General features: G+C 44.3%; 7 protein-coding genes across 19 annotated transcripts; 5 read left to right on the forward strand and 2 right to left on the reverse strand.

Moving 5' to 3' along the window:
* The first annotated feature begins 24675 nt into the window (after positions 1-24675).
* TMED10 (transmembrane p24 trafficking protein 10) lies at positions 24676-65854 on the forward strand. The gene is made up of 5 exons (XM_032344891.1): positions 24676-24966; positions 47212-47323; positions 52299-52372; positions 62250-62376; positions 62795-65854. Exons 1-5 carry the CDS (start codon positions 24742-24744, stop codon positions 62914-62916), a joined length of 660 nt encoding a protein of 219 aa, XP_032200782.1. The 5' UTR covers positions 24676-24741; the 3' UTR covers positions 62917-65854.
* Positions 65855-70464: 4610 nt separating this feature from the next.
* NEK9 (NIMA related kinase 9) lies at positions 70465-107769 on the forward strand. Of its 3 annotated transcripts, none has more exons than XM_032344892.1 (22): positions 70465-70840; positions 73092-73269; positions 74993-75048; positions 75610-75680; positions 77264-77369; positions 78534-78665; positions 80482-80592; positions 81420-81484; positions 84036-84086; positions 84547-84739; positions 86591-86735; positions 87446-87646; positions 87833-87879; positions 89056-89211; positions 91063-91171; positions 92025-92186; positions 95487-95657; positions 96426-96485; positions 99046-99248; positions 100372-100533; positions 101789-101998; positions 104080-107769. In XM_032344892.1, exons 1-22 carry the CDS (start codon positions 70622-70624, stop codon positions 104200-104202), a joined length of 2931 nt encoding a protein of 976 aa, XP_032200783.1. In that variant the 5' UTR covers positions 70465-70621; the 3' UTR covers positions 104203-107769. The 3 variants fall into 3 exon arrangements, with proteins under 3 accessions (XP_032200783.1, XP_032200784.1, XP_032200785.1); XM_032344893.1 differs by having other exon boundaries at positions 99049-99248; XM_032344894.1 differs by lacking the exon at positions 70465-70840 and adding an exon at positions 70863-72844.
* Positions 107770-108834: 1065 nt separating this feature from the next.
* ZC2HC1C (zinc finger C2HC-type containing 1C) lies at positions 108835-118374 on the reverse strand. 3 transcript variants are annotated; one of them, XM_032344895.1, is made up of 4 exons: positions 118225-118370; positions 117446-117551; positions 116007-117351; positions 108836-110198 (listed from the first exon to the last, which is right to left on the reverse strand). In XM_032344895.1, the coding sequence occupies exons 3-4, from the start codon at positions 117330-117332 to the stop codon at positions 109935-109937; spliced, it is 1590 nt and encodes a 529-aa protein (XP_032200786.1). In that variant the 5' UTR covers positions 117333-117351; positions 117446-117551; positions 118225-118370; the 3' UTR covers positions 108836-109934. The 3 variants fall into 3 exon arrangements, with proteins under 3 accessions (XP_032200787.1, XP_032200786.1, XP_032200788.1); XM_032344897.1 differs by having other exon boundaries at positions 110011-110198; positions 115999-117351; positions 118225-118374; XM_032344896.1 differs by lacking the exon at positions 117446-117551 and having other exon boundaries at positions 108835-110198; positions 118225-118371.
* A 110-nt stretch (positions 118375-118484) lies between these two features.
* On the forward strand, positions 118485-134829 carry ACYP1 (acylphosphatase 1). Of its 2 annotated transcripts, none has more exons than XM_032344898.1 (3): positions 118485-118761; positions 124834-124931; positions 134416-134829. In XM_032344898.1, exons 1-3 carry the CDS (start codon positions 118599-118601, stop codon positions 134629-134631), a joined length of 477 nt encoding a protein of 158 aa, XP_032200789.1. In that variant the 5' UTR covers positions 118485-118598; the 3' UTR covers positions 134632-134829. The 2 variants fall into 2 exon arrangements, with proteins under 2 accessions (XP_032200789.1, XP_032200790.1); XM_032344899.1 differs by lacking the exon at positions 118485-118761 and adding an exon at positions 124281-124407.
* A 1435-nt stretch (positions 134830-136264) lies between these two features.
* Positions 136265-164611, forward strand: MLH3 (mutL homolog 3). Of its 6 annotated transcripts, none has more exons than XM_032344900.1 (13): positions 136278-137174; positions 137902-141256; positions 144166-144264; positions 144966-145054; positions 145803-145907; positions 147499-147571; positions 152841-152912; positions 154153-154264; positions 155277-155436; positions 161790-161813; positions 161919-161997; positions 163079-163230; positions 164236-164611. In XM_032344900.1, the coding sequence occupies exons 2-13, from the start codon at positions 137965-137967 to the stop codon at positions 164359-164361; spliced, it is 4383 nt and encodes a 1460-aa protein (XP_032200791.1). In that variant the 5' UTR covers positions 136278-137174; positions 137902-137964; the 3' UTR covers positions 164362-164611. The 6 variants fall into 6 exon arrangements, 5 of the variants coding, with proteins under 5 accessions (XP_032200795.1, XP_032200791.1, XP_032200793.1 ...); XM_032344902.1 differs by having other exon boundaries at positions 136278-137032; XM_032344901.1 differs by having other exon boundaries at positions 136278-136554.
* On the reverse strand, positions 157950-178259 carry EIF2B2 (eukaryotic translation initiation factor 2B subunit beta). 2 transcript variants are annotated; one of them, XM_032344906.1, is made up of 8 exons: positions 177984-178259; positions 177744-177864; positions 177466-177614; positions 176460-176623; positions 175720-175815; positions 174370-174507; positions 173294-173360; positions 157950-158440 (listed from the first exon to the last, which is right to left on the reverse strand). In XM_032344906.1, the coding sequence occupies exons 1-8, from the start codon at positions 178144-178146 to the stop codon at positions 158430-158432; spliced, it is 909 nt and encodes a 302-aa protein (XP_032200797.1). In that variant the 5' UTR covers positions 178147-178259; the 3' UTR covers positions 157950-158429. The 2 variants fall into 2 exon arrangements, with proteins under 2 accessions (XP_032200797.1, XP_032200796.1); XM_032344905.1 differs by lacking the exon at positions 157950-158440 and adding an exon at positions 171345-172030 and having other exon boundaries at positions 177984-178258.
* A 36826-nt stretch (positions 178260-215085) lies between these two features.
* Positions 215086-227317, forward strand: PGF (placental growth factor). Of its 2 annotated transcripts, XM_032344907.1 has the most exons (7): positions 215086-215520; positions 216756-216798; positions 220884-221080; positions 221693-221769; positions 223914-223943; positions 224052-224114; positions 227104-227317. In XM_032344907.1, the coding sequence occupies exons 1-7, from the start codon at positions 215446-215448 to the stop codon at positions 227129-227131; spliced, it is 513 nt and encodes a 170-aa protein (XP_032200798.1). In that variant the 5' UTR covers positions 215086-215445; the 3' UTR covers positions 227132-227317. The 2 variants fall into 2 exon arrangements, with proteins under 2 accessions (XP_032200798.1, XP_032200799.1); XM_032344908.1 differs by lacking the exon at positions 224052-224114.
* The last annotated feature ends 15120 nt before the right edge of the window (positions 227318-242437 follow it).

A 242437-nucleotide genomic window follows, 5' to 3' on the forward strand; every position in this document is an offset into this window, starting at 1 on the left:
ACCCTCTAAGAGACCATCTGATTATTTAAAAAATAATCAGATTCTGCATTTGCCACATCCTCTGAACATGACCCTGGCTCGGATGCAGGCCAAGGTTAATAAACTGAACTAGTTGGATCCAGTCTTTGAAAACCTTTGAACACTTTTTGAGTTTTTTTGGCCTGGAAGCATTTCCTATCATAAAATTCAGTTAGCCAAACTCTTACTTGGCCCCTGTTCTCTTTCTCTAAATTGACTTCACTCAAGTGATTGCTTTTACTGGAAACTCAGCTGTCAAAATAAAGTTGATGGCCTTTCAGAAAAGAAAGTTACCCTGAAAACTGATGTACCTGAGAGAGAGAGAGAGAGATTAAAGAAAATGAGCTCACTCCATCAGAGCTATGGATTCAATTTTGAGGAAACTGCAACAGATTTGGGGAACTATAAGATACATCTCTGGCAACTTCCAGAAGCTCACTGCTTTTCTGAAGACCAGATGTGCGGTGTTTTGTGGGTGATTGTCTCAAAGCTCTTCTGTTAGTTTCCTGTGGTGCTTGGAAATACGGGGAAACTCTGAATGATTTTCATGTTTTTTGTTTTTGTTTTTCTATGTGCTTCTGGTACTGCCCATTTCCTTTAAGCCGCAGGCCAAAAGCTGGCAGCCTGTGGGCCAATTCAGCCTGTGAATGTGTTTTGTTTGGCCCGCAGGGTGTTTTTTTTTTAATTTTCAATTAGTTGCCAGCATTTAAAAAAAAATCAAGAGATTTCACAAAAAAAAAATCCAAGCGATTTCACCGGAAAAAAAATCAGGATTTCCTGCTTTTCTTGAAAAAATAAGACCTGAAGACATTGGGATTGCGTGTCCACATGGCAATAATCCACAGGAGCTGAAAGGCGGCTGCCCCGTGGGGCGGGGCATGGGCCCTGCCTTGGCCCCATCCCCACCTGGCCTGCTACCTTCCTTTACTTTACCTACCAGGCTCATCCCCAGACTCCACAGACAATGAGGCTTCCAAATACCTTGGTCATTAGTTCTAAACCACTTGCCTTGACCTGTTTCCTGTTCTACATCCCAACATATTCCCAAGCCTTGGATGTTCTACTGTCATCGACTGATTTCCTGTTTGTGGATTTGACTCATCTACCCCCCCCTCCGCCCGGCCTAATACCCGGCACCATTTCCCCATGTTACCTGTGCTTCCTGCCCACCCTGACCCTGCGCCTCTCAACCGGGAAGACCCACCCATGTTCCCTGCTGCTGGCAGCCATACAGCCAAGCCACTGGCAACCCCCACTTGGTTGGCTGTCACTCTGGATCTGTCTCTGCTCTTATTCCTCACTTACCACCTCTCTCAAGCCCTCCCTATTTGCTTCAACATTGTCTCCTATTTCCACCCTTGAAATCATTCCTTGGGCTTGACTACAGAGTCCAGCTCTTCTTGTTTTATTTCTTGCCCCCACCGCCGCCTTGAGCATTGCTCATGACTCTCCCTACTGACAAAATCTCCAACTCAGTCTGCCTCCAGCTCTTGAAAGTGTAGTAGCATGATGCTAGCTGCTGTAACAAGCGAGTCCCAACATTTTAGGGGTGGAAAAATAATAAAAGTTTATTTCTCACTTCTATAGCAGTCAAATGGGAGTTTTTCTGACCCAGAGGACCCAGGCTCCTTCCAACTATGGCTCTGCCATCCTTGAGGGCCTCGCAATCCTCCTTATCCAGCTAGTAGGTGGCAAAAAGAGAGAGAGCAAGGAGGAATCACTCCCTCTTAACTGTCTTCCCTCATGAAGCAACACATGCCACATCCACTCACATCCCATTGCTGAGAGCTAATCATGTGTTACCAGCTAAATGGCAGAAAGGACAGGATATGTAATCTGTGGGTGCAGTGCCACCCCTCAGGGACAGAATCATGCTGTGAAAGGGAGAGCCTGAGCTGAGGGAGGGCAGCGGGTAGTCTCTGCCCAGCACACAGTCCAAGCAGGGGCCCAGATGGGTGCTTCCCTGGCTGAACTGGTACTGGTCCCATTAGGTGTGGGAAAAGAGGTGCACATTTCTCTCCAGGGTTATGGAACTTTCCATAGAGACTGACAGAAACCCAAATCAGCTAAGAAAAGAGAGCACTGGGGGCTCTTATAATGGTGAAGTCAGGGATTGAAGTGGCCTAAAGAACAATTGGGTCCAGACACAGATATGGATGTTAGGTCCCTCTTTCCCACTTCCATTTCTTGACTGAGCCCCTGTCCTGCAGAATTTTTCCTCAAGGCAGGGAAGGCGGCCAGCAGCTACCCTTGCATCAGATCCTCCCAGTTCCATGTTCTCCAAGGCAGCCTCCTCCAACTCCTCTAGCTCCATGCTTTAAAAACCACAGAGAAGGCTGATTGGCCTGGTAGGGATCACAGGATTACCAGGGAGGTGATGAACTACGAGTTTCTTTCCCACCACAGAGGCGTGAAAGAGAAGCAGCTTCCTTCCTTAGGAAAGCAGGTACTGCTGAAAAGAGAAAGCAGTAAATACACAAACCTTTGACTGCATAGCCTCTGATTATACCTCTGTGGTCAGCCCAGAGTCTCGGCCTCAGTGGAGGTCCTGGGAAGCAGCCTCCTGAGACCAGAGCACTCACTATGCACTATTTTAGTCAAAGACATGATTTTGGTAAGACTTGATTGGATCTTCATCTTCATGAGTCCCCATGAACTGCTGATACTTTTTTTTTTTTTTTTTTTTACAAAACCTAGTAAGTTCCTAGTAAGTAACCTAGCCTAGCCTAGTAAGTTCCATCAAGTTCCACCAAAGGGATATATATGTACAAAATGAAGTATCATTGGAAAATCCATGGTTTTCAGGCAGAAATTTCCTTCAAATGCTGAAGGACCTCCTTTATTCATCCCTCCAACAAATAATTACTAAGCAACTGCAATGTGTCCAGCTTGGAGTGAGGTGCGGCTCCTGCCGTGAAGGCTAAGTTCAAGGTCCAAGGCCTCAGCAGACGTAGAGTCTCTATCTAAGACTTCAGGAATCACAGTTGAGACAAAATGTGATACGATGACCAAGTCTGCAAGATAACTTTGTTACACAAACAAACAAATAAAGAAAAGACTCCTTGAGTCCTAAGTATGGAATAAAGACCTGCTCAAGAATGGAAGAAATTCCTGAGATGCTAAAGAAAGAAAGGTAGGCATTAGGAGGAAATAGCAATCAGAATATCTTGAATTCATGGTGGATGGCAAAACACTTCTGGAACGCAGGTATCACTGGTATGCTACTTGGCCAGGTTTGCTATTTGGACAAACCGCCCTCTGGCTCCTTCCCCAAGTGCTACTTAGTTTTGATTGGAGAGTTTTTTTCCCCAAGAACACACATTTCCAATTTTTTTTATTATTCAATCAAAGGCAATTGTCCTACAGTCTCAGAAACTTACTATTATTACACAAAGTAAAAAAACCCTATGTAGTCTAGCTCTTGATTCTTTTTTTTTTTTTTAATTTATTTTTACTGGACAGACAGAGATCACAAGTAGGCAGAGAGGCAGGCAGAGAGTGAAGGAGGAGAAGCAGGCTCCCTGCTGAGCAGAGAGCCCGATGTGGGGCTCTATCCGAGGACCCTGAGATCACGACCCGAGCCGAAGGCAGAGGCTTTAACCCACTGAGCCACCCAGGTGCCCCTATCTTGATTCTTTTAATAAACTTTTTATTATGGAATTATTTTAGAATACTAGAAAAGTTGCAAAAATAACACAGAGAGTTTTCATATACCCTTCCCCAGTTTCTCCCAACAGCATATTTGTCAAAACTAAGAAACCACATTGGTACACTACTAACTAAACTCTGTATTGTGATTTTGCCAGTTTTCCTACCAATACCCTTTTTCTGGTTGGGGATCCAGTCCAGGATACACATTGGATTTTGTAGCTCTTTTTTTTGTTTGTTTGTTTCGATGTTTATAATCACTTAATGAACGTTCCAAACATACCTTCACTGTGTTACAGGTGAGTTTCATGATGATGGAAGCTGATGAACTACGCACCCAAGTGAGCACATGATTCACTCATGGTTTCCCAACACCTGGATATCAACCAGAAAGATTCAGCAGGGAATAGCATGATCACTCAACCAGAGGCTCCTTGGGATTCTTACTTTCCTTCTTCCTTCTCTTCTTCCTCCACCCCTTAAGGACCTTCTGCAAGGGTATGGATGCTCAGGATGGGAGAAGGGGCTTGGAAGGGTGCCATCATACCAGTGCAAATGCATTTTGTAGCTCTTGATTTTTAAGGACGATTATTCTTCAGGCATGGGTCAATGCTGCCTCTTTTCCTGCTTGCTGCCAATGCTTTCGATATTTCATGGTTCATTAGCACCTGCTCTGGAGTGTGAGCAGGGGAAGGAAACAATTTTGAAATGCAAATTAGCCAAATGTTGTTATTTATTGGTTGGTGGCCATTAGCTCAGTTGCTAATAAGGCCAAGGTTATTGTAAATGAGTCAGATGGCTTTGCAATGACAGGGGAAATTTTGACCTGTGGCCATTATTTGCTCCCTCAACCCTATCCAGCTTCTCTTAAATGCAAACTTTCTGCCAGAAGGGGTAATGATAGGACCCCCTTTTACTATTACCTTGCTACTTAAAGTGTGGTTCATGGACCAGCAGCAGAAGCATCACCTGAAGCTTGTTAGAAATGCAGATTCTCAGGCCCTGATTGGGTCTAAGAATCAGAATATTCCTTTTAACAGGATCCCCAGGTGATGAAGAAGCATGGTCAATCAATAAATGTTGATTGAGAACCTACCCTGTGTATGGTGCTTGAGTCTCAGAAGAGAAAAGGAAGCACATCTTGCTATCATAGAGCATACAGCAGAGTAGGGATTCCAGACAAGCAAAATGATAATTACAATTAAAAAGGCATTTGCAGGGCTCCTGGGTGGCTCAGTCAGTTGGGTGTTCAACTCTTGATCTCAGTTCAGGTCTTGACCTCAGGGTCATGGGTTTGAGCCCCATATTGTACTCCTCACTCCTTAGGCTCCATGCTGGTCGTGGAGCCTACCTAAAAAAAAACAAAAGAAACCCTCCCCCCACCCCCCATCCCCACAAAAAAAGCTTGTTAGGTTAGATCAAAGTCTGCAATGATAGGGTATAGCTAGAGAACAAGAGAGGGCCTAATCTTGAACTGGGGGACCAGAGGATTTTCAGAGAATATCATATTTGAGCTGAGACCTGAAGAATAAAAGGTTCAGCCACTTGAAAGAGGGAGGAAGTACAGAGAGTGGAGGAAAAGCAGGTTGGAGTGGAGGACTCTGGGGCAAAGGAGAGACCATGGAGTCTCCTGAGAGTTACACATAATGTAACGACTACAACATCCAGTGTCGGCACTGGGAATATTTGAAGAGGATGATCCAGAGGTTTCCTTCTCTCTGTATTCAACAGCATCATCAACACATATTATTTTAAGATTTTATTTATTTATTTGACAGACAGAGATCAGAAGTAGGCAGAGAGGCAGGCAGAGAGAGAGGAGGAAGCAGTTTCCCCGCTGAGCAGAGAGCCTGATGCAGGCCTTGATCCCAGGACCCTGGGATCATGACCTGAGCGGAAGGCAGAGGCTTTAACCCACTGAGCCACCCAGGAGCCCCAATAAATAAAAATTTTTTAAAAAAGAAAAAGGGTATGTGAGTCCCATGGAGCTGGGGGTGATGCCAAGGTCAACAACAATGGGCCGGAAATGGGAAGCACAGATATTCATTTTCTATTGCCGTGTAACAAATCACCACAAACTTCATGGCTTAAAATGACACCCACATATTAGCTGGCAGTTCAGCAGGTGAGAAATCCAGCAGGAGTGGTTGGGCTCACTGCTTAGATTCCCATAAGTCAAGGTATCAAACAGCTGAGCTTTTATATGGAGGCCCCAGGGAAGAACCAACTTCTAAACTCCTCCAGGGGTTGCTGGCAAAACCCAGTTCCCCATGACTGTAGACGTGAGCTCCCTGTGTCCTCTCTGGCTACCAGCCAGGGTCCACCTTCTGTTCCTAGACAGTGCCCACGTTCTTTCCCAAGTGGCCCCTCGAAGCCAGCAACACTGCATCTCATCTCCCTGGTGCTCTGAGTCTCCCACCTCCTTGGCTGGGGCTGGAGACAGAGAGCTCTCCTCTCCCCACATGCCGTGAGATTAGCTCAGGCCCACCTGGCTCATCTCCCTGGAATCGGGTCCCCTGTGCCATGGAATATATCACAACCACAGGTGATCTCTCAACCTGTTCAGGGGTTCCAGGATTAGGACACCTGTGGGGGTGGGGCGGGGGGCCATTTCAGAAATTCTGTCTGTGGCAGGAGCTGGAAATGTAAGTGGAGGTTTGGAATCCTACCTGGTAGGCCTTGGTCAGCAACCAAGTTTTCGATAGAGACTTGTGGCAAGAGCACAGATGGAGTCCGCCCTCTGATGAGCCCCTGGGAGGTATGCCTATGCACCGTGGTGACTGCACATGGTCGGAGAAAGTCTTCTATCCACCCGTGTTTTTGCTGATCTCCTGTGGGATTCTGGGGATCATGGCTACCTCTGGGGCCAAACTCTTCTTTCCCCTGAATTAGATCAAGATTTGACTCTTCTCACCATCCTGATAAAGGGGTCCTGTTTTGTCCCACAACATCCAGATCTGGAGATCAGTCCCATTCCGCTCTTGGCACAAAAAGTCACTCACTGTGTCATGGTGGGCAGACCTTACTGAGGTCTGAGATACACACCCTAGAGTCCCCCTGATAGCACTTAGACATATCTCTCCTTTGAGGTCCTTCATGATGCTTGGCTCTCTCCCCCTCTCTTCTCCCAGCTTCCCTTCCTGTACCGCTTGACTTCTTCCTTGCTCTCAGGAGCCAACCCGTCTCTCCCTTTATCACACACACAGCAGTTCTGTTCCCCCCAGCTCCAGACCTTCTTTTCACAGCTGATGGTTTGGCTAAAGCTTTGGTGTCACTGCATGGAAGGATCTAGCAGATTCGCTCAAGTCAAGACCACCCTCCTCCCAAGTTTTTGTCTTCCCGTGGGAGCGAGGTTGAAGGTGGTTCCCTCCTTGCAGTTTCAGGTGCTATGGACTCAAGTGCCAAGTGTAACGGGGGCACAGGGTTGGAGCACCTCCAAAGCAGATCAGAGAGGTCTAGATAGGAACAAGAGGCAGTCCTCCTCTCTGCCGTTCTATCAACAGGACCCCGTCTAATGAAGACCTTCGTCTTCATTACTTGACACTTAATCTTCTTTCAAGATTAATCTTAATCTTCTTAATCTCCTTCCTCATTCTCTTCCTTTTAAAGATTTTATTTATTTATTTGAGGGCAGAAGGGCAGAGGGAGAGGGAGAGAACCTCAAGAAGACTGCACACTAAGAGTGGAACCCAACTTCTGCCTTAACTTCTGCTGCGAGAGGTTATAAAAGCAGCACTTTTCACTAAATAGACTTTCAAAAAATACTCTCATGGTTAGCATCCACGTTGCAATGGATTGAGGGGTCTGAAGCCACATGCCCCTTAGCACATGGGCTTTTCTAGGTTAATGTTCCCAAAGTGTGCTACAAATATCCCTAATGATACATAAACCCTCCTCTGTGGGAGGATTTTGGATAGTACACAGGTGAACAGTAACAGAATTTTAATAGACATGTATTAATTTTAATGCGTACTAGAAGAAAATTGATAGATAGCATACCAGACCTGATTTCATGAATCAGGGACTTGATGAATTACATAACATTAATTGTTCATAAACAATTATTCACAAACACTATTGTTTATGGCAAGACTAGAGTTAGGGTGGATAGCCAAGTACTCTAGCAGAACATATTGATTTTATGGAAAATACTTAGTAAGTAACAGGTGATATACAACTTTGGCAAAAACCATGAGAATGGTGTTCAAATGACTGTTTGGGAAATTCTTTCCCAGTGACTCATTTTTGGGAGTCCCCTCCCTATAAAAAGAAGGAAAGGGAACAACTTGAGATAAAAAATCCTATTCTCAGGGCACCTGGGTGGCTCAGTCCATTAAGTGTCTGCCTTAGGCTTGGGTCATGATCCCACCATCCCGCAATCGAGTCCTGCATCAGACTCTGTGCTCTGCGGGGAGTCTGCTTCTCCCTCTACCCCTCCCCCTCTGGTGCTCTGTCTCTCTTGAGCATGTCCTCTCTTAAATAAATAAAATATTAAAAAAAAAAATCCTCTTCTCCAATCTGTACCAGACCCCACTCCCAAAGACCACCATTCCTTTTAACTCCAGATATACTGAAAGGTCTGAACTTCTCTGCAGTGTCATAGAGACAGAACACCCGGAGCCTCAAGTAGGTTATCACCCGTCAAGGTTGGATCAGCCCATCAGTGGCACCAGAGGGTGGGGTGGGGAGGAGAAACTGCAAAATAAGCCTGGCTCCAGGAACAGCCTGTATTCAGCACGGAGCCGTCAGCTCAGAAATACCGGACTTGGGTGTGTTTGTTATGGAGACTTACTACGGCAAAAGGGAGGGTGAGAACCTGGGATTTACTCTCCCCAAAGGGAAAGCTGGCAAGGTCATCTCCCAAGGGTCCCTGTCAAAAGCACAAGCCCCAGACGCACTGACAAAATAAGGGGACAGCAAGGAGCCACCCTACCTCCTTGTCCTTATTTTCATCCCTCTGACCGCAGGAGAGATACTGCAGATATATGACTCCAAATGTAATGAGTACAAATTGCAACTACTCCAAAGCTGTACCCTGATAATGCTTAACTGCAGCAGCAGGGAGATAAGACAAGAGACTGGACTGGAGGACATTTAGAAAAAAAGGGTCTAATAGGTCAGTGATTTCCAAACGCCCATCTACAGACCGGTGTCCGGCTGGCTAAGAATAATCACCTATATTGTGGATGGGCGTGTTTTTTAAATTTTTTTCCCAGCTTTATGAGATATAATTGACATAAACATTGTGTACAATTGTTGATTTGATATACTTACATATTGCAAAATGATTACCACCATAAGATGGGTGTGTGTTTTACTCCTTGTCACCACCCAGGACAAGTTCTGGTTCAGGTTAGAAATGGATTCATGGAGGGGCTCCTCGGTGGCTCAGTTGGTTAAGTGTCTGCCTTCGGCTCGGGTCATGATCCCAGGGTCCTGGGATCAAGCCCCCTGCATCGGGCTCTCTGCTCAGCAGGGAGTCTGCTTCTCCCTCTCCCTCGGTCTGCTGCTCTGCCTATTTCTGCTCTCTCTCTCTGTCCATCAGATAAATAATTAAGATCTTAAAAAAATAATAATAAATGGACTTTTGGAATTGATATTTTTAAAAGGTGTCTGATGGTCCTGCTGTTCAGCCTAGTTTGCAGACTACATTTTGAGCATTTGAGACTCACATCTGGTTGCTTCTGCTTCCTTCCTCTTCCCACTGGCCCAGCCTGGCTCATTCCTTCCATGTTGGGTGACTCTGACAGTTTACTAACCCATCTCCTACCTCTCTCTTTCTTTAAACACTTTAGAGCCAAACCAATGACTGTAAAGGACAGAAAAATCCTATAAGAAAGAGAAACAGGATTTAGTATTCAAAAAGAGCATTACCTCTTGGGAAAATTCATGGAACCTCTCAAATCTGCAATTTTCCTCATTTTAAAGTAATAAATGTGCCCATGTTATTGGATTTTTATAAGGATCAAACAAACCTATTGATTCAAGGACCCAGTGACATGTGGTCTATGTTAATCGCATCATTTCTATGCTTAGAAGCATCCAGTGGCTCTTACATAAAGCATCCCATGGTTGTCTGGCTGGTTGTTCTTCCTTTAAGAACTCTTTTCCTTTCCCTATTCTGCAAAATTCTGGAGGACAATGCATCCCAGATCCTCTAAGGTGGGCACAATCTAAGCCAATCAGACTCTTCTGGAAATCTGGATTTTGAGTGGGGATTCAAGGATGGGAGGTTTGAAGTTGAGTCATGAGTTCATCCCCTGGAGATCCCCTCTTGCCTGGTCAGTTCTTCCTTCAGTTCTGTAAACTCCCCGATGTCCTTCCAACAGATTGCCCATTTTTCCCTTTCAGTAAACCCAGAATTGGTTCCTGCCTTCTGAAACCGAAGAGCCCTAATTAACAGAGCTCATCGCCTACAGAGTGAAGCATGCAACCTTCTCACCCTATGTTACAAATTCTCCACATTGTGTTTGTATCTCACTTGATGATCCTTCCCTCTCTAAACTTCAGCCTCTATGTGACAATCCCTGCTGGCTAGTTATTATACTACTTGCATTTTATGGGCAAGGAGGGTTTCTAACTCATCTCTGTCCCATGCTAGATGGCTTGATGTATTTTGATCAGATTTAATTGCGGACCAACTCTGACGTTTAAAAATAGCAAAAGGCATTCTGTGGCTCCAAGCAGAAATGGTTGCCAGAGATTAAGATTTGAGAAAATCTGGATATAAACCAAATTCTGGGGATTTTTTTTTTTTTTTTTTTAGATTTTGTTTATTTGAGAGAGAGAGAGAATGCATGCACATGTACAGGAGGAGGGGCAGAGGAAAGAGGGAGAAGCAGACTCCCTGCTGAGGTGGGAGCCTGATGCAGGGCTGAACCTAGGACCCTGAGAACATGACCTGAACCAAAATCAAGAGTTAGAAAGTCCAACCTACTGAGCCAACCAGGTGTCCCTCTAAGAATATTTTTATTTTATCTTTTTTTTTAAAGATTGATTTTATTTATTTGTTTGTTTATTTATTTATCAGAGAGAGAGAGAGAACAAGCACAGAGAGTGACAGAGGGATTAGCAGGCTCCCCACTGAGTAGAGAGCCCGATATGGGACTTGATCCCAGGAGTCTGGGATCATGACCTGAGCCAAAAGCAGATGCTTCACCAACTGAGCCACCCAGGTGCCCCTCTGGGGATATTTTTAAAGCATATTCTAAAGGTATATTCTAGTCCTTTAGTTAGAAATTAGATTTGGAAGTTTAAGGTAGAGGATCCAAATGAACTAGCCCACTGATGGTCAACGAGGCCAAACGTCTTTGGGTTTACATATAACCCTCTGGGTTATGCATTTGGATGTTCAGAAAGGTTATTTGTACCCTCAGGACATTCTGATGACCCAGGAAATCTTACTCATAAGTAGTTAGTTTTGAACACTTAAATCAAACTATAACTTTTTTTAATTAAAAGAGTGCAAATTCTTAACTGATCATCAATAAAATTAAGAAACAAGATTTTAAGTTGATTTTAAGTTGATCTAGTGGCAAAACTATTAATAAATTCTCTTTCCTTTCCTTACCTGTTTTGCTCCCTCTGCTAAATTAGCTCCAGTCACCATTTAGTCATTGTTTTCTGGGTCCATGTTCACTAGAGGCTTTTTTATTCCCTGAGAGTAGAGAGAGAAAATGATTAAGGTAATTTCTCATTCCAGAATGATGCAATGACCAAGACAGCCTTGGAATCCAATGAAATTATAACCTGCTCTGGCACTTGCTAGTACTTTAACTTGGAGTGAGTAATTTTCCTTTTCCAGGTCTCAGTTTCTTTATCTGTACAATGGGGACAATAACATTGCCCCCCCACCCCCACCCCCAGATCCAAGATTTTGATCCTGTTGGTGGCTGTGGGTCCTTGGAATTTTGTTAACAGTGGGTAGATATGAGGATCAGATGTATGAAAAGAACTAGAACTGTGCCTGGAATCAAGTCAGTGTTCAATAAATGTTTCTTTCCCTTCTCCTTCAATGCTCTCTTCCCTAATATCTTCCATTCTTTTCCATTCCAGACCTCTGATTGCATTATATACAGGAATTATGCACATAAAACACATGATTTTGATGTGTAAACATATTCTTTGTACATATTCACTCATTTGTTCAACAAACAGTTATTGGGAATCCATTTGTACTGGGCACTGTGATAACCAGCTGGATAAGTTCCTTGTTCTCATAGATCTTATCCTCTAGCTGGGGAGTGTCCCCTCTGATGAGGAGCTGCGGGTGTGGGGAAGGAAAGCCACATGGACCAATCAGGGAAGGCTTCTCTGGAAAGGAAGCCTTTGAGGCCCAGAGGAAAGCCAGCCTGGGGTAAAGCACCTTAGGCAGAGGGCACAGCAAGTGCAAAGCCTCTGGGAAGGGGCAGCTTGGTGCTTTTGAGAAACAGGAAGTGTCCAGTGCCAGGAGGGATGAGAGTGAGAAGGGGGGATGGCAGGGCCCTGTTGGTCATGGTAAGGTGCTAGGATTGAAATGGGACACGCTGGAAATGCTGAAGCAGGGAAGGAATGGGATCCGATTTAGGTTTAAAAAGCACCACTGTGGCTGCTGTGTTTCAGGGTGGATGACAAAGGGCCAGGACGGAAGCCAGTGCACATGACTACATACACATGATACCAGGCAGGCATGTGGACTCCCAGAGTCAGAAAGGAGTGCAAAGCGGCTCTGGTTCAGAGGTGTGGATATTCCTGGGGCAGTCACCAGCCTGGGGACCACTGGTCCTCACCCCACCTACCCAGGATATTTTATATGCGTCCAGAGCTGGGAATCACTGTGTCCAGGTGAACTCTCTGGGGCCAGAGATCACTTTCCAGTTCCGACATCCCATTACTTCTACAATGCTCTTTATCGGTGGAGCTTCCCCACATGCCCACTTATGGGACCAGTCAGGAACTCTCTTTCTCCTACTAAAGTTACCACCCCCACTGCCACACTCACCACCATCCAAGGCAAATCTCAGGAAAGGAAACTGGCTGCGGATGCTGGAATCCTGGATAGGAATGGGGTGATCAGGGGGCTTCTGGGTGGCTCACTGGGTTAAGCGTCTGACTCTTGATTTTGAACCAGGGCATGATCTCAGGGTCCTGACATCAAGCCCCTGTGAGGGGCTCTGTGCTCAGCGGGGGAGTCTACTTGGGATTCTCTCTCCCTCTGCCCATGCCCCCGCTCTCATGTGTGTGCTCTCTCTCTCTCTCTCTCAAATTAATTAATTAAAAAAAAAGAAAAGGAAAGAGTTTGTTAGTCTTCTGGGTATGCCCTGCAGTCCCCCGCAGTTTTCCGTTCTGACAGATCCTTATACCCAGGGTTGCTGTGTGTACTACTCAGAGCCCAGTCCCTGACCAAGTCCCCTGGAAGGAAGGTGAACCAATGAGTGTCCTCCCTGACCCAGTCCGCATGTATTACTGGAGAATTTGAGGACTAGAAGGGACTTTCACATAAGTAAATTCTAACTTAACCCTGGGTTGTTAGGGAGTGGAGGAGGGGACCAGACACTAAATATGGCCAGTCTTGTATTTCTGGAGCATTCTTAGAAGCTTGAGGTGGGAAGGGAACTTGATCACCTGCATTCTGGCAGGCTCTGTACTCTATAATTTACAGTCCCACAATAGCTCCATGAAACAGTTGTTATTATTCTTTTAGAGATTAGGTAGCTGAGATTCAAAGAGCGAAAGTAACTTGGCCAAGGTCACACAGATGGTCAGTGCTGAGGGCCGGAGGAAAATCGAGTCAGCCCTGCACCCCTGCTGAGGCTCTGCCCACCACTGCCCTGTGCTCCCATTTGGTATCCTTCCCTAGAATCTTCCTTCAATGGAGGGATAATCAGCATCATCCCTTTTCCCATGTCACCCCATTTGAGTCTAGGAGCCAGCTTTCCAATTCCTGCTACTCCTCACCTGGCACTGTGTGCCCCCTACCAGGACCCTGCCCCTCTGTCCCCTCTGTCCTCTTCCTCCCTGCGTGTTTCCTACAAACCTGGACCAGAGCATCAAACAACCCTACAGTATTAAGAAGGAACAAAGCATGGAAGTTAAAAGGTTGTCCATTTTGCTGACACGTTTTGATGGAGGAACAGAGAGAGGGAACTGTTTTTACTCTTGTGTCTTGACATATCACTGGTTGCTTTGCCTGGGTTGCTGTGATTTTGTATGCATACTCAACCCTGAGAAATTTCCCAGCTACTCAAGGCCTACAGTCACCTCTCACTTTAGGCTATGCCCCCCAGAGTTAGCACTTACATAGGAAATCAACTTACTCTATAAGGTTCTCTTGTTGTTGCATAGGACACGTTATAACTAGCTCCCCCACGCCCCCACACAGCCCTCATTAAACCAAGAGGTTAATTCATTTTGTTTTTTAAGATTTTATTTATTTGAGGGGCGCCTGGGTGGCTCAGTGGGTTAAGCCGCTGCCTTCAGCTCAGGTCATGATCTCAGGGTCCTGGGATCGAGTCCCACATCGGGCTCTCTGCTCAGCAGGGAGCCTGCTTCCTCCTCTCTCTCTGCCTGCCTCTCTGCCTACTTGTGATCTCTATCAAATAAATAAATAAAATCTTAAAAAAAAAAAGATTTTATTTATTTGAGAGAGAGAGAGAGAGCACACACATGCGTGAGCATGAGCAGAGCCGTGAGAGGCAGAAAGAGAAGCAGACTCCCTGCTGAGCAGGGAGCCAGACTCCTAGCTGCATCCCAGGACCCTGCGACCATGACCTGAGCCCACGGCTGATGCTTAACCTGACAGACTGAGCCACCCGAGCGCCCTTTAAGGGGTTAGTTTTATATATCATTTGTGTTTCTCAACACCCTCAGTTGCTGATGGTTCTTGTCTGCCAAGTGATTGGCTGACCCTGTCCTAGGATGGGACCATTCGATTTACACCTGAAAGGTAGCGCCACACCCTACTCCTAGACCTCACTGGACAGGGACTAGAGAAAAAGGCGGTTCTTCACTGCGTTTGCTTCAAGTCACAGTTCAGTCCCTGGAGGAAGCCACTCCTGTAAGCAGCTTCCTCTCCCACCTGAAGGAAGCCTGGGGCTCCTGGCAGACCCCTCCCCCTTCTCCTCCCCCAGGAACTCTGGAGCTAAAGTCTTTATCTCAGGCACTCTCACGGCTTCTTTATGGGTCTTATCTTACTTCATTCTCCCAGCATACCTAGGTGGTGTTATTCCTGTTTCAGAGCTAAGGGCACTCAGGACCGGAAAGGGTAAGTAACTTGTTCCAAGGTATAGACCGGGAAGGGCAGAAATGAGTTTAGAACCCAGGTGTGCTGGGTCGCGAAGCGTCTGAGCATCTGAGACTCATTTCTGTGCTTCAGCTCAACCAGGATTCAAGGTTCCTCAAGGTGGAGACCAGGTTTGGGTTCCCCACAGGCCTTAGCATAGGGCAGAGGCAGAGTGAGTGTTTGCTCAGTAAATTGTCAGAGGAAGTTCACCCTGATTACCTAGCGTGTGAGAAGCAGTACTGGGGAAAGAGGAAGTGTTTGTGTAGTGATAAGGCCTGTGTGCTTGATAGTGGCTGCAGGCCGTGGGCCCGGGGCAAGAAGTGGGGGGATGGGCCTCCGAGTGGGTCCCCTAACAGGGGCTGATGGGAGAGTTAGGGGCAGCCAAGAGACCTAGAATTTGGGGAAGGTTGGGAGGGACACTGTGAGGGTTGACTGGTTGTTGGTTTCCCTGACATCCAGGCCTACTGGATTCCCCAACTTGAAGGAGTGACAGAAGCAAGAAAGGAAGAGGGAGGCAGGCTCTCTGTGGATACAAGGGCCACCTGGAGGTTGTGGGAAAAACCAGTCAGAGCGGCTGTGTGAGAGGCAGCTGTTGGCATTTAGGTTTGGGAGACCCCAGGAGTCGATGTGGGATTTGAAGGGACTTGGTTCAGTACCTCAGAAAAGAGGACATTTTCTTAAAGGACCCCCATACAAAAAAGGCAAAGCACGTTAGCAATGGCTCGGAGGGATCAGAGAAGGTGGGATTTGGTGTGAGGAAGCTGGTTCAGAGAGATCTCAGGGCTTTACAAGGGTAATGCCTTGCTGGAGGGCAGGGTGGGGTGGGAGGTGCGCAGGGAAGCAGTGGGAGAGGGGACCCAAGCTGATACTTCACATCTGCACCTCACCATTCACTGACTGTGGGACTTTGGGGAGATTTCTTAACCCTTCTGACCTTCAGTTTCCTTAGCCATAAAATGAGAGATAGTAGTAATACCAGCTACCGTCGGTATGCCACGGCTACGCAGGTAAAATGAGATAAAGCACGAACTGAGTTCAGCACAATGCCTGGAAAAGAGAAAGGCTCCGTAAATATTAGCAGTAACTGATGATGGTGCGACGATCAGAGTTTGTTCCTGGGAAGGCGGGATCTAGGAATATAGTGGAAAAAAGAAGCCACTGGCAACCTCTTTTGTTTCATGACAACTTAGGTTCACTGAGGGCATCGTATGTGCCAGACCCCGTTCTGTGTTGCAGACGTTTTGTTTCAGTTAATCCTCCCCATAACCTTCTGAGTAGGCACCATACTGAACCTCATTTGCACGAGGAAGCAAAAGCACAGAGGGTTTAGGTAAACAGTCTGAAGTCACACAGGTAGTAGGCAGCACAACTCAGGTATTCTGATGCCAGGCCCGCACACCAACGTCCTGCCTCTCATCAGCTTAAATAAATGTAAGACATCAGCCAGCCAGCCAAGAATGAGCCATAGAGTTCACAGCGTAGCATGGGGCTTTTCAGACCTCTGGGATGTCAGAATCTTCCAGGAGATGATCTAAAATGCACATTCCAGGGCCCCCTGACCAGAAAGCCTGCTTCTGGCTTCAGGGACAATAATAGGGGCTGGAGCAGGAAGGTCAGAAATTTGTATTTTTTTAACCAGTCCCAGAGGGGCTGGTGGTCTGGAGGTAGGAGGAGAGCACATGGACGGTACAGAAATAACTAGATGGTCCAATGGAAATAATATCTGAGTGGCATGAAGTGACAAGTTCTCCCAGATAAGGTGGGATTTGACCAAGGCTTTTTAAAAAATTGAGATATAATTGACATATAGCATTATATTAATTTCAGATGTACAACATAATGATTCAATATTTGTATACATTGCAAAATGATGACCTGGGATTTAAGGATGGATAGTCTCCATTTGGAGGATGTATTGGCTTAAACTGTGTCCCCCAAAAGATATGTTGAACTCCTGATCCCAGGAATCTGTGAACGTGACCTTATCTGAAAAAAGGGTCTTTGCAGATGTAATTAGGTTAAGGATCTTGACAGGAGACTGTACTGGATGATCTGGGTGGATCCTAAATCCAAAGGCAAGTGTCCTTGTAAGAGACAGACACAGGAGAGATGCAGAGAGAAGTCTATGTGAAGACAGAGGCAGAGATGGGAGTTACGCGGCCACAAGCAAAGGAATGCTTGGAGCCACCAGAAACCAGAAAAGGAGAGGAAGAATTCTCTAGAGTCTTCAGATGGAGTACCTCCCTGCTGACACCTTGATCTCGGACCTCTAGCCTCCAGACTGTAACACAATACATTTGTGTTGTTTTCACGGTCCAGTTTATGGTGATTTGTTATGGCAGCTCTTGGAAACTAATACACACTTGTATCCTACCCACAGCATTCACCCCAGGGAGGTCTTTGTGATTAGACACTGAGCTATGGAGGCCACAGCCTGTGGACTTCCCAGCTGTGTTTGCTGGAACCCCAGCCAGGGCACAAGGCCCTAAAGGAAATTGATGGAGCACACCCATTGGGGACTTGGTGGCATCACCTTTGCCAGCTTGTGACTTCTCCATTTCTCCTTGGATGAAGGCTCGTGAAAGTTAAAGAAAGTCTTAGTCTTCTGGCTTCTCATTTTACAAAGGGGGAAGTCACACTTAGAAAGCATAGTTTCCAGCCCAAGGTCCCCCAGTAAGTGGTGGCAGGGCAGGGCCAGGACCCCTGTCTAGAACATACATCTCCTATGGGATGTTCAGTCCATGGCTGTCCATGTGGGCTTGCCACAAAGCCCTGGTTATTATAATGCTGTAATGTTGTTACTTGAATTTCACTCCAAAAGACTCGATTATCTGCAACGAATTTGGTAGGTGGTCAGTCTTCTTGCCCTTGACCAACATGTGGGTGGTGGTGCCTGACCTCTGGCTTAGATATTCTGATGGTTCCCTTCCCTGTAGCTGGGTCTTCTGCTTTAGGGATGCAAGTTGAGCTATCTTTGGAAGCTGCTATCTGAAATGCAGAAGTTGGCCATCTGTAGGACTGAGAGCACTGGCTGTGGTCTGTGAAACACCAAATCTTGGAGAAGTATCTCTTTAGAAAAGTTATTAATACTTCCTTGTCCACGTGCCACAATGACTTTCTGCAAGGGAGAAGAAAAAGATTCCCTCGTGTGCCTGCGGAGAGCTTCCTCCTCATCTGAAGCCCTTGCTTCTCATTCCTCTCTCTCTGTAGCAGTTGAGCTGGTAGAACGTGGCCACCCAAGGAATAAACCTTGTCCCCAAGCTGGTGTTCCAGGTACTCTACTTACCAGAGGGCTGATTTTGTGCTGTGTTCTAGGAGAAAGGACAGCAGGGCCTCAGCAGGAGAAATCAAGCCAAGAAATATTTATTGAGAGCACACTACTTAAAAGGCATTGAAAGGTTAGGTGTTAAAAATAGGAATGGGGTTAATAAGGGTTAAGGTGGAGCATTAGGGTTGAAAACTAATGCTCCACCTTAACCCAAGGAAGTTTTTAAAAAACCTGATGCCCAGGGGACACCCCATACTATTGACATCTGAGGGTGGGAGTCTGGCATCAACACTTTTCGAATACCCCAGATGATTCCAGTGGGCAGGACCATCAGGGAACCACTGAAATATGCTATTCCTAGGAATTATACCCAGATAACTCTTGTTTTCCGTGATGTGGATGGGTTCTAGGTGGGTCCTAGGCATTGGCAGTTCTTAAAGAGCTGCTCAGGTGACTTCGGGGTACAAAGGTGATTCAAGTGAAGTAGTAATGAGAAGTCATATAGGCATTATCAAGGTTCCTGCAGCCGGTGCTCTTGTCCCATCCATATGGCCTGTGTCTCTCACAATATGGAGGTTTGGTTGAAGAAGAATGAGTTTTGGTAGATTTCAGAGACAACTAGTGGTGGTGGACATCAGATGTTGCCTGCTTAGTAGCCTATCAAAGAAAATACATTAACCCGAAATGTTCTCAGAATCAAGAGAGAAGACTGGAAACAGTGTAGTCCTATGCTCCAGGTTACCCAGCTTTAAGGTCTTAGAATACTTTTGAAGTAATCCCAAGGCCTCTGAGGATCTGCATATGGACAAGCTTCAGGCATGGCTGTGTCTAGACACAGAGTGTAGCTAATGTTTTGGGGTAGATGCATTTGGTTCTCTGTTAATCCTCCTTTGGAGAGTCTCAACTCTGGGGCTACTTGACAAAGCACTGAGTAATTTTCCCATTTCTTCTTTCTTTCCCAATACTTTTTTTCTTCTTTGTAGCATGAGTGGCCATAGACATAAGGTAAGTAAGGGCCCCTGCAGTTCCCATCTTACCTCCCTGACCCTACTTCCTTCTCTGCTAGAGTCCCACCTTCACAGCTCTTCTTTTTTGTCCCTTGGTTCTTCCACTACAACTAATTCAGTGGATTTCTCTTCATCTCATATCTTCCTTGAGATTTCCAGGACGTCACCTCTCTGCACGGGGCTCTAGGGCTGGTGTTCTCCATAAACAAACAGTGCTTATGGGGCAGAGGAGATGCCTCCCATCTTCAACTCCCGAAGTTGGTCTTTTCAACTTCTGTTTCCTGTCAATGCATATGGGTAGTGTTGATGGTTCATGTGATGGCTCTTAAGCTTTCTGAAACTTGTTCTTTTGGGATACATTTTATATCCTTTACTTGCATCATCCCTAAAATTCTTCCTAATAATTTTTTTTGTTGTTAAATCCAGACTTTTGGGTGCTCTCAGCTCATATATATTACTATATATTACTAGAATGTTGATCCTGGTAATCAGGATTTACAGGCTGTAACATATAGAGCAGGGTCCCGATAGTTTATCTTAACATGTTGTATGGACAACAGTGAGGAAAGACATTAATTTTCATGGAGAACTGGTGAGCAGTTCTGGTTTCCAAACCTAGGAAGATAAAACTTTAGCACCATGGGAATCTGGAGAGGAAGATAAGTCTTTTTTTTTTTTTTTTCTTCCCAAGTAAGTGAATCGAGGGGAGATGCTAATGGATGCTACCGGTTTCACACCAACTATTGACAACATCACAGATATTCTGGAAGACTTAAATTCACTTAAGCATAAAAGTTATATTATGAATATAAATGAGGATAGAAAAAAGGAATCTACTCAGTAGTGTGGGAACACAATAAAAAGTGCCGTGTTTTATCAAAAGTAATCACAACGATGTCTGAAAATTGGGGTGCAGTTAGGAACTTTCATTTCTATTCTCAACTCGAACACTGACTCACTGTATGGCTTGAAGCCAGTCACTTAACAGTTTTAAACCTCAGCTTCTCCATATGAAAAATGGCAATTAAAATACTAGATAGAGGAACTAGTATTTATTGAGCAACTGCTCTATGTTGATGTGCTAAATGCTTTATTTTATGTTGTATTCTGATTCATTCCCCAAATATTTATGGAGCACTCAGTAGTTACAGGCTATTGTACCTGGCCTAGGAATATATCAGGCACAAAACAAAGACTTGGCTTTCTCAGCGCTAAAATGCTAGTAGGGCTGGGTGAGAATAAATAAGAAAAGTAATATCAAGGGTGCCTGGGTAGCTCAGTCATTGAGCGGCTGCCTTCAGCTCAGGTCATGGTCTCAGGGTCCTGGGATCGAGTCCCACATTAGGTTCCCTGCTCAGTGGGGGGCCTGTTTCTCCCTCTCACTCTGCTCTGTGTGTCAAATAAATAAATGAAATATTTTTTTAAAAAAGAAAAAATATCAAGGTACTTTTAAATATCAATGAGTGCTATATAGATAATAAAACTAGATCGTAGGACAGAAAATAACGCAGGGAAAGTGTTACTCATGCAGGGTGGGCTCTTTAGGAAGAGACATTGGAGTTGGAACCTGAATGATGAAGAGCAGCCTGCAGAGTCTGGAGTCCATGGGACAATATCTGGGAGAGAGCGTTCCAATTAGACAGTAAGTGCAAAGGCCCTGGTGCCCTGTGACTATAGATAGGAGAGTGAATGGTTGGGTGGTGAGAGGGAGTGATCACTGGTTAAAACAAGATTAGAAAGGTAGGAAGGAGCCAGACCACAGTGGCCTTTTGGGCTGTGATAAGGTATATAGGCTGTATTCTGATTGATCTGATGTACATTTAAAAAAAATCATTAAAAGTGTATTAAGGAGCATAGTGCAAGCAAGAATGGAGGCAGAGACAACAGCAGGGAGGCTGTTTTCTCACTTAGGTGAGAGAAGCAAACTTTCATAAAGGATCACATAGTAAACCTTCTAGATTTTGTGAGCCACATAGTTTCTTGGACGATACAAGAACAGGAGTTTGCATGCTGGATTTGGCCTGTCCAGCTGGGCAGCAGCTTGCCAAATCTTGGCTTAGAGAGAAGTAGAAACTGATTGGCATATATTTAGGACACAGGACGGGTAGGACATGCTGATGAATTGCCTCTATGTACGGAGAAGGTAAGAGAAAGAGGAAACACGGACGGCCTCAGGGAAGAAGTAGAAGGTGGTGCCATTTACTGAGATGGGGAAGAAACAGATTTGGCGGGGGAGGGGGAAATTAAGAGTTAAGTATGAGTTGCCTATTAGTCATCCAGTTTGGAGATGTCAAGTAGGGAGCCTGATACAGACTCTGGAGTTTAGAGGAGAGGTCAGGGCTGGAGATCCACATTTGGGAGTTATCGGCTTATGGATGCTTTTAAACTCATGAGGCTGGATGAGCTCACTCCCAAGTGCAGCACAAAGGTTCCAGGAACAGGTCCAGGGGGACTGCAGAAATTAGAGGACCCATAGTACTCCTTGAAATCACTCTCTGGGTCAAAGAGTGTGACACATGACAAATATTGCCAAATTTCTCTCCAAAAGGGTCTTTTGTATCTGCACAGAACCCATCTTGTTTTAGCTGTTTAAATACACACTGTGAGGAGGGCTGTACACACGAGTGGGCAGGGACACAGAGTTAGGAATTCTTGACTGCTTCTGCATTGGAGTCGGGTGTGGGGGGGTGCTCAAGCCACACTAGAGGATGAGGCCAGTTAAAGGAGGCGGTTAAAGGAAAAGGCAGAAGGCAGAAGTGCTTCCAAGGGCTTCTGACCACAGAATGGCCCAGCAAGTTTATTACAAAGGCAGATTTTTAAAAAAGGAGCTGCTCCCTCTCATATCTGTGAAAGGTTGAGAAACCTGTAGAGAAGGGATAGTCTAGGTAAAGAGTGTGTCCTGGTGACATCTGTTCACCTCCAGGATCTTGGGAATCTTGAGAACCTGGGTCTGGCTAGGTACATTTCAGGCTGATGGGATGGCAGAGACTGCGAGGCTAAGAAGCAGCATTTTTTCTGGTTGTGAGACACTTTCCATTTGCTCTCTTTCCCCCCACAAAAGGTATAAAATAGCGCCTCCTTCAATGCAGAAGATACAAAGTTTAAAGTTTGGGCTCCCCAGAAGTATCTACTCAGCCTTCTAGGTGCACAGAATAAAGGGGAGAATGGTTTTGGGTTTTTTTCCTGTGTTCTTATACGAAAACAATAACACATTTTTCAATTAAAAAAAATACCCATTTTGTTGGCAAAACTGAAATCATACCTACACTTTAGATCCGTTATGGATTAAATAAATTTTAATGAAAACAGCTAAGGAATAATGGAAGGAGTTTGCTGTTAGGCCTTTTGCTAGGAGCTAAGGAATTAATCTTGCATTTACTGAGCCAATATTTATTGTAGACTAGGCCCTATTTTAGATTCAGAAGATAAAGCAGTGGACAAAATAGACAAAAAGTTCTGCCTTTCACAAAACAGATAACCTAGCTAAGGGCACAGATTAATAAACACGACAAATAAATAAAATGTATACTGTATAAAACAGTGATGAGTGTTATGGACAAAAATACAAAGGAGGGAAGGGGAACAGGAAGTAGGTGGAGGCAGGATACGTGAGAATAAGGACAAGAAAGTACATGTGGGCTGCTACTTAGAATCAATTTCTCTAAGTCTCAGTTTCTTCATATGTATAATAATAATAATAGGGCCTACCGAAAAGAAGGTTCGGGCCCTCAGACTGACTTTGCCACTTTTAAACAATGGGATTTTGGTCTCTGAGGACCTCAGTTCAGTTTCCCTTCTGTAAAATGAATAGACTTGTCTAGCCTATGGTGTTTGAAAATGTCAAGTGAGATAATTAGGTGAAGATATTTAAAAACATATAAGCTATTATATAAATGTAAGGTAGAAATTAAAACACACACACACACACACACAAACACGCACACGCACCCTCAGGATTTTATGGGATGCAAATCTTTGGCTGATGGTCCGCAGAGCCTAAGGACTGAGAGTAAACAATGGAGTAGATAACTCCTTGGTACTGATCCCCTGGCCAGGCAGGGGAAAGGCCAATGCAAATTATCAGAATGTACTGCGTAGACTAGCAATCTTATCTTAGATGAGGGATAAAATAATCAAACTAAATGTTCTTAACTGGACACCTCATAAAATAATTATTATATGGTATTTGTCAAATTTTAAAATGCTTTATAGCTCCTTTATGTTTGTTCTTGTTTTGCTTGTGGGACTTCAGTTCCAGAAGAACCGGAAGGACTGAAGGAGTTATTAAATACTGAAAGCAGACAGTCCATCTTTTGGGTATTTCTGTAGATGCTCAATGAACACTAATCAAAGCAGATGATTCTAAACATAGGCTGTTGTACACAGCCTATGTTGTAGTCCATTTTCATCTTCCTATTTTCTTCAGCCCCGAATATTTGATAGCAATAGTGATTTGTTAAATCAATACATGTTAGTATTTATGCATAATATAGTGTCCAGCACATAGTAGGTACTCAATATTATTAAAGAAACACGTGAGTGACTATCATGTAAATTTACTTACTACAGACTGGCCTATTTGATCCCTTAGGTGTTTATGCATTTAAAACACACAAACACTAGACAGGGCTTCTCTGGTAAACCGCACCAGCTCCATCTCTTAGGCTGAACTGAAATACTGTTTTATTCAATTTAAATACAAAATACTGGGGCGCCTGGCTAGCTCAGTGGGTGGAGCATGCAACCTTTGATCTGAGAGTTGTGGATTCGAGCCCCACCTTGGACCTAGAGATTATTTAAAAGTAAAATCTTAAAAAAAAAAAAAAATCCAACTTTAGTTTTAATGTTACCTAACATAGTAGGCACCTAAGGTTTACTAAATCAGATGCACGTTCAGAAAGCCGTTACTCCAATCCAAATACTCTGTTCAAGTGCATTCAGGATGCCACCCAGCTCACATCCAACACGTAACCCGTACACCTAATCTGAGATACTGGCCGCTGGCCTAATAGCCAAATTGGAGTCTTTCCGCTCAGCCTCTTAAACTTTTTTCTTCTTAAGTGCTCCACGTCCCAGCCGTCACGGAGGCTGCAAGGTGCTTGGACTGCACATCCGCCTCCGCCGGGAGCGTCTAGGCGGCCGGTGGGTGGGCCCTACGAAGGCCTTGTGGCTGCTTCCTATTGGGGCATGGTTGCTATGGTAGCGCCGACTTTAAAACTCGCGGCTACTACTTCCGGAAGCTAAAGGAGAATTACTTCCAGGGCTGCCCATACTTGTTACGGCAGACTGAGCAGTCGCTAAGCTCAACAAAAATGAAACTTGTGCAGTCGACAGTTGGAAAATCTTACTTAACCACATTGACTTGTGGATACTACATAGTGTCGTATCCTTTCTTCCCTTTCAAAAGGCTTATCCTGCGGTCCTCGTCTATTTGCCAGTCTCCAAAATGGCGCCCACGGCATTAGGTCAGAGGTGAATCACGTGGGCCCTCCCGGTTCCGGCGCGGTAGAGGCCCGAGGGGGTGAGCAGTCTCCGGCACCATGTCGGGTTTGTCCGGCCCACCAGCTCAGCGTGGCCCTTGCCCGTTAGCACTGCTGCTTTTACTCCTGCTTGGCCCCAGCTCGGTGTTCGCCATTTCCTTCCATCTGCCCGTTAACTCCCGCAAGTGCCTCCGCGAGGAGATCCACAAGGACCTGCTGGTGACGGGCGCGTACGAGATCACCGACCAGTCTGGGGGCGCTGGCGGCCTGCGTACCCACCTCAAGGTGCGGCAGTGGGCGGCGCGGGGAGGGAAGACCGTAGGCGTCGACGAGGGGAGGCTGGGGATGGGGACGGGAGCCGGCGGGCGGAGGCCTCGAGCGCGGCCTGGCTTCCCCGAAGCACGAAGGGTGCACTGTCGACACCGCCCCCTCACCCCGCTGGTTGGCGTTCGCGGGGCGGGGCCGGGCGCCAGTGCCAGGGAACCCTTGGAAGGACCGCGAGGCCTTGGCGGATGTGGTGACAGCTGCTCTGCGGCGGCCTCAGCTTTGGGTCGTGGTCCGGGTCCTGTACGAGTTTCGGTCTTAAGTATCTTGAACTGTGACTTGTTTCTCCAAAGAAGTCTCTGGGCGTTGAGTATTTGTGGGTATCTTCAGACAGACCAATACCTGCAGGAAAATCGTGGAGACACTGAAGCTTACTGTGAATTAAAAACCCTGATTTTATTGAGTGGTGGCTGTGTGTCAGGTCCTGTGCCCCTTTATACGCGATACCATTTAGTTCGTACTCTGCCCTATGAAGTGGGTACCCTTGGCCTCATATTACACGTGAGCAAACAGGCTCAGAGAGATGATGTCAGAGCTGGAATTCTTAGTTTGGGAGTTAAGTAAGGGGAAAGAAAAGTACTGCAATCTTACACTCTCCTTTTTATTTGTGATTCCTGTGTTTGTTTAGAGTCGATCGCAAAATGGTCCCAGTCTAATACTTATTTCTTGGTACCCCAGAGTCTGGATTTGGCCAATTTTTATGTAAATTTCAGCAATACTCTTGGATGGTGATATCTACTATTATAATGCCAGTTTGGTCCTGTTTTGCTATTAGGATCACCAGCCCGATCTTTGAAACATTAATATGATTTTAGTCAAGATTTAATTGTGCTTTATTTACTCGCAATAAGCGTTTTGTTTTGTTTAACAAAAGGGGTCTTTAAATAGGAAGACACATTTTCGTTTTTAGTAGAGCTTTGGATGTAATAAGACTGTTATTTTTGGATGTAATAAGACCGTTATTTTAAGTGGTAATAAATGCAATTTATTTATACTTTATTTGGGAGATATAAACTGTTTTTAGGGGCGTTACTCAGTGACCCTTTGTTTTATTCTCTTCAGGTACCAAACTTCTGTCTGGCCAAGAAAGCTGTGATTGTATAATTTTAGAGGCTTAAATACAACGTTTTGCTGCCAGCTCCTGGAAGGATACAGTGCATAGAATAAGAGAATTTGAGCAATGAGGCAGACATTACTCTCATCTCCAGTGTTGCCCCTCTGATTTGTATTTCTTTTTTTTTTTTTTCAAGATTGATTGATTGATTGATTTGACAGAGAACACAAGTAGGCAGAGAGGCAGGCAGAGAGAAAGGGGGAAGCAGGCACCCTGCTGACCAGAGAGACTGATGCGGGGCTAGATCCCAGGACCCTGGGATCATGACCTGAGTCGAAGGCAGAGGCTTTAACCCACTGAGCCACCCAGGTGCCCCTGGTTTGTATTTCTAATTTGAAACCCTTCAGTGGCTCACTGTTGCTCATCTGATAAAGTTTAAATTTCCCAGCATGCTCTGTAGTACTCCCTGTGATCTGTATCTGAAGCTTTACTTTGTCGCTCTCCATCTTCTGTTGTAGCTATTTTGCTTTATCTATCTTATTTAACTGTTAGTATCTTGGAGGAAGGAATTATTTTCATGTTCATATTTTCCAGAATATCAGGCATATGGCCTTGCTACTAGTGAGCACTTATATAGGATAATGTTGCTTTGTGGCCTCATGGGAATTACATCTGTCTCCAAGGTTGTTGGGGAGACCTCAGTAGCAGGATTCTGTACATCTACACACTAGCATTTTGCTATCACTCATTTGCCATCCCCATGTCTGCTCTGTTCTCTTGCTTCTAGCCAGCTTAATTGAACTACTCCTGGGGTCCTAAACCCAAATGCCCAGTAGTCCATCTAAATTAATGAATTTGGCCAGGCATTTTTAAAACCAGCAATGATAAATGGGGGATAACTGGGAGCAGTAGTAATAGTTAATTTGGAGTAACCAGTACTAATCTCTTGATGTAGGCCTTACTGGCATGTTTAATTTTTCGTACGAAGTCAGAAATCCAGATTTTGATGTGAAAGCTCCTGATTTTTTTTTTAAAGATTTTTTTTATTTATTTGACAGACAGAGATCACAAGCAGGCAGAGAGGCAGGCAGAGAGAGAGGGGGAAGCAGGCTCCCTGCTGAGCAGAGAGCCCGATGTGGGGCTCCATGCCAGGACCCTGAGATCATGACCTGAGCCGTAGGCCTGCTTAACCCACTGAGCCACCCAGGTGCCCTGAAAGCTCCTGATTTTTAAATATCACTAATTCAGATTAGCTTTGGCATTGGTTTGTTTGCAATTTTTTTTTTCTTTCTTTTTTTTTTAAGTAGGGTGCATTGCCAGTGTGGGGCTTCAACTCAAAACCTTGAGATCAAGGGTCGCATGCTCTACTGACTGAGCCAGCCCGGCGACCCTGGTTTGTTGCAGCTTTGTAGAAAAGAGTATGGTCAGCCCACTATTGTAAGTGCAGTACCCAGATTTAGTAATTATCAGGATGTTGCCACACTTTTTTCATCGAAACTGCCTCTCCCTTCACATTTTATGCTGAATTGTTCTAAACTAAGTCCCAGATAGCATGGTATTTCAATCTTGCATACTTCAGCATGAATCTCTTTAAAAATATGAACATAATCACAGTGTTAATGTGGCTATAACCACACCTTGCAAAACTAACAGTAATGCTGATAGTACACTCAATTCATATTCAGGTTTCTCCACTTGTCTCAGAAATACATTTTTAAATTAATTTGTTGTATCTCTCAGGTCTCTCCCAATTTAGAGCAATTCACTCGCCCTCCTTCCTTTTTTTTATTCTTGCAGTTGTATTGTTAGAGTCAGTTGTCTTTAAAGAATGTCCTGTGTTGTGGATATGTCTATTTACTTCCTTGAGGTATCATTTCAACACTTCCCCATATTTCCTGTAAACGGAATCAGCCATAAAGATGTAATTAGATTCAGGTTTATCTTTTGGGTGAGAGTATGTGGTATCGTGGCAGAGGACGATACTTTTCATGCCTCTTAGTGCTAAGATTGATCAGTGGGTTCACGTGTGTAGTAGTAGCCTACTGCTGCTGTAACAAATTATGACAAACTCAGTAACATAAAACAAGAAGTATATATATTATAGTTCTGGAAGTCAGAAGTCCAAAATCAAGGTGTCAACAAGGCAGTGTTGTTTCTGAAGACTCTAGGGGAGAATCTGTTTCCTTGCCTTTTCCAGTGTCTAGAGACCACGTGCATTCTTTAGTTGGTGACCCCTTCCTGCATCCTGAAAGCCTGTAATTAGTATCTCTAAATCTTTTTCTCTTTCTCTCCCCTCCCTCTCTCTTCTGCCTCTCTCCTTCCGGTATAAGCACCCTGTGATAATCTCCTTAACTCAGCCTCTAATCACTCTTACAAAACCTCTTTTGCCATGTAATACAACATTCACGGGTTCTAAGGATTAGGATGTGGACATCTTTGGGGAGGTGGATATTATTCTACTACCTACCAAGGTGGTAACAGCTCAGAGCCTCCCTTGTAAAGCTTCTCAATCTTTTACTTATCGGTCCATTGATAACTGCTGTGAGAATTTATTGTTTCATTAAGGTTGTGTAATGATGATTTTTCTAATTTTGTTATTCCTTCCATATTTATTAGTTGGAATTATTTTTTTTCCTTTCTAAGGATTTTATTTATTTATTTGAGAGAGAGCGCACACTTGATGGGTGAAGACAGGAAGAAGCAGACTCCCCACTGAGCAGGGATTGAGGCTCAATCCCAGGACCTGGAGATCATGACCTGAGCTGAACGAAGGCAAATACTTAACCAACTGAGCCACCCAGACACCTGTTAGCTGGAATTATTCTTAAAGAATTCATCAGTTTTTTAAAAGGATTTATTTATTGAGAGTGAGAGTGAGCACGTGTATAGGACAAGCAGAGAGAGGGAGAGAGAACCCCAAGCAGACACCTGGCTAAGCATGGAGCCTGACACAGGTCTTGATCCCAGGACCCAAGATCATGACCTGAGCCAAAATGAAGAGTCAGATGCTCAATCTACTGAGCTACCCAGACTCCCCAAGAATTCATCAATCCTTTTTTTTTTTTTTTTTTCTTAAAGATTTTATTTATTTATTTGACAGAGAGAAATCACAAGTAGTCGGAGAGGCAGGCAGAGAGAGAGAGAGGGAAGCAGGCTCCCTGCTGAGCAGAGAGCCCGATGCGGGACTCGATCCCAGGACCCTGAGATCATGACCTGAGCCGAAGGCAGCGGCTTAACCCACTGAGCCACCCAGGCGCCCTCATCAATCCTTTTTTTAAGATTTTATTTATTTATTTGAGGGAGAGAGAGACACACACAGTGAGAGAAGGAACACAAGCAGGGGGAGTGGGAGAGGGAGAAGCAGGCCTCCTGCTGAGCAGGGAGCCCGATGCAGGTTTTGATCCCAGGAACTCAGGACCATGACCCAAACCAAAAGCAGATGCCTAGGGACTCAGCCACTCAGGCACCACAGGAATTCATCAGTTTTTAAGACCATTTGGTTACCCTAAATTTATAGGATAAACACAGAATTCATTCCTTATTGACAGTTTTTGTTGCCCTTGTCATTTCCAGTGTAGTTGGAAGAAGATGTTTTTTGTTTGTTTGTTTTAAGATTTACTTAATTTATGTTGGAGAGTGAACAGGGACAAGGGCAGAGGGAGAGCAGCAGACTCTCCAGTGAGCACAAAGCGCAACACATGGCATGATATCCAGATCCTGAGATCATGACATCAAGAGTTGGACAGTCAACTCTCTGAGCCCCAGGTCTTTATTTTGTTTTGTTTTATTTTATTTTAAGTATTACACTGAAACCGTTTTTTGTTATCATTTCTGTTTTTAGAGTTATGTTTTTATCATTTGCATTGTTTCTTTATATTCAGGTGTCCCTTTGACTCTCGTATCCTTTTGACAACAGCCCCATTAGATTTTGATAGCTTCCCTGTTTTGTGGAACAGGGTATCATAGGCCCATCTTTTGTTTTTCCAGCCTCTGACCTGGATGCAGTTACTGCTTCAAGGAGTTCAGGTCCATTTTGTGGGGAATAGTATTTTAAAGAACATAAGCCGGGTGTCATTTAACAAAATTTAATATTGTGTGCAGGCCACAGAACACTTTTGTGGGCTTGATCCAGTTCCTCATCATAGTTTGCAACCTTTTTTCATAGCATCGCTTCACCTTCTCTTAACTTTTGACCACTCATGTTCCAAACTCTGCTCAAGGATTCTCTTTGTGCATCATTTCTGCTTCTGAAGTACACCTCTTGAGTGAGAGAATCTGATTGGTTTAACTCTTTTTATATGTGAGGCCACATTCTAGGTTTCTTACAGCCTATTGATGTCTTCTCTTGGGTCGTTGTGACTGTTGGTTCAGGCAGCATTTGAGTTAAGGTTAAGGGTGGGCCGGGGGGGAGGTGCGCCTGGGTGGCTCAGTGTGTTGGGCCTCTGCCTTCAGCTCAGGTCGTGATCTCAGGGTCCTGGGATCGAGCCCCGCATCAGGCTCTGCACAGCAGGGAGCCTACTTCCTCCTCTCTCTCTCTGCCTGCCTCTCTGCCTACTTGTGATCTCTCTCTCTCTGTGTTGAATGAATAAATAAAAATCTTTAAAAAAAAAAAAAAAAGAGGGGGGCGAGGCTTTCTGAAGTGCAAAACCTGGGCAGCTGGGCTTGTTGTTTCGTTGTTGCTCTGAATGAGGCAGGCTCTCTCATAAGGATTTTTGTGAATGTAGTTGATCAGAGACTATGTCTCATCACTGAATGCCTATTACAGTGCCTGGCACATAGTACATAGTAGGACTTCACATAAAGGGTTAATGAACAAATGAATTGGCAGTGTCCTGCCCTTATCTCTTAATTTTTTTTTCCTCTTTCTTCCTCTTCACTTCTTTTCTCCCACTCCTAACTCTCACCATACTGAACACTGTGCAGTTCCTTGAATCCAGTGTTCTCTTAATATGTACTGGCATTTGCCTGTTCACCCTCCAATGTATTTCCATTATAATCTGTTTGACATGGCACTTTGGATGTAGTATGGCACTTACTTTGTGAAGTCTTTAATATCTCATTCATCTTTGTGTCTTAAATTTAATGTACTATGTATTCATTGTTGTACAACTGATTTAAATATATTAGTCATATTAAATAGAAGTAGAGTGGAAAGAACCTGGATCTGGAGTCAGACAGATTTGAGTTCAAATCTCAGCAGCTTCACCACTTAAAGAGTGTACGGTCTTGGGGCGCCTGGGTGGCTCAGTGGGTTAAAGCTTCTGCCTTCAGCTCAGGTCATGATCTCAGGGTCCTGGGATCGAGCCATGCATTGGATTCTCTGCTTGGCGGGGAGCCTGCTTCCCCTCCTCTGCCTGCCTCTCTGCCTACTTGTGATATGTCTCTCTGTCAAATAAATAAATAAATAAAATCTTAAAAAAGAAAAAAAAAAAGAAAAGGGTGTATGGTCTTGAGGGAATTAACTCTTCTCCTTGGGTCTCTGATCTGTAAGATGAGGATGATAGATCTCATAGAATTGTTGGAAGGATGATTGAGGTGGTTCTTTATTATTCAGGCGATGGGTCATATATACTGGTACTCTTGTTTCTTCTCTACTGAATGAAAATTGAATTGCTAATCTGACTCCCCTGTTTTATGTCATTGCAGTAACTTGGTAAAGTATATTATAATGAGAAGACTTCTGTGGATTTTGTTTGTGATTCTCCTATTCATACAATAAATATTTTAATGTTTAGTATATGTCAGACCTAAGTGGGGAAATGGGGATGAACAGCAGACAAGGTCCTTGAGTTCTGCTGACGAACGACAGCAAGTTCAAAAAATACACACAACTGCAGGTAGCAGTAAGGAGAGTAAAGAAGAATCAAATAGTAGCAGGTAGGGAGTGACTGAAGGGTAAAGAGTATTTGAGTGGTCAGGGAAGGCCTTTCTGAACAGGGCTATCTGAACAGAAATGGATTGAAATGATGGGTGGGACTCTACTGCTAAGATTTCTGGCCTATAAAATGTGTTTTGTGTTGACATTTGCACTGAATTTATCCCATATCACCCTTTCCTGTTCTTTTCACAAAGTGAGGCTAACTCAGGCTAAGTAGTATCAGATTTAAAGACTGCCTCACGAAATTGAAGCAGGAAGTACTGACTCATCATTGACTCATCATTTATGGTGAATGTATAAATTTTCTTCATTGTTTCAGGTCCATAAAAAGTCTGTTGTAGGGACTCAGAATCTCAACTCTGTTGATTTTTTAATTGAAAACCATATTTTTATTAAGACTAGATGATACTGTAATAGTTTAATAAGCTCCAGTACCATTTATTAGTTAGATGCTTGTTAATAGAGGAAATTGGAGGGTGAATGAGTTTTAGGGGATGAATTGGGTTGTTGCCTAAGGGCGATTTATACTTTAGAAATAGATTACAGAGAGAGAAAAGCAGTTGTCTGCAGTTGTCCTAATCATCATCCAAAAGGAAAGAAAAGCTTAATGGTAATAACTGAAATGATTTATGCTTTTTCGGCTTCTTCCAAATAGTCTGATCAGTCTGACTTTTTTTCACTGTTGTTTTCCAAGAGTGCTACTGCTAATAAACAATTCATTTTGGTAAATGCAGTCATTTTTCACTAGATGTGTGCCACTCTCTCTCAACTAGCTGCTAGAAAGCCAAACACATCACTTGAAGAGCTCAGCCTTGAGTCATAGGCATGTCTCAGTTTAAGCCTAAAAATTATCAAGGTGCATCTTGGCAGCTGGGAAACCATTGGCTTTTAACTTTTTTTTTGCCCGCTGAAAGCTGTGGAAGCATTGTGTGTGTGCACATGTGTGTATACACATACGCATATATATGCTGTAGTTTTGAGATTCTTTTATTTACAATAGTTACTTCATTTTATTACTGACATCTGTAGTAAGGGCTAATCTTTTTCTGTTGGGAAGAATCTTTCAAATTGACGTTTGATGTGACTATTGTCCTAGGTTAGAAACGGTTCAATAAATAGGTGGTTTAATACAGAAGGGTATTTGATACATTAGCATTTAATAGTATTAAAAGCTAGTTTATTTTTGTATCATATACAAGATTTCTGACTTTGTGTTTCCTTCTCTGTAAAAGTTAAACAGTATGCTACTTCATTTAAATCTCTCTTATTAGGTGAATGGTTGTCTGCAGCCTTCTGTTTTGAACTGATGCAGAGAAAAGGGCTGCTTAGAAGTTGAAATTGCTATGCCATGTCTTTATGATGGCTTCTGAAGACTGAGCCTAGTTTCTAGGAAAATGGAACAGATTTATGAAGGTAATCTAGCAGAGTACAATTACTTCTCTACTGTCCTCGCGTGAATTGCTGACTGGCGGTTGATCTGAGCCATTGCCCCCATATGCATGCTCAGCCCGGCAGTCTGGACAGTAGAGCCCTCTGTGAAGTCAGCTAGCTGGCCACAGACCAGAATCTGGACTCCCAAACAAGCCTCTTACTTGAGGGAGGTTGATGTCATCTGCTTTATCCTGTGCCCCCAACCTCATTGTTCAACGTAACGTGTGGGAAATCAAGGGACTAGTTGTTAAGAAAGAACAAGGCTTTGTTTGTGCCTAAAAGGGTCACGCTGGAGGTTTTTACCGTAAATAACTTTGGAACAGTATGAAAAAAAACATTTGATCTGGCTTCACCCCCGCAGTAGTATTGTTAGGGCAGCAACTGGTCTTTCGTTCTCATTCCCCTCCCTTCCTCCCTCTCTTTCTTCCTTTCTTCCTCTCAACTCCCCCTCCTCCCCTCACCCAGTCAAGCATGACGTTTTGCCTGTGTTGAGTTAATGTAGCAAATGTTGATGGAAGCAGGAGGAGAGCTTCTATCCATTATCATACCCAGTGCTGGAAATTTTCCATTTCTAATTTTTAACACTACTTCTTCTTCCTTTTTTAAAGGATCCTTTTTGGGATGTCTTGGTGGCTCAGTTGGTTAAGTATCTGCTTTCCGCTCAGGTCATGGTCCCAGGGTTTTGGGGTCAAGTCCAGCATTGGGCTCCTTGCTCAGCTGGAAGCCTGCTTCTCCCTCTGCCTGCCGCTCCCCCTGCTTGGGCTATCTCTCTCTCTGACAAATAAATACATTTAAAAATCTTCAAAAAAAAAAAAAAAGACAGAGATTTTATTTATTCATTTATTTTAGGGGGGGGCAGATGGAGAGGGAGAATCTCAGGCAGACTCCCCACTGAGTGTGGATCCTGACGTAGCTCAGTCTCAGGACCCTGAGATCAAAACCAGAGCCCAAACCAAGAGTCAGATGCTGAATCTACTGAGCCACCCAGGTGCCCCAAGTTTCATCACTTTGACAAGCCTCCTCCAGCAGTACTTCTGTGCTGTGCTATGTTGTGTTAGAAATTGGGAAGAATTTAGTGTTGCTAAATGCTGCTTGTAGCCTGAGTTTGACTTTGTTCTGCGAAGAATATACATGTGATCCTTTGCTTTAAGGAATGCAACTGGTAGACTTGGTTGGTACTTGCTGTTGTTTGAAAGATTAGGGTAAATTAATTTTATGCCCATTATATATAGCTTCTAGGTCATCAGTTACTTGTGTTCTTCAAGTTAGAAAACAGTGGTGACATGTGGTAGCTTACCTTTCTTGTGATGATGTGAGATGATGAAATGTCTGTGTGATGAGAAGGAGTGAGGTGAATGATGTAGACATTGTGAAGTAGCATTAGGCCACTGCTGATCTTCTGAACGCACATCTGCTTCCATACCACAGTGGACTGCAGGTGACTGGAACCACAGAAAGCGAAACCAAGGATATGGGGAGACTGCTGTACCATTTTTCTAGTCTAAAACTACAGCATCTTCAGTGATTTGGTCTTCTTTCTCATTTTTTATGTCTTAGGGTAATAGACCCCATGGCTCAAGATTCACCCATGAACTTTTTTACCAGTAGAAGGATATAGGCCTACCACCCCTAATCATGCACATGTAACACTCTCCCCTCCCCCCCTCCCCTCCAGTGTTGGGTCCTTCATGTAGTTTATTATTTATCAAGTTAAAAAGCATATGCAGGAAATGCTGGGGTCCTCCTGTGTTTCTTACTACCCCTTGTTAGCAGCTAGAAGTTGTCATGGAACACCTGCTTGGTTGGACATTTTGTATCCCTTCAGTTTCTAAATCTTGCTCCTGCTTCCTTGAGAATTTACCTTTCTGTCTTCTTCTGTTTCTGTGCGGTAACCATTTGGCTCTAACCATCCCTGGTTTTAGTCATTATAGTGTATTTAATGTAGTTTGGTTGGAAGTATGGTTAGTGACCTAAATGTTTATGGAGTTCTGAGTTGTTACTAACAAGCAGTTATCAAAATAGTGCCAATGGCCGTGATGATAATAGTAACACTTACTGAGTGCTTGCCATGTGCCAGACACCATTCCAGGTGCTTTTACCTGTATTAAATTCAGTCCTCACAGTAACCTCAAAAAGGGTATGCGATTGTCCTGATAAGGAATATGCCCAAAACTTTACAACTAGTAAGTGACACAGTTGTGATTTGAACACAAACCTGAGATCTGACTCTAGAACATTCAATCTCTTATGCTGTGCTGTCTCTCAAAGGGAGAAGAGGATAGGTGTTTCTGTTTCATTTTTATCAGGGTACAGGCTGCTACAAGGGACCTGAGTTAGTCATTCCAGACCTTCAGAGGTCGATAGTTACCCTGAAAATAATATGTACACTTTGTATACTCAGATGTTCTTTTTTTTTTTTTTTAAAGATTTTATTTATTTATTTGATAGAGATGACAAGTAGGCAGAGAGGCAGGCAGAGAGACAGGCAGAGAGACAGGAGGAAGCAGGCTCTCCAAGGAGCAGAAAGCCCGATGCGGGGCTCGATCCCAGGACCCCGGGATCATGACCTGAGCCGAAGGCAGAGGCTTTAACCCACTGAGCCACCCAGGCGCCCCTATACTCAGATGTTCTACCACAGACTGATTGTAAACCTGAGGAAGACAGAGTGCACGGAGGAGCCTTTTTGAAGGAAATTACATCTTCAGATTTTCACCAGTTACACCAAAACTATGAGCTGATTGACCTCTGCTGCTGTGGTAGCCCCCTTGGAAATGAAGTGGTTTTGTTTGTTGTTTATTTTCTAGCATTTTCTTGGACTGGTGGGGTATGGAGCTGATTGAGTGAGTGAAAGCAATGTGTGACCTGTGCCAGTACAAAGACAGACTTGCCACTTTCCCCATGCATTATATGTTATTTTACAGGAATAAGTATAGATTTTGTCTGAAGTAACTTTGTATATATCTCAAAAAAGTTTGTGAAAATATTTGATGCGGGGTGCCTGGGTGGCTCAGTCTTTTAAGCATCCAACTCAATTTTTGTTCAGGTCATGGTCTCAGGGTCATAGGATTATCGGGCTCTGCTCACTGTGGAGTCTGCTTGAGATTCTCTCTCTCCCTCTCCCTTTGTCCCTCCTGCTGCTTGCATGTGCTATAAATAAATAATCTTTTTTTTAAAAAACCACTGTAATTTTAAAAAAAAGATGCTTGATGCTTTCTTGGCTCTGAGTAGGTTGCAAATTTCTTCTTTCTTTTTTTTTTTTGTAATTTTATTTTATTTTATTTTTCTAGTGTTCCAGGAATCGTTGTTTATGCACTACACCCAGTGCTCCATGCAATACATGCCCTCCTTAATACCCACCACTGGCTCACCCAACCCCTGACCTCCCCCAAAACCCCCAGTTTGTTTCTCAACAGTCCACAGTCTCTCATGGTTCGTCTCCCCCTCCATTTTCCCCCACTCACTTCTCTCCAACTCCTGATGTCCTCCGTGTTATTCCTTGTGCTCCACAAGTAAGTGAAACCATATGATAATTGACTCTCTCTGCTTGACTTATTTCACTCAGCATAATCTCCTCCTGTCCCATCCATGTTGATAGAAAGTTGGGTATTCATCCTTTCTGATGGCTGTATAATATTCCATTGTATATATATACCATATCTTCTTTATCCATTCGTCTGTTGAAAGGCATCTTGGCTCTTTCCACAGTTTGGCGACTGTGGCCGTTATAGCTGTGAACATTGGGGTACAGATGGCCCTTCTTTTCACTACATCTGTATCTTTGGGGTAAATACCCAGTGGTGCAATTGTAGGGTCATGCAATTGCAGGCTCCTAGGGTAGCTCTATTTTTAATTTCTTAAGAAATCTCCACACCATTTTCTAAAGTGGCTGCACTTTTGCAGTAGATTTCTTGAGACTCTGGAGAGATGTGTGTATATATGCATTTGATTTCATCTTTCTGAATAGCATTTTTTTTTAAAGATTTTGTTTATTCATTTGACAGAGAGAGATCACAAGTAAGCAGAGAGGCAGGAAGAGAGAGAGGAAGGGAAGCAGGCTCCCTGCTGAGCAGAGAGCCGGATGTGGGACTCGATCCCAGGACCCTGAGATCATGACCTGAGCCGAAGGCAGCGGCTTAACCCACTGAGCCACCCAGGCGCCCCTGAATAGTATTTTTTAAACAAATTTTTAATTTCAGGAGTTTTAGATTTGCAGAAAAACTGAAGATGGTCTAGCTGCCATATTCCCCACAGCCAGTTTTCCCTGCTGTTAACATCTTTACTTTAGTTGGGTATATTTGTCACAGTGAATGAGCTAGTATTGGTACATTACTATTGACTAAAGTCCATATTTATTTAGATTTCCTTAGTTTTACTTAATGTCCTTTTTTCTGTTCCGGGATCCCATCCAGGATATAATATATTTAGTCATGTCTCTTTGGACTCCTCTAGATTATGGCAGTTTCTCAGATTTTCTTGCTTTTGACAACCCTTTGCGTTTATATTGGTCAAGTAATTTTGTAGGATGTCTGTCTGTTGGGATTTGTCTGATGTTTTCTTTTTTTTCTTTTTTAAAAGATTTTATTTATTTATTTATTTGACAGAAAGAGAGAGAGAGATCACAAGGAGGCAGAGAGGCGGGCAGAGAGAGGGGGAAGCTGCTGAGCAGAGAGCCCAGTGTGGGGCTTGATCCCAGGACCCTGAGATCATGACCTGAGCCGAAGGCAGAGGCTTAACCCACGAGCCACCCAGGCACCCCTGTCTGATGTTTTCTTCATGATAAAATTGGGATTATGGGTTTTGGGGAAGAAGCCCGCAGAAGTAAAGTGCCATTTTCATTACATCGTATTAAGGGAGCATACTGTCAACATGATTTATCATTTTTACTGTTGACCTTGATCATCTGGCTGAGGTAGTGTTGGTTAGGTTTTTCCACTGCAAAGTTACTTTTGTCCCCTCTGGAAGGAAATCACCGTGTGTAGCCTACAGTTCGAGAGTGAGGAGGTTTGCTCAATCCCAGTCTTCTTGAGAGTGCTGTTTTCTACATAAATTATTTGAATTTTCTGCATGGAGATTTGTTCTCCTGCCTTAATCCTTTATATCGGTATGGACTTGTGGATGTTTATTTTCTACTTACACTTTGGATTACAGACAAATACTACATTTTGTTGCTCAGATTCTTTCAGCTTTGGCTATTGGGAGCTCCTTCGTTTGGCCTCTGTGTCCCTTTGACATACCCTCATTCTGTTTTTTTGTTTTGGTTTAAACTTTTTATTCATTTATTTGCCACAGAGAGAGAGATCACAAGTAGGCAGGGAGGTAGGCAGAGAGAAGGGGAGAAGCAGGCTCCCCGCTGAGGAGAGCCCGATGAGGGGCTCGATCCCAGGACCATGAGATCATGACCTAAGCTGAAGGCAGAGGCCTAACCCACTGAGCCACCCAGGCACCCCTTTGTTTTGTTTTTGAATGCATCCTTAATCTCTGGCACTACAAAATGCAGCAGGTTCATCTTGTGTAACTTTCTGCCCCAGTTCTAGGATCAGCCATTTCTCCAAGAATCCCTGGTTCCTTTTATTGGGGAATGGTATTAGAAATTGAGATCTGGGTAGATAATAGTATTTTTAAGACCTTTCTTCCTAATCCTCCCCCCCTTTTTTTTTTTTAAAGATTTTGTTTATTTATTTGACAGACAGAGATTCCATGTAGGCAGAGAGGCAGGCAGAGAGAGAGGAGGAAGTAGGCTCCCTACTGAGCAGAGAGCCCAATGCAGGGCTCGATCTCAGGACCCTGAGATCATGACCTGAGCTGAAGGCAGAGGCTTAACCCATGAGCCACCCAGGCGCCCCCCCCCCTTTGTTTTAACACACTTGCAAATTCAGCAAGTGGCCAAAAGTAGTCCCAGCCTTCTTGGAACTTTAGGAAGTCTGGATTCTGTGAGCAGTAAGGAGGGAGGTGGGATGGGGAGAGAGATGGTGCTGAAGGGCAGAGAATCGGGGCACTGGAGCTCTTGTCTAGATCCTTCAGGTCCCACCTCTGCATTAGGTCACTCACGCACATCATTGTAGAGGAGCACAGAAAACACTCATTCTACTGTCCTTGTATTGTTAGCAAGGCCACGGTTATTTGGAGAGTCTGATATTGGGTACAGTCCTTTTACAAGGACCTTCTCGATACATTGTTCTTCGTGTCTAGCCTAGTTCCAGGAAAATTATCTCTGAAGATAAATTTGTGAGCTTTCATCAGAAAACAAATGATGTGTAACCAGCTTGGTTCTCATTGTAGTCTTTTAATGTTGGCTTCCAGAAAACTTAGAGCCAAATATATTGTGTACATATCATTTGCTTATTTCAGGTTCTTGATAGTGTACTTACTTGTTTCTTCCTCCAGGTGAACTCTGTATTCTTTTAATCCTAATTTCTTTATTTACCTAGTGTTTGGGCCTAAGCTGCTGCTGCTGCTTTTTCTTGTGGGGGTTTTTTTTTTTTTTTAAGATTTTATTTATTTGAGGGGTGCATGGGTGACTCAGGCACAGGTCATGATCAAGGGTCCTGTGGTCAGACCCCGTATCGGAGCTCCCTGATCAGCAGGGAGCCTGCTTCTTCTTCTCCCACTCCCCCATTTGTGTTTCCTCTCTCCCTGTCTCTGTCAAATAAATAAAAAGAAAATAAAAGATTTTATTTATTTATTTGAGAGAGAGCATGAACAGGGGAGAGGGAGATGGTAACTCCCCACTGAGCAGGGAGACGGATGTGGGACTTAGGATCATCACCTGAACCAAAGGCAGATGCTTAACTGACTGAGCCACCCAGGAGCCCTTGGCCTAAGCTTCTTAAAGATCCTTTTCAAGTAGGCAGCGTATTATCTTGACTGTTTCATAGAAGAAATGGGAGCAGGCTTTAGGAGCAGGACCTGCTCAAGAACCTGTTTTCTGGCTGGGGCCTAGAATGGTCTAAGAGAATCCAGTTCGAAATGAGTTTATTTTCCCAGTGACCTGTATTTTCACTTACTTGACAGTTTCAGTGTGAGTATTCACATATTCTTGACATCAGCTACTCTGCTTATACAATTAACACCTTTTCCCTACTTACTAAGTTGTGAACTTTGGTTTGCTTTTCAGAAGGTGTTATCTAGAACAAATCTGTATTGCTTCCCATTCCTTGATGTCATGTGAGCAAATTTTAATCTTTTCATATTACCTTTTTTTAAATTAAGAACTTTATAATAATTATTAGAAGTGTTTATGTTTAAAGAAAAGTAAGTACTTTTTTAAGTGCTGTTACAGGATGTAAAAGTGGCAGTTATTTATCATAATACCAAAGTACGTTAGTAAAATTTAAGAAAAAAAAATAGAATCTCTTAATTCTTGAGAAATCAGATGATCTTTTAAGGTGATCTATAATTAGAACACTTTAATTAGAGGAAATTTAAAACCATCATTTCAACCTTTTAGACTTTGCCAGCTAGTCATGGGCTTGGCTCAGTTTTCTATTTCTTAATTTTAGCTACCTGCTGATTTATGTAATTACGTTGAGGTTAGTGTATATGGTTTTTTTTTTTTTAGATCAATGGCATGGGTCACACAGACATACACACACAGATGAGTGATTTGTCTCCTAAAAAGCTGCAAAGTTATGAACTACATGGGAAACCTACTGATTTTCAGAAAAATTCTAGGATCTCAGAATGCCCAACAGTTCTTAAAAGCCTAAACTGAAAGTTAATCTGTCATGTTGCCTGCCTGGATTTCCAGATTATCTGGATAAACAACCGTCATATAGTTGTGTCTACTGAAGGTCATAGGGAGTATGGAAATGTGAAGGCCCTTAGGGAATTGTGATCATTATCACACACTTTCAGGGAGTTAATTTCATGGTATTAAAAGGTGTAGGCAGTGATGGGTCCTTTGCCTTCAACCTCTCCTAAAGCATTTGAGGCTTTGCCCTAGGATGAATCTTTAATACATTTTCTTTCAGATGTCATAGAAAGATGTCCTCTTTCAGATGTCAGATCACCAAAGCAGGTGATTCTACCAGAATTGTAGTTACTCAGTATGATGTAGCAAGGGACAGTTTAAGCAGTTTTTACCCCTTCTGAGTACCAGAGTCTTTCAGAAAAATAAGGCTCACTTCTTAGTTTATTTTGCAGAGTGCTCAGTGGAGGATTTTGCTAATGCCTTAATAAGAGTTTTCTGTTTTTAAAGATTTTTTATTTTTGAGTGATCTCTACAGCCAGTGTGGGGTTCAAACCCACAACCCTTAGATCAAGAGTCACACACTCTGCTGAGTCAGCCAGATGCACCTTAATAAGACTTTCCTGGCTTAAATCTAGGCTTTTGTGTCATCTAGAGAGGCTCCTGTCCTTAAATTAGTAATTTAAACATTTTTTTAATCTATATATCTGTCTTATCTATTTGAGAGAGTACAGACACGTGCAGGAGCAGAGGGGCACAGGGAGACAGGGAGAGGGAGAGAATCCCAAGTAGGCACCCCACTAAGTGTGGAGTCCATCACGGGGCTTGATCCCACAGCCCTGAGATCATGACCTGAGCTGAAACCAAGAATTGTATGCTCAACCGATTGAGGCACCTAGGTACCCCAGGTGGATTTTTCCTAGGCTTGGTCCTTGCCTGACTTGTAGAGATGATGACATCTTTAATGACCCTTCAGTGCTGTATTCTTGATGCCGTGCCCTGCTGTCCTCCACTGGTTTCATCTACATTCAACATTTCTAATAACCTGTAAGCCTTTTCTTCTGCCTTATGGATTAAATTGGGGCGCCTAGCTGGCTCCAGTGATAGAGCATATGAGATTCTTGATCTTGGGGTTGTAAGTGCAAGTCCCACATTTGGTGTAGAGATTACTTAATCTTGTTAGGGGCAGGGAAAAAAAATAAAATCTTTTTTTTTTTTTAAGAAATAAACTAGTGTGGTCAGCAAATCTGGAAGCCTTTTTTTTTTTTTTTTAAAGATTGTATTTATTCATTTGACACAGAGAGATCACAAGTAGGCAGAGAGTCAGGCAGAGAGAGAGAGAGGAGGAAGCAGGCTCCCCGCGGAGCAGAGAACCCGATGCGGGACTCGATCCCAGGACCCTGAGATCATGACCTGAGCCGAAGGCAGCGGCTTAACCCACTGAGCCACCTTTTTTTTAATTTAAATCCGAATATGCCTTGGAGAAGTTCTACATTTTCTACAACTTTATTCATAGGAGCTAAACCTAAGTTAGAGGTTTTAGATCAGCTTGAACTGTGAAAATCTGTTATTCCTGCAGTCTGTCTTTCTGAACATCCTCTTTACTCTTAAGAATTGTCGTTACGCTTTTGGGAGCTGGGGGATGGGGATGTGTGAGTATCTGGTGGGTGAACAGATCCTGAAGAAAGGAAGAGTGACACCACACTGGTAACTACATATTACTTTGAAATTTGATCAGTTCCCAGACCTTTTGCCCTATGTGTGTGTGTGTTCAAGGTTCTAAAGAAGTCCTTCCTTAAGCCTTTTCTTTTAATTGATTCAGGAAAAGTATTACATGAACAAGAGGCCTTTAGGAATCTTCAGGGCTAAATATTGCCTCCCCCTTGCAGATGACGTAGTTATTGCCAGCCTCAGGGCCTCGCCCTCATGAGTGCCCGCTGACCCCTCCATGGTGGACACTGGCAGGCTGAACAGTGCAGCTTCCCACCTGAGAGGACTCTTCAGCACTCTGACTTGCACCAACCCCAAGAGTCCATCCCATTCTGTTAGTCTTTCTTGGCTTCTGTGCAGTCCATTCTTTCAGATGTTCCTTTTGTGGGAAGGCAACATGAAGTGTGGGAAGAACATGGATTTTTTTTTTTTTTTAAGATTTTGTTTATTTATTTGACAGCGATCACAAGTAGGCAGAGAGGGGCGCCTGGGTGGCTCAGTGGGTTAAAGCCTCTGCCTTCAGCTCAGGTCATGATCCCGGGGTCCTGGGATCGAGCCCCGCATCGGGCTCTCTGCTCCGTGGGGAGACTGCTTCCCTTCCTCTCTCTCTCTGCCTGCTTCTCTGCCTACTTGTGATCCCTGTCTGTCAAATAAATAAATAAAATCTTTAAAAAAAAAAAAAAAACAAGTAGGCAGAGAGTCTGGCAGAGGGGGGCGGGGAAACCAGGCTCGCTGCTGAGCAGAGAGCCCGATGCAGGTCTTGATCCCAGGATCCTGGGATCATGACCTGAGCCAAAGGCAGAGGCTTTAACCCACTGAGCCACCCAGGTGCCCCAAGAACATGGATTTTAGACTGCTTCAAATCCACATAGACAATTTATTAACTCTGCTGATGGGCAAGTTACTAAGTTTTCTCATCAATAAAATGGGATTAATAAGACAGGCCTCTCTGGGATTGTTGTGCAGATTAAATAAATATTATGTAATAAGTTAATAGCATAATTCCTTAAGCCCCTTATCCTTCCAAACCACTCAGTTGCAGAACCTCAAGCCTAAATCACTTAATACTTTTTTCTTTGTTCCTGCATCCTGGCTGTTAAGTGTTGCCACTAGAAATCAGTGGTCCATAATCTCAGCTGAGACCTCAGGGCTGCCTAGCAATGCTTCTATGTAATTTTTTTTTTTAAAGATTTTATTTATTTATTTGAGAGAGAGAGAGAGAACAAGCAGAGGAGGAGTAGAGGGAGAGGGAGAAGCAGGCTCCCCACTGAGCAGGGATCCTGACTCAGGACTCTACCTCAGGACCCTGGGATCATGACCTCACCCAAAGGCAGGTGTGTAACTGACTGAGCCACCCAGGAGCCCCCGTTTACATGATTTTAGTCAGCTTTCTTCTTGTCTTACGCTGAGGTCAGAAGTTGGTGGCCCAGAAGGACTTGGTTCTATAGACCTCTTTTGTTTGGCCTTGACATAGTTTTTCATATGTTAGGATTGGCTGTGAGGATTTAAAACTTGAGAGATTTCAAATAAAAGTGAAAATGTCTACCTTCTTTTGAAAAATTGGATGCTCTGAAAACCCAGCGTGACATGGCAGTCATTGGTTTTTCTCTTGACAGGCACATCATCTCACTTTGCCAAGTTGTCTGTGACCTTGTGGACCTACATGGGCCCATTAGATTCAGTTACATTGCTCACTTGATCCTTGTGGACATTGACTTTTTGGTTTTATCCTGTGGGCTCTCCCTCCTTAAAATCCCGTCAGATTTGTCCCCTTCTCCTCATACCCAAAGCTTTCACTATTTCTAACCTGGAGTCCTAGAATAGAGTCATAATCCATCTTTTCATTGCTAGTATTATCCCTCTCGAGGGTCTTGTCTTCACAGTATTATCAGATTCATCTTTCTAAATTGCAGACTGAATCACATCACTCTCTTGTTTCAGATTCTTCATTCACTGTCTTTCCATTTTGTACCAAATGGAGTTTAAACACCCTAGCATGGTTTTGCATTTCTACATGAGCGGCCAGTACCGCTCTAGCCTCTTAACCTCTCTTTGTTTCAGTTTCCTGCTATGGAACTTAAGAGAAATAATAGTTCTTACCTATAGCATTATAATAAAGATGAAATTTAAAATGCATATAAAGCACTTGGCATAGTACTCAAGCTTTAGTAGGTACTCAGTAAATATTTGTTATTAGTATTATGATATTCCTGTATTTTTGTTTTGTGTTTTTCTGGACCCCAGGTCCTCCTATTTGTCTTTTCTTCTACCCTGAATGTTTTTATGTCCCTGTTTTTTCCCTTAATTGCAGCTCATCCTTCAGGACTTAGCTCACGGGTCACCTTCGCAGTATACTCTGTGAACCTCCGTATCCCACGGCACCTGTGCTTACCTCTAGTAGTGCACTTTTGACGTTACAGTGAAGTCTCATTTAGACCTTTAAGTTCTTTGAAGACAGAAGCTATCTTACTATCCCTGTATTCCAGCCATTGACAAATTAATGATCCACGTCATTCATGGCAGAAGATACTTGAGTAATATTACTACTGTTACTTTTAGGGAATTTGGAAAATGTTTCATAAAACCTTTTTTAATTAACCCCTCATTTCAAATTAGTCTAGCAGTGAAAACTATTCTTTTTTTTTTTTTTAAAGATTTTATTTATTCATTTAAGGGAGAGAGAACACGACCAGAAAGGAGGGGCAGAGGGAGAGGGAGAAGTGGGCTCCCTGCAGAGCAGGGAACCCAATGTGGTGAACCTAGGCACCTGAAAACTATTCTTTAGTTACTGTGTTTTTCCCCAAAATGAAATACCTTTATTTCTGACCATAAATGATACACACCTTTGTAGAAAATCGAAAGAAAAAAGTATAAAGAAGTTGTACTACTCAGGAAAAAACTAGTGTCATTAAAGTGCTTTAAATGCATAAGCTTTTGTGTTCTGCTCAGTTTTGACATTTAAAATCTCACCTATAGAGAAACCTGGATGGCTCAGTTGGTTAAGCCACTGCCTTTGGCTCAGGTCATGATCCCAGGGTCCCTGGATCGAGTCCTGCATCGGGCTCCTTGCTCAGCCAAGAGCCTGCTTCTCTCTCTGCCTCTGCCTGCCACTCTGCCTGCTTGTGTGCTCTCACTCTCTCTCTAAAAAATAAATAAGTAAATAAATAAAATCGTTCAAAAAAATGAAAGTAAATAAATAAATAAATAAAATCTCACCTATAAGTGAATCTTACTTTACAGGCAGCATTAGAACATCTAGTTTAAGGAAGCTACTGCTTTTGTGCTCCGTATTGCAAGTAGCTTCCTGTCTTAAATAATGAAGTGTGCCTTCTGCCAGGACAGCCATGAGCCCTAGTAAAGAAGTTGCAATCCAGTGTATCATACTACTGTGTCATTCCCTTGTTTTATATATGACCGTTACTTACCAGTGTATGCCACATCATCTGCACTTACAGGCCATTCTCTGCCAATGGAGCAGTTTCCGTTTGGAGAACTAAAGCTAACAACCTAGAAGAAAGAAATTATCACTGGTAGAAGCCAAGGATGTCTTTTTAAGGACAGATTTCTTGTTTATTCCCCATGTCTTTCTGCCACCCCATTTGACCACTGACATAATTGATGTGAAATTTAGAGTCGATCTTCCAGACTTTTTTTTCCACACATGGCTTCTTTCCTTCTCTTTTTGCATCAGATATCTCATTTCCATTCTCTGCCTCTACCTCTACCGCATGAAAATTTGTTTTATAGAAGAGATGTGTTTGTTTTAAACATATAATGTATTACTTGTTTTAGGGGTACTGGGGTACAGGTCTGTGATTCGTTGGTCTTACACAATTCACAGCACTCACCACAGCACATACCTTCCCCAGTGTCGATCACACTGCTGCCTCATCCCTCCGAGCCCCCTCCTCCTCTCCAGCAACCTTCAGTTTGTTTCCTGAGACCAAGAGTCTCTTAAGTTTTATCTCCTTGTCTGGTTTTGTCTTGTTTCATTTTTCCCTCCCTTCCCCTGTGATCCTAGAAGACATGTGTTCTTCTGTGTCTTTCTCCTTTTTGTAGTACATTCTTCTGGTAATTGTCCTCTTCATTTTTGTGATCTGTCTCTCTCTAGATATTGATACTGGTATACTTTTTCTATAGCAAACTTTTGCTAATAAGCCCAATTTATATCCGTTTTATTGCCTTTTTAGTATGGTAAGACACTCAGTAGCAGTGACGTTTTAGCCTTAAGTGTGGCTATATGTATGTTTGAAGGAAAGAAATTTGCTGTATTTGGGTTTTATCTTCTAATCCAGTTCCTGTCTTTAAGAATTGACTGAACATAGTCATCATAATGAGAAATAACAACTGTCTTCCTAAACTTTGTTTCTTCCCATTCTCCAGTTTCTATTAAGTTCTCTTTCCCAGTGTTATTTGCTTCCTATTCTTACTTACCTTTTATTTTAGATCACAGATTCTGCTGGTCATATTCTATACTCCAAGGAAGATGCAACCAAGGGGAAATTTGCCTTTACCACTGAAGATTATGACATGTTTGAAGTGTGTTTTGAGAGCAAGGGTAAGTAATCAGTGTTTTCCCTGAATTAAGTGTCTCCTCTCAAGTTAGAGCATGAACTTTCTCTCTTGGGCTATTAGGAAAAGGAAACTACATTTGTTTATGTCTTTCACACATAAGAGTGAAAGTTGGCTAATCACCTGACTTCTTCGTGTACAGGAGTAGGCATTTCTTCAATGCTGTGACATATCTGGCTTGAATGATAGAGGCGAATTTCATATAGATGCTGGAATATAATGCATTTATATATATGCTAGTGACACATTTTCTCAAGGATTAGAAATAAGGCCTGTCTGACAAACAGTATATGGCAAAGTTAGAAATACTTTCGGTCTCCAGAGCATTTTCCTAGTTCTGTCTTGGTGTGGATTCTTCTGTGCATCTCAAGGTCAAGACCCCATAGTACTGTTCAGTCTGAATACTTGATGGCTTCTGTGCTTAGTAATCGGCCTTTTGGCTAAGATCAAGTGTAGTAATGGGTGAAAAGGCAGAGTCCTTTTTACTCCGTATTCATTAGCTTAAAGGACACTAGACTCTAAAAGCTTAATTAGTTTATACTTGCTACATTAGTTGGGACCCTTTGGGGCTGCAGGACGTGAAAACTCAAAGTGTCTTAAAGAAAAAGGAGAGATAGGGCGCCTGGGTGGCTCAGTGGGTTAAGCCGCTGCCTTCGGCTCAGGTCATGATCTCAGGGTCCTGGGATCGAGTCCCGCATCGGGCTCTCTGCTCGGCAGGGAGCCTGCTTCCTCCTCTCTCTCTCTGCCTGCCTCTCTGCCTACTTGTAATCTCTCTCTGTCAAATAAATAAATAAATCTTTAAAAAAAAAAAAAAAGAAAAAGGAGAGATAGATCGTTAGACTCTCTGAACTGGGGAGTTTGCAGTGTGGTGCTGACCTCAGGCACATCTGCCTCTTGGTGTTTTAACAGTGTCATTGGAACTCTACCTCTCAGTGTTTCCTTTCCTTGCCTCCATTTAATTTTAGTCTCGGGCTTCTTCTGTGTAGTAGCAAAAGGACTTCTGCCAGTTTTACATTTGTAGAATATTCAGAACATAGGATCCTGGAAGAAGAGCGAGCACTTTTGCTAACAGTGTCAGTAGATTCCCTTCCCAGGACAGCAGACAAACCAGCTGCTTTTGACAGTTCATCAAGATTTGACTCCCTTTAAAAAAAAAAAAAAAAAAGAATTGACTCCCTTGATCTAAAGTTGGTCAATTTAACCTAAAAGCTAACAGAGTTTGCCAGAAGTAAATGGGCGAATAGATGAAAAATTTTTAAAGATTAAAGGATTTTAATGGTGATCTCATCACTGATATCCTTCTGTCTGCTCCCACTGGTGCCAGTTCCAGGATGTCTCAACTATATTCTAGACATTTCCATATGGTTGTGCCACTCTTGCTTCAAAAACCAAAGTGTCTCAGACTGTGTTCACAAGCCTCCCTTTCAAACGAATTCCCCCTCTTACTAGTGTTAACTACCTCCCAGTTACTTGGGCTCACATTTTGAAGTTGTTCTTGCCTTTTTCAGCCTATCATTGAGTTATACTGATACTTCTTTCAGAATATCTTCTGTGTCTGTATCTGTCACCACACAAATGTGAATTCTTTTAAATCATGGATTGTGTCAGGGCGCCTGGGTGGCTCAGTGGGTTAAGTGGCTGCTCTTGATTTTGGCTCAGGTCATGAGTGATCTCAGGCCTGGGATCAAGCCCTGCGTTGGGCTCCATGCTGGCCGTAGAGCCTGTGTAAGATTTTCTGTCTCCCTCTCCCCCTGTTGTACCCCCCAAATACATATGTGTGTGTATATATATGTGTAAATGTATACACATAACAGTATAGTCAGCACTCAATTTCTTCATTTATATTGATATGGAAACAAGATTCCTTGTAGTCTTTGGGGTAGCTTTTAAGAAATTGTCCATTTGGGGTGCCTGGGTGGCTCAGTGGGTTAAAGCCTCTGTCTTTGGCTCAGGTCATGATCCCAGGGTCCTGGGATGGAGCCCAGCATAGGGCTCTCTGCTCAGCGGGGAGCCTGCTTCCTCCTCTCTCTCTCTCTGCCTACTTGTGATGTCTGTCAAATAAATAAATAAAATCTTAAAAAAAAAAGAAAGAAAGAAATTGTCCATTTGACAGAGAAATGCAGAGAAGTTTAGTGTTTGTTTTGTTTTGTTTTTAACAAAAGGGACCCTTTAGGGCCATGATGTCAGCTAAGGGGCTAGGCTAGCTGGTCTGTGCAAGAGACCCTGTGGTCTAGACTGAGAATAGCCAGAGGTCTGTGGTTTCATGGTTTCACTTGTGTTTGAATAATGCTAATGCTGTGCTGTGGCAACAGAGAGATGCTGGGAAGAGTCTGTTAAGAAGAAAATATTTTCATCTTTTGGGCGGGGTGGGGTTGTAAGCTGATTCGGTTTCATAATTTTTTAAATGAGGAAGGAGAAGCAAAAATCTGCACTGCATCTGTTATGGGCCAGTGCTGTGATCACGATTACGCATTGGATTTGAGAGAATAGATCTCTCTCTCTGGGTGCCACTTTTTGTTTTGTTTTGCAGACTGACTGGTTTAATGCTCAGAAGGCATCTGTGACTTAGTTTTTTAGTCCTACCTAAGTAGTGTTATTTCTTTTTCTTTCTCGCTCTTTTTTTTTAATTTACACTTTTGAAAAGATTTATTTTTATTTATTTTTGAATATTTTGTTTATTTATTTGACAGAGAGACAGCAAGAGAGGGAATATTAGCAGATGGAGCGGAAGAGGGAGAAGCAGGCACCCTGCTGAGCAGGGAGCCTGATGCAGGGCTTAATTCCCAAATCTTGGGATCATGACTGAGCTGAAGGCAGACACCCAAACTGAGCCACCCAGGCACCCCAAGATTTTTATTTGCTTATTTGTTAGAGAGAGAGACAGAGCATGAGCAGGGGGAATGGCAGACAGATGGAGAAGCAGGCTACCTGCTGACCAAAGAGCCTGACGGGAGTCAGTCCCAGGATCCTGGGATCATGACCTAAGCTGAAGGCAGATGCTTAACCATCTGAGCCACACAGGCGCCCCTGATGTGCATTTTTTTTTAAGATTTTTGTTTTATTTTTGACTAATCTCTTAACACCCAGTGTGGGGCTCAAACTCAACCCAAGAGCAAGAGCCACATGTGCTACCAACTGAGTCAACCGGGCACCCCTCTGTTGCTTTTCAGGTTGATCCTTCTAATCTGTCTAAAAGAACTTCTTAACTGTCTTTTAAACATCCATACTCATTTCAGTGTTTGAGCCCTTGCCTGTGCTTTTTTTGCCCTTTGCGTAGAGTACATTGTCCTTGACTTCAGGTGCTCTCTCTATTTAGTAAAGTCTGTCCACAGCTACTCCATAGCTGGGATTATCTGAACTGGTTTTTTTCCTCTTCAGATTTTTACTGCTTTGCATTTGGATCGTAGCTCTTACGCATGCTTGTCTTAGATCCCCATCGAATTATTTGAAGGCAGAGATTGTAATTCAGTCACCTGGTGTGTTCTCACTGAGTAGTTATTGAATTGACTTCAGTCAATTTCAGAAGCTTCAAGACGCAGAGTGTAGTACTATTCTCTCTGGCTTGTAGCTTGGAAGAACTCCCTTGCTTAAGTGGCACTGTTGCCCTAAACTCCTAATTCCATGTAGGCAGGGTTTTTAAAAAGAATTTATTTATTTATTTTTTTGTCAGAGAGAGAGAGAGAGAGAGAGAGAGAGCACGAGCGCACAAGCAGGGGGAGTGGCAGGCAGAGGGAGAAGCAGGCTCTGAGCCCGACGGGATGTCCCGGGACTCTGGGATCATGATCTGAGCCAAAGGCAGACACTTCATCAAATGAGCCACTCAGGTGCCCCCCATAGAGGCAGTTTTCTTTTCTTTTCTTTTCTTTTTTTAATATTTTATTTATTTATTTGACAGAGAGATCACAAGGAGGCAGAGAGGCAGGCAGAGAGAGAGAGAGGAGGAAGCAGGCTCCTGGCTGAGCAGAGAGCCCGACGTGGGGCTCGATCCCAGGACCCTGAGACCATGACCCGAGCCGAAGGCAGAGGCTTTAACCCACTGAGCCACCCAGGCGCCCCGTAGAGGCAGTTTTCTATTTCACAGATAATTACGTGAATTCGTGGGGACTAAGGCTGAGCAGTTTTCTGGGACGCTTGACTCTTTTTATCTCTCCTACCTGTTGATTTAAGATTAAATTCTTTTTTGATCAAGCTGAATCAGTTTACCTTTTCTAATATGAGCCTAGCTCTGTTGGCATTCCTGTCCCAAATAGACATTTCTCTTTCTAAGTAGCGTCCCTGAAAATTGTACTCTTCTTTACAAGTGTTCTTCTTGGGCTGTTTCTCTTTTAAGTGTTTTGTGGGTCCTATAACATTTTACCGACCTACTGAAATGTCCTTACATTGAACCAAAGGCTTGAATTAAAGTGGAATATTAGCTAAATTCTGTGATGTTTTCAGTACTCATGTTTATGTTAAGTAAATCCAAGCTTAGCATATACTCAATAATCCTTTTTTTTTTTTTTTTTTTTTTTTTTCCAAAATTTGACAGGGCACTCTTTTCAGATGTGGGAATATACCTTGCAGTCTTAGTTGGTGCCCACTACCTATTGGTCCATATACCACTCAGTTTTACACTGTTTTGACTTGACTTTTATTTCCTAATCCAGTAAGCCTCTACGTTGTCTCTTCTGCTCTCCTGTCCCTGTGCAGTACCAGCTGCAGTGTCTTGTGTCCTGCCGGCTCAGAGATGTTTGCCAGCAGCATGTTCTCGTTGCTTTCCGGCACCCCACACAGATAGAGGCTTTGTCTGGAATGCTTGTGATTTTAGCCAGAGCCAGGAATTTTCTGCAGCTGAGTAGGGGGAGGAGTTGTGGCTGTTTCCCTCTATTGAGAGGGTAGGGGTTAGAGAGAGGGAGGGTGGGTGGGTGATTTCCCGGAATTTTAAATATTCTACACAATGAATCTTTTGATTTCTTTCTCAGGAACAGGGCGGATACCTGATCAACTCGTGATTCTAGACATGAAGCACGGAGTGGAGGCGAAAAATTACGAAGAGGTATGTCCTGCTCTAACAGCCAGTAGTAGTGTGCTGTGCTATGAGGCTTCTGTGACCCAATCAGGCCAATTGGCTGTGCTTTGCCCAGAAGGCTTTTGTTTTCTCAGCAGTCATGTGACAACCAGCTACAATCTTATGGATACAAAAAGTTGTGTTAACAGCCTTGAACAATAATTCTGGCTGTGGCTTCAGCCAAATGACTGAACCAACTACCCCGTAGACAGTGTTGGTGTGTAGGGACCCCTGGGTGGCTCAGTTCGTTAAGCATCTGCCTTCAACTCATGATCTCAGGGCCCTGTGATTGAGCCCCATGTTGGGCTCCCTGTTCAGTGGAGAGTCGCCTTCTCCCTCTCCTTCTCCTCCTCCCCCTGCTTGTAGGTGTACTTTCTCTCTCTTTCTTTCTCTCAAATAAATAAAACCTTTTAAAAATCCCCAAAGCCACAAGAACTATTTAAGACTGGAGGATTGGTCTTTACAGAAAGTTGAGTGTTTTTACCCAGATCAGAAATCTTACTACAGGACCTGAAGGTATGAAGAAGAGGTGGGGGACAGGAAATGTAAATGTTTTTTTAAAGAATGTAAACTAAATAGAAGAAAGTTGATTTAAGTGATTTGAGAGAATTTTCTGGGACTGGTGGACCCACAGAACGTTGCTCCATCTTTGGTCAGGACCTGGGAGGGAAATGTCCTAAAATGGAAGAAGATTGGAAGTGACCAGCTAATTCTCCAACAGGAAGTAGCAGTACAACAATTGCAGCTCAAGTCTTTCCTCTTTTTCATAGTTCAGATGTCCAGTAGAAGAACACAAGGCTGAGTTATTTGTAGGTGATCAACAGGAGGGAGGGAGGCGCTAGAGGTAGTGAATGGAAGATAGTTCCTGGTAGAGACTTTGAATTGCTTTGTTTCTGTGTCTAAGCTGGTTTAGTTAAAAAACAGAAAGAAAGCAAGAGAGCCTCTTTATTTGATGAAATGAAGAGTAAATTGAAATAATCCTTTTTAAACTTTGACGGTTGAGGGCAATCTTAATTATATTTAAATAAGATGTTGTAAAAATGCTATTATAAGGTAAAGAGAAAACCTTGTTGCAGTTATTCTGAGGTAGAAGATGATTTTCAGTTTTCGATGACTGCTGCTGTCTGACACCGCTCTCTAAGCCAGCGTGCATTGTTACACCAGAAATTTTACCTGTTGTAACTTTTTCCTCCTGATACGATGGCTGCCATTATATTAAGTAATAGGGCACTTGATTAGACATTAAATACCATTTTCCCCTCTAAAACAGAGGGCATTTTTGTGAGTTTACATGGAAAATGATGTGGACATCTCTGTCACAAAGCATGTTAAAACTGTTCCTCCTGGAATGTCTACCATCCTTGGACTTTGTTGACATTGGGGAAGGGCTTTTATCTTTCCTGACCTTCTGCTTAACCCAAGAGGGGAATCCCTAGCAGAAAGGAAACCACAGCACTTCCTTTGCCTGCTTCCTGCTTTGGAAGTCTGGCACGTCTTAAGCGTCCTTACGCACATAGTTACAACACAGCTCTAAATTCTGTTTCTTAACCAAGAAACTAACTCCTGCTACTACTCTTTTTGGCGATCTTACCACCAGCCAGCCCCCCACCCCCGGCCCGCCAAAAGCAAACTGAGGCAGAGAAGTGGTTTCAACACAGGCCAAAAGCAGCCCTTTCCTCAGTCAGTGGCTAGGCTCCCTTGAATCTTGCTTAGAAATAGCTGTTACTTGTCTCTCAGCAAATGCCTGTGACAAGAACATGAATAATAGAAACACTTGTTCTTTGGTTAATTACCAGAGAGCACTGAGTGTATGTAGAGGTTCTGAGGCATTTAATTTCAGGCCCTTGAAGTAATAGCTTCTATCTCCAGAGGATTTGGGCCTATTGGTATAACCATTTGGCTTTGGGGAGGTGGCACATTTCTTTAAGTTTCTCCCTCGCAGTTGTGGGCTTCATGATTCTAAAGTCCCTTGCAATTTTGTAAAATTGAATAGTAGTGTTTCAGTAGCTGGGCCAGAGGGTTCCAGTGCCTGCTAAATTGTTAGAGAGGATTTACTTAATCAGTGCATGTGAAGTTAGTATGTAAACGGTACAAATGTAAGATGATATTTAGAAGCTGGAATGGTTGTCCTGTTATAAAGAAGCATAGAGTCTCGTAGTTTGAATTCTTTAAAGAGTTCAGAATGCTTATGTCCTCAGAAATAAAGCACTTGATTTCCTGTGTTGAATTTTAAGGACCTTTCACCACTGTCTTTGCCCATGGTTGGGGGTGAGGGGGGCACATCTCTTTAGAGTCAGTATGTGAATTGAGCCAGTTGGGGTTTTTTTGGTTTTTTTGTTGTTGTTGTTGTTTTTTGAGTTTGTGGTCTGTGGAACTAGAGCAGCTGCTTAGGAGAACTAATTGTCTGATCCTGCAGTTGCAGAAATGAAGGCAGTAACTATCCCACGAAGAAGGAGCTATCTGACCCATCCTCTAACTCTGAGGCAGTTTATGTCCCTTCTTGATGTGGCATTTTCAGCACAACTCAAATCCTGTTGTGCCTGTGAGTTCTGTTAGTGTATCATTTGCTGTCAATGTGTATACCAAAAACCGTTGCCCTTGTTGGAGCAACAGCTGAAGACTTTCCAAAAGTTCTACTTTTTGTGAGTGCCCTTAGGGAGGAAGAACTCTGGTTCTGTGTACTAGCTCCAAAATACTTCTTTCAACATGAGCTAAATGGAATAACGTATGGGCAAGGAACCGGACCCTTAGCTTGGTTAGTTCAGTAGATTTTGCTCCCTTTGCCTACCCTTTCTGAAAACTCTGATAAAGTAAATAGGATCATGCTAAATTCCATATAACCCTAAGATTGGCTATATAGTCTGGCCGTATGCTGGCACATTCTTGACCTTTTGAGCCTCTGTGAAAAGGCTTGTGATTCACATATCTCCCCACACAAGTAGACTTGTCTTTGGCTGAGGTCTGCCTTCTTTATCTTCATTATGGAGACTAGATGATCTCCACTATTACTCTTCTAAAATTTGGGGGGCTCTGGTGGGGAGTGTGGAGGTAACAGCAATTTGACTGAAATTGGCTTATCCCAAGAAGCTTCTCTTGAGTTTCAGTGCTCTACCAAGGAAAACAATCCAATAATTCTCTATATAGAGTACGGTTTCATGTGTGTTTTAAGAAGTTTTTCAGAGAACGTTTCCTTGGTGTAATTACATATAACTCTGAATTCTAGGTTCAAGTCATCACTAGGACAGTAGAAGATTTGGATATGGCTTAAGAAGGGTAATTTGGGGGACGCCTGAGTGGCTCAGTTGGTTGGACGACTGCTTTCGGCTCAGGTCATGATCCCGGGACCAGGATCGAGCCCCGCATCAGGCTCCCAGCTCCACGGGGAGTCTGCTTCTCTCTCTGACCTTCTCCTCGCTCATGCTCTCTCTCACCATCTCTCTCTCAAGTAAATAAATAAATAATCTTAAAAAAAAAATAAGGGTAATTTGGGGGCGCCTGGGTCTCAGTGGGTTGGGGCCTCTGCCTTCGGCTTGGGTCATGGTCCCAGGGTCCTGGGATCGAGCCCGTGTCAGGCTGTCTGCTCGGCGGGGAGCCTGCTTCCCTCTCTCTCTGCCTGCCTCTGCCTACTTCTGATCTCTGTCAAATAAATAAATGAAGTCTTAAAAAAAAAAAAAAGAAGGGTAATTTCACGTATTTTTGGAAATATGCAGGGAAAAGCTTTCTGAATTGCAGCTTTTCCAAGCTGTCCTGACCACCACAGATGAGAGAGAGCATGATAGGGAAGACTTTCTCCTGAGCACTAGGTCAGAGTAGATGCAGAGTTCTCTGAAGAAGCCTTGCTTCGGGACACCAACAACACTTATTAATCTCCTATGAGAAACTTGGCGCCTCTGAAGAAGGCATCAAATGGGGATGCTGCACAAAGTATACATTGTGTGAGTTCAGGGGCCAGACTAGCTGGGGAAAAAACAATGTGACTATGATAGTGTATGATTATTAATTATGTGGCACGGTCTGAGTGTTGTAGGACTTTAGGAAAGAGGGAGTTGGTGTTGACGGAAGTGGTTAAAGGAAGCTTCATGGTTAAGGCTTGAAAGATAGGAAGGATTTGGGTACACTGAGCAGATAGGCTTTTGGAAATCAAAGGTATGATTTTGCTTGCATTTTACAGCAGCAGAACTTTGCAGTTCTGATGCTGAATAAATGCTCTGGTGACCTTGTCTAGGCGTTCAAGAGACCGTGGATCTGCTAGGCCTGGTGTTCACCCAGTGGACTTGATAACTGCAGAAACTTCAGTTTCATTTGTCAAATGAACTCCTTTGTAGCTCTAGTACTCTTCATTGAATGGCCATTGTACAGTTTACAGGGGGAATGCTACCCTCTAGTGGACAACCTCTGGTACATAACGTCAAGTAGGCTTTGCTTTCATCAAGCTGTTGGCAAAATACAGATCACCCTTCCAGCCTAAGGAGAGAGAAGGAAGTAGACTGGGATAATGGTGTGCTGGCGTGAAACAGGTGTAATTTCACATTCTTACAGACACTTTGAACATTAAATCACACATTTTAGGAAGAGCAGAACAATAGTCCGTGAGGATTTTTGATACAGATGTTCTTGTTATCTTTTTGTACTGACTATGATAAAAGTCTTGATGATACTCATTGAATACTTAGTCCTGGGCAAGCGAAGAGGGTCTTCCTGAGAGTAGTGATGACAAGGGGCGCCTGGGTGGCTCAGTGGGTGAAAGCCTCTGCCTTTGGCTCAGGTCATGATCCCAGGGTCCTGGGATCGAGCCCGCATTGGGCTCTCTGCTCAGCAGGGAGCCTGCTTCTCCCTCTTTCTCTGCCTACTTGTGATCTCTGTCTGTCAAATTAATAAATAAAATCTTTAAAAAAAAAAAAAAAGAATAGTGATGACAATTTGCATAACATTTTTACTCTCTTAGTCTGTAAAAATTAAAATAATAGCAGCATGAAACCAGGGAAGTTTGACTAAAACTGGACAACTTACCCAGATCCTTGTGGCCTAATACAGCTTGATCACTTAACCTTTGATCCAGAAAAAACTTACTGGAGTCTGCTAGTCTCCTTCATCAACTTTTATTACCTTTAGAATAAAATATAAATTCAGACTTGGATTCCAGTCTCCATTCCCATCAAGCTCTGAGAACTTGGGCAAGTTATTTAACACTTTGAATCTTAATTTACTCATCTGAAAATTTTAGGGATAATAATATTCACCTTATATAGGGTTATGAGGATTAAGCAAGATTATAAGGGATAAAATATATACACATTGTGGATATATACTGATAGATCTAATTCTTTATACTACTTTCTTCATCCTCTGCTCAGTTGAGCTCCACCTGAATTTTTGAGCATTATATTTGCGATTACCAATCACCCTCCCCCAAGAATGGGTGTGTGTTGAGTACACGCACATGCACACACACATCAGACAATGTACAATCTAAACAAGGTCTGCCTGCAGTGTCCTGCCTCCGTGTTTTGGTTTGCAAGTTCCCCTCAGCCTTGAATGTCTTTCTCTCTCATCTCTTTGAAAATCCTGCGGCATTTGTGAGACCCACCTCCCCCACTTCCTGTTAAGCTTTCCTTTATCCTTGCAGCTATGATTAATCTTGGGCTATTTTCTTTCCTTTTCACTTTTAATGTGTGCCTGTGTTGTAGAAGTTAATATATAATGCCTTATATTATGGTTATAGCTTTTTATATGAGCCTCCCCACCAGACTATGAGTTTCTTAGGAGCAGAGATCATCATTTATCTTTATTCCTTGCACATAGTAAGCACTCAAGAAAGCACTGTGGTTAGGGTCTTAAAATGTTTTTGTTTTTTTTTAAAGACCACTTTGTACATTTTTTTTTTTAATCTCTAGGGGTAGATTAAATGTAAATATAAATCCATTATTACTGTTACTTTCCATTGAGTATCCACGATGTGTTAGATGGTTGGAATAGAAAGTTGGTTTTCAACATTGTTTTAGTCTCTTGACACTTCTTTAACTTTCCTAGATTTAAAATAAATATCAAGTAAAAAAAGCTGTTTGTTAGGCAGAGATGTGTTTTAGGGAAAGAGACCTTCATCCCACTCATAGAAGACTGAAAATAATTTACCAAATTAAGGAAAGGGTTGAGTAAGGGTTATTTCATTGAGGAAATAACATCAACAACATTTCCAGCATCAGGAAAATGGGAATTGGGCTGTGTGGTTATGAATAGAACTAGAGTTTGGAGTAGGGCCTCTACTGGAAAAAAGTTGGGGAATTGAATGATTAAGTAAACAATGACCTGTAGGCAGTATGGAATCCTGGGTAGCAGTTAAGAAGAAAAGGTGAATCTATAAGCACATAAGTTTTTGGAAAGATCTTATTAAATGAAAAAAAGCAAGCTGTGGACAATGTGTGCAGTTAGACCCCCATTAATAAATATGTTTTTAATTGTGTGTTTCTGTGTACATTTATATGCACACCAAAGCATAAATAGCGTGTATCTTTCTAGCAAGGTCTAGAAGGATACACACCAAATGCATGACCATGGTTACCTTTGAGAAGGAATGTGTGAGTAATGGAAATTGAGGAGCCATGTGAAGAAGGTAGGCTTTTTATTTTTGTTCCCTTTGCTTCTGAATAGTTGACATGTGTAGCAAGAGAGCATGTTTATGTGTTGCTTGTACAACAAAAAAATAAATGAAACATCAGAAAAGGAAAGGATTGGGAGCAGGATTTTTGGTCTGTAATCTACAAAGGCCATTCTGAATACCAGGTTTACTCGGTTTTTTAGGTTTTAGGGCATTTCAGGTTTTAGGCATTTGGCCTATTGTCATTTAACAAAAAAGGTGAGGAGGATTAGAAGTAGTCTTCAATATAATATATATATATATATATATATATATATATTTTTTTTTTTTTTAAGAATATTTTCAGGGGCGCTTGGGTGGTTTAGTTGGTTAAGCTTCTGCTATCAGCTCAGGTCAGGATTGCAGGGTCCTGTTGGGCTCCTTGCTTAGCGGGGAGCCTGTTTAATCCCTCTCCCTCTGTGGCTCCCCCTGCTTGTGCTTGCTTCCCCTCCCCTTCAAATAAATAAAATCTTAAAAATAAAGAATATTTTCAGCTGATAGAGGCAGGGCCATAGTTTCATTTCCAGTTCTTTTTGCAAGTTTCTATTTAGAGAACCCTAAATCATTTGTTGCTAAAGAAATTTCATGCCATTGCTTTTATACTATCTCATTCAGGAAGCTTTGGAGATAAAAGTATAAACCAGGAGGGAAAGTGTTAAACAGGCGAAAGCTGAGCTTTTTATATATATCTTGTATTGATATCTTTTCCCTGGGGAATTTTTTTGCTCTGTGGCTCTATACGAGATGAACAGGTACGTATTCTAAATTAATGACAAAATTTGGCATTTGGGCATTAAGCTAGGAGAGTTAGCTAAATGCATTAAAACCATTAGTTAAATGTTACAGTCCGTTAGCTTCATTCTGTTTCTAGCTGTCAGTCATGTCATTTATTCTAAGCCAACACTTTACGAATGTAAGAAAATGTACATCTAGTCTAAGAAAACTTAAGTGGATCATTGCAGAGTCATCACACTTTATGTACCTTATTTAAATATAAGCTTAAGGGATGCCTGTGTGGCTCAGTTGGTTAAATGGCTGCCTTTGGCTCAGGTCATGATCCCAGGGTCCTGGGATCGAGTCCCACATCAGAATCATCTTCTCTCTCTCCCTCTGCCTGCCACTCTGCCTGCTTGTGCTCTCTCTTTCTCAAATAAGTAAAGTCTTTAAAAATATATAAATAAATAAATACTTAATTTTTATATCCACATTCTAACAGCAATTTCTAGTTTTATTTTAAGTGACTTTTTAAATGTTTTTTCTAAGATTTTACTTAACTCATTTGAGAGAGAAAGAGAGGCAAAGAGAGCACAAGCAGGGGGAGAGGCAGAGGGAGAAGGAGAAGCAGACTCCCCACTGAACTGGGAGCCAGATGTGGGGCTTGATCCCAGGACCTGGAGATCTCAGACTGAGCCGAAAACAGATGCTTAATCATCTGAGCCACCCAGGTTTCCCCAAATAACTTTAATTTTCAGTAACTTCACATGTTCAGTGCAGAATGTAGATGAGCAAAGAGAGCATAAGACACCCTTAAACTCTTCTATTCATCCCATGTTAACTGCTGTTAACATTAACTGAAAAAGAACAAAGAAGGTGAATTGGACAAAAGAGAAGAAAAGGTAGGGAGTTCTATAGAGAACATAAAATAAATAGAGAGTAAAGCAGATACAGAAAAAAAATTTTAAAGATTTTATTTATTTATTTGAGATAGAGTGAGAGAGAGCATGAGCAGGGGAGCAGAGGGAAAGGGAGAAGCAGAATCCCCACTGAGCAGAGAGCACGACGAGGGGCTCGATCCTAGGACCTCGGGATCATGATCTGAGCTGAAGGCAGATGCTTAACTGAGCCATCAGGCACCCACAGAAAAAGAATTTTTGATGAATTCTCTATGTAGAAAAGATCTAAGAGCAACTGGTATATGAGTTAAGATCTAGAAAACTCTGGTGGTATATCCTCATTTTAAAAGTAAATCAGAGTCTTAGATTGATAGGAAAAAAACCAAAAATTGAATAATGAAATCTTTGCTTTTGTCATATCTGCCTTTAGTTACTAGGTACTCTTGGAGGTTTCACAGTGGTCTAGGCTGAGAAAGGAAAACAGTTCATTCCTTTCTCACATCCTTCCTTCTTTAGCATACAGGGAAGTCCTCGGAGATTTCTTTTGATAACTGGCTATGTAATTCTTTAAAAAAAAAATGTAGTGTTCTTTGTTTTTGCCTTTTTTGGTTTTTGGTTTTTTAGCAAAGCTAGGATTCATCTGGGCTCTGGAGCTCCAATATAAACCCTAAAGCTATTGTGGGATTTAAAGGAGCAAACCAGAATTCTCTAATTTTATAGTTTGAGTTGTTATCGTTTGAGTTGTTATCTTGATGTTATAGTTAGATATACTCTCATTCCTGTGCATTGTGTATTGGGAATTTGGAGGGTTTCTTTTAAAATCACGTCTGACTAATAATGACTCCAACTGCTGATAAATGTTTCTTTCTTGGACATGAGTAGAAGGTCAGTGTAAAACCTGCTTCTCCTCTCCCCCTCCCCCAGCTTGTGTTCCCTCTCTTGCTGTGTCTCTCTTAAATAAATAATAAAATCTTTTAAACAATAAAATAAGAAATCTTGGGAAAATATTTCACTTTATAACCTACCATACTATAGTACTTCCAAGGAGGTTTTAATCAAAGTTAAAGTATCAAAAAAGTCTGAGATGGAAACATAGGAACATCTGTGCGGAAAGACAGAAGCCCAGATTTTAAAATATGTTAGAGTGGTAACAGAAAAGATTTTAAGTTTGGTAAAACTTTTTTTTTAAGATTTTATTTTTAGGGGACGCCTGGGTGGCTCAGTTGGTTAAGCAGCTGCCTTCGGCTCAGGTCATGATCCTAGGGTCCTGGGATCGAGTCCCACATCGGGCTCCTTGCTCGGCAGGGAGCCTGCTTCTCCCTCTGCCTCTGCCTGCCTCTCTGTCTGCCTGTGCTCGCTCGCGCTCTCTCCCTCTGTCTCTGAAAAATAAATAAAACCTTTAAAAAAAAAAAATTTAAAAGATTTTATTTTTAAGTAATCTCTACGTCTAACATGGGGCCCAAACCCACAACCCTGAGATAAAGTCACATGCTCTACCAACCGAGCCAGCCAAGTGCCCCGGGTTTGGTGAAACTTTTCAAAGACTCATCTGTCGCCTTGTGTTCTAGACTAAAGCAGTTTTGTCAAGGAGTGGGTTCATAATTCCTTTCTTTTCCAGATTGCCAAGGTTGAGAAGCTCAAGCCTTTAGAGGTGGAGCTCCGACGCTTAGAAGACCTTTCAGAATCCATCGTTAACGATTTTGCCTACATGAAGAAGCGAGAGGAGGAGATGCGAGATACCAATGGTGAGGGGAGAGCAGCTCTGGTTTCTTCATAAAGGGGATCGAGCTCTTTTCTCAGTTTTGCCAGATAGGGATGGGGGAATGGGATGATCCCTTACTTCACTGTTGCTGCTTCTCCAGGTACATGAGCTTTGTTAGATTTTCCAGGGAATAGAAATTTCTGTGGTATGCAGTTGACCATATTCTCAGCTTATTGAGTATCAAACTGACAGTAGTAATCTTTGTAATTTCTAACATTTATATGTAGAACAGTGAATTTTTTTTTTTTCTTCCAGAACAGTGAACTTTTAAGAAAAAAACAATCCAAAATCTACTGTCAGGTCTAGGGCCTGAGTGAAGTTAATTATTTACTTTCCCCCCTCGCCGCTGTGTAGCCTGCTGAGCCTCACTTTATTGCCTTATAACACTTTTGTTTTTTTAGAGTCAACAAACACTCGGGTCCTGTACTTCAGCATCTTTTCAATGTTCTGCCTCATTGGACTAGCCACCTGGCAGGTCTTCTACCTGCGTCGCTTCTTCAAGGCCAAGAAGTTGATTGAGTAATAAGGCCCAGTCTCCTCCCACCGTGTATCTCGGCCGGCTGAACATCACTGGGACATGCCTGACCTAGGGCATCCTACTAACAGCACTGTCAAGGCACATTGGAGCTTTCTTGCCAGAACTGATCTCTTTTGGTGTGGGAGGACAGGGGTTACTGCCTACACCCAACAAGTCAGTGAGAGACTTCTTTTTAACTTGGTAGCATTGGGACTAGTTTTGCAACGATAGGACTATTATTAGAGTCCTCTATAACAAAAAATAGGGGTTACCTAGGTAATGCCAAAGTCAGCATTTGTACTGGGTTTCCTCCTGTGATCTGTTTGAACCATGTTTTCTTTCCTTTTCCTACTTGCTCACCAGCTTGGGCTTCCACTTTAGTTCCTTACCAAGGTTTGTATGACCATGTTGAACTTGTTTCATTCTGATTGTCCTCTTTGGATTTCTTTGTGAAAACACACTTCGCTTTCTCTTGACCCTTAGCTGAAATGTTTAGGTAGCTTCTGGTGATTTCCTTTCATAAATTCATGTCTCTTGAAAGGGTGACAGATGGACATCTCATAGAAATGAGCTTTGTACTGTACATAACTCTTAAAGAGGACTTCATTTTAGAGAATTAAAATATTTGTGCTCAACTGCTCGAACCTCTTTTGTGTATTTATGTGTATTTAGCTCTGTGCAGCTTTATCAGGTGTGGATTTGTGTGATCACCACTGCAAGATAGAGAACAGTCCCAACTCTCGTATCCCTGTACTACTACTTTTTATAACCATAGCCAGCTCCCTTCTTTCCCCCAACGCCCCAACTTCTGGCAACCACTAATCTGTTCTCCATCTCTAATTTTGTCATTTCAAGAATGTTTTATAAATGGAATCATACAGTATGTAACCTTTTGAGATTGGCTTTTAAAATTCAGCATAATTCCCTTGAAATCCATCCACATTGCTGCATGTTATCAATGACTTGCTTCTTTTTATTGCTAAGGACTGTTTCATGGTACGCAGGTACCACAGTTTGTTTAACCATTCCCCCATTGAAGGACATTGGGTCATTGTCAGTTTTTGGCCATTTCTACTAAAGCTGCTGTGAACATTCATGTACAGGTTTTCATGTGAACATAAGTCCTCATTTCTCTGGGATAAATAAATGCCCAAGAGGGCAGTTGCTGGGTTGTATGATAAGCACGTGTTTATTTTTGTAAGAAACCATCCTACTCTCTTCTTGGAGTGACTGCCATTTTGCCTTCCCACCAGCAACATGTGACCAGTCCAATTTCTCCAAATCCTCTCCAGTATTTGCTATTGTTATTTTTTATTGTAGTCATTCTCATAGGTGTGTCTAGTAACGCCTCATTATGGTTTTAATTTGCATTTTCCTAATGGCAGATGATGTTGAGCATCTTTTCATGTGCTTATTTATCGTCCATATATCTTCCTCAATGAAAGATCCTTTCCTATCCTTTTTATTGTTTTTTCTACTAAGTTACAGAGTTCCTTATATATCCTGGATACAAGTTCTTTGTCAGATATGTGGTTGCTTGAATTTTTAACATAATTTCTAGCAAGGAAAATACAAGTAAAATTTACCAACTACTCTTATGTGGCCGGTCACTGACTTAATTCCTGTCCTTATGTGTTCCATCTAGCAAATTAAGACATTTGGGGTCTAAGAAAAACACATCTGGGAGGATTATGAATAGAACAGATACTTGAAACTGAATGTTGCAAACACAAAGCCAAGAATTACTATGGGAATGTAAGGTGCCTAAAGGCCATTAAGTAAGCAAAGGTATGGTTACAAATGAGCATGTTTGTGGACAGTTAAGAAAAATAATGTCACTTGAAAATTCTCCATTTCACCCAGGAAAATGGATAGGAGACTGTCCTTTCTGTACTCCCTTAACCCCTGCTGGCTGTTACAGGGCTTTGTCTAACTGCAGAGACAAGAATTACAGGACTTAGGGCATATAGCTTGCAGTTAAGCAGTGCATTAGAATTAACAACACTGTTGTGATGACCAGGGTAAAATACAAAAGTAAAAGAGGGAGTGAGTTATGTTGTTAAAATCTCGGGCTGTTAATGTTCCAGCTGCTGTGAACCCGAAAGCCCTTTATCCCCGACTCTTGACTTCTATGAATGCCTCTGGTGTGGCATTAACTTGTGCAACATTGCCTTCTGCTGGTGGGAATTGAGTATGGCTCCTGAGAACCTGGAGGCCAAATCCTGAACATAAGGACAAGGGATGTTGAGAAAGTCCATCTGTGGTATTACATACACTAGATGACAGAGGATACATTCAAGTAGGGAAGAGAATAACCGTATTTGTGGGTCAGATCCATTCTTAGAGGTCTAAAGGTTAAATTTTGTTCAGTACCTTTAGCCTAATAAGAAACTCTCATATTTCTGAATGGTGCCTTTCCCCTTTTTCAGAAGCAATGAAAGTTTTTCTGTTTTGACAAAATGGCAAAGAAAAAGGTAGGAGAGGAGAATATTTTATTTCAATGATGTTTCTGTTTCTGAGTGTGACTTTGTGAAACTGGGATTTTTTTTTTCCATTCTTTCCTTTTTACTCACATGTCAAAAATACCAGCTCAGACACTTGTGCTTTCAGTTTAAAGTTCATTGATAATTACACCTTCATTTTATCAAAAAAGTAAAAATTATTTGCCTTTGATAGAAATCTAGTGCAAGAGTAAATCAGCTTAAAAAATGAAGAGTTTTTCTGCTTTCCGCCATTTCGAGCCTTTTCAACACAGTCTGTATAATACAGATAGGGGAATGATACAGTTTAAGTGCTGTTATACCATTGTCATAAATTCCTGTCATTAGCCATTTGTCTGTTTGCTTAATGGAAAGAGGCATGTGGGATTTCTACAGATTCACTTGTAAATGTTGGATCGGGGATTTTTGTGTAAATTTTCTCAAATAAATGGTAGCAGAAACCATTTTAGGTGTATTGAGTATCTTTGTCTGAATTGGCAATAATTCTTCCATTTTCTTCAGTTTTAAAGTATGGCAAGTTACCCGTGATAAATTAGAGAAAAGGTTCTATGTGATTTACTGCAGATCGATAAAGTTTATTTGAGCTAAGACAATTTTATTATCTCCTATATAAATATGTAAGCTATATATAATGTGTATATAAACTTAATAATTAACATCTTCAGAAAGGCTAAAGTAGGGTTCTGTAAGCCAAGCATTTTCTGTAGCTTCTCTTTGGGAAACTGCTATGGGAATTATTTCCCGAGTGTCCTCTCCCTTACATTCATTCTTAAAATTCCCCTCCCAGTTTAGAACCTCTCAGGACTTGCTTTTTTGCCCATTACATATATAAAACCCAGTCCAGTGGGTTAAGGCGATTTTCTCCTTCCTTTTACTTACAGTTGAACATTTTTCATAAAGCTCCTTTCCAAGAGTCAACCTGAAGGCTGGCATCTTATTTACCCTCAACCTCCAGTCCTCCAAAAAACAGATAATTTGTCAGTGAATCTATGGTCTATAAAGTAGGGATTCCCAAATTTGAATATAATTTTTAATATTAAAAATGTCTTATTTCTCACTGATGATTTACTTTCACAGAACATAAACGGTGAACGAATTCAGCCAAACTTTTAAATGAACTTAATCATCTCAGCAGTATCATATGCTTGTTAAATGGTAGTATGTGTTTGGCGTATTAATTATTCAGTCTGCTCTAGTGGTATCCCACATAACATACACCCCATGTATAGTTTTAAATTTTCTAGTATCACAGTAAAGTGAAAAGAAACAGGCAAAATTAGCTTTAATAATACAGTCTCACATATCCAAAAGAGCATTTCAACATGCAATCAATATAAGAATGATTAATGAATATTTTACTTTTTTTTTTTAAGATTTTATTTATTTGACATAGAGCACAAGCAGTGGGAATGGCAGAGGGAGAGGGAGAAGCAAACTCACCACTGAGCAGAGAGCCCAATATGGGGCTGGATCTCAGGACTCTAAGACCATAACCCAAGCTGAAGTAAGGCACCCAACCGACTGAGCCACCCAGACACCCCACGAGTATTTTTCTTTCTTTCTCTCATACAAAGTCTTTGAAGTCCATTGTGCATTTTACAGCTACAGCACATCTCCATTCAGACTAGCCGCGATTCAGATGTTTAATAGCTGCATGTAGCTAGAGGCTAATATTGGAAAGTGAAGGTACAGACTTCGCTTGGTACTTTGGTAGATTTTTTAATCTTTACAGTGACTCTGTGGCCCCAGGGATCTGCCATTCACAACTGGGAACTTCTGCTATATAGCATCCTGTTTACTTGTTAAAATACAACATATATCCATTTATGACCAAAGGCAGTCTGAAATCAGTTATATCTTCAGAATGTTCAGTACTTCTGGATTTATGAATATTCAAAGACCAGATGTTTAGTTTCATTTGTATCCAGTATAATGAAGAACTGAGCACGAGTGTTTCTGTTCCATACTCTCTAAGAGAACAGGACATTTGTCTCTTAAGCTTGTATCTATGCATTATAACTCAAACAATTTGTAATACCAGGCTAACCAAGCTACAGAAAATTATCATTCTTCATGGCAAAGATGCCAGAATAAAATGAGAAAGCTGTGGCTGAAACCTCTTTACTCTCGATTTTAAGTAATTACCTTTTCCATTCTTTTAACTGAAAGAAAAAACCACATTTATTGAACATATATTCTGTTTAATGTGCTGAGTTAAACTCTGGAGAAGACTCAGATAATTAAGAAGCAATACCTATCCTCAAAGTGCCTTGTAATGAATAGGAGGAGGTAGCTGAAATGGCCTCTATCCAGAATGATCTCCCTACTTTGTTTAGCCATCACTGACTTAACATTTTGCATATTTCTCCAGAAAACCTTCATCAACCCAGCAAGTTTGGCTTGGAAAGATGCCTCTCCTAAATTCCTTTCTAGGAGCTTGTACTTAACTATAGCACCGAAAAGTTGTAATTGCCTAGTTATTTGTTATATGGACTGTAAGCTCCATGAGAGTAGGAACCACGTTATTTTTGTTTTCTGTTGTAACTCAGCACCTGGCACAAGTTGGTATTCAGTGTTTGTTGAATGAATGAATTGAGAAATTTAAAAATAACTATATAATCTGGCATACTGGAATGAAACCAACATAATGAAATATGACAGGGATTATCAGTTGGGCTTGCATTTAGGTTTAAAAAATGTTTTACATATAGGTGATAATGACCCAATATTTATCCATCAAATAATTTTTATTTTTTTTTTTTTAGATTTTATTTATTTATTTGACAGAGATCGCAAGTAGGCAGAGAGGCAGGCAGAGAGAGAAGAGGAAGCAGACTGCCCACCAAGCAGAGAGCCTGATGTAGGGCTCGATCCCAAGACCCTGAGATCATGACCTGAGCTGAAGGCAGAGGCTTAACCCACTGAGCCACCCAGGTGCCCCACCATCAAATAATTTTTAAGCTTTTAATAGCAAGCACTTTTCTAGGCACTGGTACATAGTTGTAAATGAGTACAAAATCCAGGCTCTTGTGAAGTTCACATTCTAATGAATGGAGATAGTCAATAAAGAACATAACAAGACAGCAGTATTTTCAAGCTTTGCAGATAAGGATGTGATCTAGTGGAAGAGCTGTGTTACCTTGGATTGCTTTGGATGTGGAAAAGCAGCTTTGTGAAGTACAAGTACGGTATAAGCAGACTATTGTTACAAAGGCTAGTATACTAATAGAAATATTCCACCCAGATCAAGGGAGACAGAAGTCCCTTGTGCTCTCCTATTCAGAGCTAGTGTGGAATGTTTATGCAGAGTGTAGGGTATCATACCTTACAAGGGTCACTGATGAGCTGTAGAGAGGTCATAGGTAGGAGTGTGAACTCATCCTTCACAACTCCCCTATCCCGTTCTACCAGGTATCTTCTTCCTCTGCTTGCTATCACTGTCCACCTCATGAAAAATCACAAAGTGAATCTCCTGGACTCACAATTACTTCATCAACCACATCTCAACTGATCACAAAGTTCTAAATGTTCCTCAGATAGGGTGCCTGGGTGGCTCAGTCTGTTAAGTGTCTGCCTTGGGCTCAGGTCATGATCCTGGGGTCCTGGAATCAAGGCCTGCATCAGGCTCCCTGCTTGGTGGGGAGCTAGCTTGTCCCCTTTCCCCTCCCCTACTCATGCTTTCTGTCCCTATCTCTCTCAGGTAAAATAATAAAATGTTTTTAAGAAGTTTAAAAAAAATGTTCTTCAGATGGATTTGTTAAATCTGGACTTCCTTTCTACTCTCACTGATAAATACTTCAGTGCCTCTTATTTTCTTAGACTATAAATTTCCTCTTAACTGGTCTCCTTGTCTCTAGTCTTTGTCCTCCACATTGTTCTTTGTAAAATATAACTTTGGTCTTATATAAAGTGACTGTATTGTTTATTGTCTGAGCTGGGCACTTGAGCAAAATAAAGGTCTGTTATTCCTGGGGGAAAGGTGTGAACTGGGACTTCCCCAGCAAATTGGGACACACAGTTACTAATCATATACTCCCCTGCTTAAAAATCTTGAATAATTTTTTATTGCCAGGAAAGCCAAACTCAACAGTTGAGGCCCTGTCTTCTTTTGCTTTTATACCACATATACCCTGGCCTCCAGCCACAGAACTTTCTCTTGGTCCCAAAACATCATGCTCTCTGAATGGTGTGGATCCAGATTACTGGGTTTGACTCCCAGCTCTCCTTACTAGCTGTGTAACCTTCTATAGAATGAAAATAATATGAGGATTAAGTGGGATGGCTCCAGGAAAGAAAACCTTTAGCATAGTGTCAGGAACATAACACTTAATAAAAGTTAGCTGTTACCTCTGTGATGTTAGTCCTGTTACTTCAGCTTTACAGATTAAAAAAAAAAGCTTAGAGATGTAAAGTTGACCAAGGTCAGTCACTGATGGAACATGTTTTTTCACTGTATTACAATTCTCTTAGTGACTTGCGGGTAAGGAACACCTTCCTGTAGCTTTCCCACCCACAGAAACACTGTCTGACACCTAGTGCTTTAAAGAACAGTTGCATGAAATGAGATGGTCAAAGATGTGGAAATACACACGGAAGGAGAATGTTAAATCTGGAAAAAGAGTGTAAGGAGAGTTGACTTGAATTACTTTTGGAGTTGCATAGAAGAGGGACCTAGGGTGGCTCCGGGAGCAATAACTGGGCCCACGGACTGAGATGACAGGAGGCAAGCATTTCCGATTACTGGAGTATCTTCAGTATCTCACTAAACAAAGAGCACTGTTCCACGTGGAATCACTGCCCTTGAGATAGGCCTGGCGCCACAAAGCCACTGGGCGACCTCCGGACCTCGAAGCTGTTTGGAACGTGGCCAGGGATCGGGGGCGGGGTCCACACACCCGAAGGCGACTCCCCTACCGCAGCCTGAGGCCTCCGGTTCCCTGTCACGCACAGCGGCAGGTGGGAGGGAGGGAAGCCGGGACCGCGAGACTAAGCAAGTGGGCGAGCGAAGGCAGTGAGGGCGTTGGGGGCGGGAGGGAGAGCCCGCCGGGCCGGAAGCACCCGGAACTGTTTCCGGGTCAGGGGGAAGGAGCCACCATGGAGCCTCGCGGGTTTGCTGGGCTGACGGAGCCGCGGGCCGGCGTCTGAAGCGAGAGAGGCGTAGTGCGGCCAGCGCCGCTGGGGACACGCAGGCCGGTCCCGCAGCCGCCACCATGTCGGTGCTGGGCGAGTACGAGCGACACTGCGATTCCATCAACTCGGACTTTGGGAGCGAGTCCGGGGGTGGCGGGGACTCGGGCCCGGGGCCCAGCTCCGGCCCGGGGCCACGAGCCGGCGGCGGCGCGGCGGAGCAGGAGGAGCTGCACTACATCCCCATCCGCATCCTGGGCCGCGGCGCCTTCGGGGAGGCCACGCTGTACCGCCGCACCGAGGTAGCGGCCCCTGGCTCCGGCCGCCCCAGCCCTTCCTTCGCCGCCCCGCTTCCCAGCCCCGACCGGGTCCCGGCTTTGCCTGCGGCTCGCTCCTCGGCCTCACTTAGATTTGCCTGGCCGCAGGGTGTATGTCTCAGGGTCATTTCCATTCTTCCAGCTCACTTGCACTGGGAATTGTAGGTGACTGGTTTTACTGACTGGTCGTTTCTGTCGAACCCGGGGAACTGAGCAAGACATTCTCTGATCTTTAGTTTCCCCATCTGTACATTGGGGTTAATGATAACTATCCTAAAAAATAATTTTTTTAAGTTTAATTTTGAGGATCGAACGAAGGTACTTTGCAAACTGTAAATTAAAGTGGCATACGAATGTGAAGTGTTGTCAAAACTTCCTCTCACGTGTATAGCTCTCCAAGGTCGGGGTGGAGAGGAGGGGCGTATCTTCAAAATTCCCACGTCAGTGGCAACTCCGTGTCTTTGCCGTTATCTTTTAAGTTCAGGTATGAACACTTAATTGGAGATTTTTCTGGAAGATCAGTGGGTTCGTCGTTGCTTTCTTCATCAGTGTTTATGCACGGGAGATACCTTTTCGATACATTCTGAGCCACTGTTTCTTAACTTGGGTTGGCGGGAGGCAAGGACTCCTTTGAAAATCTGATGGAAACATGATCCCACCCTTCCCCTACCCCCTATTGCATATATACAGATCCTTTGGAGAGATTCGTGGATTACTGACTCCCAAGTGTAGAGCATAACACTGACCTGAAATCCTGTAGTAGTGACTACTTCCAAAAACTAACCATCATTTGGATGTGATTCCTAAAGTCTTAAACTTGACTTTGGATGATGATGATTCATCCATAAGTGATCCATCTGCAGTTCTGGGGTGTGTTCCAAGCTAGCATACTTTTAAGGCTGAAAGATGGAGGAGAGGGGTGGTTGCAAGAAAAAATCTTGAAGTGTTTTTTATCTTAACGCAACATTAATGTATGATTTTAGGGTTACCGTTAGTATCTTTTTTCTTATTTGTACTCATGAAAAAGAGATGAGCATTGCTATTTCTGTTTTATAATTAAAGAAACTAAGACAGTACATTTAAATCACTTGACACTTCAATTAGAAGTAAATCTTGGGCTAGAACAGAGTTTCACATTTCCTCGCCCATGCCTTTCTAGCATGTTGATCTTGATTATTGAGGTTGGTTTTATGTTAAATTTGATTACACTTCCCAAAATTGGCATAGCATTATTTATATCACCAAATGTTTATTAGGTTTGTGAATTTACAAAGGGTTGATTAGAAGCAGCCCTTTCCCTCCAGAAGGTTATATATCAGTGGGAAGACAAGTTAGCCCTGTAAGTAAGAAAAGAGCATTTAAGTTGTATGTGTATATAAATGAGAAAGGATGCACAAATATCATATCAGTGTATGAGTTCTGAAAATGAAGGAATGGATTGCACTGGATAAATGCACAGTAGAAGGTTTAATCAGGATATCCCCCTAAAAGGCCTGGCAGAATCATTTTAAAGGAGAGGGAGAGTGATTTAGGTGGGGATGCTCCTGGGCTGGAGAGCAGTATCAGTAAAGAATTTGAGTGTTATAAAAGGGAGTGAATATTGGGAGCTGCAGATAAATTGTCATGGATAAAGGAAAATACATGACGTGTAAAAGTTGTAGGAGACACAGTTCCAAAATAGGGCAGGTAAGGGAAGTGAATTCTAAGCCCTCAGGCATGACTTATTCTATCTAGAAAGCATAAATAGAAATCACTCTAGAGAAATCTAAATTTATACAAGTAGAGGTAAGTTTAATATTTCCATTTTACAAGAAACTATGGTCAACTCTAAGTAACTACTCTCTCCAGTTCTCCATTTCTCCAGTATTCTCACCCTACTACAGTGTTTATCATGACTAGTAGCAGTTTGTCATGATGTCCTTCAACAGAAATCTTTGAGATGTACCCCTAGCTCATATTTTTACCTGGAATTGACATCATGCAAATTAAGTAAGTGTAGCAACAATGTCACAGTATCTTAGTGCTTTACTTTCCCCAGTCCTGTAGTAAATGACAGTGCTCAATTGTATTAAGAACCATTAAATTCTGTTCCTGTTTTCTTTAAAGGAAAAAATGAAAGGAGTCAGTCTCTGCCCATCTGGGAAGTTTTTTTTTTTTCTAGGCTTACGGATCAAGGTGTGGATTCATTCTCTGCCAGGCTAGAGGAAAGCACGATACCTCTATTACTGTGTTGTAGGATGACTCATTGGTTGTGTGGAAGGAAGTTGATTTGACCCGACTGTCAGAGAAGGAACGTCGTGATGCCTTGAATGAGATTGTTATTCTGGCGTTGCTGCAGCATGACAATATTATTGCCTACTACAATCACTTCATGGACAATACCACTCTGCTGATTGAGCTGGAATATTGTAATGGTAAGGTAAAATTCAGTGGGACCTCCTCTGGCAGGACATTGTTGTGCTTGTACTTACCTTGAAAGGGAGAAGAAAATAAGAGGCATATACGTTGATTAAAAACTTTAAACAGATTTCTAGTTTAAGAGAAATAGTTCAGATAATTTAAGATAAGAGTTTTTGGAGAATTTTTAAGTGATTTACGAAATAAGGGGAGGGATTTTCCCCTGCATACTCAAATTCTCTCTTATGCTTCTAGTTCCATCTTCAAATTATTTGTCGAGTTGAATTTTACATTCACTTTTCAAGGTTTTTTTTCCACATGAATTGACTTTAGTTAGGCATTAATGTTAGACATCTAATTAGGCACTAGAGACATAGTGCCTGGCTTGACACTGCTTGATGTAATATTTAATGAAATCTTGTAAGTGATATTTATATCGACTCAGCCAAAGCTGTCCAGTGGAAAAGTGGTTCAAAGATCAAAGCTGAATGAAAATGACACATAGCAATTCATGGCCTTAATTTATTTGGTCTCTGATTTCTTTGGACCATTTTGCTTGTAAGATAGCAGTATTAGCTCAGTCATAGGAATATAGACTCTAAATCCATATCACAAGTTCTACTACTTCTTAACTCTGTAACTTTGCACAAGAAACTTCTCTGTCCCTCAGCTTTCTCATCTTAATACGAGTTTATTAATAACAGTACCTGTTTCCTAGGGTGATTGTATTAAATGAATATGTAAACCCCACAGCTTAGTACTTGGCGTGTAGCAAATCTTTAATACACACTGTACTAGCTGTTATCCTTGTTACATAAGAGAACCCTCAAAGCCCTTTCTTAAGCTACATGCTAAGGAATTCCCAGCATATCCTTCACTTAAATCTCTAAGAGAAAGCTCTTAGACTTCTAACTTTTTGTCTTGTCTCTTGTGTACTATGGTTGTTGCCGGTTCTGATCAACCCTAAATGTACAAGATTATATTAGAGATTTCTGAAGTAGCAGAAGCCTCAAGCAGTTAACTTCCTTTGTGGTTAGGAGAGACTAGAACAAATGGTAGATTTGTTGAAACACTGAGTTACTAAATTGCAGGGGAAATGAAGCTGTGAAACTGAGCCAGGACTAAGGTGTGAGTTATAGTTTTAGGAAGTAAAATGAATGGTGATCATTTGTAGTCTGTTACTTGATTAAGGCAAGGGAGAAGCACATTCAGACTTACTCTGCAGAAAGGAGTAAAGGGAGTAATGAATGGAAACAGTCTAGGGTGTCCCCTAAATTATGGGAAACCTTTTCAGTGTGAAGTAGTAAAAAAGGAAGTTGTTGATGAGATGCCCCTGCACATACAAAACATTGCATCACAGGTATAGCCCAAATGTTCTAATAGTCACATCAGAGAGTTGTTACAGAAACATTGCAGATTTCTTTAAAAAGAGTTCTAGAGAAGAAAATCTTCTGATTTTGAAGAAATTCAAGGTATTTTGTTACTTGGGATAATATAAGATTGGCCTTTATTCTTCTCTTTTCTAAAAATGTACTTCCTATTTTTGCATCAAACCTCATTTGTTAGGGAGGGGAATCTTTGAAGAAGACTTTGGATATAGTCCTTGAAGGATAGGGAGGGTTTTATAAAAAGTCAAGAGAGATTCATTTTTTTGTGTCAGCTGTTAAAACCCTAGTAGCTACAGGAGCCAAGCTTTGATCTTTATGAAGCATTTCACACCTTTCTCTTGTTTAATTGTAGGAGGGAACCTGTATGACAAAATCCTTCGTCAAAAGGACAAGTTGTTTGAGGAAGAGGTAATTCATGCTTCTGTGGAAGGAAGCTAGAATTGTATTGTTGTGATTCTTGCATTCTAGGCCTGTATTTACTCTTCCAACAATGAAGAGTGTTTTTTTCCTTTTGTTCAGACTCCTTCCAGGCTCTGGTTGCTATTCATGAGAAAGGAAATCTCTAACAAGGAAGCTGTCTATAGCTGCTTCCTAAACGCTTTACCTCCACATCATGATTCTCTATGGGCTTTCTTTCCCGGTTCTATTACTGCAGACTGGTATGCCCAGTTTTCTATACCTTTGCATTCTTCTTGGATTTCTTTCCAGAACTCTGCTTCACCATACTATATTTTATAATGGCATTGGAACTGTTTTATGATGACTTGCTTTTTATTTTTACCCCTTCCACTTTTCTTTGCCTACTCAACCTCCAAGCAAGAGATGTCAGGTCATGTTGAATCATAACATAATATGTTGAATCATAACATGATTGTAGCTTCCTTTGTTTGTTTTAGTGTGTGTGTCTTTATTTAAGTGGAATTTTTTTGTTTCCCATCCAAATATAATTTATTATTTTTTTTTCTATAGATGGTGTTGTGGTACCTATTTCAGATTGTTTCAGCAGTGAGCTGTATCCATAAAGCTGGAATCCTTCATAGGTAATGAGTGAAAGAATATGGGACGGAGGGGCACCTGGGTGACTCAGTTGGTTAACCGTCCAACTCTTGTGTCAGCTCAGGTCTTGATCTCATGGTCATGAGTTCAAGCCCCACGTTGGGCTCCATGCTGGGTGTATGTGGGGCCTGTGTAAACCAAAAATACAGGATGGATTCCTCCCCACCAATCTAACCCCCACCTTGGGTACCTCCCATCAGCACTATTATATTTTTGGTTAAGCAGGCAAGGCTTTTCCGTTAATATAATTTAGGAAGGAAAGAGTGAGTAATTATGGGTGTTACCTTTACTTCCTGAAGTTAAATTATGTTTGTGATCTAGGAAGAGTCTCAGTAGCTAAGTACTGCTCAGTCACTTCTTTAAGAGATGTTTTAGAGTTCAATTCATTAATTCATCAATAAAGTCTAAAAGCCACTAAGAGAAGTGGTATTAGATTGGTTGGAATTCACAGTTAATATTTTCTATGACCAATAATAACTGGCAAGTATTTTTAATTTTATAAATGAGTCTTAATTTAGATAAAAAGCTAGTTTGTACAATTAATTTTACAATTTTACCAGCTCTTTGCAGGGCAGGGGGGGAACCTGCTTTCTATTCATTTCTAGCTATAGGAAAGAACTATTAGAACATTTCCACATTATACCCCTCTTGCATGAGTCATTGATTATTGCTAGAGATTAATGTTTTTTTTTTTTTTTAAAGATTTTATTTATTTATTTGACAGAGAGAGATCACAAGTAGGCAGAGAGGCAGGCAGAGAGAGAGAGAGGAGGAAGCAGGCTCCCTGCTGAGCAGAGAGCCCGATGCGGGACTCGATCCCAGGACCCTGGGATCATGACCTGAGCTGAAGGCAGCGGCTTAACCCACTGAGCCACCCAGGCGCCCGAGATTAATGTTGATTGACCAGTATTTTTTTGTTGGTGGCTTATTCTTTCAGTTAACATGTGCTTCTCAATGGCTATTGAATGGCTACTAGTTGCATATTATTTTCTTTTCAAAAGTTTCAAAGCGTATTCTGTTTTTTTTTCACATCTTAAGGAACCCAGAGTGTAAACCAGGCACAGTTTATTTGTGTTACATATGACCAACTCATCTTTAGAAAAATAACCAGTGATTTTATTTAGGTGAGCTAAACAGCCTAGTCATGTTGCTGCTGGGTTGTGAGCCTCCTCCCTCTTCTTAACAGATTTGAAACTTTAATACCAACCAATTCAAGACATAAATGGTAATTGAGGAAGAAGTGCACCTTATAGGAATTATGGGATTACCTGGTGGCACTGTGTTTTCCATCTGGCCCTCTCAGTTTTTCCCAACATCTTCAGTGGTGTGGGAGACATGCTTGTGCTATGAAGCCCTGGAGAACGAAGTTAATTCTCTGACTCCATTCCTCCAAATCCTCTTTTCAGTGTTAAAGTACATGGGAAAGTGGTGACCACTGTTTGGGATCCCATAAGTGTGAACAGGGTAACCCCTCAGTTTATTCTGTACTAATTCTGGGTGGAGTCAGGGATGAAACAAAATAATTGTCTGTAGGAGTTTAATATACAATATCTTTTTTTTTTTCCAGAGATATAAAGACATTAAACATTTTTCTGACTAAGGCAAACCTAATAAAACTTGGAGATTATGGCCTAGCCAAGAAACTTAATTCTGAGTATTCCATGGCTGAGACGGTAAGTATATGTTGCCCTTGTCTTAATTTTTTTTTCTTTTCCTTTCTAGTACTCTGAGATATAAATGTACACCACTCCAGATCTCACACACTTTTCTCAGTATTCTTGGTTATAAAGCAAGTCTTCGGGAGTCTTTTTTCCTGTGCTTACCAACAGGCATTCGAATGCTCAGGTATTCTTTCAAGAGTCAGGTGCCTGGGTGGCTCAGTTGGAGCGACTGCCTTCAGCTCAGGTCATGATCCCAGAGTCCCAAGTCCCACATCAGGCTCCCTGACCATGGGAAGTCTGCTCCCTCTGACCTTCTCCCCTCTCATGCTCTCTCTCAAATAAATAAATAAAATCTTTAAAAAAAAAAAAGTCATTGCCCACATCACAGCTCTGACCTCATAGCCCTTCCATTGCTTTCTAAAAACAGGAAAACGGGGCACCTGGGTGGCTCAGTTGGTCTGCCTTTGGATCGGGTCCTGGTCTGGGATCGAGTCCCCCACTGGGCTCCCCGCTTGGTGGGGAGTCTGCTTCCCCTTCTCCCTCTGCCCCTCCTCCCTGCTCGTTCTCTCTCTCTCTCTCTCTCTCTCACTCTTGGTCTCTCTCAAAAAAATAAAAATCTTTAATTAGAAAAAAATAAAAACAGGGAAATGCTCTACCATTTTTTTGTGGTTTAGGATCTTTCATAGATTTCAGTTTAGCTCTTATTTAGCATTTATTTGAGCTTATGATGTTGGACATATCTTTTTGTGTTTCCTCTGAATTTTTCTGGTTCAGGAGCCCCGTGTTACAAATAAAGGCTGATGCGCAGAGAACAATCTGATGTTAATACCATACACCATCTTAACTGCAGGGCTCCCTTCTCACTTGATCCTAAGAAAGACCATTGGTAAAGAGTAGACATAAGTTCCTCTTTAAGGACAGTGATTTCATCCTTCTAGGAATTATAAAACCCAATTATTACTCTTCTGGTTTCATAGTACTCTGTCCTTGAAAGAATTTGATAAGAAAAAAGATTTCTCCCATAGTGGCATCATCTCATAAAAAACTTTAGAATATGCTGATGAATATTTTATAGTTGTTACCACTATTTGTGGGAAATTTACTTTAGTTGTTAAAATATTAATAGAGTTACCTCAGAAATGAAGTTATTCTTTGATTGTTTTCTTTGTCATTCAGCTTGTGGGAACTCCGTATTACATGTCTCCAGAGCTCTGCCAAGGAGTAAAATACAATTTCAAGTCTGATATCTGGGCAGTAGGCTGTGTCATTTTTGAACTGCTTACATTAAAGAGAACATTTGATGCTACAGTAAGTTGTTATCCCCATCTGGTCCTTGCAAATGGTATAACTTGGTTGAGAAAATCAAATTCCTTTATCCCTGAGTTTCTGATTTCTTCATCAGAAATCATCTGTAGGCAAACAAACAGACAAAAGTATTCAGGCAGTGGCTTGGTGTAGTGTGTTATTAAAATGCTGTATACCAGATTTATCTTTAACTTCAGTTCCCCACTGAAATAATGTTACTCAGGTGCTGTGAGCATTGTACTTGAATTTGTTGACTATAATTTTGGGAAATTGCCTCTAGGATCCACTGCGTGATGCTATAGTTTGGATAAGCCATTTCATTTCTTTTGCTTCAGCTACATCATTTTTTTTTTTTAAGCTAAGGCAAATTATGTAATGTTCATTAAGTGTTTTGACCTTTTTTATAAAAAAATTACACACACTGACTCTTACATTAGAGGTTGTTACTGTTCAATGGACAACAAATTCCTTTTAGTCTTTTTTCTCTTCTTTCTAAGTAAAGCCCAGTGTAAAGCAGTGCTTCTCCAACTTTCATACACATAGGAAATCACCTGGGCACCTTGTTAAAATGCAGACTCTTTTTTTCAGTAGGTCTGGAGAGCCTCCCAATATTCTGCATTTCTAACAGGCTCCCACATGATACTGATGCTGCTAGTCCATGGACCAATTTGAGTAGCAAAAGTGGATTCACATCCAATGTTCTCTACAATCCATGTGTGAGAACTTTAGAATAGTTTTCAGAATTTCTTTGATCCTCTATTTCATTATCTATAACAAGGAAAAAATATGTATCTTTCTCAGAGAGATGCTGTGATAATGTATATGAAAAATGTAAATGTAAGAGAATGCAAATTCATTGGCCTTTCATGAGACTTGTTTATTTTCCTAAATCCTTAAGTTTATTCTGGAGGATCATCTGATTCTTCTAAATACTTTAGTGGAAGGAAAATGAGTTTTAGAGTCAACACAGGGGGCGCCTGGGTGGCTCAGTGGGTTAAGCCGCTGCCTTCGGCTCAGGTCATGATCTCAGAGTCCTGGGATCGAGTCCCGCATCGGGCTCTCTGCTCAGCAGAGAGCCTGCTTCCCTCTCTCTCTCTCTGCCTGCCTCTCCATCTACTTGTGATTTCTCTCTGTCAAATAAATAAATAAAATCTTTAAAAAAAAAAAAAAAATCTTTTAGAGTCAACACAGACCTTGGGTGGAGTTATGACTCCCATTTTTTACTGTCTGCTTAGTCTTGGGCAAGTTACTTTACATCTCTGAATTGGTAATCATAATAGCCTCCTTACAGGGGGTTTGTAAGAGTGCCTACCTAGCACACTATGGTCTCTCAATACAGTTGTTAATGGTGTTATTATTATAATATTATTATCATTGTCATCTTATTATTCACTGCCTTATCTGTTGCAGCAGAGTATCCCCTGCATAACCATTATGAGAATATATAAATTAGGAGGCAGATTACTTGGCAAAGAATGTACTTAAAGCCAGGAAGCATAGCTAATCTTGTTTTCCTTTTTCTTGGGATTCATTTGAAGGGTTGGATTCTAATATACTCCAGGTATTATACTGTTGGCCACATAATCATATTTCTGTGTTGGCCATTTGGCTTTATTCCTTCTGATTGCAACAGTGTATCCCTAGCCATTTCTTGGTGATGCATACTAATAGTTATGAAAGAAATCAAACCCAATGCAGAACCATTGCCATTTCTTTAAAAAAAAATAAAAAAAGGAAAAAGAAAAAGTCACAGACATTTCCAGGGCCCTACTAGTAGATTATAATCTTTATATAACCAAGAAGAATCATTTTATCATAGAATCCACTCAACTTGTGTGTGAAGATTGTACAAGGAATCCGGGCCATGGAAGTTGATTCTAGCCAGTACTCTTTGGAACTGATTCAGATGGTGCATGCGTGCCTTGACCAGGTAAGTGTTACTTACATGTTGATTTCTGTTTAGGGTTTTCCCTTCACACCATAGTGTTTGGAGTATGATATGCATAGGTGAACCGGCACAAAGACACATTCACTTCTCCAGGGTAAGATATATTTGTGGCTATACCCAGAGGAATAGGCATTGGTAATTCATGATAGTTATTTGTTTCAGGCAACAAATCCTGAAGCTTTATTCTGCTTTATTCTTACCTTATTGATTTGTGAGATGATTTTGCCATCTAAGTAGTGCTCTGTTTTTTTAATGATCAGGATTAACTTTCATAGATTAATTTTACAAAATTGTAGTCAGAGATAATTTAGAGTTCCTACGGTGCAGAATATGTGTAGTTGTATAGATAGTAGTGTAGCTCCAGGTTGGCATTATTCAAAATATGGTTCATGAACATAGAGTGTTAGAACTGCTAGGGAATGGAGGAGTTTCACAAATAAAAAATGAAGATTCCAGAGTCCCACCCCAGACCAACTGGATCAGAATTTCTGTTGGTAAAGCCCAGAAATCTTTATAACAAGCACTCTGGGAGATTCTTATGTGCTATATATATTGCAGTTTGAGAGGCAGTGCCGTAACTAAACAAGTAAGGAAGGTGCATTCTCATTCTTGTGCAGGTGTTGATGATAATAAGATGATCTGCATAAAACATGGAATGTGACATGAGAAATGGTTTTTGAAACGAGGATAATATACAGTGATCTTTGAGTAATTAGCATGCAGCCTTCTAAGAGGAAGTAAAATGCCTCTTTCGACCCCATTTTGCCGTTTTCCTTTAAATTAAAACTGACCCAGTTTGTACTTTTTAGGATCCTGAGCAGAGACCCACAGCAGATGAACTTCTGGATCGCCCTCTTCTCAGGAAACGCAGGAGGTAAAGTACAGAGACGTCCACTCTGTTGTCTTTCTGTGGATGGTTGACTGTTAAAGGCCTGATCAGAGGACCACAAGAGAGGGCAGCATTTCCTGACTTGGCCGCTCTGGTGCCTTTTTCTACCAACATCTTTGCTTTTGCTGCTTGAGAGGAGCTCCTGACTTTCACCTCCTTAGCCTGTGCTGTTTTGTTCTGAATTTACACTGATGAGACCCTAGCGCCCTGTGCTGTCCTCATCTGTGAGTTTTAATCTAGAGTTAGGGCATTGGAGTATAGTACTTAAGAGGGGAGGGCTCTGCACTCCGACATCGTTAGGTTTGTATCTGAGTTGTGTTATTTTCTTTGACAACTTATTTAACATCTTTGTTCTTTAGTTTTCTCCTCTATAAAGTCAGATAGGGTAAGGATTAAAGGAGAGAATGCATATAAAGTGCTCAGCCCAGGGCCTAGAACAAGATGCTCAGCAATTGTCAGATAGTAGTATGGATTTAAAGTGGGCCTTTGTTTTTCAGTGCATTCATTTAGATGGTATATTGCAGTGGAGGAATCTTCTTCAGAATAAGCTTGCGTGATTGTTGACATGTTACTTCCTGAGATTTTTTTTCTGCATTAGAGGTCTCTAGAGATAGGAAGGAGGTCCTCTATCCCTCACGTCCTGTAGGAGGCTTCAAATCCAAACTTAAAGGAAGTTGTATTCTTTGTTACTCCCCTTTTTTTTTTTTTTTTAAAGTAATCTCTACACTCACTGTGGGGCTCGAACTCATGACCCTGAGATCAAGAGTCATACTCTCCTCTGACTGAGCCAGCCAGGCACCCCTTTATTATTCTCATCCTACTATTTTTGTCTTACTGTCCTTTTTCCTCCCCTGCCAGTCCCTTGTTTCTGTATCTTCCCAATATTCAAACCTTTGCTTTGTTCTTTTTTCAAGTCTTGCCCTTAGATACATTAAGTATATACTTAATTCCATAATCTTTGTCATTTGGTCAATACCTTTATTTTGTTGTGTTATTTAATTAATCTTTTCTGGTTCTTCTCCAGTTAAGGTGTTGTGAGTGTTTTAGTGCCTGAAACTAATACTCCAGAAATAGCACTGTTACCTTCCACTTGTGTCCAATGCATGTTCAGTAGTACCACCCTTCGGTGCTGGTTAAGCATATGTAGCTTTGTTATCTGACTTTTTTCCCAACAGTATAATCACTGTTTTAATTTCTTTTCAAATATTTCCATTGATAATTTTTTTTTAAAGATTTTACTTATTGACAGAGAGCACAAGCAGGCAGAGCAGTAGGCAGAGGGAGAGGGAGAAGCAGACTCCCTGCTGAGCGGGGAGCCTGATGTGGGGCTCAATCTCAGGAGTCTGAGATCATGACCTGAGCCAAAGGCAGCCACTTAACCAACTGAGCCATGCAGGCGCCCTGCATCGATAATTTTTAATTGCAGTTTTTATTGAGATAATTATAGATTTATACACAGTACTTCATTAGAACTTTGTACTTTGATGGAAAAACGTAAGACAGAAAGGTTTCCGGATAAAGCATAGCAAACGGTGGAAAATATTCAGGAAATACTGACTACTTGACTAGATTAGTGGTTCTAGACCTGGGGTTCTCAATAGCAACACCTCAAGAGCTTTCAGAAACTACTGGTACCTAAGCATTAGCCCCAGGAATTCAGCTGTAAGTGTTTTAGACAGAACAAGAATCCTGGGCTAGAATATAGGGAGTAAATAGAAGGGAAGAAGGCTGGAAAGGTAGTAAGGTTCTTGAATGCTAGGCTAAGGGATCTGTGCTTAATTCAAGCTATCATACAGTAGCGAATGTTTATGAGAGGGTAGTTCGTGTGATAAGGGGCATGCCTAAGGAAGACTCATTTAGCAAACTAATCTCAGTGTTAACTCAGTATGGGACTAATAGAGTGGATTGGCAGTGTGGGGAGTCAGACCTATTGGGAGGTCCTACTGCAGTCTAGGTGGGAAGCAAAGTTGCCCAGAGCTAATGTGGCAAGCCTGGAGAGGAGAGGGGAATATAAAGGGTGCTGTATTGGTAGAATCTGTAGGAGTCAAATATTGAAGAAAGGGAGACAGGTGAGTCAAAAGTTTTAAGCCTAGTCCACTGGGAGAATGGAGAGTGCCAGTTGCAGAAGTAGGAGAGTCAGAAAGAAAGGCTGTATGGGAGAAAGAGAATGAGCTGAGGTTTAGAGAAGCTGGGTATGGAAGGTCAATAGGCAGCCTGGATGGAGAGGTCAACAGGTCAACAGGTATTTAAAATGTGCAGTAGAAGTACTCTAGTTTCTCTGTTCCAGCTTGAATGCTTCTGGGAGAAAGAAAACAAATGGCCCCAAACTGCTTGCCCTGTCATAGCTAATGATTTGTCCAAAGCCAGGCCCGTGTAACTGTTTGAATCGTATCGAGGTACTTTTCCAAAAGTATTGTCGTGTTACAGGAGGCATATGGCTTATAGATGATTAAATCTGTGAAATGTATTAAAGAGACACTGGAACAATGTAGGAACCTATTCTTTCACTCATGTATCTTTGCTTTTCTTTTGGTAGAGAGATGGAGGAAAAAGTCACACTGCTTAATGCACCTACAAAAAGACCAAGGTAATGCCTAGGACACTCATAAAAAGTGGTATCTCTTAAAATACCATCAGGGGGTCTTTCTTTCTTTGCTCCATGCATTGTTTGATCCCAGTAAGTAGCCGCTGGCATCCTTTGAGAAGCCAACGTCTGCGTAAGTGTCAGATAGTCATTTCTGAGAAAACAGAAGGCTATAATTTCATCCTCATACTGAAGTGGACATCATTACCATGATGAATGTTGAAAAACTGAAAAGTGTAGGTGTTACGGACCAGACTGGAATCCGATCTGGCTGTGCTGTGATGAAGCCCTAAGGCAGGAATTGCAAGGCCTGCGATGATAGAGGGTTGAAATAAGTTGTCGAGAAGGAACATACTGTCTCACGCCATAATTGGCAGTTCTTCTCTGGGAACAGACTGGAAGCATTTTTCTTTGATATAGTTTTTTATGTTAAATGTGCCTTTGTTCTGGGGGTTGTTGACAGGTCAAGCACTGTGACTGAAGCACCCATTGCTGTGGTAACGTCACGAACCAGTGAAGTCTATGTTTGGGGTGGTGGAAAATCCACTCCCCAGAAACTGGATGTCATCAAGAGTGGCTGTAGTGCCCGGCAGGTGTGTGCAGGGAATACCCACTTTGCTGTGGTCACAGTGGAGAAGGAACTATACACCTGGGTGGTAAGTGAATGCTAAGTACGTCAGAAGACTGATGTAAGCCTGATTGTTCACTGGGCTGAGGCTGTCTAGGTATTTTGTTCGTTGAACGTGTGCTGCAGGAATGGCAGCGTTGGGGTGCTGGATTGTAAGCTCTTATGAGAGCAGGGATCTTTGTCTGTTTAGTTCATGGAGGTATCTTTCCCCAGTGCCTGGTACATATTAGATCATTTGTAAATATTTCTTGATGAATGAATGAATGGGAGAAAGGAAAAAAAGAATGAAAAGAGCCCTAGGTTTGGACTCGGGAGACTGGACTCTCATTTACAGCTGGGTGATTTCAGAAAGTCACTTAATCATTCTGTTTTGTTACCGTGAGTTTCGGAGCAACCAGTATCTATGAAATAGTTATAAACAAATGAAGCAGTGGACCATATGAGGAAAATTCCAAGACCTGTATCAGTGATTGAAGATATCTTCAGTAGAATTTTCCTTTGTTCCCCTCTAGATTTCATCCTCTCTCTCACCTTCTGGAACAAATTACCTGTATTTGTTACCTGTTTTCTTATTTCCCACTCACCCCTCATTCACCTACAATGCAGCTTCCATCCCTGCCACTTGATTAAAACTGCTTTTAATAAAATGACCTATAAATTGTGAACATAAAACAGATACTTTGAGGACGCCTGGGTGGCTCAGTCGGTTACGTGTCAGCCTTCAGCACGAGTCATGATCGCTGGGTCATGGGATCAAACCCCATGTTGAGCTCCCTCCCTGTGGAGAATCTGCTTCTCTCTCTTCCCCTGCCTGCCACCCCTCTCTTGTGCCCTCTCTCTTTCTCTTTCTCTCTCTCTCAAATAAATAAATAAAATCCTTTAAGAAACACAGATACTTTGTTGTCCTTACTTTCTTGACTTCCTGGCAGCATTTGACATAGTTGATCTCTTCCTCCTTTGACCTTTGTCTTCCCTTGACTTTCATGACAGCATCCTCTCTTGGCTTTTCTCTTGTCTTTTTGTGCCTTCTCACTTGTTTCAGGGTGCTTTTCCTTTACCCAGCCTTGTCTTAGGCCCTCAGTTCTTCTCACTGTTCCTCTTCTTCCTGAGGGAGCTCATTTTTTTCCAGCAGTCACAGATAACTTCTCCACAAGGACAGGCTTTGTCTCGAGTGTGTACAGTAGATGTTCAATTAGCGATAGGTTGAAAGAATGAATATTTGACCTCTGTTATAGAATATTAACTGTTATTTCCTTAAAACCCTGTCCCTTAAAGAACTAGCCCCTGAGGGGCTGCCACAGATGAATTGAAGTTATTGTCCCTTAAAAAACATTTACATAAGCACTTACAGTTGTGTTCTTGAATGAAAAGAATTACTTTTCTCTATAAAACTGTTGAAACATCATTTTGAACTATTCTCAGTACTATGTAGCAACCTCTTTGATGCAGCCAGATTTTTATAATTGTTCCATGTTTCAGGGAAACTATGACCAAAGTTTGTAAAACTTCTAGTAAGGATTTCCAAGAGGCTATATTCCAGTAGAAAACAATCAAATTAAACTATATAAAGAATTTTTTTCACTAACACTCATAATTAAATATAAAAGTTCACCTTAGACTTGAAGGAGAAGGACAGAATTGGGAATGTAGTCTTTTAAGTCTTGATGGATATCAATCTGGATACTTTTTAAATCTTTACCTGTTGGCCGGGGTTTTCTACTAACCATCATTTAAAGGTTGACTTTTCTTTGATTATTTTTTTTTTAATTTCTAAATTTCCAGCTGATTTTTTTCCTTTGGTTTTGTGATAAGAAGTTATATTGAAGATTAGCTTTTGGCATGAAAAGTTAAAACTTCACAAGACCTCTTTATTTCACAGAATATGCAAGGGGGTACTAAACTCCATGGTCAGCTGGGCCATGGAGACAAAGCCTCCTACCGACAGCCAAAGCATGTGGAAAAGTTGCAAGGCAAAGCTATCCGTCAGGTGTCTTGTGGTGATGATTTCACTGTCTGTGTGACAGGTAAGCCATCAACAGTAAGCATCCCGGCGCATTTAATGTGGGGTATTGTACTTAATGTTGTGCAGGTTTAACTGGGATTTTATAGCAAAAGACACTGTTCAGAGAACCAAAGACAGTGAACAGATACACACATTAATAACATCATCCCCAGTTTGCTATAGTATTAGGGTGGTTGATAAGCAAGGAAAGGCACGTGGAAAACAGAAGAGGTGGGTTCAGGAAAAATACGTTGTATGTTCCAGTTGGGGAGAAAACTAATGTTACCACCTAGTTAGGTATGGATAATATCAAATCAGGAATCAAGAGTTTAAGTTTAGTTAGCTTTTTTTTTTAATCCATTTACATTTTTTTCCCTCAAATTTTTATTTAAATTTGAGTTAGTTACTGTACAGTACAGTGTTGGTCTTAGGAGTAGAGTCCAGTGCTAAAGTTTAGTTTTCATCTTGCCATTAATCACTTTTACTTTTCTCTAGATGACCCCAATAGAATTTCAGCATGGTACTACCACTTTTTAAAAAATTGTTGTAATAGTACCCATGACCCCCTAAATAAAAGCAACTCTAGACTTACACAGTCTGTCCTTCGGATTTCTCTGATGTAGTCATTTTGTATGAGATCCCTCGCTGGGACCGTCACATTCTAGCCCTGCCCAGCTTTCTGATTGGACAGAGTCATTCTTTTGATGGTTATGGCCTTCCTTCCTTTTGCAGATGAAGGTCAGCTCTACGCCTTTGGATCTGATTATTATGGTTGCATGGGGGTAGACAAGGTTGCTGGGCCCGAAGTGCTAGAACCCATGCAGCTGAACTTCTTCCTGAACAATCCAGTGGAGCAGGTCTCCTGTGGAGATAATCATGTGGTGGTTTTGACACGAAACAAAGAAGTCTATTCTTGGGGCTGTGGCGAATATGGTAGGTGTAGCCTTGTCTCTATCCACTTATTCCCAGGGGCCAACTTGATTTCAGGCTTGTATGTATCTAAACACATCATGTAGCCTGTACTTGAGAAGTGTTGCTTCAGTAAAAGAATGTTATACAATATTTTCATTGGGACGAAGGACTTCATTTTAATGGTTTTCTTTCTTATGTGTGTCTCAGGACGACTGGGTTTGGATTCAGAAGAGGATTATTATACACCACAAAAGGTAAACTCAGAAGCAGCTTCTTCCTAAAGCTTATCTAGGTCACACAGATTCCACTGATAACGTAGACTGCTCTTTCCCTGACTCCTTATGTCAAGGTATTTATTTCTGGAATATTTTCTATCTGGGAGACTGACAATCTAGCACTATGTGGCCTTGTCATCTGACTAAATCATAAACAGTTGAGAAAGAGTATACAGTCATTGTGGACACTCTGGAGTCACATTTTATTCAGGAATGAGAGCTGAAATCAGCATGTACCATGAAAAAGTCACATCAAGCTAAATACACCCCAGAAAATTCCTTGGGAAGTTACTGGAAAGCAGTATATTATCTCTTTACCCAATACAGCCATTTTCGCCTCCAGTTTCCACAGTTGAACACCAGATGAAATACATGTTTGTAGTTAGGGGTCATGTTGTATGAAACATAATACCAAATTACTCTCGGCACTGCAGGAGCTGGCCCTGCCAGAGTTGGCACAGGCGCTGAAAGCTGCAGGAGGAGCATGGTCAGCTGGCTGGCCTGCCCACTGGAAGGTTGCCTGTAATTGACTGTACTATTCACTGTTAACTATGTTTATTTACATTTAAAATATCAACTTGTAGTATTTGTGGGACGATGCTCCTCTTCTGAAAAGGCTGTAATAGAAACACTGAGGTTTGAGTTTCACAGACAAACCTCCTGTCCCTTTACCATTCCCAGCCCTGTTTAGTTAGCTTAGAGGGATGTGAGCAGTTGGAAGGAAGTCCTGGCTGCTATCTCAGTGTCACCACACTTAAAATGTGACCAGACTAAGACCCTTGAGGGCTACTGAGTTTCTTTTGTAGCTGTCGTGGGGCCTACCTTCTCAGAGGACAGAATCAGCAATGGGTTGAAGCTTCTCCTTTCCCAGTGTTTTTTGAGATGTCTTTCTAAGTAAGACCTACTACTAAAACAAACATTGACAGGGCTGTCTGTTTAGCCAACCTGGAATTGCCTTTTATTATCAAACCTGAGCTCCTTGTTGAAAACTATAGTCTTTAAGCCGCTGGGAAAAATCTGAAGAGGATATAGCAGTCTTTCCTGTGGGCAGTTCTGCTACATGCAAGACATTACTTTTGAAAGAATTTTTTTTCCCTAATGCAAGTTACGTCTGGGGATTTTTTTTTTTATATTTCTGATTTTTTTTTCATGCAGGTGGATGTTCCCAAGGCCTTGATTATTGTTGCAGTTCAGTGTGGCTGTGATGGGACATTTCTGCTGACCCAGTCAGGCAAAGTGCTGGCCTGTGGACTCAATGAGTTCAACAAGCTGGGTCTGAATCAGTGCATGTCTGGAATCATCAACCATGAAGTGAGTACCCTCTTTGGTGCCCTAACCATGCTGTCAGAACTTCTCTTAGGTTGGAATTTCTTTGGGAATGCTGTTGGTTAGTGACCGTGGAATTTTACCTAGAATAAACTATTTCACAGACATTATTACGTTCAGCAGAAGAAGCCAGCCACACAAGAGTACACACTATGTGATTCCAGTTACATGGAGTTTATGATGGCAGAAGTCTAAGTAGTGGTTACTTCTGGGAAAAGGGGTATGGTTATTAACATGAAAGTGGAAGCAGGTCTGGAAGAAGGTTTCTAATTTGATCTGGGTGGTTTTACATTTATAGGCATACAGAAAAATTTTTCAAGCTGTACAAGATTTTATAGTGTATTATGCCTCGATAAATAAATTAGTTACAAAGAATCAAGTGATGGGTCAGGTTCTACCCTATTACTGAATTAGGTACAAGAAAATTAACATGAAACATTTTCATGTACCACCTCCCTGGAGAGTTTTTTAAGTTTTATTGCTCCCAAATCACTGATCCTGTGCGGGCTTAGTACATGTAATTACCATTCCCTTCCTTGAAGGATGTCATGAAATTCACTGCTGATACTAAGTCTTCATTTTCTCTTTGTGTTAATATGATGTGTTTTTGTCATGTTCTAAAGAACCAAATTAAGAGACCAAGGTTTCCAAGGGCACCTGGCTGGCTCAGTTGGTGCAGCATGTAACTCTCAATCTCAGGGTCATGAGTTCAAGCCCCACATTCGGCATTTTTCCTACTTAAAATAAAAAAAGAGAGACAAAAATTTCCTGACTCGGTGAATAAGAATTTTGAAGTGGGGTGCCTGGGTGGCTCAGTTGTTAAGTGTCTGACTGTTGGTTTTGGCTTAGGTCATGATCTCAGGGTCCTGAGATTGAGCCCCGAGTTGGGCTTTGTGCTCTGCATGGAGTCTGCTTATCCCTCTCCCCCTGCTCCTTCTCCCACTCTGTCTATCTTTTGTTTCTCTCTTTCTCTCATAAATAAAATCTTTTAAAAAAAAGAATTTTTAAGCAATCTCTGAAGTAATGATTCTCAACTGGGACAGTACAAATTTGGGGCAAGTCTGGGAAGTGTGTCTACATAGTTTGAAAAGGCATATTTAGAAATATCATTGCTTGATTTGGGTTTTTATTGTAACATTGGATTTGTTGTGGAGATTTTAAACTTACATGAGAGGAATATTTTAATGCTAATCTAAAGGGAACATGGGGGCACCTGGGTGGCTCAGTTGGTTAAGCGACTGTCTTCGGCTTGGGTCGTAATCCCAGAGTCCTGGGATCGAGTCCCACATCGGGCTCTCTGCTCACTGGGGAGCCTGCTTCTCCCTCTCCCTCTGCCTGCCACTCTGCCTACTTGTGCTCTCTCTCCCTGTCAAATAAATAAATTAAGTAAGTAAAGGGAACATGGGTTTTAACATATCGAGAACACTGCCTTGTAGATGAAATTAAATCACAGTAAACTTGTTGCATTATGGGCTGGACAGAGTCCTCAAGATTTTAATTCTTTGCCCTGCCTTTAGATACGCAGAGTCTCTAACCAAGAAAAATGTCAATGGCTCTATCCTTGTGTAGATACTTTCTGTGATACAGAGTTCATGTTTTTTATACTCTTAGATTAGGTATCTAAAACTTCTGTTGTCAGAAAATCCTGCCTCATACACTAATTAAATTCTCTGATTACATATTGAGCTTATTTTGTCTTGTGTTCTATTGGATGGCACTTTCTTCTTAATACCAACTTTGCTTAAAAGCCCTTTTGGTCACCCTGACAACATTCTCAGTCTACTACCCCTTCATTTTTACCTTTGAGTCTTTGCTTTGTGTTTTACCTTGTTTCAGGCGTACCATGAAGTTCCCTACACAACCTCCTTTACCTTGGCCAAACAGCTGTCCTTTTATAAGATCCGTACAATTGCCCCTGGCAAGACTCACACAGCTGCTATTGATGGTGAGTTGATTTGTAACTTTATACACAGGCTTCGGTAGCTCATGCTCTTTATTTTCTCAAGTGTTAGCTCTTCATTTTTTTTTTTTAAAGATTTCATTTTTAAAAAAGTAATCTCCATATCCGATGTGGGGCTCGAACCCACATCTCTGAGATCAAGAGTTGCATGTTCCACTGACTGAACTAGCCAGGTGTCCCGAGTATTAGCTTTTCTTACTTAATATTAACATTCTCCTGCTTCCCCATTCCCCCATATCCAGTATTATTCATTAACAAATTAGGCATGCAAGTAAATGGGGTTTTTTTGGTAATCATTATAAATGCAGCCACTACATCCCTTAATGAGAATGCCACGCCTATAATTCCAGACCACTACTGCCTTTAATTAGTACCACTTAGGAGTTTGCTAAGTTAGGTAGTACCCATTTTCCACATTTAAAATATAGTATTAGAGGGTTGCCTGGGTGGCTTAGTCAGTAAGCGTCTGCCTTCAGCTCAGGTCATGATCCCAGGGTCTTGGGATCAAGTCCCGCATCAGGCTCCTTGCTCAGCGGGGAGCCTGCTTCTCCCTCTGCCTGCTGCTCCACCTGCTTGTTCTCTTTCTCTCTGACAAACAAATAAAATCTCTTAAAAAATAAAATAAAATATTAGTAAATATGATACTGAGTCACTTCCTGGGTCAAACTGGTCATAGATTTTGATACCCTAGCTGCCATAGATGCAAGATTGTGAAGCTTGCTTTCTGTTTGTATACGCTTAAAACCAGAAGCTAATCCACGGAACTGTATACTGGCTACATTTTCCCTCTGTTGGGTGCCTCATTTGTGCCTGGTTATTTGTTTTTTTTCTCTTCCAGAGCGAGGCCGGCTGCTGACCTTTGGCTGCAACAAGTGTGGACAGCTGGGTGTTGGGAATTACAAGAAGCGTCTGGGAATCAACCTGTTGGGAGGACCCCTGGGTGGGAAGCAAGTGATCAGGGTCTCCTGCGGTGACGAGTTTACTATTGCTGCCACTGATGGTGAGTCTGTACATACCATCTCAAGCTTTCTGGATGATGGCTGTATTTTAATGTCTGATTGGGAAAGAGGTGGACTGGTTATTTATATAGCTGGATCATACATTTAATTTACATTAAATCGGTATCCAATTGTCATGCATATGGAGCTGCATTAACTTGTCATGTGTTCAACATAGTGATTACTTTAACAAAAAAAATTTCTAAATAATGGCAAAGTTAATATTCTAAGTCCCTACTTTTTTTTACTTTAACTTCTTTGGTTAAACATTTTAAGAATTATTAAATATTTCTATATATGCCTGGCCTTGCACCATGTCGGTTTCAAAAAGTGTTGGCTGGGTGGTTGGAGAGAAGGACATAATCTATCCTTGCTCCTTGTCTGGGAGCAGCTGTACTGCAGTGGTGTCCTCAGGGACTGCTGAGGCTTGAACGGCTGAATACTGTGTCTTTTGGCTTCCAGAATTGGAACTGGTGTAACTGAATTTTCTTCTCTTTCCTCTCATTGCTCGCTCTTCTCCAGAGCATCTTCTTGCTCCTTTCACTGCTCTTCTTCTTTACCACCATTTGAGCCCGTCTTCATTCCTTTTCCTCTCTCTTCTGCTTTCTTTTTTTTCTTTTTCTCTTTCCGATATCACCTTCTGAACTTTTTTTTTTTAAGATCTTATTTATTTTTTGAAGAGAGAGAGCAGGAGAGCACAAGCAGGGGGAGTGGCAGAGGGAGAAGGAGAAGCAGACTGAGCAGGGCTTCTGATGCAGGGCTGGATCCCAGGACCCTAGGATCATGACCTGAGCTAAAGGCAGAGGCTTAACTAACTGAGCCACTTGCCCCACCCCACCCAGCTTCTGAACATTTTTCATTATTGTAGCCATTTCTTTCTTGTGACTGGTGAACAACAAATCACATTTCATCTTCTTGTCTTTTGACTCATTTCAGCTCTTTTAAGGTATCTTTGTTTCCTTTTGGTCTGTGCCTGTTATATACACATGAGGGATCCAGGGACAGTGTCAGACAAGTTACCTATTACCAAATTTAATTAAGTCAGCCAGCTTTTGGGGTGGCATGTAAACCTTTCCCACTTGTCGCAAAATAAGGTCTGACTAAAATGGAAATAAATTTAATGGAGATAAATGGAAATGTTACCTAGAAAGACAGAGTAAGAGTGTCACTGAGGATTAAGTAAGTGCTGCAAGTCCAGTAGCACTTCCTGACACGGCCTCAAGGAGATAATGTTTCTTCAGTACATTTGTGTCCTTCAGAAGGTCAACTTCAGAATGAGAATTGTAGAATTGGATTCCATGGTTGGGCATATTACCTCCTAATAAATGTTTCTCTGCTTCTCTGAATTTACTCTATCATATTATTCACACAGTCAACATAACCCGAGTGCTTACTATGCTTCAGGTCCTCTTTTAGGCTCTGGGAATATAAAAGGGGGTCTCAGAAAGCACCTAATCTTTAAGGAGCTCATAGTCTAGTAGAGTAAGGGAGACGTTCATATAAACAGACTAGTATAGGCAGATAGATCAGGCACCATTGATATCAGTATCCAACCCCTCTAAACCCTGGAATACCAAGGACTCAATCCTTCTTTCTCTCCACTGTTTCCCTTAAGTGAGTATTACCTTAAGTTCCCCCTGTTCACTGATAGCTTCATATCACCACCCTGAACACCAGGTTTAGTTACTCATTAGCCCCTGGACTTAGATGTAGGGTGGCTTTAGAGCTCAGCTTTCCTAGGTCAGTCCTCATTCATGCCTATTGTCTAGGCTTAATCAGTAATAGTACTGCTTTTCATTAAAAAGTGTTCTGATTTGGGGGTACATGGGTGGCTCAGTGGGCAAAAGCCTCTGCCTTTGGCTCAGGTCATGATCAAGCCCCATGTTGGGCTCTCTGCTCAGTGGGGAGCCTGCTTCCCTTCCTCTCTCTCTGCCTGCCGTCTGCCTACTTGTGATCTCTCTCTGTCAAATAAATAAATAAAATCTTAAAAAAAAAAAGTGTTCTGATTTGGTAAGAAGTTACAGGCATCTCAGACAAACTTATTATAGTCAAAATCAGACTTTTGATTTTTTCTGCCCAAATCTGTTCCTCCTACAGCTTTCCTATGTCACTAAATGGCAGCTTCATTCTATACCCTACATCTACATTAGCAAACCCTCCTGATTATCTTCATAATATATCTGACCCACTTCCCACCATCTTCACTACTAGAACTGGTCTCCTGCTACCACCCTTGGTTCCCCTACAATTGATTCTCCTCATGGTAGCCTGATGGGTCATTTTAAGTACCTAAATATTACTGCTCAGAATTTTTTTCTCAGATTGTGTTTATTGGAGAAAGAGAGCATGTGCGTGCAAGAGAGGAGTGTATAAGCAGGGGAGGGGCAGAGGGAGAGGGAGAGAATCTCAGGCAGACTCCACCCTGAGAGCACACAACCTGACGCAGGGCTTGATCTCATGATCCAAAACCAAGAGTCAGATGCTTAACTGATTGAGCCACCCAGGCGCCCCCTACTCCTCAGAACTTGTAATGGATTCCTATCTCAGTCAGTAAAAACCGAAGTCATTAGAGTGGGCTGCATGGCCCGTCTACCTCCTGACCCCTTCTCTGTCCACTGTCTTCTCCTTTATTTTGCTCCTGCTGCAGGGGTCTTCATAGTCCTTATTTTCATGATACTCATGTTACCCACGTAGGACCTTTGCACTTGCTGTTCTCTCTGCCTGGAAAACTCTTTCCCGAGCTATCCACGTGCTCTTTCTCTCTCACTTCAATCAGGTCCCTGTTCAAGTGTCAACAAGTACTTCTCTGACTACCCTATCTAAAATAATGAAACCCCACTATTATTCTTTATTTCCACTTTTCTTTACCATTTAATTTCCTTCATAACTTTTATGACTACCAGAAGTATTATATAGTTGATCGATCAGTTTCCTCTGACTAAAATGTCAGTTCCACAGGGTAGTGACTTCGTTTTGTTACTGCTCTATTCCTGTACTTCCAGCAGTGCATGTCATGAAGTAGATGCCCAGATATTACTATTTGAATGATTGACCAAAGAAGTTGTTGAATGAGTGGATGGGTGGACGGATGGATGGATGGATGGCAGTACATGGGAGAAGTGGTCATTTTTACCAGGTTGGCATCAGAAATTGTTCAGGTTTATTTAGGGAAATAAACAGCTTTCCCTTGTTTGTTCATAGTGGAAAATCTAACTCTGGGACATAGAGATGGGGAATCCAAAGAGTAGGGAAATTAGTTTTCTATTAAACTGTCTGCTGTTTGATTTTTTTTTCCCCCCTAGATAATCACATTTTTGCCTGGGGCAATGGTGGTAATGGTCGCCTGGCAATGACCCCCACGGAAAGACCACATGGCTCTGATATCTGCACCTCATGGCCTCGGCCTATTTTTGGATCTCTGCATCACGTCCCAGACCTTTCTTGCCGTGGCTGGCACACCATTCTCATCGTTGGTAAGGGTTTCATATGTGAGGGTTGGGGTGGATTTGGCAGAGGGTAGACTCACACCTAAGATTCTGGTGGTCACATCCTTAGAAACAGAAGTGTCCTGAAGAAAAGAGGCTGTTCCTTTAAGTCTTACAACAGTGGCAGCATACCTGGTGGTGGGACAGAACACTGTCATTTCCTGAGCTTTGTTGTTTGCCACCTTCTGACCATTTTTAACACGATAACTTTGGGCTTCTATAGCCTCCTTTGCTATAGAATTGTTATCTCTAGTTGTCCACCAATTAATTGGTTGTCTGTGTTCATAGTGTTGGGAGAAACATGCAGGATACCTTTAAAAAGAAATGAAATCATAACTCTTTCCTGCGTAAAGATGACTCTGTTACGGACTAAATGATTAAAGCCTGCGTGAGGGTCTCCAGGTCCATTCTTTCAGATCAGTGGTTCACAGCCTTGGCTGCACATTAGAATGACCCAAGACATCCATTGCCCTGACCAATTAAATCAGAATCTCGGGGGTGGGACCTAGGTGTTGTTCCTATTTAAAGCTTCTCAAGTAATTCCAGAGAACAGTTAAAGTGGAGAATTGCTGTTCTACATAGTGAATACAGTTAGAGTAGCTAGTGGCACTTTCACATCTAGAAAAATAAGTAATTATAAAGTTACCTGGTGTGAGGGATAGATCTTTTCTTGCAGATGAACTCCCTATTCTGGTCTTCTCACTGTTCATGCCTCTAGCTCTTTACAGTGCTTACCTACTGAATATTTTTCCTCAGAGAAAGTATTGAATTCTAAGACCATCCGGTCCAACAGCAGCGGCTTATCGATCAGAACTGGTAAGTAGCAATGTCTTGGCACCAGCGCTTTTTCTGCACTGTGGATCTTTAGGTTGGATTCCATGTAGTCTCCAAAAAAGGGAAATAGGAAATATCTTTGGGAAATGAGAAATATGGTGATCAGGAGAGAGGATCATATTTTGGTGGATTTCACAATAAGTTACGACTTTTATTACATTGTGGTCAGAGGGAGCGTACATCTTTGCCAACCAGGCATATGGAAGTAATGAAGTGGCTTGCCCAGTGCTGTAATGTGGCTTATGTATTGTTCCTTTCCTTACCATGCTAGGGGCTGTGGGTTCCATCTGCTCCTTACTTCTACCATATTCATGGGGTTATTCCAGTCTATAGAAATAGTCCTTCAAAACAGGCTCTCAGAATTAAAAGTTGTCTAAACTTCCAGTGTGGCAGCCCAAAACTCTGTGATAGTTTTCCTTTGGCTGCTTTCTGCATGGTTCTCTGTTATTTGGGACTATGCCAGAAAACTAAATTTATGTTCCTTTTTGGTTTTCTATTTGCTCTAAGATACCTTTTACTCTTTGGTATCTCAGAACCTGGGATTCTGATAGTTTGTAGAATCAAAGCAGATAAAGACCCAGAATAAAAGCAGATTAATTCCTGAAAAAGAAGGTTGCGTGTCTGATTTGGACTTGTACTGTACTAACACACATACATCATACCTTTTATTAGTTTCCTTTAGTAATCTCTTGCTCAGCATTTATCTGTGCATGTTAGTATCTGTCACAAATGTTACATCTTTTTGCTAAATGCAGCTATTCTTTTACAGCTTTGTTTTGGTGGAACAGTTTTTAATGGAAAAAAAAAAGATTAAAAGCACATATCCATTGGCTAGAAAATGTAAACTCCATAAGGGCAGGGATTTTTGTCTTTTTTATTCATCAGTTTTATCCACATTGCCTCAAAGAGTGCCCAGCAAATGGTGAAGGTTCAGTATATATCTGTTGGTTGAGTATGTTCCAGTCGTCCAGTGGAGTCTTATAGAAGAGTAGAAGTGAACATCTATGAATAGTTCCAGAATGTGAAATGTCAAAAGCAACTTGCAGCAGACTGTATGCCTTTTTATATAAAGTTTAAAAACAACCCAAATTAATTGCTTAAGGATACATAAATATGTGATGGCCTTTTTTTTTTTTTTTTTTTTTAAAGAAGAAATTATAAGTACAGAATTAAATCAGTAGTTAGGTCTAGGTAGGAGGCCAGAGAAGGAAGGCGTTCACAAGGCAGATGCGATACAGTAATATTTTAGTTCTGCACTGTCCGATAAGTCTTCCTGCAGCAGTGGAAATATTCTGTGTGCTCTTCAACACTTGAAAAGTAGCTACTGAAGGAACTGAACTTTTTATTTATTTATTTTTTAATTTAATTTAATTTTTTTATTTGACAGAAAGATCACAAGTAGGCAGAGAGGCAGGCGGTGGGGGGGAAGCAGGCTCCCCGCTGAGCAGAGAGCCCAATGTGGGGCTCAATCCCAGGACCCTGATATCATGACCTGAGCCGAAGGCAGTGGCTTAACCCACTGAACCACCCAGGTGCCCCTGAACTTTTTATTTTATTTAAATTTAAATTGCCGTATATGGCTTGTGACTACCATATTGGAAAGTACAATTCTAGTTCTTCTAGTGCTAGATTCATGTTTTTATTTTGTTAGGTAGCAAAACTTACACATATGTTAAAAGTAGTCTTATGTATTTTTCAAATGTAACCAGATTTTTAAAAGCCACTTAAAACAAAGCAAGCCTCAGCTTTTGCTGGCATCTGTGGTTCTGCTGCTTCAACAGGATCAGTGTGGCAGTTAGTCTGTGAGCCACTAGAGCTGGAGATCAGGAGTAGTCCTTTACGTTTAACTTGAGCATATACCAGGCAATTATTTTTTTAGCTTTGGTAACTTTACTTTTTAAATATATATATCTTTTGCCCATATATATATATATATATATATATATATATATATATAATCTGGCCCATGTTTTGTTTCATTTTCTGACAACACATCAGCTAGTCTTCATTTCATGACGGTAACTTGGAATATGTGGCATGATAGGAAAGAACCAGCCATATTTTAAAAAATTCTTACAAGTAGTTATCAAAGAACTTAATGAATTGAATGGTTAAAGACTTCTCCAGAAAGTTTATCTGGCAGCTATAAGAGGTGTTTGGCTGAAATGTGAAAGAGCTTTGTATTTCTGTGAAACCTCGATGAGCCGCGGTGGAAATGCTGGAGTCTGGATTATCTATTAAAGCCTGGGTGGTAGACTGAGTGAGCTATGGTTGGGGCAACTGTTCAGTAATGCTTTCAGATTTGATAATCTGCTGTGAACATAGACATAAGTAACTTTGGGATGTAGAAGTGAATTATCATTTTGAAGATACTGATAATACCTTGTGTAAAAGCTAAAAATTTAGTCCCAGATATCTTTAAACTGCTGCTGTTACATCATGTGACTCTAGGAAGCTCCCCGGGGGTCACCAGGGCTGTAAGATTATAAATCTTTCTTGCTGCATAGCAAGGTTCTCTCTCTCTGTGCTGTGTATCTGTTAGTAGTTCAGAGCTCTAGCCCAGGAGGCGGCGGCGGTGGGGGAGAAGAGGAGGACAGTCAGCAGGAATCTGAAACTCCTGATCCGAGTGGAGGCTTCCGAGGAACAATGGAAGCAGACCGAGGAATGGAAGGTTTAGTCAGTCCCACGGAGGCCATGGGGATCAGTAGTGGGGCCAGCAGCTCCTGCCCTGGCTGGCTTCGAAAGGTAATTCCTTTGGCAGAGGTTATCTTCAATAAAACATCAGGCCCTTTGCAACAACTTGAAAGGAGCTGTCAGCATCTCTCGGTGTCCCATGCCCTATTCAGGTGTTCTACAGCAGGCATCGCGTGGAGTCGTCTGATTTCCACCTAGAACAAAGTTACCAAATCTCTAATCCTTTTTTTCTTCCTGACAAGGAGACACACAAAATGTTCTCATATCTGTAGTACTTGACATGAATGTAAGTAAATTAAGAAAACCTTCCTTGAAGGCAGTTTTTGTAATGCATGTATGCAAAGATTAAGCTTAGAGATTTTGTACTGTGATTTGTAGAAGTAAGATTTGGGGTAGTCAGGATGTTTTTGAGAGATGGGTTATGAGAGTTAAAGTGCAGACAATAAAAATGTTGGAGTATATTTATTTGGATGGAAAGTTGGTTACAATATATGGCTGGGCAGAAAAAGATGGAATACCTTTGCAGTGGGACCCCATTCTCTTGGAAAATATGTAATGCATAGAAGGATGTCTGCTATGAAGACTGAAAACAGTATTGCTCATTTTAATAGTGTTTATCTATGAGTGATGGAATTGTTGGTCGTTTTTCCTGTCTGTACTTTTCTCATTTTCTACAGTGAGCATTTGTACTTTATGAAATTTTAAATTTTTACCAAAAAAAAAAAAAAAAAAAAAAGATTCTAGAGATTTAAAGCTGCCCTTACGGGACAACTAAAATCGATAGACAGTTAGGGGTAGGAATGGAGGAAGCAGCACAACTCTTCTGTCTAAGGTTTCAGCTCAGCCTTGAACAGCCTGGCCAGTGGCCTGTCATCACCTTTCAGCTCCCCAACTCACTGAATAGGCCGTGTAGAGTAAGTGTGTCGGGGAGATGTGCCACAAACTCCAAACTGCGTTCTTCAATTTGAGTTTGAATTCAAAGCACTGTTACTCATCTGAGGAAGGCATGGCCTGCTCTTGACAGGTGCAGTGAGCTGTGTTCGAACCCACAACTGTCATGCTCCCACTAGAGGGTGCTGATGCCACAACAGAGGGAAAGCTGTGGCAAAATGGGAAGGGGGGCGGAAATAAACGGCTCCAACAGAACTGATGAGATTCTCTCTCTTACACATAGGAGCTGGAAAATGCAGAATTCATCCCCATGCCTGACAGCCCATCTCCCCTAAGTGCAGCTTTTTCAGAATCTGAGAAAGATACCCTGCCCTATGAAGAGCTACAAGGACTCAAAGTGGCCTCTGAAGCTCCTTCAGAACACAAGCCCCCAGCAGGAGCCTGGGTAACTGAGCTTTTTGCCTCTGAGTCACAACTAAGTAGGCAGAGAGCTCTCCCCACTTCTCCTGGCCTCACCATCTCCTCTAGCTTCCTCGGTCTCCCACTGCCCTGTCTCCACTCATTAGGCAGTCTGTTCAGTAGTGCTTAAAGCCTAGGCTTAACTGAGTTTGCCTTGGAAAAAAGTATTGACGCTTTCGCATTTCTGATGGGCTAACAGCTTTCCACACAGAGGACTGTCTTTCTTTCTCTCTGCTTCAAGTACCAATATTAAGGTTGCATAATTCAAATCTAGTTTTGTTTTGTTTTGTTTTTTACAATGCTAGTGTGGATGGGAGGCTCTGAATATGAGTAAGAAATAATGCTTGTAGTACAGCGAGGGAGCTACACATGTGTGCCTAACCTTGGTAGAAATCAAATTGTGGTAAATGCCTCAGTCACAGGCAAACCCCAGGGGTCATCAAGCTTTTTCTATAAAGGGCCACATAGTAATTATTAAAGGCTTTATGGACCATCCAGTCTCTGCTGCAGCTTCTCAGCTCTGACGCTGCAGCACAAAAGCAGCCATAGATAATACATAATGAATGAGCACAATTGTGTTCCAGTAAAACTTCATTTACAGAAACAAATCGGTAGGCCGGATTTGGCCCACAGGCTATCATTTGCTGACCCTTCCTGTAAACAAAGTACAGTAGAAGGGGAGAAATCCAGACTAGAAAAGATGTAACAAAGCCTTTGAAGCTTCCGAGTGAGTGTTTCCTTTGAAGCTTCCGAGTGAGTGTTTAATTCGTCTGTCAGTTAGCATTCTTGAATTATTTTGGCAGTCCTGTTTACTGAATACCTCTCCACTGTCTCCTAAAGTGTGGTCCGCTACATTTTATGGATATTGACCCTTTGGATCACAGTATTCTCACCATAATCGGAAAGACTCATTCCAAACTGAAGCAGGCCTCCCCCACTTCAGCATTTTAAATGGAGATCAGTGCACTTTAAATTTTGTGAAATTCTCCAAAACAGACGAATGTTCTTTTACCTTAGCATAACAGAGCCTGAGGCACCGAGCGTTCTTCTGCCCTGTTCTGTTAGAGCCAGGTGCTGTTGTAATCCCAGCGCTTTCTGCTCCTGTTGCATTTACTTTGTGTGTCTGTATGGTTTATCTTGTTCCTTTAAAAGTAAAATCTGATAGCATTTAGGGGAAGATGAGGTTGGGGAGCTGTGGCATCCAGGCAGAACTGCCTATGACCTCTTCCTCCTTTCCTTAGCCACCTCAGCTGAATCCTGCAGCGACATGCGCTGGGAAGACAGCACCATTACCTCCTACCTGTGCCTGCAGCACTCTGCAGGGGGAGGTTGAGAGATTGCAGGGGCTGGTGTTAAAGTGTCTGGCTGAGCAACAGAAGCTACAGCAAGAAAACCTCCAGATTTTCACCCAACTACAGAAGCTGAACAAGAAATTAGAAGGAGGGCAGCAGGTGAGAGCATTAAAAGAATAATTCAATTTCTAATTCTGTTTGAAGAATCACAGAAACAAAACACCAGTAGACACTAAAATAGACCTACTCCTTTGCAAGTCCTGTCTTTTGATGAGGTAACTTTTGTAATTAATCCCAGCAGCCCTGGGCCTTGTTTGGGTGCCTGGGTTAAATCATTGTCATCACCTGACTTCCACTGTTTTTTGTTACCCTATTTTTTCTTTAAGTTTTTACTATGAAAAACAAATCATTGCAGTTCAGTGAACACTCATATCCACCATCTAGGTTCAACAGTTGTTAACATGTTGTTTGTTTTAAATGTGTGTATATGTGTGTTTAAAATATGTGGGGGGGTATATATCTATATTTAAATTATATGGGGGTATATGTGTGTGTGTGTGTATGTTAGTATTTAGCTAGACCATTTTCAAATAAAGTATAAAAGTCATGACATAGGCCTCCTAAATACTTTCTAACACAAACCCAAAAATACGTTCATTCTCCCAGATAAGCACCGTAGTATTATCACACATAACACAGTTTATGCTATTACCTCAGCTTTCATCCAGTGCCCAGTTGATAGTAGAGTTTTCCCAGTTTGCCCATAAAATTGTCCTTTGTAATTGTTTTGTTTTTGTTTTTGTTTTTAAAGATTCCATTTGTTTAACAGAGATCACCAGTAGGCAGAGGGGCAGGCAGAGAGAGGAGAAAGCAGGCTCCCTGCTGAGCAGAGAGCCCCATGCAGGGCTCGATCCCAGGACCCTGAGACCATAACTTGAGCCGAAAGCAGAGGTTTTAACCCACTGAGCCACCCAGGTGCTCCTGTAACTGTTTTTATGAGATCAGAATCCATTCAAGGCTTTCTGCTACATTGTTATGTCTCGTTTCTTTTTATCTAGAATACTTCCCTGTACTACTGTCACTTTTTTTTTCCTTTAAATTTTCATGGCACTGACGAGTTGAAGAAGCAGGTTGGGTTGCTTAACAAAATGAGCCACATTCTGGATTTGTCCTCTGTTTTCTTGTTATCTAACTTGTTCTTTTGTCACCCTGTCATTTCTATAAACTGGAAGTTAGACTCAAGGCTTGATTAGATTTAAGTTAAATATATTTCGTTAAAATATTTCCCAGGTGTTGGTGTTTACATTGTTGTTTTAGAGGGAGAGAGAGCACAAGCGAAGAGGAGAGGGGCAGAGGGAGCCAGGGAGACTCTCAAGCAGACGCCTTGCTGAGCGCAGAGCCCGTGGATGCTATGCTCCATCCTGTGACCCAAGCCAAAGAATCTCATGCTTAACCGAATGAGCCACCCAGGAGCCCCATGTGTATTGTTTTCAAAAAGCCAGGTATTGCTCTATTTAGAGTGAACCAGGAAGGGAAATAAGGTGCAACCCTTGGCTTTACCATTTTCAGTTTTATGTGTCTGGAAGAATTACGTGGTTTCCGTGAGTCCTGGTTTCTTGCCTAAAAGAGGAAAATAATACCATCTGCCTGGTATGGCTGTTTTGAGAATTAAATGAAATCATGTCTGTGAAAGTACTTGTAAAGTAATATACTCACTTGAGGTAAGCATCGGGTGATTGGCAGCTATAGTACACAGGAGGATTGTTTGGCTTAGGGCTGTCTTGGTTTTAAAGTTGAGAGTTCTAGGGCATCTGGGTGGCTCGTTTCATTAAGCATCTGCCTTCGGCTCAGGTCATGGTCCCACATCGGGTTCCCTGCTCAGTGGGGAATCTGCTCCTTCCCCTATCCTTCCCCCCCTGCTCATGATCTCTATCTCTCTCTCAAATAAATATTTTAAATATATAATTAACAAAATAAATAGAATAAAATAAAATTGAGAGTTCTACATTCCAGAACATCCTACAGTCCTGGGCAAACAGTTGATCATCCTACCTGCAGCAGGTGTAAAAGTGTGGACTTTATTTAAAGTAGTGTTACTAAAGTATTATCTGAGGTAGTATCAGGAGCTTGTCACACAACTGTGGGTACAGATCCTTAGAGGTCAGTGTGGAAAACCTAGTCCTGAACCGCTGTGACTGGTGGCAGTATCGTTAATGTGGGACTGTGTTTTGTTTGGACAGGTGGGGATGCATTCCAAAGGAACTCAGACCGCAAAGGAAGAGATGGAAATGGATCCAAAGCCTGACTTAGATTCAGATTCCTGGTGCCTTCTGGGAACAGACTCCTGTCGACCCAGCCTCTAGTCTCCTGAGCCTGTATGGCCTCCAGGAAACTGGGATCCAAAGAACTTCACAGCACACTCACTGAATGCAGAGCGCGCTTTCCTGGCTTTGTTCACTTGCAGACAAGGAGTGCAAGGCGGAGGCTCTGAAGCACTTTCCGCGTACACTTGGAGAGTGGCATTGCCGATTAGATAGGATCTAGGAGTGGTTTTGTTTTGGAGAATGGAGGGGCCCCATGGCCCTGGCTTTGTCCTCAGTGGCTGCCATAGCAACAGCAGCTCTGTACCTCATCTGGTGATCCCACCTTCGAAGAGGAGACACAATGCTCACCTTAATTTTGCTGGTAGCAGCTTATATCCCATTTATCATTTCACCAGTACTTGGAAGCTGCCTTGGGAGTTCAGCACCAGGCATTGCACCTCTGGGTGGAGGAGGGAAAAGTGTGAAACTCGAGTGGGCTGGAACCAAGTGGGGCCCACGCAGGCTCATCTGGAGGGTGGTGAAGTGGTCAAGCCCTCTCCGGAGCCCTGAGTCTGGGAAAAAACGTTTGCTGGAGTCAATCTCGGGCTTGTTTTCAGAAAGTTCAGTTACTTAGCGCAGCTAAATGCTTTAGGAGGAAAAGTGGGCTTAGACTGCTTTTCCTCTGAGGGTCGATTAAAATGTCTTCAGTGACGAAGAGAGAAAGAACGTTAGGGTCCTTCCTCGTCACACAGCTGGGGTTGCCATCTGTGGCCGATGCAGGTAGGATTCCCTGATTCTGGAAGGTACCTCTAAAAGGTGAGGTGTCTCTTAGAAAATTGAGTCAGTGGGGCAACAGGAATGGCCTTAAGAGAAAACCATGAGGGAGAGAGGTCCTCCGTTAGCTGCCTCTACTTGGTATCTTTAGGAAGGTCTAGAGTGCCTCTGCCTTCGTGGCTCTTCAGGTCTTACCCACTCCCTTTCTGTATATCTAGTCAGTATTAGTCTCTTTTTGGTGTTTTATGAAGCCGTATCAGTGAATCTGTATCATCTTTCCTATTTGAGTGGCCCAAAGCCAGCACCAAAACCTGGTAGTCCCTGAAGCCTAACAGAACAGGCGGAAGCTGCCAAGTGAAAGGAATTTGGCTGAGAGCTCCGTTCCAATCCCGTAGTCATTCTGTCCTTATAGTCAAGGAGCAAGCTAGCTTTCCCAAAGAGAGAGTGTCCTCAAAGCTCTTGATGGTTTTCACTGAAGGATGTGAGTTTTGTGTTTTCACCTAGGCTTACAGAATGTTCCTTTAGTATTTGTGGGTCATAGGACTTGCCTTGATGAGCCTCCCATCCTCCCTCCTTAGAATCCGCTAAATTAATTTTTGTTTCATTTTCCCCAAACCAAAAAATGAATGTTTGATATCTCTTCAGTATTTTGGAAGGACCTGTGCAATGGAAATTTTGCCGTTTCCCTAAAACTGATGGGATAAAGGCTGATGCTTGGGGAAAACCCCATGGCTGGGGATGGGCAACTCTGTTCAATGGGATCTTCTTTGGTTTGATGTTCCCATTGTTTTCTCAGTTCTGGGAAGCCTAGTACAATGGTACTAACGTAATCACTAAAGCCTTTTCTTAAAATAAGGGAAGGGGCCAACCCCAGATTAAAGTTACAAGTTCTGGGGACTTTGGGGTTTGCTGTAAATCCCAACAGTGGGTTTTGGTTCATCATGTAAATGCACCTTTGATTTTTTTTTAAGGACTGACTGGCTTTTCACGTTCCTGTATCCCTCATACTCACCATCTCAGCAGGCCTGAGAGGCAGGCTCAGTTTGGGTGTTAATCCTGAGTATTGCTTCTGCTGTGAAATTGAGGAACAGGGGCCCGTTGCTGAGACGGGAATGGAAGGGAGCACGGAAGGGAGGGAAGAGCCCTGCTCCTGTTCCCAGGGAGCCGTTCTCTAGCCGGGGAACACTGCTCATTTTCTCCAGCATGTTCCCTCAGAAAGTCTCGTTTGCTGTTGATCTGGCTGAGAATCTAAGTTCTGTGCCTTAGAGACAATTTGCACTTTCCCCAATTGTGCCTGGGACAGCCACATGACTTCTCCCACCAAACAGCTATGCAAACAGAAACCAGTTCAAAGGTGGCGGTCGTGCATTAGATAAAAACGGAAAGGTTAGGCAGCAGAGATGCCTTTGAATGGTTTTCTGTAGCTAATTCTCTTGAAGTTTGTCCTGCTTTGCTTCTTTCTGCAGCGCGAGGTGTTTTCAGTTTCCCAGTAGTATTGCTTTTGAGTTATCGTATAACCTGAGTTACTCCTCCGCTCTGACATTGTTGCTGAAGAACTAGCTCGTTGTTAGCCAGATGTTTGAAAGGTTGAGGGTGGAGTGGTTTGGCATTTCTGTTTTAAATAAACATTTAAACTGTCAATCCGTGCTATGCCTGCACATGGACCTTAGTCACTGGGGATGAAACACCCAGATACTAGGCTTTCGTGAATCTTTGATTCAGTGAGTCTTTCTCTAAATAAATAAAAGACCTTGTAACTGAAACAACACAAGGCACATTTGCACACATAATCTTTGCTTCCTTTCCAGTTTCTTTTTCTTGCTAACAGAATCATCTCTGCTGCTACAACTTTTTTCCCCCAAACTTGTCAAATACAGTGCTTAAGATGCAGAGGGAGGGGGAAAAATGAACCACTGGAAGAGGAAGGAGCACTTCTTGTACTAACCTCCTCAGTCACAGTGGGCTTTTTCAAGTGATTATGTGTGTCTATGTTTACAAAACCGTTTTCCCTCTAAGAGGGTGAACACTCTTTGGTCTCCCTGGCATAGCACAGCCAAGTTACCCCTTCTCTTGGCTGATAATTTCACTGAAGTTTAAAGTTAAAAGCAGCCTTAAACTCACATTTCATTTGACTTGCTATATATTTGGAAACATTCATAACAGAAAGAACAGCTCTGGAGCAAGGATGTATTATAAATAAATTCTTTCAAATGAGTATCCCTGGGCCTCCAAAGAAGTATTACTCATTAAAGTCCTGCAGACTGGGCTGTAGTCAGGACCACAAAACATGTTCCTTCCTGCCACAAAGCCAAAAATCATTTATTACTTCAATGATTAACTATGGAAATAAACATGCTGATCACCAAACCTCACAGAATCAGGAACATGAGAGAGAAAAACACTATATCACATCTCTGCTTCCTCCTTTGTAGTTGTGAAGAATGATAAATTAATGACCAAAAGCAAATGTTGGCCAAAATGTACCATGCGGCCTTAAATACACTGCTGTTAAAAAGTACTATTTCAGCACGTCTGCATATACTTTCATATGACATGAGTTTCACCATGAGATATTTTCCCCATTGCTTAACCTTTTAAACTTTAAAAATTTATAACGTTTGCTTGTGCTGAAGCTTCTTGGATAAAGACGCATCACCCACGGACAGGACCAAGCAGCCTTACCCACTGTCCTCCTCCACTGTCCAGGAAAGGACTTAGAGAGAAAAAGGGTTCTGACCTCTTCCCAAAGAGCAGATCCAGCTAAATTTAAAAGACTTCCTAGTCGCCCTGACCTAATCAAGGCCTATGCGTGTTGAGATTGGAGGGAACAAACACTGAGGCACTACTGCGTCACTTCTCCAGCAATAGAAGAACGAATAACTGCTTCCTGTGTCTGTAGAAGGCACTCCCCACACATACATTTGTTCTCCCCAGAGGGCCCTGATCTGTGAACTTAAGCCCATCATCCAGGGATCCCAAACCTGAGTGCCCCTGGGGCCAGGCAGGAAAGGTGACTAGGTGCAGCAGGCTGGTGGGGAGCGCTTGGTGATAGATGTGGTCAGCCCATCTGAAGGAGCTCTGCAGGGTTGCTGGCCCAATATTTCCAGAACTTCCAGCTTTTCAAGAGATTCTCCATATCCCAGGTTTTAAATGTCAGGTGTATGTCAAACCCGTAGGACAAAGCAGTCCAGAGGCTACCAATTTGCAGCCTTGGCCGCAGCTCCTTCTTGCCATCTGCATTTACCATCAAGGGTGAAACTTACAGTCTGCACTTCACTAGACTTGCCTGGGGAATGTATATATTGGGTTAAATATCCAGTGCATGTGTGTGAGGTTTCTTCAAATGGCCAGCTGAAGGCCCCATTCTGTGATCCCTCTTTTTCTTTGCAAAAATTTAGAAGCATAAAGCAAGTCATTATGTTGTGTTTTCTAAGTATGTACATTTTTTTCAGGCTGGGGTCCTAATTGGTTTGATCTGTTAGCCCAGCCGTTTAGCAGAAGCTGCAGAGGAAAAGCTGTAGCGAGTGGTCATTTGTTCTTAGCAAATACGGTTTTACTGTCTGCTTAGTCACCTTGGCCCCTGTCAGGTTGGGTGTTTTTTCTGCAGTATTTTAAACCAACAATTTGAGTGTTGCTCTCGGTACAATAATCCTACTGTTATTTCAGGTCTGTTCTATCTTCATCCTGTCTGAACTGATTACCCCCAAAAGGCATTATTACCTTATCACTTCTCCCACCTGACCAATCTAGGACTTACCATTTTATCATTTAATTTTTTTTTTAATTTTATGTATTTATTTGACAGAGAGAAATCACAAGTAGATGGAGAGGCAGGCAGAGAGAGAGAGGGAAGCAGGCTCCCTGCTGAGCAGAGAGCCCGATGCGGGACTCGATCCCAGGACCCTGAGATCATGACCCGGGCCGAAGGCAGCGGCTTAACCCACTGAGCCACCCAGGCCCCCCAAAGTCCCCAAAACCCATTGAAAGAAGGTCTCATTGTGAAGACTACGTGCAGTACGCAAAATGCTGCACAGAAAAACTTTAAAAAGATCCAGTATCTTTTTCATCAAAGTTTACTTTCTAAAAGAGAAGTTCTCTGTGGTAAAATGGGCAGGGACAGGTGACTTGGCAATGTCCCAGCTTGCTTTGATGGTAGACTTTGCCGCTGCGTTTAAAAGTCCATATACCCAACCCGATCTCAAAGCAGAATGCCAGCAAGAGCTGAAACTGAAGTTCCTTCCTTCTTTTTTCTTTCTTTCTTTCTTTCTTTTTTTTGTGTGTGTGTGTGGGGGGGACATATGCAGTCCATTAGCAAAGAGCAACTCCTGGGGCATACAGGATGCTCTTTCCCAGCCCCACCATGCAAGGCACAAAAAGATGAGGTTCCCTTTATGGCACAGTACACCACTGTGGGTTTAGGATATACTGGCACCCTACCTTTACAAACTGGTATTGGCTTTCGGCCAGCACCACACATCACCGAGGTCAAGGGTAATTTTCCATTTGCCTTAAAGCAAAAACATACTATCTTTTGTAAGTGCTGCCACGAGGCGGGTGCGGGGGGGGATCATGATCCTCTGACACCATCTCAATCTCATGTAGCAGCTTGAGATTCATTCAGAACTCTTCTGCAGGGGCAAGAAGAGTTAACAGGAACCACAGGCACATGCACAGAGGCAGGGGCAGGAAGGCACAGCAGACTCAGGCACTCAGCACAAACCACACGCCCGCCTCGCGAGAAGAGAGCTTTACTGTGGGCCGCTCACTACACTGAGAGTCTTCGCCCATCCGTTCCCAGGCCAATAACAAGGCGCACCAGCCTGAGGTGGTAATTTCATGGGAAGCTGAGGCTTCCTTTAGCTCCCTGCTGCTTAGCGATGGGTCTCTCCTCACTGATTTAAGCTCTGCAGGCAGATGTGGGAGATGTGGAAGTTTTAGTTCTGTTTTGCATCACATTGTTCTACTCCCATTAACTGCTGATGAGAGCAGAGCCTTCTGCGGCTCCCACTGCTGTCTGCTCAACCGTAATGCTTCCTTGGAGGTGGAGGCCGGTTCTTAATGGTCTTACACTTGGGAATGTGCCGCTCGGCCACCTTGGGAGCAAAGTGGCGGCTGCAGTGAGGACACTGAATATAGTCCGGATTTTCTGCAGGCAGGATGGGAGGCACGTCGGTGGGGTTTCCACCTTTGGCAATTACCTGCTGGACCTCTCGGGCCTGACGGAGCGTACGGATGAAGGACTCGTGCTTCTGTCTCCAGTTGCTCTTCCGAGGAGGTTCAGCCTGTAAGGGGGAGGAAGACGGGTCAGTCAACTTGCCGTTTACCACATCTCCTTCCGAGTCTTCATCGGAGTGACAGTAGGAAATGTACAGGGTGTTTATCTGCCAGATCAGAGAGAACAGGAAAGGAGCAACAGAGCGGACTTGCCAGAGTGGAAGCACTTGAGCTAAGGGCCGGGTGCTTATCACACAGGCAGCGGAGAGGGAGAGGTGCAGGGCCGGGAATAAACTGGGTGCCTGGGCCCCTCTCCCATCTTGCACACCCAAGTGTCGGTCACTTTGAGCACTCTCACGGGAGAACAGGGGTTTGTCCTCTGGAGAAACCGAACCAGACAGGTTTCAGTCTCGGGAAGTCCAGGCATAGTAGAGAACAGGGTAATACTGAGGCTGAAAATTGGGATTAAGTGCAGGTATATGTGATGAATTATGGCGCTGTCGGCCTCCTTCCCCCATACAGCTCCCAGGACGTCAAACACGTTGGCACCCTCATAGGAGACAGGAGTTCTCTGCGTGCACCAAGCAGTCGAGAGAAAAGCTGTTAGATGCCGACCCTGGGTGACTCCAGTGAAAAGGCTCACTGTTTGATAACCCTAATATGAAGGCCTCCAGTCAACAAGCCCCACTTCAGGGCGCCTGAGTGGCTCAGTCGGTTAAGCATCTGCCTTGCGCTCAGATCATGATCCCAGGTCCTCAGATCAGTCCCACATCAGGCTCTCCGCTCAGAGGGGAATGGGCTTCTCGCTCTGAGATAAATAAAATAAGATTTTATTTATTTTTGTGAGAGAGAGAGGGAGGTGCCCTCCCTCTCTCACAAAAATAAATAAAATCTTAAAAAAAAAAAAGTACTACCTTAAAACAATAACAACAACAAAAACAAGCCCCACTTAAGCTTAAATAGGAACGGACTGCCTGGGATCACCGATATTTGAGTCAAGTTCTAACGAGAGCAACCAAAACAGGTACAGGTACGTTCTCTCACTCACTCTCAGGAAACAAGAAGGAGGGCGGTAAAAGAAAACTTAAAGCCAGAGAACCAGAAAGAACTATTATAAATAAAAACTGTGATAGCTAAGAGGCGCCTGGGTGGCTGAGTCGGTTGAGCATCCGGCTCTTAATTTCAGCTCAGGTCATGATCTCGGGGTCATGGGATTGAGCCCGATGTTGGGCTCTGCACTCAGTGCGGAGTAAGCTCATTTCTCTCCCTCTGCTCCTACCCCTGATGACTTGCTCTCGCTCTTTCTCTCTCAAATAAATACATAAAAGTCTTTATTTTTAAAAAGACCATTTAGGGCGCCTGGGTGGTTCAGTGGGTTAAGCCTCTGTCTTCAGCTCAGGTTATGGTCTCTCTGCTCAGCAGGGGGCCTGCTTCCCCCCACCCCCGCCCCTGCGCCTGTCTCTCTGCCTACTTGTGATCTCTCTGTCAAATAAATAAATAAAATCTTTTTTTAAAAGACCACTTTAAAAAATGGTGATAGCTAAAAATAAAAATAGAAATGTTGTAAAATATCAAGAAAATTGCTCAGAATGGGAAAAAAGATCCAGATGGAAAGTAGGAAAGATTAGGAAATTAGTAAACCAATCTAGAAAGCCCAACACCTGACCAAAAGGAGTGCCAAAAAGAATAGAAAAATCACACAGAAGATATTATTAAATAAGTAATACAATAAGCATTCCTAGAATTAAGGTCACTGCTCTTGAAATTGAAATTATCTACCAAGTAGCGAACACAATCATTGTAGAATTTCAGAATAGAGAATCCTGTATGCTTTCAGAAAAAGAGAAACACCAGAAGAGGTTTCATACAGTGGAGCAGGAAGCAATAGGGCATAGATTTCTCAACGGTAACATTGGATGCTAAAAGGGAAAATGCCTTAAAAGTTAAAACAGAAAATCATTTTCTACCTAGAATTCTGTGCCTGGTCAAATCATCCATCAAATATAAGCCTATTGTACAGATATTTTAATTCATTCTGAGACATACATACTTATATTTATATTTATGTTTATATTTATATTTATATATATAAACACACTGCCCATGCACGTTTCTTGAAAGCTTCAGCAAAGCAAGGAATAAAGCAAGAAAAAGGACATAAGAAGCTGGAAACAGGACTCAACACAGAGGAGGAGAAGAAGTCCCAAAACAACAGGTTTGCACCAGGCCTAGAGAATAACCAGTCCAGACTGGTGCAGGAGGAAAAAGAGTGGTTGGAGGGAAGTTTCCAGAATAAGGAAAAAAAAATTAAACTGACGGATTAGGTGTTGGAGCATTTACAAAAACACTAACAGGTGTCTGACATCAGTTGGATCATTTAGGAAAAAAAAAATTAGAGACAGGTATGTAGGAAACCCAAGCAAATGAAAACATGAGTCATCTATTAATTCCAGTTTCATGTGGGCAGAGGCAGAATTTATACACTCGTCAGTGAACAAAATTTACATGGTTATTATAATGTAAAAGCTGACTACTGGTTTAACCCAAAATTGTGATTCCACCATGATGGAAGGAGAAGGGAAGAAGAAAAGTAAAAGGAGAGGAGATGTGAAAGCTTAACCCACAGCATTCATAGGAGGAAGTCAACAGATAGCGTGCAAAACCGATTAATCAAGAAAATAGGCACATTATTGAGAAATATGGAAATGCATACCAGAAGGGTCACCTATCAGGAACTGAAGGCTGCCACTGGGGGCCATTAGGATGAAGAAGGGTAAGGCAGAATCCTGCTTGTTGCCTTACAGATCACTTAGTACATGATTTTTAAAACGTATTCAAATATTTAAATTAATATAAAATTAATTTTAAAAAGACGAAAAAGGAGACAAGTGGCTGTTTGGTGATCTGATATTATTAATGATGAATGACAGGAAGAGATATTATCAAAGGAAAAGGATCCTTCAGGAGGGAGCCTTACTGAAACAGACAAGAAGGCAAGAGAATCTGTGTGTTAGAAATAGTATCCAGGAGCTTTTAAAAGAATTGGGGAAAGTTCCTCAAGTATATATGATAGTTCATCATATTAAATTAACTATTAATTCATCATATTCATGATATTGAAATTTTAATTCAGTTAACACTTATTTTTCACAAAGCACAAAGATGTGGTTCCTGTGCTCCAATGCTTAAGGTCCAGTGGAGAGACCAGAGCTACGAATCTGCTGGAAGTTCTGTGAAAATTAAAGGATACAATGAAAGTCATTTGTTCTTGTGAGTACAGTAGAGGAATAACAGGGAGACATTCAGCTTCCAAAGGCACATACAGTAGAGGAATAACAGGGAGACATTCAGCTTCCAAAGGCACAAAGCTCTAGAATAAGACTAAGAACATTCCAAGGAATGTTAGTGCATCTCAATCCAGATCCTTTCTGCTTCGGTATCCTCGAGGCATCATATCCCCGCCTCGCCACAAAACTAGTTTCCACAAAGCTGGGGTGTCTAATCTCAGAAATCCAATTGTTTTGCTTCACTGCTACGTATTTAGGAATTTAAGAAACACAAGATTCTTTTCAGGCAACTGCCAGAAACCACCCCCATAGTGGGACAGAGAAGACCCCAGTAGGTTGACCAGAAAGAAAACAGGAAAGAACAGGAACTGGTGATCCTATCATTCTCTGCAAGAGCAAAATGTTGAATTCTTATTGGAAACTGGACTTCAGGTAGATTATCTCTGAACACAGAGGGACTTTTTGTGGCAATCTTCCAAACTATACTGAAAGAAATAACTGCAATTGACTTCTCCTAACAGCTGCTGCAAAAATTTGAGTTTTTTAAAGTATGCCTGCCCATAAACTGTTAAGTGCTTAGCAGGTAAGAGGTGCTAGTGCAGCACAAGGAGGGTTGGAAAGAACCAAAAACAGAATATATTGTCATATTTTGTTAGAAAATTACAGCTGGTTGGGGCTTTGAGATCACGTGGTCTAGGCTTTCCCAAACTTTGGTCATCTGCCTACCACTTTCACTTTATCCCCCTTACCATAAATTACTTAATGTTTTTCTTTACGTACATGATTCCTAGAAACCACAGGCTTCATATGTTGTTATATTTTTCTTTAAGATTTTTTTTTTTTTTTTTTTTTTTTTTTTTTTATTTGAAATATATAGATCACAAGTAGACAGAGAGGCAGGCAGAGAGAGAGAGAGGAGGAAGCAGGCTCCCCGCCGAGCAGAGAGCCCGACGCGGGACTCGATCCCAGGACCCTGAGATCATGACCTGAGCCGAAGGCAGCGGCTCAACCCACTGAGCCACCCAGGCGCCCTGTTGTTATATTTTTCTAACACACACTAAAACTACTAAAATAAAAAATGGTTGCCAGCATGCTCCACCTTGAGAAACACTCATTTACAGACCAAGGGGCATAACATCGACAGAGTGGTAGATTTATTCATGAGACATAGATCTAACTGTCCAAATACACCTGTGAAATACCCCTAAACTTACCAGGCAAGTGTCTCACAGTCTTTCTACAACCTAGTTTTTCTGCAGCGGGAATGTTAACCAAAAATACACTCCTTCACCTTTAAGGTGTTTAGACTCCGGATGGGGAGAAAAAGGATTGCAAACTTAATTATGTTTCATGTATTTACTAAGAAGTATATCAGAACTGAGCTAATCTTGAGAAAGTAGAGACCATTATAGGAGTTGTAACAAATCCTAATCGTGGGAGGTGGCAGAGTATATTACAAAGAACAAGGAACTCTCTCCCGAGCGTGAAGTGCTGCATCATTTTTCTCTTTATATTTTTCAAATCTTTTAAATTTTCTAAACATTTATTAACTTTCATAATCAATAGAACATATATATATATTTTAATATTTTATTTATTTATTTCTCAGAGAGAGAGAGCGTGAGCACATGCAGACAGAATGGCAGGAAGAGACGGAGAAGCAGGCTCCCTGTTGAGGAAGGAGCCCGATGTGGGACTCGATCCCAGGAGGCTGGGATCATGACCTGAGCTGAAAGCAGCCGTTTAACCAACTGAGCCACCCAGGCGTCCCAAACATATATTTTTTAAGTCTAGATTTTGCAGTCCTTCTGACCCAGATTTATATGCTGACTCCACCATTTTTTTTTTTTAAGATTTATTTACTTATTTTAGAGAGAGTTTGTGTGCACAACCCAGGGAAGGGGCAGAGGGAAAGAGAGAACCCTCAAACTCCCCACTGAGCACAGAGCCTGATGCGGGGCTGGGGCCAGATGCGGGAGCCCAAAGTGGGGCTTGGGGGGCTTGATTCCAGGACCCTAAGATCATGACCTGAGCCAAAATGAAGAGTTGATGCTTAACTAACACTTCACCGACTGAGCCACCCAGGCACCCCATATGTGCTGACTCTGCCATTTATTATTATTTTTTAAAGATTTTATGTATTTATTTGACAGAGAGAGACACAGCGAGAGAGGGAACACAAGCAAGGGGAGTGGGAGAGGAAGAAGCAGACTTCCTGCTGAGCAGGGAGCCCGATCCCAGGACCCCAGGATCATGACCTGAGCCAAAGCCAGACGCTTAATGACTAAGCCACCCAGGCGCCCCGACTCTGCCATTTAAAGCTGTTTGTGATCTCAAGCAAGTTAAACTCTCTGAGACTTGACTTTTGAATTGATAAAATAAGAGACAACGAAACCTTCACAGGATTCTGGTGAGGATCTTAACGAAAAGCTCCTGTCACAGTGACTGGCACACAGTAGTAATCAATAAATGTTAATTCTCACTTTCTCCCTCTATGACACATGAATTTTTTCTAAAGAAAACCGATATGACATCCCTTTACAATGATCCCCACTCAAAGTCAAATCCATAAGGCCCTTGCCTTGTTACCTTGACTGAGGCCGATCCCTTCCAGTTCAAGTACTGCTCTAGTTCTGTGCCCTTGGCCCGGGCCCTGGAGGAGTCAAACACTTTCCTCTTGGAACCCTGCATCCTGCTGCAGACATTGGAGTGTCTCTCCAGCCTGAGCAAGAGAAACTTGCGTCCGCAGTGGCTACATTCGCCAAGTTCGGGCTCTTCAGTGGAACAGCTGGGAAGCGAGGAGTCTGGAGACCTGGACAAACTCGGATTGCTGGTGGACCCCTGCCAAGCACTGCCAGGCCCTTCTGAAGACTGAGAACACACTTTTGATGGCTCCGAGACTAGGTCTCGGATTTTGTTATTGCTTGCCACCAGTCTTTCCCTTTTGAGTTTCTGTATTCCATAATCAGAGAGCTGAAATGAACTAGTATTTTCTTGAGACCGTCCCCAAATTTCATCCTCTCCCTTGGCTCTACTGAAGACCTCCTCAGACCCGAATTCTGGGGAGAAGGCAGGTCTGTATGCGGTGTTGCTATTACCTTTAACTCTCCTCCTGGGGAGTGCCATTCTCTGTAGCTCTCTTTTTTCATTTTCCTTAACCTGTTCCTTTTCTTTCTGGATCCTTCTGAGTTCCTCCTCTGTCTTCTTCAGCTTTTCCCTTAGGAGGGTCTCTTTTCTTCGAATTTCCTCCTGTAAGCTCTCCCCTGCAGCTTCTAGTCTTTGGATCTGCACCCATTCAGCTCTGTTGGAGTTTGCCAGGGCCCTCTCCTCCTGTGTGGCAGCAACAGCACGAACCACAGATGAATGCACCCAGTTCCTTGAACCAAAGCTGCTGTATGGAAACTCTCTTGGCTCAGGGGGTCTTGGAGAAACATTCTGGTCCCCATTAATGCCAGCCTCCCCAGTACTATGAGACTTCCTATGGAACACGGGTTTCAGTGGGTATGCCCGGTCTACCCCAACTCGCTTCTTTGTGAAGGAGATAAATTCCTGATTATGTGTTTGGGGATACTGGGACTGAGGACTTGATGAGTAAAATAAACCCTTTGCTTGGCCCTGGGGATTGCTTCTTAAATCTTGCTGGCTGATTCCAACACAGTGGGGATAGGAGCAGTTCCGGACTTTCGTGCAGGTGTTCCATTTGGAGTGAGTGTAGATATTATCCAGTGTCAACTCTTTGTTGCTCAAAAGTTTCTGCTGGAAATTGTTCCTCGGGTGCCCAGTGGAAGACCGCTGAGAAGAGTCACCTTTTTCACAGGGCTCTTGCTTAGTGGAGAGGAGCCCTGGAGCTTCTGTCTTATTATATGGAAGCATAACGCCCACAGGCAGAGATGGTGCCAACTGGAGGCCAGCCATTCAGGGACTGGACTGAAGCCTAGGGGAGATTTAAGCCAGATATATGTGAGGAATTTGTCTGAGGTTCCTCCCCGCTGCTAAAATAAAAGTGTTTCTCCATGTGTCCTACCTACCTATTCTCTTGAACTTTTTAGAGACAGAGGTGCTGGGTCTGCCAGAGCTTTCCTTCAATAAGCATTTGGTGAACGCTCATTATTTCCTGTGGGTGCTTATTAGGTCCTGAGGATAGAGAAACGAATGTGACACGGGTGTTCCTGCCACCTAGCTTTATTCCAGTACCAGCCTCTGCCATTCACAGGGATGCTCCTGCCATACACAGGACACTCCCTAGTTGGGGGGAAGATTTACTGGGAAGAGCTACTGGATCGAAAATCAGGTTTTAGGCCTGTGACACAGGACAAGCAACTTTCCGTTGCTGTCTCGTTTCTTCACCGGTAAACTGAAGTTCCGCTCAGAGTTACATGACTGGCATATAGGGACCTTAGGACTCTGAGTCCAGCCCTATTGTTTCACAGGTGAGCGAACTGCGGCCCAGAGGTCAGGGCCTGGCACAGAGAGCTCTCCAGGGTCCCTCCTGCTGGAAGCGTACCTGACTCCAAAGAACCCAGAGGCTGCCCAAGGCCTGCAGCAGGTGCCTGATGTCAAACCCTCAGCTGAGAAGTCCCGGCGACGCGGACTACGAAGGGTCTGTAAGCTGAGACGCGGAGGCCACCTGGCCTGGCCGCCGCAGCTTTTAGATCCGCGACGCTGAAGTCACGCACCGTCCTAAAGGGTCAGCCGGGGGCGCCCCCACTGGGGACTCCGCTTTGAGAACAAGCCCTCGCTCTTCTATCCATGGGGCCCTGGGGAGGTCGAGGCGCTGACCCCATGTCTGCCCTCCCCTTCCGCGTACCTGAGGCTCTGGAGCACCGTTCCTGCTCAGGGAAAACCCCAGCACTTAGCTTCCCAGACCAGACCAACCCCATGCCAACCGCTCGCCGCGCAGGCGCTCTCTGAGGGCCTCTGTTTTTCTCGTTGCCTGGAGACGGAGCGCGTGCGCGCCCGGCCCGTGCTCCGGCTGCGAACGCCGCCCGTGAAGCGCGCGCAGGCGCAGGCCGCACGCGGACCCGAGGCGCCCGCGAGGGGGGTGTGGTCACTTTGAGTGTCACTTGACCCGGTGTCCCGCCAACTCTGCAGCTCGGTCCCGCCCTGCCCTTGGGGAACGGGAGAGGGGGCGGGAGAGGCTTTCTGGGCCTTCATCAAAGAACTTGTATTTTTCTAAGAACGATGCTCCCAGACCCTGGGGTGTGCCCTTCTCTGGCAAAAGTCGGAGCCCCTAGATGTGCGTCGGAGTCATCCTGCCGCCGGATTCCGGTGTCCGCCCGCTTAGCGGGAGTGGGCCTGCTGATAGCCTTTCTTAGCTCGCTCGGCTGCGTGGTACGGGCCCCAGGTACGGCTGTCCCTCCGTGCTTTTTCCTAGCCAATAGTTTGGAGCTTGCGGTCAGATTTTAGCAACTTGGCTGGGTTTTGCTACTCAGTATCTTTCCGAAGTAGTTTTTGTAGCCAATCTAATTATTTTGATATAATGTTTTTCTCTCACGTGATAACTCTGGCCGTCTCTTCGTGCGGCCCAAGAGTGACTCAGCCAAGTGTAATGATAATAAAGTTAACTACTAGATTGAAAATAATCAGTATAAACTGGTTTCAACACGAAATAATATTCTATAAATTGTAAACATTAGAAGAGAGCTTATTTGTCTTCATGCTTTAATTCATTTGTGTAAGCTTTTTGGAACAGGCGGTTTACTTTTTTTCCTGTAACTATCCAGAAGATTCATGCACATGGGAAATAAAGTGGACAGCAGTAGTCAGTGTTAATGCTTCAACATGTCATTATTACAGTTTTACATGTTACAGAGAAATTCCCTGGTGGGCCCTCCAGGGCAGTCCTTTTATTCCTTGTTTTCTTTCCCAGCTGACTCGACTGCCTTCTCTATATACCCACCACTCTCAAGGTCCTAATTATCTCAGCATCTGGCGGGCCTGTCATCAGCTCCTGCAGCTCCCCTCCAGTCTGGCTGAATTTCCCAGAATGCCTCGCTCCATCCTGAATTCCTTCCCTCTTGTGTCTGAGGAAAAGGAGCCTCTCTCTTTCCAGGAGTTCTGTTGAATTAGTCTCTTTCCATATCCCCTAGGAATTCACTCCATCACTTTATCCCTCCATCTTGTTCACTTCAAGCTGCATCTATCTGCACACTCCTTCTCTTTGGTTTTAAAATATGTTTGCCTTTCCCCTGCAAAACGGATTTTATTTCCTGTGACCTGCTGCCTCTCATCTTAGGGTCCCATTTATTTCTCCTCTTCTCCGCTGTGCATTTGTGGCCCCCGTTCTCTCATCTGCTCCTCAGTGTCCCGTCCATTGTGGTCTGGCTTCCACCTCTTCCATTTTATTTAACTGCCAGACTGTTGATGGCTTCCCAATGGCCGGAAACAAAAGCTGCTATTTCTTTAGCCTACTCATTTACCATCACTGATTTTCCACTCCTGTCAAACTCTCTTCTCCCTTGCTCTCTCGTGCCTTCTTGGTTTCTTCTTTCATGTTTTTGCTCCATCGTCTTCCAAGTCTTGGGCATTTATGTCTTTTTCTCACCTGCCCACCAAATTTAGGTGTTCTCCAAAGCCCTCTTATTTCTCATATACACACAGTCCCAGACATTCTCTTCCTTAACAGTTTCAACCAAAAGCTGAAATTTCAGGTCTCTCCTATGTTTAAATGATACTCAGCTTGGGCTCTCTCCCTAGTTACAGACTCAAATTTCTGGCTGCTTATTTAGCTCCTCCACCAGAATGTTCCTCAGGAACCTCAGACTCAGTATGACAGAAGACAAATTCATGATCATCTCCCCCCAAAAGTTTTTATTTATTTATATGAGAGAGAGCGAGCACGAGTGGGTGGACGGGCAGAGGGAGAAACAGATTCCGCACTGGGCAGGGAGCCTGATGTGGGGCTTAGGGCTCGATCCCAGGACCCTGGGATCATGACCCAAGCCAAAGGCAGATGCCCAACCAACTGAACCACCCAAGTGCCCCTTGTCTGGTGTTCCCTTTCATGCTGAAAGCATCAGTCATCTTGCACTCGTCCCCCTCTTTGTCACCCCTTCTGTCTAATTAATGAGCAGGCGCTCTTTAATGTACTTTGCAAAGTCTCATATGTGACTGGTCCTTTGCATTGCTACTGCCCTTGGTGAGCTCTTCCTCGCTTTTCTCACTCTCCTAACTGCTATTCTTGCCTTCGACATCTACTCCCTGAGCTCATTTTTTATGCTACTGTCAGAGTAATTATCTTAAATACCTCTGAACCCATCATTCTTTCACCCAGGGGCTCCTTCTTTACTTCTACCTTTTAAGTTGAAACACATAATTTAACGTGGTATTTCACTCTGCCAGATTAGGTCCAGCCTGCCTTTCTAGCCCTGCCTCCCTCCCTAGAGTCTAACCCAGTGTATATCAACCCTGGCTGAGCTTTAGAACTCCCTGGAAAGCAACTTCTGGGGGTGAGATCTGGGCATTGGTATTTTTAAAACTTTGCAGCCAGCGTTGAGAACCCTTGGTCTAGCCACACCTGACTACTTGCACTTCCCCTTTCTTTCTTTCTTTCTTTCTCTCCCTCCCTTTCTTTCTCTCTCTCACTCTCTTCTTTTCTTTTTTCTCCTCTTCTTTCCTTTTCTTTTTTTTCTTCTTTATCTTTCTTATCTCTGTGGTGTTACCAGTGGTGGTACAGCGTAGCATTTATGGGAGTGCGTTCTGTACTCAGACTGCCTGGAAATAGATTCCAGCCCCATCACTTACTGGTTGTGGTTGTGTAACCTGAATGATGTCCTGCTTCCTCCAAGAACACTTTCCCAATTTTCTCAGTCAGAGTGAAACTTTTTGCTTCTTTGTGCTCTCAAGTATTTTCTGTTCTTGTTGAAGGACGGGGTTGAGTCATGATGAGCTCTTCATGGAATTGACTAACGTGCATTTTTTAAAAAAGATTTTATGTATTTATGTGACAGAGATCACAAGTAGGCAGAGAGGCAGGCAGAGAGAGAGAGAGAGGAAGAAGCAGGCTCCCCGCTGAGCAGAGAGCCTGATGCGGGGCTCAATCCCAGGACCCCGAGATCATGACCTGAGCCAAAGGCAGAGGCTTTAATCCACTGAGCCACCCAGGCGCCCCATGTTGTGCATTTTATTGTCATTATGTGCATGTACATTTGTCTCATACTAAATAAAACAGTCTTTGAGGACAAAGATTGTATCATACATCTTTGTATAGCCTACAGTGTCCCATATGTAGTAAACAGTAGTTTGTCTTTTTTTTTAAATTCTATCAAGAAACTCATTTTTTTCAAAAAGAATTTTCAGGGCACCTGGGTGGTACAGGTGGGTGGGGGTCTGACTCTTAGTTTCAGCTCAGGTCGCAATCTCAGGGTCGTGAGATTGAGCCTGCTTGAGATTCTCTCTCCCTCTGACCCTCCTGCTAGTGTTCTCTCTCTAAAATAAATAAAACATTAAAAATTAAAGATAAGGGACTCTTGATTTCAGCTCAGGTCAGGATCTCAGGGTTGTGAGATCAGGCCCCGCACTGAGCTCTGTGCAGGGCATGGAGCCTGCTTAAGATTCTCTCCCTCTCCCTCTGCCCACCTCCCTCTCTTAAAAAACAAAAAATAACAAATAAAAATGAATTTTAGAGAGGGCACCTGAGTGGCTCAATCAGTTAAGCATCTGCCTTTGGCTCAGGTCATGATCCCAGGGTCCTGGGATTGAGTCCCACATTGGGCTCCCTGCTCAGTGGGGACTCTGCTTTCCCTTTCCCTCTCTCCCTCCCCCATGCTCCTGCCCTCTCTCTGTCTCGCTTTCTCAGATAAAAAAAAAAAAAAAGAAAGAAATCTTTTTAAAAAATGAATTTTAGGGGTGCCTGGGTGGCTCAGTGGGTTAAAGCCTCTGCCTTCGGCGCAGGTCATGATCCCAGAGTCCTGGGATCCGGCCCTGCATCAGGCTCTCTGATCAGCAGGGAGCCTGCTTCCCTTCCTCTCTCTCTCTGCCTGCCTCTCTGCCTACTTGGGTTCTCTGTCTGTCAAATAAATAAATAAAATCTTTTAAAAAATGAATTTTAGAGAAAAAAATAACATAAGCCAGGCACTCTATTTAGCCATCATTTTCAAATATTGCCAAGCATAACAACATTCAATCCAGCTTCCCACCCCACCCCCAGCCCACTCCAGTGCTAAGGTTATGTGATTCTTCAGGATCTGAATCCTCACTTTTCAGTGAGGGAACAAGTGAAATGATTAATCTTTTTGGCTTCCATTGTAAATCCATCTCACCTCACGCAGTCTGCCCACCTAGAGTGTTCACATATAGAATCTTTTTAAAAAGATTTTATTTATTTATGACAGAGAGATTGGAAGAGCAGAAACACAAGTATGGGGAAGTGGGAGAGGGAGAAGCAGGCTCCCCGCTGAGCAGGGAGCCCAATGAGGGGCTCCATCCCAGGATGCTGGGATCATGACATTATGACCTGAGCCGAAGGCAGACGCTTGACTGACTTGGCCATCCAGGTGCCCCTCATATATGGAGTCTTATGTTATGAAGAGATGTGATGTATACAGGCAATTCAAAGAAGAACAATAAATACCACAGTTTTCCTTCATACATTCTTAATCATAAGGGTAGCTGGATACTGATGCCTGCAAGGTCTATACTTTTAACAATCATCCACAACTCCCTTGACAATTTCATTTTCTCAAAAGAAACTCATGCATTTTCGTCATTTGTCTTTGATTGACTGATTCAGCTGTGATTCTGGAGCCAAGGGTTACTTTGCATGTGCTTGTAATCAATTGATTTAGATAAGCATTATTTAGAGTTTTCTCTAAGTAGGGCAGCTTCCAGAAACACAGAAGGAGGAATAACCTCCTCTGGGGCTTCCTATTCACTTAATTCCTTGCTACCAATTCCAGACTGGGGCATGGCCCCAAATTTGAAGAGACAGAAAGAAAAAGTCAGGGCAGAACAGTATAGGCATACCTCAGACACTTTGTGGACTCTGTCCCAGTCACTGCAATAAAGTGAATATTGCAATAAAGTGAATCAAATAGAAACACAACTTTTATTGGCACTGGTTTCCCCATACACTATATCGTAGTCTATTACATATGCATTTGTAGTATGTCTGAAAAAAGTACATACCTTTTTTAATGAATGTACCTACCTTAATTTAAAAGATACTTAGCTAAAAAAAAAAAATGCTAACCATTATCTGAGCTTTCAGTGAGTTGTAATCTGATCCTAGATTGCCATATCAAAGATAATAATGATGAAAAAGTTTGAAATACTGTGAGGATTACCACAGTGCAATTCAGAGACGCACCGTGAGCAAATGCTGTTGGAAAAAATGGTGCTGTTAGGCTTAATTCAGGTTTATAAAACTTAAATTTGTAAAAAACAACAACAGCAAAACAAAAAACGTAGTATCTGTGAAGTGCAGTAAAATGCAGTAAGACAAGGTATGCCTGTCTGTGTCCTATTTATTTTTGTATTTAATGTTTATCGCCTGTCTCCCACCTCCTGAATTTAAGTCCCTCCAGGCCAGTGACCCTTTTCATCCCCTGATGTAGGTCAACCACCCAGAACTGCGCCTGGCATACTGAAGGCTTTCAGTTAATATTTACTGAGTGACTGAATTTATTTCAAGTCCTTCTTCATCGACGCCTTTCTCCTCACGAAAAAAAAAAAGTGAGGAAAAAACATACTTAGTGACAGAGATGGGGCGAGGCCTGGGTCTGTAGAATCAGAGCTGAGACTGGACAGAGAGATGCCCAGCTTGGGGCTTGCGGCTTCTTCTCAGACAACCGCGTTTGGAAATCTCACCTTCTGGGCGGGCTCTGGGCCGAGCGCTCCATTTCTGATTGGTCAGCAGAGTTGATGGGCATGAGAGGCAGCGAAGGGGGAGCCGCTGTATAGGCTTCCGGGCGCCGAGGTTACCGGGCGGTGGGAACCGTTGGCGAGTTGGTCGCGGGAGTAGTCCCCGGCGCCCGAGAGGAGGACGAGGAGGGTGAGCGTGGGATAGGGCCCCGTAGCGCGTCCGTAGTTTGATACCCCTAAAATGTTAGTAGAAGGGGATTGTGGTGGCCTATGGAAGCTGGGTCCCTGGGAAGAGAAAGAGATGGAGAGGAAGCCCTATGGGGGATGGGCGTAGGGAGGCAATTGGATAAGCGGGTCATTCATTACCCTATAGGGGGCCTCCGGGCACCTGCGACCCCAGGCTCCCCGGCCCAGGAGTCTTCTTACTGTTACTTCGCACCCCCGCGCTTGCACGTACCCGCTAGTGTGCTCTGGCGATGGAGAACCATCGTGTCAGGGAGAGGTTGCAGGGTTTACGGATGGAGAAGTGTGGGTCTGGTCCTTTCTTCCTCGGGATTTGGGGTCCTGGAATCGGATAACGAGGCCTTTACTTTTCTGCTTTTCTGATCTCTGACAGGTGTGGGCATGAACATGGCAGAGGGGGACACCCTGATATCAGTGGATTATGAAATTTTTGGGAAGGTCCAAGGGGTGTTTTTCCGCAAGTACACTCAGGTATGTGGCCTAGAGGCTTTGGGGACATACCAAGGTTACGTGTAGGGGAACAACAGACCATGTTCCTGATGAATGAGTGTGCACTGGGAGAAGCTGGTTCTTTGAGTAGCTGCATGGTGGTTTGTAGAGCAATGGGAGTAAAAACGCTTTGGAGTGGATGAAAGACAAAATAAATGGCAGAATCAGGAGCTGTTATTATCATTCTTTTCGGACAGTGGTACCAGAGTACCTAGACACATATTAATGAGCTTTTCTGTTCCCAAGGGGAGTTGAAGGCTTCCCCAGTTCTCCCTGTTGTGGCCTCATCACCCAGATCACAATTCTTGTAGGAAAACCAACATTGATCAGATGGCATTTTTTAAATTAACATATAATGTATTATTTGCTTCAGGGGTACAAGTCTGTGAATCATCGGTCTTACACAATTCACAGCACTCACCATAGCACATACCCTCCCTAGTGTCCATAACCCAGCCATCCTGTCCCTCCCCCGTGACCCCGCAGCAACCCTCAGTTTGTTTCCTGTGATTAAGAATCTCTGAAGGTTTGTCTACTTCTCTGATTTCATGTTGTTTTATTTTTCCCTCGCTTCCCCTATACTTCTCTATTTTGTTTCTTAAATTCCACATGTGAGTCATATGATAATTGTCTTTCTCTGATTGACTTATTCCTCTTAGCATAATACCCTCTAGTTCTATCCATGTCGTTGCAAATGGCAGGATTTTGGTTTTTTTCCCAATGGCTGTATAGTATTCCATTGTGTATATATACCACATCATCTTTATCCATTCACCTGTTGAGAGACGTCTAGGTTCTTTCCATAGTTTGGCTATTGTGGACATTGCTTCTATAAACATTTGGGTGCATGTGCCCCTTTGGATCACTACATTTGATTTTTAGGGCAAATACCCAGTAGTGCTATTGCTGGGTCGTAGAGTAGCTCCATTTTCAACTTTTTGAGGAACCTCCATGCTATTTTCCAGAGTGGCTGCACCAGCTTGTGATGATCAGATGGCATTTAAAGATTTTATTTATTTGAGAGAGAGCATGAGTGGGAGAGTGGGGGGCAGAGGGAGAAGGAGAAGCAGATTCCCTGCTGAGCAGAGAGCCTCACCTAGGGCTCGAACCCAGGACCCTGGGACCATGACCTAAGCTGAAGGCAGATGCTTAACTGACTGAGCTACCCAGGTGCCCCAATCAGATAGCATTTAGATGAATTCATGATATTTATGAAATTCATGTAATTGCTTCCTCTGTAGCTGCTGCATTTTCTTCAGACCTCTTTCATTTCTTCAGCCTTGCCCATTCCCCCACTTGATTCCTTTCTGTTCATTATGGCTCTGAAAGAAGAGTTACCTTTTCAAGTGAAAGCTTTTCTAATGAAAATACTTGATCTATTTTAGGCTAAGTAATGGTAACACTGAACATGGAGTCTAGTGTTCCTATTAGAGTAACATGGTGTAATTGTGAGGATGAACAAACCGTTGACAGCCTGTACCTCTGCCTTAATGTCACTAATCTTCCCACAACATGCACATGGAGTTGTAATCTCAGTTTCCCTTCTGTCTCTGTTAAGGGGATATCAGGCTGTTGCCTTCCCAATGTATGGCCAAAGATAATGAGTTAAGACTGCAGAATTTCCAAGTATCACATTCCTGGTACTGTGGTACATAAAATTCAATCCTGAAATCTTCGAAATATGGATGTAACATGTCATTACCTCTTTTTTCCAATCACTTGCAAATCATTTCCTCCTGTTCCATACATGAAGTGCTTATTGAAAGGAAATTGCTGAAAAGTTGTAGCAAGAGCTATGTTGGAGTTAGCTTTGGTACCAATTATGCAGCGTAAATTCCTGTAACTTAGTGAATGGGGGTGACAGCTTCAAAGAAAAATTAAAGTTGTTGAGGGAAAAGGACCAGCCAGTAGTATAGCTCATCTTTGTCTATTGTCCCCCTACCCCACAGTTCAGGGAGACAATAAAATAATGCAGACAACAAATACTGATTTGGAAAACTACAGGAAAATGCCATCTCTGGGTGCCTGGGTGGCTCAGTTGGTTGAGCATCTGCCTTCAGCTCAGGTCATGATTCCAGGGTTCTGGGAATGAGCCCCCCCATCTCCAGCCCATCAGGCTCTCTGATCAGTCTGATCAGTGGGAAGCCTGCTTCTCCCTCTCCCTCTGTCTGCTGCTCCCCCTGCTTGTGCTCTCTCTCTGTCTCTCTTTGTGTCAACTAAATTAGGAGAATTTTAAAAAAAAAGAAAATGCCATCTCTTTTTCTTCTTAATTAGACTTATAACGTATTCTTTACTACATACAGTCATTTAACGATATGTTCATTTTAACAGTTGTTTTCTTTCATGACAGTCTGTATGTTGATATCATCTCACCTCTGAATTCAGTCCCATTAATCACTTATTCCTGGAATAAATGATGATAGAACTCAAAGGAACTTTTTTTTTTTTAATGTATTTATTTGACAGAGAGAAATCACAAGTAGATGGAGAGGCAGGCAGAGAGAGAGAGAGGGAAGCAGGCTCCAGGCTGAGCAGAGAACCCGATGCAGGACTCGATCCCAGGACCCTGAGATCATGACCTGAGCCGAAGGCAGCAGCTAACCCACTGAGCCACCCAGGCGCCCCTCAAAGGAACTTTTTTAAAGGTTGCAATATAATTGACATCCCATAAAATTCACCCTTTTAAATAAAAGTGTATAATTTTAATGGTGTTTAGTCTATTCACAAAATTGTGCACTAATTCCAGAGCAAAAAGAAATCCCATCCTTCCCAGCCCCTGGCAATCACTAACTTCATTTCTGTCTCTATGGATTTGCCTATTCTGGACATTTAATGTAAATGGAATCATTTACAATTACAATTTAAATTACAATTTACAATCATTTACAAAGACCACACATTTGTGGTCTTTTGTTTTTGGCTTCTTTCACTTAATGTAATGTTTTCCAGGTTGGTCCATATCCTAGCATGTGTCAGTAGAGTAGTTCCCCTTAACTGCAGGTAATATATTCTAAGACCCACAGTGGTGCCCAAAACTGGTTAGTACCAAACCGCATATATACTATGTTTTTTCCTATATAGACCTATGGATGATAAATTTTAATTTATAAATTAGGTACCATAAGAGATTAACAGCAATAACTAATAAAATAGAAAAATTACAATATAATAAAAGCTATGTAACTGTGGTCTTTCTCTCAAAATATCTTATTGTTCTATACTCACCCTTCTTGTGATAATGTGAGATGATAAAATGTCTGTATGAGGTGAATGATGTGGCCACTGTGAGGTAGCATTAGGCTACTTTTGTCCTTCTAATGACACTTCAGAAGGATGATCATCTTCTGAACTGCAGTTGACTGAGGGTAACCAAAACCAGGGAAAGTTAAACCATGGATGGAGAGAGACTACTGTACTTCATTCCTTTTTATGGCTGCATAATACTTCACTGTATAGATATACCACAGTTTATATATCCATTCACCAACTCATGGACATCTAGGGTGTTTCCGCTTTTAGGCTATTATGTGAACACTTATGTATTTGTTTTTATGTAAACATTCTTTTCAATTCCCCTGGGTGTATATACCTAAGAGTAGATTGTTGGGTCACCTGGTAAAAGTTTATATATAACTTTTTGAGGAACTGTCAAACTATTTTCATTTATTTTGTATGTTTTCTATTTTTTTTTTAAGATTTTATTTATTTATTTGACAGAGAGAGACACAAAGTGAGAGAGGGACACAAGCAGGGGGAGCAGGAAAGGGAAAAATAGCTTCTCGCCAAGCAGGGAGCCTGATGTGGGCCTCCATCCCAGGAGCCAGGGATCACGACCTGAGCTGAAGGCAGCCACTTACCGACTGAGCCACCCAGGCACCCTGTATTTTCTATTTTCCTTTCATTTATATCTCCACTAATAATGTATGGGAATTTCAATTTCTCCAGATCTTTGTCAACAACTGTTATTGTTTATCTTTATTAGAGCCACTATTATTCTAGTGAGTATGAAGTGTTATATCATTCTGGTTTTTGTTGTTTTATTTCATTTTAAGGTATTAATGAATTTTAGAAGATTGAAGTCATACAAAGCATGTTCTCCGTCCACAACGGAACTAAACTACAAATCATTAACAGAAAGACACTAGGAAATCTCCTATATCTGGAAACTGTGCAAAACTAAGAAATTGTGGTAAAATATATATAATGCAAAATTTATCATTTTAGCCATTTTTAAGTGTACAGTTCAGTGACCTTAAGTACATTCACATCATTGTGCAACCATCACTACCATTCATCCACAGAACTCCTTCATCTTGCAAAATCAAAACTCTGTATCCCTTAAGCAGTAACTCCTAATTCCCCCTTCCCCTCCCTAGCTCCTGGTAATAACAATTCTACTTTCTGTTTCTATGACTTTGACTACTCTAGGTACCTCATATAAGTGAAATCCTACAGTATTTGTCCTTTTGTGACTGGTTTATTTCACTAGCATGTATCTGATTTTCCTTGTTTTTCAAGGCTGAATAATATTCTGGTGTACGTAATATACCTGGTGTATGTGATTTTGTTTGCCTTTTAATAGTGAATGATGCTAAATATCTTTTCATGTGCTTATTGGCACATGAAAGAAAATAAAATATATCTTTTTTGAAGAAATGTCTGTTTAAATCATTTGCTATGAGTTATATTTTCTTATTATTGAATGGTAAAAATTTTTATATATTCAGGATACTAGTCCTGTATTACTTAAATGACTTGCATATATTTCTTATGCAGGTTTTCTTTTTATTTTCTTGATGAAAACTTTGAAGCACAAAAGGTTTTAGTATTGATGAAATCTAATTTATTATTTCTTTTGTTGCTTGTGCTTTAGTGTTGTATCTAAGAAACCTTTGCCTAATCCAAGGTTTGGATAAACCATGAAGGTTTATGCCTATGTTTTCTTTTGAAAGTTTCTTCTAAGGATTCTATCACTTAAGCTCTTAGCTTTAGATGTTTTAATCCAGTTAGAGTCAATTTTTTATATTGTATGAGGTAGGTGGATTTTATTCTTTTGTATATGGAGATCCAGCTGTCCCAGGATCACTTGTTAAAAAGCCTATTACTTTCTCCCATTGAATTGTCATGGCACCCTTCTCAGAAATCAACTGGCTATAAATGTAAGGTTTATTTCTGGACTCTAGTTCTAGTCCATTGACCTATCCTTATGCCAGTACCACACTGTGACTGTCATAGCTTTGAAGTAAATTTTGAAATTGGGTTGTATGAGTCCTTCAACTTTGTTCTTCCTTTTCAACATTATTTTTAGCTATTCTGGGTCCCTTATGTTTTCATGTGAATTTTACCATCAGTTTTGTCAATTTCTGCAACCCAGGCAGCTGGGATTTTGATAGAAATTGCTTAAAATCTGTAGACCAATTTAGGAAGTATTATTATCTTAACAATGTTGTCTTCCAATTCATGAACATGGGATGTCTTTCCATTTATTCACATCTTTATTTTCTTTTGACAATATTTTATAGTTGTATATAGTAAGTCCGGTACTTCTTTTGTTAAACTTAGTCCTAAGAAATTTATTATTTTCAATACTATTTATAAATGGAATTGTTCCCTTAATTTCATTTTTGGTTGTTCATTGCCAGTTTATAGAAATGTAACTGATTTTTTTGTATATTTATCTTGTATCCTGCAATCTTATAGACTTACTAGTTCTAATTTGTGTGTGTGTTTGTGTTTACCTCTTAAGATTTTTCTGTAAATGAGTATGTCATCTGTGAGTAAGGTAGTTTTACTTCTTCCTTTCTACTTTGAATGCCATCTATTTCTTTTTCCCTGCCCTGGCTAGAACCTCCAGTATAATATTGGGTAGATGTGGCAAGAGTCACTTGTCTTTTTTTTTTTTTTAGGTTTTATTTATTTATTTGACAGAGAGAAAGAGAGGGAGCACGCACCAGTAGGCATAGCAGCAGGCAGAGGGAGAGAGAGAAGCGGGCTCCCCATTCAACAGAGAGCTTGATGTGGGGCTCGATCATGATCGAGCAGGACTCTGGGATCATGGCCTGAGCCAAAAGCAGATGCTCAACTGACTGAGCCACCCAGGCACCCCAAGAGCCACTTGTCTTGTTCCTGATCATAGGGAGAAAATAGTCAGTCTTTCACCATTAGGTATGATGTTAGCTGTGGGTTTTTCACAGACGCCTTTTTATTAAGTTGAGTATATTCCCTTCTATTCCTAGTTTGAGTGTTGGATTTTGTCAGATTTTTTTTTTCATCTATGAGTTGATCATCTGTTTTCATCTGGTTTCTGTTTTATTAATATGCTTTGTTATATTTTGTTTATTAATATTGTGTTTTAATTACTATGATTTTTAAACTATGGTGTAATTGATTTTGCTGTGTTGAACCAACCTTGCATTCCTAGGATAAATCCCAATTTTTCATGATGTGCCATCCTTTTTATATGGTGCTAGATTTGATTTGCTCATATTGAGTTTTGTGTCAATATTCACAAGTGATAGTAGTTTATAGTTTTGTTGTGATGTCTTTGCACGGTTTTGATATGAGGGCAATACTGGCTTAATAAAGTGATTTAGGGAGTTTTCTTCTGTTTTTTGGAAGAGTTTGTGAAGGATTGGTGAAAGAGTCTTCTTTAAACATTTGGTATATTGGGATACCTGGGTGGCTTAATAGGTTAAGCGTCTACCTTCAGCGCAGGTCATGATCCCAGAATCCTGGGATCAAGTCCCATATTGAGCTCCTTGCTCAGTAAGGGAGGCTGCTTCTCCCTCTGCCTGTCACTCCCCCTGCTTGTGCTCCCTCACACTCTTCTCTGACAGATAAGTAAATAAAATCTTTATAAACAAACAAACAAACTTTTGGTATAGTCACCTGTGAAGCCATCAAGCCCTGGGTGTTTCTTTTTGGGAAGTTTTTTTTTTTTTTTTTTTTAAAGATTTTATTTATTTATTTGACAGAGAGAAAGATCACAAATAGGCAGAAAGACAGACAGAGAGAGAGATGAGGAGAAGCAGGCTCCCTGCTGAGCAGAGAGCCCAATGCGGGACTCGATCCCAGGCCCCTGGGATCATGACCTGAGCCGAAGGCAGAGGCTTAACCCACTGAGCCACCCAGGCGCCCCTCTTTTTGGGAAGTTTTAAATTACTGAGTCTCTTTACTTGTCATATTCAGATTGTCTATTTCTTTTTTTTTTTTTTTTAAGATTTTATTTATTTATTTGACAGAGAGATCACAAGTAGGCAGAGATGCAGGCAGAGAGAAGAGGAAACAGGCTCCCTGGTGAGCAGAGAGCCTGATGCGAGGCTCAATCCCAGGACCCTAAGATCATGACCTGAACTGAAGGTAGAGGTTTTAACCCACTGAGCCACGCAGGTGCCACTGCCTATTTCTTCTTGAGTCAGTTTTAGTAGTTTGAGTCTTTTTAGGAATCTCCCCTTTTCATCTAAGTTCTCTGATATGTTGGCACACAATTGTTTATGGTATTCCCTTATAATCCTTTTTATTTTGGTAAAGTTGGTGGTACTGCCCCCCCCTTTAATTACTGATTTTTAGTAATTTGAGCCTTCTCTCTTTTTTATTAGTCTAGCTAAAGGTTTTTTTAAAGAACCGACTTTGGGTTTCATTGATTTTTCTCTTTTTTATTATTTTACTAATTCCTACTCTAATCTTTATCATTTTTATCTTTCTGCTTGTTTTGAGTTTGGCTTGATCTTCTTTTTCTAGATTCCTAAGTTGAAAGTCTAGGTTATTGATCTGCAGTGACTTACTTTTTTATTGAAACTGGAGTTGGTGATTATATTCCTTAAAATAATATTTCCAGAATATAGTTATGAGGAAGAATTAGTTTTTTGGAATTTTCTTAGGACCAAACACTATTTGCTTATTTAGATAGATATTCAAAATAGAACATGAGTCAGCAACATTATGGTATTTAAAAGTAAGAACAGAATCAAATGCACAAATAAAACCTACCGGAAATTCCCATTCTCACTAGTCAAATTTGGGAGGTTTTTTTTTCCCTCTTAGAAATCAGATAAATTGCACAGCAGTTTAAGAATTTATTTGACTTTATATCAACTCCTACTCAAAACTCAATATAATCATTATTATAGCTAGTTACCATATAAGGTAACTTTGAAGAGCTGGGGATAGCCAACTTTCATAGGTTGACTGGAAGCAGAAGAGAACAATTGTTATACAAAGTCAGTTGGATATAGGCTTCCTTAATATCCATTTGCTACATCCTTTTTTGATGCCCCTATCTTGGGCACTTAATACATGCTATAGGTATTTTCTATTTTTCTTCCTTAATTTCCTCTGTATCCCTTAAATTGTTATTTGGCTGCAGTCTCTTTTGTTCATTATACAAACATGTCTTTGCTTTGAACATAACTGATTTGATAGATACTTTAGTTTCTCATCAAACATGGTTTTGCTCTGCATAACATTTTCTTTGGCCAACTGCAGCAATTTCCCATATTTACTAGGTCACTCCTCTGGCATTTGGGCATGCAGTCATGGTAACTCCCATTTTCTTTTGTAATCCGATTCCTTCCATTTAGATGGGTTACTGAAATGATAACTTTTCCAATATTTCTGCTTGCAAATTTAAAAAAACTACCTCTAAACATGGCTACGTTTCCCAGTTTTTCAGTCATTCCACAGTTTCATGATGTAAAGGAAAGAACATTGGAAAGGCTAGGAGAAAAGCAACTACAATGATTAGACAGTCTTCATAAAGCTGTGATTATTTAGACAGAAGAGAAGAAAGTCAAGGAAAAACCCAACAGTTATGTAGTCTTATGAAACTTTGATGTTCAGAGGCAGATCACTACATGCTTTTTCCTTTTCCAGGAGGACAGAAAGTGGGCTTTGGATGCAACATAAAAACCTTGGGTGAGACAATTTTTCTCAAGTGAGAACAAAAGAATGAGTTGCCCAGGAAATAGTGATCTTTAAAGATACAATGGACACTCATTCATCTGGATTTGTTTAGGTGTGGTCCTGGCTGAAGACAAAGAGAAGGATCAGATAACTTCATGCTTTTTCTATTTAATATACCCACTAGATTCTTGATTAGGAGAAGGGAAGATGAGCAAGATACCTCCCAGGATCCTAACAACAATCAGCCTCAGGGAATCATTTTAAAAGCATCTGATTTGCTTTAGTACTTAAGTCTTTAGTACTTAACCAAACTGACCATGTAGTGAAAATTTCTAGTGCCTAAGTTTTATAGGGTAGAAGGAGGAGATGAAGTCAAATGGCCAACGCTTCATGTTAAGGTCAATGAGATTCTCCTTGCTGTAGTTCTGTTTTGACTGTTCTGGACAACATCAAATTAGTTTCAGTGGCTTGATTCTAGGCCAAGATTCTGACAACTGATTGTAGTCTTACTGTTTTGTTCAATCTCACTGGATTTTTCTCTCTTTTGTATTTTTCTTTCCCTTAGGCTGAGGGAAAAAAGCTGGGATTAGTTGGCTGGGTCCAGAACACTGACGAGGGCACCGTGCAAGGACAGTTGCAAGGTCCCATCTCCAAAGTACGTCATATGCAGGAATGGCTTGAGACAAAAGGAAGTCCCAAATCACACATCGACAGAGCAAACTTCAGGAATGAGAAAGTCATAGTAAAGTTGGATTACTCAGATTTCCAGATTGTGAAATAATGGCTTGAATTTAAATTTTCTAAGATAAACTCACTGGTTTTGTTTTTATTGTTAATATAGATCTAGTCTGTGTTCAGTATTAGATTTGGTCAGTAAGTTATGTTAGTATCAGATATTTGAATTTTACTTTATATTATATGTATGATAGATGACCAACTCTACACAATTCTAAATAAATAAAAATGCATTAGAACCTTTTGCATAGGGTACTGTCTTTGCTAAACTGCATGTGGGGCAAAATAAGAGGTATTTATTCAGTAAACATCTGTGGGAAGAGAATTTTGATGTAATTTAAAGAGCTGAAAAAAAAGGCAGTCACTTTGAATCACTATTTTTTTTAAAGATTTTATTTATTTATTTGACAAAGCACAAAGCAAGGGGAGCAGCAGAGAGGGAGGGAAAAGCAGGCTCCCTGTTAAGCAAGGAGCCCAATGTGGGGCTCTATCCCAGGACCCTGGGATCATGACCTGAGTAGAAGGCAGACGCTTAACCGACTGAGCCACCCAGGTGCCCCTGAATCACTTTTTTACATGGTTTCCATGAAGTTTTCTTCAGGAAATTGCACACCTAATAATAACAAATCCCACAATTTCAGTTTGTTAGTGCTCAAATGATGTTTCCAGACTAATTACTTTTCTGGAGTTTCTGCTGTCATTCCTTTCCTCTGGGCAAGGATTTCATATAAAGCAATATTATGAGCTAAATTACATCACACACCCCCTGCCCACCCCCAGTTCATACGTTGAACTCTTAAGGCTCAGTACCTCAGAATGGGACAATCTGGAGATAGAGCCTTTAAAGAGGTAATTAAAGTTGCATGAGGTCATTAGAGTAGGCCCCAATCTAATATGCCCCAGTGTCCTTAAAAAAAAGAAAAAAATTGGACACAGACATGTACATGCACAGAGGAAAGACCATGTAAAGACAGAGGAAGAAGACCACCATCTACAAGCCATGAAGAGAGGTCTCAGAAGAAATCAACTTGTCAAGCCCTTGACCTCAGACTTCTAGCCTCCAGAACTGTGACAGTAAATTTCTGTTGTTTCAGCCACTCCATCTGGTATTTTGTTAGGGCACCCCTACTAGCAATAATCAGGATTTTGCTTCCTCAGCCCTCACGTTTCCCAGCTTGGCTTGGTCAGCCATTAAACATGTTTATAGCATATGCTTACCGGATTTAACAAGTTGGTCATAAATAAAAATTTTTGGAAATAATAGGTTTTAATGAAAATGAGACAGGAAGTAAAAACTGAGGATTGGGTTAATATTTTTCCAAACACTTATTCTTACACTTTTACGGTTCTCATTCCGTTTGAAAAGGAGCTGCGGTGGCATTAGGAACATATCAAAAAAGTAAATGAAAGGACTCTCGGCGTCTTTATCTGCAAATTAAGAGGGATGGGCTATTTTCTCTGTCTTTCCCATCTCTGAAATGCTATAACTCTGTAAGATGGAAAGCTGTGGATTTACTCATCCATTGAGTGCCTAACAGGGCAGGCACTGTAAAGTAAACAAAATAGATAAAATCCCTACCTTCAAATAGTTGACATTCTAGTGAGAGAAGACCTACTAACACAAATAACATATATTGAATTAAATGGTAGGTAGTACACATGAAGGTGGAAGGGGAAAGGAAAACGAGAAAAGCAGAAGTGAAAATTGTTGAGAACAGCCTTTCACACCATGGTAGAGGGGGAGAAGGATTGAGAATTCCGGGTATCATTGAGAAGAGATGCCCAGGTAATTTCCCATAGAACAGCTGGTGCGCATGCGCACTTGGGTGTCACCGACGAAAGCGCGTTCCCAGCAGGTTACCTCGGAAGCGCATGCTCGTGGCGCGTGCATGAGCCTCTCGAGCCGACGTGCGCGCGCCCCGCGTCCGAGGCGATTGGTAACCGGGAGTTGGGTGAAGCGCTGTTCGAGGTGACTGAAGGCAAAGCACGCGTCGAAAGGACGGTTCCAGGAGCCTTTCTAACGGCGGAAAGGCCCTGACAACCGCCGCGACCGTGTTTGGGACCCGGCTGCGCAGGGGCTACGGGAGGCCTCGTGCGTCAGGGCGGCCGAGCTTGGCCTGCCGGTTGGGGGAGGGGTCGGGGTGGAGCCTGAGCCTGGGGGACCTGCGGCGGCGGTTCTTTTCCCCACCCCCACCCCCACCCCCACCCCCACCCCCACCCCCACCCCCAGAGCTTTCGCTGCCGGGGAGCCGGATGGAATCGTCCCTTTTGATTGTGGCCCGGAAAAGAGTGGGATGTCGTCAAGAAATCGTTACGCTGGGTAACAGTCGGAATACCAGTTAAATGTTGACCTCTCTCGTTCGCGGCCGGCCGCGAAGTTCCTTACCTTGAAAAACGCCGGATCTGCTATCGGTGTTCCCGGGCTTGAAAAACCAGCCCTGTCACCGGTGAGAGGTCCGGTTCACGCTGCGCTCTCGCCTGTGAGGAAGGAAGGAGATTTAGTGGCGCTATAATCTTAATATTTTATACCTGGCAGGGAAGCGTAAAATCCAGTCCCGACAGCTCCAGACCCTCGCTGCTGTGGTGAAGGTAGTGTGGAGCCCTCTGTAAATGTCACAAGACGGTTTAATACAGGGGCCCTCTGAAAACTGATGATCAAAGTAATGTGTGAACAAGATTTGAAAGTCAAATAATACAGAAAAGTGGATAATAAGGCAATTCCTGCCGTACCCTTTTCCATTTCAGTCTCTTGCCTCTGAGGCAACGTTTAACCAAGAATAAGGAATAATAATCCCTTCATGCCCATCTCGTCTTGATACAACAGTTTGATTTTTTACATTTCCTCTGTCTTAGCCCTTCATGAGGCGTTTTTACTAAAAGTCATGGTTATTGTGTAATGTATAAACATTATGAAACTAGCTTGGACACTTTTTTCATGAATTTCTAGCTGAATTTAATTTAGACATCTGTTTTTGGTGAAGTGATTAGAATTTTGAGCACTGTCTTACGGGTCAAATTCATTTGTGATTATGATTTCACTTTAGGGCATGTGGGATTTAGAAAGGAGCCGTGAAAATTAGGAAATTGTGAGTGCTCCTTTGGATATTAAATCCGTTGCACCAAACATGAGCTGTGTGATCTGCCTAGAGATCAAAGCTATAATTTGTTTTGTTTTGTTTCTTGCACTGTGGTTTAGTAAGAGTTTTAATTTACCTCAAATGGTATTTCTCTGTAATGCTTGAGAGAAAGGGATAATGCTGTGTAACTCTGAGGCTTTGATAGTGTGTGCGTGTTTTTTTTTTCTTCCCCCCCACAGGCAATTATTTCCAGTGAGATAAGGAAACCAGTGGCCGGCATTCTTATCAGCTTTCTATCTGCCATGATCAAGTGCTTGTCAGTTGAAGTACAAGCCAGATTGCGTTCTGGTTTGGCTATATGCTCCTTAGGCCAGTGTGTTGAGGAGCTTGCCCTCAACAGTATTGATGCTGAAGCAAAATGTGTGGCTGTCAGGGTGAACATGGAAACCTTCCAAGTTCAAGTGATAGACAATGGACTTGGGATGGGGAGTGATGATATAGACAAGGTGGGAAATCGTTATTTCACTAGTAAATGCAACTCTCTACAGGACTTGGAGAATCCCAGGTTTTATGGTTTCCGAGGGGAGGCCTTGGCAAGTATCGCTGACATGGCCAGCGCTGTGGAAATTTCATCCAAGAAAAACAGGACAGGGAAAACTTTTGTGAAACTGTTTCAGAATGGAAAAGCCCTGAAAGCTTGTGAAGCTGACTTGACTAGACCAAGTGCTGGGACAACCGTAACAGTATATAACCTGTTTTATCAGTTACCTGTAAGAAGGAAATGCATGGATCCTAGACTGGAGTTCGAGAAGGTTAGGCAGAGAATAGAAGCTCTCTCACTCATGCACCCTTCCATTTCTTTCTCTTTGAGAAATGATGTTTCTGGTTCTATGGTTCTTCAGCTCCCCAAAACCAAAGACGTATGCTCCCGATTTTGTCAAATTTATGGACTGGGTAAGTCCCAAAAATTAAGAGAAATAAAATTTAAATATAAGGACTTTGAGCTTAGTGGCTATATCAGCTCTGAAGGACATTATAATAAGAATATGCAATTTTTGTTTGTGAACAAAAGACTAATTTTAAGGACAAAGCTGCATAAATTCATTGACTTTTTACTGAGGAAAGAAAGTATTATTTGCAAGCCAAAGAATGGCTCTGCTACTAGACAAATGAATTCAAGTCCTCGGCATCGGTCTAACCCAGAACTCCACGGGATATATGTAATCAATGTGCAGTGCCAGTTCTGTGAGTATGATGTGTGCATGGAGCCAGCAAAAACGCTGATGGAATTTCAGAACTGGGATACTGTTTTGGTTTGCATTCAGGAAGGAGTGAAAATGTTTTTAAAGAAAGAAAAATTATTTGTGGAATTATCAGGTGAGGACATTAAAGAATTTAGTGAAGATAATGATTTTAGTTTATTTAGTGCTACTCTTCAGAAGCATGTGCCCTCTGATGAGAAGGGTGACCAGGCCAGTTTCCGAGAAGCATGTAATAGTATTTTGGATTCCTATGAAATGTTTAATTGTCAATCAAAAGCTGTAAAAAGAAAAGCTGCTATAGAAAACAGAAGAAACACACAGAATTCTAGAGATTCAGAAGATCTCAGAAAAGAGACAGATGATTCATTTTTGTACGTTTATGAATCAGACGGCTCAGGCCATAGTAAAGCAATAGAGTCATCTTTACAAATCAAAGATAGCTCTTGCTCAGAATCAAGGATCTTGGAACAACAGACAGCTGAAGTATCAGAATCAGGAGAAAATGAAAAACATAAAGAACTTTGCTTAGAACTTAACTGTTCAGAAGATCCCTGTGGAACCAGTTCAGAAATGTTTGCAAGCCCTTTTCAGACATCATACTGCTTTGAGAAGAGTGGGGATGATTTAGAAATACAGAATGCAAGTACTATTGTTAATGGCCTGGCTACCAGTATCCTGGAAAATAATGGAACCCAGAATAAACTAGAGAGATTTAAAGATGCTACCAAAATGGGATGCCAACCTCTGCCTTTTGCGCCAACATTATCGAGAGTACATGGTGCTCAGAGGGAGGAAGAGAAAAGGAAAAAACAACCTAGTAATTGTGGAAGAATAAACATTTTTAGTTATGGACAAGTTAAGTTATGTTCCACTGGCTTTATAACTCATGTGGTACAAAATGAGCAAACTAAATCAACTGAAAGAGAACATTTGCTTAAAAACTATATTCAACCTGGTCCTGTGAGTGCCAAAGAAACATTTGTAAATAGAGCGTGCCATTCAGTTGAGACTCCAAACATCAAAGACAGAACTAGCACTTTAAGTAAAGAATTTGCTCAACTGTCTAACAAAAAATTATGCAGAACAAATACAAATTTGGGGCTAGAGAACAAACCTATAGCAACTTATAAAAATGTTTCTATTTCTCAGGAAAGTAGTAAAAAATCACACATAGGTTGCTTATTACCTGACACATCCTCTTCTTCCCCTTGGTGTATACCTCTTTCAAATGGTAGTACGAAAATAGACGAATTGATTGGTTCCTCCAAACCCATAGCCCGTAAGAAGCTAAGATTAAGTTCACAACTGGGATCTTTAGAGAAGTTTAAGAGGCAATATGGGAAGGTTAAAAATCTTCTGAATATAGAAGTAGAAGAAAATAATAATTTTGAAATCTCTACCAGTCTCAGTCCTCAAATAGAACCTGACATTCCATGGACAGACCAAAATCACTTGGACAACTCAGACATTTGTAAAGTCACTAGTAAACATAAAGACCCAAATAATAGTTGTCAAACAGTAAGTCACATCCTTTACTCAAAGAAGTTTCCATTCTCCAATGAAGAAGATTGTTTGGAACAACAGATGCCTTGCTTACGAGAAAGTCCTATAACTCTAAAGGAGTTATCTCATTTTAACAGAAAACCTTTGTGTGTCAAGCAGTCTCCTAAATCTTTAGCCTCTAAATTATCCAGAATGAAAGGTTCGGAAAGAGAGACTCAAGCAATGGAAATGATGAGTCACTTTTATGAACTTCCACTATCAGATTCCAGGAGGAAAGACCATGACTTGTGCAGTGGGTTAACCTTAGATTCTTGTAAGTTATTTCAAAGTGAATATGAAAAAACAGAGAGTGGCATCATTCCAATGTTGGACTCTATCACACAGGATAATTCCTTCAATAAGGATAGTGAAACATACTCTAACAACAAAACAGAGAACTCTGTGATACCAGAAACTCCTTTGGTGTTACCCTGTAATCATTCTAATGTTGTCAGTAAAGATTCAGATGTTCTTGTGGCTTCAGAACCACAGATAGGAAGTCCTGACTCTCCCAGTAGAATGTCAGTGGGTCACGTGGAAGATTCCACCTCTGACCAAAATGGACCGTGTTTTCAGAGTGAAGAGTTTATAGCAAGAACTTGTTCTGTAGATGAAGAGTCAAGCACATGTTCTTTGGATTGGCAGCAGCATTTTGATGTGGCCCTGGGAAGAATGGTTTACATCAACAAAATAACTGGACTCAGCACATTCACTGCTCCCACTGAGGATGTTCGGGCTGCTTGTACTAAAGACCTAACAACTGTAGCTGTGGAGGTCATACATGAGAATGGTAAGCATGTAGTATTCACTGGCATGAAATGCTTTTGAAGGTGGAAATAATGTCTAAGGCGTGAGATAATCATTGAGAGATTATCTCAGCTGTTGGAACATTTTGAAGTTTAATTACAAAATGTCTTTCATGGTATATGAAGATTCTCTAGATCCAGTACTATTTATATCTAAAAATACAAGAAAGACTGGTAGTAGAATGGAAGTGTATGTATATGTGTCTGTGGGTGTGTGGACATATAGAAGGATGAGACTATTAGACTATTTTTAACGAAAATTATGCTATTAATAGTTGAGAAGATCCACAGTGCTCCCCTACCCCACTTTCTTCTCTCTCCCAAACATACAGCTCTTAGAAATTTGTCTTTAAAGATACCTGAAAGATTTTTTATGTAACTTGATTATTTAATAATCAATCTGGAAGATACCTTCCAGATAGTTTTCTGGAAGTTGCTTTCTGCAGCTCCCAGGTAAAGGGCCAGAATGATCCTATAATCATCCTAGGTTTCCAAGATAATCTGTGGCTCAGTACAGCACTATATATTTTGAACTTTTTGTGTGTTTTTAGAAAAAGACCTGACCATAAATTTTTTGGAATGTAGGTAAAGTATGTACTTTCCTAACTGTACTTTTCAAATATAGTTTATTATAATATATATGTTAACCCATTTGAACCGCTTATGCTATAAGTAGCTGTTACTCAGAAACAATGTAGCTTTTAAATCCTACCAGAAGGCTCCATCAGAGCCTACACTGTGACTCTTGAATTCTCAGGTCCCAGTCAACATTAAAGTTTCATGGTTTTGGCAGTGTGTGGAAAGCCAGATGTTGGGAGATGGTAAAGTGGTTTCCATCTGGCTATAATCTTGGTTTTGCATCAGGAGGATAAACATTAAACGTTCATCCATATTAAAAGTCTTGAATTTACAGAAGAATGTATGTATGAATGTAATCGCAAATTAACTTGTAATTTTCCCTAGGATGAATATCTCTAGCAGGGGGCTCTGATTTATCTAAGGTTAAATAAGACCTTTATTTTTCAATGGTTTCCAGTTTTTCCCTTGTGAAAAAAATAATTACCATAGTAATTTACAAAGTATTAAGTAGGGAGAAAACCCTTGTCTTTGAGTACTGCTCCTGAGACTCTGAGGTTGCTCCTAAAGACACACGTGTCTTTGTAACTTAATGTCCTGATTTATACCTCATGCTTATCAGAGGTAAGCCCAAGGCACTGGCACCTCATCTTCCTGAAATACAAATGCTTCTAAAATGGTGACAAAAAAGAACTTGATTACATTACACTGAGGTGGTTGTTGCTAAAACCAAGGAGGGAATCTCAGTTGCCAGTTGCCGTACTCAGCATAAACCTCTGCTCCCGTTAAATCAATCTAGATGTTTCAAACACTTCAACCTACTTGACTTTCTAGATTAACAAGTCTTGCACTGAACTCTGAAGGCTCATGTTAACTCAATTTCGGAAGGAAAAATAAAGTATGTTGGGTATAGAAACAAGTTCCATGGAAAGATGGCTCCTAAGCGCCCTCTACTCATATGGAATGTTACCTCTCTGGAAAGGACTCATACATAGTAGGACATTGGAACACTGTTGAACCTTACATAAAAACATTACCTAAGATGAGTTGTTAAGAGGTAAATTAAATTGTACAGAAGAGAAGATCTATAAAGGTAGTTTTAAGGAGTAGTGTCAAATCTTCAAGACCTGGCAGTTTTCTTTAAAAAGCCTTTAACTCTGTCCTTTCTATGATGGTGACATAACCTTATTTCACCTTACCCTTTAATTTTATCATTCTGAATGAGCCTCTTCAATTTTTGCCCAACAGATTTATCTTTTTTTTTTTTAAAGATTTTATTCATTTATTTGACAGACAGGGATCACAAGTAGACGGAGAGGCAGGCAGAGAGAGAGAGAGGAGGAAGCAGGCTCCCCGCTGGGCAGAGAGCCTGATGTGGGGCTCGATCCCAGGACCCTGAGATCATGACCCGAGCCGAAGGCAGAGGCTTTAACCCATTGAGCCACCCAGGCGCCCCCATATTTATCTTTTTGAAATAAAGTTTCATCATGTTTTGCCCCTATTCAAAAACTGTCAAATTCAGGCATTATTTCTAAAACTCAAAATCATCCTTCAGAGAGGAGGGCAGAATTTGGGCCAGATCTTACTGGACTTTGGAGTTTATATTGAGAACTTTTCATTCTTTTGTCTACTCATGTATTCATTTATTGACTGTCATACTGTGCTAGGTTGCAGATTCACTGACTTGGCTTGCCGGAGTTCACAATCTGTTAAATAGCTGTTGCAGACAGCTATCTAAACATAATATGGTGACATAAATGTTGTAATAGAAACATATTTTGGTTATAAGAGTCATATAAATTGGGGACTGGTGAAGTTTGCACCAAGTAGTGAAGGGTAACAGTCGAGTACCACTATATATTTAATATTGACTATCTCAACCATGACACTGTTGACATTTTGGACTAGATAATTCTAGTCCAAATGAACGAACATAATATCTAGTTGTAGGTTTGTCCTACACACTGTAGGATATTTGGCGGTGTTCCTGGCCTCTGTCTGCTAGATGTCGGTAGCACCCCTCACACAAGTTGTGGCAACCAAATGTTGCCAAATGTCCCGCATATGAAATTGTGCCCATTGAGAATCGGTGATCTATTTTCGGTGCTCATTCTGTGGTATAGATGGATAATGGGACTAAACATTAATGTAGATTCCTAAGTTAGTAGCATAACTTCATTTAAGAACTCTGATTCTCAGTCTAGTAGTCAACCTTATATCTTGATTTGGTTTATGCAGAAAGATTTTTTATGTAACTTGATTATTTAATAATATATATTTTTGAGTTCAAATGTGTAGGTTTCCTTTTTACATTTAGGATCTCAGTACAGGTGTCATCCTTTTAGAAGCAACCTCGTTCTTCCTTTCCTTCCAAGAGCTCGGGAAGAGAGGACTGTGATGAGACAGAAGACCAGAGGTAGGGGCAATAACAGAGGTTGCTGGGACACCTAGTGTGTCCTGTACCACCTAATTCAAAAAATTTTTTTAAAAAGCAGGGTTGTATTATTAAGCTTGATCAGTGCCAGCTGTGCCTTACTGGAACCAGGAATTCCCCACGGTCCTATTTCACAGCAGAACTAAGTAATTCAGTGCATGCATTTAGATCAGAAATTACTTTTCCAGACTTGAAGTCAATACTGGGTGATTATGAACCGTCTATGGTGTCTTGTGATTGAGAAATTATCTCTTACTTTTAAAGATTGGAGTTTTGCTCCATATTGTTGTAGTTTTATGTAAGCAAAGTTCTTATTTTCAAAAAAAAGCTACAGACATTATATTTGTTCCTTATTTCTAAAAATAGGTAAGGTGTGTTTTTATCTAAAGATGGTGAGACTACTAATTTGAACCAGTTTCTTCTCAACTTGTATTCTGAAATATCTCCTGAACATAGTTTGGAGAAAAAGCTATAATGCCAGAAGACGCAGTCATCATCTCTAGTTTAAAAAGTAACAGATCAAAACAATTTAGAGATCCAGCAAACACTGAACATTTGTAGAATATTGGAACAATATGTCTGCTCTTTGGTCTTGAGGCTGCACCACACCAAATATGAGACACCATTCACTTTCTTTTTCTGAGGCTCTTGATGCCAACTATACCTGTTCTCTTTTGCCTTAGATACTGTGGTGGATGATCCTGTAGGTAGAGAATCACTTCAGTCTTTGTTCTCAGAATGGGAAAATCCAGTATTTGCCCGTTATCCAGAGGTGGGTCTACTCTTTGCTTGTTATTTTAAAATTTGGATTTCATTTAAGTTGTCTATGGGCATGAATGACTACACTAATTTTTAATTACAAATGGATAGTGGGCATGTTTCCAAATAATTTATTTGGAAATACTATTTAATTATTTAATGTAGAGAGGAGGAATCAGAATTCATAGCATTTTGGGAGCTCATACATTTTGGATTAAACATGTGTAGAGTGTGATCAGTTTGTGAATAGTAAATGTGTTTGCCACTTTTAGAAAACCTGACTTGCAGCTTTGGCAAAGTATTTGGTGAGGGGGTGATAATTTAAAAAAACACAAAATACATTAAATCATTATATAAAGTAGCTAGACTTCTCCTGGCAGGATACTTCATCATGGGATGTGAGTTTATGTTCTCCCTCAGTAGGTTATCACAGAACGTACTCATGTGTTGTAATGAAGGTATAAAATATAAACATTTGATTACTGATTTTTCAGTTAAGTTGTGTTTAAGGACTTGATCATGATGCATAAACAGATTGTTATTCTGAAACAGCATTGGTTTTTGTTAGTAATTTTGTTTATAACCCAGAATTATTATTTAAGACTAATAATCTACAGAGCCTTTTTAATTTCTGAAGTCAACAGACCTCTAATAGGTTCTATGAAAATGAATGTTTTAAAGCACTTCGAGACCTTTAGTAAAACAGCTCTGCAGATATAAAGAATTAAAATTTAAATGATGTTTATGCTGGGTCCTTCTAGGTTGCTGTTGATGTAAGCAGTGGCCAGGCCAAAAGCTTGGTGGTTAAAATACACAATGTCTTGTATCCTTATCGTTTCACCAAAGAAATGATTCATTCAATGCAGGTAAGAAGTTGACTTTGGAATCTCATAAAAATATATGTAGGACCCAACCTGGACAAACTCTTGTGAAATTGAATATATTTGATGATCTAGACCATCCTGGTCAAGGCACATGTATGTTTTAAAATCTTCCTGGAGGGGCGCCTGGGTGGCTCAGTGGGTTAAGCCTCTGCCTTCGGCTCAGGTCATGATCTCAGGGTCCTGGGATCGAGCCCCGTGTCAGGCTCTCTGCTCAGCAGGGAGCCTCCTTCCCTCTCTCTCTCTCTCTCTCTCTCTGCCTGCCTCTCTGCCTACTTGTGATCTCTGTCTGTCAAATAAATAAATAAAATCTTTTTAAAAAAAAATCTTACTGGGACTTATGTAAGAAGAAAAAAATTTCTTTTTATCAGAAGAAAAAGCAAAAGGACTAATTTTAATTACAAATAGAAAATGTCTTCAGTAGTGTGAACAAGCTTGGAGGGATGAATTATAGATTGAGGTTCACAGTTTCAAGGATTATATATATTGACTTTATATTTTGACAATAATTAATAAATCAAGTAAATACTGTAGAGGCATTGTCCTTAAATGTATTAACAGTGCCCCTTTGTAAACGACCTTCTGTTGTGTGAGGCCACAAAGGACATGGCTTAGGAGACTCCAGATTCAGGATCTCTGTTAACAAAAGGAACCCCTTGTTTCATCTGCTTTGCTAGTTTGCCCTCTCCCTACACCACTCAGGCTGTCTTTGTCTACTTATTTTCAGTATGGAAACAAATTAGGAGGTTAGACAGATACAGGCGAACTCCTAACCTGTCATTGACCTGGTGCCAGAGCAAAGCAGGCTCTTTTTTAAATTTTTTTTTTTTAAGATTTTGTTTATTTATTTGACAGAGAGAGCCACATAGAGAGAAGGAACACAAGCAGAGGGAGCGTGAGAGGGAGAAACAGGCTTCCCGCTGAGGAGGGAGCCGGATGTAGACTTCAGTTCCAGGGCCCTGGGATCAAGACCTGAGCCAAAGGCAGTCATGAAGGCAGCCACTTAATGACTGAGCCACCCAGGTGGCCGCAAAGCAAGCTCTTGATCCAGAATTAGGGGAGTGAGGCGGGGAAGTACAGGGAGAACCTTTTCTGTACCTGGACAGAGAGGAGCCACCACGGATTAAAGCCCCTTGTGGCTTTTAACTTACAGTTGCAAGGGACTAGCTCCTCCAAAATGATTTTCCTTGCTTTTGCATAAATTTTCAAAATTTATTTTAGCCCCATTTGTTAGCAGTCTCTGATCATATTAATAATTCTCTAGTCCTATTTCCTATTAATGAGAGTCATTCTATTGGGAACATTTCAGGTCTACTCTAAAGTTTTGTTAGCATGTCCCTTTTAGAATTCTTAGCCTGTAGTCTCCTTCCTTTATGTGTTCTGATCATTTTACTTGCCCATTTTTTAATCTTTCCTAATGACTCCTTCAGATTCATCAGGACCCTACCATAGTTTTAGGTATGAATGTTATAGTGCAAATGACTCTTAAATTAAGTACACTTTTTTCTCTTTATATGTAGATAAAACTTTGTTAATTTGTATTTAGTGTTGTGCCTCTTATTTTAATGTGTGGCAGGTTCTCCAGCAAGTGGATAACAAGTTTATTGCCTGTTTAATGAGCACCAAGACTGAAGAGAATGGCGAGGCAGGTAAGATTGGAGTTCAGAGGGCGACTGGGTGGCTCAGTCAGTTGACCACTGTCTTCGGCTCTGGTTGTGATCCTGGGGTCCTGGGATTGAGTCCCACATCAGGCTCCCTCCTGAGCAGGGGAGTCTGCTTCTCTCTCTCCCTCTGCACCTCCTCTAATGCTCTCTCTCTGGCTCACACTCTCCTCTCTCTCTCAAATAAATAAAATCTTTAAAAGAAAAAAAAGTTTGGAATTTAGCCTTCATTAATAAGCTGCTGGTCTGGTAGACTCCTTTTAAAGTATTTTTAATTCAGATGCTGTGATTTGGGCAGATTAAAACCAACTGGGAAAACCAATTTAAATTAATATTATGAAAGAACAGTTTTAAAGTACATTAGTTTTATATGCATATGCAGAGACATACATATATAAGATACATTTTAAGCTATTAATAATAGTTACCTTGTGGGTGACGATGAGAGTGGGCAAAGGGGAAATTTCATCTTTTACTCTCTAAAGTATTTTATAGTATTTGACTTTTTTATAATGTTTTCATGTATTTCCTTTATAATAATAGAAAGTTTATATAATGAACTCTGTTAGGTTTATTAAGAGTTACATATAATACCTTGGTGACCTGCTTTAATACAACAATAGTAGTTTGTAAACAGATATTGATTGCCTGTTGCATAACAGGGACTATACTAAGCCCTAGAGCTACAATGGTGGGGAAGAATATACATGTAAGAGAAACAGATAAGTAGATAAACATTAAAATTTTAATTCTAGCTAAAGTTATGGAAGAGAGAAACAAGATGCTATTTGTTTTTTATTTTTATTTATTTTTATTATTTTTTTTAGGATTTTATTTATTTATCAGAGAGAGAGAGGGGGAGAGAGTGAGCACAGGCAGACAGAATGGCAGGCAGAGGCAGAGGGAGAAGCAGGCTCCCTGCTGAGCAAGGAGCCCGATGTGGGACTCAATCCCAGGATGCTGGGATCGTGACCTGAGCCGAAGGCAGCTGCTTAACCAACTGAGCCACCCAGGCGCCCCATGTTTTTTAAAAGATTTTATTTATTTGAGAGAGAGCGAGAGAGAGAAAGCATGAAACAGGGGAGGGTCAGAGAGAGAAGCAGACTCCCCATTGCATAGGGAGCCCGAAGTGGCACTCGAACCCAGGACCCTGGGATCATGACCTGAGCTGAAGGCAGACGCCCAACCGACTGAGTCACCTAGGTGCCCCAAGAAACAAGATGCTGTAAAAAAAAACAAAAACCAAAAAACAAAACAGTACTGAGAGATTTGATTTAGTTAGGAAAGCCTGGGAAGGTTTTCTTGGTAAAATGAGATCTGAAGTATGAGTGTGAGCTAACTAAGTAACCAAGGGAGGGAAGAGTATTCTGGGCTGAGGAATGACAAATGATACATATTTGATTTCCTCTCCTCTAGTGAGAGGAAGCAGGACAAATGCAGCTGGAATGAGAGCATGGAGATGAGGCCAGAGAAGTAGGTCACAGCCAGTTCTTAAGTGTCAGTTACTGTCTTTGTATTTGTCTCAACCCCGACTGGGAACAATGGAAAGCTTTTTGTTTTCTTTTGTTATTGTTTGTTTTTGCAGTGATACATGTCACATTGCATTTGTGCCTTGGAAATACTGCTCTGATTGCAGTATGGAGAATGGGTTGGGGCTGGGGTAGAGTCCCAGTAATTGCAGAGAGACTGTAGGAGGATACTGCAATATCTAAAGATGATAGTTGGTGAAGACCAGGGTGGACTGGAGAAAAGCGAGTGCACTAGAGAGATAGGTAGGTCAGCAGCGTTCAGTGATGCATTGGGTATGGCAAAGGAATCAAAGATGACTCCTCATTTTCTGACCTCTTCACTGAGTGAATGATGCAGGACCAGGTGACAGAGATCCCAAGGAGAGCCTCAGAAATCTGTCCCATGTAGGACTGAAGGAGGCTAGGGTTAAAGAAGGCTTGTTTTTCATTTTTCTTTTTAAATGAGAAGACTTGAACACATTTATGAGGAATGCTTGATAGTGTATGGCCGAGAGCTCTGAGCACCTGTGGAGTGCTTGGGTCCAGACAGGCAGACGTGCAGGGGGATGCTTTGAAAATTTGGAAGCAGTTCATTCTCTTTGTATTCCAGAGTATTCCCTTTTATCTTGCTTATGTTGTAGATTTATTTAGTAAATGTCATAATAGATCAAAGGCAAATTAAAAGTGCTGTCAAAATTGTCATAAATGTGAGTGAAAGTCAAATTCTAGTAGTTTCATCATTTTGGGAAAATGAACAGATTTTTTTCTAAGGTTTTGATTACCTGGAATTCTTTGTTGTTTAAAGATTTTATTTGTTTATTTATTTATTTATCTGAGAGAGAGAAAGAGACCCAGCATGTAGAGGGATCTCCAGCAGACCCTACACGTACTGAGCTCAGAGCTGATGCAGGGCTCAATCCCACAACCCTGAGCTCATGGCATGAGCTAAAATCATGGGTCAGACGTTGAACCGAGTGAGCTACCCAGGTGCCCCTCTTTGTTGTTGAATTCCAAAATCTCTATAATGGCATCTGAGATGAATATAGCCACAAAATCTGAGATGTTCAGAGAAGCAAAAGGGACCTATTTAAATTTCTCTTGCCATTCTGTATTATCATTGGGTTTATAGTTGACCTTTGAACAATACAGAGGAGCCCTAAACCCCCACATAATCAAAATTCATGTATAACTTCTGACACCCCCCAAAACTTAACTACTATTAGCCTACTGTTAACCAAAGCCTTATTGATAATTTAAACAATGCATATTTTGTATGTTATGCAGATGATATGTTGTATTCTTACAATAAAATAAGCTATAGAAATTGTTACTAACAAAATCATAAAGAAAATACATTTACAGTACTGTATTTATCGAAAAAAATCGGCATGTAGGTGCCCCAAGCAGTTGTTCAATGGTCGATTTTAGTTAGATACCACCAAAGAGAACTCTTAAATAAATACATTTTTTAAAATCAAAATGTAAGTGTTTTTCTGTCACTCATGAATACCAAAAGCAATTTATTCTTGTAATTGACTTATTTTAATATTTGCATGTTTTTTAAATTGACAAATATATTGTTTTAAATTATAGTGAAATTAATCCCCTATACTCATAAATTGGCATTTTGTATAGCATACTTCCACCTGTGATAAAATACAGTTGCTATGATACCCCAAAGAATAAGGGTTCATTCATTTGTTCTGTAAATATTTACTGAGTGTCCTTGAGGTGCCTTGTACTATCATGCATGCTGGGAGGATAACAGACAGAATTCCTTCCCCTTATGAAACTGCTATTCTGTTGTGCTAGAATATCAAAAATACAGCTTCTGACATGACTAAATTACTTCATATCTTCTGCTTCATTCAAGGAATGGAGAAAATGTTGTGAACAGTATATAGACTATAAATCATTCTGCTACCATCAGGTACAGAATTGATTTCCTAGGGCCCCTGACTCTTGGTAATTCATACCAACTCATTTTAAGTTTGAGGTTACTCCCTCACAATTTTTTTAATTTATTCCATTGTTTTGCCCAATACAGGATGTTCCCTCTTCATCACAACCAGCTGCAACTCCTCCTATCCTCAAAGGAATTTAAAATTCATGCTCCTGTGGTTGAACATGCCGTCAGAAAAATTACTTCCTTTTTCCCCTTAAGTCTTAAGCTCTCATGCCATGAATTTGATGGTGTCATAGTAACATTCAATTCTTTAGTAGAAATGGGAAAAACAGGAATTATCTATTTTGATCAAATTCAAGAGGAGAACTTTTATTTCAATATGACCAATAGCAATAAACCTCAACTCTTTGGCCCAAAGTGATAAAATTACAAGACAAAAAGATGTATTAATGTAATTGAGAGTCAGTCCTGTCAGTGAGAAAGGGATTTCCCTGTAGGTTTGGCTTTTTGGGTAGGAACATTCTGCCTTCTCTTTTGCACTTGAGAGTCAAAAGCCTTGCTACTCAAATCATGGTCTGTAAATAGCATCACGTGGGAATTTGTTAGAACTGCAGAATCTCAGGGTGCCTGGGTGGCTCAGTCACTTAAGTGTCTCCCTTTGGCTCAGGTTGTGATCTTGGGCTCCTGGGATGGAGTCCGCATCTGATTTCCTCCTCAGCGGGGAGTTGGCTCCTCCTTCTCTCTCTCTCTCCCCCAGCTCATGCTCTCTCTGTCTCCAATAAATAAATAAAATCTTTCAAAGAAAAAAGAATTGTATGATCTTGCATCCTATCTCTAATCTGCTGAATGAGATTCTGCAGGATCCGCAGGTTATTTGTGTGCTCATCAGAGTTTGAGAAGCCTGAGTCTGAAGCAAGGCAAACTAGGACTGAGGGCCAGATCCAACCACTACCCGCTTTTGTGCACCCAGGGAGCTAAGAATGGTTTTTACATTTTTGAGTGGTTGAAAAAAGCAAAAGAATAATATTTCTTGACACATTAAAATGATATGAAATTAATATTTCAGAATGAAGTTTTATTGGAACACAGCTACAGTGTTACTGTATTGTCTGTGGCTGCTTTGGTTCAAAAGAAATAGTTGAGTAGTTGTGACAGAAACCATATGTCCTAAAAAGCCACAGAAAAAATTTGCTGACCTCTGATCTAAAGTGTACTAGATCTGGCGGCCACCTTTTTAAATATGTAAATGGTTTGTGAGAAAAGTTGAAATTGGCCAGAAGAAGGATGTTTTTTTAAAAAAAATTCTAATTACACTTATATTTAAAAGACATAATTATTATATAATGTAAATCAACAAATTGAATTTATATGTTTGGCTATAATGTTTCTTAAAGTGAACAACATCTGTCGTTTATTAAAAGTGTACTCTATGGGGAAAAAAAAAGTGTACTAGAATTACGTTCTTCATGGGCTCCAGAGTAGCTTGTAAATCAAAGTCAGCTGATTATGATAATGTGTGTGAAGTCCTTCATTGTATCAATTTGAATTAATAAAACAAGATCAGTATTTAAACATTAGGAATATAGGATTTTAACCTTGTTTTATAAATGAAATACCATGAACTAAAGACTTTCTCATCGGGAATAAATTAGTTATAGTTTTCCCCATAATTTCAATTTTTTAAGAAATGAAGGATGTAATTGTTACTACTACATATGTATGTTTCCCTGGTGCTTATGTTGTTAAATAGTTTGAATTAATTTTTTTTTCCCTGCACACAACATGATTATTTTAACGTAGATCTGAGAATTTGAAACTCTAGTAATCCTTGCTAATCTTTTAGGTGGAAACCTGCTGGTTCTAGTGGATCAACATGCTGCCCACGAGCGTGTCCGCTTAGAGCAGCTGATTACGGGTAAGAATCTGTTTGGGAATAGAAGAGATTTGACACTCCCGTGCAGAGCTTATGTACTGAAAGAGTTTTTCTAACTGTGGCTGTTTTGAGGAAAGATGAATTCTATGTTTAAAAATTTAAGCTGAAGTCTTCTGGTTTGGCTTCTTTTATAACTGAAAAAACATAGTGATTCACTCTGGTGATTTGAAGTTGGTGGTCTTAAATGGTCAAAGATATATTTGCCATACATTTATCATTGACCCTAATGGTTGGGTCCCTAAGAATTAGGCTACTTTATCGTGACCAGCATAAAAATACACTGTGTGCCCATATGATCTTGGTATATGTATCTTAACACTTCATCTGGCAGAGACTATCACCAGCTCATAAGAACCAGTATATTGTTTTTATTATAAAATTTGTTTTGAATAGGTGGTATAATCAAGTAAGTTCAAGTCTGAAAGGTATAAAAGGTAATATAATAAGGTCTCTTTTCTACCCTTGTTCCTCATCCCACTAGTTTCTCTCCCCAGAGACAAGCAATATCACTAACTTGTTATATGTTTTTTCCAAAGTCAGTATGTGCTTTTTAATCTTTGCTACCCTATTTTCTCATCATGAGGTCATATATTCTCCAAATGGTAAAATCCCAGGAAAATCTTTACTCCTGTGGTCAAGTAATGAAAACTAATGTCAAAGAGTTAGGGGAGGACCTAAGGAGATAGTTCATGGACTAGAATAGCAGTGATATTACTTCCATGTTCACTTTTCCTTATGAGATGAAGACTTAATTGTCATAAAGATATGGTAAAATTAGTGTTAGGAAAACTTGCCATAGGCTCGGGACTATTTGAGAACAGGACTGATGACTGTTTTCAGAGACTGGAAAACCCTTCTGAAGGAGTGGGGAAATCTTGAGCCTTACCAATGTTATTTTCTCAGTAATCAACAGTATTGCCGCCATCCCCTGTTATTAAAACCACATTTATTGACTATCTACAGAAACACTGCCTTGTTCATTTCAATGTAAGACTTAAGTCTTATATTTCTTATTTTGGAAAATACTGATGAAATGAATACATGGACTAGATATTTACTAGTTTGACTTTAATAATGGAAATTCAAAACCTAAAACTGAACATGGAACACATTGCTAAGCACAATAATAATTAACATGGCTATACCTCACCATGCCTTATTTTTATCTAATTCTGGAAGACTTCACTTCCTCCTCTTCACCGATTCATCTTTTTTCCAATAGATTCCTATGAGAAGCAAAAGCCACAGGACTCTGGTCGGAAAAAATTACTGTCTTCCATTGTAAGTCCTCCACTAGAGATAAAAGTGACAGAGGAACAAAGGAGACTCTTACGGTTAGTACCATCATGAGAATGTGATAGATACTTAACAGTATAACCTCTCACAGTAATTCTGTGAGGTATAACTGTTCCTTTTTTCAGGTGAGACATCTGAGACCAAAGTGAGTTTACATGACTTCTTCAAGGTTATAACAACTCTTGAGTGGTGGATCAGTCTTTCAGATGCAGGTCTTCTGACTCCAAATGCTCTTCTTTCCACTATATCACAGCTGTTGAGTATAGGATAGAGTTTCCTTGATAATTTTTTCCAGCAGTTGGCTTAGAATGCTCTTACCATTTCTTGGAAAAGTCCGTGTTTATGCTGTGTTGTTTCTGAAAGCAAAGTTACTGCAGTAATTGCTTCCATTCTGCTTTGCCTTGGTGCATTCTAGATTCTTAGTTTTCATTACCATAATCATACTGGGAAGAAAGTAAAACACTGAGCCATGAGGAAGGGGTAAATCATATGGTGAGTCACAAGATAGGACGCTGTCCCACTTTTGAGCAGCAGAGATTATTGGAAATTAAAAAAGAATTGTCTCTGAATATATGTTTGGTTTGGGAATATGCAATTGCCAATAAATCTTCTTCCCTGGGGCATAATTTATAATAGAAACAGATCCATTTATTTACATGCTGTTAATCAGGACTTCTCAGTTCCTAGGGCTGTTAATTACCTCCCTGCTTTAATGCTGATTCAGAACATTCTCAGCCCTTTTTATTTGTGCCGAACTCCTTGAACTGCCAGCAATGAGGAGAAAGCAATTCGCCAGTGAAGAATAAAAACTTAGGAACAAGACTTAGAAACAAACTTGATTCTCTCAATGGAAAAGAGATAAAAAGATGAAAGTTACTATAATTCAAAAAGGAAAGTTGATGATAAAATCCTAAACAAATGACCATAAGTATGAGAAAAACAGTACAACTCTTAAAACTTGTGGCTGCTTTTGAGAAACTCTCCAGTGTTTGGAACTCATAGTAAAATGTGAATGAAGTAATACTTTTGTAATTGAGGTTATCTCTTTAGGTGTTACCACAAAAATCTGGAAGATCTGGGCCTTGAAATTACATTTCCAGACACCAGTGATTCTCTGGTCCTTGTAGGAAAAGTACCACTCTGTTTTGTAGAAAGAGAAGCCAATGAACTTCGAAGAGGAAGAGCTCCTGTGACCAAGAGTATCGTGGAGGTAAGACAGAGCTTCACATGTTGAGGATATTGCTGAGTGAAGGTAACCTCCTGTTTTCTTTAGAAATTCTCTATATTCATCGTTTATTTAATAAGCATCTGTGAGATCCCTGCTATGTGCCAGGTGCTAGAGATTCAGAGATGAATTACCTCAAGTTGAAGAAAGAAGAACATTTAAGTAATTACAAATACAATGAAATTTGGCCAGTAGAGCTATGTTCAAAAGTGCTGTGGAAATGCAGAATGATTACTGTGCCCAGGGGGATGGAAGTCAAGGAAACTATCACAGAAAAGCTATTTTTTTTCCTTAGGAAAAATCTTGTAGAACCTTAGAGGAGAAGGGCAGTCTAGACAGAACAACTGATATGAGAAACACAGAGCAGATCCTGTGTTTAGAGAATTACCGGTATATATGGCTTAAATGAAGATATATATGTAGTGATGGACTAGATGAGGCTAGAAAGGCCATCAAGACCAAGTCATAAAGGGATTTTGCATAGTCTGTTAAGTTTGCATTTCATCCTCCACATACGTGTTTTTTTTTTTTTTAAGATTTTCATTTATTTATTTGACAGACAAGTAGGTAGAGAGGCAGGCAGAGACAGAGAGAGGAGGAAGCAAGCTCCCTGCTGAGCAGAGAGCCCGATGTGGGGCTCGATCCCAGGATCCTGGGATCATGACCTGAGCTAAAGGCAGAGGCCTTAACCCACTGATCCACCCAGGTGCCCCCACATATGTGTTTTGATAAAGGTCTGGAAAACTGCTGCTGGGATGTGGCATTGGAGGTGTTGAAGAGAGAACCATACTTCTTACTTTATTTATGTGTTTCACTTTAAAAAAAAAAATATATATATATAGTCTCCATGCCCAGTGTAGAGCCCACTGTGGGTCTTGAACTCTTGACCCTGAGATCCAAGACTTGAGCTGAGATCAAGAGTCAGATGCTTAACCACCTGAGCCACGGAGGCACCCCACACTACTTTTTACAACAGACAATTTATTTTGCCTTTGTTGTCTTTTCTTTACTCCTTTCTGGTTTTCTATTAGAGTTTTCTCTATTTCTTCTTTTTTTCCTCTGCTAGTTTAGAAATTACATATTCTATTGTATTCCTTTAGATTAGCCTTGAATTTCAGCCTTAACAAACTATCAGGCAATTTGTTTCTCTGTTCTCCCTAAACTGTACAAAAACCTTACAACCCTTTCTCTTCCATCATTCCCCTCCCGTCTTCCATGCTGTTCCTCAGTATTTTAACTCCATCTTGTTTTTAATCTCCTTAGCAGTCATTAATTTTATAGTCAATGTTTATTTTATTTTTTAAGTTTAAATTTAATTAACATTTAGTGTATTATTAGTTTCAGAGGTAGAGTTCAGTGATTCATCAGTCTTATATAATACCCAGTGCTCATTACATCCTGTCCCCTCCTTAATACCCATCACCCAGTAACCCCATCCCCCAAACCCCTGTTCCCTCCAACAACCCTCAGTTTATTTCTTGTGTTTAAGAGTCTCTTATGGTTTGTCTTCCTCTTGGATTTCATCTTGTTTTATTTTTCCCTTCCTTCCCCTATGCTTCTCTGTTTTGTTTCTTAGATTACACACATGAGGGAAATCATATAATAATTGTCTTTCTCTGTTGACTTATTTTACTTTGCATAATACTATCCTTTAGGTCCATCCACATCATTGGCAGTGGCAAGATTTCATTCTTTTTGATGGTCGAGTAATATTCCATTGTATATATATATACCACATCTTCTTTATCCATTCATCTATTAATAGACATCTGGGCACTTTACATACTTTGGCTGTTGTGGACTTCGCAGCTATAAACATTGGGGTGCAGGTGCCTCTTTAGATCACTACATTTGTATCTTGTGGTAAATATCTAGTAGTGCAAAAGCTGGGTTGTAAGTAGCTCTATTTTTAACTTTTTGAGGAACCGCCATACTGTTTTCCAGAGTGGCTGCACGAGCTTGCATTCCCACCAGCAATGTAAGAGGGTTTCCCTTTCCTCTGTGTACCCGCCAACATCTTTTGTTTCCTGAGTTAATTCTAGCCATTCTGACTGGTGTGAGGTGATATCTTATCATGGTTTTGATTTGTATTTCCCTGATGCCAAATTATTTTGAGCATTTTTTCATGTGTCTTTTGACCATTTGTATGTCTTCTTTGGGGAAATGTCTGTTCCAGTACCCTGATTGAATATTTGTTCTTTGGGTGTTGAGTTTGATAAGTTCCTTATAGATTTTGGATACTAGCCCTTTATCTGATAAGACATTTGAGAATATCTTCTCTCATTCTGTCGGTTGTCTTTTGCTTTTGTCTGTTTCCTTTGTTGTGCAAAAGCTTTTTATCTTGATGAAGTCCCAATAGTTCATTTTTGCCTTTGTTTCCCTTGCCTTTGGAGAAGTGTCTGGCAAGAAGTTGCTGTGACTGAGGCCGAAGAGGTTGCTGCCTGTGTTCTCCTCAAGGATTTTGATGGATTCCTGTCTCACATTGAGGTCTTTCATTCATTTTGAGTCTATTTTTGTGTGTGGTGTAAGGAAATGGTCCAGTTTCATTTTTCTGCATGTGGTTAGCCAGTATTTACTTAGATTAACCAAAACATTTACCACAGTCTTTGTTCACTGTTACTCCTTGAATCCGACTGTTCATTCCATGTTCAGCTTTCTTTTTACCAAAATCTTATAAAGTTATTTTATTAAGAGTCTATAAATGATAAACTGTCTTTGAAAATATCTTTATTTTGCCTTCACACTTGCATGATTGTCTAGCTAAAAACAAAATTCCATATTGTTATCCCTCAGTGTTTTGAGAACTTTCCATTACTTTGACATTCTGTATGCCAATGGAGTCCATTGTCTACCTAGTTATCAGTACTTTGTAGGTAATGTGATTTTATCTCTGGTGGCTTCTAAGATTTTCTCTTTGCCTTTGGTGTTCTGCCATTTCACTACGATATGCCTTGTTTCCATTTCCTTCTTGAGATTCATCATATTTTCCCTGTGGAAAATATGCAGTTATTATCACTTCAAGCACTGCTTCTTCCGCCATTCTCTCTTGTCTCCTAGAAATCCTGTCAGATGCCTACTGGACCTTACCTTTTTAACGTATCAGTCATATTTCCTATTGTCTTACCTCTTTATCATACATTCTGGGCAATTCCCTCATTTATCATCTAGTGAACTAAATTCTCTCTTCATTTACTGTTTAATCAGATGTTTAACTGATCCACTGAGTTTATTTCAGAATTATGATTAGGTTCCTTCTCAAATCTATCTGTTCTTTTTCAGTTGTGGTTTTCATTGTGGTTTCTACTTTTTTCCTTGTGGTTTCTACTCTTATTTATCTCTAAGTCTTTCTGTTTGGAGCACAGGCAAATCCACATGAACCCAGTCCACCATTTTTTAAGAAATCTAAATTACCTTAGTCATATTTAAAAATAAAAAAAGAATTAGAAGATTGATTTGGCAGATAAATTGTGTGATAGATTGTACAGGAAAAGTTTGAAGCAGGGAGAGCAGTTGAAAGACTATTGCACTCATTCAAATAGGAGAGGATGAGGGCCTAAGTCATAGCATTGGGAATGGAGAGGAGGGATATATTTGAAACATAAGTTGGAAGGTAGAATCAAGAGGACCTGAGCAATAGAAATTATAAAAGGGATAAAGGAGAAAAGATAAGATAGGATTCTGAAGGTTCTAGCTTGGATGACTGGAAGGATGGTGGTGCCATTGCCAGAAGAAGGAAGTAGAGGAGGAGGGGTACACCTGCCTGGGGAGCTGGATTATGAGCCTGGGTTTAGAAGCATTGAATGTGCCTTCAAGTGGAGGTGTCTAATGGATAGGCAGACATACAGATCTAGTGCTTGGGAAAGAAGCCTGGGCTCTATGTACCTATCTGGGAGTTAACAGTGTATATATTTTGATAATATCAGAAGCTGGAAAAGGGTCTAGCAGAAGTATAAAAAGAGGAGAGCAAAGGGTGGAGTTGATGAAACACCAGCATTCGAGGGGCATACGTCTTGGCAAAGGTCTGGAAAGGTACTGCTGAAAAGAAGAAACCGGAAAGGATGATTGAAAATATTTGGTCAGATTGAGAGGAAGAAAATCAGGAAAAAGTAATCTCGCTAAAGCCAGTGGAAGTTTTAAGCAAGAAGGAAGTGGTCAACAATAGCCATAAAGCTTGAAAAGTTGGGTTTGCAGTCATGACAACAGTGGTGCCGTGGTGGAGTCTGTTCCTGGGAGTGGGGGTGCCGACGCCAGACTTTTATGGGTCTAGGAGGGAGAGGAGGTGGAACTGAGTAGACTGCTCTTTCAAGATCTTTGGCCGCATGCTGGAGAAGAGAGAGAGGGTGATAGCTAAAGGTTAGGAGTGATCTGAAGTGTAGGTCAGAACACAGGGTTGAGGAAAGACTTTTGATTGTTTTCAGATGGGAGAGACTTACGCATGTCTGTAGGCTAAGGATGAGAAGACATTTGAAAGGAAGAGGCAGTTAATAGCACCAGCTTTTGGATTACCATGAGTTTAGCCCTTCCAAAATTGCCCTTTGATCAGACAACCTTTGCTTTGCTTTCATCAGTGCTCCAGTCTCCCAACACAGCCTTGTTCTCCAAGGCTCCTCCTCCTAACTGTCTTAAATCCAAAAGATAGGATCTGTTAGAATCTTTTGTTGTAATTCAATCCCTAAGTATTTAACCAGAAAATTATAATAAAAACTTTTCCCAAAGTGACTTCAAAGACTACTGGTAAGGAGTTTACTTCAAATTGAAATAAAACTTATGGCTTCAGAAAATCTTGACTGTGTTAAGTCACACTGATCAGGAAAGATTTTGTTGATTCTGGAAGAAGCTGGAACAGTTTTGGTGTCTTAAAAAGGAGATAGCTACTTGGATCTTACCAGTTGAAAGCTCATGAGTATTTTCTTTCTTTTTTTTTTTCTTTAAAGGTTTTATTTATTTATTTGACAGAGAGAGAGGGATCACAAGTAGGCAGAGAAGAAGGTAGAGAGAGAGGGAGAAGCAGTCTCCCCACTGAGCAGAGAGCCCGATGCCGGGCTCAATCGCAAGACCTTGAGATCATGATCTGAGCCAAAAGCAGAGGCTTTAACCCACTGAGCCACCCAGGCGCCCCCTCATGAGTATTTTCTATCAAGTTCTGTCCTCTAGCCTGATGAATGAGCTTTTTAAAATATTATTTAAATTATCTAGCATTAATTGAACTACTGAAATGTGAAATGAACAGAGAATATGATCTGTCTCCCCCTTATCAGGCTTAAAAAATGGTATTTCACAAGTCCCAGATGAACAAGCACAAGAGAAAATGGTGAAGAGTTTAGGTTTGATCACTGTCTACATTGAGCTCTGTTAGTGGGTCAGGTATTGTGAGACATCTTTCTGTGTAGATTTGTTTGGAGAAGTACATGGCTTTTGAAAAATACATGGTATCTACCCCCTAGCTCTTGCTAACTGTGCTTATTTACGAGCATGGTGGACTAGAGTGGGTATGAGGAGAGGGGGAGCATTTTCTGAGTCTGATTTAAGATCTATCATGTTGTACTCTTAGGAAGGTGATTTATACATCACCAGTTCTAAGAGTGAAAAAATCTTTTGTTTTCTCAAAGAAATTATTAAATACACCTTATCTCAGAAGAGTTTTTTTAATCTCTAGAGGTTAAATAGATTGGTAGCATGAAAAATAGTGTCTGCTTTAAATTTCTTTGAAGTCCTTTTGTAAATATTAACATCTGCAGGGGTAACTATTGAAAAGGCTACCCAAGGGACAGAGGTATGCTAGTGAGGAGAAACTTCTGAACAAATTGCCTCAGAAAATAAGCTTTTTGACCTGAAGGGAATTGTCAAAAAAAAGAAAAAAAAAAAAAGCCTGTGGGAATTGAAGTGACTACTTATGTTCACGATATATCTAAGTGCATGTCAGACTCAGTGCCCAGTTGTGTTGATGACCACGGTGTATTTATTCCGTTTGTGTGTAATATTACACTTGTTTTGGCTAAGATCATGAATACGAACAGCCTTTTAGTAAGAATTCTCCCTGATACTTAAGACTCCGTTGAATCATCAAGGCTGCTCTCAGCAGTTACATAACCTCCTGAGTTATGAGCTATCTCTGGAGGAGGTTTCAGTAGCTAAATATATTCTCTAGTCAGTAGGAGTTCTATTAAATTGTCTTGGTATTTTCAGACTCGAAATGCCTCACAACAAAAAAATTACTTGCACCTAAGTGCTATACTGCTGGAACTCTCTCTTGTTTAGGGGGTGTATTTTTAAACTATAAAAGGATATAAAAAGACAATTAAAACAGAGTAATGCCTGTTTTCCTTTCTGCTTTGTAGGAATTTATTCGAGAACAAGTGGAGGTAAGCCTTTCTCTTATTTTGGGGTTTCACACAGAGACCCTACACACAAAGGCTCTGTTGTCCCATTTCCCTTTCCCATTAATGAAGAATGTGTTTATGCTTTAGCTACTCCAGACCACAGGAGCCATCCAGGGGACTTTGCCACTAACCGTCCAGAAGGTGTTGGCATCCCAAGCCTGCCATGGTAAGACTCAGCACACCAGCTAGTGAGTGCTTCTGTATGCTAAGCACTGGCAGGGTATGACCGTTAGGAAAGAAGTAGAAGGCACAGTTACTACTCACTTCTTGGAGGGTACAGTTTGGATCAAGAAAGTGTATACACTAAAAGTGAACACTAAAAAATTGCTTTTACAAACCAAAATACCAACACATACATTTGACCATAATTCTGACTGACATATATGAGTAGAGGAGTAACTCATGGAAGAGATGGATTTTGAGTCAAGCTTTGAATGAGCTGAGGGATGTGGATTCCTAGGATAGAAGGGAAAGTTTACCACAAGAGGTAGAAATGGCCCGTGCACAGACTGAAAGGCAGAAACAGATTAGTTATATGAGGAGCAGCAGAGAATACCAAGGACACCAAGAAATTAGGCTGGTAAGAAAGAGCAGAGGCCTACAAAAAATTTATGACTATTACATAATTGTATAATTATTGTATTGTATAATTATTTGTTTAATGTTTGTCTCTCACCTGTTAGACCCATTAGATCATAAGCCTGTGAGGGCAGAGACCGTCTCATTCACTGCCTGGCAGAGGTCCTGCTACAAAGTATATACTTACAAGTGTTTGTATACTTGTAGAGAATTATTGTATACATAAAGGCAGGTTCTGGCCACTTGAGAGTTTAGACCAGGAAGATGATTACGGAAATAGAAAAAAGCAAATAAAATGGACATTGTAGGGAATAATCAGAGATCTTGGTGATAGATTGTCTAAAAGATGACCTCAGTTTCACAGACTGTAAAAATATTGCCCTTGCCTCTTGAGGAAAACTTAGAAAGTAAAATCCTAACAAGTTAAGGAATGCCTCCTAGAGGGATTAGAAAGGCAGCGATTCCATAGGGAAAAGCTGAGACTTCAGGTTGGTCCTGAAGCCTTAGTTTCATCCACGGTCAGTTAAGTGCCAATTTCAGGCAGTCTTAAAGTCACATGAAAAAGTCTAAGAAACCTTTACTTTCCCAGATATTTGGCTCTGGCCCAGGGTCAGGATTGGTTTCCCACTATACACACCATAACCTTCTTGTTTCTGTCTTTCGTTTAGGGGCCATTAAGTTTAATGATGGGCTGAGCCCAGAGGAGAGCAGTCGCCTTATTGAAGGCCTGTCCCGGTGCCAGCTGCCATTCCAGTGTGCTCATGGGAGGCCTTCTATGCTGCCGCTGGCTGACATAGAGCACTTGGAACAGGAAAGACAGGTACAGTGATGACCGATAGGAGAGCGGGGAGCAAAGTTTATCTTCTCTTTCCAGTCTAGCTCCTATTAGCCAAATGTAATCTACCTTAATCCTTTCCAAAATACCAGAATTTTATAAAGTATGCATTGAAAGTTTATTTATATACAATCTCACCATTTCATCTTCTACTTCAAATTCGACACGGAGCCTAGGCTACACTGTCAGATTACACACATGATGCCTTTGTATTGTATAAGCTTCACACATGTTCAGACTAACATAGCCTGAACATCTGTTGTCTCCTGGCTCTCGGTTTGAAAAAATGTAGAAGTTTGCTGTGGGGCTCCAGAAAGTTGATAGAAACACAGCAAATCCCCTGCTAGTAAATACAGTCTATAAACAGCCACTTGGTTGATGGTATGTGCTGTAAGTGGGGCCCTTGCTGGAAATGGTAGCCATCTCTGAGGATCTCTAGAGTTATGACTTGGGGATCATTAGGCAGGAAACCAAGCTTAGGAGATTTTCACATTATGATTTGGCCTTGATTACTCAACAACCCGGGAACAATGATGTGGGTAATGCAATAAAGCCCCAGAGTGGTTTAAATTAAAGAACATTTTCTGTTCTCACTATAATCTTAAATGAAACAGAACATGAGAGCATAATAGGAATGTCCACGTTGCTGCTTTCCAAAATCTCTTCTTTTGCTTGCCTCTCTTGTAAGGGCTAGAGAGTCTTCCTTACATGGAGTTTTCCGGTACTTTTGTTTTCTGATACATCCAGTAGACTTTACTCCATTAAACTTACTGTTTCACATGACAATGAAAAAAGGTTTTGTCCTCATTCCTGAAGAGATGAGAATCTAGTTAGAGTTTGTAGTCCCACTTATCCTAAGGAAATCTCTCCTCTTTTCTGAATCCAGAAATTAGAAATCTAAACAGACTGGAATAACCATGATTAGGAAATTTTTATATGCTCCTTGGCTTTTTGTGATACATATGGGAATTATTCTGTTTCTTCCCACAGATTAAACCCAATCTTGCTAAACTTCGCAAAATGGCCCAGGCCTGGTACCGCTTTGGAAAAGCAGAAAGATGTGATGATGCAAGGCAAAGCCTGGAGGCATCCATGCCTCCTTGTGAGCCACCGTGAGAACAGAACTACTTATCTATAAGGAACCAAAGGGACGCTAACTCTATGCCCCTGAGCAGAGAGCATGAGCTGCAGGTACCAGCAGAGGCCGGAGTCGGCCGGTGCCCCCAGGCAACATGATGGCCCAGTCTTGAGCAGATGAGCCCTCCAGCTAAAGCTAAAGGCTGTGTCCCTGTAGACCTGGACACAGGAGGTTGCCCTATAATATCTACTTTTTATAACTTATTTAAAGATAAAATTTAATGATTAATTGGTTCATTTGTGGGGTTTTTTTTGGGAGGGTTGTGGAAGTGGCTTGGTTCTGTTTTGCAATTTTTTCCAGCCTCACAGTTGGCATTGATGTGATTTGCCTGATGTTGAACTCCCCAGGATCCAGTCTGCCTTCCTACACAGCCCATAGCCACGCTCCATTGGTCCCCCCCTGCCTCCCAATCTTCTTCACTTCCTGCTGCTGCTGGCTTTACATTCTACATCTCAGACTTAAAGAGCTTCTCTACACTCAATAAAAACATCCCCTGCAGTCTTCCATCAGGCCTATAGTTAGATTATTTTAGGGATTAAAAACTATTAGTAGAGAGAAACAAGGACAAGGATAGAGTAGAGAAAATCTGAAGTCCCGTCCTGGTTTTTTGTCTTATTGCCTCTTTAAAATCTCATTCAGAGTCTGATACTGTCCATATCCCAATTGGTAAAATGGTGAGAGTACTATGAACTTGTTTTTTTTTGTGGGCATTTTAAAAATATCTCTCTTTATGTGAAAGCAATTTCCATATCAAAATGCAGCATTCATTCTTTCAACCTAACCAGGGATGTTCTCTGCATTTTTTCAGGAGACAGTGGTTCTTTTGGTCCCTTTCAAGTCCTATCTCAGTTTTATTACAGTATGCCTATCTAATGACCTCATAATTTCACTTGGGACCAGAACTGATCTTTGCACAAATGCTTGTTATGCCACCCTTAAGCTGTATTTCCTCTACCTTTTTAAAAGGTTTGATTTCTGGTTAATAAGATTCAGTAGACTAAAGCTTTATAGAAGGACAAAAAGAAAAGCACAAAACCAGCTGGCAGTGTTTATTGCGACTGGGATACTGTACAATGAGAAAGACGTTGCAGTGAGAATTTCCACTTTTGTATTTTGCAGCTTGCTTAAATTGGCCTTTGTATCAGTGGAATGATTTTTCTCTTTTTTAATACAGGAAACAAATTTGTGCTCATGGAAGAAAAGTTTGTTCACCAGTAGCCCTGCAGTGAATCTTACAGGAGCAATGAAGTATTGCATTCATTAGTGTGTGTCTCAGAGAAGGTTCAGGAAAAGCCTTCACTGGTTTTCAAGGGGATCCTTGTAGAATTACGTAATCGGAACCCTGAAGAATAGGCACCACTGTCTAAAAATGGTCTTTATTCTTCTAAATACATATAAACGGTTTCATAGACTGGGAGGCATGACCTTAGAAAGGAGGGTGTTTTCAGGGGATTTGCAAGGCTCTCAGGGACTCTGCCTCCAGGCCCAGTGGGGTGCTGTGGCCTTGGGACCTCAGCCTCCACTCTCCAGAGCTATACAGAGGCCAGCTGTCCTGGGAGTTTAAAAACTTTTTTAGGTTAGACCAATGTGTGGTATTAAAGTAAGTATTATGATACCCCTTATATTAGGATGATGGTGTACAGTTTCAAAATGTTTTGCTATAATCCCAAACCACATGTTTTTGTTTTTATTTTTTCAGAATAGCAGAGGATTAGAAAAAGTTATCCATAAATTATGTAACTAGTCTTCCTGGCTAGCCTACTCAAGTAATGGAAGAGATAATTACCCTATTTTAATAATTTATAAACTCAGTTGCATACATCAGCATAAAACCAATCTGTTAGCCAAAAATATCTCACATTACTTTTGTTGCCTTTTAGGATTTTGTTCTTTCTTTTTCTTTTAATTTTTATTTATTTATTTGACGGAGAGATATACTGAGAGAGGGAACACTAGCAGGGGGAGTGGGAGAGGGAGAAGCAGGCTTCCTGCCAAGCATGGAGCCCGATGCAGGTCTCAGTCCCAGAACCCTGGGATCGTGACCTGAGCTGAAGGCAGATGCTTAATGACTGAGCCACCCAGGTGCCCCTGTTCTGTTTTTAACTTACCTGCATAGAGCATAGATATATTTAATTTTCTAACACATGATAGTAATCATTATCACCTTCATGGTGCTTTAAGATTTATAAAATAATTTTTGCAGACGTTATTTGAGTTTCTTGGCAACCCATGAGATGAGATGGTGTTATGCTTCTCACTTTATGAAAGCTGAAATACATTAAGTGATTTATTTAAGATCACACAGGTAGTAAGTAGTAAAGCTGAGAATGGTAAACAAGTTTTCTGGCTCCACTAACAAAAATAAATGTTACCATTTATTAAGGCCTACTATATATCCAACTTTGTGTACATTATTTCTAGTCTTTATAACAGTTCTGTTAGCAAGCTAGTGTCTCTCTTACAGTGAGACTGCTAAGCCTCAGAGAAGTTTCCTCTTTTAAGAGAGTCAGAATTCAGACCCAGATCTATGTGGCTTCACATGGCACACTCTTTCCCATTGTTAACCCATGCTGCCCATTTATTTCTAATTTGTGAGGGACATAACCAGTTTGTCAATTTCAACTTTATTAGAGTCTGGCTGGTGGAGACTTCATTAACTTCAGAGTAAAACTTGACAGATGCCATGTGCAATGAAGTCACCCTCCAGGGTTCCTTTTTTGGGAACATTCATCACAGTTATATTGAGCAATAAGGGTACATGCCTGCAGAAAGCTTAGTCAGAGAGAGGACAAGGAAACTGATGATTGAACACGGTAACTTCCTCCAGGCTTAGGGGTCACTGAGTTCCAGCTATGTCACTTTTACTGGGATAAGAGGAGATAATGGTTCTGTCAGAAATTAAGGTAGAAAGAGGTAGTATAGGAAAAGCTTATGGCAAAACTTAGAGTGTAGGCTAGAAGGGAGGGGAGAGCCTGGAGAGAAGGCTAGGGAAAGATCCAGAACCTAACTGGGGATCCAGAATTCCATGAGCAATTGAGAATGGGGATGTTCTAGCAATCACATATGAACAGATGGGATCTGAACCTAACAGTGAAAAAAAAGAAAAAACAAAAAAACAAGGCAGCTGAAACAGGGGCAGAGCAGGAGGGGGGCCCAAGACCGAGTTCTAGAGATGTGTAGGGGGCTGAGGAAACCATGCATGGTGAGAACAGATGCAGCCCATCAGTTCCTAGAGAGCACTGACAACCGTGCTGGGCTGAAGCCTCAAGAGGGAGCCCGCCGTGGCATATCCGTCGGCATATCCAAATGAAGCGGGAAGAGCAGTTTCTGGCACAAAGAGCCGGACTCTTCCAGTCCTCGACCTGAAGTGCCAGCCCATTCCAGGAAACCTTTACACAAGCAGGTTAGCGAACTGACCACTCACTATGTTTGCCGTTAGCTATCATGCCCTTTCTCCCTTTCTCATATCGACAGGAAGACAGCAGCAAGGTGGACTCAAGAGAAGGAAGTTTGGGGAACCGAAAGTCTAGATAAACCTGATCCCGGTCCAGGGGATTTGAGCGTCTGTGGAGCCTGCAAACTAGCGTGACTCCAGCAGCAGTGTGAAGAAGCTAGATTTGGTCCAACTTTACTCTTACAACTTGCCCGACTAAACAACTTAATCTTATTTACTGCAAAAGCAGGGAGTATGCAGTGGTGGTCGCCTATCCACCTCCCCACCCCCAAAAGAAAAAAAAAAAGATGGTCCGAGTCGGAGTTCGCTACTGCTGTTAGTGTCGCCTCTATTCATGGTACTTTGTCGTGCCTCTTTTATAGTAAACCACAGAATTTTATATATAATTTATGAATTTTAGGAATCTTGTCAAGTTTTCAAGTAGCTTCCCCCTTCTCAAGATAGGTCTTTATTCTAAATGTAACAGGCCTGAAAAAACACTCCTGAAAGGCTCCTTCTCTTCAGCTCAGTATTTAATATAAACATCAGGCAATCACAGTTGTGTGGTTAGGCTCAAAGGCGGCGGTCCGTTGTGTGAGTGTCGTGCAGAAGACTAAAGCTTAGACTATAAGCTCTTTATTAATAATTGCTTAGCCATTGCACAATAACCTGGAACAGCTGTTTGGTGAGTGAAAGAATAATTCAAAGCAAAGTAGGCCAGATATAAAACACTTCCAAACCACATTTCAGAATAGCTCCTTTGTGTCCAAAAGAGGTGCGTGCCTGCAGAAGGAGTTTTGCGAGCACAGGTGGGTAGTATGGGGCCTTTATAGTAATTACGTCACTATCTGGTACTATCTTTATGTCAAAACGGTTCTGATGTGCTGAGTTCTACATATTTGGTGTTAGAGTCACGTAGCTCGATGACGGAACCGCAGGACTGGCAGCCTTCATTACCCCGAAGACTGATACGACGGATTGCTTTGAGAAATGGTTTCAAAGCACATCTGTGAAACGTATGATCCTACGGGTACTAGCATGTATTTCTTTGAGGTATCATTTTACGCTGAAGTTTTCCTTGGTGGAGTATTTTTCAAAGACTTCTCTTCTGAGACTAAATTAGGAATTTCTGTTCCTTATTTGAGTTCCAAGAATTGTGCCTTTCCTGCCCTCCGCCCAAACTGGAAGATATAAACCGTGGGAAAAGTGTCTTTACAAACTGTATTGAGTAACTCTCTAACTTGGTTTATTTAGCGTATTCAGGAGGACTTTTACATCCATGGAGTCCTCTTTCTATTAATTCTCTTCAAGCTAAAGCTACAAGTTTTTGACCTTAGTTTCCGGGTTCTGCCTGCAAAAGCAGGGGCCGGAGGCAGACACAAAGGCCTATAGGTAGGAAGTTAACACAGAACCCCTGTCTCTCCCTGTTCAGATCAGGCTCTCGGGTTCCAATATTTACTCTTCCTCAAACAGGAAAAGGGACAGAAGGAAATAGAAAAATGAGGCCTATAAATAGCTTTGTGGGATTTGCTTAATTGAGGTCCTAAAGAGCTTAAAGAATACACATTGGTGTATTCTTCTGTCCCAGGAACTTTAAGAGTTGACCAAAACGAGACAGTCTCTACCCTTGTAACCTTCATCCATCTCACTTATGCCTGGGAAGAATGTGGGTGCTAATTTTAGATCCAGAGACTAAGATGCACAAAGGACAAGTATCATAAAGCATTTTTGGAGCCAGAAACAGATTTAAGTTCCTTGACTCACTGTTTCTTTTACTCCAGACCACACAGTTGTACCCAAGTGAATTGCTGTTAGGATTGGTGCCTTCAGAGGAGACAATTGCTCATAATTGGTAGCTACAAGCCACTTCACTGAGAAAGCGCGGGGTCTTAGATGCTTTAAGAAATAATTGACAGACTGAGGCCTGAGTGAGTCAGGCTCTTCTGAGTCATAGAGCCTTTAGATCTGTCTTTCAGACTGACCCTCTTCCATCTCGCTTTTACCCTCTTTCAGGGAAGACAGAGGCCTTCAGGCAAAGATATACCTCAAGTTAAGGTCCATCAGTAGAGACCTTTCCCTCATAGCCTACCTCTGGCCATTCTTTACCAAAGTGTGGTTATCAAATCACCTGTTAAAATCCCTTGGGGTGTTCCCTCCCTCCACCCCACAAAGGATGCCGCAGGAGACAGGAAGCTGGCCTGTGACCAGCATCCCGGGGTTCCTCAGCACACTTGTCTGCCTTAGACCTCTGCTCTGGACCAGTGGTTCCCAAACATGGCAGATCCTCTGGATCACCTGGGGAGACTTTTTCCCTTTTTAAAAAAAAAAAGATTTTACTTATTTGAGAGGGAGAGCAAGCTGTGGGGAGGGGCAGAGAGAGAGAAGCAGACTCCCTGCTGAGCAGGAAGCCTGATGCTGGGCTCAATCCCAGGACCCAGAGATCGCAACCTGAACCTAAACCAAGAGTTGGATGCTCAACTGAGATACCCATGAGCCCCTTCTTTCAGACTTTTATCCTACTGCATGTACACAGTTTTGTTTTAATGAAGTAAGTCATATTATGCATACGGCTCTGCAGCTTGACTTTTTCCTAGCTTATTTTTAATTAACAGTATTAAATGGACGTCCTTACAAATCTGTCCCATTTTTTTTTTTTAAATAAAAATTTTACTTATTTACTTTACTGCAGAGAGGCAGGCGGCGGGGGGAAGGGAGCAGGCTCCCTGTTGAGCAGAGAGCCGAATGCGGGGCTCAATCCCAGGACCTTAGATCCTGACCTGAGCCCAACGCAGAGGCTTTAACCCACTGAGCCACCCAGGCACCCCGGTCCCATTCTTTTTAACACAAGGTTCACAAAGCAAATGCCTACAGGGGTTAGGCAGGTAATGTAAATGAGTTAAATGGAAGGGACTGCAGAAAAGGGTTTTCCATTTTAATGGAGTCAGAAGCAGCCCAGCTACAGCCAGCTGCTACCACTTTGGAAACTGGGCCCAGAATTGCCAAAGCTTGTTTTCAAGGGAAGCAAGAAATCTGAATTTGTTTAATGTGCAACCTCCACATTTTTCTTCTTCTTCTTTTTTTTTTTTTTTGCATTTTTAAATATTGGTAACTAATTCAAATTAAATACAGAATGAACAAGACAAATCGTCTTTAAGCCACCCTTTTGAAATCTCTACTGCAATGTATACATAATGTTCCACAGTATGTCTCACTTGCTTTAAGCAGATTCCCAGGTGCCATTCCAAATATCAGATAAAATGGGTCTGGGTTAGAACCCAAGATGGTACATTTTTTTTAAGCTCCCAGATGATTCTGATGATCAAAAAGGTTTTGGAACCACTGTCTTACATTACTAACAAGTTGTTTGGGACCACTCCCAGTGAATTAGGAAGGAAACTGTAAATACTTTTGCGTTCTGTTTTAGCCAGTTCCCTCTAACTACAGCCCTCTGAAAGCACAAAAAGGGCTCTGCCGCTCCTGCTTCAGGCTGTTCAATCAGAGCAGAACAATAAATAAACTAACTCAGGAATCTTCAAGAAGCTTTTATTGGCACAGCCCAGGAAAAGGTGTGGTAGCCATTTCTGAGCAAAAACCTGTATCCCACCAAGGTCTTCAGTGTTACGTTTAACACCCCACCGAACCAGAAAGTTTAAGTTCCTGAAACTTAAATTCTAGACTCACCAGGTCACTAGGAGGTTAAGAGGTTCCCCCACCAAAAAAAATTTTAAGTAAACTCTATGCCCAACGTGGGGCTCAAACTCACAATCCCAAGATCAAGAGTCACATGCTCTACCAAATGAGCCCGCCAGAAGCCCCAAGAGATTCCAAAATTTATAGGTCAAGCCCTGCTGCTCCTGTTAAGATCAGAAAGGCAAGAGATAGTCTTGAATGTGCATCCTGTTCTGGGATGACTAAAAGGGCAAGAAATAGTATTAAGTTTTTTCAGATTGACTCCAGGTCACTCCCCAATACAAGGACGATGTTTTCAGCAGTCACACTGAAGTCCCTCTCCATTCTGTATTTGGCTCAGCAGCTTCTGCTTAGGATGGGTGGTGGTCATAGAACATGATCATCAGGATGGTAGAGTTCACTCATCAGGCGATAGATGTAGGAAGGTGCATTCCCACCAATGTTGGAGATAAAGAGGGTAATGAGCTCTGGGGGAACGTAGTCAAACACAGGGCAGTGAACGCTGACCTTCTCCAGAATGTCCCCTGAAAGGCAATCACATATGCTAAAGATAAAATCAAGGATCCTGCTCTCATGAATGAGCACACAGATTCTAGGCTCAACAGCACACGCATATGTGCTACCCCAAGAAAAGGAAACTCTGCAAAGTACACACCAGAAGAGATGGCTTCACACCATGACACTCCTGCTTCAAACTCTCCAACGCCTTTCCACAGCCCTTAGAATAAAATTCCATCTTGGGAGAGTAGCCTTCAAGATCTGGCCCCTCCCCCATTGCAACTACACTAATCAGAATTCATTCCACTCTCCCTCGTGCTCATTGCTCTCCAGCTACATGAACATCTTGTTCCAACTGGCTAAGCCTGGACCCAGCTCAGGACTTTTGCATCAACACCTGGGAGACTCTTCTTGATCTTTACATGGTGGGCTCCATTCATTCCAGACCCAGCTGAAAGGGCCTCTCATTTAGACCCCTCCCCCACTAAGGTAGTCTCCTACCACTTCCCGTCACATCAGCCTATTTGTTTTCTTCCCAAAATAGCCCATGACCCGACATATTCTTGTCTGTCTGCTGCAACTGAATGTGAGCTCTGTGGGAGCAGGGCCGATCTGTGTTGTTCTTTGTTATATCCTTAGTACCTAAATTAGTGCTGGATACATAGTGGGTACTCAAAAGATACAAGTAATCCTTGAAAAGCTGTAAATAAATGGATGAAGTTGTTCCACTTCTAAGAATTAGCACCCCAGGTATGGTTTAAGGGCGCTTAAGGCCATTTCATGTCGAGGAGGTGGCAGGCTCATGGAGCACAGCTGCTGCCTTCAGAAGTCAAAGGGACCCCAATGCATAAAGGCACCCAGGTTATAGGTAAGTTTTAGAGTAGGAGCCTTTTAGACCACGCTTCCTTTGGGAGCCATGCCACCAAAATGAGTCCCTACAGCAAATGAGAATGAGTACATTTTCCCACAGGGTTGCTGCACGTGTGTCAAGCAATGTGCAAAGCCACACCGCATCGATGCTGGATGATCCAACCACCACGGCCCCAACAGTCAAATACAGGAGTGTCAGAACAAAATGAACACGGACTAGATGAGGTCCCCCCTGCACTCAAAGATGCTAAAGAGAAGTCCCCACAAGAATTATGATAAAAAGCACAACCTGGCAGCATTTAATCCCCTGACTAACAAAAGCAAAAGACCAAAACTTATACATGTGCACACGTGTGTGCGTGTACACACACACACACACACACACACACACACAAACACACAAACACACCCTTCTGTACCTTCTGTGAAAGGCAGGACTTCTTCAGGAGCCACAAACTTATGAAAGGAATCTTCTTCATTAGGGAACTAGACAAGAAAAAAATTTAAAAAAAAAAAAGGAGCGAGATCGATCTAGCAAATTCCACTTTTAAGTATATACCCAAGGGAAATAAAAAAAGGTATGTTCACACAGAGACTTGTACACCAATGCTTACAGCAGCATTATTTACAAAAGCCAAAAGGTTGAACAACCCAACTGCCCACCAACAGGTGAACAGATAAATAAATTGCGTTATGTCCCCCAACAGAGTATTACTCAGCCACAGAAAGTGCTGTGCTATAGCTAGGAACCTTGAAAACATCATGCTAAGGGAAAGAAGTCAGAAACAAAAGGCACATGTTCTATGACTTCTTTTATATGAAATATCCCAAACAGGCAAAGCCAGAGACAGAAAGCAGAATAGGAATCACTGGGTACGGGGTGTTTTTCTGAAATGATGTACGTAATGGGTATGGGGTGTTTTGCTGAGATGAGGACGTTTTAAACCAGACAGTGGTAGTTGCACAGTGCTGTGAATGTAGTAAATATCCCTGAGCTGTACATTTAAAAATGGTTAATTGTATGTGAATTTCACCTCAATTTAAAAAAGAGACCTGCAAATATATTAGTATTTCAGAGCAAACAGCTTCTATCACTAATGAAATGGCTCTTCTCTTGGTAATACTGCTTATATTCAGGCTACAGAGGACAGTCCCTCCAACGATGACAAAACCGATTCCGTGTTCTGAGTTTCAACTTGTTTGGCATTTTCAGAAATGATCAGCGTGATCGGTGATGGTGGCAATGTCAACAAAGGGCCTTCCCTAACAACGTCCCATCCTGACCTTAAAATTTTGATTTCTCAAAGTTGACAAGTTATAACTCTCAGTATTTTTTCCTCGTTCAAGACTTCTGTGGCTTTTTCCAGCCTCTAAGGGGTCTAATCCATTGAGTAAAGGCAGCTAAAGAGAAGCCCCAGAGTGAGTAGGTTGAAGGCCCAGAGTTCAAGCCTACCCTTTGGCGCCTTCTCTGTTGGCTACGGACAGACAAACATACCTGTGGAGAAAGCTTGAACATGGGAGCACACACGATGAGTGGGGTGGAATGGTGTTTTGCTGCCAGTGCTAGAGTGTGAGTTCCTGTCACAGCTCTCAGGGCACCGTTGGCCAGGATTGTCTTTGTGCCAATGATCACCTTTGGAACAGGAAGCAAAATGTGAGTCATCTTAGGGATAGACCCTTAACTGGACCATTGGGCACCAGAGGCTAAATGCCCAGGCCTCAGTCTTTTGACATCGTGAGGGTCACACACTAGTCAAGGAAAAGGGATTCTAGGGTAAGGACCACATGTTCTAGCTCAAGAGTGGCTTTCCAGGGCACCTGGGTGGTTCAGTGCAGTAAGCCTCTGCCTTTGGCTCAGGTTATAACCCCAGGGTCCTGGGATCAAGCCCTGCATCTGGTTCTCAGTTCAGCAGGGAGCCTGCTCCACACCCCCCACCCGGCCTGCCTCTCTGCCTGCTTGTGATCTGTCAAATAAATAAATAAAATCTTTAAACAAACAAAAAAGAGTGGCTTCCCAAAGAAAGAATGAATATTGTATGTGATAGGTAGCTGCACTATCGCTCGCTCTTAGCCCTGCCTTTTCTGGAATCTATATGCCACAACTCCTGAGAAGCTAAGAGCCTTACTAGTCATAATCCACTACTGTCAAGCTCTCTGAGCAGAAGGCAGGAACCCTCTACCCAATGCCTAGCAGCTGCCACACTTAGCTTAGACCTATTTCATTCTCTTCAATGCTTTCACGAAAACGAAACTTTTTGGGGCAGCTGGCTGGCTCAGTCAGTAGAGCATATAACTCTTGATCTCAGTGAGTCCGAGCCCCATGTTGGGTGTAGAGATTGCTTTAAAAAATAAAATTTTATTTATTTATTTATTTATTTATTTATTTATTTAAAGAGATTTTATGTATTTATTTATTTATTTATTTGACAAAGAGAGAGAGAGGGAGGGAGGGAGAGACAGACCAAGAGAGAGGGAACACAAGCCGGGGAAGTACGAGAAAGAGAAGCAGGCTTCCTGCGGAGCAGGGAGCCCGATGTGGGGCTCAATCCCAGGACCCTGGAATCATGACCTGAGCCCAAGGCAGGCCGTGAATGAGCCACCCAGGTGCCCCAAAAATAAAGCCTTTAAAACAAAAACAAAAAGAAGCTATTCTAAGTGAGGGACAATGATACAGGTAAAGGGAAAAGAAATCCAGTTAATATATTAAAAAGGCCCAAGTATGTACTTTCAAAAGGCACTAGAAGCTTTCTTCTCTTCTCATGGATATTATAGGAAGGAGAAAAAAAAAATCAGTATTTTGGAAGTATAATCTTCATGAATTCAACATAACTCCAAATACACCCACCTTGTTGACTCTTGACATAACAGCAAAAATTGCAGCATCAGTCATGACAGTTGTCTCGATACCTGCTTTGGACAAATTGACTGCCATTTCATGACCCTGCAACAGGAGAGAAAGGCCTGATGTTCCAGAGAAGGTGAGAGAGAGTGGAAGGCACCTCCAGTGGAACTGGATCTGGAGAATTCCAAATACTGGGCACAGCCAACACATAACTGCCAACAGTTCATTTCTTTTTCTCCTCATGGTAGGTATTCTCTGGCATGCTGCAGAGAAGCCCAGGAGAAGCCAATAAATGTTGAATTTTCCACAGGAGCACTAGGGCAGCCACAAAACTGGAAATACCGCTTGCTTGGGTAATTAGGGAGCACTGACAGGATAGCTCCTGGCTCATTATTTTACGACCTCCTGCATCCTTACATATTTCCTTTCTAGAGACCTATTATTTATGTAGAGACTGAGTGAGGTCAGCCCAAGCATCAGTCATCTCCAAGATAATTTACTCTTTTGATTCCTAAGAGAAACCAATGCGTTTCTTTTCTTTGACCCAGCATTTCCCCTAACCTTCCTAAGCCAATGTTTAAGAATGTTGACAAGGATGAGCAACTTGAAAATTCCCTTCATGCTTTCCTTTGTCTTCTCAATGTCTTACTTATCAATTCAAAGGTGGCATGGAAGCCCATCTATCACTTCTTTAGTTCCTCCTCCTTTTTCATTTTTCTTAGCAGCTGCAGCAGTCCCCCTACCTGACAGAAAGGAGCACATTCTGCCACAATGACATGGAATTTCCTCTTCCGGGCAGCCTCTTTGAGGAAGGCTTCTACTGTCCGGGAGAAGCCAATGGTCATGATCACCTCATTGGAGTGGATGTGCTCCAGAGCCTGGGCGGCAATATTCTCTGTAGTCCCTTCTGCAAGAACAGTCGGTTTGGCAAGGGAAATGTGAAACTGCCGTGCCACAACACAAGACAAACGTGATAAAACATGGAAAGAGACAGGTGCCCTTCTCACAGACGGCCCATGTAGCAGACATGGTATCACAGAGTGAAGGGACTTCATGTGAAGGTCACCTTTTCTCAAAAGTCCCGCTCCTCTGCGACCTTCTACTTCCCGAGTTCTCAGTCAACCCTTCCCCAATGACACCAGCTCCTTAAAATCCATTTTGAACACAATAAATTCAGGTAAAAAGTGGTCCAATTTGGGAAACTGTAAAAAGAACTAAAAGAACTCCTCTAAAAGGTAGCCACAACATGCCCACCTGAAAAGGAAGCCACAGAAGAAGAACAGGGGAGGAATTTGGAAGTAGCAGGGCCAGACACACAGACCCAGCTTCTTCCTCCCTTGGGGAACTCTGACTGCAATGAATCTACGCAGGTCTCCTGGGTCATAATGACAATGGGAATGGCAGTGGTGCATCTGTGCATATAAAAATTCAGGAGGTAATTCAGGGAAGAAGAGTCTGTCATCTGTGGTTTTAGGGAGTTCATCTTTAAAATGCAAATAAAGCTCTGTCCTAACAGTCCCAGCAGCAGTGGACCTGCAGTCTACAAAGGGCTGGTCTGTAAGGAAAGGCAGAGAGGGCTATTTTAGCCCTGCCACCTGTTCCAACCCTTTCTCTTAATCGGTATGGAAGACAAAGCTCGGAGAACCACAGACTGGTTATCTCCTCTCTCTGCGATTAACAACTTCCCGGGTCTTCTCTTCCCTCATCTGCCTGTAACCTGTCCTGTCCATCAGGGATCAGGACTCTTACCGAGTTCCACAAGAAGCTCATTAATTGCCTCAATGATGTTGGACTGGAGTTGGGCATAAGGGGAGCTGAAATCCTCGCTCAGGCCTTCGGATGTCAAGAGTTTGTGCAAGGACTCCTGCTGATCGCTCTCATCGCTGCGTCCATGGAGTCTAGGGAGGCAACAAGAGCCAAACAAGGAGGTGGGCGGAGACGCAGTCATTTAAGTAACAGGAGCTGCTCAGCTCCACCAAAGGCTTCAAGCAGGGAGAGGGGTTGTGCAGAAAGGCCCACATCCTGACCTGCCATACTCCTCCCGGATGATCCTGAGCACCCTCCGCACCATGTTGCCCACCGTGGTCTCTGAGGGCTGCGCAGCCGTCATCCTCCGGCCTTCTCGGCGGATCAGTTCCATCAGCTCCCCTGCAGACCGAAGGAGACAGAGAGAGGGCACCAGCGCGATGAGGCCCGGGCGACTCTCCGCTTGAGAACCGGGGTCAGATACGCCGTAGAGGAACGCGACAGACCTAGACCTGCCTTACCTGCGTTGCTCCACCGGTGGTCCGTGATGATCCGGCGCAGCAGCCCCAGGGTCTCCCGAGCCATGTCCTCGGAGCTGCGCCTCCCGCCGTCCCGCTTCAGGGCCTCCACGAAGCTCTCGATGCTCTCGTACAACTCAGAGCCCCTAACCGCGGCTCCCGGCATCTTGAAAAGAGCCGCCTCGCCGGCGGAATCCACACCTGTACGACCCCAACCCTTGCACTTCCGGGGCAAATGAAGTCGCTTTCCGCTCCGCAAGGAAAACGCCAGTCGGTGGGGTCGCAGGCCACGCCCCTCGGCGTCACGTCCCGCCGCCTCCATCTGCCGAGCCAATCAGAAGCTAGGAGTTCGAGTTACTTAGTTACCGCAGAGTGACCGCGAGTCATCGAGGCTGGAGGACCGGAAGTGGCCTTTCGTGGCTCTACTGACGCTGAACAGAGGTGAGCGGTGGGGGACCGTGAGAGAGGCTAGTCTCGTTGCTATGGAAACAGCCAGTCTCGGGCCCCTCCCTACCCCCCAAGACCCGAGGCTGCGCTGCACAAGTTGCCAACGTGGGTCTGGTCCCCAAGCGAACACCCGCACTCCTGATAGACGCTCAGAGTGCGGGTCCAGGACCCGCTGCACCTTGGGCAGACGCGCCATCATAATGCTCTTATACTCCATGGACCTGGTTCGTTTGCACCTCTGTGTTCCTAATAGCTTCGGCTCCCCGAGGGCGGGGACCGTACCTTTTTTGCCTTTGCAGTCCCAACGCCTCGCACACCTAATGTAAGACAGGAATCAGGGATGAGGAGACCGAATACTCCCCAGTAAGGAGATTCACAGGGGGAGCTCACATGGGAGCAAAGACGATGTCCTTCCATTTGGACAGACTGCAGAGGCTGGGAGCATAACATAATACCAAGAGCTACTGCTGACTTAAAGTTCACTAGGTCTTGAGCACTGTGTGTGAATTATCTCATCTATTGCAATTTATGAGGTAGGTCTTATCCTCATTTTACAGGTTAGAAAACAGGCACAAAATTTAAGCAGTTGGTAAGGGGATGCGTTCGTATTTAAATCTCTATCTGTCTGAATCCAAAGTCTGTTTATAAGGAGAATCCCTGTTTCTTTAAGTTCCTAGACTCTTTGGACACATACATTTTTTTTTTAATATTTTAGTTATTTATTTGACAGACAGAGATCACAAGTGGGCAGAGAGGCAGGCAGAGAGAGAGAGGGGAGAGCAGTCTCCCCGCTGAGCAGAGAACCCAATGTGGGGCTGGATCCCAGAACTCCGAGATCATGACCTGAGCTGAAGGCAGAGGCTTAACCCACTGAGCCACCCAGGCACCCCAGGACACACACATTTTTAAGACATTTGTTACAATTGACAAATTGACCACCAAAAAGATACATCAATACCAAAATCAGAGATAAAGCTAGTATAAGAAAACTACAGACTAGTATCCCTCACAAACACAGATGCAAAATCTGTAATAAATTAACAAATCAAGCAAAATATAAAAAAGATTAAGACATCATTACCAAATAGAGTTCAAACCTGGAATGCAAAGCTCTTTTAATATTTGAAAATTAATCAATTTAACAAGCGGTAGTAATAATATAAAAAATGAAACCACATGATCATATCTATTGATGCAAGAAGCATTTGACAAAATTCAACAGCCATTGAATTTAAAAAAAAAAGCAAAACTCTCAGAAAACTAGCAACAGAAAGGAACTTCTTTAACGTAGTAAACAGCAACAGAAAGGAACTTCTTTAACTTAGTAAACAGCAACAGAAAGGAACTTCTTTAACTTAGTAAACAGCATCTACAAGAGCCTGCACTTAACATCATACTTTATGGTGAAAGACTGCCTTCTAAGAACAGGAATAAGACAAGGATGTCTATCTACTCTCACCACTCCCATTTAACATTATACTCAAAGTCCTAGCCAATGCAGTAAGATAAGAAAAAAAATTTTAACAACATACAGACTAGAAAAAAAAAGAAAACTCCCTATTCACAGAAGACATTGTCCACACAAAAAATTCTGAAGAATGAACAACAATGACAAAAAACCTCCTAGAACTAATAAGTGAATATAGCAAGGATATAAGGTCAACATGCAAAAATCAATCTTATTTCTGTATACTAGCAATGAATAATTGGAAACCAAAATTGAAAACACCATACTTGCCAAAACTTATAATAATATTTGTCAATTTTGTTTGTATTAAGTTTAAATTGTCCTAAAAATCATACCAATTTACATGCTTGCTAGCACTTACCGTGTTCTGGCCAATTTTGGATATTCTTTACTTTTCCAGGCATCAAGCCATTACAAAATAAGGTATGTACTATTTTAAACATACAAAAGAATGCATGTTTGTGTGTATATTTTTTATATATGTATATATAAAAGTTATGAAACATAACAACAAAATGAACATACATGAACCCATCCCAACTTAAAAACCAAGATTCTCAAATACATAGACATGAAAAGTAGAATGGTGGTTTTCAGGGGCTGGAGGGAGGCATAAGTTATTTAATGGGTACAGAATTTTGGTTTTACAAGATAAAAACAATTCTAGAGATGGATGGGGAATGATGGACGTATGTTAATGCCACTGAACTGCACACTTTGGGTTAAAATAGTAAATTTTATGTTCTTTGTATTTTACCAAAATGTAAAAATATATATATATGCAAAAAAACCCTTGAAATACTTCCAAAACCATCTCATTGATGTGTGTGTTTGTCCAACCCATTTCCTTGTCTTCTTGAATACCCAAGGATAACCACTGAATTTTGATTGATTTTGCTTTGTTTTATAAAAAAATGTATTATATATTTATAATCCCTAAAATTAGTGTTTTGTTCTGCTTGGTTTTAGGGCATTTTTTGCAAATGACGTTATAATGTAATTTCTATAACTTGCTTTTTTCACTTGATATGACATTCCTAAAATTCATCCGTGTTGTTACATCTATCTGTGGTCCTCTCACTAGCACTGCTGCATAATTTTCCATCATGTGACCATACCACAATTTATGTATTCATTTTCCTTCAACAGATATTTCGGTTGTTTCCAGTCTTTTGGGGGGTTAGGAGAGTATAAACTGTACATATTCTTTTGTATATTTTGGCATACCTACAGGTGGAACAGCTAGGACATTTTCTATATGAATATTCTGCTTTACAAATAGTGCTTGTCTTCCAAAGTGATGAAATTAATTAATGCTGTCTCCAGTAGGACTTAGAGTTCCAACTGATCTACCTCATTACCAACACTTGGTATTATCGGTTATTTTATTTGGGGGGAAATCAGATAGATATAAAAGGTTGTATCATTATGATCTTAATTTGTTTTCCTGATTACTGATGAGGCTGTTAATTTTTTCATATGTTTATTGGCCATGTGTTTCTTTTCTTGTTTGTGAAATACCTGTGTGTGTGTCTTGCCTACTTTTATTTTATTTTATTTTATTTTATTTTATTTTATTTTATTTTATTTTTATTTGTCAGAGAGAGAGCGAGCGAGAGCGAGCACAGGCAGACAGAATGGAAGGCAGAGTCAGAGGGAGAAGCAGGCTCCCCGTGGAGCAAGGAGCCCGATGTGGGACTCGATCCCAGGACGCTGCGATCATGACCTGAGCCGAAGGCAGCTGCTTAACCAACTGAGCCACCCAGGCATCCCTTGCCTACTTTTAAAAAAATTATTTTTAAAATAGACTTGTAGGAATTCCTTATATATTCTGAACACTAAACTTTTTCAGTTATTTGTTCTATAAATATCTTCTCTCAGTTCATGGCTTGTCATTTTACTCATTTCGAGATGTCTTTGACATCTTTGACATCTCAACCTTGTCATGTATAGTTAATGCTTTTCGTGTTTTATTTAAAAAACACTTCCCTAATAGAAAGGCTTAAAGATTAACTCCTTTTTCTTCTAAATAATTTAAAAACTCAAATTTACAAGTAATTTTGTGTTATTTTCTGTGTAGAGTGAAAGGTGGGAATCCAGTTTTCTTTTCTTTTTCCATTGATTTTTTTTAAGGGTCTTATTTATTTATTTGAGAGAGTGAGCCAGAGAGAGAGCACCAACTGAGAGAGGGAGGAGCAGACTCCCTGCTGAGTGGGAAGCCTGATGTGGGACTAAATCCCAGGATCCTGGGATCATGACCTGAGTTGAAGGCAGACACTTAACTGACTGAGCCACCCAGGCACCCTTCATTGATTTTTAATGCTACCACTGTAATACGCCAAGTGTCTATAATGTGTGAGTCTGTTTGGGGACTACTTTGTTCCATTGCTAAATTTGCCTATCCCTTACCCAATATCACATTATCTGTTTTACTATTGTCTTATTTTATAAAAAGCCTTGCTACCTGGTAAGAAAAATTCCCTTTCCATATCTGTTTCTTTAAGAAGGTCTTAACTAGATTTGGGCCTTTGCTCTTTTATATATATTTTAGAAATAATTTGTCTATTCCTCAAAAAAACCCAAAAAACAAAAACCTAAAGATTTTGCTTGGAATTATTCTAAATCTCTAAATTAACTTGAAGAGAATTAACATCTTAAGGATACTGAGTGTTCCTATCCATGGACTTGATATATATCTCCATTTGTTTAGGTCTTTTTTAAGTTTGTTTGATAAAATTTCATAGTTTTCTCTATGTAGGTTTGGCACCTCTTGTGTAAGATTTATTCCTAGGCACTTTGTATATTTATTACCATTGTAGATGATTATCATTCTTTTTCATCCTTGCCAAATTTATAGAGAAAATACAGAAACTCCTTTTAATTTGCATTTCTTTGCTCATTAATCAAGGTCATTTCTTTTTCATGTTTATTTGCCTTTGCATTTCTTCTGTTATGAATTGCTGGTGCATGTGGTTTGCCCATTTTTTTCTAACATGATACATGACAGACATTCTGGTTGGCCACCTGATACCCATTTCTTTCTTCTTCCCTGTTAAAAGAACTGATTTTGTTTGGTGTCTACCCACAGGGAAAGTGGTTTTAGCTTATGAGTAAATCCTGATTTGTCAAAGCCCATCATGGCAATTCCATTCTCCTTAAAAAAAAAATTTTTTTTTAACAGGTTGGTGTTACGTAACCCATTTTCTAGCCAGCAGGATATGGAGGGAGATCTATTTGGAAAAGTTTCTTTGTTCTTAAGTAACAGAGAAAATTACTTTGTCTCTTCTATCTCTGATTGTCTGAGATATGATTCCTAGAATTACTGCAGCTATCTTGTGACCATGATGTCTCAAGATTGAGGATAAAGTTAACATGCCAAAGATGGCAGAACAGAAAAATAGAATCTAGGCTCTTAGTGATATCAACATTTAATGGATATTTTATGTATATAAACTCTTTTCATTCTTACAGCAATCTTATGAAATAGATACTACTATTGTCATTGTTTTCAAAATAGGAACCTGAGGCATAAATAGGATAAATGATTTGCTTAATGATACACAGTCAGTAAGTGGAAGAGTTGGGATATTAATCTAACAATGTAGCTTCAGTGTCTGCACTGTTGGTCTGTGTACTGTGGTGCCTTTTATTGAAGTTGTGTAAAATCAACAAATACAGAAGTTGCCCTACTTTTGGACTTCTTATTATATAAAGTGGTACATTTCTCTATTGATAAAATTTTGAATTTTGAGTTTTCTGTCACTTTCTGGAGCCCAAAGCATCTTGATATTGGGTATTTAATCTTCTGGTTGATACATAAGATCTTTATATATATTAAAGATACCAATCATTTGCAATTTGTGTTGCAGTATTAGTAGTTTTAGAAACTTTGCCCAATTCTCATATATTGCTGTGGGATTTTAAATTGAAACACCTTTCAGTAGGACAATTTTTTTTTTAAAGATTTTATTTATTTATTTGACAGAGCACAAGTAGGCAGAGAGGCAGGCAGAGAGAGGGGGAAGCAGGCTCCTTGCTGAGCAGAGAGCCCGATTCGGGGCTCGATCCCAGGACCCTGGGAACATGACCTGAGCCGAAGGCAGAGGCTTTAACCCACTGAGCCACCCAGGTGCCCCTCAGTAGGACAATTTTTTTTAAATGTAGCAAAAGACTTTAAAATGGGGGCACCTGGGTGGCTCAGTTGGTTAAGCCACTGCCTTTGGCTCAGGTTGTAATCCCGGAGTTCTGGGATCAAGTCCCACATCGAGCTCCTTGCTTGGTGGGGAGTCTGCTTCTCTCTCTCCCTCTGCCTGCCACTCTGCCTGCTTGTGCTATCTCTCATTCTGTCAAATAAATAAACAAAATCTTTTTTAAAAAGGACTTTAAAATGTTCATTCATACTCTTTAAACCAGTATGTGTAAGTCTAGAAATTTATCCTAAGGAAATAATCAGAAATAGGCACAGAGATTTATTCACAATCACATTTTTCACTTTATTATTTAGAACATAAAAATCAGAAATGTTCCTAAGTATTCAAAATTAGGAAATTGGTTTGGAAATCATGTACTGCCATCCATGTTTTAGAAGAATATTTAAGGGGCGCCTGGGTGGCTCAGTGGGTTAAGCCACTGCCTTCGGCTCAGGTCATGATCTCAGGGTCCTGGGATCGAGTCCCGCATCGGGTTCTCTGCTCCGCGGGGAGCCTGCTTCTTCCTCTCTCTCTCTCTGCCTGCCTCTCTGCCTACTTGTGATCTCTCTGTGTCAAATGAATAAATAAAATCTTTAAAAAAAAAAAAAGAAGAATATTTAAAAACATAGGAAATAATGATAAGAATTTTTGACAACATATTGTTAAGTTTAAAAAGTAGGTTGCATGCAGTCACTCTGGAAATTAGTTTGGCAGTTCCTTTCAAAACTGAAAATGGATTTATAATACAATCCAGCAATTGCACTCCTGGCCATTCATCCCAGAGAAATGAGTATTTGTGTCCAAACAGCCGTTTTATTCATAATAGCCAAAAACTGGAAACTTCCCAAATATCCTTCCATTGGTTGACGTTTAAACAAACTGTGGCACATCCCATAGCCTGGGATATGGCTCAGCAATAAAAAGGAACTAACTGTTGATACCTGCAACAACTTCAGTGCACCTCAAGGAACTTACCCTGCATGAGAAAAGCCAATCTCAAACATATATTTTCTGCATAATTCCATTTATGTATCATTCATGGAGTAACATATAAAGAGAAATAAAGAATGGATTAGTAGGGGTGCCTGGGTGGCTCAGTGGGTTAAGCCTCTGCCTTTGGCTCAGGTCATGATCCCAAGGTCCTGGGATCAAGCCCTGCATTGGGCTCTCTGCTCAGCGGGGAACCTGCTTCCCCCTCTCTTTCTCTGCCTGCCTCTCTGCCTACTTGTGATCTCTGTCTGTCGAATAAATAAATAAAATCTTAAAAAAAAAAAAAAAAAGAATGGGTTAGTATTGCCAGGGGTTAGGATTGGGTGGGGGGCACGAGATGGCAGTAGCTATGAAAGAATAACACAAAGGTTAGTACAGTTGAGTCTGTGGATGTTGTAGGGATGATTACGCAAGCCTTCATGTGATAAAATTTCATAGAGCTACAGACACGAGTGCATGTGTAAGTCGTGAAATTTAAACCTACGGACCATATCAATGTCAGTGTTTTGGTTTTGATACAGTACCATGGTTGTAAACGTTGTAGAGGACGGAAGACTACGTGGGACTTTGGTATACATTCCTTTCAACCTCCTGTGACTCTGCAATTATTTTGAAATAAATAGACGAAAACTTCATAAACCAGGTTTTATAAACTAAAAGCTTCTATTTAAGAGAAAATTATAGGGACGCTAGGCTGGCTCAGTTGGTAGAGCGTGCGACTCATGATCTCGGGGTTGTAAGCTTGAGCCCTATGTTGGGTGTAGGGATTGGTTAAAAATAAAATCTTTAAAAGAAAAAAAAAAAGCGTGCCTGGGTGGCTCAATGGGTTAAGCCTCTGCCTTCAGCTCAGGTCATTATCTCAGGGTTGGGCTCTCTGCTCGGCAGGGAGCCTGCTTCCCCCCCTCTCTCTCTGCCTGCCTCGCTGCCTACTTGTGATCTCTGTCTGTCAAATAAATAAATAAAATCTTTAAAAAAAAAAAAAGAAAAAACAAATTAATGGAATGCGTTACATTACGTTAATTGTTAAACGATTCTGTTAAAATAGATAATAAAAGAGACAGTTTAAAGTGCAATTTTTCAAAAAAGCAAGATGCAAAAATAGTATATTTGCTATGATTTCAATTTCATTTAAAAATAGACGTTATGGGGCACCTGGGTGGCTCAGTTGGTTAAGCAGCTGCCTTCGGCTCAGGTCATGATCCCGGCGTCCTGGGATCGAGTCCCACATCGGGCTCCTTGCTCCGCGGGGAGCCTGCTTCTCCCTCTGACTCTGCCTGCCGCTCTGTCTGCCTGTGCTCGCTCTCGCTCTCGCTCTCTCTCTCTCTCTCTCTCTGACAAAACAAATAAAATCTTTAAAAAAAAAAATAGACGTTATTTTTATGCTTTGTACGTAAATACATATTCACACACATACCACCCCCCACACACCCATATAGTGTGTGTTTGTGTGTGTGGATATCTTTGTGTATAAATGACACACCAAGATGTTAGCAGTGACTCTCTCTGGATAGTATGATTACCAGTTTATCAGAGACCCATAATTGCCTCATAAGCCATTCTTCTATAGTAGTAGAGTTTTAGCTTGTCAAATAGGCACCCAAAATAAAGACTGCATTTCTTAGTCTCCCAAGCAGTTAGGTGTGGCCACATGACTATGTTCTTACCATTGGGATAGTGCACAGTGTTGTGTTGCCATTTCTGAGAAACTTCCCAGGAAGATAACTGGCATGTTCCTTTGGCCTCCTCATCCCTTTCTCTTTCTGGCTGCCTTTCTGCTCTGGATTCAGGCCACGCTGCAGGGATGGCAGAGTAGTGGGCTAGAAGGAGCCCGGGCACCCTAAGGCCCCTGGAGGCAAAACTGTCATACGAGCCTGGACTTTTCAACTTCATGTAGCTGCAAGCAAAATAAACTTCTGTCTTCTTTGAGCCACTGTTATCTTGAGATTTCCATTATTTGCAGTCACACCCAATCCTAACAAACACAAGAGCGATTTTTATGTTCGTTTGCGTTCTGTATTTCCCAAAATTTCAGCAATAGACACATCGCATTTAGACCCAGAAAAAAGTTATTTGTAAGAAAAATAAATCTTTCCATCAGGCCTCTTCTCTTAACCAGGAGTACAATTATGTTGACCAGCTCGTTCAGATTTTCCCAGTGTCCGAATTTCCAACAGTCTGGCTAATTGCCTGCAAATTTGTTACAGTTTCTGAACTTAATTTGGAGATAGGGTGATTACGATGATAATTTTCAACTGTGAGGAGGGAGGCTGACCAAAATATTTGTGTCTTTCTCCTTCTGTTCCAAAGAATCTCCTTTATGCCATCAGATCACTTCCTTTTCCTGAAAGGCTTTGACTCAACACTGCGGCATGTGAATGCACTACTGTTTTTATCCTTCTCTGATTGTTTTGGTGGATAAGTCATGTCTCTACGCAACCTGAGAACAAGTGCTATTGTCATGGACACCTGTTGTTTTTGTCTGCTCTGCACCCCCTTTCCTCTGGGAACTGTCCCTCCTCATGTCATTCAGGTGGAACTGTCAATCTCAGGGCCTCCTAGCCACAGGGATGGCACACCCCCCGGGTCTGGACAGTCACCCCAATTCCATACTGTTTGTATTAAGTCATTCAGTCCTTCCCTGTGATTTGCTATACGGACCCAGAAGAAAGCAGGTTTCTTGCCTTTAGATCATCTGGTGTAAGGAGGTTGGCTTGGGACTATTGGTGGCTGGCTTTCCTGTTTCATGGAAGAAGCGTATCTGTAGAAGAAAGTCAGGCAACTGCTCCAGAAGAAGTAGAAGTGAACAGAGACAAGTCCTGGAGTGAGAGAGAAAGGGCAAATGAGCTGAAGACTTGAACTTATGTAGGCTTGTAGAACTAGCCAGGCTTGAAGGTAGAGCCATCCTTTGGCTTACCTTTTTCAGTTGCTAGGGGCTTAACCAAGTTTCTCTTTTGTCCTCCAGAGAGCCCAACCCTCTTCTCAGCCATTATTTGATTGATTCTGCCAGACTAGAAGCTGATCTTGGTCTAAATGTAGATTTATATTTTAGTGATATCTGGCTCTGTTCTTGAGATTCCCTGCCACGTGACCTGGTCGTTGCTAGGAATTTGGAGGAAAATTCTGACAGACACAAGTAATGGTACCAAGGCATGTGATTAGGAAAAAGAAAAACAAAGCCCTATTGTTATTAGGACTGCCTGTTAACAGTTGGTCTTCATAGATCCACGTGTACAGTATATAACAAATATTTGTTGAGCATCTTTTCATACCAAGCACCATATTGCACATTGGAAAAGAACCCCTGTACTAAGGGAAACTCAATAATAAAACAGCATCATCCTTTAAACGTAGAGGATTTTGCCTTTTACTTAAAGACTTTCATATTCCTTATCTGTTTTGTTCTCTAAAGAGCTCTAAGAAGTGAGCTGGTTCTGATCAAGAGATCAGTTATACCACAATTGATAGCTTCATCATAAGTGAGAATAATACCAAGTACATAGGTAGACAAAACAAATAATCTGTGATTCTGAAAAAAAAAAAAAATGTGGAGAGTAAGGCACACGAGTCAGTTATCCTCTCATACTGTGTTACGCTGTTTAAAAGTCTGGGCTTGGAAGTCAGATGAACCTCATTTCAGATCATAGGTCTGCCCTTCCCAAGCTGGGTGATCTTGTCTGTCAGTGGGAAGGATAGTAACAGGGACATTTGATAAATGGTAGTGACCTCAGATACTACTGTACTACTACTGTACTGTACTACTACTGATCTTTAAGATTTTATTTGTTTATTTACTTATTAGAGAGCGTGTGCACAAGTAGGGGGAACAGGAGACAGAAGGAGAAAGCAGGCTCCCCACTGAGCCGGGAGCCCGATGCAGAGGTTGACCCCAGGACCCTGGCATCGTGACCTGAGCTAAAGGCAGACGCTTAACCGACTGAGCCACCCAGATGTCCCTGTTACTAGTGATCTTTAAAGTAGTAGGTCTCGATACCCATTACCTAATCTGGGGAATTTTTTAAAAGTCTCCATAGAAGTTTATTCTAATGTACTTAATAAAGGTCTGGCTATATTTTTTAAAAATTTTATTTAAATTCAACATAGTTATCATATAGTGTTTTATTAGTTTCAGGGGTAGAATTTAGTGATTCATGAGTTGCATGTAACACCCAGTGCTCGTTACATCAAGTGCCCTCCTAAACACCCATCACCCAATTCCCCTTCTCCCCGCCCACCTCCCCTCCAGCAACCCTCAGTTTGTTTCCTAGAGTTAGGAGTCCCTTATGGTTTGTTTTATTTTTCCTTTCCTTCCCCTATGTTTATCTGTTTTATTTCTTAAATTCCGCATGTGAGTGAAATCATAAGGTATTTGTCTCTCCTTGACCGACTTATTTCACTTAGCATAATACCCTCTAGTTCCATCCATGTTGTTGCAAATGGCAAGATTTCATTCTTTTTGATGGCTAATATTCGTGTGTGTGTGTGTGTGTGTGTGTGTTCGTTCCACGTCGTCTTTATGCATTCATCTGTCGATGGACATCTATCTGGTTCTCTCTCTCCATAGTTTGGTTATTATGGACATTGTTGCTATAAACTTTGGGGTGCAGGTGCCCCTTCGAATCAGCATTTTTGTATCCTTTGGATAAATACCTAGTAGTGCAATTGCTGGGTCATAGAGTCATTCTATTTTTAGCTTTTTGAGGAACCTCCGTACTGTTTTTCCAGAGTGGCTGCACCAGCTTGGGGAGTTTGCATTCCCAACAACGGTGTAAGAGGGTTCCCCTTGCTCTGCATCTTCACCAACATCTGTTGCTTCCTGAGTTGTTCGTTTTAGCCATTCTCACCAGTGTGAGATGGTATCTCATTGTGGTTTTGATTTGTATTTCAGTCTGGTTGTATTTTAAAGACCAGATAATCCAGATAAAAATTACACCAGCTCTTATTTCTAGAACTCCTCTCTTCCAAGAATGAATGAGTTATTGCAACTACCTGAGAGCATTTGAGAACAGCAACAGACCTTGCACATGGCTGCTTCCCAGTCAGGAAGCCTGGGCCCTCCACCAGAATAGCTTCCTGCCCCCCTTGGTACACAGTGATACTGACTAACCTGCAGACAGAGGCTCTGGTGGCTTCTAGAGGCCAGAGGCTTACCCTCTCCCATCTGGCTCCCCTCCTTCCCTGAAATGACTTCTAGCCTTGGTTTGATGTCTGTGACCCGCAACATCTTTAAAAACAGTCATTATCTAGCCTCAGAGGATAGTTTGATTAACTGGTTCCTAACCAAAGTGGAAACAGAAGAGGTGGGGGAACTTCACAAGTGTGCCGAATGCCATGGGTCGGAAGAACTAAGTTGACCGTTGAGATCAGAAAGTTCTATTCCCGTCTCAGCTAATTTCATGCCTTGGGGCTTGTGTGTTAAGAATTACAGTGTCTTCCCCTTATTAAGCTCTCACATGTGCCACAGACTGCATACACTACCTCTGAACCTTCCAAGACTCAACAGTAGAAGAAGCCAAGGCTTAGAGGGGTGCAGGGACATGCCCAGTCATACCACTAGTGGGGCAGAGCCTAGGTTCTAGCCAGGTTTGTCTGTCTCCAGAGACCTCCCAGTGCCTCCTAATGCCACACCATCCACACCCTTCCTGTTAGAGTGGCAGGAGTGGCCTTTGGGGGTCAAACAGGGGCCAGACTTCCAACAGTCTCCGAGGCCTTCGGGCTCTTGGGGCTGTAAGCTCTGTGACCCTGCTCTGCTACATGAGTAAGGAGCCAGTGGATGAGACTGGAGTGGGTGCTGAGAAAGCTGAGTAGCAGTCCTCTGAGAGCTGTACCCCAGCCTCCTGCAAGGCCCAGCACACACCTACCGGTGCTGGGGGCTGGACAAGGAAGAACCCTGCTGGGTTCTGGATCTGCCTGCTGGCCCTTGTGCCCTGAAGGGAAGACCGCATGGAAAACTCCCAGGGTTTACAGGCCCTAGCCTGGAGTGGATGGCTCCGTAGAGCCCAGTGGCCAGTTGCACCCCGTGGGAAAGCCTTGGCCTGGGCCTGCCTGGGAGCCACGGTGGTGCCGCCTCCTGCCCACGGCTTGGCTCAGCTTGGTTCAGCGGGTTCCCAAGTGGCTTGACTTCCTCCCCTACACTTCCCCCCACCCTGCAGTCTCCAGGGAGCCCGGGAGGCCACTGTCAAAGTTGGCTTTCAGTATCCCAGTCCCCAGGCCTTCTCAAGCTTCTTCCCCACACACCTGGGAGCCAGGTTTCCCCAGGGAGCAGGAAGGGACCCTCCAACCTCCTGAGAGTCCCCCTGCCCCTAGATCTGTTTAGGACTGACAGGCCTCATTCCCACTCCTTCCGCTGCACACTGAGGCTCCACTCTGGGCTGCAATAACAGGGCTTGGGGTATGGGCTGTTGTTTTTGCAGCTGGGCTGGGGCGGAGCGGCAGTGGGAAGGCGGCATGGGTACTGACTGTCTGAGAAAGCCCCGAGCCCGCATTCCCACTAGAGCCGGGACAGCCCCTTCAGGCTAGTGACTGCTGTGTCTGCAGGGAGGCCCCTAGGCATGGCTGGAGCATGGGGCTGGGCAGGGATGGGGGGATGGGAGGGCGGCAGAGAGAGAGAGGCCAGCCAGGAGGAGAATGAGAGCTTGGGGAGACCCCAAGGCTTCTCTGAGCCAGCCCTCCCCAGCAGGCTGGGCTTCTCCCCTCGTTTCCAGCTGCAGCTGGACTGAACCTCTCCCCCACCCCACCCCCGCACATCTGGGAGATGCTGAAGCAAGCTTCCTTAAAACAAACAACAAACAAAACAAAATATCTCATTTACTAGGGGCAAACGTTGGAAACTAAAAAGAATAAAGGTCATGCATAATCCCTTCACTTAAAAATACCCATTATAAGAAAAAAAAAAAAATACCCATTATAAGAACATTTGATGTATTTCCCTATGACCTCTTCTTTTATTGTGATAAAAGGTACATAACATAAAATTTACCATGTTAATCATTTTTAAGTGTACCGTTCACTAGCGTCAAGACATTCACATTCTTGTGCAACCATCGCCATCTCCAGAACTTTTTATCTTCCCAAACCGAAACGTTGTGCCCATTAAAAAATAACTGTCCATTCTTCCCAGGCGCCAGCCAGCAAGCACCCTTCTACCTCCTGTCTCTATGACTTTGACTTTTCTAGGCACCTCAGGTAAGTGGAACCATACAATCGTTGTACTTTTCTGATATATTTCACTTAGCATAATGTCTTCAGGATTTGCCCGTGTGGTGGCACGTGTCAGAATCAGAATCCATTCCTTTTTAATGGAGACTGATACACCATTTTCTGTGTGTATAGATACATGTGTATATGTGTGTGAATATATAGATCACATTTTGTTTATGTACGCATAACATTTTTTCACATAATTAAGATTATACTTTGTCAGCAGTTCGATATCCTTTTTTTACTCAAGTGTTACTATGTCATTAAAAATTTTCCCTAAACAGGGCGCCTGGGTGGCTCAGTGGGTTAAGCCGCTGCCTTCAGCTCAGGTCATGATCTCAGGGTCCTGGGATCGAGTCCCGCATCGGGCTCTCTGCTCAGCAGGGAGCCTGCTTCCTTCTCTCTCTCTCTCTGCCCGCCTCTCAGTGTACTTGTAATTTCTCTCTGTCAAATAAATAAATAAAATCTTTAAAAAAAAAAAAAAATTTTCCCTAAACATAATCTGTAGTGCTTACTCTCTAATTCCTTATGTGCATGGATATAGCGTAATAGACTTAACCTGCCTTCTGCCATTGGTTGCTGAAGTTTGTTTTATTGTTTGCTTGTTCTTATAAACAAAACCGAGAACATCTCTGCAGACATTTTTATGGGCCCTCCTTGCAGCCCTGCCTGCCTTCTGGCATTTCAGATTAGTTCTCAAGGGCGAGTACCGGAAATGGAATTGCTCATCAAGGTAATAAGCATTCCTCAGTCTTCTTGATAACTATCACCCCACACTTGCCAGGAAAGTTATGCGTATTGCTTTTCCCACAAACAATGCGGGAAATCCAGAGCCTTTTCCTTCCTTCACCACACATCTGGCAGTTTTCTGAGCACTCATGGCCCTGGCACTGAGGAGCCAGATGCCTGTGCGCCGCCTTCTCTTTTCCTGGAAAAAGGTGAAGACTTCCACAGATGGGGCTTCAGGGTACCCAGCCAGCTTCCGGTGCCTTCTGAGACTGCCCTGGCAGGTTGGCCTGTCTGGTTGAGGTGGCAAGATCTTGATGGCCATGGAGCAGAGTGGCCCAGAAGAGAGCCATTCTGGGCCTTCAGCCTCCTCAGGGAGATGGCAGTGCAGAACCAGCCTGGGAGCAAAGCAGCAGCTAGCAGGGTAAGGGGTGCAGAGTCTCTTTTCTAGGTGTGGCCTAGGGTTGGCCCAGGGCAACTCTGGGACTCTAGTGACTGCTGGGCCAACTCCATACAGATAGACAGCTATAGAAATGGGAGCTGTTTATGGAGGGCTTACTGTATGTTAGGCCCAAAGGCTCTAGTGAGGCTAGGTTCCTCTCACAAAGCCTATGCTGTAGGTTCCTCTGCTGTCACCATTTTACTGACGAGGCAGCTGAGGTCCCCAGCCATTTGGTGCCTTGGTCAAGGTACACATCTGTGTGTAGTAGAGCTGGGATTTGTACTCAGGCCTCTCTAACTCAAGGCTATTTGGTTTTCTGCTTCTCCTCCTAGGGGCTCTGCTGGCACCCCAAGGCTGGGGAGGAGAGAGGAAAGAGCTGTAGATCAGTGGTGGATGGTCTGTGGGGCGGGGTTTGGCTCTGCTCTCTCTGCTGGGCCTTGCCAAATTCTAGGCCAGAGACCCCTGGCCACTGGGAATGAGGAGTGCTTCATGCCCCAAGGGGACCTGGCTGGGGCAGGAAGGGGGCGACCAGGGAGGGGGTGGCCAGGGACTGCACTACACACAAAGAGCCTGATTGTGTTACAGAATTTGCTCTTTGGGAAAATAAGGATCACGAAGTCGTCTTGTTTTGGACAATCTGGTGTCCTAGAGACCCAAGCCAAAGAAAACATGGACTGAGGAACAGGAGCCAGCAATGCTGAAGCCTGCAGGTGAAGCCCACGCTTCTGGGGTTGAGCACGGGACCTCCCATGGGATCCCAAGCTGGACCCAGGGTGCCGATGTCCAGAGCAACCTCCTTGCTCAAGGCTCTCAGGGGTCCAGGCAAAGGACAGACCTTGGGCTCGGGAAATTTTTCCATAGACAGATGGGAAGAGGAGATCAGGGGAGATCAGTACCCCCTATGGAACCTCAGCCGTGGGGGCCTGCACGCAGAGTGGGTTCGCCATGTCCAGGAAGCACTGGGAGGCTCAGAGATCTACAAATCCTATGGGCTCCATGCCCAAGCTGGAGGAACATGCATCGAGATGAGCCAGGTTGGGGACTGGCCAGGCCTCTGGTGTCAGAGCACCCTACAAGGCAAAGGAAGGCAGCTCAGTGGGAATCCAGGCCGGGAGGGGTGATCTTTTTTTTCCGGAACAGGATTCCCTGTGGAGCACAGAAGTCTGTGGGCCGCAGAGTCTGGGACGTGCCTGTTGGACTGGGCTGGGGCAAGAGGGCGGCCCACTGGCCTGGCCTCATCGGCCAAAGCCAACACAGGAAATGCCAAGCAGACCTCAACGTCCAGGCACCTAATTTGCTCTGGCTGGCAAGGAGCACCGCCTCCCCTGCTCAGCCCGTGAGCAGCACTGGCAGCAGGGAGGGAACGGTGGCCTCCGTGCTCAGGGGATGCTCAATCCCCGGGCAGTCCTTGCAGACCCTCGGCGGCCACATGGCTGGAGGAGCCGGGCGAACACTCAGGAGGCCAGCAGGCAGCGCGAGGAGCCAGGCGTTACCCTGGACGGCAGCCACCGGGTTGTTGCTGGGATCCAGTTTCCCGCTCACGCTCCTCCGAGAGGAGAGCTGCAAGGGGTCAGCCCGTCCGCCAAGCCCCAGGAAGGAGCCTGGTGGGCAGACAGTTGTTAACGCCGCTGCCGCCGGCCACCGGGTGATTAGGCTGCTGTGACGGGCCTCGCAGCCACAGCCGGGCTGGGTCGGGCCTGCCAGCCCGGCCACCAGGCTGTGGAGGAGCCGGGGAGGGAACGGCGTGTGCTGCAGCCGCTTGTGCTGATCCAATTAGTTGGTGAATTGACACTCCTCCTTAATGATTTCCTTTCTGCAGCTAGCCAGGGCCAGAACTGGGGGGGTGGGGGGATCGGGGGCAGAAAGGAGACTTCGGCCTTCCCCAGCCTTCTTCTAAGCCAGGCAGCAGCTGGAGGGGAGGCAGAGGGGCTTCGTCCTGGGTGCCACCTGAGCTCCTCTGAGAACCAGTCTGCAGCCCCTCCGACTGGCCAGCCACGCCTGTGTGAAGGGAAGGGCTCCTCTCTTGCTAGTTACGGACCCTCTTTCCCATTTGCCTGGTGGTGCCTGGTACACTGGAGTCTTGCAGGAGCCGTCTGTTCTCCTAGGCTCAGCTAGGGGCTGGCATGGAGTGGGTTTGCTGAGGATATTGGCAACATGAGTGGGTCAGCAGGTGGACCCGTTTTCCCCAATGGGCCTGACTGCCTCGCGGGAGAATCTCTGTGATCCCCTCCAAGGGTGGTCCTTGTGGGAACATCTTTCCAGACAGTCTTGGGAGTGGAGAGGTCTCCCAAGGCCATCTGGTCCATTCCTCTGCCTCTAAGGACAGCATTCCCTAAACCATCTCTGACGGGCAGCTGTGCCACACTTTGGCCAAGGTCCCCCTTTCGGCATGAGTGTGTGCGCACGCACGTGAGGGTGTGTGCGTGTGCCTGGGTGTGAGCATCTGTGTCTGCCCAGAAGGAACGCTGGATGTTTTCTTCCTTGCCCATCCTTTGTGTTCTCTTAGCTTCCCAGATTCCCTCCTTTGGAGGTCCCAGGCAGGGAGGAGGAAGGCTAGGGGTCTGGTGGGGAGGCTTTCTGGGTCGTGACCTTTTCAGAGCTGGTCTTGTTTATATTCCAGGCTGAGGCACAGGCTGGGCTGGCCTCCCACCTGCCTGTCCCCTCAGTCACCTTCCGAGGGGGTGCCCTCAGCTCTCTGAGAGTAGGAGGTGGTCCTGGCTGCTCAGGGTCTGGGCTGGGGTAAGGGGTGCCTCCCTCCCCACACTGGTGGACACACTAGAGGCCAGGTAGCTGGTGGCCACAGGGAAACATAGGATGGTAGTCCTGGAGAGGGAACAGGGCCGCCTCGTCAGCATAAGCGGGGGGAGGCGGTGGCCAGCACCTACCAATGGTATTAGGCAGGAAATGCCCCTGGAGGCCAGGATAGGAATGTATGTGTCCCAGGTACATTAGGGGCGGAAATGCAGTCCTTCCTCCCCTCTTGACAGGTTGGGTTTGAAAATCCCTCCATCACCAGCTAACCAGCCCTGCCCAGCCCCGGCATCTAGGGCCCCAGAGCCACAGAGGACACAGAGGGACCCTGGGGGACACTGAAGGAAGAGTGCCACTGCACCCATGCAGACCTAGCGCCCACTCCTAGCCCACTGCTTCCTTCTCACTTCTAGTCCCTCTCTCCCAGTCCAACCCTCCCTCAGGGGGTTTCCAGCCTTTCTACTCTTATCATATCCACCCTCCGCAGGGAAGAAGCTGAGATTTCTGGCAGAGTGAGAACAAGGCCAGGCTGTGCTGTCTGGGACAGCCACTAAACCTTTCTGAACCTCAGTTTTCCTCATCTTCAAAATGGGAGTGAGGAATATCCACACTCGACTTACTGCCTTGGCAGGATATTAATGATGCATTGTTGAATCAAAACAGCAGGATATAATACAGAACATGCTGAAGATGGGCTTGAAGGAGATCAAATAAGCTGTAGACAGAAGGTACCCCAGAGTTTGGGAGTAGGGAGGAAAGGACCAAGTAGCAGTGTGGCGGAGAATTTTCACTTGTACTTAATACGCTTTGATATTGCTTGAATCTTATTTCAGCATGTGTGTGCTTCTTTTGCAATGAAAAAAAGAAAAAAACATGCAAGGGCTCTATCTTAAAGGGTTGAAGCCAGTTTTAAATGTTAATGTAGATTTGGGGCACCTGGTGGCTCAGTGGGTTAAAGCCTCTGCCTTCAGCTCAGGTCATGGTCCCAGAGTCCTGGGATCGAGCCCCACATCGGGCTCTCTGCTTGGCAGGAAGCCTGCTTCCTCCTCTCTCTCTCTGCCTGCCTCTCTGCCTACTTGTGATCTCTCTCTGTCAAATAAATAAGTAAATATCTTTAAAAAAAAAAGTTAATGTAGATTTGTGGAGTGGGGGAATGAATGAATGAAGACCGAGTACATACCGAGCTCAGGACATGCTTCTCTTTTCCTCTCTGAGCCTCTCAGGTCCTCCCTCCCCGCTTATCCATTCTCTTGCCCTGAAGGAGTTAAAAGAACCGCGCTTCCAAAGCAGTGTAAAGGGAGTCCAAAGCCCCAGTGAGGCCGCAGTGGGGTGTGTGGAGTGGCACGGAGAGACGGCATCCCCCTGCGTCTCCTCCGTCCCCAGGCCTGCAGGCCACTAGAGCCAGCCCACTCCGCTCAGCTCAAGACCTGCTTCCAATTACCCATGAAATCGGAGCTGGAAGAGACCTATTAAAGCCCCATTTAGTTTGATCCCTCTAGGGGCCAGGGATCTTTTCCGGCGACATCCCCCTCCTTGTCTGACTGGGACTGTAAGCCCTTTGGATGTTATCTCCTCCTGGGTCAGTATGTTGACAACTCCAGCTGTGACCCAGGCCACCCCGGAGCCAGAGCTGATCTAGGCCTGTTGTGGTTCAGGGGGCCCCAAACTCAGCTCCCTTCTTACCTAAGGGCTCCCTGAGAGAGCAGGCAGCCCAACAGGGCCAGAGCCCGGTCAGCCTGCACCCCTCCTTCCAGGCCGTGTCACTGTCCCCACTGCAGGTGGCCCTGTGGTTCCTAAGCCTACCTGGTCACCCCATAGGAAGCTCTTACTCGTAGGGGCCATCTCGCACATATTCCTGGTTGTGCCTGGTACCAGGTCCCATGTTTCATAACACCGGTTACATAAGAAATAATAAATAACGGTGATTAATGACCTCCTCTTCTCGTCCCTGGGCTCGCCTGGGTCAGACCTCCCAGGGAAGGCATAGGCGCTCCAGGAGGAGGAGGGGAGCCCAGGGTGTGGGGGGGCCTTCGCCCTCCCCATCCTCCCTGAGCACCTCTGCATATCCTTTCCCATGGCCACTCCTTGGGGAGCCAGAGGAAGCCACCAGGAAAGGCAAGGTAGGGAACCCAAAGTCCTTCAAATAGGAGGACCTCCAGCACCAAGGGCTCCTGCTGACCCCACGCCAGGGTACACTCTCACATCCGGTTGGCCTTAGCTCCCTGAGGACCACCCAGGTGAGGGCTCTTGCCCACCGGGCCTGCTGTCTCCCTGCCTCCACCCCAGCGCCCCTCCCAGTTTGAGCCTCTCTGAGAGCCTCTCCTCTGGGTGGGAGGCCCAGGGCTGTACTCCAGGGACCAGGCAGGATTGGGCTGGGCCTTTGGGGGTGGTCTGCTGAGAGAATTCTGGAGCAGCGGGGAGGGAGTGAGGAAGCCACTTTGAGGCCAAGGCTGGGGCAGCCACTTGGAGGGGAGAGGAGAGAAGCAGGAAATGAGGGATAAGGAGGTTCCGGAGGAGGGAAGGATCTGGGGAGCCGCGCTCGGAAGTGCGTCTGACTAGTTCTCTCCCCGCACCCCCCTCTGGGCCCCTTCAGAGCTGCAGAGGACAGAGCCAGGACAGTGGGAGGGGGCGCTTCTAAAGGTCACGCCGGCCAGTCTCCCATCTCTGACCCCCTCCACCAGTCCTGTGGGTGGACACCGATCCTGTTGTTGGGATCTTTGAAGGCACAGATTTTGTTGCCTTTGTCAAGGAGAACGCTCCGTCCCTAGGTCTAGCCTAAGCTCCGATGCTGCACTTTAAACCGATAAATCCTTTTTCCACGTAGAGCGAGTTCACATAATGGACTCTCCCTCAGCATTAACTGGGTGCTTTGTTTTTTCAAAGTTTGGTCCCCAGAGGAAGGAGGACCAGAGACCTGGCATGCTCTGGGTACTGTGGCCCTGTCACTGTCCCCACTGTCATGGCCCAGCATAGGCAGCACCTCAGAGGCCTAGCGTAAAGTCTTGTCGCCTGAGGACTGGGGTAGAGCCATTCTCTCTTGCTGGACCCCTCCTGAGCCCTCCTAGTCTTGGTTACCAGCTCAGTGGGGGGCAGGGGCCAGGTCCCCACAGGGCCAGATCCCTGACACTCACAGCTACTCAGCAGCACAGCCCAGCAGCCTCACAGGAGTGAGGCTTTTATCTCTGCAAAAGTTAGAGTGCACTGTACAGCCCGTCCTCATGCCCCTGGAGGTTGGGAGGTTTGTGGGAAGCGGGCTGACTGGCCTTGGCCTTCCCGGGACCCCTGGGCTGGGCAGAAGAAGGTGTCCCGGGACATATACATCCACATGCACATATGGATTTGCTGGCACATGCTAGCACACACCTTCAGCACACACAAGTACCCTGTAGGTTTCCATGTGCACACATGCTTTGGCACATGGGCTCATGTGCACATCCATGTTCGCACAGGCATGACACACCTGCTCTCACATATGGAGAGGCTCATTCATTCCTATGCATTTCCAAACACACCCTGCACCCTTCCTGTGCGCATGTTTGCTCATATCTTCCCACGAACACACTCATTTGCACTTACACGGGACATTAATGGGTGGTTGTCGGCTGCAGCTTGGTTCAAATTATGAAATATATGATGCAAGTTGATCAAAAGCGATTGGCTCTCGAGATCAGGGAGGGGGTGGAAGAGGAACCCTAGGCCCCCCAAGGGCAGTTTCTCTTATGCTCTTCCGAGAGCCACCAGCCTCCCAGAGCCACAAAATGCAAAAGTAGGTAGGATTTCAGTATGTGAGTGTGATGGTGTGTGTTCTAGGAAGAGGGGATAGCCTGAGCAGAGGAGTGGGTGGGGGGGGAGGGAAGGTTCAGACCAAGTTTGAAGAAGGCTAAGGGACCACTTGACTAGAGTGGAGGGTTCTCTGGCACAGGTTAGGGGATTGATGAGGCCCAAAAGGGCAAAAGGCTTTTTCACAGTGGGGAGCCATGGAAAATCTTTGAGCAGGAGACTGTCAAGACCAGAAGCTTTTTTTTCCTCTTTGGGAAGCTTTCTTCACTCAGTGCTCTGTGCTAATGAAGCACAGAGCAGGAAATGAGTGATTCTGCCTGAACAGATGGGGAGGAGCCGGAGCTTTTCATCCGACATGGGCCCAGAGGATGGACAGGAATTGTCTAGAGGAGGACAGAGAAAAGGACCAAAGCTGAACCTGGCAGCTAGGACTGCTGGGGAAAGGCTGTGTTACTATTCCCGTATGCCCTGCAGATCCAAACAAAGGTCGTCTTAAGGAGCTGAACACAGTGTCTATACCAGAGTCGGGAGTGCAGGCAGCTGTGGCCAGGTCTACCAGGATGTGCAGAAAGAGGCAAGTGAGCAGTGTCAGATGTTACCCTAGGGCAGGCTGACCTGACCCCAGGGAGGAGGGAAACTATTCTGAAAAAGTCCGAGCTGTAGGGTGAGGATAGAGAAGGGAGTTTCAGAGCCAGCTGGCTGACCTTCCAGAGGGACCTGCTCAGGTTCCAGAGACCCCCGGATAAAGAAGGGGTAGAGGCATGGGGACCACCTGGTCCTAATCCTTTGACATATCCCCTTGCTGGGAAACCTCACTAAGGACAGTCCATCCAGCCTCCACCCACCCTTGACCCCATCATCCTGCTGAGCTCTGTCGCTGAGGGGCCCAGCGCTCCAGACTCCAGCCCCATCACGGCCCCATCTCCAGCCTCTGTCTCTTCAGAGCGGGAAACACCACATCCCAGCTGTCTGTCCCAAATCCACCTGGAGGCCAGCCAGCTTGGCCGAAGCCCAACTTAGTTAGGCCAGACCCTAGAGACACTGCCGGGAAGAGGCCAGGATTAGAAGGAGGCGGCTGGGCCAAATCAGACCCCTTTCTGGGCCCAACCCCACAGGGTTCCCCCCCGGCACACCCATGGGCTTGCCCATTGCCACGTACTAATGAGCCTCTGGTCCCCTGGGCTGCAGACTCTAGGCCTTTCTGTGCAGTTCTAGAGATACAGGTTGCCATGACAGCTGATGGTTGGATTCCACCCTGATTGCCAAAGGCCCAGAGAGGCCTGGCTTTGAGCCCCACTCAGGGTAGAAGTGAATCTGTTGAGAACCCAGAATCCCATCTTGCACACTTGAAAGCTTGTCAACAGGCTTATGAAGAGACCCTCACTCTGAGAACAACCCCCTTCCTCCTGCCCTCCCATCCTTGGCAACCCAAGGCTCCCAACAGCAGCAGTAGCTGCCCTCAGTGAGGCCTGGGGCTGCTACCACCACTTCCAAAGCCAAAGAGCACAGGGGGGCCCAGGGCCACGGCGCTCTGCCTCGTTCACCCCGTCATCCTCCAGATACCAGCTCCCCTGGCCCCCAGCCCCCGAACTGGCTCCTCTCTCCCTTCCCGCCTGCTTTATTCTCTACCCATTCATCTCCCAGCCGGGAGACACTCTTCGGTAGCCCATGGCAACTGGGTGCCACAATTTGTTTGCCACATTCCATGCGAATTCCCTCTTTGTCCCGTTTGCCTACCAGAGAGAAGAGCCAGAGAAACCCAGAGTCAGGGCAGGATAGAGAACAGCCAGAGGACACAGCTACTGAGCGTCTCCAAGGACACCTGCGGGGGGGGGCATGGATGGAGACACAGAAGGGATGGTGAGACAGAGGCTGAGGGACTGGGACTCCTGCTGACTAGTGCCACACCAGGAACAGTGTGGGTACTCCTGTGGGGACCGGTTGTCGGCTGTTAAGGGTGAGTTAAGTTAAGAGTTAAGGGTTTGGTTTTGCAGTCAGACATGTGGGTCTGCCTCTTAGAGGCTGTGTGCTCTACAGTAAGTGCCTTCACCTCTCTGAGTCCGGGTTTCATCAGAGAAAACGGGCCAGCTGTTATACCTGCTATTCTTGTGAGACATAAAGAAGTTAAAACATGGGCAACATGTGCAGCAGAGTTCCTAGCACCTAATAAGCAAATGCTAGGTTAAGCTCTTATTACTCTTATTTTCTGAGCTTTGATTTCCTTTTCTGGCAGAGGAAGACAATAGTTCGTACACCCCAGTGTCGGTGGGGAGGGAGTGGTGCATTCAGAAGTTGTCAACGGCGTCACCCTCCTAGCTTGCCTGCCCCAGGCCAGCACCCTCCCCGGGTCCCAGCCCCATGCCTCGCTCTGCCACCGAGGCTCCCAGGCAGGCTCTGTGCCCAGGCCGGCGGCAGGTGGCAGGGCCAGTGGAGCACAGGTGCAGCCTTGCAGGGGATGTGGGGGTGGTCCCCCCTGTTTCCTCCCCGCGCACTGCTTCCCCCAGCTGCTGGCGGGCCAGGCTGCGCCTGGGAGGAAGGCTGGGTGGAGGGGGGCGCAAACACAGCCACGTGCAGCCCTGCAGCCGGGCTGAGTGAGCTCGGCTTCCTGCGGCCACCGTCAGCAGCTTTAGCGACTGTGGCCAGTGGGCGGCTCACAATGCTTGCTGGGGCAGGAGCTCGGCTACCGGGCAGGGTCACTTCCCGGAATTGTTCTCACGACCGGCTCTCCCCAGCACATCTGGCCGGCCAGCCGGCCTGCTGGGAGAACCATGGAGTGCCCGGCTGGAACCTGACTCCACCATCCTGGGCGGCAGCCAGCACCCAGGCCCCAGTAGGCCAGGAGGCGGGGACATGGCTGGGACTTGCTCTGGAGTCTGGACACAGCACGCGGCTGGGGCCCACAAAGAAGCCAGACTGGGCCTGAACTGGGCCCAGGCCGACTGTGTTCTCAGGCAGGCAACAACGTGAGCATCTTCTCTGTGCAGGATCCTACACCGGGACTGGACTCAGGCCACCCTCTCTGCGGTCCTCAGTGGCAACATCTCTCCCTAGATCAGTGGGAGAAGCCTGCTAGATGCGCTTGCGGAGGCCCTGTGACCTCTCCACGAGCTTTCTTAGCCAGACAGCTGCAAGTATCCCTTGTGAGTACGATCATTAAAAAATGACACCAGAGGCACCTGGCTGGCTCAGTTGGTTAAGCGGCCGACTCTTGGTTTTGGCTCAGATCATGATCTCAGGGTCCTGGGATCCAGCCTGGAGTCAGGCTCCACGCCCCATTGTGTCTGCTCGAGATTTTCCCTCTGCCCCCCCCGCCCCGGTCATGTGTTTTCTCTCTCTAAAATTAAAAAAAAAAAAAAAAAGACACCAAACAGCACTCTTAAACTTTAAGATGTTCAAGAATTACCTGGGAATCTTGTTAGAATAAAGATTTTGATTCAACAGGTCCAGTATCAGACCTAAAATCCTGCATTTCTATCAAGCTCCCAGGCAATGCCAGTGCTGCTGGTCCCATAGAATTTTCAGTACTGATGTGAAAAAGCATTACCAAAATATGACAAAAATGGAGAAAAGCATGCTACAAGACAGTAAGATGCCTTTTATAAGAAAAAGTATTCTCATATAGAAAAAACACACAACAAAATATTAATAGGGATTTTCTCTGGCTGACGAGATTGGGTGACTTTTACTTTATTCTTTATGCTAATTCATATTTTCTACAATGGATTTATATTGTCTAATTAAAACAAAGTATGTTTTAATATACAAAGTATATTTTAGTATGTTTTAGTATATATAAATATACTGCTAGGCCACATCCCAAATATGAGAGGTGGGTCTCACTAGAAGGGGAAACACTGCTGAGATCAGTTACGAACAATGTTTCCCTTGGTGCAAGACCCCGCCCTGGACTGGAAAGGCCTGGCCAGGCAACGTAGGAGTGGGGTTCTTTGGACCTGGACCATGAAGAGGGGGCAAAGTTAGAGGGACCCCAGGTAGTGGGCTGGGAGAGGAACCACCCATGGGGAGGCAGGCACAGGCTGGGAACCGAGGCCACCAGGACTTGGACACTGGAACACAGACATCTCAGGCTCTCATAGTGACCCCTCCCTATTCCCTCAGTGTGCGTATCCCCTCTGAACTTCCTTCATCGGAGTGGAATGGACAGGTTGGGAGCAGTGGGCGTCAGGAAGAAAGATTCCCCTAAGGGAAGGTCAACACAGTGTCAAGAGTCGAGATCAGACTCCCAAGATGGCTTCTCCAGAAGCTCTTCTTCCAGGACCAGCCTCCAAGGGTCTGGGTTTCCGTCAGCAGGGAACAGGTTTTTTGCACAAAGTGGATGCTACATTCACCTACCTGAGGATAGGGGTGCTGTAGAAAGAACCATTAGGGACCTGCTCAGTATTTTGTGGAGTAACCTGCTGGATGAGCTTGGGTAGGCCCTGTGACCTCTACCGAGCTTTCTCAGTCAAAATAAAGAGGAAAGTTACATGGGGTCTTGTAGGCCTCCGAAGGCTGTGAGCCTCGTATACTTAAAAAAAAGTTTGCTTTGTAAGTTGTAAAAGGATATACCTAAGCTGAGAGCCCAGCTATCCTGTTGTTCTTTTGGAAGAGAAGATGACATGACCCTTCCATATGGCCCCTGTGAGGTCCATTCTGCAGACATCAGACCTGCCTTGACCACAGGCACTAGAATGTTTGTTTCCCTGTGCCACTGGTTCTTAAAGTATGGACATACTTTAAGATGATTTGGGGCATGTTTGAGATAATTTTGGCTAGTCTTTAATAACATGGAAATTATGGAGGAAGAAAATTGTCCCTCTTCCAATCCTTTTTCCCTCCTTCTGATGAGTCTAGGAGAAAGCCCCAGGTAGGGGCCCAATGTGTCTCTAATAACCTCATAAACACTTGCTGTGTTTCCTTTTTACAAAAGGAGAGCAGGCCTCAGCCTTGGGCTCCCCTGTCCCAGCAACATCCACCTAGAATTTAGTTGATTTTTACAGTTACCTTCCCAAGGTACTGGATTAAATTTCCTTTAAGACTAGTTTTTTAAAGTTCAAATGAATCAGTATACACCGCTAGATACATCGCAGTGTAGGCGACATTGGGATATGGCAAGCATCATGGATGTGGTATAATGTCATGGGAGATTTGTGGTCCCTGGGGAGAGGGGGAGGGGGTCCTTCTGACGGACCCCCTCCCCCACTTCTACTTACACCAGCTCTGGGTCTTTGGGGTGATGATGCGTAAGCTTTTCTTCCTAGTACTGCTGGTTTTGAGAGTCTCTGTGGCCAAGAATGTGTCTTGGGCCCCAGCACCCAGCACAGGGCCTGGGACAGTGTAGGTGTCATTCAAAAAGTGTCTGAAGGGCCTGAGGTGAGAGGTCAGGGCCGGGAAACTGAGTTTGGTCTAGGTCTCTTGCCAGCTGTGTGGCCCTAGATGACTCCCATCCATCTCCTCACTGGACTGCCTGACAGGGGTGTTTTCAGCACGCTAAGTATACGCAAGGGGTTTGGAATCATCAAATCTCCATAAAGGATTATTAATATTAGTGGTCGAATCACAAATCCGTGTCACTGAAAAGTGAAGACGCGGCCGGAGAAGAGCGGGCGGTGGGGGGGGGGCGGGGGGTATCTCAGGGGAGCTGGGAAGATCAGGACACCCCAGAGCGTACCCCTCCTTCACAACCTAATCTAGGTTTGGCACAAGCTGGAAACTGCCCTCTGTGACTTTAGGCAGAGGCAGCTCCCCACCCTACCCCCCAAGCCCCCAGGACACCCCAGCAACATGCAGCACAGAAAGCTGGGCTTCGGAGTCACGTGACTAGTGTTCCTGGTCCAGCTCAGCCACTCATTGGCTGGGTGACCTGAGACAAGTTACTTCATCTGTTTGTGGCTTCATTCTCCTCGGCTAAAACGGGGCCGATGCCAGCTCTCAGGGCTGTTGTGAGGACCGGATGAGGTCAGACTTGTGCACGTGCGACCTGCCACATCGTAAGTAAGTGCTCAGTAAGTGTGGGTTCCTGGGAAACCCCGCAGGTTCCTGGCAGAAACATAGGGAAGTGATTCAAGGTATTTGAGGTCATCTGGAGCCTTTGATTAGTGCTTGGGGAGAAATCAACTCCCCAGAGCTTTCCTGACCTAAGGCTAGAGCTGGAAAGTCGGAGAGTGCAGCTGCAGATGTCCCTTGCAGCCCAACTGCCCCCCTGCTCCCACTCCTTCCATTTTACCCAAGGCAGGAGCCAGTGCTGCCCCTGAGGGCCTCTGGGACTATAGACTCAAGGCCCCTGTTCTTCTCCAAGATGAGGGGAGCTGGAGGCAGAGGAGGATCTTTGGAGAAGCAGCCAAGTGTTCTTTGACTCAGAGAAGAGCCTGGGGCCTGAAGGGCCAGCCGGAGGTCCACAGTCTGTCTGCTGAAGCCTCCGCTAGACATTCTGTCTCCTCTACCCCTGGGAATCCAACCATAAGAGGAACTAATCTGGCTCCCCTCTGCACCCCTTGCCCCCAACCCAGTTTCCTTCCTGTGCTCTCTAGGGAAAGATGAGCACTGAGTAGGGAGGGATGAGGCTGCGGGGGCAGGTCCAGCTCAGCTGGGCCCCAACATCTGTATCTTTAACAGTGGCCTCCCCGTTCCTGCTTTGAACTGTGGGGTAATGGGGGAGCCCCGATTCTCCCCAGGAAGCAGTGATATGATTCATTCCCCAGGATAAGCCATGGAAGAATGCATCCTTTTTTTTAAAATAAAACCCATGTAGGACTGTGGAACTCATTTTTTCACCTTTATAAGGCAAAATGGGAACAGCACATATGTTAACAGAAAACTCCGAAATAACTGTGATTTAAGTGCGATAGAAATTTATTTACTTTTCACATAAAATCATTCTGAATATAAGCAAGCCAGGGCTTGTATGGTGACCCTGAATATTTTTAGGGATCCAGTGTCCTTCCAACTCCTCTTCCTGGTCTAAGAGGACTGCACCAGCTCCTGCCATCATATTGGAATTCTGGGCAAAAACTTGGCAGACAGAAAGGCTTCTCTCTTTAAAAAGACTTCCCAGAGGTCAAGCCCAATGCTTCCACTTATTTCCAGTGCCCTAAGAAGCCCTGGGGAGCAAAATTTGGCCAAAACTTAGTCATCAGGCCATAGGCAGCTCTAAAGAAGGCTGGAAAATGAACTTCTACCTGGAGACCATTGGCCCGTCCCACTGCCTCCCACAGCCACTACCTGATTCAGACCACTCAAGTCCATGACAAGGACAGATCTGGTCTTCTGGCCCCCAGGCCAAACCCCCCACCTGCCATGAGCTGCTTCTACAAAATACATATCTGGCCATTTCATTCTGCTGCTCAAGAACCTGCAGTGGCTCCCCAGAGCCCTTGGAATAAACTCTGAACTCTCAGCACTGCCTTCAACGCACCTCACAGTCTGACCTCAGCCTCCCCTTGACCATCTTGCTCAGCTCCAGACACAGTCCTTCCCCTCCCTGCACACAGTTGAACCCCACCAGATTCTTCAGTGTCCCTCAAATAATCCCTACTTCACCAAGCTGCTCCCCTTGACTATAATGATCCTTTGGCCTTTGATTCCCGATAAGCCTCCATTCATCCTGTAAGACACTGCATAAGCATCACCTTCTCTATGCAAAGTCTTTTTTTTTTTTTTTTTTAAGATTTTATTTATTTATTTGACAGGGATAAAGCATGACAGGGAACCCAAGCAGGGGGAGAGGGAGAAGCAGGCTCCCTGCTGAGCAGGGAGCCCAATGAGGGGCTCCATCCCAGGACCCTGAGGATCATGAGCCAAAGACAGACACTCCGATGGCCTATCCTCTCGAGGGCTTTCAGGCATGTCCTGCTGGACCAGCTCCTCGAGGGCCACCATCTTGGTGTCCCCAGAACTGAGCCCAGGGGTTGGCACGGAGTAGGGTTGAGTGCACAGAGAATCCACAGAAGATGCCCCTCCCCCATCACTAGCTTGAGTCCTGGTGATTCACCCCTCCCCCGACCCTGCAAACTACAGAATGACAACTTGACCAGTGGCTAACACACCCAGAGATGACATTAAAATGGAACAGATCTAAACCCTCCTAGGGACCCTCGTCCACATCCACGCTGTTCCAGTTATGAGATGTTTAGTCTGGACTGTCTCCCCTAGCCTTCTGACCCACAACAGAGACAGTGTCATTCCTGAAAGAAACAGAAGCGCCCTCTCCAGGGCTCTCTGCATCGGGGTGAGCACCAAGCAAAGACTCCAGGCCCTTTGCACCCTGCCAGCTCCGGGATGTTGAGCGATGGGCTGCTTCCCTAAACTCTGCAGTCTTTGGACACAGTGTCATAAGATCAAGGGGTGCGGACGGGTGTTTTGGTTGCTGTTTTCCTCGACCTCCCCACAAGTGCTCAGAGAAGTCCTTCAGTGACGACCTGGAAAGCAATTTTTTTTTCCTTTGGGGGAGTCCCTGCAGAAGATTTTTGTCACAGTGCCACCTTAAAGACATGGCTGGGGCATGACGACCTTCTTCCCCAAGAAGCCCCGGGCTCTGGTTCTAGGGTCCATCTCCCTTCCCCTTTCACAGAATCTTCCAGTTTCGGGGGTGACTGCCTTCCCTGGGGGAAAGGATGCCCAGGATTCCCAGGCCAGGGAGGTCCAACATTTGTTTGATTCTCCGCCCCCATCCACACATGCCAGCGTCACGGTCCCCACTCTTCGCGCTCCCATAGCACTTCGCACCTTGATTCTGGCTTTTCTGTTTCGAACTCATAATCATCTGTGACGATCCATGAACAAGGAGCATCTCTGTCTCCTTATGTAAGTGACACAGAGCAGGGGCCCAGTGCTTGCGGAGATGCTCTTCTCTCCCACTCTCTCGCTGGATTCCCACTCCACAGAGAAGGACGTCCCTGAGGTTAGCTCTACCCCTTGGAGGGCAGAAAAATCTAGAAGCCTCGCCTCCTCCCGAATGGCTCTCCTGTTATCCGTGGTGATCACGATGAAGTGGCTTGCAGCTTGCAACTTGGTGAGGGTAATCTGACCCATCTCTTTCTCCTTCCAGCGAGAAATGGTCACAGTGACTGAAGTTATTATTACTGTGTACAGGGCACTGGGCTATGTGATGACCGCCACTTTCTCATTTAAATCACGCAATCAGCCCCTCAGTTGGGGGTTGGAAAGCTGAAAAGACTTGCCTAAGGTCACGTAGCTAGGAAGAAGCAGACTCTTAATCCCTGCGTGCAACACTGCCTCCTTGTATGGCCCCAGCAGATCCTGGGCCATCCCGCTCCCTCCTGCTGCGAGGCCGAGGGAAGTCACCTCGCTTGGCCTGTGCTTCCTCATCTGAAACATGGAAAAAACAATACTTCCCTCGAAGGTATTGCGAGATTCCCATCTACTCTGTGTGTCACAGCGGAGCCTGTTGCGCAGGCGGTGTTCCCACTCGCCATCATCCCTCTGACGTCCCCAGTGGGGTGGGGGAGGGAAAGGGTGACCTGCCATCCCCAACCACCCAGCTGTCGCAGAGGGCGGGACAGCCCGGAGCTGTCAGCTCCCTGAGCTCCGTTCCACATCACAGCCGATTAGTTACAAATAACTTCCTCTCCTCGTGTATCACTTACACAACAGAGAGAAAGAGGCGATTGTTCCTGAGGAGGAAGGTCTCCCAGGCCCCCTCTCACCAGGGCAGCTGAGAGAAGCAATGGGGAAAAAAGGAGGGGCAGGAGGAGAAACAGGGCACAGTCCTGGGAGATAACGGTGCAGGGGGGTCCCCGCAGTTGGGAAGGGACCAGCTGAGGTCCATCCTGGAGGGCAGCATGCAGGCAGGGGACCAAGGCTTAACAAGGCTCCTGAGCTGGGAGGGCAAGAAAGGGAGGCCGCTCTGGCACCGGCTCGTGCACCTGATTCCTCGACATCAGCTTGCCAAGTGGCCCCAGCTGGGGAGGGACTGCCCACCCCTCCTTGGGTAGCTGGAGCACAGCAGGTGCCCCGCCTCTGGATTTCTCGAGAGCTTTGGACACCACCGGGATCTGAACAAATGCCCTCCCTCAAAGCAGCTGTGGCTGGCTGGCTAGCCCTCCGGCCCCTCTGGTTTCAGTAAAGCCCAGTCTGGGACCGGGCTGGAGGCTCAGCATCAGAAAAGCTGCTGAACACGAGGTGCTGGCTGGGGCCCCAGAGCCTCCCTTTGCCCTTGGTGGTCCTTGACTCTGCTGTCACCACTAAGTGAGGTCCCTCCATTAAAGTGGAGGGCCGAGCACGCACAGAGGACCCCTTTGTCATCCTCTTAGCACAGCTGAGACCAGCTGGCATTTTCACAAAGGGCTTTACTAAATACTAAGGGAGAACAAAAGGGAAATAATTACAGAAAACACGAAAAACCCAGCCCTGGCTGCCAAGTTCCCAAAGTACAGGTTTCCGATCCTTTGGTGACGACGCGTCTCCCTGAAGGCCTGGGACAAGGCGGCGGGCACCTTGCCTGGCTTCCCTTGTTCTCAGCCCTCGTGGCGGGTGCCATCTTGTTTCCTGCCTGGGAACCCGTTGGTCACCCGTGGACTCTGCTTTTGTCTCCTTTCCAGCCTGACCCCACCCCAGGCCCCCCACTGGGTTCTGATCTCTGGCCAGAAGCATGAGTCTTGTCCCCTGGGGGCTGGTGGGACTGTGGTGACCAACTCAGGGTGTGATTACATGGTAATGGGAGTTCGTCCTCCTACACTGACCTCTACCGGAGAGGCCCACCCAAGTTGTCCTGAGCATGGGGTCTAGGAGGACCACCTTTGAAGACTGAAGGACAATTGGGTAAGGAAGGGGCAAACTTGGGACATTTTCTCTGTGGGAAGAGCAGCGAGTGTTCGGAAGATTGGTCTCGCTCAACAAACACTTCGCCCTTATGGTGTGCCAGACACTGGACAAGGTGCTGGTGATCTGAGGGTGAACTGAATCTCCAGTCTGAGGGAAGGCGGACAAGTAGCTGGGCAGTGATGAGCCGACGGCCAGGTGCTATGATGGAGAAGCAATTCAAGGTGCTGGGGAAACTTGGATAAGGGGCATCTCACCCAGTGGTGGTCGCCAGCAAGGCCATCACAGCCTGCCTGGAGAAGTGCATGGAGAGAAGGGAAGGGGCTCATGGGGTGGGCCCACAGGAGCTCCCGGCCCGAGGAGAGGAGGAGAAGGCAGAGAAGGCCAACCAAGCAGCTTCCTGCTGGTGGCTTTGGCTAGTTGGTGGCTCCAGCTCATAAAGTGGAAAGGCCCTCCGTCCCAGCTGCCCACTGCTGCTGTCCCCGCCAGCCAGGAAAGGACAGATTCTAGTCCTCGGATACTCTACTTTTCACCCATCTCTGGCCATCCCCAGGTCTGGGGCTCAGGGACAGGATCCGAGGGATCGTGCTTACCCAGTGTTACCTGAGACACTGCTTCAGAGGCAGATGCTGAATTGTCATCCCAGAAATAGGAAAAGGTCACAGTTGGGAAATAGTTCAGAGGGTCAAGACCATGAGGAGGCTGGACCAAAACGGGAAAATGAGTCAGGAAGCTGAAAGGCAAGAAACTGGGATGAGTTGAGGCAGGTGTTTTAGGCTAAAACCATGACTAATGCAGGGTGTGGGAAGCCAGGTGTTTTGGGGCAGCCTTGGGAGGAAGGGGCTGGCCTGCCTGTCCAGCATCTGGGACTAGACCCCACAGCTGCTCAGGGTGACTATTGTCATGGCCCAAACAGTGTTTCCATGGCCTACACCCTTGTGTTGACCTATATTTGTCCAACTCCCTGGGACAGGGTCAGCTCCAGGCCTGGGATGAGGGCTTCTCCCTCCCACACATCAACCTCTCAGAGTCTGTCAGGCACCCGCTCAGCTCTAGCAAGGGGAAGACTCAGAAAAGATTCCAGACATGGACCTACCATCAAGGTATTTGCAATCTGGTTGGCAGAGAGAGCTCATGCTTACCGGAAAGAGCTTGGAGAAAGACCTAGGCTGACCTTCACCTTGTCGCTTCTTTAGTAGCTAAGTGACTATGGGCAAATTACTTAAACTCCCTGCCCCTCCATCTTCTCATCTTCAAAATGGGCGCAATTAAAACCATCTCCCAAGGTTGTGATGGAATTCAGCCACGTTGAAGTGACACAGGCTCCAGGCACATGGCTTGGCCCATAATAAGTGCTCACTAAATGTCATTTTTCTCCCTGCAACCCCCACCAATGACTGTGACGGTAAACAGTTCGATGTGGAATATCCAGCATTGACTTTGCTAGTGGATCTACTCAGAAGCCCCTGATGACAGCTGTTACCCGATCGCCTGGATGGTGATGGTGAGACTGTGCGGGGTAGGAGGCAGAGGACGGTGCACACACACACAAATCCCTCCAACGGTTTGCTCCCTGCAATTAGCAGAAGCATACAATTCTTTATTTTTCTATTTTTCTATCTCATGGGTCTCATGTCCATGATGGCAAGGACCCTGCTCTGTAACTGGGGTGCTTTTGTATGTCTAAAAAGAATCAAAACTTGAATAATAAAAAAAAAAGTTGAATCAGAAGTCAGGCTATCAATGAGAGGAGTGCTATTCGTGCCACTCTGGATGGCTCTGACAAGTAGAGGAAGTTACTTTAGGTTATACAAGCCAGTAAGGACTGGGTTTGTAGCTCAGGAGAGCAGAGGACCGGATGTGAGCAAGGGCAGACTTCTATCAACCGCATGGAAATGCTGGGTCTCATTGCTTGCGGCCCCTTGCCTACCCTAGCTAATTCATCTCACTACCTAAGAAGCCAGGTTTAGAAGCATATGGTCCCAGGTTAGTGACAGAACAAGCCCATTTGTGGGAACCGCAGACATCGGCAGGGTATGGAGCTCACTCAGGAGCGTAGAAAGAGAGGAGACGCCTCAGCCGTCTGTTGCAGCTCCCCGCGGATGGACGGAAACTTTGAGGGAACCTCTGCAACGCAATCCCGGCCCCCGGGCGGTGCCTGAGGCACAGTAGGGCTGAAACAGTTTGTGACGGATGAAAGCATGAGTGAATACAAACACACACGCAGGGCGCCTGGGTGGCTCAGTTGGTTGGACGACTGCCTTCGGCTCAGGTCATGATCCCGGAGTCCCGGGATCGAGTCCCGCATCGGGCTCCCAGCTCCATGGGGAGTCTGCTTCTCCCTCTGACCTTCTCCTCGCTCATGTTCTCTCTCACTGTCTCTCTCTCAAATAAATAAATAAAATCTTTAAAAAAAAAAACACACACACACACACGCAAAAACAGCATATGCACGCCTCGACACACAGTCACGGGCAAACATGCCCAGTACGGAAGTGCTCAAAACCTTCAGTTACAGACCGGCAGATACAACACAGATATACACACACTCACGCACAACACACACCTGTGCCCACATACACAGATCCAAATCCAAAAAAAAGACATGCCTAAACACATGTCCTACACATACACAGATGTTACGGGCAAACATACACGATCCAGATGTGCACAAACACACATCTACTCACCCCCATCCACATCCACAGCGATGCCTAGACCACCCTCCACCATGACCCGGGCCCAGGGAGGAGTCTGTCTGCTCCACGAGCCCTAGCATGTGGGAGCCTGTCGGAAGGTTCTTTGCAGCCCCCGCTTAGCTGGCGGAAGACTGGCCCCTGGCTCTCGGACCTCCGGGCTTGGCCAGGCAGGGAGGCAGTGTCTCTGGCAGGCCCGCGTGGGTGGGCAGGCAGGTCACTGGGGTGAGAGCTGCGGCTGGCCTGGCCTCTTTGGTCCCGGCTGGAATGTGAGAGGTAGGGGCTGCCTCTGAGCTCCTTGTCTCCCCTCCGCCCCCGTCTCCCACAGCACCCACCAGCCCCAGGCCCAGGCCAATCCCTGACTCCTGCAGGGTTCTTGCAGCCAGGGGACTGTGCGTGCAGGGCAGTGGGGCTGACGTGTGCTCAAGGACCGTGGGAGGGCACACGGAACGCCCAGAGATGCACAGTCTTAACAGGGAAACCAGTCCAAATGCTCACCCACATGGAAAAACACACACACAAAGACACAGACGGGCATACAAAGACACAGACAGGCCTACAAATTCGCAATCCCACTCAAATGCACATTCAGGCACACTTGCAAACACACCTCGAGATACAGCAGACAGACCCACACACACATAATCACACAAACATACAGAGATATGTGGCCAGATCCACACACAAGCCTTGCTTGAACATACAGCAGACACACACACACACACACGTCTATAGCACAGAGACTCCTGGCACATGTGGACCTCCAGAGTCACACACGAATGCCCATACACATGGGACATACACAGACTCCTAGAGGCAGACCCCTGCCCAGTTAGAGCATTTCCTCCTTCTCCTGGGACAGGGAGGAAATGCTGCACTAGGCCACTCTCCAAACCACATGTGGCAGCCTGAGAAAACTGCTTCCCACAGGAGGGAATAGTGCTAGATCCTCAGCCAGGTGCCCACTATGCGGGTGCCCTGCTGTCTGAGTGCTTGACCAGAAGCATGGTGCCTGGGGTGGAGAGACAGCTCTGGCGTCCCATACTTGTGTGTTGTCTCTGTCAGTTCCTGAAAAACACAAAGGCACACGCACACACTTCTCAAGAGTGCATATGTATGTTCAGCATATACGGGCAGGGGCACTCTGGGAACCTCGGTTTCTTCATCTATAAAATGGGTTTACTAATCTTTTCACCCCTGATTCCTGTGGGGATGGCACAGGTGGCACCCTAAAGGGCCAGACCAAACGGCTGCCCTCCTAGGGATCCGGAACTGCGGTTTCTTCCAGACCGGTAAAGTCTGGAGCCTCGTGGCGAACATTGGGCTGCACCACCTGGCTGCCCGCACCCACGCCGGCCTAGAGGAGCGGGAGCGCCCTCGCTCTAGGTCACGGGAGCCCCGCGGGGCACCAGGCTCCGAGCGGCCCCGGGGGCAGCTGCGGGCTGGACTGGTGGCGGCGGCGGGGCGAGAGCTGCCGCGGCTGGGCGGAGGGGGGCGTCCCTTCCCGCCGCAGGCCGAGAGCGCTCGGGTCCGTGCCGCCGTCCCGCCGCCGCCACCCCAGCCCCGCGAGGCGCTCGGCCGCTCCCAGGCCTCGTCGACGGTGGGCGGGGCGGGTCTACGGCCCCGCCCCACTCACGGCTCTTGAAACCCGGTCGCCAACGGGCCGCAGTCCCAGAAGGGAGCCGCAGTGTGCGAGGAGACTGCGTCTCCACTGGCCAGCCAAGAGAGGCCCTGGGGTCGCGCTGGGCGCCCGACGGGCCCTCCCCAGGGACCCGCCTGCCCCACACCGCCCCGCCCCGCCGGGCGCTCCGCATCAGGTGCCCCGGCCCCAGCCCTACCTGCGGGCTCCAGGCTCCTGGGGCTTCCAGAGGATGCTCGGGCCACCTGCGGGGACCTCGGGGCAGCAGTGAGGTCCTCTCCTCCTGTGCCGGGGGCTCCCCCAGGGGGCCGAGCATGGTGGTTTTCCCTTGGAACCTCCTGGCTTGGGACGTCTGAGAAGATGCCTGCCATGAGGCTGTTCACTTGCTTCCTGCAGCTCCTGGCTGGGCTGGCACTGCCCGCTGTGCCCCCCCAGGTAAGACCTATCCCAACCCCAGCCTGTCCCCCCAATCTTCCCAGCCCCCAGCAGCCCTTGGGGCAGGGGTTGTGAAATCACAGACCCACTCGGGGGAGTGGCACCTCCAGGGATGCCCACACTCTTCCCAGGAGCCAGGCTGGACCACGTCTTCTGGGAGGAGACCTCAGTCAGGCTGGGCTGTCCCAGACTCCAGCTCCAGGGTCTGTCTTGGTGGGGGCAGGGAAGCCACAGGGAGGGAGGGAGGTTTCCTCTCTGGCCCCTGGAGCCCTGGTGGCTTTGCTAAAAGCATCTTTCCACTAATCCCAGGCGGGTCCCTGGCCTTGTGGTCAGGGTCGAGGCCCCATGACCAGGCAGACGCCCCCAGGACCTCTGACCTGGCCTGGTGGAGGGGAAGCCAGCTGAAGAGGCCATTGGTGGGGAGGCCGGGCCCTGCCCCCACCAGGGCTCTGGGTGAACCCAGGGCTCCTGGGTGGGCTGGGGGTGAGACAAGAGGTCCTGCTGTGCCCTCTTTCCTGGGTGGGCAGTTGGAGTTCCTGCGTGCAGGGCCTGGGGAAGTGATCAGGGCCCTTTTCCCAGGAGCCGGGTGAGTCTGGCTGGGAGCCAGCTTGGGCAGTGAAATCCTGACAAAGCCAATGAGATCCCTTCCCACTGCACTGTCCTGCTGCCCCAGGAGTCTCCAGCTCCAACCGAGGAGCGGGTGGGCTGGGCAGCCCTGTGGGGCGGAAGAGCCTCACTGCCTTCCACTGCCTGTCTGCGCGGCGGGGCTGGCCAGAGGTGTAACCTTACCGGCATCACCAGCTCATGGCGCCACCCGCTCCAGCCCCTCAGCTCCCACCAGCTGATCACCTTCCCCCGCCCCCCCCCCAACCCCGGGCTCTGGCGCCCAGCCAAGGCTGCTGCATAGGGCCCAGCAGGGCTGGCCTGGGGCTGGGGAGAAGGGAGACCCCGAAGGACTGCAAGATCTTTGAGGCCCAGAAGGCAAAGGGTCTCCCAAATCCTCTAGCCTCCCACCCTTTCCAGTCGAGGAAATGGAGGCCAGAGAGAGGGGTGGGATCCATCCAGGGTCCAGTGAAGTTTTAGTTGCTTTCGGAAAGGGGCAGCTCTGAGACAGGGCAGAGTGTGTGCAGCGGGTGACAAGGAGCTCAGTGGGGCCCCTACGCTCTTGCCAACTCGGCCACGGAGTGTAGGGGCCCGAGGTGGACCCCCTCATCTTTGACCCTTTCTGTCCACAGCAGTGGGCCTTGTCTGCTGGGAATGGCTCATCGGAGGTGGAAGGTAAGCACACTGGGCTGGGCGTGCACGTGCTCACCGAGACCGCTCCGCCCCGTCCTCTGCAGGGGATAAGAAGGGATCGGCATCAAGGATGGGCACGGGCTGATAGGAAGTTCGGGAGAGTCTGCAAGCCGGCTGACATCCTGGCTGACAAAGTTGGCAGGACCTGAGAGATCCTTCTTTGGGGACCTAGAGGCCTAGCGAGGTGCACTCCTGGGCCAGGATCACCCCGCACACAGAGAGTGAGGCTGGGGCCCCTATACCCGGGGTTCGTCCGGTTGGCTCGGAGCCCCTTCCCAATACGATGTAAGGAGGCAGGCAGGGTCTCAGAGGGCAGCACAGGCAGGGAGAGCCGGGGGCCGCACTAGGGGTCCAGGAGCTGGTTGCGGCGGCCAGCAATCAAGAGGACTAGGGAGGCGTGAGGAGACCTTCCTAGAGGCCCAGCCCTGGTGGGGCTGTGGGGATCTGACCAGACCTTTCCATTGATTACAAACAGACAGAACATGAGCTGTGCCCTCCCAGGCCCCTCCACTCCCCACCCTGGGTTGCATCAAGAGGGAATCTTCAAAGGGTGTGTCGTTTGCCAAAGAGACATACGTGCAGAAGACAGGAGTCGCGTGCCAGGCCCCCTGCCTCGCCCCTCCCTCCCCGCCCCTCCGGGACATGCAGCAAAGCCACACACCATTACCGAGGCTTCCTATCGTGCTGTGGGAGAGGGAGCGTGTAGGGGCGTGTGCACGCACACTCTTGATAGCCTCCGAGGGTGGGCACACCCTCCCTCTGCTGCACAGCCCGCCTGGTGGCCATCCTCTCGTGGGCCTGGCTGTGCTTCTGGGCCCCTCAGGCACTGAGAAAGTAGGGGAGGTAGCAGCCCTGAACTTCATGGACACTCTCTCCCTCTCCCTGCCCTCCTGTGTTTCCCTGGGACTGGCACAGTGTCGTGCTCTTGGGATTTGGGGAGGGGCCCAGCAGCCCTCTCCACCCCGTGGCCCCTTTGATGCTTTTTAGCGTATTTCAGGCAACAATTACAGAAGAAGTCTAAGCCAGGGTTTCCTCATCTGTAAAATGGGAACATTAGATTACATGATATCCAGGGTTCTTTTTCTAAGACTGTGGGCTTCTCTGACTCCGTGGAGGAGACACAGGAGTACATATCTCCCAGGGACAGGGGTGAGGAGGCTCAGACGTGTCAGTTTGTTAGGGCAGCTCACCTGTCATCCCCAGCAGTCAGAGAGGCTGTACTGTGGTCAGCAGCAGTACCGTGAGTTTTGGAGTCCAGTCGCCACAATCTGAAAATACCATCCCCTCTTGCTAACACAGACAAGAGACAGCATGTTCTGTACTTTGCAGCCGTGAACGTTGATTTTTACTCTTACTCTTCGCGGTACTAGGATTGGGCATTTCCTGTGATTCTGCCCGCCCACAGGCTGTGAACTGGGAAGGCATTCACAGTCTCCACATTTTGAGGAACCTGAGGCTCAGAGAAGCCCTCGGGGTCTCCTAAAGCCTCAGACGCTATTCAGTGTATGTGGCGAAGTCAGCGTGCATAGTCCCAGGCCCCCTGGAGCTGGCGAGAGGTTTCGGTATGTCTGAGGTCCTGCAGCAGCCCCATGAGACTGTCCAGCCCCGGTCAGGTGCCTGAAGGAGCCATGGCCTCCAGTTCCTCTTACCCCTCTGCCTCCGGAGCAGGTCTGGGGCCAGAGGAAGGGCTCTCAGGAGCCGCTGAGCAAGATTCTCTCCTGAGGGGCTCAGCCCCCAACTGGGCACAGTCCCCATGCTCCTGGAGCCAGCCCCTCACACACCCCCCTCTGATTCTCCCACTGTCTCCCAGACAGTGGCCTCCAAGACTCTTTCCTGGTGGCTGCCAGGTAAACTGGGCCCAGCCCACCTCCTGCTTAGCCCTCACGCCCTCCTTCTTCCCACACACTCTGGCCATGTGGCCCAGAAAGGGGCAGATTTCGGGGCTCTGGGGCATGGCGGGGTGTGGGGTGAGGGAAGGAGAGCCCTTCTGCCTCAAACCCAGGCAGCTCTACTTAACCTGGCCGTGGGCCTGTCCGCCCAGCCGGGTGGGGGTCCGTGTGGAGAATGGGAGGGGGTTGAGTCGCGTCTTCTCTGCTGCTGTCCCCCCCCCCCGCCCCCCACCATGGCTGGTCCCAGAACAGGAGCCTGGGCTGTCTCTGGCGCTTCAGCAGCTGGCTGTTCCTCTGCTGTTATTGACGTTGTCCGTGGCGGAGGTTAAACGCTCAGAGTTATGGAGCGCTTATGGGTTTCAGACTAAACAGGTGCTCACGGAGTTCCACGAGGGGGGCGGTCCTCTGGCCTCACATTGCACAGGCCAGCTTCCCTGGGGCACGATGGCTGCTCACAGGGAGAGGGGCTTGTTTCCCCCTTGGGTCCCAGGAGAGTATTCCTGTGGCCTGGAGAGGTGGGATCAGGGGAGGCATCTGGTCCCCTGCCTGTCCCCAGGCCCAGCCTCTAGGACCCCTAAGCAGACAGTGCGGAGTGCAGCGGCAGACACCCAGATAAGCATGGCTTATTGCCTCTGTGGCCGCCTTGGCCAGCTCCGCAGGGACACACGGCCTCTTGGGTATTTTCCCCCAGCTTGCGGCCCTTTCCAGAAGGCCTCTGCTCAGGCTGAAGTTTATTTTTCCTCTGAGATTACCCCGAGACCAGGCCCCACAGGCTCAGTGGAATGGACTTTGGCCCCTTCTGCCTCCAAGGAAAGGCCACAGGGAAGAAGTGAGGGGCTGTTGGGAGAGGCCACAGCTCTAGGGCAGAGGCTGCGGGGTCCCCAGGGGATCCAGCTGTCCTAGCCTCCCCACTCAGCTATGGATAACTGTTAGGTATAGGGCAGGATGACCCAGAGTGGGAGAGGTCTCTCTGCCCACAGTCTCAAGGCTGGGCTGGGTTGGACGCACTGACTCCCAAATGGTCTGCCAGAGCTGAGGGAGACCTTAGCAACCATCTAGCCCCAACCCTGTGTTTTCTCCCGGGGGAGGAAACTGATACACTCAGAAAGGTTAAGTGACCTCCCCAAGGTCACACAGCCTGGACAGGGCCAGGACTAGAAGCCAGGTCTCCTAGCCCTAGCTGCTCACTTCCTCTGAGCCTCTTTTAGGGACCAGGCCCCAGGCCTTTCCCCGAAGGAGCAGCATCTTTTGAGAGATTCTAGATCAGCCCACACAGGCTCCTTGTCATGACCCCACCAGGACCCGGAAGGGGTCGGAGATGTCCCTGATAATTCTCAGTGAACCATCATCTAACCAATCAGTCATTACTCAGCCTGTGTTTCCCAGGTGTTTCCTGTCCTCACAGAGCCTCGACTTGGTTGTGAAGGAGATAAGATCTACTAGTGGTCGAGACAGGGCAAGGCCTAGCGGCCAAATTCTGCCCCAAGGAGGAGCATCTGGTCAGACTGGAGAAGCTGGAGAAGGCTTCAGAGAGGAGCTTGGGTGGTGGGCTTTATTTGATTAGAAACGCAAAGGGGACGTGGAGCATATCCCCCAAGATGGGAGTTACAGTGACGAAGCCGGCCATGGTGTGAGGGCTGGTCTGATGGTTGCCGAGAGTGGGTTCTGGGCACATTGCTGGCCGTGGCCTTGGCTGCCAGGTGGAGGAGCTGGCTCAGGGCGGGGCGGGAAATAAGGACTAAGGGGAAGGCTAACCCTCTCTGTGGGGCTCTACAAGCCAGTCATGCAGAACAGACTGCTTTCTGCAAATTCCCCATGATCGAGAAAGCACTTGACTGGGCCTGAGAAAGACCCAGAGGACATGAGAAACTGCCAAGATACGCTCCTCCAAGCTCCAAGGGCACCGAAGCCGATGTGCGTGCCTGCGTTGAGAACAGAGCGGAGAGCCCAGACACTGAGAAACTCCCATCGCACTAGGATTTCTGTCTGGCAGCTGGGCTGCGGGTCCAGCCATCACCCCAGAGGCCTCATGTCAGGGGTTCAGAGCCCAGGGAGCTCGCAGAGGCTGGGGGCTTCCTGGAGGAGGGAGCGTAGGCTGAACCTGGAAGAGCCTGCAGGGCCCGGGAGCAGGGAAGGGGGCTGGGCCTGACCCGTCCGGTCGTGTGTGTCTCCTCGTAGTGGTGCCCTTCCAGGAAGTGTGGGGCCGCAGCTACTGCCGGGCACTGGAGAAGCTGGTGGACATTGTGTCGGAGTACCCCAGCGAGGTGGAGTACATCTTCAGCCCGTCCTGCGTCTCCCTGATGCGCTGCACAGGCTGCTGCGGCGACGAGAACCTGCACTGTGTGCCCATAGAGACCGTCAATGTCACCATGCAGGTAGGTGCCCGGGAGGGAGGAGAGAGGGTCGTGGTTGTAGTCATGGGAACTGGAACTGACTCCCAGGCCCCAGCTCTCCCCACCCACCCCTGGGCCAGCTTGGAGCCCACTCGCTTCCTCCATTACCAGCGCTCTGGGCCTCAAGCTTTCTCCTACCCCAAGATCTAAGGGTATCTGGTTGCACTTGGAAGAGAAGTGTGTTCAGATTCAGGAAGTCCCTGTGCACACCGGGAGCATTTGGCACTCTGAGCTTTATGCTCATGTACACACACACACACACACACGCACACGCACACGCACACACACACACACACTGGTTTATGGAGCACTTGCTAGTGAGGCCCAGCCCTGTGCAAGGTGCCTCATAAATGCAACTTCTGTTACCTCAACATTCAGTCCCTTGAGACAAGGCTGAGGAGGACCAGGGCCTTCCTCGACCCACACACAGGTGCGGGGCTGTTTGCCCCCCACTCAGAGCAGAACGAGAGTACGTCACGCAAAGGCTGGTGGGAAGCAAGGAGTCTGGCCCTCCTCGCGAGGAGAGGGTGGAGAGGATATTGCAAGCCCACAGTCACCCCCCAATCCACGCATCCAACCCTTCTCTCCCCGAAGGTCCTGAAGATCCGCGCTAAGACCCGGCCCTCCTACGTGGAGCTGACATTCTCTCAGCACATCCGCTGCGAGTGCAGGTAGGTCCTCGGGAGCGGCTGGGACAGGCCCTTCGTACTCGCCGGCCTCAGCTAAGTGGCTGCCCAGCCTCCCTGCATCTTCCTCGTGGCTGAAGGAGACCAAGGAAGTCGGGGGCCAGTGGCAGCTTTTTATCCCCCTTTTATCCCTCTCATCGGCCTGGTTGGCCTGGGGAAGGGGTCCCATCCGTGGAGCACAGCTGCCTGAGACACCGTGGGGGCAGCGGAAGCCTGGGTCCCTCCTAGACGTGCAGGGGCAGGGGGCACACTGTCCTGCTTTCTGAGAGGGGAGGGAGCTGCCACAGCCCTGGAAGAGAAGCGTGGGGCGAGGACATTGCTGGTCTAGACATTGTCCAGGGTCCGGCTGGTTCGCTGGGGAAGGGGACACTGGACTGAGGGGCAGAGGGGGATGAGCTCTGCAGGAGAAAGGCAGCAGAAAGTAGGAGTCATGGGCTTTCTTTAAAGTCATGCCTCCACCTGGCGGACACTCTGCCCAGCACCGGTCTTGCTGCCTTTGCCCAGGGCACCTTGACACGAGTGACCAGGAGCAGCAGGCCCGGCACTTCCACCAGGCTCGGGAGGAGAGAGACGGGCTGCAACCTGGTACTCTCCTGGTACCCCTGAGCCGTGGATGGAGGCGCCAGACTAGAGGTCCTGAGCCCTGTCTGGGGGCCAGGAGATGGGGGGACCACCATTTCTCGTGTGCACCTCTTCTGTGCCTCGCCCCACACTAGGCCCTTGAATGTTTTCTCAGTTATTCAGCAAACATTTACTGACTGCCTACTGTATGCCAGGCACTGTCCTAGATGCTTGGGATACAGTAGTGAGCAAGGCAGACAAGGTCCCTCCTCTCGTGACAACCCTGGGAGGTAGTGGGTACTGTTGTTGTCCCCTTTTATGAGGAGGAAACTGAGGCTTGGAACAGTTACATTATTTACCACAACTAGTGAGTGAACCCCCGCCTGTCTAACACCTGAGCTTGCCCTTTCTCGTGCTACCCCGCTCGTCCATGACCACATTCTTCAGGAGCCCCAGCACTGCCCTGGGCTTGCCCTGCCTACTGCCCAGGGTTCTGGCCACCCCTTTTGGACCCAAGCCCAGGCTCCAGGCCCTCTTCTCTGTACTTCTGTTGGAGGCCCTGCTTCAGTCCGTTTCCTCCCTTCCGTCCTGGCCAGGGCTTAGCCACATAACAATAGTTCAGTAGTGAACCCTCCTGGGCACAGTGCCACCGGTGACCTTTACCTTCTATGTCACCTTTGCCCTCACAGCTACTTTTTGGGGGCAGGCAGACTGGGGAGACTGAGGCCCCAAGAGTGTCTCTTATGGGCCCAAGATGGCAGAGACATGACCAGGCTGTCCAAGAGGCCCCGACTGGCCCAGGCAGGGCCCAGCGCTGGCTCCCAGGGGAGGTAGCTGGCCTAGGGCAGCATTCTGTGGCGCCAAAGTGGACGGTTACCACCCTGCCCACATCCCCACCCCTGTTCCCAGGGGAGACTGAGGCCCTGTCCCCTTCCAGAGGTCTGGGCAACAGGGACACCTTTCTTCTCACTTCTGGGCCACCAGCCACAGCCCCGCCAGGCTGAGCCAGACCATGCCTGGTGACTGTGGGGCTCGGGCTCCCCTCCTCCATTCCACCGCCTCCCGCACTCCCCCCTGCTGTTGCCTGCTGTGGCATGTGTCCCCAGGGTGGGGGTGGCAGTTGTGCCCTGACAGGCAGAGCCTCAGCTGGGGGCAGCCATCCTCCGGTCCAGGGCCCTGCCACTCATTCACTGTCCTTGCAGAAACTCCCACAATGCACTCTGGGAGGAAGGGCAGGTACAAGGGAAGGAAGTGAACAGAGAAAGTCAGCAGAGAACAAACTCACAAGTCCACAGCTTGATACCAAGAGGCTGAGGAGTGCAGAAGGGTGTGGAAAGGGGCCCGAGGAGGAGATTCCTATCTCTCTTCCTGGGGTCACAAGAGCCTAGAGTGGAAGCTGAAGCCCAGAGGCCTCTGCCCATCCCTCTCTTGCCGGCTCATCCTGCCCCCTAGTGGCGCCAGTACTAACTGCAGGACCCAGGCTCTGGAGGTCTGAGAGATGTGGGGGTGGCGGGGAGCCCCACTTCTTGGTTTCCTGACTCTCCCCTGGTCTCTGTCTGTTTTCCTAGGCCTCTGTGGGAGAAGATGAAGCCAGAAAGGTAAGTGGCCTGGCCAGGGCTCTGGGCTATTCTTGGGCCTGCCAGTCCCTGTCCTAGCATGGGGGCCCCCCTCAGCCACTTGGTCTTGACGCTTTTGGCTTATTGCAGGAGGAGACCCAAGGGCAGGGGGAAGAGGAAGAGAGAGAAGCAGAGACCCACAGACTGCCACCTGTGAGTGTGCGGAGGCGGGGAGCAGGGATGGCAAGGAGGCCTGGCCAAAGGGGAGCCCCAGCCCTGCCAGCAGGGATCAGCGGTTGGGAAGGGGAAAAGCAAGGCCCAGGGCAGTCTTGCGGCAGAACAGGGAGCCAGCATCTCCTAGAGAACCTAGGGCCCAGGAAGCATCAGGGGACCTCGGTCCTCGATCCGGCTTAGCCCCGCGTCTCCTCATGGCCCTGAGCAAGTCATGTCATCGCTCTGAGCCCTGTTTGTCTCTCTGTTTAGAAGGAGGGGAGCCTAGCGGCACTGGGGAGGTGCAACCCCCCATCAGCTCCCAGGCTCGTGTTCTTGCCAGCCCTCTGCTTCCCACCCAAGCAGGGGACCTTGAGGGGCCACTAGCTTCCTCTTTCCCTCTCAGCGTTACCTGCCCATCTTGGCTTCACACCTGGAGGCCCAGGCTGCAGCCCAGGCCTGCATGTGGCTGGGAGAGGATTAGAGTGGGGGTTGGGGGGACCCAAATCTGTGAGAGTAAATAGTAAAATAGTAAAAATATAGTAATAGTAAAATACCTGCACAGAAATTCACATGGTGGTTCTGCTAGAGCCTGCTTCTTCCCGGTGCCAGACTCCAGGAAATCATTCATACCATGGAACTGGAGCTGACCCATGTTCTACCCCCATGAGCCCTCCCCTCCAAGACTTCCACCCCATTCCATCAAGACAGGGATTCTGGGGAGGTTGGTCCCCTGAAAGTGTGTGGCCCCCATTTGTTCCTTGGGCCCAGGCATGGACTGGAAGGAGAAGCTGGCAGTGTAGACAATGTGGGGTTCCCCCAATCCCACGGACCAACAGCGAGAGAGCCCTGGACCAACAGTGTCTCATTGCTCTGTCTTCCGGGACAGCAGAGCAACACCTCATTTGGGGAATCTCCTGAAGGAATTTTTTTTTTTTTTAAAGATTATTTATTTATTTATTTAACAGGCAGAGATCACAAGTAGGTAGAGAGGCAGACAGAGAGAGAGAGAGGTGGGAGCAGGCTCCCGGCTGAGCAGAGAGCCTGATGCGGGGCTCGATCCCAGGACCCTGGGATCATGACCTGAGCTGAAGGCAGAGGCTTTAACCCACTGAGCCACCCAGGTGCCCCTCCTGAAGGAATTTTAAAAACTCATGTACTCCTTCACTTATTTTTAAGTTGACATTGAACTTTTTCACCAAAATTATAAATAGTTGCAAAGGGTATCGTTTCTGGTGTGTTATAGATGTTAGTATTTTAGCAAAGTCATTATATGTCCTCCAGGTTACCCCACAGGATAAGCTATCCTGATATTCACCATCATTCACTTTTTTTCACAAAAAGATTTTATTTATTTACTTGATAGAGCACACAAGCGTGGGGAACCGCAGAGGGAGAGGGAGAAGCAGGCTCCCTGCTGGGCGAGGAGCCCGATGTGGGGCTTGGGACTCGATCCCACAACCCTGGGATCATGATCTGAGCCAAAGGCAGATGCTTAACCAGCTGAGCCACCCAGGCGCCCCTGCCCATCATTTCACTTTAAAAATGAGATGTGAACACTCTGCTTTAGTGGTCGTGTGTTTACATTGCTTCTTTTCCCCTTGGCCTTGTATATCCCTTCCACTTCCCCCCCAGAGTGGCCTAACTTAATATGCTTGAATGTTCAAAGTCCTTGACGTATCGCCTTGTCTTATTTATCGGCCATGACAATGGTATATACATCGAGATGATTTTCATTTTCCTATGAACAGAAAACTCTAAATTAAGCTCTGCCCTGGAATAAATCATTGCAATAATTATTAGTAGTACCACTTGATCAAAACAGCACAAATACATCATTATTTTAATAAATGCAAAACCCAGAAGTATCATCAATGTTACCAGGAGTGCATCTCAGTGAGATGGCAGTGGCTACCTCTTTTTAATTAGTTAATGAATCCATTAATGCATGTTACCTCCTGCCAGACCGAGACAGGATTCAGCATTAATTCCATTCTCATTTTTTAATAGATGGAAAGGTTGAGAAACCATGCTCACAGAAATAAATGGGACTAGATGTCACGCAGTCATTTGAACTCCTTCCAAGTTATTTGCCAAAGCCTCAAGGTGATCTCACAAAAATCACTCCTCTTGACGTAGTAGCTGACAATCCGGTTAAACCGTTCTTCAATTTTGTTGAAAGAGGAAGACGGAAACCACTTGACTTGCAAAAGGCCTGGTGGCCCGGTTGTAGGCCCTTTCTCCTTTCCTAACACTCACCTCAATATGTCAAGTTGTCTTTTTATTCACCGTCCCCACCCCAGTACTTTTACCCTGGGGCAAAGGACTGACCCGGTTTAGGAAGGGACAAGATGCTCCTTTCCCTTCCAGAGGGAGCAGGACAGTTGTGGGCAAGGCCATGGGAAAGCAGACCTCGGGTACTTCTCATGCAGATGGCTTTCAGGCAGAGGATATGAGCAGGCTGAAAACCCAGTCTCTGAGTACCATCAGTACTCACACATCCCTCAGACAACCTCCGTGCACATCTGGGGTTGCCTGTCCCCCTGCTAGGGGACTGCTGTCCGAGAATAACCAGATGCATTATTGTGTGGAGCCAGACTGGGTTCAGAGTTGGCTCTGTCACTGAGTGCTGTGTGACTTCCAGCAAGTTTCTTAACCTCTCTGAGCCTTAAGTTAGTTTGCAGATTTTTGTTTCTGTTTTCATTTTTGTTTTGTTTTGTCTTCGAAAGGAAAGTGGCAACGGGGCCTTCCTCACAGGAAGTTGTTAAAGGGCAATGAAAAAGTGCTTTGCACCGGGCTGGGCACCGGGCTAAGTGCTTGGTGCAAAGTAACTCCCAGCTTCCCGGCCCCGGGTGCGAGCAGAGACCCAGGAAAGCTGCAGTCTCCCTGTGCTCTGTCCAAGCTTTTCCTCCAGGTTTGCCCCCCTCCCGTAGGAGGGCCCCCCACCCTCCTTGGGTGCTGATACCCCCTTTCTGTGTTTGGTCTCTGGCAGGTGCGGCCATACTGTTCCCCGGAGGTAACCGGCCCCTCGGAGGAGAGTCGCCTCCGCCCGGCTCCTGTATTTATTATTACGGCCACACTCAGTCCCCTCCCTGCTGACGCCTCTATTTATTAGCCAGTTGTATCCCTGCTGAATGACTTGCTCCCTCCGCGATGAGGGGCAGGGAGGGACAGGACCCTCAGGAATTCAGTGCCTTAAACAGAACGTGAGAGAAAGAAGGCGGCCCCGGAGCCACGTGTGCTGCAGCTGGAGAAGAAACAAGACCTGAGGCCCGGTGAGGGGCCGGCCAGGCCCCAGCGGGCTTCCTTGGAGCGGGAAAGAGAGCGGGGATGGCGGCAGGGCCCGGCCCGGGGCTCCGCGTGGACAAGCAGCCCCGACTTCTGGGGGGAGGCAGGCAGCGGCCGGAGCAGCAGCAGCTCCGGAGACAGGCCATGGCCTGGGGGCCTCTGCCGTGGCTTGTCCCCTAGGTCTCTCCTTACATCTTGTCACTGCTCGTGCTGGGATGTTGTTCTTTACTGTCAAGGCGTCCCCCCCATGCCCCTCTCAGGGACATAGGCAAAGAGGGGGCCCTCGGCTGGCCATGGAGCCAGCTGCCCCTGAGTGGCTGCTGTGTGACTGCCAAGCCAGATTCTCTTGAATAAAGTATTCTAGTCTGGAAACAGCTTTTCCAGGGGTGTGTGTCTGTGGAGCCGGGGACCACAGCAGCAGAACGCGGAAGTGGGACAGGAAGAGGGATGATGGGCTCAGGGCCACCCCCACCCCCACCCCCAGTGGCCCCAGCCACTCCCGCAGGACCTGGGGTCCGCTTCTCCCGTGCTGAGGTGTTCCCAAGATGTAGTCTTGGCCTCAAAGTGGGAGCCCCTGGTTCCAGCCACCCTGAACAACCTCAAATTCAAGAGCACATTCCTCTTCCCCTCCCCCCGGGTCCCCAGCCACATTCAACTCCAGTGCCTGGCCCCCGGGGCCCTGAAAGAAGCGGGGCACCAGGGCTTCTCCCAGCCTTTGGAGGAGATGTCCCAGCTGCCGTCCCCCAGCCTGCTCAGGCTGCTGAATGCGGGGATCTGCAGATGCCCGATTTCTTCTCACCTCCCATCTTCCTCTGCCTTCCTCCTGAACCCCTTGGCACGACATGAGAGAAAGTTCTCTTTTCTCAGTCCAAACCATCCCACCTGCCTGTGACCTGCCAGGCACACACGTGGGTTTATGTTGTCTGAGTGGTGGGGGTCGGGGGGACACCCCACTTCTGTCATCTGAGGCTGCTCAGGACAAACCCGCAGGGACGCAGGGGGCAGGGGCTGGCCTCGGGCTCTGGAGGGAAGCCAGGGCTGATGGGGCGCCGTGGGGTGGGACAGGGTGGGGTGGAGAAGCCCTGCTGAGGCAGCTGCCCTTGGCAGTGTGTTCACGGAGGCCCGGGCCCCCCAGACAGAGGACGCTCTGGTCAGAATGTGCTTCTGGCGTGGTCGCAGAGGAGGTGTGGGCCGGCCTCGGGGGACACATTTGCAGGAGAATGCACTTCTCTCCTACTTCTCCATGATGCAGCGGCAGCCATCCTGAGCCACTGACTTTCACAGACCAAAAGCTGAGAAGAGCGCCCCTTCCCTTGGTCAGGCCTCTGGCTTGGCTCCAGAGACCCCCAGCCCAGCCCCTGTAGCGTGTCCAAGGCCCTCAGCCTCCCAGGCTCCCACTCACTTGGACATCAGCCTCCCCTCCCAGGCCAACAACCCCTCTAGGATGCTAAACCGAGACCAGAGAAGCTTCCGGAGGCCCGAAGTGAAAATCGGCATGGGTGGCTGGGAGCCTCATGGCAGGAATGAGCAAGGAGGGAACTGACTGGCCCATTTGACATTTGACTGTGTTGGGTGTCCTTTAGGTCTCAGAGGGCCCTCTTCCTTTGCGGAGCCAAAGTCACTGCACCTGACACCGTCCCAGCACCACGGACTCAGTGGGGGAATCGAGCACGCAAAGCCCCATTCCCACGGATCTTAGATTTGAGGAGAGAGACAGACCATGACCATATGTTGCCGGATACTGGGTGGACTTTTCCATTGCTCAGACTGATGACTGGACTCAGGGCTAAGGAAAAGGGTCTTGAGCATCTCACACTCTGAAACAGAGGGAAATAATTTGGGGTGGGACACCTCTGCCTACAGGATTTGTCACGAGATGACTGGTGTTTACGAGCCGCAGACACCGCCCCCCACCCCCTTCCTCAGTCTTCACGGTCTTTACAAGCAGAGCCCCGGGAGGGGGAAGGGAGAGGGGGAGAGAGGGGGAAGGGAGAGGGGGAGAGGCGAGGTTCGCTGGCCCTTCCCCTCCTCTCGCCGGGGCTGGATGTGCTGTGCCGATGAGCCCATGTGCTAGCTGGACTGCAGCTGTGGGGAGTGGAGAGCTGAAGCAGGACGGAACGGAGAGAGGCGCAGCCAGCGGGAGCTTCCCTGGAGTCAGGGTGTGTGGGGTGGGAAGGTGGACAGCCCTAGGCAGCCCCCCCCTCTCCCAAGAGGGAAACCTGTGAGGAGGCGGTGGGCTCCGGGTGGAGGGTTGGAGCAACCGCTGAGTGGGGCTGGCGGACCTAGAGTTGGGCGGGGAACAGTGCTGTGGGGGCCTGTTGCCCCACAGGAGCCCCACTGTGGCCCCACAATGGAGCTGGCCTCCAGAGGCCCATCCGACCAGCTGCCTTCACAGCCAGAGAAGACATGGCCACAGCTAAGTAGTCCTTTCCCCCGGCCACTCCTTCTCGACCCTGTGCGAAGGAGCAGAAGGGAGCCATAGCAAACACAAAGCGACGTACAAGGGGAGACTGTGCCCACCCTGCTCCCTTGGGCCCAATCCAGCCCAGTCCAGGCAAAGGGGTGGGTCTTCGGTTGGACAGACCAGCCTAGATGGTGCTGGACTTTTCCTAAGTTAAAGTGACAGGAACTTTAGAAAGTCTCCCCAAAATGCCATTAAGAGACAGGAAAAGGACAATGAACACGGTTCATCTAGAAACCTTGATGACAGAAAAAAAACGAGTTTGTTTTAAACCCACTTTTTGCTCAACAAGCAAGTTTCCCGTGTAAACAAAGAAATTAATAAGAAAATGTCTTTTTACCAAAATGTGGCTCTGGCACATTTAGAGATGGCCTTGAATTCTTTGACATTATATTCCTTGAGAGGCCAGGCCTCTGTTCCCTCCCTCTGAATGTGAGTTGACCTGGGTCTTCTCCGTAAGTCGGAAGAGACCCAAAATGGTTCCTTCTGAGAGGGCTGGCAGTTTCTGCTTGGTCTCTTGGGAGATGGAGCTGCCACATAAGGAGGTCCGTTATCGTGAGGCCACCATGCTGGAAGGAAGCCCAAGCTGCCACAGAAAGGTGGAGAGAGAGAGCCTGTGTGAGCAAGAGTGAGTGCACTTAGCCGGCCTCCAGCTTTTCCAGCTCCCAGCCTCCCCTCCCCTCCCCCCTCACCTCAGCTGAGGCCTCAAACCCCATAGAGCAGAGGAGCTCCTACCTGTCATGCCCTGTTGGGCTTCTGGCCCACAGAACTGTGAGATTCATTAATAATAAATCGTGTGGGGCCAGTTTGTCGTGCAGCAACAGAGGCTGAATGGAATATATGGAAAATAAGGAAAGGAGATGAGATGGTGTTTGGAGGAAGGTGCTCCAGACCAGGAGGCCATGGGGGGGCCTCAGAGGAAGTGACATGTATGGGGAAGTTTTAAAGGACAGGAAGAAGTTGGTCCTGTCAAGATCATGAGGAAAAGCACTCAGCCAGAGGACACGGCAGTGTCACGGCACGGGAGGAATTCCAGGCCACGGCAGCATGACGAGAAAGGGGGAAAGGGCACAGGATGGGATGTCAGGGGGAGGGGGGGGGGCCGGGTCATGGGGTCACGAAGGGCTTTACAAGACAGCGTGAGGGGCAGGAATTCGGTTATAACGTGGAGGGAAACCATTGGAGGATTGCAAGCAGGGGAGTGAAGTGATATTAAGTACATTTTTGAAAGATCTAGAGACTCTAGGGACGCCAGCCTAGAGGTACAAGGGCCACTTCGAAGACTGTAGCAAATCCAGGCAACCGATTACTTCGGCTTGGCCTAGGAGATACTGGGAAGCAAGAGAAGTAAGTTTGGCTTTAATTATGCATGCGAGCTAGTTGTTTCGATGATTCCTCCACTCAGGAGCACTCTCTGAGGCTCCTAGAAGCAGGCATTTTGTAGTAGATACACGTGTGAGGGGACAACTTTATCACCACATGAAAGCCTTCCCACTTTCCCGCTTAATAAAGAAAACTCCAGTCTGTGAGGCAGAAGAAGGCTAAGGAGAGAGGTCTAGGCTGGAGAGGCTAAGCTGATCTACCTAAGAACTAGGAGAGAGCATTCAGGGAAGCTGGGGAAGGGAGTAAAAGGCCCCGGGGACTAGATCTAGAAAAGAGCTTAGGGTTTTGTCCTAGAGCTCTTGAGGCTTCGGGTCATTCAGGAAGTGAGGCAAGTGTTTGTAAGAGTGTCCCTCCTGTTGAAGACCGTAATGTTCTTTGAGAGAGGCTCGCTCAGAGACACCCAGCGGAGACCAAGCCCAGTGGAATACCAGACTCAACCAGGGTTGCACAGAGAGGGGGTAAGACCTTGTTTCTGATCTTACAAAGTTGGTCAAAGGAATCAGATATGAGCAGGTGATTATAATAGAAGGAAAGAAGGCCACGTGGCTTGAGCAAATGCAGGTGAAGGGCTACTAGAGAAATCTGAGATGCCAGGGCCAGCTTCTCAAAGCCAGTGGCGCTTGAGCTACTTGAGGAAAGGCAAGCCAGTGCGGGGAGATGACTGGGGAAGGCGTCTACTGGGAGGCAACCCGTTAACAAAGGACCCGTCGTGCTTTGGGATTTTCGAGTGGTGCGGTTTGGCTGATGCTTAAGGTATGTGAAACGGAAGAGTCATAGAGAAGGCCAGAAGGTAGCCCGGGGCCCTGGATGCTATCGTAGGGAATTAGGGTTTTGCTAGGCAGTGGGAAGCACTGAGGTTTTTTTTCATCAGGAGAGTGACACAATTTTGGAATTCAGGGCTGAAGGAAAATTTGCAAAAAATCTATTTCCACACAAACCTGAGGCCCAGGCTTGTCCAAAGCCCTGAAAGCGAAGTGAGCCAGAATTTGAAAATTTATCAGTGAGTGAGATGAAGGAGAGGGAAAGGGGAGGAGAGCCGTGTCTGCTCCAAGCCCGAGAAGCAGGCCAGACATCTGCGAGGCGGGTCGGGCGGGTCGACAGAATAGGCCCCTCCACAAACTCTGGTGGGAAATCAAGGCTCCAGACAGGGCAGCGGTAGGACGGAGCCTTGGTGGGGAAAGATGGCTGTCTGTCAGCACCAGAGCCCAGCAGCTGTTTTCCCAGAGAAAACGGACCCTTCCCTTTCCTGAGGGAAGCCTGGAGCATTCCCCCTCCCCGTGACATTGGCTGCGACTGAGGCAGATGAGGGCCTGGCCCCTGCTAGCCGTCTGCGGGCCCCACCTCAGAGGCCACGGGGCTCCAGGCCAAAAAGATGGTGTGTTTCTAGTCCCTGAGGTATAACTTCGTTACCATAGAGAACACCAGGCAGGAAGGTCAGGCAGGGAGGAGGTGGCCCCCTCCCTGTTCCTCCCACCGAGAGGGTATCACCTGGGTGATGGGGACAGGGTCCCGCCACCCTACTGGTCTCTCATGGAGGCACTCTGGAGAACCGGCCCTGACCTCGGTTGGACTCCCCGACCCCCATGCAAGTGTTTCCCCTCTCCTGTCCCCTCTAGGGCCCCCGCCCTGCCGTCAGCCAGGCCACCCATGTGGGCAACACGGTAACGGGAGCCTCTGTGCTCACACAGCGAGAGCTGTTTACAGCCCTGTGACCGCCTGCCGCCCGGCTGGGGTCTGGGGTTTAGACTGTAATGGTGATATCCTCCCCTCGTTGAGCTCTTTATCCCTTTCCAAGCAGTCTCTGCCACAGTCCTCTTCCGAAGCCTGTGAAGTCTTCTCACTTACCAAACAAGCTGGAAGGAAGTACGGAGAGGGCAAGAAATCTGCCCAGAGGATTTCAGCGGCGGCGTCTCTGGAGGGTCAGGGGAGTTGACAGCTGGCCACGGCTGCCTCGAGGCCAGGCAGGCAGGAAAGGCAGAAGCTGAGGCCTCCCAGGATCTGATTCCCGCGTGGACCCAGGGTGTGGACCCAGGGCCAGCCACGTGCGGTCATGGAAGCCATCACCCGAAGGGAGGGCCGAGTCTGAACCTGGGGGTGCATCCTGGAGCTGTCCCCAGGCTGGCTGGAAATACAACTTTCAGCAGCCGTGGGGAGCATACGGGGCCTGCGGATTCCTCTCTCAGAGCCAAGTTCCAAGTCCAAATCCAGGAGACTGCAGGTGCCTTTGGGATCCGTGAGAATCCAGTCCCAGCCAGTCAAGATCAGCTCCAGCAACCAAGGCTCTGCGTCTTTGTGTAGGTGTAGACTTCCCTGCCATCTGCCACCCTCTACCCCGCCCCTTTCCCCTGGGAATAAAATGTAAATAAAATGCCCTCTTGGGCAAAGACTAATTGTTCTGTGGCTGTAACAAGCAACCAGTTATAAACCTGGTTTATTCCACCACTTGTTCCAGTAACCGTGTTCCCTAACCCGTGTGCTTCGTAATAGCACACCGTGAAAATAACCAGTCAGCGACGGGCTCCCTCCATGTTCCAGGCTTCCAGGGCCAAGGTCAGCCCTCTGAAAGCCGACCCACCCCTGAACTCCGCCCTTCCCCACGCCTCGCGGAGGTTAGCCTCAGACACGTGGCTTGACACGCAGCTCTCCCTTGGTTCCACGAGTAAATTCGGCCTCTCATTTCAGATACTGACTAGTGACGTCTTCTTTCCACACTTAAGCCCGCCGAAGTGTTTCTTGTGATCTAGCACAGATTGAAATGAAGAACTTCAATGAAATGAAATTCTTCCAAAATCCAGAGAAGGAGGAATACATTTTTTTTTTTCAGCTTTGAGATGAAGTTGGTCTAAGCGGGGGCCAGAAGCCCCTTCCTTCTCATCCCACAGCCCTCCTCCAGCAGCCCAGCCCCATGCTGGGCCTGCAGGGAGCATCCACAAGAGAAATAAACCTCTCTTTTGACAAAGAGGATCGCTTCCTTTGGCATAATTTGTATTGTGTTGCTGGAGGGCCCAAAGACCCCTTTTTCTACCAGCAGACATGAAGGCAGGGAGAAAGAAAGTGATAAAGGAATCATCTCGCTACATAGACTTAATTTTTGATATCAAAATGAGATTGTGGGGATCCTGGGTGGCTCAGTCAGTTAAGCACCTGCCTTCAGCTCAGGTCATGATGATCCCAGAGTCCCAGGATCCAGCCCAAGTCAGGCTCCTTGCTCAGTGGGGAATCTGCTTCTCCCTCTCCCTCTGCCCCTTCCCCTGCTCCTCTCTCTCTCTCTCTCTCTCTCTTACTCTCTCTTTCAGATAAATAAATAAATGAAATGGTAATATACTCATTATCTTATAACTTGCTTTTTAAACTTAATATATTACAGACATTTCCCCATAACTATAGATATTCTCCAACAATATGATTTTTTTTTTTAAAGATTTTGTTTATTTATTTGACAGAGAGATAGAGAGCATGAGTAGGCAGAGCGGCAGGGAGAGGAACAGAGAGATGCAGGCTCTCCACTGAGCAGGGAGCCCGATGCGGGGCTCGATCCCAGGAGCCTGAGATCATGACCTGAGCCGAAGGCAGCCGCTTAACTGACTGAGCCACCCAGGCGCCCCCAACAATATGATTTTTTAAGGGCTGAATTGTACTGCCCATAATTTAATTAACTGATCTATTACTAGATTTTTGTGTTCTCTTTTTTGTTGTCCTATTAAACTGTGCTACAGTGAACATCCTTGGGGGTTTGTCTTTGTGTATAGAAGTCGTTCTCAACCTAAAACTAAAAACAGCAGCAAAAATCAAGTCCGTCAAAAAAAAAAAAAAAAAAATCAAGTCCGTCCTTCGACTGCACGTTCTCCTTGCAAGTGCCTCTCGATGCCCGTCTTGGGCTTCATGGCCACGTGCGTTGACAGTGGTCTACGCTTTCGCTCTCTATCTTGGCATTTCTGCTCACTTCCATAGCTCAGCCCTGAGAAAGTGACTCCAGGGATTTCCAGGGTGTCAGTCAGCGTTTCCGGTTCGTATCTAACTCAACAGCACACGCTGGGCTTAGAATTAAGCTCCCAGCCCTTTCCCTCGGCCTGGAAGCTTCCATGAGATCTGAGCTCTGCCCACCTCTAGCTTCATCCCACGTTAGACTCGTCTCTAAGGTCCAACACGTTTGTCTTTTTCCAGTTTCTGGAATTTGTGGTGCCCCCTCAGGGCCTTTGCTCATGTTGTTTCCTCTGCCAGGAAATCCCTCCCCCCCCCACCCCCCCCACCCAACGTTGCTGACTAATAAATGCATCAGCCATAGCTCAGCTCAAAGGCACTTCCTCAGGAAAGTCTCCCAAACACGCCTGCCCATCAGCTGGGTCCTATTCCACCATTAGAGGCTATGAAGCACCGTCTACTTCCTTGTAGCACTGAACACTATATCTTGAAAATTAATTCTGTAATTTCATGGTTATGTATTCAATATATCATATTTAAATATTAATCTTAACATCACAAATAATATACCAATTACCTTTGTCCCCTAAAAACAGAATTTTTTTTAAAAATATTTTATTTATTTATTTGACAGAGAGATCACAAGTAGGCAGAGAGGCAGGCAGAGAGAGAGAGAGAGAGGGACGCAGGCTCCCTGCTGAACAGAGAGCGCGATGCAGGGTTCCATCCCAGGACCCTGAGATCATGACCTGAGCCGAAGATAGAGGCTCAGGCTTAACCTGGGGAGCCACTCAGACACCCCTAAAAACAGAACATTAAAGGTATTATAATGTCCACCTGCTCCCTGCCCCCATCAGTCCCTTGCCTCCCGGGAGAACAGGGGGCCAGGGCTCAGGCTCTGGAACCAAACTGCCAAGATTTGCTTCCTAGTGCTCCTGCTTCCTACCTGTGTAAGCTTAAGCAAATTACTTAATCACTTACTGAATTATTGAATTACTTAATTAAACCTGCCTCAGTTTTTTCATCTGTAAAGTGAAAAAAGTGTAAAGGATAAATAATAGTAACAAAGTGTGTTTTGTTTTGTTTTTTTTGAGTAGTGTTGTTTTAAGATTCATGTAAGATGTTCTGTGTTAGGTGGTTAGGATGAGTGCCAGGCTCACAGTACATGCCGAGTGGATGTTAGCTATTACTATCTGTGGTCGTTACTTTTATGTGTCAAGTTTGCTGGGTCATGTGGTGCCCAGACATTTGGTTAAACATTATTTCTGGAGAAATAATAATGTTAGGGCACCTGGGGGGTGCAGTCGGTTGGGCATCTGACTCTTGATTTTGGCTCAGGTCATGATCTCAGGGTCGTGGGATCGAGCCCCATGTTGGGCTCTGTGCTCAGCACAGAGTTTGCTTGAGACTTTCTATCCCTTTGCTCCTGCCCTCCACACACAACTCTCTCTCTCTCTCTCTCTCTCTGAAATAAATAGATAAATCTTAAAAGAAAGAAAGAAAGGGGGCGGGGAAGGAAGGAAAGAGAAGAAATCTTTTCCAGATGAGATTAGCATTTGAATTGGTGGACTCCGTAAAGCAGGTGACCCTCCATAGTGTGGGCCAGCATCATGCCTGAATAGAACAAATGAGTGGAGGAAGGGAGAATTCACTCTCTGCCTCACCGAGCTGGGACGTTCATCTTCTACCCTTGGCCTGGGACTCAAACCGCTGGTGCTCCTGATTCTCAAGCTTTGGACTTGGACAGGAACTTTTACTATCAGATCTCCTGGTTCTCAGGCCTTTAGATTCAGACTGGAGCTATGTCCCCAGACTTTTCTAGATTTCTAGCTTATAGATGGTAGGTCGTGTGTCTTCTCAGCCTCCATAATTGCATGAATCAATTTCTTATAATAAGTCATCTATCTATTTACTTACCTACCCATCTATCTATCCTATTGGTTCTTCTTCTCTGGAGAATCCTAACACACTATAATATAGTGGTAGTATTTAATATTGTTTTGTGTGTGTATTTAACAAATATAAATGCAAAAGACATCGCATTGTAGGTAGCATTTAGGAATTGTTTTTACTCAACAATGTGTTTTGAGATCTTGCATGATCATACGCACAGACTTAGTTCTGGTTCATTCTTTTTTTTTTTTTTAAGATTTTATTTATTTATTTGACACAGAGAGAGAGATCACACGTAGGCAGAGAGAGTAGGGGAAGGAGGCTCCCTGCTGAGCAGAGAGCCCAACATGGGGCTTGATCCCAGGACCCTGGGATCATGACCTGAGCCGAAGGCAGAGGCTTTAACCCACTGAGCCACCCAGGTGCCCTCTGGTTCATTCTTCTAAAATGCTGAATACTAGGGCTGCCTGGGTGGGCTCAGTTGGTTAAGCATCAAGCTCTTGATTTCGGCTCAGGTCATGGTCTCAGGGTCATGAGACCAAGCCCTACACTGGGCTCCACGCTCAGCAAGGAGTCTGCCTGAGATTCTTTCCCTTTCCCTCTGCTTCTCCTCATGCATTCTCTCTCTCTCTCTAAAATGAATAAATGTTTTTAAAAATATTTATTTATTTGACAGGGAGAGAGATAGCGAGAGAGAGAGAACGCAAGCAGGGGGAGTAGGAGAGGGAGAAGCAGGCTTCCCACTGAGCAGGGAGCCCGAAGTGGGGCTGGATCCCAGGACCCTGGATCATGCCCGGAGCCGACGGCAGATGCTCAACTACTGAGCCACTCAGGTGCCCCTAAATAAGTCTTTCTTAAAATGCTGAGTAATAATAATTCAATATATGAAATGCCACATTTCATTAATTCATTTCTATATTGATGGTCCAAAATATATTGAATTTGAAATTTTTCCCCAATTTTTTGATATGGTAAGCAATGCTGCCATGAATCTCCATATACATCTTTATGTATGTGGGCAAGTGTTTTCCTGGATTAAATATCTAAAAGTAGAACTGATAGGTCATAGATTGGGTGTATTTCTACTTCAAATGGTCAAAACCAACCTCCAAATTGTGTAGTCACATACTCCTCCCCACCAGGAATATTTAAAAGGCACTTTCTACCCAAAAATCGTGCTGATATTCCTCGATGCTTTCTTCTAAAAATTTGAGGTTGTTCTGGTTCTTTTTCATCTAGAATTTTAAACTTGGATTTATTTTTTTATTTATGAGTAGGAATTAATCTTTTCCCACAAGTTAATTTAATTGTGCCAATCCCTCTCATGAAGAATCCATCTTGTCCTACTGGTGTGAAATGGGTTCTTTATCCTAAGTCAAATCCCCCTAGATGCATGAGTTTGGTTTTGGGTTCTATTCTATTCTTATCCTCTATTGATGTGTACCCATCACTGTTCTTACAATTGCAGCTTTGTGATATATCTTTTGATCTGGTAAGTCGACCCCCTAACCCTTACTATTTGTTCTTTTTCAAGGGGTTATTGTTGCCCATTTATAAATACTGTGTATAATCACCATGAGATATTATGTACCTATACCTCTATGTTTTATCATTGGTTTTCTCTCATAGGAATGAAGGGCTTTTTTGTTTGTTTCATTCACCTCTGTATCCTCAGTACCTAGGATAGAGTTGGACCCATAGTAAGCCCTCCACAAGGTTTTGTGTTGAGAATGAATAAACATAGGAATTTTAGAAGCATCTGCTCAAGTTCTAAGAAGTCCTTTTGGGATTTTGCCTGGAATCACATTGGAGTTTTAAATTAATTGGGGGAGGGGAGAACCGACATTTTTACAAGGGTAGTCATCCTATCACAAAACACAACACATCTCTCCATTTATTTGGGTCTTTTTTGTGTCTTTCAATTACAATTTTATTGTTTTCACCATGAAGGTCTTATCTATTTCTAATTAGTTCATTCATAAATATTTCACAGTTTTTGCTACTACAGTGAATGGGATTTAAAAGTTGTTTTTAAATTTTCAAATTGTTATTGTTGATATATGGAAAAGCTCTTGATTTGTAAATATTGATCTGGCCTCCAACCATTCTGCTGGACTCATCAATTTTTGCTCTGGGTTTTCCAGGTAGATAATCACCTCACCACCAATAACGGGCACTTTGGCCTCTTCCTTCCCAGTCATTAAACCTCTTGTTTGTTGTTGGTTTCTTATTGCATCAGTTGTAACCTCCAGTATATTTTCGAAGAGCAGAGGCATTGATTCACTTCTGACTGCATTGGGTGTACCATTCCAAATAGGTCCGGGTAGGCTGCGATAACAAACAATCCCAAATCCTGTGGCTTTACACAATAATTCTGTTTCTTGTTCAAATTCACTTCTCACTCACACCTCTCGTGCAACACAAGTCATGGGGCAGGGAGACGTTCCTTGTTTCTCAGAGACTCAGCCTGATGGAGTCCTCATACCTCCACGGACCCGTGCTTTCATGATCACCGAGGTGGGAGGGAAGGGCTGGCATGAATTACGCACTGTTTGAAGCTTCACCCCGGTCACTCTTGTTCTGTCCATTAACATTTCAGAGCAAGTCCCTTGGCCGAGCCCCTTCCAAAGGAGCAGAGAAGTGTGATCCTACCATATGCCAGAAGGATGTCTGGACCGTGGGAAACCTTCCAATGCTCTCCCATTACACATGCTGTTTGCCCTGAGTTTCTGGCAGATAACCCCTTATCAAGTTAAGAAGTAGGTTTGTAAGTTTGTTTAGAGTTGTTATGGAAGGAAGGGGTTTGCTCTTATCATGAATGAGAATTGAATTTTATCAAATGGTTTTATGCCAGGCCATTTGTTTGATGTGCAAATGTTATTTTTCTCACTTAATTTGTGAAGACATTTATGCACACCATTTCTCTGCCCAGAACACTCCCTGCACTTTTCTTGATTAATTCTTTCTCATCCTTCGGAGTTCATTCATTCATTCAGCAAATATTTATGGAGCAAGACTATGTCCAGGGGTGCCTGGGTGGCTCAGTGTGTTAAATAAAGCCTCTGCCTTTGGCTCAGGTCATGATCCCAGGGTCCTGGGATCAAGCCCTGGGATTGAGCCCCGCATCGGGCTCTCTGCTCAGCAGGAAGCCTGCTTCCTTCTCTCTCTCTCTGCCTGCCTCTCTGCCTACTTGTGATCTCTGTCTGTCAAATAAATAAATAAAAATCTTAAAAAAAAAAAAAAAAAGACTATGTCCATAGTGCAGTTCTAGCTGCTTGGGGTAAGTCAGTGAACAAAGCAGATAAAGGCCCTAATCATGTGGATCTTACCTGGAGGCAAGGAAAGAAAATAAACATAGAGAAAGAAAATAAAAATAGAGAAAGAAGATAAACATAGAGTAAATGACATTATATGCTACTGGGGTTGAGTACAGTGGGAAAGAAGCAGGGCAGGGTAAGGGAGACGGGGTGCTGGGAGTGTGTAATCAGAGTGGGTCTCTCAAGAGAGTGACAGCAGGGCAATAACTTGAAGCAAGGCTGGGGTTGACCAGGCAGAGGGCCAAGAGTATTCCAGAGTATTCCAGGCAGAGGGTAGCTGCAAGGCAAAGGCTCTGGAGTGGGAGCTGTCAGGTATGTTCCAGAAGCAACAAGGAAGCTCGAGCGGCTGGTGTTGAGTCAGTGAGGCCGGAAGGAGATGGAGCTGCAGAAATAATGGAGAAGGGTGACCATGAGAGCCTTGGAGGTCACAGTAGAGGGATGGGGGCCCTGGCAGACTTTGGAGCGGAAGAGGGACAAGATCTGACTTGTGCTTTGAAAGGATCCCCTGACACAGTGTTGAGAACCGCCTCAAGGGTGGCGAAGGTAGAAACAGGAAGCCAGGGGAAATCTCCCAACAGTAAATCAGGTATGTGAGGAAGGGGCCTGTCCCAAAGTCACACCAGCCGAGGAGGAGGTAAGAAGTGGAAGCGGAGAGAAGTGCTCAGAGTCTGGATATATTTTGCAGGGCAAACCTGTATGATATTCTAATGGACTGGATATAGGGTGTGCGAAAATAGGAGAAGCTAGGAAGGCTCCAACATTTTTGGCCTGAGCATTTGGAAGGGTGGAGCTGGAAGAGGCTTTAGATGGAGTTTCAGGTCAGGAAGGATCAAGAATTCAGTGTTTTTCTTTTTCATTCTGATAATTTTTAAATTGAGATATAATCCACATATCATTCACCTCTTTAAAATGTGAATTTACGGGACACTTGGGTGGCTCAGTCGGTTAAGCGGCGGCCTTCAGCTCTGGTTGTGAACCCAGGGTCCTGGGATCAAGTCCCACATCAGGCTCCTTGCTCAGCAGGGAGCCTGCTTCTCCCTCTGCCTGCCGCTGCCCTTTTTTGTGCTCACATTCTCTCTCTCTGTAACAAATGAATAAAATCTTTTTCAAAAATGTGTATACACAATGGAATACTATGCAGCCATCAAAAGAAATGAAATCTTGCCATTTGCGACAACATGGATGGAACTAGAGCGTATCATGCTTAGCGAAATAAGTCAAGCAGAGAAAGACAACTATCATATGATCTCCCTGATATGAGGAAGTGGTGATGCAACATGGGGGCTTAAGTGAGTAGGAGAAGAATCAATGAAACAAGATGGGATCGGGAGGGAGACAAACCATAAGTGACTCTTAATCTCACAAAACAAACTGAGGGTTGCTGGGGAGAGGGGGGTTGGGAGAAGGGGGGTGGGGTTATGGACATTGGGGAGGGTATGTGCTTTGGTGAGTGCTGTGAAGTGTGTAAACCTGGCGATTCACAGACCTGTACCCCTGGGGATAAAAAGATATGTTTATAAAAAATAAAAAATTAAAAAAAATAATTAATAAATAAATAATTTTTTTAAAAATGTGAATTTGGTGGTTCTTAGTATATTTACAAGTGTTGCAACCATCACACTAATTCCAGAACATTTGTTGAACTGGAAAAGGAACCTTTATTCTTTAGCCACTCCCCCATTCCCTTGTCCCTGAAATCTATTTTCTGTCCCTATGGACTTGCCTGTTCTAGAAATTTTATATAAATGAACTCCTACAATATGCGGTCTTTTGTGTCTACTTTCTTTTACTCAGCATAATGTTTTCAACGTTCACCCACCCATCTGTACTTCATTATTTTTTTAAAGATTTATTTATTCATTTATTTGAGAGAGAGACAGACAGACAGACAGAGATCCTAAGAAGGCAGAGAGAGAGAGGGGGAAGCAGGCTCCCTGCTGAGCAGAGACCCCCCCCCCAATGCGGGGCTCCATCCCTGGGCCCTGGGATCATGCCTTGAGCTGAAGGCAGAGGCTTAACCCACTGAGCCACCCAGGCGCCCTGTACTTCATTATTTTTATGGT

Source organism: Mustela erminea, chromosome 5 (genome assembly GCF_009829155.1).
Source record: "Mustela erminea isolate mMusErm1 chromosome 5, mMusErm1.Pri, whole genome shotgun sequence".
In the NCBI taxonomy this organism is placed as follows: domain Eukaryota; kingdom Metazoa; phylum Chordata; class Mammalia; order Carnivora; family Mustelidae; genus Mustela; species Mustela erminea.

Excerpts from the sequence above, each read along its gene's own strand:
- TMED10 (XM_032344891.1), top strand. The coding sequence starts at position 24,742 with ATGTCGGGTTTGTCCGGCCCACCAGCTCAGCGTGGCCCTTGCCCGTTA. Across the intron at positions 47,324-52,298 it reads AGTGTGTTTTGAGAGCAAGG|GAACAGGGCGGATACCTGAT; the intron begins GTAAGTAATCAG and ends TTTCTTTCTCAG. Across the intron at positions 52,373-62,249 it reads AGGCGAAAAATTACGAAGAG|ATTGCCAAGGTTGAGAAGCT; the intron begins GTATGTCCTGCT and ends TTTCTTTTCCAG.
- NEK9 (XM_032344892.1), top strand. The coding sequence starts at position 70,622 with ATGTCGGTGCTGGGCGAGTACGAGCGACACTGCGATTCCATCAACTCG. Across the intron at positions 73,270-74,992 it reads TGAGCTGGAATATTGTAATG|GAGGGAACCTGTATGACAAA; the intron begins GTAAGGTAAAAT and ends GTTTAATTGTAG. Across the intron at positions 95,658-96,425 it reads GCACACCATTCTCATCGTTG|AGAAAGTATTGAATTCTAAG; the intron begins GTAAGGGTTTCA and ends ATTTTTCCTCAG.
- ZC2HC1C (XM_032344896.1), bottom strand. The coding sequence starts at position 117,332 with ATGGCTGGCCTCCAGTTGGCACCATCTCTGCCTGTGGGCGTTATGCTT. Across the intron at positions 110,199-116,006 it reads AGGGATCGGCCTCAGTCAAG|GCTGAACCTCCTCGGAAGAG; the intron begins GTAACAAGGCAA and ends TCCCCCTTACAG.
- ACYP1 (XM_032344898.1), top strand. The coding sequence starts at position 118,599 with ATGCTCCCAGACCCTGGGGTGTGCCCTTCTCTGGCAAAAGTCGGAGCC. Across the intron at positions 118,762-124,833 it reads CTGCGTGGTACGGGCCCCAG|GTGTGGGCATGAACATGGCA; the intron begins GTACGGCTGTCC and ends GATCTCTGACAG. Across the intron at positions 124,932-134,415 it reads TTTTCCGCAAGTACACTCAG|GCTGAGGGAAAAAAGCTGGG; the intron begins GTATGTGGCCTA and ends TCTTTCCCTTAG.
- MLH3 (XM_032344900.1), top strand. The coding sequence starts at position 137,965 with ATGATCAAGTGCTTGTCAGTTGAAGTACAAGCCAGATTGCGTTCTGGT. Across the intron at positions 145,055-145,802 it reads TATTTGCCCGTTATCCAGAG|GTTGCTGTTGATGTAAGCAG; the intron begins GTGGGTCTACTC and ends GGGTCCTTCTAG. Across the intron at positions 147,572-152,840 it reads TGAAGAGAATGGCGAGGCAG|GTGGAAACCTGCTGGTTCTA; the intron begins GTAAGATTGGAG and ends CTAATCTTTTAG.
- EIF2B2 (XM_032344905.1), bottom strand. The coding sequence starts at position 178,146 with ATGCCGGGAGCCGCGGTTAGGGGCTCTGAGTTGTACGAGAGCATCGAG. Across the intron at positions 177,615-177,743 it reads ATCCGGGAGGAGTATGGCAG|ACTCCATGGACGCAGCGATG; the intron begins GTCAGGATGTGG and ends TTGCCTCCCTAG. Across the intron at positions 175,816-176,459 it reads AATGTGCTCCTTTCTGTCAG|GGTCATGAAATGGCAGTCAA; the intron begins GTAGGGGGACTG and ends CTCCTGTTGCAG.
- PGF (XM_032344907.1), top strand. The coding sequence starts at position 215,446 with ATGCCTGCCATGAGGCTGTTCACTTGCTTCCTGCAGCTCCTGGCTGGG. Across the intron at positions 215,521-216,755 it reads TGCCCGCTGTGCCCCCCCAG|CAGTGGGCCTTGTCTGCTGG; the intron begins GTAAGACCTATC and ends TTCTGTCCACAG. Across the intron at positions 223,944-224,051 it reads GAGAAGATGAAGCCAGAAAG|GAGGAGACCCAAGGGCAGGG; the intron begins GTAAGTGGCCTG and ends GGCTTATTGCAG.